This window comes from Nothobranchius furzeri, chromosome 17 (genome assembly GCF_043380555.1).
Source record: "Nothobranchius furzeri strain GRZ-AD chromosome 17, NfurGRZ-RIMD1, whole genome shotgun sequence".
Lineage (NCBI taxonomy): Eukaryota > Metazoa > Chordata > Actinopteri > Cyprinodontiformes > Nothobranchiidae > Nothobranchius > Nothobranchius furzeri.
In genome coordinates this window covers 20,830,358-21,110,357 of record NC_091757.1, presented here as the reverse complement: position 1 = coordinate 21,110,357, position 280,000 = coordinate 20,830,358, and the positions used below count along the sequence as shown (strand labels likewise).

The window sequence follows — 280,000 nt, the reverse complement described above, 5'->3', positions numbered from 1 at the left end:
TAACATAACCTTTGTTGGCAATAACAGAGGTCAAACGATTACTATAGGCCTTTACCAGGTTTGCACACACAGTAGCTGGTATTTTGGCCCATTCCTCCATGCAGATCTTCTCGAGAGCAGTGATGTTTTGGGGCTGTCGCTGAGCAACACGGACTTTCAACTCCCTCCATAGATTTTCTATGGGGTTGAGGTCTGGAGACTGGCTAGGCAACTCCAGGACTTTCAAATGCTTCTTACGGAGCCACTCCTTTGTTGCCCGGGCGGTGTGTTTGGGATCATTGTCGTGTTGGAAGACCCAGCCACGTTTCATCTTCAAAGCTCTCACTGATGGAAGGAGGTTTTGGCTCAGAATCTCATGATACATGGCCCCATTCATTCTGTCCTTAACACGGATCAGTCGTCCTGTCCCCTTAGCACAAAAACAGCCCCAAAGCATGATGTTCCCACCCCCATGCTTCACAGTAGGTACGGTGTTCTTGGGATGCAACTCAGTATTCATCTTCCTCCAAACACGACAAGTTGAGTTTATACCAAAAAGTTCTACTTTGGTTTCATCTGACCACATGACATTCTCCCAATCCTCTGCTGTATCATCCATGTGCTCTCTGGCAAACTTCAGACGAGCCTGGACATGCACTGGCTTCAGCAGCGGAACACGTCTGGCACTGCAGGATTTGATTCCCTGCCGTTGTAGTGTGTTACTGATGGTGACATTTGTTACTGTGGTCTCAGCTCTCTGCAGGTCATTCACCAGGTCCCCCCGTGTGGTTCTGGGATTCTTGCTCACCGTTCTCATGATCATTTTGACCCCACGGGATGAGATCTTGCATGGAGCCCCAGATCGAGGGAGATTATCAGTGGTCTTGTATGTCTTCCATTTTCTGATACAGTGGGGCAAAAAAGTATTTAGTCAGCCACCGATTGTGCAAGTTCTCCCACTTAAAATGATGACAGAGGTCAGTAATTTTCATCATAGGTACACTTCAACTGTGAGAGACAGAATGTGAAAAAAATCCATGAATTCACATGGCAGGATTTGTAAAGAATTTATTTGTAAATCAGGGTGGAAAATAAGTATTTAGTCACTTCAAACAAGGAAAATCTCTGGCTCTCACAGACCTGTAACGTCTTCTTTAAGAAGTTTTTCTGTCCTCCACTCGTCACCTGCATTAATGGCACCTGTTTGAACTCATTATCTGTATAAAAGACACCTGTCCACAGTAGGGGTGCTCTGATTGATCGGCCACAGATAATTATTGGCCGATTTTCCTGCAAAAGTGTGTGATCTGTGATCGCCGATCGCTGCCTTTCATTTCCGATCTGGCACTTACTCTTCCCGGCCGGTTTTTCACCCTTCCGCTTCTCCCCACTTAGTGCGCGTGGTGGCAAACCCGCAAAGACAAACATGTCTGCCGTGTGAAACTTCTTTTCGGTGTGCGAGAGTGATATTAAGTTTGCAACACTTGCAACAAAAACATACCCCGCGGAGGAAGCACTTCAAAAAAATTCAACACAACGAATTTGATCCGACATTTAAAGACTAAACACTTGGCGGAGCATGGTGAGTTTTTGAGGCTCACCGCAGACAATGAAAAGAAGCCTACTAATGCAGCCACTGTCAGACGGCAGCTAACGCAGCCGACGCTTGGAAACACTCGCCCATATGAGCGTGACAGTCAAAAGGCTAAGCAAATTACCCGAAAAATCATCGAGTTTATTGGACTAGACGAGCAGCCTTTTTCAGTTGTGGAAGACGCCGGATTCCGCCGACTACTAACCCACTTGGAACCTCGCTACATGCTACCGGGACGTAAATATTTCGCCGACGTAGCCCTTCCAGAGCTCCACCAGACAGTGTATTCTTTCATCGAGGGACTCCTTAAAGAAAGCGTCTCATCCTCTGTGAGTTTCACAAGTGACATTTGGAGCTCAGATGTCAGTCCTGTGTCAATGCTGAGCTTAACAGCTCACTGGATAGATGCAGACTTTCAACTTCAAAGAGCTGTTCTGCATGCCCAGGAGTTTTCCGGTTCCCATACTGCGCTAGCTTTAGCAGCTGCATTTGAATAAATGTTTCAAACATGGCATATTCCAAAAGATAGGGTACATGTGATACTAAGAGACAATGCCAGCACGAGGTGGAACAGCACTTATTATATGCTCCGCAGCCTCTTGGAGCAAAAACGAGCTTTGGGCGTTTATGCTGCTGACTTTGAGCTACCTGCTACCTTTACATCTTCCCAGTGGGACCTGATTGAAAGCACAACACTACTCCTGGAACCCTTTGAAGAGCTGACTAAAGAAATATGCTCATCAACTGCATCTGCTGCTGATGTCATACCCTCTGTGCTGGTTTTAAAGCGTCTACTTGCCAAAGATGCTGCAGCAGATCATGGTGTGAAGACAACTAAGGCCACATCACTGGAAGCTGTCTCCAAAAGATTTGCTGATATCGAAAAGGAACCTCTCTACAGTTTGGCCACCATCATAGACCCAAGGTGAGAAAATTATAAAATAAATAATGCTCAAATGTAAGCATTTACTTATCCATAGTTAATTATTTTGTTTTCAAGTTGCCAGAAACTACAAGTTTAATAAGAAATGAATGTGATGTCCCCCCACCCCTATTCTAGGTACAAAGACAAATTCTACTCTGAAGACGCAGTCAAGATCGAGACACACAGACAGCTTCTTCGTCTGATCACAAAGGCGTCTCAGAGGGACCCAAACCAAGAAGCTGAAGCCAGCAACACAGGACCACCAGCAGAGAAAGTGCCACGACCAGGATCCTTTTCTTCCATGTTTGGTGAAATCCTGGCAGAAGAAACCCCACGGCAGGCTCACACTGACACTCCAGCAGGACCAGCACCATCAGAGATGATTGTCTATCTCTCAGAGCCACCCATCCCTCGGAGTGCATCACCTTTGGCATTCTGGAAAACTAATGAGAGATTTCCAGACCTTGCTAAAGTAGCTCGAGCCTACCTGTCTGCACCCTGCACAAGTGTAGAGAGTGAGCGATTATTCAGTGCTGCATCCAACATTGTAGGTGAACACAGGAATCGACTCATGATTGAAAAAGCAGAGATGCTCCTCTTTATTAAAAAGAATCTTCCCATGATGCTTCTCAACAAGTCAAACACGTCATAAATATTTAGCATACACAAATGCTGTTTAACACGTTTCCCTGTTTAAAGCAGTTGCACTTTAAGTTGTGCCAGTTTTCTGTTTCAGGGTCTTTAGGACCATATGTATGTTGTTCGAGTGACAAATGGGCTATTTTATTTACCTTGTGAAACAGTCATATTTATTTTATACTTAATAAGAAAGTGACAAATGTGCTATTTTTTTTTACCAGTACCTTGAGAAACAGAGTCATGCTTATTTTATACATTATAAGAATGGTAAGCACTTTCATTTTTGGTATAACAATAAACAGAGTTTGATAATTCATGGCCTCAGGTATTTTTGATTTTTTAAGTTATAGTTAATAGAATACAAGCTCCATTTGAATCTGAATGTATCCTTGGTTACTTAATTTGATTTAGGCGGTGATGTGAGATATTGACTTTTTTTGCACTATTTGTAGCCTAAAGAGAGCCTTAATGTTTTCAATTTCTTATAAATTGTTTACTGATATTACATAATTTGACATGAAGTAAAACCATGTTTTTTCTGAATTAATATGTAACGCATGCATTAGAACTCACCATAGCTAAATGAACAATTTACAGCCAATCTATGTAATTGGTATCGGTAATCGGCTGATCGGCCATGATCGGCCTCTTGGCTGATCGGTATCAGTGATCGGCAGATTAAAACCTGATCGGAGCATCCCTAGTCCACAGCCTCAAACAGTCAGACTCCAAACTCCACTATGGCCAAGACCAAAGAGCTTTCGAAGGACACCAGGAAAAGAATTGTAGACCTGCACCAGACTGGGAAGAGTGAATCTACAATAGGCAAGCAGCTTGGTGTGAAAAAATCGACAGTGGGAGCAATTATCAGAAAATGGAAGACATACAAGACCACTGATAATCTCCCTCGATCTGGGGCTCCACGCAAGATCTCATCCTGTGGGGTCAAAATGATCATGAGAACAGTGAGTATGAATCCCAGAACCACACGGGGGGACCTGGTGAATGACCTGCAGAGAGCTGGGACCACAGTAACAAATGTCACCATCAGTAACACACTACAACGGTAGGGAATCAAATCCTGCAGTGCCAGACGTGTTCCGCTGCTGAAGCCAGTGCATGTCCAGGCTCGTCTGAAGTTTGCCAGAGAGCACATGGATGATACAGCAGAGGGTTGGGAGAATGTCATGTGCTCAGATGAAACCAAAGTAGAACTTTTTGGTATAAACTCAACTCGTCGTGTTTGGAGGAAGATGAATACTGAGTTGCATCCCAAGAACACCGTACCTACTGTGAAGCATGGGGGTGGGAACATCATGCTTTGGGGCTGTTTTTCTGCTAAGGGGACAGGACGACTGATCCGTGTTAAGGACAGAATGAATGGGGCCATGTATCTTGAGATTCTGAGCCAAAACCTCCTTCCATCAGTGAGAGCTTTGAAGATGAAACGTGGCTGGGTCTTCCAACACGACAATGATCCCAAACACACCGCCCGGGCAACAAAGGAGTGGCTCCGTAAGAAGCATTTGAAAGTCCTGGAGTGGCCTAGCCAGTCTCCAGACCTCAACCCCATAGAAAATCTGTGGAGGGAGTTGAAAGTCCGTGTTGCTCAGCGACAGCCCCAAAACATCACTGCTCTCGAGAAGATCTGCATGGAGGAATGGGCCAAAATACCAGCTACTGTGTGTGCAAACCTGGTAAAGACCTATAGTAATCATTTGACCTCTGTTATTGCCTACAAAGGTTATGTTACAAAGTATTGAGTTGAATTTTTGTTATTGACCAAATACTTATTTTCCACCCTGATTTACAAATAAATTCTTTAAAAATCCTACCATGTGAATTCATGGATTTTTTTTCACATTCTGTCTCTCACAGTTGAAGTGTACCTATGATGAAAATGATTGACGTCTGTCATCATTTTAAGTGGGAGAACTTGCACAATCGGTGGCTGACTAAATACTTTTTTGCCCCACTGCAATTGCTCCCACAGTTGATTTTTTCACACCAAGCTGCTTGCCTATTGTAGATTCACTCTTCCCAGTCTGGTGCAGGTCTACAATTCTTTTCCTGGTGTCCTTCCAAAGCTCTTTGGTCTTGGCCATAGTGGAGTTTGGAGTCTGACTGTTTGAGGCTGTGGACAGGTGTCTTTTATACAGATAATGTGTTCAAACAGGTGCCATTAATACAGGTAACGAGTGGAGGACAGAAAAACTTCTTAAAGAAGACGTTACAGGTCTGTGAGAGCCAGAGATTTTCCTTGTTTGAAGTGACCAAATACTTGTTTTCCACCCTGATTTTCAAATAAATTCTTTAAAAATCCTGCCATGTGAATTCATGGATTTTTTTTCACATTCTGTCTCTCACAGTTGAAGTGTACCTATGATGAAAATTACTGACCTCTGTCATCATTTTAAGTGGGAGAACTTGCACAATCGGTGGCTGACTAAATACTTTTTTGCCCCACTGTACATGTAAATCTGTTATTTGTCCATCCATCCATTTTCATTCGCTTATCTGGAGTCGGGTTACGGGGGCAGTAGCGTCGTCGAGAGGCCCAGACTTCCCTCTCCCCAGCCACTTGGGCCAGCTCCTCCAGGGAAATCCCAAGGGGTTCCCCGGCCAGGTTCGGTAAGAAGTCCGCTCCGACAGCTTCTGGAGTTTTTAAAAAGTACCCCAGGGGCACGGTAAGGGTCGGAGATGTTTAGTCTATTTAATTTCTGACTATATAAAATGATTTCTTCAGTTTTAAAGTGTGAAGTAAACTCTGACGAAGTAAAATCCAAGCCGTTCCCATTCAATTTGTTTACATTTGTTGCCTGCCAACATGGCGTCTACTCTCTGAGAGTCACGTGACGTCCGGAGCTCTATGGTCTTTGTTTGTGTGCTGAGTTTGAGTGAAGATCCTATTATAACCCTGACACATTCTGGTGTAACGGAATAGAAGTGATGTAACTATCTAGAGTTGTATTTTAATACACTGTAAGTAGATCACGTTTTATAATCAGAAGATAGGCTGTTTTTATCATCAGGGAGTTTAATTAAACACTCTGTATTGACTTTGAGACAAGAAAAGAGAGAGAGTTGGGATCGTTTGAGAATCTTTAATTTCTTAATTATAAATTCTAAACAATCTACCAGGACTAACTCTGTGATGGATGAAAATGGATTTGGATGTTGTGTTGGTGTGTGTGTGTGTGTGTGTGGTTGGTTCAGACTCCTTAGGCTGACGTCATTGAATCTGGTAGTCTTTGTCATGACTAGATATCACGAGGCTTATAAAGTGATGACATGAGCCGCTATTTTGCCGTGTACGTACCCAGTGGGGAGTCTCCCAGGTAGATCAGGAAATGCCAGGTCCAAGAACCTCGGATGTGTACTGGAGCTGTCGAAGCAGCGATCGCAGCGCGTCAAAGCCCGTCTGAAGGGTCGACCCCGGTACCGATCGGCAGTGTTAGCAGTTGCTTTTATTTTGAAAGGATGTCGTCTGGTTGTTAAACGACGAAAATCTCCAACTTCACAGTTCTTAGTTTAAAGAAGAAAACACATCTGGCCAGTCTGTGCTTCTCTTTGGGATGACGGTGAATAGAACTGAAGTCAAAATGGAACTGAGCTTGAAATGGCGTTGCCTTGTTTTATATCTCTGAATTGTTGATAAGTTTTGGTACAGTGGATTGGACACTTTAAGTCAACAAGCCAAATTCTCCTGCGGCGGCCGAAAGCTCTGATTGGTTGGAACAATGTGTCATGCGTTTCTACGGAGATGAGGATCAGTATGTCTGTGCAGTAGTCCTGTTTTCATTAAACACATAATCTTTTTTCCACAGATCATTCACTACCATCAGTACTTGTGTGTATAAACTGAACATAATTAGGTACATCTATGTTTCAGGGTTTCGTACGACCCTGGCAGATATCCACGCTACATCCCAGAGGCTTACTGCCTGTGTAAGGGCTGCCTGCTCGGGGCAGAGGGCGAGCGGTACCGCAGCACTCCAGTCTACGCTCCATCTGTCATTCTAAAGAGAACGGGATCCTGTGTGGGTGGACGCTACTCCTACTCGGAAATCTATGTCTCTGTGGCTGTGGGATGCACCTGTGTGTCTCAGGATGAGAAGCATGGAGACGGTCTGAGCAGCCTAGAGGGAGGAGAACCCAAAGCCAGACCCATCCATTCTGCAGGCGGGAAAGCACGAAGGAGACTGAGGGACGTGGACCTCTCCCATTCTGTTGTTTAAAGTTAGAATGTTCATTTGAAAAACAGACCTTTAACGCCGGATCACAAGAGCGACGATGACCATGAATGTATGGTTATACGGGAGTGTCCAAAGCCCGTGGATCTTTTCAGACTGCATGGTAGAGAATGAACTGTGTTCACCATCAGGTTTTATTGCCATATGTGTGAGAAACATTAGGAAGCTGCTGCAGTAGTTGGTGCCCAAAAATAAATTATATTTTATATAAGTAATAAAATAATAATATAGGGAGGCAATGGCTCTTTTATACAAGACAGTGTAGCTGCTGGTCAGAGCACAGCAGTTCAAGGACAACACAGGGTCATGTGACGTCCTAGGACTGTCTTTCATTAGTCCAACAGCAGAGGGGAGTCATGGGAACTCAGGCTCTTTTAAGCACACATCACTCCTATTCTGGTGTCTCTGCACTGGTTACCCGTTAACTTTAGAGTTCATTTTAGAGTCCTGACTAGAACTTTCAGGGCTGTACATGGTCAAGCTCCTCCCTATATTACTGAACTGTTAAAGCCTTATGCTACAACCCGAGCCCTCAGGTCCACCCACCAGAACCTTCTAGAAGTCCCAAAGACCAGATAAAAAAGTCAAGGTGATCTCTCCTTCCAGACTTTTGCACCCCGACTTTGGAATGATCTTCCTTTATTCTTACGCAGCATTGACAGTCTGGACACTTTAAAAAAACAGCTAAAGACCCTTTTATTTAAAGCTGCTTTTACCTAAATCTTTTATTTTCTTATTTTTAACTCTAATTTTAACGGCTCGGCTCGCTGAGATGAACCGGCTCTTTCTCCTCTCTGTGAAACGTCTCCCCAGCCTCATTAGCATCTACAGAAGGGATTCATCAGTAAACCAAACATGTCAGATGTGTCCATGATCTAACCTGCTGGAAGCAGACTGCAGCACCGGGTATGTCAGCTGAACAGCTGACAGCTGTGATATTGTGGCTACAGAGGGGGTGTGGTCTGAGTGACTTTCCATCAACCCTGTAAAAGCTCATTTTAGCAGAGACTGACTCAAGAACATGATTTAATAACATGATAAAGTTGCATCGTATCCCTTTAAATACCTTCTAACGGTCCAACACCAAACAGAGCAACAGAGCTCATTCAAATAACAAAAATAAACTAAGGAAGTTATTTGTAGACTTAACTATTTACAGGTAAGAGGAAACTGTTCTTGTGGTGAGAGGTTCTGGTCTGAATGGATCGGAGCCTCCTACCAGACTGTGTCCAGGGTGAGACGGGTCGGCTGGTATCTGACCTGCACGCCTCAGTGTTCTGGAGGTGTACAGGTCCTGTATGGAGGGGAGTGTGTAGCCAATGACCTTCTCAGGATAAATTAAATAAGAGAAAATAAAATTATAGTTGTTAATACCTAAAATAATTCTCTGTGCTAGGGTCAAAGACTATGGGCGGGCCCAAGTACTGAGATGATGTCACCAGTTTCAGGATTTCTCCACCAATGATTGGGGAAGAGGGGTCACCTCGTTCATCTTCTCCACATCGTTGGTCATTGCTCATCCACCACCTATGGACTCATCGTTATTAGAGACAAACCAACAAAGCAGTGTCCTGTGTGGACATCACATCAGGACCTCCAGGACACCTCACAGAATAATCATATAAAGAATGTTTCGAGGAGTGGTCAGGACACAACCTGGTGGAGCTCCAGTGTTCATTACAGTGATGGAAGAGCAAATACAGATGTGGACATAATTGTTGGTACCCTTTAGTCAATGAAAGGAAAAACTCACAATAGTCCCAGAAATGCCTTGGATCAAACAGTTCCTGTAACTGTCAATGAGACTTCTACACCTCTCAGCAGGTATTTTGGCCCACTCCTCAAGAGCAAACCACTCCCGTTGACTCAGCTTTGAAGAGCGCCTTTTCCAGACAGCATGCACCCCCCCCCCCCCATCCCTGGACACTGGGCTTTTGAAATCAGAAGAGTGGTCCTTTTTATTACAGGGAAATTTAATACACTTTGCATGAGCTGAGAGACAAGAAAAGAGAGAGAGACCTCAGAACGTTTAAGCAAAATTTATTATCTAAATTATTTTAAACAGTTTAACAGGACAAACTCTCTAGTGGAATGGAATGTGAGATGGAGTGTGTGTTGGTGCGATGTCAATTCAGAACCTCCGTTCTGGAGCAGCGAGTCTGAGTGGGAGATGATGTTTTGCTCCTAACTGATCAACGTTTGAACCTTGGTCAGAAAACACATGAGATGCTATCTGTGCCGTTCTACATTACCCGTCAGGGACTCCCGTCTTAGATCAGGCTGCCAGGTCCACGGACCCTCCTCTGTACTGGAGCCGACGAAACAGCGTCCTCAGCACGACAAACCAGTCTATGGATAGTCTCCAGGTAAAAATGGCAGGTGTTTCACAGCGTCAGCGAGTTCAGCTTTTATTCTGAAGGAACCGTTGTTTTGTTGATAACAACAACAGGATTTCCCAGCTTGACAGTTCTCAGCTTAAAAGTAAAAAGTACAGATGGCCGGTCCGTACTCCACTTAGCAATGATGAACATCAGAGGATCTTGAGAGCTGGCTGAATGCTGAACTCAAAATGGCGTTGTTCTGACTTATTAATCTTGATGTTTATTATTTTGGACGAATCACAGCTGACAGATTAAATAAACACCACAGAGACTCTGTCATGCTTCAGAGTGGAGGTTCTGATTGGATTTGCGACCGGAATGTGTATCAGCTGACTAGTGGCTACAATATGTCATTTCCTTATTAAATATTAATCATAACATTGTGATTTAACAGATCGGTCACATGGTTATTATTGACTAACAGTTGTTGTGATTAGCTTTATTAAAATAGAGTTCTTTGATTAATTAAAAGAAAAGAGTTCATTCTTCGTTCTTCTGTCTTCACTGCTGGAATGTAAACATTAGAAGTGAATGCATGACCTTGGCTGTTTCATGCACTCTGACACTGTGTCAAACAGAACAGCTGTTAGAGGGGAGAAATGGTTCCTTCATCACGTTACATATGAAAGTTGCTAAAGTTATTCCCATTTACAAAACCGGTGAAAGGCATCGTTTTACAAACTATAGACCAGTGTCGATACTCTCCCAGTTCTCTAAGATACTGGAAAAACTGTTCATAAAAAGATTTGACAGTTTTGTGGAAAAATATGAATTACTGACAGATAGCCAATTTGGGTTCAGAAGCAACAGATCAACAGCTTTGGCATTGATAGATTTAATGGAAAAGATAACAGACTGTATGGATAATAAGAGGTATGCACTCAGAGTTTTTTTAGACCTAAAAAAGGCGTTCGATACTGTTAATCATGAAATTCAATTAAAAAATTGGAAAGGTACGGGTTTAGGGGAATGGTTGGGGACTGGTTAAAAAGCGATGTGGGGAATAGGAAACAATATGTACAAATAAATTAATACAATTCAGTTCAATTCAATTCAAAAATACTTTATTGATCCCAGAGGGAAATTGATTGATGTAGTAGCTCAGAATAATAATAATAATCAAGTCATCAAAGAGTTGTTGTATATTACAATGGCTGTTGGCAGGAAGGATCTCCAGTAGCGGTCAGTGTTGCAGCCAAACTGAAGAAGCCTCTGACTGAAGACACTCTTCCGTTGTCGGACAGTCTTGTGAAGAGGATGCTCAGGGTTGTCCATCATTTTCTTGATTCTCTGGAGAATCCTTCTTTGCATTATCTCCTCCAGTGGTTCCACAGTCGTCCCCAGAACAGAACCAGCCTTTTTTATTAGGCTGTTGAGCCTTTTCAGGTCCCTGCTTCTGATGCTGCTACCCCAACAGACGATGGCTGAAGAGAGTACACTCTCAACAACAGACTTGTAGAAGATCTGCAGCATCTTGCTACAGACATTGAAGGACCTAAGCGTCCTCAAGAAGTGCAGTCTGCTGTGTGCCTTCTTTGAAATGGCTTCGCTGTTCTTTCTCCAGTCCAGTCTGTTGTCCAGGTGAACTCCAAGGTATTTGTATTCCTCAACCACCTCCACTTCTTCTCCCATGATGGAAACAGTGTTTGACTCCACCCTGTTTCTTCTGAAGTCTAAAATCATCTCCTTTGTTTTGTTCACGTTCAAGGTCAGATGATTGTTTCCACACCATGCCACAAAGCGCTCCACCAGCTGTCTGTACTCAGCTTCCTGTCCATCTCTCATACACCCGACAACTGCAGAGTCATCTGAGTATTTCTGTAGATGACAGGTCTCTGATTAATAAATTATCATTGAATCTAGATAAAACCAGATTTATGTTATTTGGTAACCAAAAGAAAAACATCAAAATTGAAATTTGTGTGGATAATGTATATTTAGAAAGAGTAAAAAAAAAAAAATTTCTTGGTGTGATCATTGACCATAAGCTCTGTTGGAAGCCACACAGTACTTATGTTCGGGGGCAATTAGCACGGGTCGTTGCCATCCTGGGGAAAGCAAAGAAGATGTTGGATCAGAAAGCCCTGCACATATTACCGTAATTTCCGGACCATAGAGCGCACCTCAATAAAAGCCGCACGAACAACAAAAAAAAGGTTTTCTACACACATACGCCTCACGCGAATACAAGCCGCGGCACAGCAGCCACATGCAGGTCTCTGACGCACAGCGCATATATGGCCATAACATAAGATAATTAGACAGAAAGATGCTACACGGAGGTTTTTCGTTGTTGTTTTAATTCAACAAAACAAATTTTAAACACGGGTGGACGTGCCTGCAAGTTTAGAAAAGAAAACAGCACTGATAGCATTCATATTTCTGGATGGTTATAAAATAAAAACAGCACTGACACGTTATTACCAAGCCCCCACAATGCCGCTCAAAAATTGAGGCCAACCCGGAAGTACCAAAAATTGCAGTTCCGCCCTCATCCACTAGGGGCTGGTGTCAGAAGCGAGCAAATCCTCATTGACTCCCATGTTAAAAATACCAATTTCACAGCAGAAATAAACATGTTTAGAGCCTGGTACCAAAACATCTTTTTGGTTTAAATGATCTAGTTTACACTCATGACAACTCTGAGGGGGGTGAATTTTTTCTCACTCTTCTGTTTAAGTGTATTAAAAGCCTAAAATTCTGTATAATTAATGAGCATCAGACCCACGTGACCACAGAGCTAGCTCCGTGGAAAGGCCTCAGTAGAGCCTCGGTCTGGCTTGGAAACTGTTTCGGGATTTTGAGTCTCTGTGTTTGTGTATTCTTGTTTGGATATTATTTGTGCAATTGTCGGACAAAATGACTTGCTGTGGCATTAATTGCACTAATAGAGCGTCCAAGGATTCTCCACTTCATTTTTTTCGGTAAGTAAAATTATATTTATGTATTTTAGGTCACTGCCGAGCTGAGCTGAGATTTTAACATGTACTGTTTAACCATGAAATTTAAATGTAATAGGGTAAAACCCAGTGCATTTAACATAATGCTGAACTTTAGAAAATGGGTTGAAATATAACATGTTGGTGGAGCTGGGTTCCAACTATCGGCTTGTGGAGCTCTTGGGAGACCAATGTTTTCCACCGTTTCTCCCCTCCCCGCAGCTCAGCACATCTCTGTCTGCTGCGCAGGCTGCCAGCTTTCAGCAGCTTTTGGGAGACCTCTGTGTTCCACCCGGTTTTACCCAGCGGTCAGCCCGGCCTTTCTCTGACTCAGAAGCTCTGATGTTGTGCACAGTTAACTCTGGTTGTAGCTAGGTTGCTACATCCGTTAGCTTAGCTCCCACCTCCGCGTTAGCTTTTGGTTAGCTTCAGGTTAGCTTGTAGCTAGTTCGACCGGGTGTCGTCAGTTGATCCCAGCCTTACAGCCCCACCCTCAGCTCCACCTCTCTTCCCTTTTATGGAATTGTCTGGGCTTGACGGAACCTGTGACACGGTCAAAATGGCGGTGGTGGCCACCTCCCATTAGTCTCAAAAACGTGTTACTGGAGCCAATGGAAACCCATTGTCCAATATTTATATGTTGATGGTTATTACTGGTAATTTGCATGCATGTTTAGAAGAAAAGAACAATGCTGACACAGCATTAATAAGCCCTGGATGATTAGAAAATAAAAACTGCACACAACACATGCCTGGTTAGTAAATAAAACACTTGCCTACCAGAAAAATTCATTCACTCTCATCTTCCTCTTGCGCACTAAAGCCATTAAAGTCCTCTTCTTCAGTGTCGGAGTTGAACAGCCTCAGAAGAGCTTCGTCACATACCTTTTCTGTGGCGATGTCCGTGTCGCTGTCCGTGTTGCTGTCATCATCCCCGGGTGAAGCTGGCTTGAATGAGTTCTTCCCACTGCCGTCTCCAGCGCCAAACCATGGATTCATTCATTCATGCCAAGGTTACATGCGGCAGCACTGTTTCCCTCCTTTACTGCCAGATTGATGGCCTTCAACTTAAATGCGGCGTTATATGAACTCATACGTGTAGTTACCATGATGAGGGGGTATGGATTTGAAAATAATTCTTCGTTGTGCCGGCTGCCTGCATGTGCTAAATTAAAATGAGCACTTTCTTCGATTTCCACTTTTGACTTCCACCTGTTTCACTTTCTGCTAAATCGCCCCCTGCAGGTGAAGGAAAATCTTCAGTAAAGCCGCACCTCATTATAAGCCGCATGGTTCAAAGCGTGGGAAAAAAGTAGCGGCTTATAGTCCGGAAAATACGGTATACTGTGCTTTACTACTGCCATATATTAGTTACTGTGTAGAGGTCTGGGGAAACACATACAAAAGTAACATACAGATGATAACTGTAATACAGAAAAAGGCCATTAGAATAATAAATAATGTGGGGTACAGGGACCATACAAATGCACTCTTTGTCGAAATGCAAGCTATTAAATTCCAAGACTTGGTGAAGTTCAAATAATGTATAAAGTAAGAAATAAATTGCTTCCAAAAGAAATCTGTTTATTGTTCAAAGAAAGAGAATGTGGGTATAACTTAAGAGGGAAATGGGATGTAAAAATGTAAAGTGCTAGTACAACTTTAAAAACTATGTCAATCGCATTTGCAGGAGTTAAATTATGGAACAGTCTAACAGAAGAGATAAAAGAAAGTAAAAACATTAACCAGTTTAAAGTAAAATATAAAAACCTAATTTTATATAAGTATAAGAATGAAGAAAACAGGGTTAACCCAGGACGGTAAATGTGGCTGGTTATGCTGTTGTGCTTCTTTTTCGGTGTTTTTTGGTTTGTTTGTTTTTTCTTTTTTTCTCCATAACTGGTGAATCTGCAAATTTACACATTCTCTGTTTTCCATATTGTTACAAGCCATCTTCCCCTGCTAGCCTAACTCTTCAAAAGATATTAACGTCTCAGGGCTGACTTGTGTTTCTATTTGTGTGGGCGTGACACCAGCCATTTTTTTAAATGCCCTTACTCTTGTAGGAGCTGATTAGCAATCACCGCTAACCTAGACTCTGATTCTGGCAAAACCAACTTTATGCAGCTCAAGGGAGACTCAGTTTACTCACAACACACCTAGTTTACTCACAACACACCTATGTACACTTCAGGTTAAGACCTTTTCCAGCTGTTCCTTTTATGCTGAGGAGACAACTGACTTTACCTGTAGCCTAGGATGGAGGAAACAACTTATGTCAATAACACCCTGGGATGGAATTTACAACCAGCATCTCACCTTCGCTTGGTTACCGACAGGAGGAGACCCCACTCGTAAATCCTTTTTTCGTTCCACGAATCCGAGGAACTAGGTTTTATTTCACACAGATGCAAAAAGAATAATAATCCAAATGAAAGCCCGACAAAGCGGGTTAAAAAGTGAAACAACTCTTTGCCACCAAACAGAGTTATAGCAAAGTTGAGCTGAATACGCTCTTCAAAAATGACACTAGGCCAGATTATCACAGACAAAAAGCTCAAAGCAAAAGCTTCCTTCTTTCCATCTCTGTACCTCACACACTCTTCTCATCAAAGCCCAACCCCTCTCACACACTCATCAACTCTCTTTAATTCACTCTGTCCTCCCTCCCTCACAGTCATTTCTTTGTTTGCTGTTTCAGACTTCAGACTTCCTGGTCACGTGTTCCTCTTCTTCTTGTTACTTCTCCAACGGTCCCGAAGAGACCATAAACCTTGGATGTCATGATGTCACCTTTTCTTCTCCCAGTCTTCATCCGTTCACTTGTTTCTTCTTCTCAGCACCTCCTGCAGGCTTTCCTCTCTTCTCCTTTGGGATTACACCACCTCCTCTCATAGCCATTGGTCAGTAGGGGGGGACGTGGCATGATTACCCAAGTGGTGCTCGCTGCAGAACCACAAAGGCGGAGCTGCACCAGAAGGTGGAGCTGCACCAGAGTAAGCCCCGCCCATTCCATCAGAGTCAGTCCAATTCCTTCCAGCTGTCAGACTTGATAGCATTCTGGAACCAAAGAGGGTGTTATAGCTAAAAAATGCAAGATTGAGGACGGAGTTGAGAAGTTAATTGAACAGTTTTTGTAAAGGTTCCATGTAATTAAAAATCTAACTTTTGGAACTTTTAATCATCTTATGCTGTCTTTTCCTCATAAGAAATACGCCATAGCCATTTTTGGCCTCATTCATGCATTTTCCTCCCATCTCAGCTTCAATTTGGTCTCCTCCCCTGAAGCGGGTCTGGTCTTGGTTCTCAAATCTGGATATTCTGTGAATTTTTGGACAAATTATTTCTGAAATGACTTCTACTGAGACACTGCCAATAAACCATACATCCCATCTCCAAAGACACACTGGGTAGCACAATTACATGTAATGCTTCTTTATCTGATGTGGTGGTGTAGTGGTTATGGAGTCAAGTTGACATGCAGTGTTGCGCAGGTTTGCCTCCCAGTAGCGGAAGCATTAGGTAGTTTACGATCCCTTTTCTTCATTTCTAGCTAAACTTGCCAGTACTATGTTTACAACAATTTACTGGCATACCATTTAACATATAATGACTAATGTGTTTATTTATTTATTTAGCCAGTGTGAGTCCATTTGTGAGCAGAGTTTCAACTAAAATGCTGTTTAGGAATGACCAAATTCAAAGAACTTTTAGACATAAATATTTTGCTGAAAATAAACATTACAACTAAAATATAAACAAATTAAATGTTTCAGCTGGATAAATAGATTGCTGCCGACCCCACCGAGAATCGAACCAGCATCAGCTGAGGGGAAAGCAAAACTTTAGTGAGACAATCATGCCACTGAACTACCAGAACCAATTCAATAGTATTACATGCTGTTGTATCAGACTTTTGTTAGAGCGGCTGTGGGCAGATATTCGCTAGAAGAAACCTTTTCATTTCGGGATATATTCAGGCTTTGTCATGTAGCAAGTTATATTTATCTTGTTTAATTGGAGCATAGAACATAGCATTAACGACTGTAAACTAGTAACAGCCGTAATTCATGTGGGTCAGGTTAGTTTGCGCTAAAATTGAAAAACAAAAATGGAAGTCAGTGGGCTAGGCTGAGTTTGCGTGAATGGGCGGGACTGACTCTGGTGCAGCTCCACCTTATGGTGCAGCTCCGCCTTTGTGGTTCTGCAGCGAGCACCCTCTCTGATTACCCCTTCTTTTTCTTCTGCCCAGGATCAAATGGTCATCTCCGGCATTAGCTGGACAATATGTCTTATTTATATGTTTATATCATCTTGACCAACTCCACAGAGGATAAAAGATAACATAAATGCTTACTCCCAACATCTGTTCAGATCAAAACAGGTTATATCCACAACATGAATCGTTTGACCATATCAGCAGAGTGAAGGCACATTACTAATTTATGACATCACAGTTCAGGTGGCTGCCTGGACATACACACACACACAAACATGATAAGAGAAGGTAACAGGCCTTTAGCTTGTTTTCACACACACACGGCTACACCTTGTAGAGCCTTGAATTGATTTCACATAATGAGAGACATAATCCAGACCTAATTCCATATATTAACAAGTCTGATTATACTCCATACCACACATATTTTGTTTTTTTTTAATATATATATTTTTCATGTGTTTGTTTAATTTAAGATTGAAAGGAAATTAAACGAATAAGAGGTAAAACTTGGGGGTAGGGACAAATAAGTAAATACTTCTGCCTACTCCTTTTCAAACAAATAATGGAATTATATTTTGTAATGATACATGTGTGAAATGTTTGAAATAAAAATGAACTGAACTGAACTGAACTAATTCAAGAAGAGAGTCAGGTTTATAAAAAGTAAGAAATTTATTTTCTAAACAATTAAAACCTGACAACTAGGAAACACGCATGTGATGAATGAATCTGAGTGGATGTAATGTGAGGTGTGATGATGGGTGAATGTGATGTTATCAGAACCTTCGTATCTGGAGAAAGTGAGTTCTGAGTGGGAGTGAATTTGGTCTGCTATAGTGATGGTTTATAAAACCATATCAGATGCAATCTGTCGAGTCTATGTACCAGCTCGAAGACCCCCATGGTAGACCCGGAATGTGTTGAGGTCCGGGGACCCTAGAGGTACCGAAGTCCGTAGAAGAAACCGCAGTGCCGACTAGACCAGTCTCGAGATGTCTCCAGGTCACGACAGTTGTTATTTACATCTAAGGAATAACTCTTAAGGAGTTGAAGTTTGTTCAGCTTTGTTCTGAAGGAACCGTTTGCGGTCAGCTGTAGCGTGCAACAGGTTTTTGACAGCTTGTCAAAAGAAGCTTTGGGTTAAAGAGATTTTTCTCCGGATGGCCGGTCCGAAGCTTTCTCAAGAACTGACTCACGGTGAAGAGTTTTACCAACAAACCTCAGAAAATACGCCTCACGTCAGATACAGGAGTTCTGATTGGTGGAACCGAAAGAAATGTGTCATGATATTAGTTTAACTTTGTCATCGTCATGTCTTGAGTGTGTGAGCTGTCAGAGATAGTGATTCACTTGTTAAATCTAACTTTACTGATCATAACATAATAATATTCATTTCAACCACAGTAATTTAAGCACAGATTAATCAAAACATTGTTATTATTCTTCAACCATTGTTGTTCATTCAACAATATGATTATTTACTCATCTTGTTTAATATATGATTTAATTATGAAAGTTCATCCGTCTTGCGCTGTGAAGCGAAGCAGTCTTAGATAAGAGGGAGCTTGGAGGGACCTGGGGCAAGCACAGTATCTTTCTTGCAGATTAAAGCCTCAGTTAAGACTTATGTCTCCATGTGACCCGATACTGAAGAGGTCGACCTGTAGATGGAAAAACAGACCATTTCGGGAGGCTACAGGGCCTAGCTCAACCATGCTATGCCACAGCCAGAACTCCTTTAATTCTGAACCGGTTCTGTGCCAACGTCACACATGTAGCTGTAGCTCTGATACAGGACACATGTTTTAGTGTTTGTAATAGCAATGGGCTTGCTGTGGGTACGAGTCTGACTCTTGTCCAGAGCTCAGTGCCAAAACTTATAGAAAAGAGATCAGTCACTAAAAATCTGTCAACGAGAATCAAAATAATTACAAAACTTCATACAACAGGTGTGGGAGACACATTTAATCTTCACTGAACAAAACTATAAACGCAGCACTTTTGTTTTTGCTCCCATTTTTCATGAGCTGAGCTCAAACATCTGACACTTTGCTTACCTACTGGTCTCAAGTGATGCTGGACGTGAAAGTCCTGGGCTGGTGTGGTCACATGGGGTCTGAGGTTGTGAGGCCAGTTGGATGTACTGCTTGGGGACAGCAGGAGCTCAGGAGGTAGAGCGGGTTGTTCAGCAAATGGAAGGTTGCAGGTTCGATCACGGCTCTGACCTGATAATTCTGCTGTTGTGTCCTTGGGCGAGACACTTACCCAACCTTGCCTGCTGGTGGTGGTCGGAGGGACCGGTGGTGCCAGTGTTCGGATGCCTCTGTCAGTGCGCCCCAGGGATGCTGTGGCTACATCGTAGTACATCCTCACCAGTGTGTGAATGGGTGAATGACTGATTGTGTTGTGAAGCGTCTTGCGGGTTGTAGAACCCTAAGAAGGTGCTATACAAATACAGGCCATTTACTGCCAAATTATCCGACACGCCTTTGGAGACGGCTTCTGGTAGAGAAATTAACGTTCATTTCATGTGCAACAGCTGTGGTAGACGTTCCTTTAGTCCGCATGCCAACTGCACACTCCCTCAAAGATTGTGACATCTGTGGCATTGTGCTGTTTGATCAACCTGCACATTTCAGGGTGTCCTTTTATTGTGGGCAGGCTAAGGCATACCTGTACATTATTCATGCTGTCTAATCAGCCCCTTGATACGCCACACCTGTGAGGGGGGATAGATTATCTTGGTAAAGGAAAAGTGCTCACTAACAAACATGTAGACACATTTCAGAACAATATCTGAGATTCATGGGTCTATTGTGTATGTAGAAAACGTTTCAGATGTTTGAGTTCAGCTAATGAAAAATGTGAAGATTTGTTTGGTTTCTACAGCAGCATTCTTGTTTCAGCTGTAATATAAGTCAGTGTTTAGGAATAAATGATTAATATAGTCTTATTTAGCTTCACTGTGAGGGAGACAACAGCAGTTAGCATGTAGCTAACATTAGCTGGCTAGGAGGTTCTGCTGGTGGACACAAATACAGTACAGCAAGAAAGAAAGAAAATGATCTTTCTACAGCGCCTCTCAAGATAAAAAATCATGAGGCGCTGCACAAAAACAAAACATTTAAAATATAAAAAATATTTCTATAAATGATCAAAATATGTTTAAAATGAGCAAAAATTGACTATTGTGATTAAAAAATGTAAAGAAAGAGAGAGACTGAATAGGAGAGAGGGAAATCAGTGGAGCCTGGGGAAGGTGGAATAGGTAGGGAGAGTAGAAGAAGGAGAGGGTGATGAAGGTCACACCAAAGCCTGAACAGGTGGGTCTTCAGCTGCTCTTTAAAGGAGACCACTGAGTCCACTGGCCTCAGGCTCAGGGGGAGAGAGGTCCAGAGTCTGGGGGCCACAGCAGCAGATGATCTGTCACCTTTGACCTTTAGCCTGGTGCTGCACAACCAGTAGGCTTTGGTCACTGGACCTCATGGACCTGCTGGGGGTGTAGGGACTGAGAAGATCACCAATATATGATGGTGCTTGTCCATGTGTAATGAATCAAAAGGGTCATTTTCCACCATCAGATTGACACAGTAACCTTTCATGAACGCCAGAGCTGCAAAGTCAAGGTTACGCCAGCTGGAGTATCCAGACACACAAATCAACCTCTGTCTCACTCACTGTTCTTCAATGCAGACATAAATAAACTGTCATGGTCTCCCGCGAAAGCCTTCTCTCTCTGCTCGAAGTCAGACAGTTGGATTCATGGTCTCCCGCGAAAGCCTTCTCTCTCTGCTCAAAGTCAGACAGTTGGATTCATCACTGAATAAAAAGTGAACTTTTACAACTCACTAGGTAAATAATTATATGTGATCAATGAACAAGATGTTTAAATCAAATGTTTGAATAACCTGTGCTTTAATCAATGAATAAAGGGTTTGTGTAGACACAGCACATTGTGTCTGATGCTGTTTTATTAATAATCAACTCTCTAGTTTATAGCAGACAACAAATTCTTTTACACCCAGATTTCATAATTTCTTTCAGAGACAAAGATTCTGATAAACATCTAGCTTACATCACACCACCTACACATCACATTCCATCACAGCATATCCACTCCATCACATCTCAATATTCATATCTTGTCATGTATAATCATTAGTTTAGAAAATAATGAAATTCCTTTTTAACTATATACTGACTCTATCTGAATTAATACGAAGTGTGTTTATGGTCCCTGAACAAGTAAAAGTAACTATAATCTTCTGATTAAACATTCAAAGATCAATCAGATTGATATTTCATATTTATATGGAATCATCACATCTTATTGGTCATCGATGCTATATATAGCGGTCACGCTATAAAGTGTGACCGCTACATGTAAGGCCCTAAAGACCAGAACCATGATCTTGAAATGAACCCTGAAGTTGACTGGCAGCCAGTGAAGTTGGAGGAGAAGCGGGGTGATGTGGGTGTGTTTGGAGGAATTGGTCAGAAGCCGAGCACAGGCATTCTGAACCACCTGTAGACGGTTCAGGGAGGTTCTGCTCAGACACGTGAAAAGAGAGTTACAGTAGTCTAAGCGTGAGGAGATGAAGGTGTGGAGAACTGTCTCAAGTTCAGAGCGGGACAGAATGGGACTCAGCTTAGCAACGTTCCTGAGATGGAAGAAGGAAGAGCGAACAAGAGAACTGACATGAGAATCCAGGGTGAGAGCTGGGTCAAAGGTCACACCAAGATTCCTGACAGAGTGTTTGGTGTGAGAAGCAAGCTGACCAAGAGAGTCTCTGACTTTGGGAACCAGCTTGTCTGGGGCACAGATGAAGATCTCAGTCTTATCTTCATTCAGCTGTAGAAAGTTCCCAGTCACCCAGGTTTTGATAGAGTCTAAGCAGGTGTGTAACAGCTGCAGCTTAAACATCTCATGGGGCTTAAAGAAGATGTACAGTTGGATGTCATCTGTGTAAAGATGATAGGAGATTCATTTAAAGGAGCTCAGGATGTGCTGAAGAGGAAGCAGATAGAGGAGGAAGAGCAGAGACCCCCGCACAGAGACTTGTGGGACACCATGAGTGAGGGAGGTGGTGGAGGACCTAAACTTGGAGACGGACAAAGTTGTATTTACTAAATACAAACAAAAAAAGTGCTCAAACGTACTTGTTAACCATTTAGGCCCTGGCGCCTCCCAATTGGGGGCCTTTGGAGTTTCATGTCCCAAGTGTCGGCGATTGTTTGCATTCCCCGAGCACAGCTACAGCTACAATTAAAACAGTTTAGATTGTAAACAAAGCAATTTTTGGTTTTTGATGCATTAAGATAAAATAATACTTGAAGTGTATATTAGAAGAGCTGCCCTGTGTGAAAGTGCTGACAGGATGGAGGTTGTGAGTTCATATTCCATTTAGGAAATTTAGTCAATTGTTTTATTTATTCCAGAGGTCCTCAACTAAATTTTATTCAAGGTTTTTTTTCCAGCAGACACTAGTGAAGGTCAGATGCTCTTCTAAAAGAAAGTTCAAATATCATTGTTTCTTAATTTATTGCAATTTAAAATGGCCTTGTTTCCCATCTGGGCTGTTTGATTGTGGTTTTAGTTGTGTTTGGAGAATGTGGACAGTTGTAGATGTTTAGGACATGAAACTGTAGAGGCCCCCAATTGGGGGGCGTTAGGGTTCAACAGGTTAAAAGTAATCCCTCGAGCTTTGGTCTCAGTAGTCTGCTGATTAGAGCAGGAATAATCCCCACAGAGCTTGTCAGCGCCCATAGGCAGTAGCGATCACACATGGTCTATCAATGTCTATGCACCCCGTGCATTGGCGCTGCCATAGTGGCACACTGTTGGACTGACTTTCTACCTTACTAAATCACTACAGCCGAGTACTAGGACAGACACATGCCTTAGCTGGTATGGATTATACTAAATTCAGCCCAGCTGTGTCTTCTAGAATAATGAAAAATGCTGCCAAACAGGTCTGAAACCTAATCAGATTTGGATTAAATGGTCCACATTTAATCAGACGTGAGAGATGAGCTCTAACTAGCCAACAACATTTTCCCAAAATCAGACACGTGGTTGCATGATAATTAAAATAGAAATGTCATAAAACAAAATCCATTCTGATGAACTAGACTGAGGAGACCCATTCAATATGGCGGCGACGCCGTTACGCCATCCAGCGGCCAATGAGGCGTCTACGTATTGACGTGCTTCGTTAGTGATCAGTCACGTGTTTTTCTGGGAAGTTAAGCCATCCTCGAAGCGGGACTTGATTTGTCCGATCACTAGCAGGAGGAGGAGCAACAGCCACTAGGAAGGAAAGCGTCTGTGATCCTAGGACCGGACCCGTCTGGCCACAGGATCCGGTTCTGGTGGCTCTCCGCGGACCCATAGAGACCAGCGCGAGCGGCTCGATGGGTGAGCTGGTTTTCCGTCTCCGGTCGGTTCTGGAGTGTGGGTCGGTGACTCCTGGTCCATCTGTTCCCAGTGGATCATGGAGGAAGAAGAAGGTCGTCAGTCCGATTCCGGTACCCCTACCGCACGTTCAGGTGTCTTTGAACCGGGCACTGATCTACTAACTTCGCTACTGATCGGTGTGTTCGTGTGTGCGCGTCATTTAGAATCGTAGGATATCCGAGGAAGGTCCCGCCTTTCTCGCCCCTGATTTGCTGGAAGGACTCTCCTACGATTGGCGGTTTGGTGTAAACCGTGTTCCCGCGCTGCGGGTTTATGAGGAGTTTAGTGAAGAAAACGTAGATTTAGTGCTAGAAGAACCATTCAGTCCAGTTTACAACAAGCCAGCTTCTGTTGTAAAAGAACCTGAAAAACATCGAATGTGAACTTCTAAACCTTTTGTCTCTGAAGCACCGGGGTGGTCTTATGTCTTCAAGTTTGTTGGCTAGTTAGAGCTCATCTCTCACATCTGATTAAATGTGGACCATTTAATCCAAATCTGATTAGGTTTCAGACCTGTTTGGCAGCATTTTTCATTATTCTAGAAGACACAGCTGGGCTGAATTTAGTATAATCCATACCAGCTAAGGCATGTGTCTGTCCTAGTACTCGGCTGTAGTGATTTAGTAAGGTAGAAAGTCAGTCCAACAGTGTGAAAAATGCAACAAGGTTATATTATAAGTTCACGTTTTACATTTTCAGGTTTTCTTTAACAAAAGAAACAGAAAAAACAATTTTACAAAACTGGCCAGAATGATTATTATAGAGCTAATTTAGCATTTTCTTTATAAAACTCCCCATAACAGCTGTTTTGTTGGTGGCAGCAGGACAATGGGCTCTCAGCAGGGACAATCAGAGGTGAGAAAGGTGGGCCCTTCCTTGGACGTCCTACGATTCACACCCACCGGATGTTGCACCGTAAAACCGGTTTGAACGTCTGTAAATGTAGACACGTTTTATTTATTCTTTTATTTCCTGTTAATGCACAGTTCTTCTGACTCATCACTGATAGTTTTAGTTCTAAATCTGTAGAAGTTGTGCTTTCGGGTTATTTCATCAAACTGGTTGACTTGAGTCTTTATTGTTCCCATCCATGATGTTTTGTGTGAAGTTGGAGTGCTTCCTCTGGTCTGATCGTTTTTTACCTGTCTGAGATCTGTCCCCACCTGCTGCTTTTCGTTTCCACACAAGTGTGTTGGAGCTACCAGAGGTCTGCTGTTTGTTCAGCAGCAGGTTATGATTCACATTAAAGGTGTTATGTGTAAGAAGTTGATGGTTAATAATCACAAAACAGCCCAACGTGTCCATCAAGTTGTAGGAAGCCTTCAATGACCCCAGGGGCAGAAAGCCCATTTGTTTTTTTATGAGGGGACAAAAAAAAGTGTCTCCGGTAGGTAGGGCTATAACAATCGATTATTTGGATCATTGGTGAATCGGATGGGGTCTCGACTCGATCAATCGATTAATCAAATTAAACGGGAAAATTTGAATCAAATCAAACTTTATTTATTAAGCTCTTTTCATACAAAAATGTAACTGAAAGTGCTTTACAGACACATCCCACATCATTAACTAAATAACCTAATTAAAACTGCTGGGGAAACAGTTTTATCTCTCCCTTTACTTTAACAACAAACATGATTATTAACTCATTCGCTGCCAGCCGTTTCCTGATCGGTAAAGCCATTCGCTGCCAGCGTTTCTCACCGTTTTGACTGTTTTTTTAAGAGTCACAGAACGTTGTGCGCTAGGATGATGTCGACGCCAAAACAACCAAAACAAAGCGGACACTCACCTCTTACATCAGGAAGAATCCACGTGTTTTGGGCGTTATCCGGTTTTTCATAATCCGTTGTTGAATTGGGATCAGCAGAGGTTTTTCCGGTTCGCGCCTCACTTTTTTTTACAGCAGCGGCCCAAAACGATCTCCTAACACATGGATGTTCTGCTTCCTGATCATGTGACGTGTGACGTATGCGGATGAAGATCGGCTTCAGAGCTGAGATGTTTGTTCTCTTGGCGCGGGGGCTCGTTCCGACTCCCACACAGTAAAAAAAAAAGGCAAATGACGACGTTAGTCGTCAATGGAAGTGAATGAGTTAAACAGTTCAGTAGCGTGTAAAACCACATCTGTCACCTAAATATATCCATAATTAAACTATGATCAGTAAAACTTTATGTATTCATTAACATGTTCAGTAGAAGCCTGCTGGAAATGCTTATAACATTTAACTTCTATGCTTAAATGTAACGGTGACATATCTATTATGTACGGATTAGCAATAATCCAGTTTAAAGGATGTTCACAGATAAACGTGTTTGTGAATTACATGCTACAGTGGCTTGCCATAATCCTGCCTCCATGTTTAGCCGAGCAGACAGGAAGCTGACAACAGTTGTGCTCCGTAGCGCTAGCCTAGTGAACTAGACCAAATTCTTGCTTTGCAAAGTTTGTATATGTGAATATACAGTGTGGCTTGCCAGGCTACCGTAGCGCTGCAGCCAGCTAACAATAAACAGGATGGAGAAGTTTTACCCGTAGTTACGCTTCTGATCCGAAACTGGTTTCTGTTGTCCTCCACCAGGTGCATTGCAAGCTTTTCAAAAGTGTGGGGGATGTTGTCTGTGCCTAAAATAAGTTCATGTTATTCATCTTGTTAGTTTAATTTCCATAAAAGCGGAGCAGGTGTGAATTTTAGACGCGTCACCAGGGGTGGACCTTTAAAGCGCCCGAGCGCCATTGGCGTTAAATTTTCTCGTCGGGCGGTAAATACTTGACGACTTAACGCCCGGGTGGCGCCCAAGCCTTGTTTGTCATTTACACACCGGCTTTCACCTACATCATGGCCGCGTCCTGTAGGAAGCCGCCGCTTTCGTTTCACGTGCGTGAACCTGCGCGCCTCTAGCCACGTACTGCACTTGTACGATTCGTGCACGTACTGCACGATTCTAGTTATAGTCACGTGAACTATAAGTTCACTATTAAAGATGAAGTGGAACCACGCTAGAAACACACAAGCACGCAGGAAGATGGCGCCACCACAGGGATGGGATTTCTTGAGGAAATCTCCGGCAAAACGCTTTAAAACTGGTGAGGAGAAGCGAGACAGTTCGAAACGGTATGAAGCAGAGAAGCGTGTGCGTAGGTGGAATGATTCTTGGCGGTTTAAAGAAGACGGGAGGTGCAGAGAATGGCCGTTTTTGAGTTGAGCAGCGCCTCGCCTGGAAAACAGACGAGAGCAGACGGAAGCAGCAGGGGGAGTGGCTGAAAGCCGGCGTTTAACGCCGGGGACACACCGGCCGCGGAAGCGCCGACAAGCGAATCGTTCACGAGATTCGGCCGCTGCTCAGTTCGGATCAGGCACGCCCCAGTCGAGGCGCGCCTCGGCTCAGCTGTAGTTTTCCTCCATTTCCTCTGCCTTTTCTCAGCTCATTTCCTGTGTGTGTGTGAGAGAGAGAGAGAGAGAGAGAGAGAGAGAGAGAGAGAGAGAGAGAGAGAGAGAGAGAGAGAGAGAGAGAGAGAGAGAGAGAGAGAGAGAGAGAGAGAGAGAGAGAGAGAGAGAGAGAGAGAGAGAGAGAGAGAGAGAGAGAGAGAGAGAGAGAGAGAGAGACTATGGTGTTTCTACCAGTTGAATCTCTTGGATTTCCCTGCATGTGTAGCTCGGGGGTGACGATGGCTGAAGATATCGCGTGAGCGTTCACACTTGTTCAATTTTAATTCTGGTGCCTGTTAGCAGCTGAAACACATCCTCACGTGCTTGTGGATATCATATATTGTATATGAAGACATGACTGTAATAATAAGTAAAGGTTATCAGCTGTTGCTTCAGTGTGCTCATAGGAAACGTGACAAAAGAAAACAAAACATTTCTCTTTATGGCCTATATAGTCGTCATCATCAACATAACATGATTTACAGAATACATGTGACCAACTAACATTTCATGTTCTACCACCGGATGTTTGGATCAAAATATGAACCAATCAGATCTGAGATCAGGTGAGAGCCAGGCGTTTCCCGTCATCCTCTAGGTTTTGCAGCCGGTGGAGAGCAACTGCAGCACCTTGCTCCAAAATCTGCAACTGCCTTGATCTCACGAGGTTATCGTTGCCTACGTATGCATGACGTCAGAGCAAGTCGGCGTTAAGTCAGACACAAATCTAACCGGCATGCACTGCTCGCCGATCACCGGTGATCTAATCTGCGCAGAACTGGCTCATCTCGAACACAGCCAATGGCTCGAGTACAGCAAAGCGGAGTTGGTGATGTACTGCGTTGTATGCCGGAAGTATGCGACGACAAAATTGAGTTTTGTTGAGGGAACAAACAAATTCAAACTTGAATACGTTATTATGATTGTGAATGTGTACAAAATAAAGGTTTATTACATTTAAAACGGTTCAGTTGTTATTTTGACTCGTTTTGGCAGCTGACCAGCGGGGCCGGTAAATATTCAGAGTTACCGGCCCGGCTGGCCGGTTGGTTTTGAAGTTAATGTCCACCCCTGCGTCACGCATGTTTCCGTTTTAAACATGTTTAAACTGTTTAGAATACAAATCCAGGCTCTGTCTCGTTAGATTGGTGTAACTAAAGTTTGTACTGAATGAAACTTTACATTAAACCATGTTGAAGAGAAAAGGATCCAATTAAATCATTTCCCCCTCATTTACAGTCAGTACAGCGCAGTGCGCATGGCTCTGGGGTTAATCAAGTTTGTTTCTCTTTGCAACAATCTTCACAAGAAGGCAAAACACATAAATGGCAGGTTACAGATATTTATATTAGACTGTTTATTTTGACGGATAAACTCAAGGATGCTGGTTGTTTTACCCCGACGCACACTGATGCGCATGGATGAGCTGACATTTTAATCGTTACGCACATCGCGGAGGTAACTAAATCAATCAAAAAATGATTCCCATCAGAACGTCAGAGCTTTATACTGGACACTGTGTTCAGCGCGGCTCGGAGCGCACACGGTGGACAGTGGGCTGAAGATCTGTAGAGGGGTTTGCAGCGCAGAACTGCGGCGCATGCGGTAAGATTTCCTCCCACTGAAGCGGTCTGGAAAGCCGGTCTCTCTGAGGGATGTGTCACTTGGAAAAATGTTCGCTGATTATGAAACTTTGGCTGAACAGCGCTTGTTCCCGTCTCTAATATGGACACGCATGACGCATCCAGTCTGAGGCAGAATAGCCTCTTCAGCTCAGAAAGCACCTGTAGAGACATTTGATCACGCACAAAGTTTATGTGGAGCAGAAGCGGTCGGGCCACGGCAGGTGAAACGTTCCTAGCCTACATGAAGTGAAACTGTTTAATTGTAACATTAATATGTTACTGGACACACTGGTCTGGTTGGTTAGACCAGTGTTTGAAGTGAAACACACACACACACACACACACACACACACACACACACACCAATTAAAATAATGCTGATAGCGTGGACTAGAAGCCAGGTGATGGTTTACGTATTTAAATGATGATCAGGCTGCTGTAAAATGTAATCTCCATCCACATCCAGACACAATTATCCTCTATTCTTTCTCTAGTTGCTCTGCTCTTGTCTGGGCTGACGTAGCTGACGGTGCATGCTGCGCGCCTAGCGGCTGTGATGCACATTTTACACATTTGGAGACGTGGGCTGGATGCTTTGCTTTTACTGGAAGATGGATATATATATATATATATATATTTTTTTTTTCTTTCAAAAATGTCGGAGATTTTGCCCCATGAATAACCGTAAAAACTACTGGTGTGCATGTACCCTTATGAAAGAGTCCTACTTTGAGAGGTAAATATCAGAAGTGCAGGTAATGCATTCTGGTGCCTATAAATGAAAAATGAATGAAAATTAAATTGGGAGTTTTTACTTCACATTTTAGAAATAAAAATGACGGGGGAACACATTTATGACGTCTTTTAAAACTAAATATTCTAGCGCGACCTGCCTGCTTCACTAAGTCACTGCTTATTAAGGTCCGTCCAAAATTACCGTGGCCCATCCAAAAATGAAAACCTGGCACCGCGCCTGTTGTAAACCTCTGCAAATTGTTGTTCTTCACTTTATCAAACTCAGACTTTGTACAGCTAATGTCAAGATGTAAAATTATGAATTCAGTCAGGCTCTTCCCTCCCTCTCCTGTTTGGAGAAACAGAAGAGGGAGGGGAAGAAAGAGAAGAGGCAAACAGAGTAGAGCGAGAAACCAGACTGGTGTGGAGGTGAGCAACACGGCTGGAAAAGTGTGGGTGTTGAATCCCCCACGGGTGCGACGCCCATGTCCTCCACACCACCTACGTCAGCGACTTACTGCTCCACGTGTGTTGTTCCTCATCAAACACCGGCTCTCTCTGCTCCTGATCTGCCTCGGTCTGCTCTGTTGCCTCCTGCACATGAGCTGAGTGCATTAACTGTTAAAAGTTGTGCCACACGAAAAAAAGTTGCACAACACAACGAATCAATGAAGACGCCAACAAATTTCTTCATTGATTTTTATTGATTTGTTGATGCAGCCCTAATCTCCATAAGGCCCCAACATTAGCAGGTTTGCTGAGAAACCAGCTGATCAGAGGCAAGATGTAAACATCAGTAAATACAGGTGCTGGCCAGTAAATTAGAATATCATCAAAAGGTTGAAAATATTTCAGTAATTCCATTCAAAACGTGAAACTTGTACATTATATTCATGCAATGCACACAGACCAATGTATTTCCGATGTTTATTACGTTTAATTTTGATATTTATAGGTGACAACCAATGAAAACATCAAATCTGGTATCTCAGAAAATTAGAATATTCTAAAGGCCAATGAAAAAATGTTTGTTTCTCTAATGTTGGCCAACTGAAAAGAATGAACATGAAAAGAATGTGCATGTATAGCACTCAATACTTAGTCGGGGCTCCTTTTGCCTCAATAACTGCAGTAATGCGGCGTGGCATGGACTCGATCAGTCTGTGGCACTGCTCAGGTGTTATGAGAGCCCAGGTTGCTCTGATAGTCGTCTTCAGCTCCTCTGCATTGTTGGGTCTAGCGTATTGCATCCTCCGCTTCACAATACCCCATAGATTTTCTATGGGGTTAAGGTCAGGCGAGTTTGCTGGCCAATCAAGGACAGGGATACCATGGTCCTTGAACCAGGTGCTGGTGGTTTTGGCACTGTGTGCAGGTGCCAAGTCCTGTTGAAAGGTGAAGTCTGCATCCCCATAAAGTTGGTCAGCAGCAGGAAGCATGAAGTGCTCTAAAACTTCCTGGTAGACGGCTGCATTGACCCTGGACCTCAGGAAACAGAGTGGGCCAACACCGGCAGATGACATGGCACCCCACACCATCACTGACGGTGGAAACTTTACACTGGACCTCATGCAACGTGGATTCTGTGCTTCTCCGCTCTTCCTCCAGACTCTGGGTCCTTGATTTCCAAAGGAAATGCAGAACTTGCTTTCATCAGAAAACATAACTTTGGACCACTCAGCATCAGTCCAGTCCTTTTTGTCCTTGGCCCAGGCGAGACGCTTCTTGCGCTGTTTCTTGTTCAAGAGTGGCTTGACACACGGAATGCGACACCTGAATCCCATGTCTTTCATGAGTCTCCTCGTGGTGGTTCTTGAAGCGCTGACTCCAGCTGCAGTCCACTCTTTGTGGATCTCCCCCACATTTTTGAATGGGTTTGTCGTCACAATTCTCTGCAGGGTGCGGTTATCCCTAGAGCTTGTACACTTTTTTCTACCACATTTTTTCCGTCCCTTCGCCTGTCTGTTAATGTGCTTGGACACAGAGCTCTGCGAACAGCCAGCTTCTTTAGCAATCACCTTTTGTGTCTTGCCCTCCTTGTGCAAGGTGTCAATGATTGTCTTTTGGACAGCTGTTAAGTCAGAAGTCTTCCCCATGATTGTGGGGCCTTCAAAACAAGACTGAGGGACCTTTTAAAGGCCTTTGCAGGTGTTTTGAGTAAATCAGCTGATTAGAGTGGCAGCAGGTGTCTTCTATATTCAGCCTTTTCAGAATATTCTAATTTTTTGAGATACCAAATTTGGAGTTTTCATTAGTTGTCTCTTATGAATATCAAATTTAAATGTAATGAACATTGGAAATACATTGGTCTGTGTGCATTGCATGAATATAATGTACAAGTTTCACGTTTTGAATGGAATTACTGAAATATTTTCAACCTTTTGATGATATTCTAATTTACTGGCCAGCACCTGTAAGACTCCAACCAACTTCTACTCCCTGAAACAGGAGCACCAGAGCTCCCCCAGAGAGGTCTTCATTTCATGCCAGAGACCGATGCAGATGTGTTGAGAATTATGGGTGAACTGGATCCTTCAGTGCGTAATGCTCCAAATTTAAAGTACTACAACAGTTCTGGAACCTTTCACAATAAAGAGAGAATACCCTCTAAAAATACAATTTCATCAAGTCACATGGAAGTTGAGATAAAATCCACAGTTTCCATCAAAATTATGTTAGATATAAAAAATAAACACTTAGGTGTAGATTTATTTTCTGTAGTGTGGCTCGGTGAGCAGCTGTGATCAGCAGCAACACTAACCTGCTGTATTGGTGTCACAGCCTGGTGAAGCATTAACAACCATCTTAGTCATTAATAAGTTACCTGCTCGTCTGAAAAGTTAAGTAGATCTATAGATGTCTAGAGAAAACATCCAGTCTGCCTAAAGAATGTTAAAATGGCCGCCAATTAGCTTATAACCTACTGATGCAGTTGTTAGCACGTCCTTAAAAATCATTAAGAATTTTAACTAAATAGCTGTTGATGCCTTAATTTGTACAAATATTTACACTAGCATCAATTATATTGTTGCTAAGTGAAATCAAGCACACCTGGCTGCAGCAGGGTGGTGCCGGGCCAGTTGTCAGACCCGTATGAACTACAGCTGTAAAACAGTTGCGAATACTCTGTTCTATGTTCAAATGAAGCCAAATAAATGTAATTTACTACATGACAAGGTCTGAATTTATATACTAGAATCAATTTATTTAACCTTTATTTATCCAGATGAGTGGATGGAGAACTCATTCTCATGTACAACGAGGATCTGGCCCCAGAGACAGCTGACACGTAGTTAGCTTTACACCAGAGAACAACAGGTAAGATAAAACATACAAGATAAAATCACATAAAACAGACATAAAGACAAAGGACTGTTCTCATATATATTATGTACAAGCAATCAGAACAGACCAAAACAGTCATTAATACTCAGAAGCAGGAACATCGATCAGAAACTATAGATCACCATGAATTATTGAAGGTAGATAATGGAACGTAGGCAGTAAGCTTCAGTGGTTTCTGCAGCTCATTCCAGTCATTGGAAGCAGCACACTGGAATGAGGAGCGGCCAAAGGAGGTGCGGGCTTTGGGAATAATCGTAGAGATCAGGTTACTGGAACGTAAATGGTGCTGGCTGCTGGAAGTGATGAGTAATGAGAGATGGTATGACGGGTTCTACCGATGATTATTTTGTATATGAACTGATACCGATGTAACAATGTACAAATGAAAAGGTTACTTTCAGCAAATCTCTGTCCATGGCCGTTTAATTTAATATTATCTATGGTACACACTGCACAAACAACATTCCTAACAATTACATTCACGCACTGTGGTCCTGTCCACCTGTCCAGGAATTTTGGGGTAGAGTATGTGAAGACCTGTCAAAGTGTTTGAAATGTCATATCCCAACCACCCCCTCTTTTTGTTTTCTGCGAAACCTGGACGAGTCCCGATTAAAACTTCTTTGGTTCATGTGGTTCTGTCATTGATATTGTCCTGCGGGATGATGTGGGTGATGGGGTGGAGGGTCTGAGTTTGGAGTATTCGGACATTCCCTGGAGGTGGGTTCACTGGGGTGTCTGGGACTGGGGGGCTGCTGCCCCCCTCTGGAGGTGCTTGGGTTGCCTCGTGGGGTGGACTGCTGGCGGTTGTGAGTACGGCCCCTTGGGGGTCTTGACGGCAGCCATGGGTTGCTGCCAGGCGGCTGCATTGAGGGATCTGGGCAGGGCCTTTGGGGTCAGGTCCTGACATGTATGCTGCCGGGAAGAAGGCGGGAACATGCAGCAGTGCCTGGCTCGGTCTCAGGGGCCTCAGGTAGACCTTGGCTCCTCTGCTGTTCCATCACGGGGGAGGGGGATGTCCAGGAGGGGGAGGACCCAACCTTACCTGGATGTCCTATGTCTGATATATTCTGGAAGCTGTGTAAATGCAGGGATGGGAGTAGATATCCTGCTGAGGTGGGGCTGCGTTTGTTCCATAGTCTCCCTCTGCCTGCTCCAATACAGTGTTAGTGCGTGTTGATGAGGTGTATTCCATGGCTGTGGTAAGCGGGCAGTGCAGGCATCGTCTGGTCTACGCCAGCTAATGCAACCACACAACCCCACTTCCCCCCACAGCCCTCTATGTCTAAATGCAGTTAAAATTGGAAGTGGGCACCGGCACTTGGGATGAGGCTGAAAGATCCCCTTGCCAAAGGCTGTTGAGTGTGCTCACTCCCAAGGCCCTAAGTGTGTGTTTCCTTGGAATGTCAGTGGTGGAAGTGTTTAATGTGCAAATAAAATTGGGGTCAGGCTGCCACAGGAATGCGGAAATGGGATCCATACCCGCACTCCGTGACTTGTCCAACCCCCAAGGTCCTATGTGTATGTTTGTTGGATGATGTGAGGGAGCAGGAGGAGATAAATGTATGGGGATGGGGAGGAATGGCTGGTTGGCCTAAGCCTTCCAGGGAGCCAGCTCTCCCACTGGCCCCAATAGGCACCTCTGTTCCCAAAATTCCACCCAGGGCATGGAGACCCCAGCCCATCTCACCAGGGCCCAAAGCAGCAGCATCGCAAAGCCCCACGGAGGCTGAGGGCACCAACCCAGCCCCACCCCAGCAGAATATCTACTCCCATCCTTGCATTTGCAATACTTCCAGAACATGTAAGACATAAGACATCCAGGTAAGATTGGGTCCTCCCCCTCCTGGAGATCCCCCTCCCCCGTGATGGGACAGAATTATTATTATTTCAGAGGAGCCAAGGTCCACCTGAGGCCCCTGAGCCTGGGCCAGGCGCGGCCGCATTTTCCTGCCTTCTTCCGGCCGCATACGTGTCAGGACTAGGGTTGTCACGGTAACCGGTATAGCGGTAAACCCCGGTAAAAAAGTTGACAATAAAAATAACCGTCCAGTTTTTAAAAAACTATATTATCTCGGTGGGTTTACCGTGGCCGCGGTTTCAGCGCGGTGACCCTTACCAGCCACCGTCGCTTCAGCTGAAGTTCCCGCGGCGCGCACACGCACTTTTTAGTTTGCAACGGCACCAAAACTTTGAAGCTGAAATAATGGCCGAAAGAGGAGACGGCAGCGCCCAGGACATCCATCAGCCCTCAAAGAAGACTAAATCGGAAGTATGGGCATATTTTGGATTTCTGAAAAATGCTGAGGGACAGTTAATAGAAGACGGCTATCCCGTTTGCAGAACGTGCAGGAAACAAGTGTCTGCAGAAGGCAGCAACACTTCGAATCTCATGGCACATCTGCGTGACGATCACCCACGTCTCTACAGCCAGTGCAAGGTAAGTTAACATTAGCATTTTAGCTTAAATGCATGACGTGAGGACTTTTGGTTGACGGTGAATGCAACGAGTCACTATATACTGCAGCCGCAGCGTCCTCTGCCAGCATTTAAACCGTGTCACGGACACCCTGTTGCTGGATGAAGCATCTTATTTGTTGATGATGAAGAGAAATATACAATTAGTTCCTTGTCATTGATTTGTTTACTTATTCAATGCCATTTATACTTGAACATTTGGATTTGATTACATAGTGTAGTTATTTTAGTAATTTGTTTAAAGTGGATATTTATTTTAAATACATATTTTTTAAGGTGGACTTGTACAGTGCTCAAGTCAAGTGTGGACTGGAGTTTTAGATTTTCATTTTGATAATGAAGAAAACAAGTATATGAGAAAACAAGTGGTGTTTCTTTGATTTGTTTACATATTGTTTATGTTTCGAATGTTTGGATTTGTATAATTTAAACCTGCACTGACTACTGTAACATGTTCCAGAAAAATAAGCTATTTGTTCCTTTACTTGTGAAAAGTTGCACTTTTGCTAAGGCTTTGTGTTATTTTAGGTTTAATAAACACTGTTAAACCTTTTCAAAACTATTTCAGTTTGTGTAGAACAGGACTATCAATGCTTTCTGAACATATGCAACACCGTTTAAAAAATACCGCGATAATACCGAAAACCGTGATAATTTTGGTCACAATAACCGTGAGGTTAAATTTTCATACCGTGACAACCCTAGTCAGGACCCAATCCCCAAGGCCCCGCCCAGATCCCCACACAGGGCCAGCCGCCCCAACACTGCAGCAACCCATGGCTGCCGCCAAGACCCCCCAAGGGGCCCCACTCACAAATGCCAGTATTCCACCCCCCGAGGCAACCCAAGCACCTTTAGAGTGGGGCAGCAGCCCCCCAGCCCCAGACACCCCAGTGAACCCACCTCCAGGGAACGTCTGGATACTCCAAACTCAGCCCCTCCGCTATTTAACACAAATAGTGAAATAGGGCTGCAACAACGAATCGATAAATTCGATGAAAATCGATTACTAAAAGCGTTGGCAACGAATTGCGTCATCGATTCGTTGTGTCGCACAACTCTTCCAAAAGCGCCCCCCCCACCCCACCCCCCTTCCTGCCCGCCGTTGCGCGCAGACCAGAGCAAGTCAGATCAGCGCGAGGGAGAGCCGGCAGATCAGCGCGAGGGAGAGCCGCAGATCAGCGTGAGGGAGAGCCGGTACCGGCAGATCAGCGCGAGGGAGAGCCGCAGATCAGCGCGAGGGAGAGCCGGCAGACTTGCGCTGCTGCGAACCGGTTCCGCATTGTCGCGCAGCGATCCAGGCAGCTGCTTCCAGCGCACGGTCCATTCTCAAAGTGGCGCAACCAAAAAACTATAATTAGCACACGATCGTTCATGTCCGCACATATTCTCTATTTTCTGTCTTATTTGTGCCTGAAGCTCGCTACTGTGGAGCTCATCACCTGTGCTGTGGTGATTTCACCTCACGCAGCATCGAAAACACGCTCTGCGCTTTTCGGTCAGGAGATCCCTTTGATCTGCTCAAAAGTAACTGATGAGGTGAAAAGGTAAGAATCCAGGCAACAGATTTTCTGGAGAATTAAGAGGAGATGCAGGAAGATGAGAGACAGACAGGACAGGAAAATAGTTAAATAAAAACAAGAAAACAAAACAAAGTGTTGAAAAGTTAAACGTAGGTAGATTTATCTCCACGACACGTTTTTACCAGTAAAAAACAATAAGTTATACACATGTCATATTTATACATCTGATACAATTCAGATCACCTTCAAAACTCAGTCACACACCCAGGGCCGTTTCAAGACATTTTGGGGGCCAAGGCAAAATGCCCCCCCCCAACCCCCCCCCCCAATAACTGGGCTCCCCAGAAGCCTCTGTGTAATTCATGCCCTCTCCAGTAGTGCTAGTTATACAGTGTTTGTAAAAGCCCCTCAGACTTTACTGACATGTTCTAATATTATCAGATGAAAAACTAAATTATCAGACATGCTGTCTCATCTGCTGCTTTTCTAAACCTGCTAAAAGTAACAAAACCATTTGAAAGCCACTATTTGTGGATTCTCTGAAAGTTTCCATGGAGTGTGTGACAACTTATTTTTTCATTGATCCTATCGTCTAATCTCACAGCTGAAACAAGCATCCTTAATAATCTGTGCACAGGAAGCTTACCGATGCTGTAGTAAAACAAAAGGTATAATAATTTATTATTAATAAAACCTTGTTGCAGAACTAAAGCAGAAAAATTAGATTTTGCATTAAATATGCAAAATATTTACATATGAATTGTTTTAGAGCCCTTTTATTGGCAGAATCTGATATTAATTTAGTTCTTACAAAAAATGGGTCCCAACATGGTTTGTGTGGCGTTGCCATGGAGTGACGTCATAGGCACAGATCCCCTGTCCTCTTGTTTGGAAATGGAAATATGGTCACCCTACATTAAACAAACTGTCCACCCGGGCTTTTGCGCTGCACAGAGACGCTTTGCTGCCTACGACTGAACGTCAGTTGAGAGTCAGTCTCATGCAGACTGACCAATGAAGAGAGGGCCTCAAGTTAAGACCCTCTCCTCATTGGTCAGTCCACACGAGGTGGGTCAAAGGTTACTCTGGGCGGGTTACGTGTTGTCAGGCATTCAAGTATTGAGTATATTTACTGCATATCACAGTAAAATATTCTGTATGTGACCACATTATGGTGATCCTTGGGTCGTGATGATGGAGCCCTTGAATATTGTTGCCCAGGGTACAACAAAGTGTTAATCTGGCCCTGGTTCCGCCGTCACATTCCCGCAGAAACTGGTTGATCACACCGGGGCCAGACTACTAGCATGTGGTTTTACAGCCACAATGTCCTCAGAAGCAAAAACGCTTTTAAAAGGGAGGGAGGAGTCCTAACTGTTGCTGCAGGCGTGTTGTGTGAGAGTGCAGTTATATACTGGTTAATATATTTTTGGGTTCAGTTGCTTTCATGTGGCCTAATGTGAGTCTATTTGGGATCATTGGAATGATCAGCAGCATTTCTTGATGTGACTTTATGGCAGTTGCCCAGGGCATCATCGCAAGGAGGATGGCATTCATTTACTTTTGTTTTATTTGGTATTTTTTCAGTCAGTTTTGGAAATAGTGATCAATTTTGATTAATTCACAGCCTATGTTTAATTACATTTAAAATAAATGTTAACAGATGAGATCAAACAAAACAGATGAGAATTGCCCTTAAGCTGTTTAACTTGGACCAAGCATTTTAGGTCACAGATAGATGTAGCTTAGGGTCTCTGTCTATACACCTTATAAGACAATTTAGGTGATGGCATGTTGTTTTTCTGCTATTGAAGTGTTTTCTAATAATGTTGTGTTAAATAAAGTGAAGGAAGGAGAGAAATAACGTTTCCCTAGCAGTTTTTAAAAATTTCCCCATGTAATCCGATTAATCGATTAATCGTGTCGAGACCCCATCCGATTAATCGATTATCCAAATAATCGTTTGTTGCAGCCCTATAGTGAAACAAGCAGGAGGAAAAATGATTTTAAACAACCCTTTGCTGGAACTGCCCTCAAAGAAATGTGTGTCTCAGATACTGGTGTGATACAGTGAAACTCATTAGAAAATGATTTAAAATGTGGTTCAAACACTTTTGAATTTGTTTCAGTATAAGCAGAAGGTACTTAAGTTGCATAAAAATAAATGTGAAAATTGTTAACAAATTTTCTCACATGGAAAGGAAACATTTACAGTTGATACATTGGTAATGCTGTTGAAGTTGAAGAGTAATTGTGTTTTGTTTGTCTTATTGTATTCGGCGTTGGTCAGGCTGCTAAGGTTGTAGTGAAGTAGGAAGGGGTGCGAGATTCATCTTATTCCTGTTCTATTGTCATGGAAAGTGTTATTGTGATGTTAAATTGTTGTGGCATTTTGTTGTTGTTTATTGTTTTAACATTGCCATGAAAATAGAATAAATGTTCTAATAAAAAAATATATATAACGCCTCTCAAGATAAAATTCATGTTAGGGTTTTTATCAATAAACTCATTACCTGCAGCTAGAGACAGACAGACACATTAAGCAGACAGTCACCATATTGCAATGAGGGGCAGAGCACGAGGTAACTGCCCCGAGCAGAGTTTATTTATACAAGAAAAACAGATGAGACGTGAGAGAGACTGTGTGTGTGTGTGTGTGTGTGTGTGTGTGTGTGTGTGTATGGGAGTGAGGTCACAGTGTAGAGAGACTGTGTGTGTGTGTGTGTGTGTGTGTATAGGAGTGAGGTCACAGTGTAGAGAGACTGTGTGTGTGTGTGTGTGTGGGAAGAACAAGAATGTGTGGGTGTGTCTGAAACCCTTTTCAGATAGACATTCTGGAATATGTGTGGACAATTCAATCCGGTTTTTAACCGGAACTGTGTTTTCAGACACACCACTTTTGTACCGGAACTTGTCCTTTCGGCTGCGTTCACACAGCAGGGAAAAGTTCCAGATGTCTGAGGGGATATAGTGTGGTGGGCGTGCATGCGTCATTTACCCAAACAAAGCCATTCAGTCAAACATGGCAGAAGAGATAGAATTCCTCTCACTGATCGCACTTATGTTAAGCATAATTCTGCGCACACGAAGACGCATAAGAGACCTGGATGATGAAGCTCAATGGTTAAAAGGAATCACGGAAGCGGTGTGATTCGCTCCGTCGCGCGTCTAGGAGACGGTACCGTAGGAGGCGAGCTGCCATGGTTCGCCGCATGCTACAGGAGCGAGCTACCTAGGTGCGCACAGCGTCCCCCGGTCCCCTCCTCCTCCCCCTCCTCCCTGTACGGAACTCGACCTCACCAGTCTGAAGCAGCCACCCTGTCCGTGACAAGTCTGGACCTGTTACTAGGGGCATCGTCCGGTTTAATTACGGAAAACGTTATCCGGATGTTTGTATTCAGACACAAAGGTCTTACGGACAGAGTCCGGAACATTTCGGTTTTTCATGGCCTGTCTGAAGGGGGCTTGAGTGTGAGAGTGCTTTCAGGAGTAATGATCAAGAAATAATGGAACATAAAATTTCCATAACACTTCACAAAACTAAAAAATAAATGAAAGTATAAGAAAGATTTTAAATAATTATTAAAGATATGTTTAAAATGAGAAAAATAGCAATTATGATTAAAAAAATGTAAGGAAAGGGAGAGAAAATGAACAGGATGAGGGAAATCAGTGGATCCGGGGAGAGGCGGAATAAGAGCAGAACAAGGAGAGGGTGGTGAAGGTCCCACCAAAGCCTGAACAGGTGAGTCTTCAGCTGCTTTTTAAAGGAGACCGCTGAGTCCACTGGTCTCAGGCTCAGGGGGAGAGAGGTCCAGAGTCTGGGGGCCACAGCAGCAGCTGATTTGTCACCTTTGACCTTTAGCCTGGTGCTGCACAACCAGTAGGCTTTGGTCACTGTAGTGATAACTGTTATGGCTCTGCCCACAAGGGGGCGGTATTAGATTATCTATTTAAGGGTAGAGGAGAGTGTTGATGCGGTGAATGACAGACAGCTGGTGAAGAAGAGAAATAAACATCTTTTGCATAGAACATGAAACGTCATGCTTAATTCAAGAAACATTACATGGTACTAGGAGTCGGGTTAGCCATGTGAGGCCTCCGGACGCTGCTGTCTGGACTGGAAATGTGGATTGTGAATGGCGTTCGTTCAAGCAACGCTTCATGCTGTATTTGCAGGCTGTTGGACTGGATAGGAAGCCTGATGTTCGCAAGATTGCCCTGTTGCTTACAGTGGCTGGACCCTGAGCTGTGGAGGTGTTTTAATAGCTTTGTCTTTGAGGATGAGGAGGACCGGCACATGTTTGACGCTGTGTTGCAGAAGTTTGACGATCACTGCTCACCGAAGAAAAATGAGACATTCAAGAGGTATGTGTTTCGTGCACGTTTGCAGCAGCAGGATGAAAGCTTTGATGTCTTCCTGACAGATTTGAAGTTAAAGGCAAGAACGTGCAATTTTGGAGTTCTAAAGGATTCGCTGATCAGAGATCAAGTTTTGTTTGGAATACATGATAGGAAAGTGAGAGAAAAGGTGCTGAGAGAGACTGACCTTATGTTGAGTAAAGCTGTGGATATTTGCCATGCGTGTGAAATAGCCCTACACCATGTGAAAGCTTTTGGTGATGGAGTGAGGGAGCTGGGAATGGAGCTTGATGTTGCAGCTGTTTCATACCAACACAGGACAAAGAGAGATCATTTTCCTGTCGGAGATGTGGGACGCGACATGCACTGAGACAATGTCCAGCATTTGGCAAGATATGTAACAGCTGTAAAGGACTTAATCATTTTGCCAAATATTGCTTTTCCAAAATGAAGCCTGAAAAGCATGGTCCTGTACACACGGTGGAAGAAGCTTCTGTGAGTGATACTTTCTTTGTGGGCCTTGTGGAACGTGATGCTGACGTGTCTCCATCTGCTGTGACGTGCGGCGTGACTGATGTAAAGGTGGATAAATGGACAGTGCAGCTGCTTGTGAATGGAACTGTTTTTCCATTGACGTTGGACACTGGGTCGAAGGCTAATTTGATAAATTAGCGTGATATTGAAGCCATGGATGTGAAACCGCTCATTCGTCCGGCATCTAGTACCCTCAAAGCCTACAATGGCCAATCCATCATCACCAAAGGCAAGTGTAATCTCACAGTACACGTTAAGGGTAAAGAACACGACTTGGAGTTTATAGTTGTGCCAGAAGGTCATGATTCTTTGATTGGAGATGAAGCATGTGAACGGCTGGGTTTGGTCCGTTTATTATGTCAACGAGGATCGGCACAGCAGCACTGAAACTGTTGTTGGCCAATACCGGGATGTTTTTGAGGGGTTTGGGGCCTTGCCCTTCACATATAAAATACATCTCAAGGAAGATGCCAGACCTGTTGTTCATGCTCCTAGGCGAGTTCTGGGTGCCCTGAGGTGCAAATTGAAACAAGAACTCGACCGGATGACCCTGTTGGGAGTCTTAGGTGGAGGCTCCAACCAAGTGAGTTAATTCCATGGTTTGTTTCAAGAAGCCTAATGGTGACCTGAGGATCTGTATGGACCCTAAGGATTTAAATGACAACATAAAAAGGGAGCATTACCAACTTCCCTCAAAGGAGACCAACTGTCTGGGGCAGGTGTCAAGCCAGATGACAGTAAAATTAAAGCAATACTGGAGATGCCTCATCCTGAAGATAAAAAGCGATACTCCGAGCCCTTGGAATGATTAACTTTATTGGAAAGTTCATTCCCAATCTGTCTTCAAAAACATTGCACCTGAGACAGTTGCTGCATGAGAAACAGGAGTTCATGTGGACTGGTGACCATGATGATGAATGGAAGCAACTTAAACACATCCTTATCTGAAGGAGTCCTAATGTTTCATGATCCCCAAAGACAGACAAAGATTTCCACAGATGCGTCGGCCAATGGGATTGGAGCCGTACTCCTGCAGCATGATGGGGATAGCTGGAGACCGGTTGCATATGCGTCACGAGCGATGACTGCAACTGAATGCCGTTATGCACAAATAGAAAAGGAGTGCTTGGGACTTGTGTATGGTTTTGACAAATTCCATAACTTTGTGCATGGTCTCCCCAGGTTTGTGGCCTAAACGGATCATAAGCCTTTGTTATCCATTGTTAAAAAAAAAACCCTTAGTGACATGTCATCCCGCCTTCAAAGGCTCATGATGAAGCTTCTCAGTTATGATTTTGAGCTCATCTACACACCAGGGAAACGGATTGTTTTTGCTGATGCTCTGTCCAGGCCTGTTCTGCTGCATGGTGCCCAGAATGTGGTTTCCATTCAGTCAGAGGTGGAGGTTCATGTGGATATGATTAAAGAGTCCCTTCCTGTGACAGAAAGAAAATCAAAACAGATTGCTGATGAAACTGCCAAGGATGAGATTCTCCAGAGAGTTATGAGTAAACTGCAGGGCGACTGGCCAAAGGGGGAATGTCAACAGTACTTCAACATCCGAGCAGAACTGAGTGTCGTTGATGGACTTATACTCAGAGGACATAGAATAATAATTCCACCGTCAATGAGACCTGAGATTCTGAAGAGGCTGCATGAAGGACATCTTGGCAGGGAAAAGTGTAAAAGACGAGCAAGGTCAGCGCTTTACTGGCCAGGGATCAACACTGATATTGACAGAATGGTTTCAGGATGTGGGACCTGTCTGAAGTATCACATGACACAATCCAAAGAGCCAGTGGTGCTCACTGATCTACCTGAAGAACCTTGGCACAAGGTGGGGACTGATTTGTTCCATTTGGATTGAAGACATAACTTGTTAGTGATTGACTATTATTCCAATTATCCGGAAGTAGTGGTCCTCCCCAGTATTTCTGCTGTTACTGTGATTTCACATTTGAAATCCAAATTTTGCCCGACAGGGGATCCCTCATGTTGTTTACAGTGACAATGGACTGTGTTACAGCTGCCAAGAGTTTCATAAGTTTGCTGTGGATTATGACTTCCTACATATCACCTCAAGCCCACTGTTTCCTCAGTCCAATGGGAAGGCCGAAAAGGGGGTCCTGACCCCCATTTGGCTGTTGAGTTATAGAACCTCACCGCTTGAACATGATGTGTCCCTGCTGAGCTTCTGCTGGGACGAAGATTGAGGACCACTCTCCCATTCAGTGTCCCTCATGGGGTACTCCAGGATCTGGGGTTCTGAAGAAAATATCTGCAAATGAGATAGAAGAGGAATTATGACAGGTCAACCAGATCACTGGAGCCACTGGTCCAGAATGATACAGTGAGAGTTTAGGATTCCAATCATTGCAGTAGGAGAGCTGCTGTTTTGGGGGAAGTTGGTCCTAGATCCTATGTGGTCAGGACTGAAGTTTGCGTTTCAAGAGACTCTTCAGGGACAGGACTTTGATGATAGTTCATCTCTTGTTGTTGAGCCAACTGCATGGCCTGGTTTGTCAGCAGGGATGGCTGTGCAGGACAGTGTCCCATCAGCAAAGGGAGCCGCATCTGAGCCTGTATCCTGTGGGCTCAGGAGGACAACTCGCATCATTAAAGAAGTGGTAATGCCCCCCTCAGAGTCCTTCTCCACCCACATATCAATTTTAAAAACTGCAACATTAGTAGGCGTTGCCTGGAGGACCGAGAGTGCGGAGCCGCGGCAGTGACGAAGATGATGGCTAACTAGACGATGCTAGCTCTCTTCAATCTGTGCAGTCATTAGAAGTGGAGGACGTTTCTCCCCCTCCTTACCCAGACACTCGAGAAGAAAGGGGCCAAGTCTATTTGGAGGAGACAAGCGGACCTGAGCCTTATTGTTTTGAGCTTGTGAGTTGCCTGAAACTAGTGGAACCGACCCAACAGAACCAGCTCTGAATGGTAAGTAGCCATTAGCCATAGCATTGGATTAGCTGCAGGGTTTGGCTCCACGGCCCTAGAGAGCTAGTATTCAGCATGTTGAGGTTTATCTGCTTCAACACACCTGGTTTTAATCAGCAACAAATAGCTGAGCTGCTTAACAGCTAATCTAACCTGTTAAAGCAGGAAAATCCACTGAAACGTGCTGGATAGCAGCTCTCCAGGAGCCCTGGGCTCAAGTTAGTCTGCTGCATAGAAAGTTATGAAACTACCCCATGAGAAAATTATTCTGTAATGTGTTCAGCCCACTAAAACTGCCCTGATTTCATTATTTATTTACGGATACCAGCTGCTCTCTTGGTCGTAGGTGATCCTCTGGTGTCTGCAGCTGGTCTCCTGCTGGTGTCGTCAGGATCAGGAGCTTCCAGAAGAATTTGCCTTTCAATGACTCTTTCCCCCTTATTTGTTATATTAATTAAATAAATCTCAATTTATATATTTCCTGTTTTTGTTCATGTCCATAAATACTTAAACATGCTTGAAATTAAAACGAGCTTTTAACAGTGAGGTGCTAGTTTAATTCATCACAATAGAGCTAGTTAAACATGCAACAATGTGATAATTAAATTAATGTAATTTATAAATATCCATTAAAATATAAAATCTGGAATCAAAATGAGACATTTGGCAGCACAAAAAACTTGTCAAACACAATATTTATTATAATAATTGTAGGCAGACAGGAGACAGAGCTAATGGAGGTTCTCAGTCATCGAAGGATGGCTGAAGGCTTTTCAGGAACAGGAGATGTGGTGTTGTCTCTTCTCTCTCTATTCTGCCAGATGAGCTGATAGGTTACATGTGTGTGAGGACATCCTCATGCTGTCACAACCAGATGACAGGAGTTATCAGGTGATCAGCCAGGCTAATGATGAGATGCAGAAAGAAAACAAATTCAGGACAGTGTACAATATGTGGTGTTGCTCACCTTATGTGCTCTTATAAGTATTAACGTGTGCCTGCCTCATGGTGTAGAGTCTATATTTTGCTGAGTGTCCTGCAATAATGCAGGTTATTAGTTAATTTACGTTTGATAGCAAAAACTAAATATTTAATGTAGAAGTTATTTACCAGGTGAATCAGCTCACACGTCACCACCAAGTGTCACAGGGGCAGAATCAGTAGGCTCCTTCATGATGTCATGATGTAATCACATACTTATTTAATTGTTAATATCTTAAAAATTCTGAAATGTTTTAATTTTTTTATTTTTTTTTTACCTTGAACAGTTCACTGAGCTTGCACTGTCACTGAGGTGGAAGCTGGAATCAACAGCAGACACCTCACATCTTGGTCTTTTCAGGGGTGTGGACGCTGCTCTGGGACTTTCTGGAAGATGAATTTCCGTCATGGTCCCCGTGTCACAAGACACACAGCGGCTGTGAGCTCTATTCTGGGTGGCTATGTAAAAAACAAAGAAGTAGCACATTTATAAATGTTTAAAAGAGCATAAAATCACGTGTAACAATAATCTGTAAAACAAATTAAAACTAGAAGGTAATAATAAAATGTTTACATAGAAGATTATTAAAAATAATTCACCTTTGCTACAGGGAAGGCTTCATGTCTGGCTGGACAAGTGCATTCTTACAGACTACTAAATCAGTCTGACAGCCAGTGTCTTGGGTAGATTTAGCCTGAAAAAAAAATACAAGCACATTGTTGTTGGAGTTTATAAAGTCAGATAATATACAAAAGAAACATATAGGCGCTTTATAACATTCCTAGTGTGTGATCGTTATTCTAACGTAAAAGTCAGTCACACATGATGTGGAGAGCCTGAAATGCGACCTCCTAAACAGAATTCCTCACGGAACCGGGTCACAAGCTGGATTTCACGCTGTAATGCTGCCTGTCAACTAGTGCTGCGTTAGTTAGTCACTGTTGCAGAATTACCGACTGACACAAAAGCAACCCAAATTTTCTCCAAGCCATGTGGACCGTTTTGTTGGCCAGGGCTTCGAGATATGTTCCAATTCGCCGCTGATTCCAACCTTACATCCCGTTCCACATTTTGTGAACTTGAAGAAATCTGCCCGAAGGCAGTGTAGGCTGATATTAGCTAAATGGGGTGAACCACGTCTCTCAAACTTTGCATTTAGGTAGGGAATTGTCTTTAGATGTTAAAACTTTTATTTAGCTTACTCACCTCAGACTGGAGCCCACCATCAGTGGCGGTTCTACATCGAATTACTCCCCGGGCGAGGCCCCCTTTGAGCGCCCCCCCCCCCCCCCCAACCGCCCCCCCCCCACCACCACCACCACCACCCCACCCCACCTGCATGAACACACGCATGTTTTCTACAAACAGGCATGTTGTATTAGAACGACTATTGAACATTCATTTTTCTAAGTTGCACATATTTACATTAATTACTATGAAGTTATCAGAATGTAAAGCACTATACATTATATACTGTATCAAAATATATAGAATCAAATATACAAAAACAAACAATAACTAAATATTAAGAATATATGAACATAATAGATAATAAATATTCTAAATAGCAAAAATATTTCACACATAACAAACTAAAGATAATCACTACAGCATTGCACTTAGAATAGAAAACACAAACTAAAATTAAAACCTAACCTTGATGCAACGTCATCAATAATGTCGTCATATGAAATCTGCTCCCCTACTGAGTGATTGATACTAATCAGAGCCAGGTTAGTGAGCCACCCCTGAAACATAAGTGACCTCAGGTATGACTTGATCAAGTTTTGAAAAGCTCCTCTCAGCTTGAGCCACAGTGACTGGCAGAGCAGTCCAAAAGTTGGGGTAGAACTCCAATAGATCTTTATCATGATCCATAATATTTTAGAATTGCCTCTGAAATTGTAATTTAAACTGACATAAAAAACTGTAGACTACCAAAAATGCCAACTTTTACAGAACAAATCATGTAAAAAAATAATCAGTGCAGCCATCTGCAATAAATAAACAGGATAGTTAGTGGTGACTGGGGAGTTTTCTTCTGCTTGTAGAGTCGTTTTATTTATTATTATGCGAACATGATCAACATGTGTTTGTTGTTGTTCAGGCGGGCCACAGGCTGCAGCGAGCATTTAACAAATCCTAGTTTGAATCAGTAAAACACGATTGAAGGAATTTTTTCGAACAATTTGAATATTCGTTTCAATATTTCAGCCCTATTAGCTCTGTTAGCAATTAGTTGACCGCATTTAACCGTTAAAATCCCAGTTAACTGGTTCAAAAAATTGAAAACATGCATCATGAGAGCTACATACCTTTATCTTTCTGCTCTTTTTTCTTTTTTTCACCCTGAATGGGGCACCTGGTGGTTTTAGCCTTTTTATGTTCATCTCTTCTGTTTGACTCCTGACTCCTTTAGTCAGGACTAAACTATTTGACCTTGATGGGGGGGGTGACCACAAAATCGTTTTGTTTTTCCTTTTTTTTTCGGCCATTTCACACAATTCAGAAACACCTGAAAGAATGATAGGCCTGTGTTTATGATATTATGAATGAAATATGGAAGAACGTTAAGATGTGATTGACTTTAGCCATGTTGATACAGTTGATTCAGCCCCTGCACGCTTATTTCATTTGGGAAAGACGCAGAGGTGAATTCCCCCGCCGCACCCCTCCCCTTCCTGTTCTTCAGACACACGGTGCACGTGAACGTTCTCAGTCAGCAGGAGCGCCTGCAGCTGCAGGGGGCGCCAACTTGCTGTTTCCAATCCAGACACTGTCATATGACAGATAATAGAAAACCTCGGTGCAGCGCAGATTTCCTTTTTTTTTTTTTTTTTTTTTACTCCGCGCTTGTGCACCCCTTTTGTGTCATGAAAAAATGCCGCCCCGGGCAACTGCCCTGTCTGCCCGTGCCTAAAACCGCTACTGCCCACCATGGTGGGGGAGCAGAGTCGGTGGACTGCATCTAAATCGCGGAAGAGCCACGGTGGGCACAGCCTCCCTCTTCAAACGGAGACGTGCAGAATCGCGGGTACTACAGCACCAGGCGGGAGCTGAATGTTTTCCAGACACCGATTGCGCGCAACCACTGGCGCCTAATTTCTAAGTCCAGCGGAAAGGAGTGCAACCCCACAGAGCCACCGCAACCACACTACACTACACCTCCTCACAGCATACTAACACGATACGGAACACTAAACCTGAACTACTTTCCTAATTACACTAACAGCCAAACACTAACTAAACTACACTATCCAACAGCCAAACTAACACTAAATAAGTATGTATAACACTAAAAGCTATGCTATAAAGACTAGGATATGCTAATGCTATATGCTAATGCTGAACTACGGCTAACCTCCTACACTCGCTTGCAAATCCAACTCCTAACTCTCCACAAGGCGTGGCCGAGACGCTCGTTGCTTTTATAACTTTGACACAGAGTTGCTACGTAGTACTCTACTGGTTTACATAGTATCTTACTCTTTAGCCATTGGCTAAAATTTATTCAAAATGACTCAAATTCTATGTTTTAAGCTGAAGGTGGCGCTATACTGTGGTATTTAGGCAGAATTTTTAATTTTTAAAGAAAATGCACCAAAATGCTAAAATAATGAATACACACATTTAAAACACTATTAGACACTCATTTATACAGTTCATCAGCAAAAAAAAAGTTAATTTAGACGTTACTTGCTCTTTAAGCCTCCAGAGAGATTGAATCTTTAATAGTGCATGAAAGAAGAAAAAATGTTTCTTTTTTTGTGGAACAAAGGGGGATGTAGTGATAACTGTTATGGCTCTGCCCACAAGGGGGCGGTATTAGATTATCTATTTAAGGGTAGAGTGTTGATGAGGTGAATGACAGACAGCTAGTGAAGAAGCGAAATAAACATCTTTTGCATAGAACATGAAACATCATGCTTAATTCAAGAAACATTACAGTCACTGGACCTCGGGGACTTGCTAGGGGTGTAGGGACTAAGAAGATCACCAATGTAAGATGGTGCTTGTCCATGTAAGGCCCTATAGACCAGAACCAGGATCTTGAAATGAACCCTGAAGTTGACTGGCAGCCAGTGAAGCTGGAGGAGAAGCGGGGTGATGTGGGTGTGTTTGGAGGACTTGGTCAGAAGCCGAGCACAGGCATTCTGAACCACCTGTAGACGGTTCAGGGAGGTTCTGCTCAGACACGTGAAAAGAGAGTTACAGTAGTCTAAGCATGAGGAGATGAAGGTGTAGAGAACTGTCTCAAGTTCAGAGCAGGACAGAATGGGACTCAGCTTAGCAATGTTCCTGAGATGGAAGAAGGAAGAGCCAACAAGAGAACTGACATGAGAATCCAGCTTGTCTGGGGCACAGATGAGGATCTCAGTCTTATCTTCATTCAGCTGTAGAAAGCTCCCAGCCATCCAGGTTTTGATAGAGTCTAAGCAGGTGTGTAACAGCTGCAGCTTAGACATCTCATGGGGCTTAAAGTAGATGTACAGTTAGATGTCATCTGCATAAAGATGGTAGGAGATTCCTTTGAAGGAGCTCAGGATGTGCTGAAGAGGAAACCGATAGAGGAAGAGCAGAGGCCCCAGCACAGAACCTTGTGGGACACCATGGGTAAGATAGGTGGTGGAGGACCTAAACTTGGAGACGGCCACAGAAAAGGAACAATCAGAGAGATAAGAGGAGAACCACTCCAGAGCAGATCCTGATAGGCCTACCCAGTCTCTCAGCCTCTCCAGTAGCAGGTGATGGTCAACAGTGTCAAAGGCTGCAGTCAGGTCCAGCAGGACCAGAACAGAACAGTCCCCTGCATCACTGTGGGTCAGAAGGTCATTAGAGACCCTAAGAAGAGCTGTTTCAGTAGAATGAGCTCTACGAAAACCTGACTGGAAGCTATCATAGATGTTATGTTCATCAAGAGCAGCTGTGAGTTGTTTAGCCACAACCTTTTCCAAGATCTTGGAGATGAACGGAAGTTTAGAGATGGGTCTGAAGCTGCTATGGAGAGGGGGGTGTCTCACTGCAGCGTGTTTTCCCTGACTGGTTGATGACAGATCAGCAGCAGCTGGCACCACTCAGACACTCCACCTGCAGTTAGAAACTCTGAGTGAAAACACACAGACAGGCTCACCCAGACCGTGACATAAAGGCACGCTAGGCAGTTTAGGTTTGCTTTTAGCACCCCCTAGTGTCCATTTGTGGAACTGAAAGTAAAAGTTATCTACTTGTTAAAATAGTGTATCGCTGCAGACTCAGAGACCTCGGGTTCAGGCCGAGTTTCAGGCCTGTATTGTATTTGAGACAGCGCCCTCTAAAGGATGTATGTTTAGTTGCCACTGTAGATTAAAATGCCTTTAAATCATGTTACATGTGTAAAATTTTATTAGAAATTAAAAAATATGAGAATTTTTTTAAAGAAACATAAAATTACTTAGTTGCTGGTGAAGCATTATATAAAACTATTAAATAATCTGCCAGTCTTGTTCCATCTAATATCTTTTTTTGTGCGTTACTTTACATACACACAGTGGTGGTGCATGGCTCCTCAATCCAAATGTACGACAGAAATGTCAGCACATTCTTCGTTTCTGCTGCCATCAGGATTTTACATCTACAAGTTCTGGAGGAGCTGCCAGACTTAAATTTTCCGTTGGGATCAATAAAGTTTAACTTAATTAATCTTTGAGACTTTAGTGTTAGTTTTAGTCTGGATTTGGACTATTTCTTACTATTCAAGACAGAGTTTGGGGGTCTAACACAGTTATTATGTGAGACGGAGCTGTTTGGGTTGGACAAATGAAGAGCAGACCAATTATCCATACAAACTAAGAGTAATCTGATTATGTTGTCCTCCGTGTCCCTTCACAGGAGACAGCAAAAATGCCCCAGCCAAGATTGATGCTAGTGATCACGGGAGATGATTTTGGCTACTGTCCAAGGAGGAACCAGGGGATTGTGGACTGCTTCCTGGCTGGAGGCATTTCCAACGTGTCCCTGCTGGTTAACGGCTCTGCAGCCAAGGAGGCTGCTGACCTGGCTAAGAGGTAGTGTGGTAATCTCTATCACCAACAGGATTAATTCATCCTTTAATCACAACTCCTGTTTTTCATTGGGCGAAGAAACCCAGTGGGATCCTCTAACTGACTGGAATAGATGTAATTCACCACAACAAGCTTTTAACTGCTAGTTACTGGAACCGTCACCAGTTTGTACTCCAGTAAATAACAGCAAAGTTGAACCAAACATGCCCCCCCCCCCCCCCCCCCGATAAAAGAAACGTAGACATTATTATCATAGTAAATCATTGAATGGATCTTATAGGTACCAAATCCCCATTGGTCTCCATGCCAACCTGTCAGAGGGCACGCCTGTGGGCCAGAACCTCCAGCAGGCCTCCACACTCATAAACCCACAAGGCTTCTTCCTGGGAAAGGTTGGAATTCGTCAGGCTCTTGAGAGAGGCCAGCTCAGCATGACCCAGGTACATTTCTTCAGGGGTTCAGGTTTACTTTAGAGAGGACTACAAACATCCCTGTTACTCAAGTTTGTGTGAAGTTTTCCTGAGCCATGAAGTTGCAGACCTCCATGACACTCATTCCTGGGGTGGTGGGGTTTGTCCCTGTGTTTTGTACTCAGGTGGAGCTGGAGCTGAGAGCTCAGGTCAGACGCTTCATGGTGCTAACGGGTCACCTACCTTACCACATGGATGGACACCAACATGTCCACGTGCTGCCAGGTAATGATGGTAGTCCCCTCTGTGCTGACCCCCCCCTACACACACACACACACAGGCTCAGTTTAGTAAACCCATTTAGATATCTGCAGCAGCTTTGTAGATGTATTCATTTATAGCTAATCTTCTGAAGCTTGGGAATGTTTGATTTTTCAGATTAAAACCCAAAGAGGAGTGTAAAGGTTCTCCTGCTGGTGCATCAGCGCCCCTACAGTCTTCTACACATCTTTGATTCTCCATCACAAAGAAGGGAAGCTGAGGTTGATTTTTGTTGCACTGTTTGTGTTGTTCAGACATACGTGAAGTTTTTGCACAAGTCCTGTCAGACCTAAGGATACCCTACACGCGTGTTCCCGTGGAGCCGGGTTTACACAGCTGCACATGGCTTCCAGCACACCTCCAGACCTTCTACAAGCAGGTGGAGAAGGATGCTCTGAACTCCATCCCTATCTTCAAACACTATAGAATCAGGTGTGTGTGTTTTGCTGTGGTGTAAACCTAAACAGGACTGTTGCCATTGCCAAGAATGCAGGGGCCTCATTTATCAAGCTTGCTTACACACAAAACGGAGTCGGAAAACTGCGTAAGCAACTTTCCACGCAAACTTTGGGATTTATGAAAGAAAACATAGCAGAAAAATGTGCGTAACTTTAAGCTGACTAAGGACCTGGCTTACACACATGTTGGACACGGAGAGCACCTGCAGTGCTGCTGCTGAGAAGATACAATTATGAAATCCTGCAGCATTATCACTTGTACCGCTTCGTTTTCTCACAGAACAAGACCCCTCCCACACACACACACACACACACACACACACACACACACACACACACACACACACACACACAGCCTGAAGCACAGAATATCAGCAGGGAGACACATTGAGACAGAACATCATGCGTCTGTGACAGTGTGTGTGTCCTGTCACTGTGACTCGGTTGATCATGCACCCTGGCTAGTTGAACAGGGGAGATCTCTGTTTGGCTGACTGGTTAGCATGCGTGACTTTCACCCGGGAGTCTGGAGATCGAATCCCGATTGGACCATTTTCTTTATCTCCGCCACAGATCTCTCTGAAGAATTCACAACATTGACGGCTTCAGCAACGCTGTGCCACTCCGTGGATTTTCTCTTATTTGTATTGCAAAAGCACTTCCTTACATTTCTCCACCTCACCCACAAGTACCTCAACTTCTGCTTCTGTGAAAAAGCGCTTCCTTGATCTATGGTCGCCATGTCATTGGCGGAGCGCTGCAACAGCCGGCTTATGTATATGCATGTGATCCACAAGGCACTTTGCATTGACTATTTATGGCAGTAAGTGGGTGTGGTGAGGGCGGGATGTGACTGAAATGCAGTGCAGTATATGCTTTCCTTAAAGAAACAGACATCCACCTCTTGTTGTCTACAAAAAGGGATCCAATCTATGGGACAAAGTGGTGAAAGCTAACATTCTGCGCCCCCCCCCCCAAAAAAAAAGCAGTTCTCGCTCCTTTGCAGCAAGGAAACTATCCCTGTGGAAACTGTGCTCAGTGCCACAACACTGTGAAAACATCTGAGTTCCGGCATCCTAGAACAGGAAAAAGATTATTTATTAAGGGCGTAATTACTTGTAACTCAAAGAATGTAATTTACTTGTTAAAAAGGCCCCTGTGATATCGTCTATATTGGTAAAACAACAGGGCCACTCAAACAGAGGATCAGTGAACATAAGAGTTCAATTAGAAGAAAAGACTTGACCTATCCAGTAACACGCCATTTCAGTGACTTTTCACACCCCGTGTCTTCACTCAGGTTCCAGGGCTGTTTTAGCTTGATGTTTGCTACAATATGTATAAATCTCTCCCCTCTTGAGTTGATTTTGAATGCTTTTAATGTTAAGTGCACTGTTTTCATTGACTGAGACTCTATTTCCCATGATGCTTTGCTGTAATGAGCCACCAGCCATGTTTGACATCAATGGTCCTGTTTAACTAAGGACTGTTTGTGCGAACCTCCACAACTCCTGATGAAGGTCTCTTACCGAAAGCTCGACAAATAAAGCCCTCACATCGCAGATTGAAGTGTGCGAATTCTGATCTTTTTGAATTTTGTTTTTAATTTTACAAAAACATGAAACAAAGTATTATTCTCTAACAAAAGCATTTATAGGTCAGACTCTGAGCTACTGGAGTTAGTTTCATACCAACGTTTATTTTATGGCTATGGGACAAAATCTCAGCTGGCCCAGATTTTATAAAAAATAATCCCCGGACTGGTATCATTTTTTTTACTTTATTGATAATCACAATTGTGTATAGAAGTTAATGATGCAGATCTGTGCATCATTCTGTAGATTTCCACTGAAGAAGACCTAGTAGAATTAACCCAGGTCTGCTCATAAACGTTTAGATGGCCTGAACTGTGATGCTGTTGGGTTAAATGCAGGAATGTGACCCGTTATTAGGAACCACAATCATCCTGACTTCAAAACCTTAAACCTGTTCAGATAAAACTTGTTAAAAACCATTATTTCTTTCATTTATCTGCTCAAAAGCATGACTTTTTCAGGAAGCACATGGATAAGAAACGTGTTCATATTATGGATATGTTTAAAAGTGTAGCGTTACACTGTAAAAAGAAAAAGTTGATCCAACTTAAAAAATTGCTTCAATTGGTAACAAGCAATTTAATTAAGTTAATCCAACTTAAATTATTAGTACAATTTTAATAATTTAGGTTGGATAAACTTAATTAAATGGCTTGTTACCAACTGAAGCAATCCATACAGGTAGATTAAACTATTCTCTTTTTTCAGTGTAAGGAGTGTCTACATATGTTTTAAATGATCAATAAGATGTGATGATTCCATAAATATGAAATATCAATCTGATTGATCTTTGAATGTTTAATCAGAAGACTTTAGTTTCTTTTACTTGTTCAGGGACCATAAACACACTTCGTATTATTTCAGACAGAGTCAAGTTTAGTTTATAAAAACACTCATTTCTGTTTCCCTAAACTAATGATTATACAAGACAAGGTATGAATGATGATGGAATGAAATGAGGGAATGTGAGCTAGATGTTTTAGCAAAACCTTTCTTAAGTAACTGAGAGAGTTTGTGGAGTCTGGATTGTAAAATCATTAGCCTGTATGGTTTTATATGCACAACACAATTTTTGCCGGTCTACACACCCTAGTGTGAAGATTGCCAAGCGATCCAGGAGGTCAGGAGGTCGAGATGGACTCTGCCGGTGGAGTGTACTAGGAACACGTTAATTAGCTCCGAACGAGCGGTCCAGTCTGAGACATGCTCTAGGTAACGGCAGGAAGCTGGACTGTCTATTTCGCATTTAAGGCTGTTCGGTGGCTCTTAAAAGAGCCTTTGTGTCTGTAATCACTCGAGCGTTGCAGAGGGGCTTTTACCTTGAGGTCAAAATAGAGGAGGGTCTCACAATGCGTGCACACCTGGTAGGCCTGGTTGGGAGGCAGCTGAAGACTGACTAGATCAGGAAATAATTCTGTTTTATCACCTTCCTTGTTTATAAACTTTTACAAATCAGAATTTAACACGTTTAAAAACTACCAAAATACCTCAGAAGACACGCCTTCACTCAGATACTCAGAGGTTAACTCTTATAGTGTGAAGTGAGAATGTTTTACACATTTATGTGAAGTGAATGTTAAACATTATTAATCTTATATTGTGAATGAGTGTCCTGATAGATTAACCTGTTAAATCAACAAATACTGATCTGGTGTAGTTTAAGATCTGAAGTGAATCATTGCTGGAAAATATTCGTTTTTAACATCATTGATTAATGCACACATTATTCACACACTTTGAGATTTAAACATCTTGCTCATTCAACACATTTGATTATTTCAACCTATAAAGTTGTAAAGGCATTTATGATTCAAGGCAGATGAACTTTATTCAGAGTGAAAGTGCAGGAGTCTCCACTTGAGACCTTGAGCAAACCTAGTATGGCTTTGTAATGGAGTGGAGGTGAGGATCCACATGCGGGGAAGAAGGCAGGCGGACAGGAACGTTTTAAAGCGGTTTTAATAATGAGCACAAGGGACATGGAAACAATGAACGGACAAGGAACACAGAACTGGGTGGGTTTAAAAACTAAAGATTTAAAGATCTAAAGTGATTGGGAGAGGAGAGGCAGTTGGGAGCAATTAGGAAAGACACAGGACTGAACAGAGTGAGGAGACAGGACAGGCTGCGACAGGTTTCTTTGACTGGTTGCACGTCGCCTATCCCTGATTTTCTTCCTTGGAGGCAAAACAGATGTGATGCGTCCCTGGATGTGTGACGCAGTTTGTGGCTGCAAATTCAAAGTTAGTTTCTGTTCATGTTGATGAAAACATGACCTTTGATCCGGTACAACTCCACCCCTTTCCAAGGGCACGGGGTCACGGACAGAAGACCATGAGGCGTTGGACAACCTCAGAGGCCCTGAGGACCCAGCAGAGGAAGACAGAGTTAGTTCTCAGGCACCAAAATAGTAGAAGTGAGGAAAAGCAACCCCCACACAGCAGCATAGTCAATAGATATCCCAGTCAGCAAATTGTAATCCCATTTAGCGAATTCTGCAGACAGGGACCACAATGAGAAGGAAGCCAGAGCCATGAGGAGAAACAGACCAGACCATAGCGAACCACAGCGATCAACAGCAAAGCCAGGAGACGGGAAAACCCAGAGGACATCCAGAACTCCAGAAGAACCAGAACCCAGAACAGGAGGAAGCAGAAGCCAGGCGATGGTCGTATTAAGGCAGCAATATCATTCCCAGCAGCGAGGACATCTGGCGAAACTCAACAAAGCATCAAAACACACACAGGGCATTTGACCGTAGACCCTCACAGATGTCGTCCGATGTAAAAGAACAAATAAAAATACACTAGTACTATATGTACCCTATATGTGCTATGTGTATGGAGATTATGTGAGAAGAAGTCAGATGAAAGATGTGGATGCAGTAAACTACGTGTACTGGAAAAATGGTGCATAAACGAACAAAATAAACAAAACCCTAAAATATGTGTAAGGGAAAAGTGAAATACAAATTATGTAGTCAAAAATGGAAGAGCAAAATTATCAGTAGCTCAAAACTGACAAAAATGGAATAGAAATCAAGGAAAGCCTAAAAAGTTTGTGATGAAGTAATCAACGGTAATCAATGTGATGGAAATATGTATTTATGTATGTATATGTATCCCTAAATCAATCAATAAAATGAAAAATATAGTCTGGAAGACCACAAGAAGTTAATCAGTGTTAGTAATCAAACCCTATATTTGAATGTACCACAAAGGAATTAGAGATTAGTATTGTAAGAATGAAATCTAAAATGAAAATTGAATCAGAACATTTGTAAAAATTGTAAAAAAAAAATACTTTTTAGACTTTTTAGAAATTGAAAAAGTAAAAATTGAATTTGGATGAAACAACAGTTAGCAGATTTTATCGCTTGTAATGAACTTACTCATCCCAGATCTTCATCAAAGTCAACCAAGCCTGTATGTTATGTTTAGACATTAATTATATTCACCCCCCTTTGGTGCAATTTGAGTTGAATCATCAGATTTATGGGTGATGTCATCATCAAAGTTTGTGGAACCCTTGTGAGGTCTGATTTGGTTCCTGTGGACCCACTTATAGATGGGATCTTTGTCACTTTTGGTGATCTTGATCTGATGCACGACCGGAGAGTTTTTCAGTCATCAGGAATGGACCTGACCACTTCGGCAAAAGTTTCTTAGCCAGTTTACCCGAAGTGACTTTTGTCTGACCGGACTTAGGAGCAAAGTTATAGAACCAGGCCTCATCACCAACGTTTTTTTTTATCTTTATTTTGAACATGTTAAAAAAACAAAAACAACAAAGCAAAAACAAAACAACAAAAAAAAAAGTACAACAACGTAGAATTCAAAGAGACTAATAAGTACCTCAAAACAAACAGAAAAAGAAAACGAGCAGTCACAACTAATAACCTTCATGTTCAAAAAGGAGCAGGAAGAAGCATAAGCTTATTTAATCCCACCCCTTTTCCATTATCTAGTAATAAATAGATATACCTACATATACACATACATATATGTTTCTATCTACATACATGCACATACACACATATTCACAATTTCAGTAACCCCAGTAACACTTCATAGTATACACAACCTACAGATATATATACACATACCATCATACCCGTGCCCCCGGAAAAAAAAATAAATAAAAAAAAATTCCCAATGAGAACGCCCTATCAAGTCTCTACCTCCTCCCTGTACCCTGCAAAAACCATATCCTTAAACTGCTTTTTAAACTGCACCATGCTCGGACATTGCTTCATATCTTTACCTAGTCTGTTCCACAGCTTCACTCCACATACAGAGATGCAAAAACTTTTTAATGTTGTTCGGATACAAGGATGTTGTAAAATTAACTCCCCTCTCAAATTATATCCACGCCCCCTTATAGTAAACAGTTTTAGAATATTGTCAGGAAGCAATTTATTTATTGCTTTATACATAATTTGAGCAGTGAGAAAATGAACTAGATCTGTGAATTTTAGAATTTTAGCTTTTAAGAATAGAGGATTCGTATGATCTCTATAACCAATTTTATAGATTATCCGTATTGCCCTTTTTTGTAATATAAGGATTGATGATAGCGAACATTTGTAGGTATTGCCCCAAACCTTTGCACAGTAATGCAAATACGGTGCAATCAGGGAACAATAGAGAATGTGGAGTGCTTTGTGGTCCAGAATGTTTTTTTTACTTTACTTAAGATTGAAACACTTCTTGAAATTTTGTTACGTATATGATTTATATGAGATTTCCAGTTTAGTTTATCATCTAAAATCACACTAAGAAACTTATGTTCAAGTACTCTTTCAATTTCCACACCATCTATATGGATCTGCGCTTGTGCATTTCTAACTGAATTCCCAAATAAGATTATTTTAGTTTTACTTAGATTCACAGATAGTTTATTCCTGATGAACCATCTTTTAATTTTGCACATCTCTGTAGTAACTGTATCCAGCAGTTCCTTTAGATTCCCCCCAGAACAAAAAATATTTGTATCATCTGCAAATAATATTAGTTTTAATATATCAGATACCCTACAAATATTATTTATATAAAGAATAAATAATTTTGGACCCAGTACAGAGCCTTGTGGAACACCACAAGCAATGTCCAAACATGATGAGGAATGGACACCAAGCTTCACAAATTGTGTTCTGTCACTTAAATAAGTTTTCACCCATCGCAGTACAACCCCCCTTATCCCGTACCGTTCAAGTTTATTAATTAATATGTCATGATTAATTGTGTCGAATGCTTTCTTGAGATCCAGGAATAGTCCAGCTGCATACTTTTTCTGATCTATGGCATTTGTAATCTCCTCAATTGATTCGATTAATGCCAGAGATGTTGAACTTTTCGATCTAAATCCATATTGACTATCAGAGAGTAATTTATATTTATCTAGAAATTTGTCTAATCGTTTATTAAAAAGTTTTTCTAGGATTTTGGAGAATTGTGGTAGTAAAGAAATCGGCCTGTAATTTGTGAAGTGGTGTCTATCCCCAGTTTTATACAGCGGCACAACTTTAGCTATTTTCATTTTGTTTGGAACTTTTCCAGTCTGAAATGATAAATTGCAAATATATGTTAGAGGTCCAACTATTCCTTCAATGACCTTAATAATTACCATGTCAATATCATTACAATCAGTAGATGCTTTATATTTACACATGTGTACAGTGTCAATTATTTCTTTTTCCTCCACTGCTATAAGGAACATTGAGTTTGGGTTCCTGTCAATCAGGCATTCCCTACAGTCTACTGCTGGCAGTGACTCAGGAATTTGCTCTGCTAGTTTTGGTCCAATATTGACAAAATAATGATTAAAGCTGTTGACCATATCAGCAGTGTTTTCCATAATATTGCCATTGTCAATAAAATGTTGAGGATAATTACGTTGCTCAGAATTATTTTTAATGATACCATATAAAACATCCCATATACCCTTCATATTATATTTATTGTTGTTCAAAGTTTTACTATAATACTCCTTTCTACATACACGTATAATATTGGTCAACTTATTTTTGTATTTTTTACATTTATTTTCAGCATCTTTTGTTCTATGTTTTAGGAATTCCCTATAAAGTGTATTCTTCTTTTTACATGCATTTTGTAAAGCCTTAGTGATCCATGGTCTATTTGAGTATTTATGCTTTCTGCTGTATTTTATTATTGGACAGTTTTTATCGTACAATTCCTTAAATATTTTAAAAAATGTACCATATGCAATATCAATATCAGCTTCTTTGAACACATTTTTCCAGTCCTGATTTAATAAATCGTTCTTAAGTGCATTCATAGTTTCATCAGTCCTTATACGTCTGTATCTCAGTTGTTCTTCGTGCTGATTTCTCTTATAATTGATGTTATAAACTGCAAAAACTGGTAGGTGATCACTGATGTCATTAATTAATAATCCGCTCACGATGTTGTTTTCCATATCGTTGGTGAAAATATTGTCCAGTAAGGTGGCACAATGTGGTGTAATTCTGCTAGGCCTGGTTATTCTAGGACGTAAACTCAAACTGTACATGGTGTTTCGGAATTCATCAGTCATTTAATGCTTTTTCGGATTAAAATCACCACAGATAAACAAAACTTTTTGATTTGTTTTAGAGAATATTTCTTCTATAAAGTCATTAAATAGCTGAATACTAGAACCAGGTGTTCTATATATACAGCTAATTATTACATTTTTCTCTTTTTCCTTATAAATTTCAATTGTTATGCATTCTAATAAATTGTCAATCGCAGATGTCATACTTTCCACCACCTTATAATTTAAATTTTTGTCCACATACAGGTGCTGGCCAGTAAATTAGAATATCATCAAAAGGTTGAAAATATTTCAGTAATTCCATTCAAAACGTGAAACTTGTACATTATATTCATGCAATGCACACAGACCAATGTATTTCCGATGTTTATTACATTTAAATTTGATATTTATAGGTGACAACCAATGAAAACATCAAATCTGGTATCTCAGAAAATTAGAATATTCTAAAGGCCAATGAAAAAATGTTTGTTTCTCTAATGTTGGCCAACTGAAAAGAATGAACATGAAAAGAATGTGCATGTATAGCACTCAATACTTAGTCGGGGCTCCTTTTGCCTCAATAACTGCAGTAATGCGGCGTGGCATGGACTCGATCAGTCTGTGGCACTGCTCAGGTGTTATGAGAGCCCAGGCTGCTCTGATAGTCGTCTTCAGCTCCTCTGCATTGTTGGGTCTAGCGTATTGCATCCTCCGCTTCACAATACCCCATAGATTTTCTATGGGGTTAAGGTCAGGCGAGTTTGCTGGCCAATCAAGGACAGGGATACCATGGTCCTTGAACCAGGTGCTGGTGGTTTTGGCACTGTGTGCAGGTGCCAAGTCCTGTTGAAAGGTGAAGTCTGCATCCCCATAAAGTTGGTCAGCAGCAGGAAGCATGAAGTGCTCTAAAACTTCCTGGTAGACGGCTGCATTGACCCTGGACCTCAGGAAACAGAGTGGGCCAACACCGGCAGATGACATGGCACCCCACACCATCACTGACGGTGGAAACTTTACACTGGACCTCATGCAACGTGGATTCTGTACTTCTCCGCTCTTCCTCCAGACTCTGGGTCCTTGATTTCCAAAGGAAATGCAGAACTTGCTTTCATCAGAAAACATAACTTTGGACCACTCAGCATCAGTCCAGTCCTTTTTGTCCTTGGCCCAGGCGAGACGCTTCTTGCGCTGTTTCTTGTTCAAGAGTGGCTTGACACACGGAATGCGACACCTGAATCCCATGTCTTTCATGAGTCTCCTCGTGGTGGTTCTTGAAGCGCTGACTCCAGCTGCAGTCCACTCTTTGTGGATCTCCCCCACATTTTTGAATGGGTTTGTCATCACAATTCTCTGCAGGGTGCGGTTATCCCTAGAGCTTGTACACTTTTTTCTACCACATTTTTTCCGTCCCTTCGCCTGTCTGTTAATGTGCTTGGACACAGAGCTCTGCGAACAGCCAGCTTCTTTAGCAATCACCTTTTGTGTCTTGCCCTCCTTGTGCAAGGTGTCAATGATTGTCTTTTGGACAGCTGTTAAGTCAGAAGTCTTCCCCATGATTGTGGTGCCTTCAAAACAAGACTGAGGGACCTTTTAAAGGCCTTTGCAGGTGTTTTGAGTAAATCAGCTGATTAGAGTGGCAGCAGGTGTCTTCTATATTCAGCCTTTTCAGAATATTCTAATTTTTTGAGATACCAAATTTGGAGTTTTCATTAGTTGTCACTTATGAATATCAAATTTAAATGTAATGAACATTGGAAATACATTGGTCTGTGTGCATTGCATGAATATAATGTACATGTTTCACGTTTTGAATGGAATTACTGAAATATTTTCAACCTTTTGATGATATTCTAATTTACTGGCCAGCACCTGTACACAGCCACTCCCCCTCCACTTTTGTTCCTTCTATTTACTAAATTCACATCATATCCCTCCAGTCCAAAGTCCAGTCCTTTTTCCGCGTTGATCCATGTTTCAGAGATGGCAATAATTCCAAATGGATTTGTCAACTCATTTAGATATTCCTTTATATTGTTGAAGTTAGCATATAGACTTCTGCTATTAAAATGGATTATTGATAATTTATTTTCCGCATTGATCGTGTGTTTAAACTGTTCATCAGTGAAGTAGCAGCAGGTATTGCTGATGTTGTAGAAGAAGTTATTTTCCGGGTCTATATCATTTTCTAAATCTAGAAGATCTGTGTATCGAAATGTTCTCAGTTCCAGATTATCATAAACAGAATTCCAATGAGTTATATCGATATTGTTGCCGTATACTGATGAAGTTCTTTTAGACTGTACTATATGTTGAGTTTTGTGTCACGTCACGTGTTAGTAGTCATACCTCCAGTGTGAATTGAACCTCAGTGTTTGTCCAGCTCCTCCAAGTTTCTGATGACCAACACTCTGGCTTGTTCTGGTGCTCCATTTAGTTTAATAGGTGGTCCATGTATTTTGAATTTTTCCCAATTTCTTCAAGTAACGTGCTTTTCTGGCGATGTCCGCATTTTTTTTTTTTTGTCAGATGTTCATTCATGAAGACATCGGATCCTTTCAATTTCTTCCCTTGTTTTAACAGTGCTGTTTTGTATTTCCTGTTAACAAATCTCACAATGATGGCTGGTTTGTCACTGTCATTTTTTCGGGGTAGAGGATGGCAAGCCTCAATGTTGTTATAATCCACTTCCACACCTTTGGACCGCAGAAAGGTACCCACTTGAAGCTCCGTGGAGTTAACATCTTCCTCTCCTGACCCTCCTACATTGTCAGCTGCGACCGCCCGGGCGTATGACCGGGGTTTGATGCGAAGCCCCGTGATAATGACATTGTTTATCCGGGTGTGCTGCTCCAAATCCGCCACTCTGCTCTCCAGGTACGCCAGCCGCCTATCTTTCTCGGCGTTCTGGCTGCAGAGAGCCTTAACTTCCTCGACCAGGTCCAGGATGGCTTTCATCTGCATTTTGACAGCAGAAATCTCCTCTGTCATAAACTCCAGCGACTTCTTAATATCGTCACTTTCCTCGGCTGGCAGAACCTTTTTCGGGCCCATGCTGAGAGACGCTCTGGTTAAAATCCAAGTTTTATTCTATTGCTGCTGCTCAGCTGTTGACAACTTGCTGCTGTTTCCACTTCCGCTGAGTTCGGAATGTGAGTCCTTCTGATCATAGTAAGCCTTCATGCCCTCAGCTGATTTCTCCAGATTTGTCTGTGCAAAAGAAAAAGCTGCAGGCAGATGGTTCCTCAAGTCTTGTAAATAGTGCTCATTAGAGTAAGCCAGAGCGGCGCTGGACTGAACGAACTGACTGATACAGCAGGTGAAGCAGCAGGGTCATCTGTCTACCCATCATCATTTCAAACGGGGAGACACCTGTAGATTCATGAGGAGTGGCCCGTATGGCCATCAGGACCAACAGAAGCTTCACATCCCAGTCTCTGTGATTAGAGGACACATATTTCCTTAACATGCTGACAACCGTTTGGTTCATCCTTTCCACTTGGCCAGAAGACTGGGGCCGGCAACCAATGTGGAGATTGGCCTTTACCCCCAACATCTGCCAAAGATGTTCCATCACTTCAGAGGTGAAGTGAGTTCCCCTATCTGAGTTAACACGAGAGGGGAGACCGAACCGGGAGAAGATGTGATTCATCAAAAGGACAGGAGTTGTTTGTGCTTTGTCGTTAGGTGCTGGACCCATTTGGTGAATGGGTCCAGCACCAAATGGGTTCATGGTCAAGAAGTATTTGAAGAAGAAGAAAGAAGAAAATATCATTTCTATAGCGCCTCTCAAGATAAAAATCACAAGGCGCTTCACAAAAACAAAAAATATAAAAAATTGTAAAAATATAAAAAATCATTTAGAAAATGTTTAAAAATATATTTAAAATGAGCAAGAATAAGCAATTTCGATTTAAAAGTAAAAATGTAAAGAAAGAGAGAGAGTGAATAGGAAAGAGGGAAATCAGTGGATCCTGAGGAAGGTGGGATAGGTGGGGAGAGCAGAATAAAGAGAGAGAGGTGAAGAAGGTCATACAAAAGCCAGCTTGAACAAGTGAGTCTTCAGCTGCTTTTTAAAGGAGACCACTGAGTCCACTGATCTCAGGCTCAGGGGGAGAGAGGTCCAGAGTCTGGGGGCCACAGCAGTAGATGATCTGTCACCTTTGACCTTTAGCCTGGTGCTGCACAACCAGTAGGCTTTGATTACTGGACCTCAGGGACCTGCTGGGGGTGTAGGGCCTAAGAAGATCACCAATGTAAGATGGTGCTTGTCCATGTAAGGCCCTATAGACCAGAACCAGGATCTGGAAATGAACCCTGAAGTTGACTGGCAGCCAGTGAAGCTGGAGGAGAAGCGGGGTGATGTGGGTGTGTTTGGAGGACTTGGTCAGAAGCCGAGCACAGGCGTTCTGAACCACCTGTAGACGGTTCAGGGAGGTTCTGCTCAGACACGTGAAAAGAGAGTTACAGTAGTCTAAGCGTGAGGAGATGAAGGTGTGGAGAACTGTCTCAAGTTCAGAGCTGGACAGAATGGGACTCAGCTTAGCAACGTTCCTGAGATTTGTTACCTCTGCTGGACTTGGCCAATCAAATTGCAGATCTGACCACGGTGTGGACATTCCCCTGCTCTGTAGAGGAGCTCTGTGGATGGGGTTTGAAGGTTGAAATTCACAGCAAACCAAAAGCTCCGAACAAAGTCTGAAATGTCTCGACGACACCACCGTGGTCAGATTAATCGGTAAGGACGACAAGACAGCATACAGGGCACAGGTGGAAAGAACTTTGGTGCTCAAAAAACAACCTCATAATCAACACCAAGAAAACTAAAGAAATCATCATGGATTTCAGGAAAAAACAGAAAGAACCACACCCCCTCCTGATCCATGAAGACCAGGTGGAAATTGTCACCACCTACAATTTTCTGGGCACCCACATCACAGCAGATCTCTCCTGGACCCAAAACACCAAAGCCCTGGTACAGAACGCTCAGCAGCGGCTATATTTTCTGCGAGTCCTCACGAAGAACAACCCGGACAAGAAGCTGCTGCTAGCCTTCTACCACTCATCTGTGGAGAGTGTGCTGACATACTGTCTGGGTGTGTGGTGTGCAGGCTCCACAGCTGAAGACATTAAGTCAGCGCAGAGAGTTGTCAATGCAGCTCAAAAATCATTGGCGGCCCCCTGCCCTCTCTGGAGACATATCACAATCCTGCAGCCTCAAGAAGTCCAGGGACATCACTGGAGACCATACACATCCTGCCTACCCCCTGTTTGACCTGTTGCCCTCTGGGAAACGTTTCAGGTCAGTCAGGTCACACACTACCAGACTGGCCAACAGCTTTTTCCCCTGGGCTATCAGAAATGCAAACACTCACGGACTGTGTATATAATAATAGGGCTGCAGATATCAAATATCTTTGTAATCGAGTACTCTATCGAAATTTTTATCGATCAATCGAGTACTCTAATAAATGACCCCTTTGTGTTTGTAAACCATTATATCAAATAGCATTATACAAAATATGAAAGCCTTCTTAAAATGAGCAAGCAATTGCCAGTTATTGTTCAAGTTTTATTCAAAATTATTTTTCAAAACTTCAGCACTTCACTTTTACTTCACAGTGCCTGTGCAAAAAATAAGTAAACAACCTGAGCCGATTTTCCCCTTGCGCAAGAATCTACCAGCACCAGAACCGCTCACGGCGCATGCGCAAACATGGCTCGCCAGCTTTAACCCTATTAATACATGTCCGTTTTAATTTCTACACTTTTTTTTCTCACACAATAACAAGGATTGTTGAGAAAGCATGTTTGCCGTGGTTATGTCAAATTATACTGATCACAAAACATTTATTTACTTTATTTCGTTTTCCTCATAAACACCCGTGTCCTCCTGCAGCAATCCCGAGGGACAACAGACATCAATAGCAACACAACAAAAAATCTGACGTGTGTAAAAACTTCTATTTTTAGCACATTTTTAGGTCCGACGTGTTGCTACCAGACGCACAGTGTGAGCTGAAACTGAGTGCTACAAACGGAAAAGTCGCACAGTGTCCACAGAATGTATAGCGGACCTCCGAGTCCACTTGCAGAAGAGACATTTACATGTGGTTTTTTTCTGGTCAGGAGCTGCAGCATCGAGGATATGATATTGTGGTAGGCTAAATCCATTTTACAGTATTTACACTGGACTACGTTTTCCACCTTACGAAGTGAAAAATGGTCCCACACCTTTGACATTTTCAGTCTTTTTCGCACTCCACCGGGGTCCACGTTGTCCGCTATGGCTTAAGAGAAAGTTAAGTTACATTCGCTACTCGCGTGTGCATTCAGTGCAGTGTGTAGTGCATCACTTATTTCGATCCGGGTGAAACGTGCAAAGCCATGAATTAATCAAACTTGAATTAAACGAAGCCTCGAGGCAGAGAATTTGACTCGAGGCTTTTTTGTACTCGAATTCTTCGAGGTACTCGAGGAATCATTTCAGCCCTTTATAAAACCACATACCTCTCTAGCTGCCTGTATATATTTGTTTATTTATGTTTACCATGCTGTGTTCCTTGCCAGTGTCTTCTTTTAAATGTTTCATTTTTTAACTTTTACTCATGTTGAATGTGTACGGCTCGATGGGCGTAGCCCTCAATTTCATTATACTCCGTGCAATGACAATAAAAGCCTATTCTATGTCTTGACGCATCCCTGGCCAGTAAGTGACCTGGCTCAGGGCACCGAACGTGGCCTTGACACCTTTGTGTCCAGCCGAAGGAGAGCCATGAGCTTACATGATCAAAACACCCCCCCCCCCCCCCCCCCCCCCCCCCCCCAGGGACTGCGGCACCACAAGAACAGGTGACAATGAAGGCTTGGAGACGTGCATCGGCAACCCTTCAACCATTCTCAGCATGACACGAACACGAAAGAGAGCACGGAGATCAGGAACGGAGTCAAGCTTGACAGAAGAAGGTAGATGAGCTGTCGGATCATCCAGCTGATAGCAGGTCCTGGGACTGAAGACTGACATGGTCATTCTCAGAAAAGACAGGTTGAACAGACACAAAGTCATTAGTACATTTTTTATGCAGCACTTACAACAGACAGAATCACATAGTGCTTCACATAGATCAAAACAAAATAAAACCGTAATAAAATCATAATGATCTCAAAACAGAATCAGATTAACACCAGAAAAAATTAAGTCATAAAATTATAACATTTCATAAACAGATGAAAGATTAAAAATTAGAGTAAAAAATAAGAAAATAAAAGATTTAGGTAAAAGCAGCTTTAAATAAAAGGGTCTTTAGCTGTTTTTTAAAAGTGTCCTGACTGTCAATGCTTCGTAAGGATAAAGGAAGACCATTCCAAAGTCGGGGTGCAACAGTCTGGAAGGAGCGATCACCTCGACATTTATATCTGGTCTTTGGAACTTCTAGAAGGTCCTGGTGGGTGGACCTGAGGGGTTGGATTGGAGCATAAGGCTTTAACAGTTCAGTAATGCATAGTGAGGGTCTGCTGGGAACGCTTGGCAGAAGAACCTGTCAAGACGGTCTTCAACTCCCACCTCCGGCAGAGCTTTGACCGCATCCCGAGAGCAGTGGGGGACATTGACTCCGAGTGGGCCTTGTTCCACTCTGCGATTGTTGAGGCGGCTGTTGCTAGCTGTGGTCGCAAGGTGGCCGGTGCCAGTCATGGTAGCAACCCCCGTACCCGCTGGTGGACACCAGAGGTTCGGGGAGCCGTCAGGCTGAAGAAGGAGACCTACAGGGCATGGCTGGTCTGTGGGTCTCCGGAGGCAGCAGACAGGTACTGGATAGCCAAGCGGGGTGCAGCAGTGGCCGTTGCCGAGGCAAAATCTCGGGCGTGGGAGGAGTTTGGTGAGTCCATGGAGAAAGATGATCGATCGGCTCCAAAGAGGTTCTGGCAAACTGTCCGGCGCCTCAGGAGAGGAAGGCAGCAACTCGCTCACACTGTTTACAGTGGGGATGGGGAGCTGCTGACGTCAACTGGGGCTATAGTCGGACGGTGGAAGGAATACTTTGAGGAGCTCCTCAATCCCACCTACGCGCATTCCAAGGAGGAGCCAGAGCTGGGAGACTTGGGGATGGACTGTCCAATCTCGGAGGCAGAAGTTGCTGAGGTAGTCAAACAACTACACAGCGGCAGAGCCCCGGGGGCGGATGAGATTCGTCCTGGGTATCTCAAGGCTATGGATGTTGTAGTGCTGTCGTGGTTGACACGTCTCTGCAACATTGCGTGGTCATCTGGGGCAGTTCCTGTGGAGTGGCAGACCGGGGTGGTAGTCCCCATCTTTAAGAAGGGTGACCTGAGGGTGTGTTCCAACTATAGGGGGATCACACTCCTCAGCCTCCCTGGAAAGGTCTACTCCAAGGTACTGGAGAGGAGGGTCCGATCGATAGTTGAATCTCAGATTGAGGAGGAGCAATGTGGTTTTTGTCCTGGCCGTGGAACTGTGGACCAGCTCTATACCCTTGCAAGGGTGATGGAGGGAGCATGGGAGTTTGCCCAACCAATCCACATGTGTTTTGTGGATTTGGAGAAGGCTTATGACCGTGTCCCCAGGGGCACCCTGTGGGGGACGCTCCAGGAGTATGAGGTGGGTGGCTTTCTGTTAAGGGCCATTCAGTCCCTTTACCAGAGGAGCGTGAGTTTGGTCCGCATAGCCGGTAGTAAGTCGGACCTGTTCCCGGTGAGGGTTGGACTCTGCCAGGGCTGCCCTTTGTCACCGGTTCTGTTCATTACCTTTATGGACAGAATTTCTAGGCGCAGCCGTGGTGTGGAGTGTGTTGAGTTTGGTGGCAGGAGAATCTCGTCTCTGCTTTTTGCGGATGATGTGGTCCTCCTAGCTTCATCCAGCTCTGACCTTCAGCTCTTGCTGGGTAGGTTCGCGGTCGAGTGTGAAGCGGCTGGGATGAGGGTCAGTACCTCCAAATCTGAGACCATGGTTCTCGACCGGAAAAGGGTGGCTTGCCAACTCTGGGTCGGGGGAGAGGTCCTACCTCAAGTGGAGGAGTTTAAGTATCTTGGGGTCTTGTTCACGAGTGAGGGTAGGAGGGATCGGGAGATCGACAGGCGGATTGGTTCAGCATCTGCAGTGATGCGGACGCTGAGCCGATCTGTCGTGGTGAAGAGGGAGCTGAGCCAGAAAACCAGGCTCTCGATTTACCGGTCGATCTACGTCCCAATCCTCACCTATGGTCATGAGCTTTTGGTAATGACCGAAAGAACGAGATCGTGGATACAAGCGGCCGAAATGAGTTTCCTCCATAGGGTGGCCGAGCTTCTCACCAGGAGATAGGGTGAGGAGCTTCGACATTCGGGAGGGACTCGGAGTAGGACCGCTGCTCCTCCGGATCGAAAGGAGTCAGTTGAGGTGGTTTGGGCATCTGGTCAGGATGCCTCCTCCCTGGGGAGGTGTTTCGGGCATGTCCTGCCGGCAGGAGGCCCCCGGGTCGACCCAGGACACGTTGGAGAGTTTACATCTCCAATCTGGTCCGGGAATGCCTTGGGGTCCTGCTGGAGGAGCTGGTGGAGGTGGCCGGGGAGAGGACTGTCTGGAGCTCCCTAGTTGGGATGCTGCCCCCGCGACCCAGACCCGGATAAGCGGAGGAATACGACGACGATGAGTTCAGTAATATAGGGAGGAGCTTGACTATGTAGAGCCCTGAAAGGTCTAGTCAGGATTCTAAAATGAACTCTAAAGTTAAGGGTAACCAGTGCAGAGACATCAGAATAGGAATGATGTGTGCTCTTCTGTTTTCTCCAGTTTGGAGCCTCGCTGCTGAGTTGTTCTGGACCAATTGAAGGAGGTCAAGGGCTTTTTGTTAAAACATGTGAAGAGTGTGTTACAGTAATCTAGACGGGAGGAGATAAAGGCATGGATAACCATTTCAAGTTCATGTTTTGACACCAACCTTCGCAGTTTGGAGATATTTCTTAAGTGATACAAACAGTTTATCAGATGGTTGAGGGGCGGACGCATTAGTGGCCTGAGCTCGAGTCACGACTAGGGTTGGGCATCATTTGATTTTGAACCATTCCTATTCCATTTCCTCATTTTGATTCGGGTTCCTATCGATTCTCGATTCTGATTCTTTCAAGACATGACATGTTTTACATGAGCCAGCTAACTACAGGTCCTACTTGGTGAAATAATCTTAAATTCAGCATGAATTTTAACTCTATGAACAACAACATCACCTTCATTTTGACAAAAACATGTTTTGGAAAAAAAAAGAAAAAGACTTGCAGCACAACCAGTGTGTTTGTTTCTGACCACAACCAAAGTCTGGAAGAAGCCTCTGGGATGAGAGTCTAAATGTCTCCAACGTATCCAGAAACGTCCAGCTGTTTTCAGCTGAAACTCTCAGGATGATCACGTCCAGTAGAGCCATTTAAAATAATCATATAATCCATGCATTGCAATGCGGATATAAATGATTATGCATCGATGCAGAAGCACACTATAATCGATTATAACATAATGTTTGTTTTCCAACTGCAACATGAATCTTTTAGCCTAGCATCGGCTGATTTTGTCCCTTGCTTCATACGTCATAGTGGAGCGACGACTGCAGCTGCGCACTGGCGCCTTTGCGGTCATAGCGGAACAAAGCTCAGAGTTAGCGTTACAGATAAAGGATCCTCCAAAGACAATGAAAGCAGACATATGGAGCCGTTTTGGATTTTACCAACAATCAGGAAGACATGATTTGGACATGTCATATGCCGTGTGTAAAACCTGCCACAGCAAGATTAAATACGTCGGAAACACCGCCAACTTAAGGAATCACGTTAGCCGTTTCCACCCTGACTTGCTAACAACAACACCGGCTGCTGCCAAGAATTGATGCAGCTCTCTCAATAATACCTCCCAACTCAGAAAAAGGGAAGAAAATAACCCAGGCTGTGGGGGCTTTCATTGCGAAGCATGAACGACCATATTCTGTGGTGGAAAACCCTGGGTTCAAACACATGTTAAAGACACTGAAGCCACGATACAAGGTCCCTGCACGTAGCCACTTCGCAGAACAGGTAATTCCTGCACTATATGATGAAACCAAAGCCAAGACATTAACCTCCATGAGCAAAGCTAATTTAGTAGCAATAACATGCGATTCCTGGACTTCAGTGGCAACAGAGTCCTATATTACAGTGACGGTACACTACATGAGCGAGGACTGGCAGATTATTTCCCACGTGCTGCAGACGAGAGCTGTTTATGAGTCTCACACAGGTGCACATCTGGCAGAGCTACTTTCAGATGTTGTTTCAGAGTGGCAGCTGTCGTTACAGACAACGCTTCAAACATGATTCTTGCAGCTCAAATCAGAAAACTCAAACAGGTCAGATGCTTTGCTCACACCTTGAACCTGGCATCACAGCGTGGGCTTCGAGTTGCATCGCTTACCAGGCTTCTGGGAAGAATCAGACGTATATCCACATTCTTCCATTGTAGCACGACAGCAAGCCACTGTTTAAAGGTAAATCAGAAATGCTTGGGTCTGAAAAATCAAAAACTACTCACAGATGTACCAACAAGGTGGAATAGTTCCTACAACATGGTCCAGAGGTTTTTGGAACAGCAACCTGCCATTTGTGCCACCTTGTTGTCAACGAAAGTTAGAAAAGGAGAGTCTGACATCTGCACGCTCAACGAGACAGATGTATCTAACGCTGAAGACACTGTCAGTGCATTAAAAGCAATGAAAGATGCAACCGTACTAATATCTGAGGAGAGCAATCCAACCATCTCCTTGATTGCTCCACTCAAGGCACAACTTCTCCAAAACATGACCAGCAACATCAGCGACTCACCCATGATTCACGACATCAAGAATGCTGTCAGAACAGATCTCATGCACAGGTACAGCTCTGAGGCAGAGAAGAAAATGCTTTAACAGCCTCGGCCCTGGATCCCCGCTTTAAGGGATTACCTTTCCTGACAGAGAAGGAGCAATCAGATGTCTACAGAGAAGTGACTGAGGAGGCAACATGTTTGGAGGTAAATTCATCATCTTTCTTTTTGAATTAACATATACATTTCTGTATAATATTCTTAATAATTTGTCATGTTTGGTGTTGCTGTAAGTAATTATTTACATTAGCATAAAATGAGTAAATCCAGCGGAATGCTTTTATCATAATAAAAACAAACATTACGATAAGGCACATCAACATTTTAAAAAGTGTGATTAATCATTATTAAATATTTTAAAAGATTAAAAAAGCCCTACAATTTAGACATTGTTAGACTAGTAAGTTCCCCATCAGATAAAATAATGATATTTTTATTTTTTCCCTAAACAGCAGGAGTGTATTCTGGCCATGCATGCGAAAGTTCTGGTGCAACCCGAAGTTCAGAAGGATGGAACCTCGGCAGACGATCCCTCGGCTGCTAAAAGAAAGCCTACATCATTACTTGTGAGCTTGCTGGGACAGTCTTTCAATGATGTTGAGGTTAGTGAAGAATCCAAGACCCCCTATGTCAGAGCTGAAGAGGAATCGGATAATTATTTGAAAACTTCATCACTGCCCCTGTCTGAGGACCCTTTAAACTGGTGGAGGGTACACAAGGTTACGTTTCCTCTCCTGGCTCGACTGTCAGAATGATACCTTTGCATCCCTGGAGCAAGTGGATCTGCAGAACGTGTTTTCTCCACTGCTGGAGACGTCACGGCCAAAAGATCTACTCTCAAACCACAGCATGTAGATCAACTGGTGTTCTTGCACAAAAACCTTCAACTTCCAAATGTTAACTAGTCATCATTATTGCTTTTCAGTACATCTTCTTAAATTCAAACAGATGTTAAAATGTTTGCACTTTTTGTTGTCCCAAGGACTGTTATGTATTATTCGTGTATTTTCCAAAATATGTCAGTATTGGTAAAGATTTTGCGAACATCTGAAGAACACGTTTTTTTCCCCACACAGCCTGAGAAGTGAATGTCAAATAAGGAAAGATATTTTTTTATGTTCTTAAGTCCTCTTAAATTTAAACAGTTTTGCACTTTTGTATAAGGACTGTTATCACAGGAGAGAATACCTCAAACTTTCCAAATAATTGTTTTTCATATATGGATGTTCAGAGTTGTTAAATATTTTGTTAGCATCTACAGAACATGTTTTTCCGACAGCCTGAGACATGAATGTTTAATGAGGAAAGAGATTTTGTTTGTTTTTTTGCTGTGCAATCCTCTTAAATGCAAACTAATGCTTCAAATGTTTTGTACTTTTACACTGTCCCAAGGACTGTTATCAGAAAGCTGTTTACTGCATATTTATGCAAATAAAAGTTTTTGTTGAATACAAAAAGCAAATGTCTAACATATATTTATTGATGACAACAAATCCATATGAAATAATCGTGATGAATCGAGATATTGAATCGAATAAAATTGCTGACACAATAATCGTAATCGAATCGTGAGACTAGTGAAGATTCACACCTCTAATGTCCAGGATGACTGAGAACTACACCTCCATGCTGCAGCAGCATTCAGTCACAACAGGAAGTGAAACTTAAACGTAGCGGCTGTCAGTAACAATGTAACAGATTTTAAACATTAAAACTCTCAACAGAAATAGTTCAGAAAGGAAATAAAAATGTTCACAACTTTGTGTGTGATTTATTATTATTATTTATGGTGGCAGAAGCTGGTGTGGTCCACCACAGAGAAGCTTCTCTAGCATGATGACTTTAATTATTCTACAGGTTATTGTTCAGCCTTCTCATGCTCACACACACACGAGTGTTGGTGAGTGGCTGCATCTGACTGCTGACGCTCCGTGTGTGTTTTTATTTCTGCAGTGAGACAAACTCGCCTCTCACCACCGTCCAGAGTTTGTTCTTTAAAGCTTCTATTAAATCCACCGTGTTGACGTATTTAACACATTTCCTCTACGCTGCAGGAGTTAAAGTTTACATTACGGAGTAAAAGTTCAGCAGACGCGTTTGTTTATATTTGGCCGCTGCGCGCCGGGTGGGGGGAGGGGAGACTCGGTGCTGCACACAGACAGCTGGTGTGATCAGCTCTGAAAAGCGTTGATCACAATTTGCAGACCATGTTTATTTTTCACGGAGATCGGCCACGGATTCTTCTTCCGGTCGGCATACTAGGAATCGAAACTAGGAATCAACATAAAAAACTTTGAAGGATTCCGGGAAAAACTAACAGTTGGTCTGGTCCCGGTTCCAATCGATGCTCGATGTCCAACCCCAGTCACGACACACGTGTGGTGGGTCCGACTGACAAAACACGTTGTCAGGGAATCACAAGGGGTTGAAGGACCATGGGGTACCGACAGCTGCACCTTGTTTGACAAGAAAGTCTGTAAGGTCACTGATTTCCTCATCAGTTCCTGGTGCACGGGAATGACCTTTGACTTTAAGCTAATAGATCTGCATGTCATGTAAGATTGCTAGGGCGTCACATGTCATGCAAAAGTCTCAGTGTTTAACGGGCTTCCGGTTAGAGTTTAAGAACCTGCTACTTTTCCAAGAGGGTAGATGGCAGGTGAAACTGAGACATGCGTAGTCTGAGTCAGTGCAGATCACCAGCTCGCGGACACTATGATGAGCAGCAAGTTGTAGCACTATCAGGATCCTAGCCACTTCTGCGAACTGTGAGGTCTTCGAACCCAACTTGTAACACCAAGAGTCTTTCTGTTCAGCGTGTGACCAAACGACACCCACACCTGAACTAGGTTCAGCACCCTGTCGAAAGGAACTGCCATCAATGTACATAGTTGGCAAACCCACACAGAGAGCTTGTATTGGAAGTTACAAGGAGACAAGAATGTGTGTGTGTGTGTGTGAGAGAGAGAGAGAGAGAGAGAGAGAGAGAGAGAGAGAGAGAGAGAGAGAGAGAGAGAGAGAGAGAGAGAGAGAGAGAGAGAGAGAGAGAGAGAGAGAGAGAGAGAGAGAGAGAGAGAGAGAGAGAGAGAGAGAGAGAGAGAGAGAGAGAGAGAGAGAGAGAGAGAGAGAGAGAGAGAGAGAGAGAGAGAGAGAGAGAGAGAGAGAGAGAGAGAGAGAGAGAGAGAGAGAGAGAGAGAGAGAGAGAGCTTCAGGCATAAGGTAATACATTTGTCAATAGAATTAAAGTAATGAAATATAAAATTTCCATAACGATACCAAAATCATCAATATTAGAAACAATAAAAGGCTTGAACTACTTCAGTTGTGTGTAATGAATCTAATATATATGAAAGTCTAATATTTATCAGTACATTACAGACAATAATGAACTTTATCACAATATGCTAATTTTTTTAGAAGGACCTGTATATATATCTATATATATATAAATAAATACATATATATATATATATGTATATATATACATATATATATATATATATATATGTATATATATATATATATATATATATATATGTATATATATACACATATATATATATATGTATATATATACACATATATATATATATATGTATATATACATATATATATATATATATGTATACATATATATATATATGTGTATATATATACATATATATATATATATATATATGTATATATAATTTGGTAAATTTATCAGTAATTTTACATAAAGTCAAAGAAAAGAGTAGAGGGACACGGGTTACATACCTTTCTGAAGAAGATATTTCATAATCCAGGTTACTATGGTCTGCATCTGTGATGACTAAATCCTCCTCATGAGAAGATGAATCCACCGGACACATGTTAGCACTGCCATCATCAGCAAACATATCCAGGACCTCTTTAGTAGTAAAAAAAAAACTTCGTTTTTTTCAGCCATTGTAAAAATAAGATGCCGAGAAAACCAGCAAACTATCTGAAAAGCTCCTCTCGTCATTAAATGCAAGCGAGAGAGAGTCAGCGCTGCAGGTAAACACTCCCTCTGCGTGCCATGCACACATGGTAAATAAGAGTTATGCACAAAGACATCTCAGGATCCCATTGGATGATTTGCGTTGTTCAAACCTCTGAGCCAACAGAGTCGGCCCGAGTGGAGACACACTGCTGCAGCAGTTCAGCAAGGTATGAGGGAGCACTGCCCTGCAGCACCCTGAACACATGGAGGAGGATCTTAAATGTAGCCCAATACAACACCGATAGTCAGTGCAGAGAAGCTAGCACTAAGGAAGAGCCCAGCCAACTGGCTGAGAAAACTCATTTTCTGCCGCGAGTTTGTTTTTTGGGTCACTTCCCAAAGCTTGTGACCGTCATGAGGTTAGGAACGTAGATCGACCAGTAAAAGCATTCTGCTTCGCCTTCCGGCTCAGCTCTCTCTTCATTACGACAGACCGCCTTAACGCCCGCAGTACTGTAGATGCAGCACCGATCTTCCTATCGATCTCACGCTCCATATTTCCCTCACTCACAAACAACCACTATGCCATCTTTCAGTTTTACTTTAAACATCTCAGAGAATTGATTCTTCAGTGCCATGATTATGTGATGTTTCCACCTAAACATATATGACTTGCTAGGGCTCCAAAATCATTCTGGCCCAGGCATGCAGTAGCTTCTGCGGCTGCGGCGCAAGTCCTTCTGTTACTTTTAGGATTTGTTGCCGTTCCACTGAGTCTTCTAGGGACAACAACACACCTAAGGACTAAAACAAAGCAATAGGCAACGAGCTTTATGTTAAGATGGACTAAAAAACACTTTTACAAAGGAAACTAAAGGAAACCCGTCAGGAGCTCAACCATGCTTCTTAGTCACTCACCGCCATCTTGGAAACTGTGATTCATATCTGTTTGTGTCCACACCCACACAGCCTGTCCATGGTTTCTTCTGAGATGGAATGTTCTTCTCACATCTAAAACCTGTTGTTAGAATGTAAAACTTTGTTTTGTCCCTAGGTGGCCGGATGTGTACCTGGGCCTGACCACCATGGGCCAGAACATGTCCTCCGCCAGCCTGCAGAGGGCCCTCAAACAAGCTCTGGCAGCAGGTCCTTCAGACAGTACCTCAAAGAGTTTATCTGGCCTGCATCCAGCTGTGGTGACAGCAGAGCTCATGGTTCACCCAGGGTACCCCAGTTATACCCAGGAGGGTGGCTGTGGAGGGGGTCCTGACGACTTCTCCCAGTCCAGCGACAGGGAGCATGAGCTGGGCATGCTGACAGAGCCATCGGTGCAGGAGCTCTACCGGCGGGAGCGAGTGCAACTCTGTGGTTTCAAAGACCTCTGAAACAGTCAACGATTACATCAGAACATGCTAGGATCATTATTTTTGTACGTAAACAGTGCAGCATTTTGGATGTGGCTGCATATCTGTTAAATGATCAATAAGATGTGATAGTCCATATCTGATTGGTCTTTGAATATTCAGTTTAATATTACCTTATGTTGTTTGGACTATTCAGGGAACACATGCTTCATATTAATTCAGACAAAGTCAAGTATATAGTTATAAAAAGAATCTAATTCTATATTTCTAAACTAGTGATTATACATGCCAAAGTACGAATGAAATGATTGAATGTAAGCTAAGATGTTTTGTAGCAAAACCTTGTTAAGTATCTGAGAGATCTTGTGATGTCTGGGTTGTAAAATCAGCCTGACTGTATGGTTTAACAAGCTATTTATTATTCATAAACTCATCCGACGCCAGTGTTCAGGTCTACAATACCCTTGTGTGATGGCAGCTCTTGATCAGTCCGGAGGAAAGGCAGCCAGATTGGTGATGTCACCAGATGGAATGGCTCCTCGAATCCAAAGAGTCTTAGTTCCCTTTGAGTTCAGATATCACCGGCCATGAGATGCTACCAGGGTCTGCTAGTTAGATGTTCTCCATCTGAGGTGTTGTAGCGTCTGAAACCCCTGGCAAGCGTTGCAGAGAGGCTTTTGATTTTGAATCAAAAGAGAGGATGGTCCCAAGTGCTTTGCTCACCCGGTTGGCCTACCGAGCAAGCTGGCACATAACTGGTTAGATCAGGAAGTGCTCTAACTTTTTGTTAACTGTTCTTTACAAATTTAGACAAATCACAATTTGACAAGTTTTAAAGACAACAAATACCTCAGAAAATCATTCCTTCACTCAGATACTTAGAGGTTATTCTTAGTGTGATGTAAAAATGTTCTAACAGTTATGTGGAGCAGAAATGTTAAACATTACCGATAATATTTTGATATCATTATGTTCATACTGAAAGATTAAATCATTAATTCAACAAATACTGATCTGGTGTAATCTAAGACCTTAAATAAATCATTACAGGAATAAAACATTCATGTTAACCCATCATTCATTAATGTAGAGTATAGGACACATTATTAAAACACTTTAGATTTAAACAAATTGTTCATTCAACAAAATATGGTTTTATAAAGTTTTAAAGTAATTAATGTCAGGGATGGTAGACTTTATTCAGAGTAAAGGAGCAGAAGCCCTGCGTCTCTTGAAGCCTTGAGGTCTCATGATGTAGGCAGGATTAGCCATCAATATTACTCAAGTTCATTTCTTCATATCGGCACCACGGTGTCAGATTGACCTGCATGAAGAAGTTTGGCTTGCAAGTTAAAAGTTAACTTCGGGGCGATGGTGGCCCCATGATCGGAAGGTTGCAGGTTCAAGCCCTGCTCAGTCTGTTGCTGTTGTTGTGTCCTTGGGCAAGACACTTAACCCACATTGCCTGCTGGTGGTGGTCGGAGGGACCGGTGACGCCAGTGCTCTGCAGCCTCGCCTCTGTCAGTGCGCCCCAGGGCAGCTGTGGCTACATCGTAGCTCATCCCCACCAGTGTGTGAATGTGTGTGTGAATGGGTGAATGACTGATTGTGTTGTAAAGTGCCTTGGGGGGTTCCATGACTCTAGAAGGCGCTTTATCAAATACAGGCCATTTACCAGTCTGGTCATTTTTGATGAAAAACATGGCCATTTGGTATGTTACAACAGTTTTCGACAGGCTGAAACAATTTGGGACCCTTCCAATACTGACTGTACTTCCAATACTACTTTGTTCATTAAGCTGCTTTATCACATTAAGTCGGGTACTGAAGTTCGTAGATTAACCGCAATGCGACCAAATCAGTCCAGAGTCGTCTCCCGGATCACAACAGCATGAAGGTTGATTGCGTCTAAGAATGGACTCTGGAGGAGTCGGCGCTGTGTCAGCTTGCAGGCAGACTCTGACGGCTTGTCAAGGATGCAGTGATTCAGTGAGTTTATTCCGGGTTGGTCAGTCCGGAATTCTGCTCAAACTGAATTAACTAGGGAAGGGATTCTAGTTTTATAATCCTATGTTAAGATATACTGACAAATCAGAATTTGACATGTTAAGGAGGTTTTACCAACAAACCTCAGAAACCACACCTTTCTTAGACACAGGATGCTTTGATTTGTGGATAAGAAAGCAATGTGTCATGAGATTACTTTAACCTTATTATCTTGTCATGTGTCTGAGTGTGTGAGCTGTCAAGCCACGTACACTGATTAATTATATGGGTCATTGAGAGAACACATTGAATTCATCCATATTAATTTAAGCACAGATTAATCAACCTTATTAACTTAAGCAGATTAATCAAAACGTTTAATTTAACACCTGCCATATGATTAATTAACTCATATTGTTCATTTCATTATGATTTAATTTAAAAAGTTCATCTTTTGTTCTGTGAAGCAAGGAATAGATAACAGCAGCTTGGCAGGGAAGAACCTTGGGAAGGGAGCATGTTGACAATGTCGTGAGATGTCAACATGCATTTGCAGAATCTTTCTTGCTGCCTGGAATATTAGATAGGGCACACAGAGTCAGAATTATGTCTCTATATGACCGGATACCGAAGAGGACAAACTGTAGAGGAAAAATGGACCATTTCTGGTTGCTACACTCCTCATACATTCAGCTGAAACTTAAACCAATTTAGCATGCATAGATCAGATATGGGTAAAACTCAATATAAAGGTGTACAAATCATCAGTGAACTATTCAACATAAAAGTGCACATATCATATATGGATTATTCAGTTTAAACAGATCACATAAGAACACCTGAATCAATATAAAGATTAAGTGGCCTGTATTGAAGTGCTTTAACAAAAAGATGACTAACTTTAAATTTTCAGGATTGCATGTTTGATCAAATATTTTTTATAATTCTCTTTACTGCCCAGACAGTGAAATGGGTAAAATTGGCTCGCTTTAGCGTAAAACATGACCTTTTCTGTCTTGTGGGGGGCAGAGCTTAGATGATGGCATCCCATTGACCATTGATTGTTCAGGGGCAGGTGAGGAATAACCACAGTAAGTTTTGTAAGGTCCCCCCCCCCCATGTCCTGTCTGGCTGTGAAGCAAGCAGAATTGATGTCTGAATGCTGGTAACAAGCCTTACAGATTTACTCTCAGGTGGAGCATCAAAGCGTCTGCTTTTAATGTCACGCCTGATACTTAAAACTTTATTGTTTTGGTTTTTGAATGCTTTGTAATTCTGACCAGACACGGAGACAGAGGTGAAAGAGAAAGAAAAAGACAAAAGGTGAGGAGAAGGGGGGAAGGAGGTGTGTGTGTGTGTGTGTGTGTGTGTGGGGGGGGGGGGGTTCACAAAAATAAACAATAATGAACAAGAATCTGCTTCTAGACCTGCAGAAAGAGAAGAAAATAAAACAAAAAAAAAATGGGACACAACAACAATACAACAAGATCAAGCTCTCACTGCGTCAACTTGATGGAGAAATATAAAATCAACATTGTTTTACTGAACAATCACACGATAATAAATCACAGTGCATTAAGTGCCCAACATAGCCTTAAGACCTGTGTTTAACGTGCCCAAGTCCATACTTATGAGAGCACCATGTGAGCACCTGTGTGAGTACACGCGCTTGTTTATGTAAGGTTTCTCTATAGGAGCATCTAACAGAGAGAGTGAGGGGCCACAGATCTGCCCCCTAAAGATGTGTAGGAGACGGAGGGAGCTCCAAGTCCCAGAGATCCAGGAGCTGCCCCAGAGCGCAGGAACCCCAGGCAGACTGCGACCAGAAAAGCCCCAGCCCCCCTCGAGAGGCGCAGAGGATCGCGCCTCGTCATTGGCGAAGCGCTGCAACAGCCGGCTTATGTATATGCATGAGATCCACAGGGCACTTTGCATTGACTATTTATGGCAGTAAGTGGGTGTGGTGAGGGCGGGATGTGACTAAAATGCAGCTGAGAAACATTCTCCTATTTATGAAGCAGAGATTGCGTGCAGCTGTGCGTACTCCATGTTTGATAGATCACAAACCTGCTTGGTAAGTTCTTTTTTTTGTTGCTGAGCTTAAGTACGGTTTTAGTAAGGATTCTACGCAATGTTTGATAGATGAGACCCCAGAACCTGGATCTTGAAATGAACCCTGTAATGATAACAGCAAATCATTATTTGCTTAGTATCATGGGTTATGTTGTTAATACTCCTAGACGGTAGGGGGAGCCAGTGGGGATGGAGATGACCCGCAGTCTGGGACAGTAATGGTGAAGCTTGGTTGTCGCATGTGAGCCTGAGTTCGATAAAGTACCTTCTCTTCAAGTAATGGTGTCATTATTGAGAACCCACAACAATATAAGAAACAAGACATGGTGTCAGAAGTTGGTCTTGAAGAAAGGTGACGGACAACTATATAGCTGTACCGACGGATCAGCGTGGCAGTGAACGTGGTGTAGCTACCTCGCCGAGGGGGAAGAAGGAAAAAAGAGACCTAGCAACGTGAGCATGGAAGGCTTACACCCACCACCGATTCTTCAGTTGACTGGAAATGTGGCTGAAAATTGTAGAAGATTTAAGCAACGTTTCACGTTGTACCTGTCAGCAATTGGACTCGACGAGGCAAGTGATGAAAAGCAAGCGTCAGTGTTTTTGCATGTAGTGGGTGATGAGGCGCTGGAAGTCTATAATAACTTCACGTTTCCTGATGGTGACGGAATGAAGCTGGATGAAATAATGGAGAAGTTTGAGGGTTACTGCATACCTAAGAGAAATGTGACGTTTGAGAGGCACAGATTCTTCACATGTGTACAGAAAACAGGGGAGACAATAGATCAGTATGTCACAGAGCTGCAGAACAGGAGTAAAACATGTGAATTTGGAGGACTGACAGACTCTTTGATAAAAGACAGACTTGTGTGTGGGATTCCAGACGACAGATTGAGAGAGAGGCTACTGAGAGAGGAAAATCTTGACCTGGACAAAGCATTAACACTGTGCAGAGCAGCTGAAACAGTGAGGGCACAAGCTAAAGAACTGCTGAGTGACAGCTGCAGAGTGGATGCTGTAAAAAAGAACACACACAGGGTCAAAAAAGAGTGCTGCTGCTGCTGAAGTGAAACTGCAATTGAAATCGCCAGCGAACTGGGACAGAAAGGAAAAGACTTGTGGTCGCTGCAGGATGCAACATCCTCCTAAAAAATGTCCGGCATATGGGAAAAAATGCAATATTTGTAACAAAAATAACCATTATGCTAGGTGCTGCAAAGTTCAAACCCTGAAACAAAGTTCAGTTCATACTGTGGATGAAGACGACAGAGGAACTCTACGTAGCTGCAGTGACAGACAATAAAACAGGAGGAAAGGACTGGATAATGACTCTCAAAGTAAATGACACACTCATGAAAGTCAAGCTGGATACTGGAGCTCAAGTGAACGTCATATCTGAAGCAGAGTTCAAGAGAATCAGACCTAGACCCAAAATGCATGCTACGTCGATGAAAGCGAGTGGATATTCAGTTCAGAAATACCTGTAAAAGGTAAATGCATGGTTAAAGTGACACACAAGGACAAGGAGCACACGCTAACGTTCATCGTGGTGCCAAAGAATGTGCAGTCCATACTAGGGTTACATGCCTGTGAGAGTCTGATCCTAGTGAAAAGAGTGCTGGTCGTGGAAACTGATGATGACATGGATTATAATGAGTTGATGAAGGAATATGGTGACCTGTTTCAGGGACTTGGTTGCCTTGCTGGAGAACACACAATCAGAGTCGATGAAAGGGTTAAACCAGTCATTCATCCATGCCGCAAAGTACCATTTGCTCTACAAAAGCCACTAAAAGCCGAGTTGGACAGGATGGAAAACATGGGAGTGATTGAAAATGTTGATGAACCAACGGAGTGGGTGAGTTCTCTTGTTATTGTGGAGAAAAAGACTGGAAAGCTCAGGGTTTGCATGGATCCTAGAGACCTGAATAGAGCAATAAGGAGAGAACATTTCAAACTGCCTACAAGAGAAGAGATCATGTCACAGTTTGCAAAAGCAAGGTACTTTAGCAAGCTAGACGCTTCATCAGGATTTTGGCAACTGAAGCTGGACGAAGCAAGTTCGAAACTGTGCACATCAACAGCCCATTTGGCAGGTACAGATTCCGGCGACTGCCGTTTGGCATTATCTCAGCACCGGAAGTGTATCACAAGACGATACACATGATCTATGAACACCTGGAAGGAGTCGACACGTCAATGGATGACATCATTGTGTGGGGTAGCACAAAAGCTGAACATGACCTGAGACTGAGAAATGTTCTTGAAGCAACCAGAAGAGCCAATCTGAAGCTGAATAAGGAGAAATGTCAGCTGGGCGCGCACGAACTGACATTCGTTGGAGATATTCTGAGCAGTGAAGGCATCAGACCAGATCCTCAAAAGGTGGCTGCAATTGAAAACATGCCGAGGCCGCAATGCAAGAAAGACGTGCAGAGATTTAATGGCATGGTGAATTACATGGGGAAATTCATACTCAATCTCTCGGAAAAGATGGCGCCACTGAGACAGCTAACAGAAAAGAGACTCGAATGGGAGTGGAATCATGAACATGAGAAAGCATGGCGTGACTTGAAAGATTTGCTTACGAAGGAACCAGTTCTGAAGTTTTATGATCCAATGAGGCCTATTAAAATCTCATCAGATTCATCACAGAGCGGGCTTGGAGCTGTTCTGTTGCAGAAGTATGATGAGTGGCAGCCTGTTGCCTAAGCATCGCGATCAATGACAGATGCAGAGACGAGATATGCACAGATTGAATAAGAACTGCTAAGCATAACATACGCCTGTGAGAGATTTCACCAGTTTGTGTCCGGGCAGGCTGTCAGTGTTGAAACTGATCACAAGCCGCTGATAGCATTGTTCAAAAAACCACTAAATGACTGTCCGCTGAGAATCTAAAAAATGATGATCCGGCTGCAACGTTACACACTTGACGTGATGTACACGCCTGGCAAGCTGATGTACACAGCTGACACATTATCCAGAGCTGTTGATCCAAATGTGCCAGCAAACACCACGTTGGATGATGATGTGAGAGCATACGTGAGCATGGTCACAGGTGCACTTCCCGTTGCAGGAGGGAAGATGGAGCTCATAAGAACAGAGACAAGCAAAGATGGAACATTACAAGCACTGTGCAAGACTATCGTAGATGGATGGCCCAGCTGTAAGCAAAGCTGCTCACCTGTTCTTCAAGAGTATTGGAACTGCAGAGCAGACATGTCTGTAGTGGATGATGTGGTGTTCAAGGGAAGTAAAATTGTTATCCCAAAGAGCCTGCGAAGAGAGATGCTCAAAAAGATACATGCAGGGCATCTAGACATGGAAAAATGTAAAAGGAGAGCACGTGAGGTGATGTACTGGCCACAGATTAATCAGGACGTGACAAATGAAGTGTCGAGCTGTTCAACATGTCTGACATATCAAGCAAGCAATCCTGCTGAGCCACTAAAGCCACACCCAGTGCCAGACCGACCATATCAGAAGGTGGGGGCGGACCTCTTTGTGTCTGGAGGAATGGACTATATTGTGGTCACAGACTACTACTCTTTGTATCCAGAAGTATGTAAACTGCAAACAACAGCAGCAGAGGCTCTAATCACCTCTATGAACGCTGTATTTGCACGACATGGTGTGCCAAGTGAAGTGTTCACAGACAATGAACCACAATTCTCCAATATGAGGTTTGGACAGTTTGCCAAAGAATGGGACTTTGTTCACACGACGTCAAGCCCGCGTTACCCGCAATCTAATGGACTAGTGGAAAAGTCCGTCCAAACGGGGAAGAGGCTGATGAGTAAGGCAAGAGACAGTGGTGCTGACTTCTACCAAAGTCTGCTCGTATACTGCACAACGCCACTTGAGTGTGGTATGTCGCCAGCTCAGCTGCTTATGGGACGACGCCTGAGAACAAACTTGCCAATTCAGGATAATCTGCTTAAAATACGTGAGGCAAACGGCGTGAACAAGTTTAAGGAGCAACAAAAAGCGAAGCAGAAGTTCTACTATGATAGAGGAACAAAGAACTTGCCTCAACTGCATGCTGGGGATCAGGTGAGATTCAAAGAAAAAACCAGCACATGGGCGCAGAAAGCGACAGTTCGACGGAATGATCGACCTCGATCATTCATCATTCAGACTGAAGATGGAGCTGTGCTGAGAAGAAATCGCAGAGATCTTCTTAAGGGACCAGTGGTGGTGGAGCAGAGGTTGGAGGCTGCTGATCAACCACAACACACACATGAGACACTGTCACCTGTAACATCTGCACATACACATGTACAAACACCAGCACATACACATGTACAAACACAGCACATACACATGTACAAACACCAGCACATACACATGTACAAACACAGCACATACACATGTACAAACACCAGCACATACACATGTACAAACACCAGCACATACACATATACAAACACCAGCACATACACATATACAAACACCAGCACATACACATGTACAAACACCAGCACACACACATATACAAACACCAGCACATACACATATACAAACACCAGCACACACACATGTACAAACACCAGCACATACACATGTACAAACACCAGCACATACACATATACAAACACCAGCACATACACATGTACAAACACCAGCACATACACATGTACAAACACCAGCACATACACATGTACAAACACCAGCACATACACATATACAAACACCAGCACACACACATGTACAAACACCAGCACATACACATGTACAAACACCAGCACATACACATATACAAACACCAGCACATACACATGTACAAACACCAGCACATACACATGTACAAACACCAGCACATACACATATACAAACACCAGCACATACACATGTACAAACACCAGCACATACACATGTACAAACACCAGCACATACACATATACAAACACCAGCACATACACATGTACAAACACCAGCACATACACATATACAAACACCAGCACACACACATGTACAAACACCAGCACATACACATATACAAACACCAGCACACACACATATACAAACACCAGCACACACACATGTACAAACACCAGCACACACACATATACAAACACCAGCACATACACATGTACAAACACCAGCACACACACATATACAAACACCAGCACACACACATGTACAAACACCAGCACATACACATATACAAACACCAGCACACACACATATACAAACACCAGCACATACACATGTACAAACACCAGCACATACACATATACAAACACCAGCACATACACATATACAAACACCAGCACATACACATGTACAAACACCAGCACACACACATATACAAACACCAGCACACACACATATACAAACACCAGCACACACACACATATACAAACACCAGCACACACACATATACAAACACCAGCACATACACATATACAAACACCAGCACACACACATGTACAAACACCAGCACATACACATATACAAACACCAGCACATACACATATACAAACACCAGCACACACACATATACAAACACCAGCACACACACATGTACAAACACCAGCACATACACATGTACAAACACCAGCACACACACATGTACAAACACCAGCACACACACATGTACAAACACCAGCACATACACATATACAAACACCAGCACATACACATATACAAACACCAGCACACACACATGTACAAACACCAGCACACACACACATGTACAAACACCAGCACACACACATGTACAAACACCAGCACATACACATGTACAAACACCAGCACACACACATATACAAACACCAGCACATACACATGTACAAACACCAGCACATACACATGTACAAACACCAGCACATACACATGTACAAACACCAGCACATACACATGTACAAACACCAGCACATACACATGTACAAACACCAGCACATACACATGTACAAACACCAGCACATACACATGTACAAACACCAGCACATACACATGTGCAAACACCAGCACATACACATGTACAAACACCAGCACATACACATGTGCAAACACCAGCACATACACATGTGCAAACACCAGCACATACACATGTGCAAACACCAGCACATACACATGTGCAAACACCAGCACATACACATGTGCAAACACCAGCACATACACATGTACAAACACCAGCACATACACATGTGCAAACACCAGCACATACACATGTGCAAACACCAGCACATACACATGTACAAACACCAGCACATACACATGTACAAACACCAGCACATACACATGTGCAAACACCAGCACATACACATGTACAAACACCAGCACATACACATGTACAAACACCAGCACATACACATGTACAAACACCAGCACATACACATGTACAAACACCAGCACATACACATGTGCAAACACCAGCACATACACATGTACAAACACCAGCACATACACATGTGCAAACACCAGCACATACACATGTGCAAACACCAGCACATACACATGTGCAAACACCAGCACATACACATGTGCAAACACCAGCACATACACATGTGCAAACACCAGCACATACACATGTGCAAACACCAGCACATACACATGTGCAAACACCAGCACATACACATGTACAAACACCAGCACATACACATGTACAAACACCAGCACATACACATGTACAAACACCAGCACATACACATGTACAAACACCAGCACATACACATGTACAAACACCAGCACATACACATGTACAAACACCAGCACATACACATGCACAAACACCAGCACATACACATGTACAAACACCAGCACATACACATGCACAAACACCAGCACATACACATGTACAAACACCAGCACATACACATGTACAAACACCAGCACATACACATGTACAAACACCAGCACATACACATGTACAAACACCAGCACATACACATGTACAAACACCAGCACATACACATGTACAAACACCAGCACATACACATGTACAAACACCAGCACATACACATGTGCAAACACCAGCACATACACATGTACAAACACCAGCACATACACATGTGCAAACACCAGCACATACACATGTGCAAACACCAGCACATACACATGTGCAAACACCAGCACATACACATGTGCAAACACCAGCACATACACATGTGCAAACACCAGCACATACACATGTACAAACACCAGCACATACACATGTGCAAACACCAGCACATACACATGTGCAAACACCAGCACATACACATGTACAAACACCAGCACATACACATGTACAAACACCAGCACATACACATGTGCAAACACCAGCACATACACATGTACAAACACCAGCACATACACATGTACAAACACCAGCACATACACATGTACAAACACCAGCACATACACATGTACAAACACCAGCACATACACATGTGCAAACACCAGCACATACACATGTACAAACACCAGCACATACACATGTGCAAACACCAGCACATACACATGTGCAAACACCAGCACATACACATGTGCAAACACCAGCACATACACATGTGCAAACACCAGCACATACACATGTGCAAACACCAGCACATACACATGTGCAAACACCAGCACATACACATGTGCAAACACCAGCACATACACATGTACAAACACCAGCACATACACATGTACAAACACCAGCACATACACATGTACAAACACCAGCACATACACATGTACAAACACCAGCACATACACATGTACAAACACCAGCACATACACATGTACAAACACCAGCACATACACATGCACAAACACCAGCACATACACATGTACAAACACCAGCACATACACATGCACAAACACCAGCACATACACATGTACAAACACCAGCACATACACATGTACAAACACCAGCACATACACATGTACAAACACCAGCACATACACATGTACAAACACCAGCACATACACATGTACAAACACCAGCACATACACATGTACAAACACCAGCACATACACATGTACAAACACCAGCACATACACATGTACAAACACCAGCACATACACATGTACAAACACCAGCACATACACATGTACAAACACCAGCACATACACATGTACAAACACCAGCACATACACATGTACAAACACCAGCACATTCACATGTACAAACACCAGCACATACACATGTACAAACACCAGCACATACACATGTACAAACACCAGCACATACACATGTACAAACACCAGCACATACACATGTACAAACACCAGCACATACACATGTACAAACACCAGCACATACACATGTACAAACACCAGCACATACACATGTACAAACACCAGCACATACACATGTACAAACACCAGCACATACACATGTACAAACACCAGCACATACACATGTACAAACACCAGCACATACACATGTACAAACACCAGCACATACACATGTACAAACACCAGCACATACACATGTACAAACACCAGCACATACACATGTACAAACACCAGCACATACACATGTACAAACACCAGCACATACACATGTACAAACACCAGCACATTCACATGTACAAACACCAGCACATACACATGTACAAACACCAGCACATACACATGTACAAACACCAGCACATACACATGTACAAACACCAGCACATACACATGTACAAACACCAGCACATACACATGTACAAACACCAGCACATACACATGTACAAACACCAGCACATACACATGTACAAACACCAGTACACACACACATGTACAAACACCAGCACATACACATGTACAAACACCAGTACACACTCACATGTACAAACACCAGCACATACACATGTACAAACACCAGCACATACACATGTACAAACACCAGCACATACACATGTACAAACACCAGCACATACACATGTACAAACACCAGCACATACACATGTACAAACACCAGCACATACACATGTACAAACACCAGCACATACACATGTACAAACACCAGCACATACACATGTACAAACACCAGCACATACACATGTACAAACACCAGCACATACACATGTACAAACACAGCACATACACATGTACAAACACCAGCACATACACATGTACAAACACCAGCACATACACATGTGCAAACACCAGCACATACACATGTACAAACACCAGCACATACACATGTACAAACACAGAGAAGATCTGTAAGACAAGTGAAGCCACCTATGAGACTGATTGAACAGATGTAATGTGATGACATGTTGTTTGGAAGATGAAGTTACGTTATCTCTGTAAGTTCACCATGTTTGGTTCTTGGGGTTGAATGGGTTATAATTGTTGAAAGCTAGTTATGTTGTTAACATTACTTTACCAAAGCCTGGTTTAACAAATTACACATAATTAGAGGCTGGTTATGTTTGTGTAAGTCAGTATGTTATCTTATTGTTTTAAAAAAGAAAAAAAGGAAGATGTAATGATAACAGCAAATCATTATTTGCTTAGTATCATGGGTTATGTTGTTAATACTCCTAGATGGTAGGGGGAGCCAGTGGGGATGGATGACCCTTAGTCTGGGACAGTAATGGCGAAGCTTGGTTGTTGCATGTGAGCCTTAGTTCGATAAAGTACCTTCTCTTCAAGTAATGGTGTCATTATTGAGAACCCACAACAATATAAGAAACAAGACAAACCCTGAAGTTGACTGGCAGCCAGTGAAGCTGGAGGAGAAGCGGGGTGATGTGGGTGTGTTTGGAGGACTTGGTCAGAAGCCGAGCACAGGCGTTCTGAACCACCTGTAGACGGTTCAGGGAGGTTCTGCTCAGACACGTGAAAAGAGAGTTACAGTAGTCTAAGCGTGAGGAGATGAAGGTGTGGAGAACTGTCTCAAGTTCAGAGCGAGACAGAATGGGACTCAGCTTAGCAACGTTCCTGAGATGGAAGAAGGAAGAGCCAACAAGAGAACTGACATGAGAATCCAGGGTGAGAGCTGGGTCAAAGGTCACGCCAAGATTCCTGACAGAAGGTTTGGTGTGGGAAGCAAGCTGACCAAGAGAGTCTCTGACTTTGGGAATCAGCTTGTCTGGGGCACAGATGAGGATCTCAGTCTTATCTTCATTAAGCTGAAGAAAGTTCATGTCTTCTTTACAAACACGTCTCCATCCACCTGCTGCAGAATCAGCTGCTGCGTTCCAAGTTAACAGAAATAGGAAACGTGCTGCAAACCCTCAAAACCCCCAAACTCACATTTCTTTTTCACTTCCACAAAATGCAAGTTCTGGATTAGCGATCACTGAAACGGGGACAGCTTGCTATCAAATTTAAAAGCTGTCACTCGTAAATTAGGTCATCCCTTTGAAGTCAGGCCGTCCAAATGAGGCAGGGAGCATCATTAAGAATCGTAGGATGTCCAAGGAAGGTCTCCTCTGATTGGCTGTTTCATGTAACAGCAAACCACCTTCTCTCCCAAGAGGACCTGGCTGCAGCAAAATGTCGACATGAGCTCACCTCCAGTCGCCATTACCTTACAGGAAGTGCTTATTTGAACCCAAAAGTCACCTAACCTACAGTCGCTTCATCTTTTTTCCCACAATATCTTCATTGAAAGTTACAAAAAACATATACCAACATATTCTAAAACGGAAAGAGCTTCGAAATCAAGTGAATGTTTTTCCTGTTCATCATCTGATTAAATGTGGACCATTTAATCTAAACTTAAATAAGTGTAAATCATAATCATCTTTGCATTTCCATCACTCATGGCCTGTCCACCAGTGTGTCATCTGTTGATGACTTGGCAAAGTTCTTCTCGCACTTCGTTCATCCCACTAATCATGTCCCTCTGTGCAAGGCCGGATTAACCATATGGGCAACTGGGCAATTGCCCAGGGCCCACGAACTCTAAGGGGCCCAGGGCAGCAAGGGCACGAGCAAAATACTGTATCTGTAATCTCCCGCTTTATATTAAACTAGGGTGACCGTATGTCCGGTTTTCCCCGGACATGTCCACTTTTCACTCTCTGTCCGGGCGTCCGGAGTGGGGGTTCTTGTATTGATGAAAATGTCCGGCTTTTCATCCAGGAGCAGGGATCGATTTATGGGGGAGCTGGATATCCTACACATCCAGGGGAGCCGGAAACAAGTTTTCTACCTATATTACATCATTTATGGACTCTTTTGAGCAGAGAGCACAGAGAGCGGCAGAGCGCGTTCTTGCGCAGCGCTCCAGGCTGCTGCGTCCAGCGCACGGTCCATTCTCAAAGTGGCGCAACCAAAAAACTATAATTAGCACACGATCGTTGATGTCCGCACGTTCTCTATTTTCTGTCTTATTTGTGCCTGAAGCGCTCTGCTACTGCGCAGCTCATCACCTGTGCTGCGGTGATTTCATCTCACTGACGCAGCAACGAAAGGCGCTCTCCGCTTTGCGGTCAGGAGATCCCTTTGATCTGCTCAGAAGTAACTGATGAGGTGAAAAGGTAAGAATCCAGGCAGCAGTTTTTCTGGAGAGTTTAGAGGAGATGCAGGAAGATGAGAGACAGACAGGACAGGACAATAGTTCAATAAAAACAAGAAAACAAAACAAAGTGTTGAAAAGTAAAATGTAGGTAGATTTATCTCCACTACACGTTTTTACCAGTAAAAACAATAAGTTACACACATGTAATATTTACACATCTGATACAATTCAGATCACCTTCAAAACTCAGTCACACACCCAGGGCAGTTTCAAGACATTTTGGGGGCCAAGGCAAAATGACCCCCCCCCCCCCCCCCTGTAGTTATACAGTGTTTATAAAAGCCCCTCAGACTTTACTGACATGTTCTAATATTATCAGATGAAAAACTAAATTATCAGACATGCTGTCTCATCTGCTGCTTTCCTAAACTTGCTAAAAGTAACGAAACCATTTGAAAGCCACTATTTGTGGATTCTCTGAAAGTTTCCATGGAGTGTGTGACAACTTATGTTTTCATTGGTCCTATCATCTAATCTCACAGCTGAAACAAGCATCCTTAATAATCTGTGCACAGGAAGCGTACCGATGCTGTAGTAAAACAAAAGGTATAATAATTTATTATTAATAAAACCTTGTTGCAGCACTAAAGCAGAAAAATGAGATTTTGCAATACATATGCTAAATATTTACATATGAATTGTTTTAGAGCCCTTTTATTGGCAGAATCTGATATTAATTTAGTTCTTACAAAAAATGGGTCCCAACGTGGTTTGTGTGGCGTTGCCATAGTGTGACGTCATAGGCACAGATCCCCTGTCCTCTTGTTTGGAAATGGAAATATGGTCACCCTATTAAACAAACTGTCCACCCGGGCTTTTGTGCTGCACAGAGACGCTTTGCTGCCGTGGACTTTGACCGTCAGTTGAGAGTCAGTCTCATGCAGACTGACCAATGAAGAGAGGGCCTCAAGTTAAGACCCTCTCCTCATTGGTCAGTCCACACAAGGTGGGTCAAAGGTTACTCAGGGCGGGTTACGTGATGTCAGGCATTCAAGTATTGAGTATATTTACTGCATATTACAGTAAAATATTCTGTATGTGACCATATTATGGTGATCCTTAGGTCGTGATGATGGGGCCCTTGAATATTGTTGCCCAGGGTACAACAAAGTGTTAATCTGGCCCTGCCTCTGTGCCTGTAGGACAGCGTCAGTTAGCAGCTGGCCACTTCCAGGAGCGCCATGCGCCCGGGGTGCACTGGTGAGACAGGCAGACCCTGCATTCACGTCTTCAGTCACCACCCGGGATGCCTCGTTGGATGCTTCGTCCAGAGCCACTGGGGAGAACGAGATTTGGTTTTGTTATATATTTTAATGACGGACACATCTGATCTGTAATAAAAGGCTTAAACGTTACCGGTCTCCTCCTTCTCCGGCACGATGCCACGCACACTTGCCGGTCCAAGTACTGCTGAGATCCTAATGGCGAGCTGTGGGGGATCAGAGGTGCCAGTGCCTCCGCCAGTGGCAGACACTCTGGCAGTGGCAAAACATCTTTTTTTGCCTCCACCTTCAGATCAGACCATTTCTTTATATCCACCACAGATCTCTCTGAAGAACTTGCAGCATTGACGGCTTCAGCAAAGCTGTGCCACTCTGTGGATTTTATCTAATTTGTTTTGCAAAAGCACTTCATGCCTCCACCTCACCCACAAGTACCTCAATTTCTGCTTTGGTGAAATAGCGCTTCCTTGAACTGCGGTCGCCATCATTCATGGTGGAGGGTTGCAACGAGCCGGCTTATGTATATGCATGGTATCCACAAGGCACTTTGCATTGACCATTTATGGCAGTAAGGGGGCGTGTTGAGAGCAGGGTGTGATCCAGAAACACCTGAGAACCTTTCCAGGTAGAGTGATTTATAAAGGGGCGATTGCGTGAAGCTGTGCGTACCCCATGTTTTATAGGTCACAAACCTACTTAATAATAATAATAAATTTTATTTAAAAAGCGCCTTTCTGGTCACTCAAGGACACTGTACAGAATAAAAACACAAATCATTCAATAAAACAAAGTAAACATACGTAAACATCAGCAAACAAGGCACTCTAAAATTCAAGATTGATATGTGGTTATGAAGAGGTGAGTTTTGAGTTGTTTTTTTGAATTCTGTGAATGAGTTAATGTTCTTGATGAGAGGCTGAAGGGAGTTCCAGAGTTTGGGAGCGGTGCAGCTGAAGGCTCTACTCCCCATGGTGCTGAGACAGAAGGAGGGCACAGAGAGATGAATGGAGGAGGACCTGAGGGAACGGGACGAGGTGACGTACATGGCGTATGTACGTCATGTTTTATAAATGAGACCCCTGACCTGTACTGGTCCACTGGGATGACCTTGTTGTGATTTGGTGCTATATGAATAAGCTCACTTGAATGATCAACTCTTTTCTGTAGAAAAAGTTTATTTAAAAAAATGATGTCACAAAGCAAAGCTTACAAATCCAGAAAATCTAACACAAGTTAGGAGGAAGTCCTGATGTAGGAAGTTTAGAGTCGGGTGCTCCAGGCCAGCCTCTGAGCTCAGCAGACACCAAAATAAAAACATGACAGTATGACAAGGCATGGGCATGTCAGAGGACAGAACTGCGACAAGCTGAGAGGCAGACGTGTTTTGTCACCTGACATCCAGAAATCATGGTGCATGCGTTCTCAGACTTGTTAAAGATGAGCTGCAGATGGACTTTATTCACAGTAGGAAGGTTTGTTCCACTCACCATGATTTATGCTGCCATGATCTCCCAGCATGCACCGGGCAGGTCTCCCATGTCACACAGGTTCTATATGTTGGGGATCTATCTGACCCAGTTGGTGTTTCTGAAACACCGAAGGCCGGTTTTCTCAGTGACCCTAACCTCTCTTTGGCCTGTTCTGATCTGGCACCAACGCATCCTGAATCTGGGCTCATATCTCAGCTCCATGTGAACGGACACGCTGCCACCCCCAGCAGTCTGAGACAGCTCAGACTCACAGCAGAACCTGGAGCTCAATCATTAATGAAAAAGCCCAACTAACGCCAATTTTTCTTGCATAGATGTAGGCAGGTTCTGAACCTGGTTTGAACTATGGCTTTTACACCGTTTCATCCTGAAAACCAGGAGAACAAGCACACATCCAGCTGATGAGGTCACGTGGACTCAGTGACTGGTCCTCTCATCTGTAACAGCTGGGTGTTAATGGTCTGTGGGAGCACTCCCACCTGTAACAGGTCCAGGATGCCTGTTGGTACCAGATATGAGGCCTGTCCATGTGATATGGCTGAAATAAAACATCTAATTTGGCACAAAACGTAAAGGTTACAGTGATCATTACTTTTTCAGGCTGGACAGAAAGAAAACTTTACATTTTAAAAAGACATTAGAAAAGAACATGCCTGCGTAAAAAACTGTTCACGTCAAAAAGGTCAGTGACGCTTAGCACCCTGATTCAATCCAGGGAGATGATGTCTGATATGCTGCCGTCAGTCACCCGTTCTCCAGTGATGACCCTAGCTTCGTGGATGGAGTCGGCAGCATGTCTGCTAGCGTCATAGTGGCTGGTGGAGGAGAGAGAAGTTGAGCTGGTGCTGGCTGTAGCAGCACTCTGCATCCTGCCTGTCAGGTTGTCCAGAAACATCTGAGGCCGGTAATGCTGAGGACAGACACACCATCAGCTTTAGTCTTAACCCAACCCACCAGGTGAGGGACAGCTGTGGGTGCGTCATTATAAACATGACGCTGTTTCCTTTGGCAGGTTTCTAACAATTCTATGTTTTGTAACAGCAGATTTCATCAAAAGTTGAAACGTGAAGAATGAGAATCTGTTGCAAAAGTTCATTTATGTCAGCAATTCTACTTCAAAAGTGAAGCTGAAGCTAATGAGCTGGCTGATGCGATCTCCTGAAATTTCAACCTGTCCCTCAGCCAATGCACTGTCCCCACATGTTACAAACCCCCAAGAAATACCCCCAAATCCTGCCCGAATGACTTCCGGCCCTAACTTCAGCTTTAGAGAGTGGTCGTGTCCCACATTAGAAGCTGTATACCGCACACTAGAGACCCCTGCAGTACGCCTGTAGATAAAACAGTTCCACTTCACTGCCACTGTGGCTGCTCGCCATATCCCCTCCCATCTTCCCACTCTTTTCTTGAAATGATTTTCCACAATGTTTTCAAGACTTTTTCAGCTGCTACAATACGAGTCATGTTATCACAACTAGGTCTGGTCGATACACCGATATTATTACCAAATTGGGATCATTTAGAATCAGATATGATATTGTACCGTTACATCAATATTATTGTTCTTTCACAAAGCCACCTGCTTTCCTGTACTTGCAAGGCAACACAACTAAAGCAGAAGATATTCTCTACACTGGTTCATACGCTGCTATTTTACATGCCAATGTCAGTTTAAATGTCAAAATTCCCACAGCCAAGCTGTATCAGTCACTCATGTTAGAAAATATAACTATTATCAAACTTTTAAATTCATTGGATCTGCTCACACCAAGGCACATTACACATCTGGTATACGTAATGGTGACCTGATTTACCTTTAGAACTTCCAAAAGGCCCAATGTGGTAGATCTAAGTGGCCGTGATGGAACGTATCGGGCTAGAACGTTACACAGATATGATGGTGCAGTTTGTATAAACTGAACACCAAGAGAAATCACTAGTTTGATTGTTTTTTCCGTGAATAAAATAAATAGGTCAGGCAGGAGCGTCTCAGGATCTGTCTGAGATCTGTCTCGGTGAGACAGATAATAGCAATCCAAAGTGCTTTTTATGTGTGATCTGACAATTGATCAACCATTGCTTAAAAATTAAATACAGCTTAGCCGGTTAGTTGCTGTGATCATAAAACACGTAAACGGCAGCACGCAGAACTCACGAGGCAACGTTTTACGTGATGTTTACTTGTTGCTATGAGTAATAAGACAGAAAAAGCCACGCCAAAATAAGTTTAGGAAGCCCACTAAGAATCGTAATAAAAGCATTTAAAATAAATACCATACACAGTTGAGGAAACGTTGGTTTAAGTACCTGATATGAAGCGGTCGCTGCATAAGCGAAATCCTTTACTTACACCGCTGCAGATGAGGGAATTGTTTTACCTCCCCACCTGAGGTGTGCCTCTCACACTCTCAGCTTGATTTCATGTTCGGATGTGGACAAGTGGCTGCTTTCGAATCCTACTACTAAAAATATATATAGAAGTGCGACAGCCAAGTGCACAGCTCTGTGGAGTAAAGCTAGCAGATCGACCTTGGCCTCAGAAATAGTGGGAGATACTGTTGGCAAAAGCTGCTGGTGCCATGCTCTACAAGATGGAACTCTCTCTACGGCGCTGTGGCAAGGATCGTTGACATGCCTACAAGTGACTTGAATACCATCTCTGATCGTTTAGAGTTACAATGTTTTAGAGAGAAAGAGCTTCGGTTTCTGAAAGAATACTGTGAGGTCATGAAGCCACTCACAGTTGCTTTGGACATCCTACAAGGAGAAGAGAACTGTTACTTTGGCACCCTCCTCCCCACCTTGGAAGTACTGATGTCAAAGACGTTGGAGATGAAAGAAGGTCTGACTATTGCAGCTGGCTTACCAGATGCCATAGCACAGGTAAGAAAGACTCATCATCACATCTAATCTTCTACTAGTACAAAAAGACTGAATTTAATCACCACTCATTTTTACTAAAGCACGTGGTATACGTTTTTTATACCAGGAGAAGTTAATAAATGTAAACACTGATATTTTCATTGGAGCAACCACTGATGTAACCAAAAATATATGCTCCACTTACCTACATTATGCAATTAAAATAAACATTAATAGCTTTGTGCCACAGTTTCTTTTTGCAAAATAAATGTTTAGTTTTGTCTAATCAGTTGTCATTTGTCTACAGTATCTGCTGTAATTTTGATGTTTAAAAATGTTTAGAACTCGTACCAATAACTGAAAAATCACATGGTGGTGCACAGTCTTTAAAAAACTTGCTTTAAGAAACATCTTTCATTTGTTTAAGGTCCGTGTCAATTGGGTGTGTGTTTTTCAGGCTATCCAAAGATGTTTTGCATCTGTCTTGGAAAACGAAGATGCAATGCTTGCAGCTGTCACACTTCCCGTGTTCAAACTGCGATGGTTAAAAGACCAGCATAAGAAAGAGATGGTCACGGGAATGCTGATAAGAGAGTGCCACAAGCTCATCCCTCAACCTGGTCCAGTGCAGCAAGCAGCCAAGATGCCAGTGACTCCAACAACAACAGACTCAAGCTCCTCCAATGTGCAGGACTTTTTCTGCTTCGAGGATGATGATGATGATGCCTTCAGCACTGTTGAAACTGAGGTGTTGACGTACTTGAGAACAACCAAAACAGGTATGGAGATTCTCAAACAATTTCCTACGATAAAGGATTTCTCTGAAGAAAAACGCAGCTGCTCCTTCCAGTGCACCAGTCGAGAGACTTTTTAGCTTGGGAAGTCTAGTGCAGTCTCCAAAGAGAAACAAACTGTCAGACCAACGATTTGAGAGGCTTCTTCTCATGCGTTACAACCACTGGTTTGAAGGCTAAACCTCAACTCAAACATTCATTTGAATCTTTGGATATTTTATTACAGAGATCATATAAAACAGTTACTTAATGTTGAAGCCAGTTTAATTTTTGCACTTGAAATAATACAGTTTAGTTTAAACAAGTTGCTGGCATGCAACTCTCACATAATTTCCTCATGGTTTTTCACAGTTTAATATTTGTTCAATTGGAAAGTTCATTTTCCCCAAGTGGCTAGATGTCTGAGTGTTCAGATATTAGGACAATTCTGATCTTCAAAGAGACATTGGGGGATATTTCCATTTTGTTCACCTACTGATATTTACTCTAAGTGTCTTCATTCTGTTTTGTATGAGACCTGTACATTTTTCCAGTATTTTTCAAGTAGCGTGTATGGCATACAGCCAGATGCTTGCATTAGTGGACATACATGTTCTTTAAGAAAATTAGAATGAGTTTAACTTTCAAATTAGGTCAAACTTAAGTCATTTCTTTTCGAGGTCTGCATTTCCTGCAAAAAAAAAAAAAAAAAAAACAAAAAAAAAAAACCCACAACCCAAAACAAACGTGTGTAACACTAACATGTGTTAGTTAAGTAGTCACTGTGACTTTTGTTGAATTTCAGAACACTTATTTATTTTATATGAATGCATGGTGTTGCTCAGAAAAGGTTTGAAATATTTTTCAAGAATGTTCTATGGAAACAGTACACTTCGGCAGTTGTATGGTCCTGAAACAACTTTACTATTTGCACTTTACCTAATACATCCAGCCTACTTTAAGTTACTGGCATTGAAGTTGAGCATTGCTCATAGATTTTATCTTTTACCAGGTGTTATTTTTTTATTTATTTGTTTTTGAAATCATTCACTGGCCTGGCTTGATTAAAATAGTGTTTACAAATTACACTGTGTTTGAGTTTGAATTATATTTTGTACATTAATGTAGATTCTCAGTCATCTAGGACATGGTGATCTTGGAATTTAAAATTAAAGCAACTGTACTTTTTTCTTGAAGTCCAGCTTCTTAACTCTTAAAGAGCAAGTCACCCCTACCAGAGTCTTACTCCAGTCCCACTTCGTGTTTGAAAAAAAAAAAAAAGCAACAAATGCTGTTGCCTGGCAGACGAGAGGGCAGAGCCACTAACAAATACACACACACACAGGCTCACAACAAATTTGTGACATCATATGGTACCAGCTAAGCCATAGGGTAACTCTTAGCCATTGACGATGTCAGGTTTAAATTCAAATGAAGTGCAGAGTTTTTACCTGAAGAGGGCGCAACACTGACAATTTTAGGCAGAAAATTTAAATCTTAACTAATATGTACTAAAGTGCCAAATTATTGACTACACATGTCTACAGCACGACTAGACACTAATTTATATGATTTATCAGCAAAAAATGTTGATTTGGGGGGTGGCTTGCTCTTTAAATCTCAAGATTACATTTTGTACAGCATTTTTAAGAATATATTTTAAATAAGTAACTAAAAAGGTACTTTTAAGAGTAACTCATTTCTTTTTGATGTGAGTAATCGGTAAAATAACTAAATTACTTTTTGAATGAAGTAATTAGTAACTGTAACTAGTTACTTTTTTCAGTAACTAGCACAACACTGAAAATGAGACACTCAGATCAAGCAGTTGAGTGAAATTTGTTGAAACTAAATCTCAGCAGATGTCCAGACGGTTTGGAAGTCTGTGTTCATCATGTATTAATAAACAAGCAGCATTTCAGGTCATTTGCATTAACACACATACTTTACTGTCGCCCAGAATATTTTACTGAGGATGTTTTTCTGGTCAACATCAGATTCAAACCCAATCTAGGTCTGTGTGACCACTGTTACCCCATCTTCCATACAAGCACGTCGTTGTTCACCTGCTCTAGTCCGTGAGTAGAAACGGGATCCGTGCTGCAATTAATCTGCATTTGTACACTAGTACAGACTTTGCCGAATTATCAGTCAATCAAAGCTTCATTTATAAAGCACCTTCCGCAACCCTGTGAGGGAGCCCAAGGCGCTGGACAACAGTAAATGCAGAATACAAATCACAATAAATAAGTAGATAATAAAAGCAAATAAAATAGTGCAAAGAGGGTAAAACATTAAAGTAGAAACAAATGGATAAAACACGGGATAAGGTGACCCATAAAAACAGCGAAATAAAATCAACATAAAAGAGGGCCGACCTAAAACACGTTCAGGGAACGCCAAGCGGAGGAGGTGGGTTTTTAGGCGACTCTTAAAAACCGGCAGAGGTGGGGACAGCCTAACGAATGAGTAACCCGGTCCCCGCGAGTCCGACACCTAGAACCAGGGACGGCGAGCAGGCCTTGGTCAGAGGAGCGCAAAGCACGTGATGAGGAATGTCTGTTCAGGAGCGTAGCTGGACTGGGTGGGGGTGGGGGCACCACCCAGGAAGAAATTGAAAACAAAACCAGGAGTTTAATGCAAGAACGATAACAGACTGGAAGCCAGTGCAGGGAGGCCAGAACCGGACTGATGTGATGTGGTCCCGTTTCCTGGTCCCAGTCAGGAACCTGGCTGCGCTGTTCTGCACAACCTGTAGGCGACGCAGTGATGACTGACACAGCCCTGCATATAGAGAGTTTATGTTTATGTTTATTTATTTGACAGACGCTTTTATCCAAAGCGACTTACAGTTTATAACCTATAGGGCACGTTGTGATCTGTGGGGGAAACCGGAGTTCCCGGAGGAAACCCACGCATGCATGGGGAGAACACGCAACTCCACGCAGAAAGGCCGCAGTAATCAAGCCTAGGCAATACAAATACATGGCGTACCTGCTCCAGCTGGGCTCTCGACACCATAGGCTTGAATGATTATTGCAATATTCAGATCAGATATTTTATGATCACAAAATACAAATTCTAGATTCGATTCTACAGAAAAAGGGACGATTTGCCATCAAATTTAAAAGCCATCCCATCAGAAAAACTGCTAAGGAACAATTACTGAATGAGCAGCTCTGAAACTGAAAGCAATGTGACAGAGACAGACTGAACCACTGTGGAGCTGACACAGGGGAAGTTGTCTTCCTGAGACACCAGGGTGGACAAATAGGCAACCCTCATGTCCCTGACTGCAGAAATAAAGGATGTCAGAAAATCCTTTAGATGCAGCAGATGGACAGAAACAGACTAAAGGCTATGGTAAATGGCATGTATTTGACATAGCGCCTTCTAGAGTCATGGAACCCCCCAAGGTGCTGTACAACAAAATCAGTCATTCACCCATTCACACTCTGGTGGGGATGTCCTATGATGTAGCCACAGCTGCTCTGGGGCTCACTGACAGACGCTAGTTTATACTTCTGTGTCAGCACAAGTGCGCTCAAACGCACATGTAGACAGTAACGTTTCCCATTTATACTTCTTTGACGGTGTTGTGAAGTAAATCTCCGCTAGGACAGCAAAGGCGTAGCGCTTTTCTGGGATATCCTTGAAACACAGCGGTCACGTCTCTCGGTCATGTCTCTAGTGTGTTTATTTTGTTTGTATTTCAGAGACTTTAACAAGGACAAATTTTGTTCATAACCTTTATGGACAGGATTTCTAGGAACAGCCAAGGTGTTGAGGGGATCCATTTTGGGAGGCTGAAGATCAGGTCTCTGCTTTTTGCAGATGATGCGGTCCTGTTGGCTTGATCAGAACGTTATCTCCGGCTTTTGCTGGAGCAGCTTGCAGCCGAGTGTGAAGCAGCTGGGATGAGAATCGGCTCCTCTAAATCCTAGACCATGTTCTTGAGTCGGAAAAGGGTGGAATGCCTTCTCCGGGTCAAGGATGAGGTCCTGTCCCAAGCGGAGGAGTTTAAGTATCTCAGGGTCTTGTTCACGAGTGAGCGTGAGATTGGTGCTGCATCTGCAGTGATGCGGGCGTTGTACCGGTCTGTCGTGGTGAAGAGAGAGCTGAGTCAGAAGGCAAAGCTCTCGATTTACCGGCCGGTCTACGTTCCTACCCTCACCTGTGGTCATGAGCTTTGGGTAGTGACCGAAAGAACGAGATCGTGGATAAAAGCGGCAGAAATTAGTTTTCTCCACAGGGCGGCTGGGCTCTTCTTAGAGATAGGGTGAGAAGCTTGGTCTTCCGGGAGGGGCTCAGAGTACATCCGCTGCTCCTCCACATCGAGAGTAGGGCTGCTCGATTATGGCAAAAATAATAATCACGATTATGGTGACTGAAATTGAGATCACGATTATTTAGGACGATTTTTCAATTTATGTTGATTTTATTTGTTTTTATTCAGTCATAAAACTGCTCAGGGCACAATCAGGACAAAAATAAGAAACAAGATGATCACTAAAAGAACTCCTGATTCCCAGGATAAAAAGACCAATATACTTATAGCTCATAGTCTATGACCCAAGGGCTATAGACCTTGAGTCTAACCAGTACAGACCCAAATACCAATATCTTGCAAATACTGACAGCAAGAATTATACAGTGGCATTTATAACAAATACATGCAAATAAATTGATGTTCACAAAATGTTGCATAACATTTATTGAGTCGTGTCAAGGTGCTGTAGCACTGTGTCCTCAGAGAGATTAGTTATTATTTATCAGCGTGAGGAACTTATTTCTACCTTATTTATAAACTATTTATTTACAGGCCCACCAGTTAATGTAATAATTGTCCCGACCACAGCTGCACCCCCCACCCCCCCACCCCGGTCTCTCAGCAATCAGGGGCAAGCTGCACGTGTGTTTAGCACGCCGCACGCGCACATTTAGCTGTTTTTAGTGGCTCAGGAGACCGCAGGTGCGGGTGTGTGTCACTCACTCTGGTTAATCCAACAAGGAGCCGGCTCCGAGAGCTGTCTTTAGCGACCGACACATCACTGCATCATTCCCTTTCCTAATGTTGTGAAGAACGGTCCGGAGCACAGGCGGAGTGTTTAGCTAACCTGCAGGAAATGTCGACGACAGTTATCCAGAAAGTAGCTAAGGGTTACCAGAGATGTTTCTGAGATGTTCGCTAGGTACTTTTAGGATTAAAAAGTCAAGAAGGGGGTCTGAGAAGCTGCTAGAAATAGCGTCAAAGTCGCTAAGTTGGCAACACTGTGGAGGAGCGCTTCATTTGCAACTTAGGGCAGCGCAAGCGGGAGGAGCAAATAATCGGCTTGTTATGTTTTTTATAATCGTTCAAAACTCAGATCGTAATCGTGATTAAAATTCGATTAATTGAGCAGCCCTAATCGAGAGGATCCAGTTGAGGTGGCTCGGGCATCTAGATAGGATGCCTCCTGGAGCGGGCCCCGCTCCAGGAATTTCCCGACACAAATAAAATGTTTGCTGCGTAACCTTGCATTCCTGACCTTTTCCGCCCGATGTTCTTCAGTTAAAACTTGCATGAAAAGCACATTGGTCAGCTGCAAAGCTGTGTTTTAAAATGTGCTTTATAAATAAACTATGGATGGAAGTTAAAGGAATGTGACCAATTACAGTCTTGTGGTCTCTTTAAACAAATATTTACAACAGTCAGCTCTTTTTCCATCCATCCTTGCAAACCTGCTGGGACAGCCCTTGTGATGAAAGATAATGGCGTTCGTTGTATTTCTCTGTACTGACGCAGGCGGACAAGTATAAACTAGCTTGAACATCTTTCCACGACCACCAGATGTGTCTTTCCACATGGTTGTTTAAGAAATGAGAAGCAACTCATTGCACCAGTTGGGTTAAATAAGTTGCTGCAAAGAGAATCACCCATAGCGACTTTTCTAAGATGGATTATTGACATAAATAGACGTTTGCACCAATGCATATTCTCATTTTTACAGTCTCACTAGTTTCTGAGTGGGTTCTGACTGTAATAGAGGAAGCAGACCCACAGACAATGGTCACACAGCTTATGAAAAAAAGATGCCTAAATAAACACAATAACTTTACAAAACTGAGATGTTAGGAAACATCCCTCAGCTTTTTTTCCTGACCTGTAATTCCTTACAGAAAGGTTTCAGCCTAATTCTGCTTTGATCATAGGAAAAAGATCTTCACTCCAAAACTGTTCAGTAAATAAATGTAAAGAGCATTTAATCCTGCTGAGCCACTAGAGGAACTGCAGCAGCTCCAGCTTATTTCTCAGAAAGCTTTGAACAACAGAATCTCCTTTGAGCTTACCTGAGAATTTGATTGAATTAATGAGAACAAATCGATACCTGCAGGTAAGAGACAAAAAGATTAAAGTAGAACTAACACCACAAAGCAGACAGAGGTAAAATAACTTATCAGGCTAACTCACTCTGCATGTCTGCAGGGATGGTAGCCAGGTTAGACGGATGGAAGGGCATGGTGTAATCAGCCAGGGAGGAGGTCAGACACGACTGCTCTAGGGTCTGAATGCTTGGTACATGCATGGAGGGCTGGTACGACAACACTCTGAAACACATGGAGGTCATCACACCTTTACCCTAGTCCCCACTTATTACTGAGTTAGAGCTGACAGACACTGACCAGGGCCCTCATTTATCAGGTGTACCTACAAACACACCTGAGGGGTTAGGGTTTACACACTGTGTGGTATTTACCAGTGTGTACCTTTGTGAGGAAATGATCCTAAACATGAGAACACCTCTGACCATGCGTAGGAGCAGCATCTAGTGGTAGAACGGGGGATCCGCAGTACTGAAGGTTCTCTACAGAGAATGTGTTCTCTAGAAGGAACGTGTTCTCTAGAAGGAACGTGTTCTCTAGAAGGAGCGTGTTCTCTACAGAGAATGTGTTCTCTAGAGGGAACGTGTTCTCTACAGAGAATGTGTTCTCTAGAAGGAACATGTTCTCTAGAAGGAACGTGTTCTCTAGAGGGAACGTGTTCTCTACAGGGAACGAGTTCTCTAGAGGGAACGTGTTCTCTACAGAGAATGTGTTCTCTAGAAGGAACGTGTTCTCTACAGGGAACGTGTTCTCTACAGAGAATGTGTTCTCTAGAAGGAACGTGTTCTCTAGAGGGAACGTGTTCTCTAGAGGGAACGTGTTCTCTACAGGGAACGTGTTCTCTACAGAGAATGTGTTCTCTAGAAGGAACGTGTTCTCTAGAGGGAACGTGTTCTCTACAGGGAACGTGTTCTCTACAGAGAATGTGTTCTCTAGAAGGAACGTGTTCTCTACAGGGAACGTGTTCTCTACAGAGAATGTGTTCTCTAGAAGGAACGTGTTCTCTACAGGGAACGTGTTCTCTACAGAGAATGTGTTCTCTAGAAGGAACGTGTTCTCTACAGGGAACGTGTTCTCTACAGAGAATGTGTTCTCTAGAAGGAACGTGTTCTCTAGAGGGAACGTGTTCTCTACAGGGAACGTGTTCTCTACAGAGAATGTGTTCTCTAGAGGGAACGTGTTCTCTACAGAGAATGTGTTCTCTAGAGGGAACGTGTTCTCTACAGGGAACGAGTTCTCTAGAGGGAACGTGTTCTCTACAGAGAATGTGTTCTCTAGAAGGAACGTGTTCTCTACAGAAAATGTGTTCTCTAGAGGGAACGTGTTCTCTACAGGGAACGAGTTCTCTAGAGGGAACGTGTTCTCTACAGAGAATGTGTTCTCTAGAAGGAACGTGTTCTCTACAGAGAATGTGTTCTCTAGAGGGAACGTGTTCTCTACAGGGAACGAGTTCTCTAGAGGGAACGTGTTCTCTACAGAGAATGTGTTCTCTAGAGGGAACGTGTTCTCTAGAGGGAGCATGTTCTCTAGAGGGAGCTTGTTTTCTAGAGGGAGCGTGTTCTCTAGAGGGAACGTGTTCTCTAGAGGGAGCGTGTTCTCTAGAGGGAGCATGTTCTCTAGAGGGAACGAGTTCTCTAGAGGGAACGTGTTCTCTACAGAGAATGTGTTCTCTAGAGGGAACGTGTTCTCTAGAGGGAGCATGTTCTCTAGAGGGAGCTTGTTTTCTAGAGGGAGCGTGTTCTCTAGAGGGAACGTGTTCTCTAGAGGGAACGTGTTCTCTAGAGGGAGCGTGTTCTCTAGAGGGAGCATGTTCTCTAGAGGGAACGTGTTCTCTAGAGGGAATGTGTTCTCTAGAAGGAATGGGTTCTCTAGATGGAACGTGTTCTCTGGAGTAGGGCTGTAGCGAAGACTCGATGACGTCGACGGCTCGATTCTAAAAATGTGTCGACGTCAGATCCGGTAGTCGACGCACCGCGCCCACTTGTTGCATCCCCAGGAGTTTGTAAATAGAGGAGGAATCTGCCTGTTTTTTCCTCTAGTTCGCCCTCTTCTCCACCTTCACTAACATCTCCGCCAAATACCGAAGACCCGGAACAATGTCCGTCCGCTACGAGATTCCTTTCCTGTTTTGCCCGCCTTCGTCTCCCGGCAACAGACAACAACTTCCGGGGTCAGATGCGCTGCTCCGTCTCTACCGCAGATGTAGAAAATCACCGGGAGCGTTTCTTCCTTCATAAAGGAGCTTCTTTCAGACATGAGGAGAGCTGTTTTGGTGGTAGCAGTCTCTCCTCCGTGCTGGTCTGTTTGCTGCTGGGTGTTTTTGGTTTATTTAAACTTGGTAACTTGAACGTAACGTTGGTAAAGCTACTGTTAGCATTTTCGCTCACAGCTTCTTGCGTTTGGATAAGCTGTTACGTTTTGGTTTAGAGTTCATCTTTTTTGTGGCGCAGATCTCCCTTTTATTACATTTAGAGTGTTGTGGGTTTTTGGTTTAGTTTAAAATATCACCTGAGTTTGGTTTAACCGCCCAGTTTAGAGTTTGGACCTTTGGAGATCCTTATTTTGGTCCAGAACCCAGTAATCGTTGCCCAGTGGGACATTCCTAGTTATTTGTACTTTTGTTTTAATTCCCCACAGGCAGAATTAGTTTTATTATTCCCAACCTGTGGATGGAAAGATTTATGTATTTTTGTAGTTGTAAATAAACCTGATCATCATTTTAACTTTTAAATCCCAATATTGTCCCTTCCTTTTTGCACACGAGCCAAACTCACCAGGAAGAGTCGTAACACCACTCCCCTCACGCACATAAGTGACCAAAACAAAGCAGCATGGACACACTCTGTCTCCAACCACCTCTCAGGCAGCAGCCTGCACTCCCAAGTTCTACACGTCACCAGAACATAACCAACCGCAACACAATAAAAGCAGTGTTATACAAAATGGGAGGCCTGTAGTGTTTATTCTCTTATGGGCCATTCCCATCTGTACCGGGTCGGCCCAGGCCGGGTAGCCCCAGTCGGCCCCAGCCTGGCCCGGTTGATTCCACACATCCTTGCCTTAAGCCCATGTGGGCTGATTCTACCCACCAATCAGAGGCTTGCTCTAATGGAAGGTGTGAATTTGCTGTCAGCAGTGGGTGTGTTGGCCCTGGTCGGCCTGAAGCAGACCCCCTCGAGAAGAGGGCTGAGAATGAGCCTTGGTTGGCCCGGAAAAATACCAGGCCACCCAGATATGTAAACAACCTACGCTACCCGGCCCGGGCTGACCCGGTACAGATGGGAATGGCCCATTACAGTTACCATTTATCACTTTTTGAGGAATTTATTAGAGATTTTTTGGTTTTTATTAACTGTGCAATAGAAAAATAATCATTAGATTAATTGTATAAATAGTCATTAGAATAGTCGACTATTCGATAAAATAATCGTCAGAATAATCGTTTTAAAAATAATCGTTTACCCCCAGCCCTACTCCGGAGGGAGCATGTTCTCTACAGGTAACGCGTTCTCTAGAGGGAACGTGTTCTCTAGAGGGAGCGTGTTCTCTAGAGGGAGCGTGTTCTCTAGAGAGAACGTTCTCTAGAGGGAGAGCGTTCTCTAGAGGGAACGTGTTCTCTAGAGGGAGCGTGTTCTCTAGAGGGAACTTGTTCTCTAGAGAGAGAACGTTCTCTAGAGGGAGAGCGTTCTCTAGAGGGAACGTGTTCTCTAGAGGGAGCGTGTTCTCTAGAGGGAGAGCGTTCTCTAGAGGGAACGTGTTCTCTAGAGGGAGCGTGTTCTCTAGAGGGAACTTGTTCTCTAGAGAGAGAACGTTCTCTAGAGGGAGAGCGTTCTCTAGAGGGAACGTGTTCTCTAGAGGGAACTTGTTCTCTAGAGGGAACTTGTTCTCTAGAGAGAGAACGTTCTCTAGAGGGAGAGCGTTCTCTAGAGGGAGCGTGTTCTCTAGAGGGAGAGCGTTCTCTAGAGGGAACGTGTTCTCTAGAGGGAGCGCGTTCTCTAGAGGGAACGTGTTCTCTAGAGGGAGCGCGTTCTCTAGAGGGAACTTGTTCTCTAGAGAGAACGTTCTCTAGAGGGAGAGCGTTCTCTAGAGGGAGAGCGTTCTCTAGAGGGAACGTGTTCTCTAGAGGGAACTTGTTCTCTAGAGAGAGAACGTTCTCTAGAGGGAGAGCGTTCTCTAGAGGGAACGTGTTCTCTAGAGGGAGAACGTTCTCTAGAGGGAGAGTGTTCTCGAGAGGGAACTTGTTCTCTAGAGGGAGCGTGTTCTCTGGAGGGAGCGTGTTCTCTACAGGGAACGTGTCCACCAGACAGCTAGTGTGATCAGCTCTGGAGCATTGATCACAATTTGCAGATCACGTTTATTTTTCACGGAGAACGGCCGTGGATTCCTCTTCCGTCGGCATTCTAGCAAATCGAAAATAGGAATCGAAATTTAAAAAACTTTGAACAAATCCGGGAAAAACTTACAGTTGGAACAGGTTCCAATCGATGCTCGATGCCCAATCCTAGTCACGACAGCTCAGAAGAGGCTGCACTCTCAGACATTTCCACACAAAACAGAACCACTCCTTAAGTGTCAGCCTGTTACTCTACGATTGGTCATATTATTTTATTTGTCTAACAGGAATCTCTCCTCTGTCCCGACAGCATTTATAACCTCTGCAACTTGTTTTGTTCTTTTGCGCTTCGATCTCAAGTTCAATGTTTTTCTTACTTTTCCAGGAAAAAACAGGAAATTCCCTCATGCTCTAAGGACGTGGCGTGATTAAATATGGCCAACTGAGGGCGTTTCTGTGTGTAAATGACTGAGCGCCTGGGTATGAACAGGTGGGATGCATCATCAGACGACTGCAGAGGAACATGCGTACGAGTGGCCACCATTTGTTTCATAAATCAGCATTTTGACTGAACACACATCCTAAATTTCATTTGTAGTTTCTATGAATGTGATAAATGAGGGCCCAGGATCGTGACCTATCCATGTTCAGCTTTTAGCGACTGAATACCTAAATGTAAAGGATTAACACATCAGAGCACTTACCAGAATCATAACAAACATGTTTCCTCTGACTTAGCTCTACTCCGCTCATGGCTGATCCCACATGATACTTTACCTGCTATGCCTGGTAACACATTAAACCAGGTATGCCAAAGCATTAGCAACTCCACCACATAGCAGAAGTCCTCCAGGCTTGTTTATTTTTTTAAAGGGGATTGCATTTAAGGCCACCAGTCCAGGTGGATGTTGAAATCACAGTTTATTTAACTTTGAGACACTCAGACTGTTGAAATGGATGTCATACAGAGTGTCAACTTAAAAACAGAAGTTAACAGATACCAGTGGTGTTGAATGCAACAGTAACACTGAGGTATTCTCACCCTTTTGTGTGTAGCTCTTCTTTCTTAGCAGTGTAAACACACTGCTTCTTCAGTGGGGGCTCCGAGTCCTTTTCCTCATCAGAGGATGAGGAGCTTTCTACAGTCAGATCGATCACATCGGCCTTTTTGGTGGAGCTGGGTTCTGTAGAGATCGGTACCACCGACAAGTGGCGCAGCAGGGCGGTGGCTGAAAGGCAAAATGTCAGAGTATAATCCTGCTATTGGGGAGGTCAGCAGACAGAGTTCCTATTTCAAACCTTTAAACCTGATAAAACATAATCATCGGATTAAGATGTTCGATAGAGTATGACACCAGAGATCATAGTCAGTAGAAAATTTCTGCTCCGTTGTGGAAAAACCTGGACATAAAGGTCAGATGTGAATCTGTAAAACCCTTTTATTGCAGTTTCCTACAGATAAATGATATATCAATAATTAAAGATCAGGAGCCTCATTTATATAGCTGCTTAAGCACAAAACAGGGTCTGAAAACGGCACAAGTGATTTTCATGCAAACTTTGGACTTGGGGAAACCAGCAGCACAGCCAACGACATGGTGAAATTAAGGATATTTATTAGAGATGCACCGAAAATTCGGTTTTTGGCTGAAACACGAAAATCATCTAAATTACACAGAAGGTGAATGTTTAATCTCACTCTGCCCTATGCGTCATCTTGCTCTTTGTGTCAGAGAAATCGTACATCCATACTGATTTATTTCTTTTTTTTTCCCCAATTCTCGCGCTGCTCTGGGTGGCTGCATGTTTGAGTAGCTCTGTATGTAAGTTTTGCCTTTTTTGGATATTTTTTCTTCTAGCGTTTTAAGAAAAACTGTATTTTTTTATTTTTTGACCTTTTACTTTTCTGTTACTGGTGCTGTGAAGCTTAGAGAATTTTTACTGCTATTTTTTCACTTTTTGAGCATTTGTTATGATGTGTAACCATGGCAACAAGCTGTTTACAATCGGGAGCAGCTGATTAACATTGGAAAGGCTGAAATAATACCTCAATTGAAGCCACAAATCCCAAATGAGCTAAAACGCAAAAAGCGTGGATGCAGGGCGGGAGCAAAACAGAGACAGAGAAAGAGGAAATCCAAACCATTTCTTCCATCGATCATAATGGGCAATGTGAGATCACTGGCCAACAAGATGGATGAACTCCAAGCCCTTTCAAGGACTCTGCCACAGTATCGGCAGTGTAGTGTTATGTGTTTCAGTGAGACGTGGCAGCAGGACCATATCCCCGATTCCAGCGTTTCTCTGCCAGGATTCCTGACTGTACGAGCAGACAAAGATCTGAGGAGGTGGCTTTTGACGATTTAGACGACTTTCAAGATGGCGCCGGTGTACGTGGCAAGCCGTCTGTCTCCTGTCGGATATTTTATCTTTTTATTATTTTTGAGTGTTTTCGTGTGTAATGTGACTTTGTTGCTGACTTATGACCGAGAGGCTCTTCTAGAACTTCGATCAGCTGCTGGCCTGGTGAAACCGGGTGCTTGGACGGGCTGGAGGAGTTCCGGTTTTTCGTCCTCCTGCCAGTGCCGCTCGGCACCACCGCTTGTGCCTCGACGGCTCCTGGATCGGGCTAACTGGAGGAAGCGTCGTAGGGGTCGTGGAAGGCGTGGTGGACGGCGGGTGAGACTACGGTCCAAGCTGTCACGGTGACGGGTATCAGCTGTCATCTTGTGGCGCAGTCACGCCTGTTTGGAGCCGGCCCCGTCCTGCCTCGTGACGTTGGTGGGGTTTGAAGAGGAGACTGCGCACCCGCGCTTTCGTCCAGTGTCTCGGTGCCGATGGAGGGGAGTCAACCCAGCAAATCTCCACCCGGTGACCTGTACGGGGGTAGCATCCACGTCCCTGGGCTTAATAGCGCTGAGCCTACGACTCCACACCTCACACGGCTAGGTCTGGTCAACGCCAGGTCGGTAATGAATAAAACTTTCATTTTGAAAGACTTCTTTGTTGCACAGGGGTTGGAACTGCTGTGCATATGTGAGAGCTGGCTGCCTATGGGAGATTCGAGTGCTTTACTGGAACTACTACCAGTGGGTTGTAGCTGTTTTAATGTCCCGAGGTCTTCTGGCAGAGGCGGTGGACTGGTTGTCGTGTATAAATCTCACTTCAACTGTAAGCAGCTTATTCCATCAAATCCTCCTTCCAGCTTTGAAATGTACCTGTTTGAACTTGGCCCACCTCCCCTGTTGCTCGTGGCGTTGATATATCGTCCTCCTAAATTTGATGTGGACTTTTTAAAGGACTTCTCTGACCTCCTGTCTGTAAACATGCTAAAATATGATCATGTTTAGATTGTTGGTGATTTTAATATTCATGTGTGTTGCCCTGATAAGCCATTGGCTAAAGACTTTTTACATCTGTTGGGCTCCCTTAATCTGTCACAGTGGGTCCTGGGTCCTACTCATGCGCAGGGACACACCTTGGATTTAGTGATGTCTATTGGTCTCCCTGTTGCTGGTGAGCCCGTTTTTTTCTGATCACTCGCCCATTTTATGTGATTTTAACTTGCCCTGCATGCCTGCTGTGACTTCCTCTCATGTGAGATTTTGTCGTGTTTTAAATGCAGCAAAGATTATTGAGCTTGGTGAGCTCCTATGTGCAGAAGGAAGTGAGCTACACACAATGCCACTTAATGCAGAGGAGCTTACACTTCAATTTGACAGTATTTGTAAAAACATTTTGGATAGAATTGCACCTCTTAGGATTAGAAAGATGAGGCCTAGGCCAGAACCATGGCTCTCTGATGATGTTCGGGCCTGCAGGCAATCCTGTAGGAGGGCAGAAAGGAAATGGAAGAAAGACAGACTCCAAGTCTCTCGTGAGATATTCAGAGAATCTTTGTTTAGCTATCAGCAAACTCTCAAGGAAGCAAGGGTGAAGTTCTTTGCTGATATCGTGGAAAAAAATTCTCACGATCCACGCACTCTTTTTTCTGTTGTAAATTTGCTACTTGAGTTCTCTGATTCTAGCTCTTTGCCTCCCACAGTTGAAACTTGTAATGACTTTCTTCACTGTTTTGTTGATAAGGTTACAGCTATTCGAGCTGCCATTACAAGCTCACCACCTGACTCTCTACTCCCAGAGCCGCTCCGGGCTACACTGGAAACATTGGAGACTGTTACATTATCAGACTTGGAAAAACTGGTCGCTCAGCTCAAACCTTCTGGCTCTCCTTGTGATGTGCTGTCCCCGAGAATTTATAAAGAACTCTTTCCAGTGATAGGCCCTTTGCTGTTGGCAATCATAAATGGCAGTCTTACTTCTGGTATGGTTCCGTCCTCGTTTAAGAAGGCTGTTATTCATCCTATGTTAAAAAACCGGGGCTGGATGTGTCAACCTTAGCTAATTAGTAATTACAGGCCCATCTCAAAACTCCCTTTTCTTTCCAAACTGTTGGAGAAGGTCGTGTATTCACAATTGGTTGCCTTTTTGGACACAAATGATTTATGGGAGACCTTTCAGTCAGGGTTCAGGAAAGGTCACAGCACTGAATCTGCTCTTTTAATGGTTTTTAATGACACGTTTTTAGCCTGTGACATGGACAACGATGTTGTCCTACTATTGCTGGACTTATCTGCAGCTTTTGATACAGTCGACCACGAAGTCCTTCTGGACCGACTACAGCATTGGGTGGGGATAACTGGGCAGGCCCTCCAATGGCTTCGCTCTTATCTTCAAGACAGGACATTTAGTGTTCAGATGGGTGAGGTAACGTCACCCAGCGTGAAACTTCGTTGGGGTGTGCCACAGGGCTCTGTCCTTGGTCCTCTCCTATTTGCAGTGTATTTGCTTCCTCTTGGAGTCCTCCTTCGCCAGCATAATATGAAATTTCATTTCTTTGCTGATGACTGCCAGATCTATCTCCCTCTTCGACGTGGGGAGGATAGATCTGTTTCTCCTTTACTGGATTGTTTGAAAGACATAAAATGTTGGATGGCTTCTAATTTTTTGCACCTAAATGAGAGCAAAACGGAAGTTATAATACTTAGTCCTGGCAGAAGAAATGGCTTTGGTGCTGATATTGACCTTGGCCCATTGACACCCTATGAAAAGAAAATGGTCAGTTATTTGGGGATTAAAATCGACTCATCACTTAATCTTGGCACTCATGTAAATACAGTGGTGAGGTCCTGTTTCTTTAACTTGAAAAGACTATCCAGGATCAGGCCTCTGCTGTCCAGAGCTCATCTGGAGTCTGTGTTGCATGCCTTCGTCCTGTCCCGGTTGGACTACTGCAACGCTCTGTATGCTGGTCTGGCCCAGTGCACGGTTGCACGGCTCCAGTTTGTGCAGAACTCTGTGGCTAGGTTCCTGACAGGCACTAGATGTCGAGAGCACATTACCCCAGTGCTGGCTGCTCTGCACTGGCTCCCGGTAAAATATCGAGCTCAGTTTAAAATCTTAACTCTTGTTTATAAGGCCCTCCAGGGCAGTGCCCCCTCGTACATTACTGCGCTTTTGAACAGGTATGCTCCATCTCGGTCTCTTCGCTCAGCCGAGCAGGAACTTCTGGTGGTCCCCCGGTCGAAATTTCGATCGAGGGGTTGTCGTGCTTTTTCTATTTTGGCTCCAACTCTGTGGAACGAATTGCCACTGAGCATTAGGCAGGCGCCATCCCTTCAAGTCTTTAAGTCTCGTTTAAAGACTCATTTTTATCTGATTGCATTTGAGCGCTAGGGTCACTTGAATTGCCCTAACATTATGGTTTTAACTATTCTTCTTTTTAACCCAGATGCTTGATTTTATTTTGTCCGACATTTGTTTTTTTATCGGTTAGTCTTATTCCGATATCTCTTATCTGTAATAGTGTTTGCTTGTTATTTAATGATTTTATCGTGCTTTTATGCCCATTTACTGGGAATGTTTTTCTTTTAATGATGTTGTTCAGCACCTTGGGCTTCCGATAATGTTGTAGAAGGTGCTATACAAATAAAATTTGATTGATTGATTGATTGATTGATTGGAGGAGCGGGAAAAGAAAAGGAGGTGGAGTGGCAGTGCTTGCCAACAACAGATGGTGCCATCCAGGTCATGTTTCAGTGAAATGTCGTCTCTGCAGCCCAGACGCTGAAGTCTTGGCAGTAAGTTGTCGCCCATATTATTTGCCAAGAGATTTTACCAGTGATGTCTTGGCAACCGTTTAAATTCCACCTTCAGCCATTGCTGAAAATGCATGGGATGCCATCAGTTCTGTTGTCGCTAAGCTACAAACCCAGCACCCCAATGCATTTGTGGCTATATCTGGTGATTTTAATCATGCCTCGCTCTCTGCTACACTTCCAACATTTCAACAGTTTGTCAGCTGCCCACCAGAGAAAACAAGACATTGGATTTGTGTTATGCAAATGTAATGAATGCATACATGTCCAAAACAAGACCTCCTCTATAACTATCAGATCACAATCTTGTTTTTCTCTGCTCAGAATACAAACCACTTGTTCAAAGGCAACTTGTGACAAGAAGAACTGTGAGGTGAGGTGTCTGTAAGGTTAGAGACCTTTAACCCAGATCCATCTAACGTTGATCACTATTCACAACACTTTGATGTACTTTGTAATCAGGTCTTGGACGTGGTTGCCCCTCTCAAACTGTGCAAGTCTCGGCCTAGGAGGGAGCCATGGCTCTCTGATGTCACACGGGCTTGCAGGCGGGCGTGTAGATCCTCGGAGAGAAAGTGGAAAAAGGATGGCCTACAGGTCTCCCGTGAGTTGTTCAGAGCATCTCTGGTTGCTTATCAGGATGCAGTGAAGGCCGCCAGAATGGCCTATTTTGCAGACATCATTGAGACAAACTCCAATAATCCTAAGATTCTCTACAAAACGCTAAACCCTGTTCTGGTGTATCAGGAGCCTAGCTCCATGTCTCCTACAGCTGCTGGAAACTCTGAAGCTTTTCACAAATTCTTTGTTGATAAAGTGTCGGGCATTAGAGCAGTCATTTCTGGTAACTCTGTTGACCCTGTTCCAGTTCATCCATTACCACCCACCCTGAGCTCCCTCAATACAGTTTCATACTCTGAGCTGAGTAAGCTAGTTGCGAGACAGAAGCCATCTGGCTCTCCACTTGACGTTCTGCCACCTCGTCTCTGGAAGGCTGCCTTTCCGTGCCTTGGCCCTTCACTTGGTCAGATTATCAATGGGAGCCTCAGCACAGGTGTTGTCCCAGCTGCTTTGAAAGCAGCAGTTATTCGGCCGACCCTGAAGAAACCTGGTGCTGATGTCTCTGTGATAGAAAATTACAGGCCTATCTCTACCCTGCCCTTTACATCTAAACTGCTTGAGAAAGTCGTTTATCAGCAGCTGGTCTCACATTTAGCTGACTCTGATCTGTTTGAGGTTTTCCAATCAGGGTTCAGGTCTGGCCATAGCACAGAGTCTGCTCTACTGAGGGTCCTAAATGACATCTATCTATCACTAGATCAGGGTACATCTGTGCTGCTTCTGTTGTTAGACCTAACAGCAGCCTTCGACACAGTTGACCACGCGATTCTACTCGATCGCTTGGAACGATGGGTTGGGATCAAAGGGTCAGCTCTGGATTGGTTTAGATCGTATCTCCAAAACAGGACATTCTGTGTTAAACTGGGTGATGTTTTTTCTTCTTGGGAGGGGCTCCGCTGGGGGGTCCCGCAGGGGTCGATCCTTGGTCCTCTTTTGTTTGCCATTTATCTGCTACCTCTGGGGTCAATCTTTCGTAAACATGGCCTATCATTCCATCTGTATGCTGACGATTGCCAGATTTACTCTCCATTGTGTCAGGAGAAAGGTCAATCTATTCAGCCCTTTGTCTCCTGTGTTAATGAGGTGAGGTCTTGGCTAATGTCCAACTATCTACATCTGAATGAGGGAAAGACAGAGCTCATTGTTTTTCACCCCAACAGCAGGAATGTGGATCGTTATGCTGATCTTGGCCCTCTTTCTCCATACTCAAAACCAGTTGTTACCAGTTTGGGGGTGAAACTTGATGTAGGACTTAAATTTGACGCTCACATCAATTCTGTGATCCGGTCCAGTTTCTTTCACCTGAGACGCCTTGCTAAAATCAAGCATATGCTGTCGAGAGCCCACCTGGAGCGGGTACTGCATGCCTTTGTTATTTCTCGGCTTGACTACTGCAACTCTCTATATGCAGGGTTGTGTCAGTCAACACTGCATCGCCTACAGGTTGTGCAGAACAGCGCTGCCAGGTTCCTGACTGGGACCAGGAAACGGGACCACATCAGTCCGGTTCTGGCCTCTCTGCACTGGCTTCCGATTTACTATCGCTCACAATTCAAAATCCTCGTCTTTGTTTATCATTTCTTCCAGGGTGGTGGTCCCCCCTATCTAGCCACACTCCTGAAAAGACACTCCCCATCACGCGCTCTGTGCTCCTCTGACCAAGGCCTGCTCGCTGTCCCTCGGTCTAGGTGTCGTACCCGTGGGGACCGGGCTTTCTCAGTCCTAGCACCGTCACTCTGGAACCAGTTGCCACCCTCAGTTAGGCTGTCCCCTTCTCTGCCAGTCTTTAAGAATCACCTAAAAACACACCTCCTCCGCTTGGCGTTTCCAGAACATGTTTGATTTTGGCCCTCTTTTATGTTGAATCCATTCCACAGTTTTCATTGGTACACTCAATCCATCCACTCAATCCAAATGTGTTTCACACATTTGTCCTTTACCAGAATGTTTCATCTATCTTGTAATTTCCATTTTGTATTTTGTAATTTGAATTTTGTAATTTGAATTTCTTTTATTGTTGATTTATTCAATATATTTACTTAACTGTACCATGTTCAGCGCTTTGGGCTTCCTGACAGGGTTGCGGAAGGCGCTTTATAAATAAAGCTTTGATTGATTGATTGATTGATTGAAGAACTGTGAGAAAATGGTCACAGGACGCTGAAGAAGCCCTACAGAGTTGTTTTGAGACCACAGATTGGATGACTCTCTGCCAAGGATATGAAAAGGACATCAATGCCATGACTAGATGTGTCAATGACTATATAAACTTGTGTGGACAACATCATACCCACCAGAACAGTGAGATGCTTTGCTAATAACAAACCCTGGTTCACCAGTGAACTGAAGAATCTGCTAAAAGAGAAAAAAAGAGCCTTCAAGGAGGGAGACAGGGAATTATTGAGGAGAATACAGAAGCAACTGAAGATCAAGATCAGAGACAGCAAGGAGTCATACAGGAAGAACCTGGAGAACAAACTACAGAGGAACAATATCAGAGATGTCTGGTCAGGGATGAAGAAGATCACAGGCTTCAAGCAGGGGAAGGATTGCACAGATGGCAGCCTGGACACAGCCAATGAACTGAACAAGTTCTGCAAAAGGTTCAGTTCAGGAACAAACCCGGCATCCTCCTCGCCTGTCCCCAGCCAATCAGACATCCCATCCTCCTCTGATCCAACATTTTCCTGTCACACGCCAGCTCTTTTGTCTTCTAACACAGTCATGGACTCATCTGGTTCTATTAATCTGTCTTCAACCAAGTCAGGAGATGCTGCTGCCCCAGTTACCTCCCCCTCCCACCTATCTGTCTCTAGAAGTCAGGTGAAGAGGCAGCTGGAGAGACTGAACAGGAACAAGGCTGCAGGTCCAGATGGTGTCAGCCCCAGAGTACTGAAGGCCTGTGCAGAGCAGCTCTGTGGGATTCTGCAGCACCTCTTTAACCTCAGCCTGGCCCAGGAGAAGGTTCCAGTCCTGTGGGACATCCTGCCTTGTTCCAGTTCCAAAGAAAACTCGCCCATCAGTCGATGACTACAGACCGGTTGCCCTGACATCCCACATCATGAAGGTCCTGGAGAGACTCCTGTTGGTCCACCTGAATAAGCAAACTAGGACATATCAGGAACCGCTGCAGTTTGCTTATCGCCATGGAGTTGGAGTTGAAGATGCCATCATCCAGCTGCTTCAACCAACCCACTGTCATCTGGACAAAGCAGGCAGCACTGTCAGGGTCATGTTCTTTGATTTCTCCAGTGCATTTAACACAATCCAGCCTCATGTACTTTGCCAGAAACTCCAGAAGACACAGGTGGGGGCCTCAACTATCGCCTGGATTAAAGACTACCTGACAAACAGACCACAGTTTGTGAGGCTGAAGAACTGCACATCAAACCAGGCGATCAGTAACATTGGAGCACCACTGGGGGACTGTACTCTCACCATTCCTTTTCACCCTGTACTCCTCAGACTTCCAGTACAAGTCAGAGACCTGTCATCTACAGAAATACTCAGATGACTCTACAGTTGTCGGGTGTATGAGAGATGGACAGGAAGCTGAGTACAGAGAGCTGGTGGAGCGCTTTGTGGCATGGTGTGGAAGCAATCATCTAACCTTGAACGTGAACAAAACAAAGGAGAAGATTTTAGACTTCAGAAGAAACAGGGTGGAGTCAAACACTGTTTCCATCATGGGAGAAGAGGTGGAGGTGGTTGTGGAATACAAATACCTTGGAGTTCACCTGGACAACAGACTGGACTGGAGAAAGAACAGCCAAGCCGTTTACAAGAAGGGACACAGCAGACTGCACTTCTTGAGGAGGCTTAGGTCCTTCAATGTCTGTAGCAAGATGCTGCAGATCTTCTACAAGACTGTTGTTGAGAGTGTACTCTCTTCAGCCATCGTCTGTTGGGGTAGCAGCATCAGAAGCAGGGACCTGAAAAGGCTCAACAGCCTAATAAAAAAGTCTGGTTCTGTTCCGGGGACGACTGTGGAACCGCTGGAGGAGATGATGCAAAGAAGGATTCTCCAGAGAATCAGGAAAATGATGGACAACCCTGAGCATTCTCTTCACAAGACTGTCCGACAACGGAAGAGTGTCTTCAGTCAGAGGCTTCTTCAGTTTTGCTGCAACACTGACCGCTACTGGAGATCCTTCCTGCCAACAGCCATTGTAATATACAACAACTCTTTGATGACTTGATTATTATTATTATTCTGAGCTACTACAGCAATCAATTTCCCTCTGGGATCAATAAAGTATTTTTGAATTTGAATTGAATTTGAATTTCAAAAGTAGTTTTTCTCCTTTTAGCAATGCTGTTTTATTACGATCGCTGGAATATTCATATCAAACTACTTCTTTATTCTACAGGCTGCTCTTTAACTGTACTATTTTCTGCAATTTCAGCTGTTAACTTTATTTTCTCTGTGTTTTTCTCCCCACAAGAAGCTACAACGACGTTCTGCTGAGCTGTGATGGCCTCATGGAGGGGGCCATCGACAAGCACACTGCTGCTAACGACTAAAACATTCTCTCTCTCCTGATAATATCTTTTTGCTTTCCTTGACTTTTGATGTGCTACTACTAGTTTACCTGTTTAATTATAGATCCACTAGGATAAATACAATAAAGTTTATCTTTCACCAAATAGAATATTTACTAAGAAATCACAATATAACTATAGACACATTACTTGTCTTTGTGAGTGTGCGTGTGTGTGCGTGCGTGCGTGTGCGTGCGCGTGTGTTTGTGTGTGTGTGTGTGTGCTCTGTCTTCTCGATCCCCAGTGAGTCGTGGAGGATGGCTGCTTATACTGAGCCGGGATTCTCAGGAGGTTTCTTCCTGTTAAAAGGGAGTTTTCCTCTCCACTGTCACTTTATGCTTGCTTAGTATGAGGATTGCTGTATAGTCACTGACACTAGTCAGTGACTTGATGCAATTTGCTGGGTTCCTTATACAGGAAAAATTATTTCTGATTGGCTTAATGAACTGTCCTGAATTGGAATGTTTATTATGTGAAGTGCCTTGAGACGACTCTTGTCGTGATTTGGCGCTTTATAAATAAACTTGAATTGAACTTGAATTGAAATACACTACCCGTCAAAAGTTTTAGAAAGCCCCAATTTTTCCAGTTATTTATTGCATTGTAAGTCATTCAAGTCCAATGAATAGCTTAAAATGGTACAAAGTTAAGTGGTGAACTGCCAGAGGTTAAAAAAATGGGAAGGTTACTCAAAATTGAAAAATAATGAACATTTCAGAATTATACAAAAAGGCCTTTTTCAGGGAACACAGTCGTCTGCAGCAAAGGAGGTTGATCAAGCCCTGAAAGCTGGTGTTACTAATTCCCACAAGTGTTCCAACTTTTCTGGATTACTTCCAACCCCCTGTCTGCACAAAAGCAGTGTTGGAACACACTGTGGTACCATACCCTCGTGAGCATCCGTTGAACAGTATTGTACTGCAGATTATAGTGTTGCTACAAAATGGTGATAAAAAGGCAATTAACTATGGAAGAGAGACAGACCATCATAACACTTAAAAATGTGGGTCTTTCCTCTGAAGCAATTGCAAAGAAAGTCAAGGTGTCTGTGAGTACAGTTATCTTCACCATCAAAAGACACTCAGAAACTGGGGCTACTTCTGACAGGAAGAGGTCTGGCAGACCCAAAACCACAACTGCATCAGAGGACAAGTTTCTGAGAGGTAACAGCTTACGTGATAGGCGGCTCACAGGACAATAACTTCAAGCACAGCTTAATAGTGGTCACAGTAAGCAAGTCTCAGTTTCAACTGTGAAGAGAAGACTTGGAGCTGCAGGTTTGACAGGATGAGTTGCAGCAAGAAAGCCACTACTAAGATATCAGAATAAAAGAAATAGGCTTGCCTGGGCCATGAAACACTGCCATTGGACTACTGAAGACTGGAAGAAGGTATTATGGACTGATGAATCATAATTTAAAAACTTCAGTTCAGGATCTTTGTATGCCATCAAGTAGGTGAAAGGATGGTTCCACAGTGTGTGGCATCAACTGTCAAACATGGAGGAGGAAGTGTGATGGTCTGGGGCTGTTTTGCTGGATCCAGGGTCGGTAAATTGTAAAGAGAGGCACCCTGAACCAAAACGGCTACCACAGCATTCTCCAGCGCCATGCAGTACCCTCTGGTATACGCCAAGTTGGTCAGAGGTTCAGCCTACAGCAAGATAATGTCGCAAAACATAAGTCCAAGCTATGCCAGAACTACCTCAGAAGAAGAAGAAGAAGAAACATGAAAACATTGTAACATGAAAATGCTATACAATGGAAAATGCTTTGCTTTGCAGTTTTTAGAACGATATATAAGAGCAGTTAGAAGTAGAAGAGAGGCACGAGGTCACGGCAACAACGACGACACGAGACGAGAGACAGAGAGTCTACGGTAGCAGCTCTTTCTCAGGGATAGTTAGACGCAGCATACTCGAAAGGGGATATTTAATCTTGGCTTTACGCTTTTGTATCTTTTGAATTTTGGAATAAACTTTTTTGGAAAAAGGATTCTCATTCATTGAATTTTAAAGGACTATTTTATCCTTTTGACTGGGAGCTCCAACCCGGCCTAAACAGGAGTAAAGGTAAGCCACCTTATTACTTGTACCTGCTTCTCAAGACTTGTTTTTCAGGGTGTGACAGATTAATAAAAGATACCTTGGGCAAATGGGAGTTTCGGCTCCCCCTCTCTCTTGAGTATCGGGACAAGCCTAAGGGTGATAAGCCATGATAGTTCGTTGGTTCAAACAGGCTCTGTTCTGCAAGTGTGAAAGTCTCTGTTAAGCGTGGGAAGGAACCATTTCAAAGGGTGGATTAATTAGATTAATTGATAAATCTATGTTAGCCTGATCAACTAACAAGTAATCATTTTCTAGTTACCACTGCCCACTTTGCTGACAGAGGCGCAAATTAATCCTGATAGGACCCAAATAATAGTCAGTAAGATTGGCCACTCTAAACTTCCGCCTTAGTATCCAAAACCACTGGATAACAGGATTTAAAGGGAAGTGTGTTGATACAGGAGAACAAGTACGGCGATTCCATTCCAACCTTTAAAATAGAAAACAAGTTTTAATTGAGGAAGTCCAAACCAGGGTCTAGTACAATATTACTCACCATGGCCTCAACCTCCCTGAGCAAGCAGCGTAAACTGAGGATCTAACGGAACCTCTATAAGGGCACGCTTGCTTCATGGCGCCCAACGACGGGGCGTGGTGAAGGTGTTGCCAGTCCCCACATGCCAAAGACAGTGGAACACACTGAACTGGCTTATGCGAGTAAAATCAGCCAGAAGACAGGAGCCCAACTACACAACAAGCATCCAAGCTGAGGGTCACAGAAGGGTCACAGGGACAAGAGGACAGAACTGGGCAAAAGGTCTGGAGGCAGGCTGGCTCCACCCCTTGATCCACCTCTGGCGGGAAAAGAAGGACTGGAATAGAGTGAAGACAGCTCATTGGATCCAGAAGCCCTCTCAGGAATGCTGGAGGGAAACTGACGCTTTGCTACACAGATGATGATTAATGACCTGTGTTAAGCTCAAAAAGCCTTCATGTGAATGCTGCATGTAGTGAAAATGATACCAAATGTCTTGTGTTGAGCTAAAAAGTGTGTATCTGGTAAATGACCCCATGACCTTACTGTCATGAGATAATGATATATGTGACTTTTACCTCGTCTAAGCTGGCCCAGGGAGGGTATAAAAGAGCAGCCCTGAGCAGAGCTGGGACACAGCAGTTGGGGCATACGACAGCAGAAGAGACAGAGCAGATTTGGAGAGGTCATCCTCCGTCCTCTGGACGGGGGACGGAGGCTGACAAGACGACACGTTTTGGGGCAGTCGATTGAGACAGAAGGAGCTGTAGCTCGAAGACAGAGTTGGTGTAAATCAACTCCTTATTTCTTAATTAATCATTAGAACTAATTTCTCCTTGGGGGAAGCAGTCAGTTTTATATTTACTCATTTTTGTATTTTTTGATCTTGTAATAAACTTTTTGGAAAAAGATCCATATTCCTGATTCTTTCAGGTTTTCTCTAAAGCTTAAGAGCTGGAGCCCTGACCATATTGCACAGAGGTAAGCACATTAATTATAGGTTCCTGAATTATCAGGATTTATTTTACGGTTTGTGACAGATTAATATAAAGAAACCTTAAGATAAAAGGAGCTTGTCTCCTTCCTCACCCGCGAGTAACGAGATGTCTTAAGAATGATAAAACCAAAACATTAGAGGTTAATTTTGGCTCTGATTCGCAAGTGTGAAAAAGTCTCTATCAGCGCTGGAAGGTTGGATTAATTAGATAAATTGATAAATCTATGTTAGTCTGATCAACTAACAAGAATCATTTTATAGTTGCCAACCATTCACATAAGCTGATAGGGGCGCAATTAATCCAAATAACCCAAATAATTGCCAGCGGGCTGGCCTCCTGCCGGGCTTCGTCCCTAGTGTCTAAACCAAAGATAACGGGATTGCTTAAAAAGAAGTGGGCTACTACAAAGGGACAAGTCTTGCATATCATTCTACCTTAAAATAGAAGACTGATTCTAAACTTAGGGAGTCCATGCCAGGGTCTAGTACGATAAAACTCACCGACATCCCCACCGAACCCTGAAAGATGCACAGTCTCATAAGTTCTAACGGAACTGGGTTTTAACGGAACCGACAAATGGGACGTGCACGCGACAAAGGTAAATACTAGATACCGGACTAACCGAAATAGGACTGTTTTCTAGGCTGATAAAGGCTCGTGCACCATGGACCTTGTAAGCTTATAACCTTGGAGTAAGTGAAAAACCGCACCAATCTCTCGAAAAGGAAAGAGATAGGGAGAACGGAGGACTAACTGAAAGAAAAGGTAAAAAGAAACAACGGCTTTCCAACGCGAGAAAAGCCAAGGATAAACTAGGAAAAAATAAAAAATAAAAACGTAAAAACAAACAAATAAATAAAAAATAATAAAAAACTTTTAACCAGCCATGGCAGATAGATCTTTAACAATAAAGCCGGAGAATATTCTCCCTAACGTGAGATTCGTAACCGGAGAAATAACCACATATCAAGGTGGATCGCAGGGCATTTTAGCAGTGTCTTGTAACCGGAACTTTCAAAATGCAGGAGGAACAGTTCGAGCAGCGGCTGAGCGCTGTCCGAATGCTGAAGCCCAAGTAAGAAATGCTCATGCTTTTCCGTTGGTGGGGGATTTGGTGGTTATGGGAGAACAGCGTAGCGACCCCTCTTTCAGTCAAGTGGCATGGTGCTGTTGCGAAAACCGAGCAAGCCTCACTAGGGAAGAACAATATGAGATCCTTCTGGGTCTGCTGGAGCAACTCCCAGCCGGACCAGACACTTTAGTCCTGACTCCATTCGGGGTCAGCCAGTACCAATGTGACCCAGGAGCAATGTACTCTGCTATGGCAGAATTCATGGCTCAACAAGCTAGCAGTAGAATAATATACTTCTTAACAAGAAGCAAAAATGAGGCAGTTCAGATGAGACAGGCGTTATGTAACCGACTGGAAGCCACGGAGCTCCAGGCGGAAATGTACCGAAGGAGAGCTGCGGTTGAACCCTCGTTATCATGGGATGAGGATCCACCGGTGCCTAGAGCTCCTCCTTTATATCCAGCGATCCGTGGGGAACTCTCCGCGAGCCACGGCTCCGAAAAAGGATTCCCCGCACCCCCACCGATCACGCGACAGAAGAAGAAGAAGAGATCTTTTCTATAGTGACTCTCAAGATAAGAATCACGAGGCGCTTCACAAAAACAAATAATGTAAAAATATAAAAAAGAATTTAGAAAAAGATTAAAAATATATTTAAAATGAGCAAAAATAGACTATTGTGATTAAAACACGTAAAGAAAGAGAGCGAGAGAGAGTGAAAAGGAGAAAGGGAAATCAGTGGATCTGAGGAAGGTAGAATAGGTAGGGAGAGCAGAACAAGGAGAGGGTGATGAAGGTCACACCAAAACCGGCTTGAACAAGTGAGTCTTCAGCTGCTTTTTAAAGGAGACCACTGAGTCCACTGATCTCAGGCTCAGGGGGAAAGAGGTCCAGAGTCTGGGGGCCACACCAGCAGATGATCTGTCACCTTTGGTCTTTAGCCTGGTGCTGCACAACCAGTAGGCTTTGGTCACTGGACCTCAGGGACCTGCTGGGGGTGTGGGGACTGAGAAGATCACCGATGTAAGTAAGTAGTAAATAAAGTTTATTTATATAGCATTTATCAAAGACATAGAATCACAAAGTGCTTCACATAGATCAAAACAAAATAAAACAAAATCATAAATAGATTAACATCATATGATCAAAATGCCCTCAAAACAGAATTGGATTAACATCAGAAAAAATAAAGTTATAAAATTATTAATTTTCATAAACAGATGAAAGATTAAAAATTTGAGTTAAAAATAAGGAAATAAAAGGTTTAGTTAAAAGCAGCTTTAAAAAAAGGGTCTTTAGCTGTTTTTTTTAAGTGTCCCGACTGTCAATGCTGCGTAAGGATAAAGGAAGATCATTCCAAAGTTGGGGTGCAACAGTCTGGAAGGAGCGATCACCTCGACTTTTCTAGCTGGTCTTTGGAACTTCTAGAAGGTTCTGGTGTGTGGACTTGAGAGCTCGGGTTGGAGCAAAAGGCTTTAACAGTTCAGTAATATAGGGAGGAGCTTGACCATGTAGAGCCCTGAAAGTTCTAGTCAGGATTCTAAAATGAACTCTAAAGTTAACGGGTAACCAGTGCAGAGACATCAGACTAGGAGTGATGGGAGCTCTTCTGTTTGCTCCAGTTAGGAGCCTTGCTGCAAAGTTCTGGACCAACTGAAGGTGGTTAAGGGCTTTTGTGTTAAAACATGTGAAGAGTGTGTTACAGTAACCTAGACGGGAGGAGATAAAGGCATGGAGAACCATTTCAATTTCATGTTTTGACACCAACCTTCGCAGTTTGGAGATATTTCTTAAATTATATAAACAGTTTTGGACCAACGTTTTTGAGTGACCTTCAAGAGACATTGATTGGTCAAAAATAATACCAACATTTCTTAAGTTTGTCTTGTTGGCAGAGGATAAATGACTAAGTTTTAGACTATTCAGGGGAACCATGCTCTCAGGGGCAATGATCGGACATTCAGTCTTTTCAGAGTTTAACTGAAGGAAGTTATCTTCTAGCCAGCTGGTGATAGCTGATAGACACTCTAGTAATTCAGACGGTTTATAGAACTCAGAATCATTAAAGGAGCAGTACAGCTGAATATCATATGCATATAGGTGATAAGAGACATTTTGAAAAGAATCAAGTACCTGTCCAAGAAGGTGTATGTACAGCAGAAACAACAGTGGACCCAAAATAGAGCCTTGGGATACCCCACAGAACAGATCAGAAGAATCTGACATGATTTGGTTTATACAGACACTGTAACTTCTATTATAAAGGTACAATCTAAACCAGTCTAGAACCGTTCCAGAGATCCCCACCAAGTCACCAAGTCTGTTAATTAAGGTGTTGTGATCAACAGTGTCAAAAGCTGCAGAAAGATCTAATAATACGAACACTGTGAACTCCCCATTGTCTGCAGCCATCATTATGTCACTGGAAACTTAAAGCAAAGCTGTTTTTGTTGAATGCTTTTTACGAAAACCAGACTGGAATTTATCAAAACTGTTGTGTAGTTCCAGAAAAGTAATCAGCTGTTCTGCCACAACCTTTTCCAATATTTTAGAGATAAAGGGTAATTTAGAAATGGGTCTGTAATTTTTAGGCTGAGATTAGTCCAAACTTGGTTTTTGAAGGATAGGTTCAATAACTGCATGTTTGAAAACAGATGGTACAGAGCCAGATTGTAGGGATAAATCAATAAAATCTACAAAGCATGGGCCAATTTGGTCAAACATCCTGACTAACAAGGTAGTAGGAATGAAATCAGCAGGGCATGAGGTTGGTTTCATGTGTTTCTGAATGAAGTGAATGTCCTGGAAATCTACAGGAGTAGAGACAGACCATGGTTGTTTGGGGGGGGGGGGGGGGGGATAGGAAGTAGATGGGGTTGAAAAATTGCTCTGATATTTCTGATTTTATTGTCAAAGAATGCTAGAATGTTGTTACAGTCAGACCTTGAGTAAACTGGCATAAGAGGGGCGTGAGGTGAAACAATCTGGTTTATGGTGTCAAACAGGACTTTACATAGTGTTATTTTTGTTTACAGCAATCAGCTGAGCAAAGTAAGTGGCCCTGGAAGTTTTCACCCTCTCATTCAGAGATGTTATCAGTTCTTTAAAGTACAGCCTGTGACTTTCTAATCTAGTTGACTTTAGGGCTGGGCGATATGACGATTTTAGACCTTTTTACGATCTACACATCTGACGGTCTGTCATTTTTGAGAGACCTTTTTATCACGATTCACAGCTCTGCTGTTGAATTTCTGCCTCTGAATGAAAAGGGAACTTACCCCAGGCGAATGACACGCCTTTGTTTGACCCTTAACCAATCAGAGTAAGTCATAGTAATATATTAGTGCCCCGCTTGTTTTCACCTGTGTGTGAACAAACATGGCTTCGGCCGCAGCTGAGAGCGACAACGAGGTTTTCGTTCAGAAGAGGAACGCCTCGTCCGTTATATGGAACTGGTTTGGTTTTTCACCAGATGACAAAGAACAGCGAAACGTCATTTACAAGGAGAGCGTCAAGGCAAGTGATGGCAACACCACAAACTTGTTTAATCACTTGAAAAGAAGGCATCCCAAACAATACAATGAGAGCCAGCTGGCAGCTAAAGCTACAAAGCCTGCGGCTGCAGCGGCTACTGCTTCTTCCAGGCAGCAAACGCTAACAGAAACACTCACAAAACTCACTCCTTACGACAGAGACAGCAGACGATGGAACAGCGTGACAGATGCAGTGACGTACCACTTGGTTAAAGATTTGTGTCCCGTGCCAACAGTAGGAGCGGGATTTAAGAAAATGATAAAAACATTGGATCTGCGCTACGAGTTTTCCAGCCGCAAGTATTTTTCGAACACTGCCATTGCACGCATGTACGCTGAATGCAAAGTGAGAGTTGCAGAAAATATTCAGAATGCGCAGTTTTTTGCTACCACAAGCGATCTCTGGTCCAGCCGCACATCAGAGCCGTATTCGAGCTTAACTATCCACTACATGAGCAACTGGGAGCTACATAGTATTTTGAACAAGTTCAAGTTTGCACAATACGTTTGCAATTGACATGTTTGCACTTTAAATATGTTTACGATTTTAATTTATGTTAAGTAACTTGAAAAACGAGAAACTGATTTTTGTAATTGTTTCTCTCAGGGCTTTTATCATCTCTGGTGTGAGTTTAAAATATAAGTGTGTTAGCACTGTGTTGATTATCCCTAATATGAATAAATGTTTATTTATTCAATGTTTCTCTTCTATAATACGCAATTGAAGTTATGCTATTCATGGATAAAAAATCGTGATAAAATCGAAATCGTGATAAAATATTGGAAAAATCGTGATATTCTATTTTTGCCATATCGCCCAGCCCTAGTTGACTTTCATCGTCTCTCGGCTCTGCGGCATGTCTTTCTGAGACTGTAAATATTTTGATTAATCCAGGGACTTTTTCTCTTGCTAGAAAAAGTAACCTGCTTAACAGGAGCTACTTTATCTAAGATACTGCAGCATTGTTTACCCAATGACTGGATGAACAAGCTTGGATCATCACCCTGAATTGAGCTGCTGTCAAATAATCTATAAAATCCATCCACTGCTGATTGATTAATGATACTACTCTTTGATTTTAGGTTGTGAGGGACAGATTCAACATTAGATAGGAAATTAAAGAAAATGCAGCTGTGGTCACTCACATGAACCTCTTCAAAATGTAAATGATTGATTTTTAGTCCCAAAGAGAAAACAAGATCTAGAGTGTGGCCCATTTTGTGTGTGGGGCCTGAAACGTGCTGCTCTAAGTTAAAATACTCCATAATAGACATGAACTCCACTGCTGTGCTACAATTAGGATCATTAATGTGTAAGTTAAAATCACCAAGGATTAAAACTTTTTCTAGTTTGATTATTGAAGATAGAAAGTCTGCTAATTCAGAGAGAAAAGGGCCAGCTGGACCGGGAGGTCAGCAGATTAAAATACAGTGAAATACATTTTGTAACCCTGCTTAGATGACCTGACATTCAAAAGTTGTAAAAGGGACATTTTTCACCAGATTACAGACATGTTTGCCCTTAAAGACCACAGCAAGACTTCCACCACGACGTGTCGGGTGTGGTGTGGTAAACACAGAGCAGTTTGGTGGACGCATTTCATTGAAATGTACAAAATAGCCATCTTGCTGCCACGGCTCCGTAAGAAATAAATAGTCCAACTTTTCTCTGGTGAACAGCTCGTTTAAAATAACGGATTTGTTTGAGATGGAGCGGGCATTCAACAGGGCACATTGAACTGAATCCTGGAGAACATTTGTCTTCTTAACCTGTTGGAGATGGATGGGTCGTAAACATCTGGTGTTCTGGGTTCTCCAGCCATGAATACAGTTTATGTCTTTGCTGGTTGATAAATGAACTGGAATAGGCAAACTTTTGGGTTTGTCAGCCGAAGACAACATTTTGGGAATTGTGACCTTTGGAAGACACACAGAAGACTGTTGCATCATGGGAGGCTGTAGAGAGTGATGTTATTTGAAGTGGAGTTTTGAGCAAAGGCCGAAGAAGGTGAAGATCTCTGGGATGTAAACCGTCATGTCTGTGGAGGGGAATCCACCATAGATGTATATCTATGGGTATCTATGGGCCTGCACAGCATACCGGATGTTAGTGGTTAGCATGCTTGAGCCATGTCGGTTAGGATGAATACCATCTCGCCTGAAAAAGGAGAAATGGTTCCAAAACAGGTTAAAATTATTGATGAAACCAAAACTGTGGGACCTGCAAGCAGACTTAAGCCAGGAGTGGAGAGAGAGCAGACGGCTAAAACGTCCATATCCATGAGAAATTGTGGGGATCGGGCCAGAGATGAAAACAGACATTTCACTGCTCTTCAGAATGTCAAAAAGATGGTTAAAATGCTGTTGAGTGATGACAGGCTCCCAGCGTGTAACATCGTTTGATCCCACATGAATGATCACTCTTTTAACTGAAGCTGGGATGGAGTACAGCAGACCAGGAAGTTTATCCAGGAGAGCAGGTATGGTGTAGGGCTGCAACAACGAATCGATAAATTCGATGAAAATCGATTACTAAAAGCGTTGGCAACAAATTGCGTCATCGATTCGTTGTGTTGCACAACTCTTCCAAAAGCCCCCTCCCCCGCCCGCCGTTGCGCGCAGACTGGAGAGCCGGCAGGTGTTTGGAAGAGGAACATGGCAGAAGCAGCGAGACCCAAAAAAAGTAAAAACTTCTTAAGTTTGGGAGCATTTTCAGTTAAATCAGGCGAAGACATTCATTACCTGCAACGTTTGTAGGTCAGAGTACTACAGTGATGATGCAGCATCTTAAACACAAGCATGTCAGAATCATCAGCGAGGAAGGAGAGAGCTCGGTGTCCGGGTAAGTTAAAAACTTTTGAAAAGTGATTCACCCATGCCCCGGATTATTACACAGGCTAGACATGCCCTAAGCTCGTAAAAAAAAGGTCTATAAAATCGTAAGCGCGACGCTATTAGATAGGCGGGGGGGGGGGGGGGGGACTCGCGCTGCTGCGAACCGGTTCCGCCGTCACATTCCCGCAGAAACTGGTTGATCACACCGGGGCCAGACCACTAGCATGTGGCTTTACAACCACAATGTCCTCAGAAGTGAAAACGCTTTTATAAGGGAGGGAGGAGTCCTAACTGTTGCTGCAGGCGTGTTGTGTGAGAGTGCAGTTATATACTGGTTAATATATTTTTGGGTTCAGTTGCTTTCATGTGGCCTAATGTGAGTCTATTTGGGATCATTGGAATGATCAGCAGCATTTCTTGATGTGACTTTATGGCAGTTGCCCAGGGCATCATCACAAGGAGGATGGCATTCATTTACTTTTGTTTTATTTGGTATTTTTTCAGTCATTTTTGGAAATAGTGATTAATTTTGATTAATTCACAGCCTATGTTTAATTACATTTAAAAATTAGTTGTTTGACATCCCCAATTATAATAAATGTCTACAGATGAGATCAAACAAAACAGATGAGAATTGCCCTTAAAGAGCAAGTCACCCCCAAATAAACTTTTTTTTGCTGATAAACTAAATAAACGAGTGTCTAATCGTGCTGCAGACACGTGTCGTCAATAATTTGGCACTTCTGTGCATCTTAGTTAAAATTTAAATATTCTGCCTAAAACTGGCAGTGTTGTGCCGTTGTCAGGTAAAAACTCTGCACTGTATTTTAATTTAAATCTGCCACCGCTATTGGCTAAGAAGTATGCTATGATGTAAACTGGTACATTATGATGTCACAATGCTGTCGTGAGCCTGAGTGTGTGTGTATTTGTTACCGGCTCCGCCCTCTCAGTCTGCCAGGCAACAGCATGTGTTGCATTTTTCAAACATGAAGTGGGAGTGGAGTTAGACTCTGGTAGGGGTTGACTTGCTCTTTAAGCTGTTTAACTTGGACCAAGCATTTTAGGTCACAGATAGGTGTAGCTTAGGGTCTCTGTCTATACACCTTATAAGACAATTTAGTTGATGGCATGTTGTTTTTCTGCTATTGAACGGTTTTCTAATAATGTTGTGTTTAATAAAGTGAAGGAAGGAGAGAAATAACGTTTCCCTAGCAGTTTTTAAAAATGTCCCTATGTAATCCGATTAATCAATTAATCGTGTCGAGACCCCATCCGATTCATCGATTGTCCAAATAATCGTTTGTTGCAGCCCTAGTATGGTGGCTGATGGAAAACATCTTGTCATGACGTTGAAAAGTGGGCATTCCTGATTATTAAAACACCTACCAGCAAAGTGGAGGATTCTGGGTTTGGGTTCCTGTGGTGTCGGGGAACTGGAGGGTTTGAGGTGGAGGGTTTGCCATGGAGGAGCTCACCTCCTCACCCAGGGAAAGAGGTCCAGCAGAGTGTCGATGCACAACATCCTTTAGTATGTTGCGTTGGGCATCAGAGGTTGAGGTCTGGGGGGAAGAGACTGCTGACGTTGCTTCTTCCGGACTACAGGCTCCTGCTGGATCATGATGGGATCAGATTGGTTGGGAAGGAAGAGGAGGCCTGGAGGAATCAGCGGGTTGTTCCTCAGCAAGTGGAGAGAAGCGGTTTGAAAGATTGATGTTAGATGGGGGGTTGGGATCAACCACAGGGGCTCTCCTACGGCCACGTACCACAACCTCTGACCAAGATGAAAATTGGTCAGGAGTAGAGCTGGACGTCAGATTTCGTGGTGCAGATGGATCCCAAGCAATGGTGTCTTGGAGTAGAGTGTTTTGCACGGATTGGAGCAGAGAGTTTTGCATGGATGTTTTATCTCCAAACTGACTGACAATGGTCTCAGACAGTACAGGAAAACGAGATCTAAAACTATCCAGCACCATTTCCTTCTTTTGCATTTCAGCAGAGAGTTGTCGTATATCCTCTTTAAGGTTTTGAATTCTTTTATTTGCTTTAGAAAGCATAAAGGCATCATTGTGGTGCAGAAGCAACGGGAGGACAGACATTCAAGCTAGCTTCAAGGTTGCCTTAACTTTGGCTGAGCTGCCTCTGTCTGATCCGAAAGATTTGTATTCCAAATAAAGAGCCAAGAAGTCAAAGAATCCAAAAAATAAACAAAAGGTCCAAAAAAGTTTCAACAAAATCAGAAAATCCAGAGATCAGTGACAGGAAAAAACAGGTTTAAAGAGGAATTAGAGCACAAAAAGTAGGATCTGAAGTAAACACGTCTGCCACGTCTCAAGGTCCAGATAACTTTGTATGGTGGTGCTTGTCCATGTAAGGCCCTATAGACCAGAACCTGGTTCTTGAAATGAACTCTGAAGTTGACTGGCAGCCAGTGAAGCTGGAGGAGAAGCGGGGTGATGTGGGTGTGTTTGGAGGACTTGGTCAGAAGCCGAGCACAGGCGTTCTGAACCACCTGTAGACGGTTCAGGGAGGTTCTGCTCAGACACGTGAAAAGAGAGTTACAGTAGTCTAAGCGTGAGGAGATGAAGGTGTGGAGAACTGTCTCAAGTTCAGAGCGAGACAGAATGGGACTCAGCTTAGCAACGTTCCTGAGATGGAAGAAGGAAGAGCGAACAAGAGAACTGACATGAGAATCCAGGGTGAGAGCTGGGTCAAAGGTCACACCAAGATTCCTGACAGAGGGTTTGGTGTGAGAAGCAGGTCTAAGCAGGTGTGTAACAGCTGCAGCTTAGACTTCTCATGGGGCTTAAAGGAGATGTACAGTTGGATGTCATCTGCATAAAGATGGTAGGAGATTCCTTTGAAGGAGCTCAGGATGTGCTGAAGAGGAAGCAGATAAAGGAGGAAGAGCACAGGCCCAAATTGGTGAGCTTGTAAACGTGGAGTGGCCAGCACAGTCTCCAGACTTAAACTCCATGGAGCTGGTTTGGGATGAACTGGACAGAAGAGTGAAAGCAAAGCAACCTACTAGTGCCACACATTTATGGGAACTTCTGCAACAGATTTGGGAAGAACTTTCTGAAGAATATTTGATTTCTATTGTAGAAAGAATGCCACGAGTGTGTTCAGCTGTTATATCTGCCAAAGGCAGCTACTTTGATGAGTCAAAAGCTTAGAATACATTTTGGTCCATAAATTCATTCCATAATTGATTTCTTGCAGTTGTGGCTTTGGGTGTGCCAGACCTCTTCCTGTCAGAGTTTGCCCCAGTTTCTGAGCGTCTTTTGATGGTGAAGGAAACTGCACTCACTGACACCTTGACTTTCTTTGCATATTCTCTGCAGGAAAGACCCGCATTTTTAAGTGTTATGATGGTCTGTCACTGTTCCATAGTTAATTGCCTTTTTTCGTCATTTTAGTAGCAACACACTATTATCTGCAGTACAATACTGTTCAAATGATGCTCATGAGGATGTGGTACCAAAGTATGTTTCAATTATTTTTCAGTTTTGAGTAACCTTACCTTTTATACTTCACACACACACACACACACACACACACACACACACACACACACACACACACACACACACACACACACATAGCTTAAGGCCGCTATCGAAGCATTCTGGGCCTCCATAACACCTCAGCAGTGCCACCGGCTGATTGCCTCCATGCCACGCCGCATTGAAGCAGTCATTTCTGCGAAAGGATTCCCGACCAAGTATTGAGTGCATAACAACATGATTATTTGAAGGTTGACTTTTTTTGTATTAAAAACACTTTTCTTTTATTGGTCGGATAAAATATGCAAATTTTTTGAGATAGGAATTTTGGGTTTTCATGAGCTGTATGCCAAAATCATCAATATTAGAAACAATAAAAGGCTTGAACTACTTCAGTTGTGTGTAATGAATCTAATATATATGAAAGTCTAATGTTTATCAGTACATTACAGAAAATAATGAAATGTATCACAACATGCAAATTTTTTTCAGAAGGACCTATATATATATACACATAAATATATATATATATATATATAAATATACATATATATGGCGGTAAGGCGTTTCCTGTTTCCTGTTTTCAGTGTTGCACTCCGTGAAGCTGTTTGGTGTTTGGGCTCGCTAAAACCGATTTAATTTCTCTGTAGCAGGCTATCTCTGAGTTATTGTATTACATAAGCATGCTAAAACACACATTTTCTGTTGTTCCACCTAGCTTTTAGGGAACCATTTGAGTTCGCACGCAGTTTATTTGGTGTTGAACAGTTTGCTCGTCCAGTTAGCTTAGCCTAAGCACGGCTATGGCTACTTCTGTCTCTGCTTCTCCGTCTCCTATCTCTTGCTCTCTGTGTCAGATGTTTAGTTACTCCTCTGCCTCCTTTAGCGATAATGGTACGTGTAATAAATGTAGCATTTTTGTAGCTTTGGAGGCGAGGGTGTCGGAATTGGAGTCCCGGCTCCGCGCTGTTGGAAAACCTGTAAACAGCCGTAGCTACTTAGCTAGCGCGGGGCTAACTAGCTCAGAACCACCCCATAGCGGTCCTCCAGCAGAAGAACCCGAGCAGCCGGGACCTCAGGCCGGCTGGGTGACAGTACGCAGGAAGCATAGAACCCAGCCCGTGGGTCACCACCAACCCGTCCACGTTTCTAATAGATTTTCCCCGCTCAGTGACGCACCAACTGACAAGCCGACTCTGATCACTGGCAGCTCCATAGTCAGAAACGTGGCATTAGAGACTCCAGCAACCATAGTTAAATGTTTACCTGGGGCCAGAGCGGGCGACATTAAATCTTATCTGAAACTGCTGGCTAAGGATAAGCGTAAATACAGTAAGATTGTTATTCACGCTGGCGGTAACGACACCCGGTTACGCCAATCGGAGGTCACTAAAATTAATGTTGCTTCGGTGTGTAAGTTTGCCAAAACAATGTCGGACTCCGTAATTTTCTCTGGCCCCTTGCCTGATCGGACCAGTGACGACATGTTTAGCCGCATGCTGTCCTTCAACCGCTGGTTGTCTAGGTGGTGTCCTGAAAACAACGTGGGCTACATTGATAATTGGAAAACTTTTTGGGGAAAACCTGGTCTGATGCGGAGAGACGGCATCCATCCCTCTTTGGATGGAGCAGCTCTTCTTTCTAGGAACATGGCCAGTTTTATTAGTCCTCCATGACAACCCAGGGTCCAGACCAGGAAGCAGAGTCGTAGTTTAACCCACCCCTCTGCAGCTTCTGTACTGTTACCCACCCACTACCCCATAGAGACAGTGTCCTGCCCACGGCCAAAATCACACAGATTAAATATCAGGCTTAATAAAGCAAATCATGGAAATCTCATAAATATTAGAACAAATTCAACTGAGCAGAAAACTAGAAAAATTAAATGTGGGTTGTTGAACATTAGATCCATTTTTTCTAAGACTTTGTTAGTTAATGACTTGATTTGTGATAATCAGATCTCTTTGCTCTCTCTCACAGAATCCTGGCTGCAGCAAGAGGACTATGTTAGCTTAAACGAGTCGACTCCTTCAAATTATTTAAATCATCATATTGCTCGAAGTACAGGGCGAGGAGGAGGAGTGGCAACCATTTTTCATTCGGACTTATTAATCAGTCCCTTACAGATTAATAGCTACAGTTCGTTTGAACATCTTATTCTTAGTTTTCCTAATCCAGATTGCAAAACTGTAAAACCACTCTTGTTTGTAGTTTTATATCGTCCACCAGGCCCTTACTCTGAGTTTTTGGATCAGATCTCTGATTTTTTATCTGATTTGGTGCTAAATACTGATAAAGTCATTGTAGTGGGGGATTTCAACATTCATGTGGACATCGAAAATAATAGCCTCAATGTAGCCTTTAGTAATATCTTGGACTCAATTGGTTTTACTCAAAGAATACATAGCTCCACCCACTCCTGCCATCATACACTAGACCTTATGCTGACTTATGGCATAGAGTGTGAGGAAATAACAATCTTTCCACATAATCCAGTCCTCTCGGATCACTTTCTGATAACCTTTGAGTTTTTTATAACTGACTTCTCGAGACATGAAAGTAAATTTCTATTGCATCTTTTAAATCAACTGTTCCATCTTTACTGTCTTCAGCATCTCAGAGGCATGTAGCAGAGGGCAATATTTTCAGTTCTAGCCCCTCACAAATTGATGCCTTAGTTCATCATGTTAATTCCTCTTTACGTGTGGCATTAGATGATGTTGCCCCTTTAAAAAAGAAGGTAATTAGGGACAGGAAGTTGGCTCCCTGGTTTAATTCTCATTTACGAGCCTTAAAACAAAACTCTAGGAAATTGGAGAGAACATGGCGCTCTACGCACCATGAGGAGGCCTACCTATGCTGGAAAAATAGTCTTGTGCTTTATAAAAATGAGCTTCGACAAACTAGAACTGCTTATTTTTCAGCATTAATTGAGGAGAATAAGCATAATCCTAAATTTCTTTTCAGTACAGTTGCCAAACTTAGCCCTCAGCAGCAATGACTTCATGGGATTTTTACAAGTAAAATTAATTCTATTAGAAACAAAATCTTTAGCATCCTCCCTAATGCGATTTCTTTTTCCGCCGTAAGTGAGGCAGCATCAGAGGTGACATTAGAACCAGATCTCTGGCAGATCTTTTAGTTATCAGGCTTCTCTCCTGTGGAACCAGCTCCCAGCCTTAGTCCGTGAGGCAGACACCTTGTCTACTTTTAAGACTAGGCTTAAAACATTTTTATTTGATAGGGCCTATGGTTAAAATCTGACGTTAGCCTAAATCTGGACAAGTGGGGGAGTACAGGGAGGTGGAGTGTACAGTCGGCCCTTGCCCTGCCTCCAACATGCCTCCATCTAAATAGGATAGATTATCCAGTTTTCTCTGTAGTTATGCTGCTATAGGCTTAGACTGCTGGAGGATGCACTGACCACTTTCTACACTCTACTACCTTCTTCTACTATCTGCTCTTTAACTGTATTACTTTCTGCAATTTCAGCTGTTAACTTTATTTTCCTCTAAGTGTTTTTCTCCCCAGAAGAAGCTACAACGATGTTCTGCTGAGCTGTGGTGGCCTCATGGAGGGGGCCATCGTCTAACACACTGCTGCTAACCACTTAAACATTCTCCTTCTCCTGATAATAACTTTTTGCTTTCCTTGACATTGGACGTGTTACTGCTAGTTTACCCATTTAATTAGAGATCCACTAGGATAAATACAATAAAGTTTATCTCACCAAATAGAATATTTACTAAGAAATCACAATAGAACTGTAGACACATTATTGTGTGTGTGTGTGTGTGTGTGCGTGCGTGCGTGTGTGTGTGTGTCTGCTCTGTCTTCTCGATCCCCAGTGAGTCGTGGAGGATGACTGCTTATACTGAGCCAGGATTCTCTGGAGGTTTCTTCCTGTTAAAAGGGAGTTTTCCTCTCCACTGTCTCTATATGCTTGCTTAGTATGAGGATTGCATCAAGTCACTGACACTAGTCAGTGACTTGATGCAATTTGCTGGGTTCCTTATATAGGAAACATTATTTCTGATTGGCTTAATGAACTGTGAATTGGAATGTTTATTATGTAAAGTGCCTTGAGACGACTTGTCGTGATTTGGCGCTATAAAAATAAACTTGAATTGAAACTTGAATATATATATATATATATATATATATATATATATATATATATATATATATATATATATATATATATATATATATATGTATGTATGTATGAGCAGAAGCTGTTTGTTGCTGGTTAAAAAATGGGGGGGCGGTGTAGTCTGTCCAAGTGGTGTTATTGGCAGTGTGACACTGGACCTACTACCTGCACCAGCAAAGAAAATAAGTCACTTCCTAGAATCACCCCTGAAATGAAACCATCTACTTACCTTCTATTTTTGCACTTGACTGTGAGGAGAGACTGACGGTGTCTTTCTTTGGTCTCATTGGACACCACGTTCCATCTTCCTGGAACTTGATTTCATCCACATCGGAGCAGTCATTCAGGATTTCCAGGAATAAACTGAGCAGAGTAAATTATCTCAGACATCGATACACAAAATACATTCACTAGTCCCTCAGCACACATTTGAGGCAGGTCCGTCTAGTCCCAGAAGCTACATCTCTCCTGATCAGACTTTCTAAATCCCTTAAGTTCTTCTGAGATCCTAAATTAGTATTGCTAATCTATGGCCTGTAATGTAATTTACAGAAGGAAGACAGTTGTTGATAAAGATGTGCTAATCCAGGAACCCCATGACATCATATCCTGAATACAAGTCAGAATTCGACCAGGAATGTCTTTTCAGCCAACAAGGAGCAAATAGTAAAATAACCTTTCAAGGGTTAGGGTTAGAAGCCGCCGGTGTGCTTGGCTGGCTGTCTTCCTCTGGAATTACTGCTTGTGATTTTAATGTTTTGCTGTTTTATGTGCCATGTTGCTGACTCTCTGCTGGTGTACAATCGCCATGTGCTTCGGGCCCTTTGTTTTTCTGCTGGGGATACTTTTGATAAAGCTGGACAGGATACTTTGCCACCGCTGTTGGCTAGGATTCCAGCATTTCTGTGCCATGTTTCAGTGCCTGCGCCCTGGAGGAGGCGTTCGTCATACCAGGGTAATCTCAGAGGGTATCAAGGTGTAAAGCTAACGAGGCTGAAGTTTGGGAGGCTACCACTTTCCAGTACAGCTAATGGTGTATTCCTATCCAGGGATCAGAGGCATTTGGTGGAGCCCCTTTGCTGGTTCATTTTGCTAGCTTTAGTTGTTTGGATCTTCATCACTATATTTATTCTTCTTGTTCTCGACAGCACGGGAGTAATGCTGATAATTTGCGGCTCTCTGACCAAGTGTTGGGTCGGCTTGCCGCAGCACAGAGACCGGCATTATGTTTGGACTGGCTAACACGAGGTTTCTATCGAACAAGATTATTATCATCAGGGACTTCTTCACGGGCAAGGGTTTGGATATTCTCTATATTTGGGAGAACTGAACGTCTCCTAAAAGTGAGTCAAGCAGTTTTTCTGAACTACTGCCTCTGGGTTTGCTGTTATTCTTCTCGGACGTCAAGACGTGGTGGTGGAACTGCAGCAGTTTTTAAGGACTCTTAAAAGTAAGCAACTTTGCTTATTTCTCAGCAGTTTTGAATTTCACATGTTTGAACTTGGTCGTAATGACCCCGTGCTGTACATGGTGGTGTACTGTTCGTCCAGGTATAACAAGGACTTTCTGGCACTGTTTGCTGGGCTTTTGGCAACAGTGCTGCCAGAATATGCAGGGGTGGACCTTTAAAGCGCCCGAGCGCCAATGGCGTTAAATTTTCTCGTCGGGCGGTAAATACTTGACGACTTAACGCCCGGGTGGCGCCCAAGCCTTGTTTGTCATTTACACACCGGCTTTCACCTACATCATGGCCGCGTCCTGTAGGAAGCCGCCGCTTTCGTTTCACGTGCGTGAACCTGCGCGCCTCTAGCCACGTACTGCACTTGTACGATTCGTGCACGTACTGCACGATTCTAGTTATAGTCACGTGAACTATAAGTTCACTATTAAAGATGAAGTGGAACCACGCTAGAAACACACAAGCACGCAGGAAGATGGCGCCACCACAGGGATGGGATTTCTTGATGAAATCTCCAGCAAAACGCTTTAAACTGGTGAGGAGAAGCGAGACAGTTCGAAACGGTATGAAGCAGAGAAGCGTGTGCGTAGGTAGAATGTTTCTTGGCGGTTTAAAGAAGACGGGAGACGCAGAGAATGGCCGTGTTCGAGTTGAGCAGCGCCTCGCCTGGAACACAGACGAGAGCAGACAGAAGCAGCAGGGGGAGTGGCTGAAAGCCGGCGTTTAAGCCGAACAGATTTCCCTGCATGTGTAGCTCGGGGGTGACGATGGATGAAGATATCGCGTGAGCGTTCACACTTGTTCAATTTTCAATTTTAATTCTGGTGCCTGTTAGCAGCTGAAACACATCCTCACGTGCTTGTGGATATCATATATTGTATATGAAGACATGACTGTAATAATAAGTAAAGGTTATCAGCTGTAGCTTCAGCGTGCTCATAGGAAACGTGACAAAAGAAATCAAAACATTTCTCTTTATGGCCTATATAGTTGTCATCATCAACATAACGTGATTTACAGAATACATGTGACCAACTAACATTTCATGTTCTACCACCAGATGTTTGGATCAAAATATGAACCAATCAGATCTGAGATCAGGTGAGAGCCAGGCGTTTCCCGTCATCCTCTAGGTTTTGCAGCCGGTGGAGAGCAACTGCAGCGCCTTGCTCCAAAATCTGCAACTGCCTTGATCTCACGAGGTTATCGTTGCCTACGTATGCATGACGTCAGAGCAAGTTGGCGTCAAGTCGGACACAAATCTAACCGGCATGCACTGCTCGCCGATCACCGGTGATCTAATCTGCGCAGAACTGGCTCATCTCGAACACAGCCAATGGCTCGGGTACAGCAAAGCGGAGCTGGTGATGTACTGCGTTGTATGCCGGAGTATGCGACGACAAAATCGAGTTTTTTTGAGGGAACAAACAAATTCAAACTTGAATACGTTATTATGTTTGTGAATGTGTACAAAATAAAGGTTTATTACATTTAAAACGGTTCAGTTGTTATTTTGACTCGTTTTGGCAGCTGACCAGCAGGGCCGGTAGATTCTTGGCGGGGCCGGTAAATATCCAGAGTTACCGGCCCGGCTGGCCGGTTGGTTTTGAAGTTAATGTCCACCCCTGATATGATAGGTTGCTTATTTTAGGTGACTTTAAAATTCATACTTGTTGCCCTGATAAACCAGTAGTGAATGATTTCCAGAAAATTGTGGACTGTTAATTTGGTGCAGCATGTTTGTGCCCCGACCCAGGAACATGGACATACTCTTGACCTGGTTTTAACTTGTGGTGTGTTGGTATCTGACTTGGTGATTTGTGATGCTATTTTCTCAGACCGCATACATGTGCAGTTTACTTTGTCTGATATGTCTGATGTGTCAGTTGGAGCCTGTGTACCCTCGGCAAGTTAAGCCTGATTTATGCTTCTCCGTCTGCGTCAGTGCTGAGACACGCAACACGCAACGCCATTATCCATAGGGCACGCAAGTACGTACGGAGTCGAGCCCACTTTTTTAAACATCCGTCGAACGAGACGGATTAAGCCGGGCGTACACTGTGCGACTTTTTCACTCGTAGCACTCAGCTTCAGCTCAAACTGTACAACTTCCTCGCAGAGCAGATCTCACGAGTCGTGTGCTCACACTGCACGACCCAGTTCTCGCATGCGACCTGACTGCTCACACTGTACGTCTGGTAGCAACACGTCGGCCCTAAAAATATGCTAAAAATAGCAGTTTTTACTCAACACGTCAGACTTTTTTGTCTTGTCTTGCCTGTTGTCCTTCGGGAGTGCTGCAGGAGGACACACAGGGATTTATGGGGGTTGGATGAGGAAAACGAAATAAAGAAAGTAAATCTGTGTTTTGTGATCAGTTTAATTTGACATGAACACGACAAACACGCTTTCTTGACAATCTTTGTGAGTAAAAAAACGTGTAGAAACAAAAACGAACAGCGTGTGTTATTAGGGAAATAGCGAGTGGCGTTGATGCAGGATTGCGCATGCGCAGTGAGCGGTTCTGATACTTTTTGGGTCGCAGCTGCTCGCAGCGCCGCTTCAACAGTGCGATAACCTCACGAGGGACGAGCGAAATTTTAAACACGCCAGAAGTCCGTGCGACCTCACGACTGCTGATCGGCAGCTGGTCACGTGGTGTTAATCGCCTCTCGTAACCCCCTGTACACTACACGACCGCTCGGCGCAAAACTCGCCCCGATGTCGTGGATTCTCGCACGACTGGAAAATCGGCTCAAAAAAGTGAAAAAGTCGCACAGTGTACGCCCGGCTTTACGCAAGCTTGTGATTGGTCAGGATGCCGCTGTTGTTTACAGCGCCACCATTGCAAAGAGAGCCGAGGATAACTAGCGGCAGACACGGAGAAGCTTGAAGAATATCTCGCGAAAAAAGTCTAAAAAATGAACGTTTAATTCTCCCGTGACTGGAGGACTGAAAAGATGCGCAGCAAGCGTTTTATTTGTGGACGGAAATGACAGGAAACATGGGTTTAGAGGTGGGGAGGGCATGAAGAGGTGGGAGAATGAGAGACAAATATGTCTGTGTTAAAAGTCTCTTATATACACAAAAAACACAATATAAACACACTATCTTGGACCGATACATGACAGGATACCACAGAACAGCGCTACGCCCTCTGGGGTCCTGCCGGGGAATTGCTTTGCAACACTCTCCAGGAGACGGAGAAGTATGAAAGCAAAACGCTTCCGTCAATCCGTGCGTGTCTGTCCCTTGCGGAGCTGACGGAGAAGCATAAACCAGGCTTTAGAGTTATTAACCCTTCAACATTGTTCCTACACCTCCTAGTGCTAACTTATTGGATGTGAATGCACTAAGCTCCTGGCTCTATTGTACGTGCAACCGTGTTGGATTCTGTGGCTCCACTGAAGTCTAGGCTTCCCAGGACCAGATCGAAGCCGTGGCTGAACAAGTATACACGCTTATTAAGGCAGAAATGTTGACTCATTGAAAGGATGAGGAAAAAGGATAGGTTACTGAGCTCTTTTCAGGTGTTAAGAGACTGTGAGAGATGCTAAGAGGGTGTATTTTTTAAACGTGATACTCTTGGTGTGTCACTGGCCATGGATGCTTTTAAATGTTATTGATAGTATCCTCAATATTCACCAACCAGTGGGTATTACTGAGCCCTCTGTGATGTCTTACGAAGCATTTTTGAGTTTATTTTTGTGGACAAAATAGACAATATCAGAGCTCTGATTCCATCAGTACCCTGTCAGACTTTTTCCAATCCCTGTTCAGCTACTTTTCATCAGTTTTTACCACTTACGTTGAAATGCCTTTGGGATTTTGTTAACTCTGTAAAACCTGCTGGTTCTCCCTGGATATGATGCCCCCTAGGCTTTAAAAAAAGTTTTTTCATCAGGTGGTCACTGGGTTCTTGCCACTATTAATCAGAGCATTGTCTCTGGAGTAGTACCAGGGAACTGGAAACATGCTGTTGTTCAGCCTTTATTGAAGAAGCTTGGACTCATCTGCCTTGTCCAGTTATTGACCTATCTCCAGACTTCCTTTTATTTCTAAAGTACTGGGGAAGGTAGTTTACTGACAATTGACAGAGTATTTGATGGGAAATTACATTTTGGAAACATTCCAGTCTGGTTTTATGCCAGTCCACAGTACAGAATCTGCAATGCTCTGGGTTTTTAATGACATTTTATTGGCAACTGATTCCAGAGACTTTGATATTTTGGCATTGTTGGACCTATCGGCTGCATTCAATACTGTTGATCATGCTCTCCTGATTTCTAGGATGGAACATTTTGTGGGTGTTCGTGTGGTCGCGATGGATTGGTTTGTGTTGTACCTGGCTGACAGAACCTTCAGTGTCTCATTTTATTTTACTTCCACTAATGCCTCATTCTCTTGTGGGGTTCCCCAGGGTTCTGTGTTGGGTCCATTGTTGTTTTCTTTGTATCTGCTACCTCTCGGTTTGATTTTTTAAGAAACATGGGTGTCATTTTCACTGCTATGCAGATGATACCAAGGTATACATGCATTTTAAGAGGGGCCACAACTACGCTTTGCTGTCTCTTTTAGATTATCATGTTGAGGTTGGGCAATGGGTGTTCTCTAACTTCCTAGTTTTAATGATAAAAAGACAGAAGTTGTAGTTTTGGTACAAGTACTTCGTCTAGGGTGGGCGTGGTTGACCTCGGTCAGCTTGCCATGTTCTGGAAACTGAGTGTGACTTCCCTGGGTGTTGTACTGGACAGGCAGATCAGTGCGGTGACTAAATCTAGTTGTTATCAGTTAAGGATTGCAGAGGTAAATAATTAGCTGTCAAAAAGGATTTTGAAATGGTAATTCATGCTTTTATTACATCAAGGCTTGATTACTGTAATTCCAAGTACTTAGGTGTTTCACAATCCCACCTCTCGCATCTTCCGTTGGTGCAGAATGCTGCTGCACGTCTGCTCACTGAGACGAAAACGATAGAGCATGTTACTCCTGTCTTGGTTTCACTGCACTGGCTGCCTGTTCATTTTAGAATCCAGTACAATGTGCTTTTATGAGCTTTTAAATCTATGCATAGCCTTGCTCCCTTATCCCTCTGAGCTAGAACGCTCACTGAGATGAAAAAGATAGAGCAAGTTACTCCTGTCTTGGTCTCACTGCACTAGCTACCTGTTCATTTTAGAATCCAGTACAAGGTGCTTTTAAGGGCTTTTAAATCTATGCATTGCCTTGCTCCCCTTATCTCTCTGAGCTACGGGTTTTTTACTCCACTGCAAGGTCTCTGAGGTTAGCTGAAAGGATCATGGGCTATCATATTGATGCAGATGATTGCCAGATCTACCTGGCTTTGAAAAAAACAGACTCCATCTCTCTTCTGGACCAATGTTTGGCTGAAGTGAGGGTTTGGCTTGCCAATAATTTCCTTAAGCTAAATGATTCTAAGTCTGAGGCACTCCTGATGACCCCTAACCAAACAACACAAGTTTCTTCTGATTTGGCCACTCTCCCTTTTGACCTCAAGCAGTGTGTTACCAACCTTGGGGTGAAATTTGATACACAGTTTTCCATGGGCCCTCAGATTAAGGCGGTGGTCAGATCGTGTTTTTATCAGCTGCGCAGACTAGTCCGCTTAAAACCGATCCTGAAACGAGCACACCTGGAATCCGTAATCCATGCTTTTATCATCTCTCGACTGGATTATGCAAATTCCATTTTAATTGGTTTACCTGCCTCCGCTCTTAACAGGCTTCAAGTCGTACAGAACGCGGCAGCCAGGTTTTTAACAAACACTCCTAGGAGAGAACATATCACGCCTGTACTGGCGCGGCTCCACTGGCTACCCGTAAACTTTAGGGTCAAGTTTAAAATCCTGATTTTTGTTTTTAAGGCCCTGAACGGTCTGGCACTGGATTACCTGTCGGATCTTGTCACTAGATATGTGCCAAACCGGGCGTTGAGGTCTGCTGATTGCCTGCTGCTTCGTGTTCCATTAATGAAATACAAAACGCGGGGGGCAGCGTGCTTTTGTCTATGCTGCTCCGACACTATGGAATGCTCTTCCTCTTTCGGTGAGGCTGGCACCATCCCTCCTCCGGTTCAAATCGCTGCTGAAGGCTCACTTTTACGACCAGGCATTTTTAAATCCCTGACTTTTATTATTTTATTGTGTCTTTTTATTGACTGTAATTATCTGCCTTGTTGTGCATTTTATTGTTGACCGTGTATTGTTTTATATTGTGTTTTTACTTTTTATTCTGTACAGCACTTTGGTCAGCTGCCATGCCTTTTTTAAATGTGCTTTATAAATAAAGATGGTATGGTATGGTATGGTATTCTGGAAGTCGCTAAAACAAGACTTAAGCTCAGAGCTGACAGGGCTTTTTCTCTAGCGGCCCCTAGGCTCTGGAATGTGCTATCTTTGAGCATTAGGTTGACATTTTCACTGTCTGGTTTAAAATCTCTTTTGAAAACACATTTTTATGATTTGGCTTATAGCTGCTGTGGCCGCAGGGCTGTTGGTGCTTGTTGTGGTAGCAATCCCCGAACCTGCTGGTGGACTTCAACAGTTAGGGATGCCGTTAAGCTGAAGAAAGAGTCCTATCGGGTCTTTTTGGCCTGTGGGACTCCCCAGGCAGCTGATGGGTACTGGCAGGCCAAGCGAAATGTGGCCCAGATATTCACAGAGGCATAAACCCAGGTATGGGCGGAGTTCGGTGAGACAAGGCTTCTGTACAGTTTTGAGGAGATTCTGCGCAAGCCTTCGGCACCTCAGAAGGGGAAAGCAGTGTGCTACCAACACTGTTTATAGTGGGGATGGTGTGCTGCTGACCTCAACTAGAGACGTTGTGGATCGGTGGGCAGAATACTTTGAAGACCTCTTCAATCCCACCTTCCAGTGAGGAAGCAGAGCCCGGGGACTTTGGGTTGTGCTGAGGTCAATGCGAATGTCAAAAGGCTCCTCAGAGGCAAGACCCTGGGGGTGGATGAGATCCACCCGGAGTTCCTTAAGGTTCCGGATGTTGTAGGGCTGTGTTGGCTAACGCTGCTCTGCAAAATTGCGTGGACATCGGGGGCAGTTCCAATGGATTGGCAGACTGGGGTGGTGGTCCCCTGCAGAGGATCACACTTAGGGGAGGTCCTAGAGGGTGCGTGGGAGTTGTGTTAATGAAATGTAAGTGAAATTTTGTGAAATCTACATGTGTATAGTGGATTTGGAGAAGGCGTTTGACCGCGTCCCTCTGGGGTCCCTGTGGGGGGTACTCCGGGAGTATGGCTACCAGGCACTCTGATACGGGCTGTTAGGTCCCTGTATGACTGGTGCCAGAGATTGGTCCACATTGCCATCAGTAAGTCGGGCTCATTCCCAGTGAGAGCTGGACTCTGCCAAGGCTGCCCTTTGTCACAGATTCTGTTCATAACTTTTATGGACAGGATTTCTAGGCGCAGCCAAGGTGTTGAGTGGATCTGTTTGGTGGGCAGATGATGTGGTCCTGTTGGCTTCATCAGAACTAGATCTCCGGCTTTTGTTGGAGCAGTTCACAGCCGAGTGTGAAGCAGCTGGGATGAGAATTAGCTCCTTTAAACCTGAGGCCATGGTCTTGAGTCAGAAAAGAGTAGAATGCTTTCTCAGGGTCAGAGGTGAGGATCTCTCCATGTGGAGGAGTTTTAAGGTTGGTTTATGCTTGAAGCGTCCGCGAGGTCCGCACGGCTCCACGCGGAAAAGTTGCGTCATTTTGCGTCATTTTAACAGCCACGCCCCTCCACCGCGCCTCCGCACGGCCCAGAATTTCCGCAACGCGCACCTCGGAAAATTTCTAACCACGCGGACGGTCGGACGCGGAAAAACATGGCGGACCGGCAAGAACTAGTACGGCAGAGGTTCGTAAATACAGACATTTGTATGATTCAGCTCTCAGAGATCACCGTGATCAACATGTTGTTAATAATTCTTGGGGAGAAATAACTCGCACTGTCGGAAAAGGCGAGAACGCTGTTAAAAATGCTGAAATGCCATGTTGTAAACAGTAATTTCTACTTCTACTATGGTGTAGTGTTGGATGCTTGCCGTAGAGCTCCATGCTGCCCCGTTCAGTTTGGGAGAATATTGGCTCACCGCAGAGACAAGCCGCACGAACCATAAACGCTGCGAGTTGTGAAGCGCGTTCCATCCGCGAGCCGCATCACCCCGCGGAAAGTGAATGCGTCAAGCATAAACCAAGCTTAAGTATCTTGCGGTTTTGTTCACGAGTGAGGGAAAGATGGAGCGTGAAATCGATAGGCGGATTGATGCTGCGTCTGTAGTGATGCAGGCAATGTACTGATCTGTCGTGGTGAAGAGAAAGCTGAGCTGGAAGGCGAAGCTCTCGATTTACCGGTCGATGTACGTTCCTACCCTCATCTATGGTCACAAGCTTTGGGTAGTGACTGAAAGAATGAGATCACGCATACAAGTGGCCAAAATGAGTTTTCACTGCAGGGTGGCTGGGCTCTCCCTTTCAGAAAGGGTGAGAAGCTCGGTCATCCGGGAGGGGCTTGGATTAGACCTCCTCCACATCGAGAGGAGCCAGTTGAGGTGGCTAAAGCATCTTATCAGGATGCCTCCAGGACGCATCCCTGAGGAGGGTTTCGGAGCACGTCCAACCGGCAGGAGACCCAAAACACACTGGAGGGACTTGGTCAAAAATTACCCAGAATACACCGTGGTATTTTCAAAAGGACGACGATCATCCATCGATCGATTCATTGATCCATCGATGGATGGATGGATGCTACATTTAGCTCTGTTGCAGTTCACTTTCACAAAATTCAGCCAAAACTTGGAATTTTGTTTTTCCAGTATTTTATTAGTCTGCAAACTCTAAGATGTTTTGTAAAAGTTTGTGAATGAGAGAGCAGCAACAGGAGGAGTGGGGCTTTGGCAGCCTAGAGTGTAGACTAGCTGTTCTCAATAGCTGGTCCTGGTCTGCGGGCCCCGTTTGTGGCCCCTGAATCCCGTGCGCAATCACCCCTCCCCCAACCCCAGATGGCCGACGAGGAGGTATAGGATAGAGCTGAGGAAAATAATCAAATAATCAATGCATGAGAAAAGGGAATAAACGATTCTGCATGTACACCATAATCAATCATAGTGGAATGTGGTTTTGCTCTTTTAACGGCAGCACCAGCGTAGCATCCACATCTGTCAGAGTGGGTGTCACTGACCCCGCCCCCTCCCCAAGATCAGATCTCCCGACATCACAAGACTCGGTCTGACTGATCGCGTCCAGTAGAAGTAGAAATCAATCAATCAATCAATCAATCAATCAATCTATCTATCTATCTATCTATCTATCTATCTATCTATCTATCTATCTATCTATCTATCTATCTATCTATCTATCTATCAATCTATCTATTTCTATCTATTTCTATCTATTTCTATCTCTATATCTATCTCTATATCTATCTCTATATCTATCTCTATATCTATCTATCTATCTATCTATCTATCTATCTATCTATCTATCTATCTATCTATCTATCTATCTATCATCTATCTATCTCTGTCTCTCTCTCTCTGTCTCTCTGTCTCTCTCTCTCACTCACTCACTCACTCACTCACTCACTCACTCACTCACTCACTCACTCATAATTTATGGCTGAAATCCAACAGAACTGGTCGTGCTGATTCGGTTTGGGTTCGGTCTCAGGTTACACCTCCAGCGCAAGAGAGAGAGAGACATTGTCTGCTCACACAAGAGAGGATGGGAGGACGCTCCTCCAAACACGAATTATTCAATTTCATTATTATTTCTACTGGACGCGCTCAGTCAGACCGAGTCTTGTGATGTCGGGGGATCTGATCCTGGGGAGGGGGCGGGGTCAGTGACGGTGGCTGCAGCTTAATTATCTGTCTCTTTTATTTAGGGACACGGAGAAGTTAAAAGGAGAGAGAAATAAAAGTTAGAAGTTTTTGTTCCACTTTATTCTTTTGTTTCATGATGATAAACTGATGTTAAATCCAGCATTTCAAATCGATTTAAATTGTTGACCCAATAATTGTAACAGGTGAGACAAGAGAAGATTCACACCTGTAGTGTAGAAACAGCAGCGGTGTGCATGCACTGTGCTGTAATATTGCAGGCTGGTGTAATGAACCTCCAGCAAACCGACAGTTTTTTCATCAAGCTATTTTGGTTAATTTGGTCTTATTTACAAATCTGCACCATTTGTTTTTCAAGCATTTTCAAGGACCTAATACAGAAATCAAGCATTTTCCATACCTTGAAAACACATGATTGAAATTCAAGCATTTTCAAGGATTTCAAGCACCTGTACGAACCCTGTAACCTGAAGAGGGCACCACAGTGATGGTTTTAGGCTGAATATTTAGATTTTAAATGAAATGCACTAAAATGCCTAAAGAATGACTAACAGAGGTAGAAAGTAACAAATTACATTTACTCACATTACTGTAATTGAGTAGCTTTTTTGTATATTTATACATTTTAAGTCGTTTTTAAAATCTGTACTTTTACTTTTACTTGAGTAAGTTTTTAAAAATGAATAGTAATTCGCTACATTTTAAATCAAATCGGTTACTGAGTAAAAATAAATTGTAGGCTTAATAAATTAAAAATATTACGTGTAGCAGTGGCGGAACAGAAAGAGACACCTGCAGCCATTTTTACCGCAGTTTTGCACAAAAACATCAGTTCAGTCCCTGTGATCCACTCGCTGTTGACCTTCTCTCTCCCTCCTCTCCTGTGGGTTGGAACCCGCATCTTCGCGCACCGGTGTGACGTCATCAGAAATCTGCTCGGTTCGGTAGCCAGACTCGGTTCCGTGTTTGAAATGTGTTTCCCTACCGCTCCGCACGGAAGTGGCAAAATAACGTTTAGCGCTCATAACAAGCGGATTCTCAGCGCTTTGCTCATAAAACAGAAGACCTGCAGGCCTCTGTGAGTTAAAACATCCTGATGCTGTTCAGGTGTAAACATTGTGCTCCATCCCTGTGTTTGAACTCAAGCCTGGTTTATGCTTCTCCGTCAGCTCCGCAAGGGACAGACACGCACGGATTGACTGAAGCGTTTTGCTCTTTTACTTCTCCGTCTCCTGGGGAGTGTTGCAAAGCAATTGCCCGGCAGGACCACAGAGGGCGTAAAGCTGTTCTGTGGTCTCATGTCATGTATCGGTCCAATATCGTGTGTTTATATTGTGCTTTTTGTGTATATAAGAGACTTTTAACACGGACATATTTGTCTCTCATTCTCCTCCATCTCTTCATGCGCTCCCCACCTCTAAACCCATGTTTCCTGTCATTTCCGTCCACAAATAAAACGCTTGCTGCGCATCTTTTCACTCCTCCAGTCACGGCAGGATGAAACGTTCATATTTTTAGTTTTTTCGCGAGGTATTCTTCAAGCTTCTCCGTGTCTGCCGCTAGTTAAACTCGGCTCTCTTTGCAATGGCGGCGCTGTAAACAACAGCGGCGTCCTGACCAATCACAAGCTTCCGTAATCCGTCTCGTTCGACGGATGTTTAAAAAAGTGGGCTCGACTCCGTACGTACTTGCGTGCCTGCCGGATCCCTACGCAAGGACGGATAATGGCGTCGCGTGTCTCCGCACTGACGCAGACGGAGAAGCATAAATCAGGCTTCAGAAGTTGCTTCTTGATGCCACAGATATGTGATGATTTAGCTTGTTTCTTTATTTTACTCCAGAATAAGAGATTAAATTATTACAAAAGTAGTTCAATGTAGTTAAATTAGTCATGGTGTGTGTGTGTGTGTGTGTGTTACACATATAGGACTGCATGAGACAGCGTGGTTTCATCAAATCCATGCATCTTATATCTTGGCTGAAGTAATGGCTCAGGAAAATAACTTATATTTCATAAATAATGACATCTCTGCAGTGTCTATGATAATGTTTTATCTTATATTGGACCTATCTTTGGTCTGTCCTTTGGTTTTAGGAGGATTGGCATGAACAAACTGATTTCAGTGGTGAAGGGGTAAAGGTATTGGCTCGGCATTAAAATTGTAGAAATGCATCTATATAAACATGTAATGGGTTCAGTTTTTTATTTTGTTAAGGACTTTTGTCATAAATCATTACAGAAAATCCAAATCCTCTCCTCCAGACAGTGAAGAACTGTGTTTCGCATACGTCACTCCAGCACGTAAAACAAGCTAGCTGCAGATGCTAGTATTGTGAATCACTTTTATTTGTTTACTTTCATGCTCCTAATTATTACGTAAAATTGCATTTACAGCTGCAGCAAAAGGTCTGAGCCATGTGTCTGTGTCCTACACGCATTTCTAAATAACAGGTCTGATCTGAAATAATAACCTACATCTATAAATCCATCTAGAACTGCACTCTAGACGAGTCCCGTTAGCATGACTGCAGCAACACTGCTAACCGTGTTCGCTCTGATAAGGAAAGAACAAGTCCTTTGGGAAAGCTACGACACACACACACACACACACACACACACACACACACACACACACACACACACACACACACACACACACACACACACACACACACACACACACATACAGATATAATCTAAAAGATGATCTCTATATTTCAACATTAGAACCTCCATGACATCCTGGATTAGTGCAAACAACGAGTTGAGCTAAGGAGTTACTCCAGCATCAGGAAGATTTATTCTGGTAAATTGTCGGTTAAATATTTTCGGTTGAACTTCTCCGGTAATCCAATATCCGTTCTCGTCGCCGTATCCCAGAGAAAAAACAAATCTGACCGACTAGTAGAGGCTTCAGAAGCTACATCTGATTGATGACACATTGTTCTCTGCTATTATGCTAACGCAGAAACACCGGAGTCAGGCGTTGTTTACTACAGCTGTTTCAGTGAGTGAGTGAACCCACTACCAAGGATGAACTCTAACTTTAAAAATCAGCTGCTCTAAATAAGCATGAAGGTCAGAGAGGAGCTCTAGGATGGACATGGATAAAGGAACTGTAATGTAGAGGTAAAGTAGGGCAGGGCCAACGTTAGCAGCTGTCATACGGTCCATTTGACATGTTTGACTTTCATTTAGCGTGTTATGTGACAGGTTAGAGCACAGTCTCATGTTAGAGTTTTGTCATGAGAACATTGAGATACCTCACATACTGATGGCATCTAAAAATGAACATTTTTGTTTCAAAATAAAGAATAATTTTAATCACAAATGAAACGTACAATCCTAGAAAAACCTCGTCCAATCAATGTGCACGCCCTGTTCTCACTGATTGGATAGAAATCCTTCCATCAAACTGTGTGTGTGTCCGTGTGTGTGCGTGCACACACGAGCGTGTTGTGAACTGGTGTTGTGGTTTTGCACTGATGTAACCATCTTTATGCTGACAAAAATGTAACTAAGTAACTTTTACTTTGAGTACATTTTATTTACGATACTTTTTATTTTTACTTGAGTAAAAATTTAGGCAAGTACCTTTACTTGTACTTGAGTAAAAACTTATCAAAGTACTGGTACTCGTACTTAAGTAGGAAATTTTAGTACTCTTTCCACCTCTGATGACTACACGTCTACAGATTAATTAGACACTCATTTGTTTTTATCAGCAAAATCAAGTTGTTTTAGGAGTGACTCGCTCTTTAAGGAAATGTGAATGTGAAATTCAGCAGCTATGTTTACTGTGTCGTGTGAAACAATGGAGTTGACTGAACTAACCCATCAATAATGAGGTTCTCATATGCAGCCTTCTTGTCACACACAGGACAGATCCAAGAAGGCTTCTTCTCATTCATCTGCAGGTAGAGAGCAGCATCAAAGCACTGGAGGTGGGAGCATGTCACCGCCCTGCACGGCACCGTCAGTCGCATCTTACCCAGCTTCAAGACAAAACAGAACAGCAGTCAGACAACTCAAGCTCATCATGTGTTCAGCAATGGTACAAAACAAAGCAGATGCTGTCATCTGCACAAAGACAGAAAGCAGCTAGCTGAGTTTGGTTGGGCTGCTGACTTTCCCCACAGCAGCAGGATTTGTAAGAAGACATCTGTTAGACCGAGGGACTCCCAGGAGTACAGCTGCAGTCCAAAGGCATCTAGTCCTGATAAAACTTGCCGGACTGAGGTGTAACGCATGAGTCAGCATGTAGACTCTCACCAACTCAGCCTATAACCCTCTGCCAATGGTGATATAATCCATCTATCCTTAGTAAATGGATACATACCACAGGAGTATAAAGTTGCTGTAATCAAACCTTTACTTAAGAAACCTTCTCTGGATCCAGATGACCCAATGACTTATAGATCAATATCTAACCTTCCATTTTAATCCAAAGTCCTGGAGAAAATAATGGCCATCCAAGTATGTGAGCATTTAAACACTAATGCTCTGTTTGAGGAATTTCAGTCTGGTTTTAGAGAGTATCACAGCACTGAAACTGTGTTAGTGAGAGTTACAAATGATATTCTCATGTCCTCAGATAAGAATCTTGTAAATCTTGTGTCTGTTCTAGTCTTGTTAGATCTCAGTGCTGCCTTTGACACAGCTGATCACAATGTTCTTTTAGAAAGACTTGAACATGTTGTAGGGATCAAAGGAACAGCGCTAGGCTGGTTTGAATCCTACCTGTCTGATAGATTACATTTTGTAAACGTACATGACAAATCTTCTTCATACTCCAGGGTTACTTGTGGAGTACCACAGGGTTCAGTGCTTGGACCAATTCTTTCTACTATATATATTCTCCCAATTGGTAAAATCATTAGACAGCATAGGATAAACTTCCACTGTTATGCTGACGATAGTTATATTTATCCATTAACCCTGATGAACCTAATCGGTTGGGTAGATAAAAAAATTGGATGGCTCTAAACTTTTTGCTTTTAAATCAAGACAAGACGGAAGTTCTCATCTTTGGACCAGAAATCCAGAAAAGGAAATTGCTTAGTCAATCACCTGACCTGAATGACATTACATTAATCTCCGAGAACAAAGTAAGGAACCTTGGTGTTATCTTTGACCAGGACATGTCATTCAAATCCCAGGTTAAACAGGTTTGCAGGATTTCCTTTTTTCCACCTTCGGAATATTGCTAAGATTAGAAGCATCCTTTCCAGGAGTGATGTTGAAAAACTAGTTCATGCATTTATTACATCAAGACTGGATTACTGTAATTCATTACTCTCAGGAAGTCCACAGAATGTAGTTAAAAGTCTTCAGCTTGTCCAAAATGCTGCAGCTAGAGTTCTGATGAGAATTAAAAAGAGAGATCATATCTCTCCTGTCTTAGCTTCCCTACATTGGCTACCTGTTAAATTCAGAATAGATTTTAAGATCCTTCTTCTCACATATAAAGCTCTTAATAATCAAGCTCCATCATACATCAGTGATCTTGACTTGATGCAGTTTGCTGGGTTCCTTATATAGGAAAAATTATTTCTGATTGGCTTAATGAACTGACCTGAATTGGAATTTTTATTATGTGAAGTGCCTTGAGACGACTCTTGTCGTGATTTGGCGCTATATAAATAAACTTGAATTGAATCTGATTGTTCCATACGTTCCTAACAGAGCACTTCGTTCTCAGACTGCAAGTTTACTGGTGGTTCCCAGAATATCTAAAAATAGGATGGGGGGCAGATCTTTTACCTATCAGGCTCCAACTCCCAGCTTTAGTCCGTGAGGCAGACACCTTGTCTACTTTTAAGACTAGGCTTAAAACATTTTTATTTGATAGGGCTTATGGTTAAAATCTGATGTTAGCCTAGATCTGAACAAGTGGGGGAGTAGAGGGAGGTGGAGTGTACAGTCGGTAAAGACGGCTCTCCCTTGCCCTGCCTCCAACATGCCTCCATCTAAAAGGTTATCCAGAGTTATCTCTGTAGTTATGCTGCTATAGGCTTAAGGTTGGTTTATGTTTGACGCGTCCGCGAGGTCCGCACGGCTCCGCGTGGAAAAGTTGTGTCATTTTGCGTCATTTTAACAACCACGCCCCTCCACCGCGTCTCCGCACGGCCCAAGATTTCCGCAACGCGCACCTCGGAAAATTTCTAACCACGCGGACGGTCGGACGCGGAAAAACATGGCGGACCGGCACGGCAGAGGTTCGTAAATACAGACATTTGTATGATTCAGCTCTCAGAGATCACCGTGATCAACATGTTGTTAATAATTCTTGGAGAGAAATAGCTCGCACTGTCGGAAAAGACGAGAACGCTGTTAAAAATGCTGAAATACCATGTTGTAAACAGTGATTTCTACTTCTACTATGGTGTAGTGTTGGATGCATGCTGTAGAGCTCCATGCTGCCCCGTTCAGTTTGGGAGAATATTGGCTCACCGCAGAGACGAGCCGCACAAACCATAAACGCTGCGAGTTGTGAAGCGCGTTCCAGCCGCGGGCCGCATCACCGCGCGGAAAGTGAATGCGTCAAGCATAAACCAAGCTTTAGACTGCTGGAGGACATACTGACCACTTTCGTATGCGTGTGTCTGCTCTGTCTTCTCCATCCCCAGTGAGTCGTGGTGGATGGCTGCTTATACTGAGCCAGGATCCTCTGGAGGTTTCTTCCTGTTAAAAGGGAGTTTTCCTCTCCACTGTCGCTGCATGCTTGCTTAGTATGAGGATTGCTGTAAGGACTCTGACACTAGTCAGTGACTCGATACAACCTGCTGGGTTCCTTATATAGGAAACGTTTTACTGATTGGCTTAATGAACTGACGTGTATTGGAATGTTTACTATGTAAAGGTCCTAGAGACAACTCTGGTCCTGATTTGGCGCTATCTTCTCAGTGGCCTAGTGGTAGAGTGTCCGCCCTGGGACTGACTGGGAGATTTGGGTTCAAATCCTCCCTGCTTGACACTCAGCTTTAAGGGGTCAGATTAGGGGGTTTAACCACCAAATAGTTCCCGAGCGTGGCCACAGCTGCAGCTCACCGCTCCCCACGGGGATGGGTCACATGTGGAGATGAATTTCACCAGTGTGTGATGAATTAATGGGATTTTAACTTTATTGTCATGTATGTTTTTGTTTCGTTTTAGTCCACAAAAATGTATTTGTCACACACACAAAAAAAAACTGAAATATTTAGCCACTGAAATTAACACTAGACATTAGACCATTTAGTGACTATTTCACTGATGAATTAATGGGACTTTACCTTTATATAAATAAACTGAATTGAATGTCAAACAGCCAAAATACAAAAGCTGACATTACTCAGGATTTCCACTAGGGATGCACCGATGGATCGGCATTTGATCGTAATCGGCCGATAGCGCCCCTATCGGTTTTGATCGGAATTTTCAAAATAGATCAAAGCAAACCGATCAGGTAGGGTTGTCACTGTAACTAGTGTAGCTGTAAACCCCGGTAAAAAAAAAAAAAGTTGACAATAATAATAACCGTCTTGTTTTTTAAAAAACTATATTATCTGGGTGGATTACCGTGGCTGCGGTGTAGGCGCGGTGACCCTTACCAGCCACCGTATCATCGGCTGAAGTTGCCGGAGGCTCATGCGCACTTTGTTTACAACAAAACATTCTTGAAGCTAAAGCTGAAATAATGGTCAAAGGAGGAGACGGCAGCGCTCAGGAGGGCATTTATTATCCCTCAAAGAAGACAAAGTCGGAAGTACGGGCATATTTTAGATATTTGAAGAATGCCGAGGGAGTTTATAGAAGACGGACGGACGGCTATCCTGTTTGCAGCACGTGCAGAAAAAGTGTCTGTGAAAGGCAGCAACGCTTCAAATCTCATGACACATCTGCGTGACCATCACCCACAACTCTGCAGTCAACGCAAGGCAAGCTAACGTTAGCGTTTTAGCTAAAATGCGTGATCCGAGGATTTGGGTTGAGGGAGAATGCAACGAGTTTCTATATAAAGCAGCCGCAGCGCCGCTACCTGCATATAAACCGTGTCGCGGACACCGCCATGTTGAAATGACGCTATGCATTACTGGGCTCCCAGGGGCAGATAAGAGTTGGTCTCTCTCCGAGAATAATTATGAATTTAACAACGATTACTGCCTGATGACATTTTCCCAAATCTGCAAAGCTCACTGGAAGAACACAAACCGAGGACAATGTTTTCCTGATATACGGATTGCTCAAGTAAGGGTAAAAAAGTATCTGATTAGAAGACTACTTGAGTACTGAGTATCATCTGATCTAATATTTTTAAATGATGACATCAAACAGACATAAAATAAGAAGTTATGGGCAAATATTGGTATTTTAAAGACTAAAGGGGAAAAATGTAAACAAATAAACAACATAATTACAAAATAACACATTTTAGGCAAAATTTAGACACAAACTGAGGACAATATTTTCCTGATATACAGGGTTTATTTAATTGTGTGAAAATGTAGCACGTTTAAAAAAATACCGCGATAATACCGAAAACCGTGGTAATTTTGGTCACAATAACCGTGAGGTTAAATTTTCACACCGTGACAACCCTAATACAGACCATTTTAGATTAGGTTACATTTCCTTTATTCCCAGATTATGTAGTTAGTAGCACTCATTATAATGTTGTAGAACATTTCTGGCCAATCCACGTGATCGGTATCGGTGATCAGCATTCTTTGATATCGGTATCGGTGATCGGCAGCAAAAAACCTGATCGGTGCATCCCTAATTTCCACCGGCTCTGACCCTCTAGCTCCCTCTAGTAATGAAAAGTGCAGTGAAACCAGCTGACTGGATCTGCAGATACAAGAGTTCTTTAGCCTTGAGAACACTGTCATGTGAAAAATCCAACAATCAGCCCACCGAATAATCTAATAATTTGTGCCTGCAGGTATGCTTTATTTACCGGACACATGAGCGACACTCGGAGACTCGTTGTTGCAATTTCACTGTCGGGATCCGCTGTCAACTTCTCTTTAACTGCAAAAAATAAAAAATAAAGTGGGGGAAAAAAAGAGAGCAAAGGAAAGTATTTATTAATTAGACCACAAATGTACAAGCTTATTTCCTACACTAGTGTAGATCTTTATAGAAGCAGTTTGTGCTTCAGGACAGCCAACACCAGCGTTCATCTTTTATTTAAGAAGTGCAATTTTATTAATATATAGTAATGGTAGTTTAAATGAAAATTACTTAGTGCTCTGGAGTGATCTGGGTTTCTGATGCCTTTCATCCGTAGCCTCTGCAGGAGCAGTGGTGAAGTCAGCTGCCGTACCAGGTACACGGACATGGAGTAGGTCTGAGGATGAGCAGAACCAAATACTGTTACCTGGACCCTCACTTTCAATAGTCTGAATGTGTGTACTTGTAACGTACAAAAGGGTTTATTTTTCACCATCTAATGGACACAACATAACCTTTCATACCCATTCAAGGCTGCACCATCTGTCGGGGCCCAGACGCCCAAAACAACCCTTTGTCCACTTATTGTTTCTCACTGGAGGCGTAACGGTTTCCCTCAAGTTTCCTGCACTCTCTGCGTAAAAGCCAGACTGCTGCATTCCTCACTATCTAAGCTCCTAAAGGACTTTACAGTTATAAGTTCCAATAATCATATGTGTTGAATGAACAGGATGTTTAAATCAAATGCTTGAATAATCTGTGCTTAAACCAATGAGGGCTTTGAAATTAATATTGTTCCTACAATGATCCATTTCAGAGCTTATGATCAGTATGTGTTGATTTAACAAGTCAATCATTGTTTACACTCATACACATTACAATAAGATACTCATTGAGGTTAATAATCACCTCACATAAGAGTTTTAACACATTCTCATTCACAAAGTGTTAAAACATCTTTGTATCTGAAGAAGGCGTGGCTTTCTGAGGGATGTTGGTAAATACTCAGAAACGTGTCAAATTCTGATATTTGCCAAACGTGACAAAACTCATAACATTGTGGTTTATTAAAACAAGAATTACTTCTCGATTAATTCAGTTTCTAGCCGACTCTCGAACCGGCCAATTCGGGAACAAGCATTTTTGAAACCATCTTCTCCTTTGACCTCCTGTCAAAGCCTCTCTGCAACGCTGCGGCTGATACCAGACAACTGGCTCTTCTAAGAGCCAAGCAAATATCAACCATAGATGCAAATAAGCATTCCAGCTTCTTGCCTTCACCTGGAGAGATCTCAGACTGGATGGGTCTTATCGGAACCGTCTATGGGTTCCTGATATCAGAGTTCACTCCACCGGCAGTGACCCGCATGAACCCCCCACGAGAACCTCCACACAAAGGGTGCGTAGACTTGGCACAGATTGCGTCTGATGGCTTTTATCAATAACTAACGCTCTAGTTTAGAACATCGACATATCAGGGTATATACAGCAATCCTTAAGTAAAATTTAATACTTTTTAATACTTTTTTTTACTACCTTCAGAATTTTTTTAAAACCATCACAACACTAAATTGCAAGTGTTAATCAGCGACCTATTTACACATATTTTAACATATATAACATACAAAAAGAATAGACTTAGAGACTCACTGATGTTGACAACGTATTGCACATATTTATTTTACTTAGAAAATAAGCCAGGCACTTCTGTTCAGCGGTTCAGACAGTTGACCACGAGGCCTGAAATGATGCACAACGACCACTGAATATGACGTCGTCATTATGTGACCGGATATGCTAAAGTAGGGCTGCTCGATTATGGCAAAAACAATAATCACGATTATTGTGACTGAAATTGAGATCTCGATTATTTAAGACGATTTTTCAATTTATGTAGATTTTTATTTTTTTATTTTTATTCAGTCATAAAACTGCTCAGGGCACAATCAGGGCAAAAATAAACAAGAAACAAGATGATCACTAAAATAACTCCTGATTCCCAGTATAAAAAGACCAATATACTCATAGCTCATAGTTTATGACCCAAGGGCTATAGACCTTGGTTTAACTCATTTAAGTCTAACCAGTACAGACCCAAATACCAATATCTTGCAAATACTGACAGCAAGAATTATACAGTGGCATTTATAAATACATGCAAATTGCTGTTCACTAAATGTTGCATAACATTTATTTAGTCATGTCAAGGTGCTGTAGGAGAGTGCACTAGCACCGTGTCCTCAGAGAGATTAGTTATTATTTATCAGCGTGAGGAACTTATTTCTACCTTATTTATAAACTATTTATTTACAGGTCCATCAGTTAATGTAATAAATGTCCCAACCACAGCTGATAGTCTGAAAAAATAATACCTAATTTGGAAAAAATAATACCTCTGAGACCAAATTTAACACTTTTAATGGCCTTAAATTTGACTATTTTTATTTATCACTTTTTAATACTTTTTAAAACCCCGCGGACACCCTGCATATGTACTGGACAATTTGTATCCATAGGCTCATACGTTTTTAAGCCAAAATGGGAGGTGGCCACCACCGCCATTTTAACTGTGTCATAGGTTCCGTCAAGCCCACACAATTCCACAAAAGAGAAAAGAGGTGGAGCTGAGGGTGGGGCTGTAAGGCTGGGATCAAATGACGACACCCGTTGAACTGAAGCGATGTAGCTACAATCTAACCTATTGCTAACGCGGAGGTGGGAGCTAAGCTAACGGAGGTAGCTACGTAGCTACAACCGGAGTTAACTGTGCACAACACCGGAGCTTCTGAGTCACTGCTCTGAGTGCAACATCCGTGTCACTCTTGATGGTGAATAACTATTGTTGGTTCACTCGTATAAATATCTGGGTTTCTGGATTGATGACTCCCTCACCTTCAAACCTCATGTGGAGAATCTGGCGAAGAAGCTGAAATGAAGACTGCGTTTTTATTTTCAAAATAAGTTATGTTTCTCTTTTAATGCAAAGATGCGTCTTGTTAAAACATTTTTTCCTGTCCTGGATTATGGAGATATTTTGTATATGAACGCTTCTGCTAAATGTCTTCAGTCACGACACAGTGTATCATGCTGCTCCAAGGTTTATTACTAACCGTAAATATTCGACTCATCATTGTGAGTTGTACTCTCAGATGGGATGGCTCTTTTTGACCATCAGTAGGAAGTCAAATTTTTTCAGATTTATTTATTTATTTATTTTTCAGATTTTATTTAAGGCACTACTTGGTCTGCTACCTTCCTATATAACTTCCCTACTTAAAATGAAAATTGCAGGTCGTTATTCTCTTAGTCTACAAGACACTTTGCTGCTTTCTGTCCCATTTGTACGTACTGAACTTGGAAAGAGAGCTTTAGCCCATTCAGCGCCATCAGCTTGGAATGAGTTGCAGGAAAAATGGAAGATGACAGAGTTTATTTCATTGAATGTTTTTAAATCTAAACTAAGAAATCTTGAGAGAGCAACTCAATAACATGCAACTGTTTTATTTAGACTGTTTTTATTTTTGGGCTTGTTTAAAGTTTTAAATATTTTACTTAACTTTGTTCTTAGAAATTTTATTTTAGATTGTTTTCATACACGTTTAAATTGTAAATTTTGTCTTGTATGTTTGTGTGATGTTTGCTGCAGGACTCCCTTGAAAAAGAGGTTTTAAATCTCAATGGGACTTTTTTTCCTGGGTAAATAAAGGTTAAATAAAAAATAAAATCAGACTCCTTAAAGCTGTACTTCCACCATCTTCTCTTGCGATTTGTAAGTGTCAGGCTCACACCTCAGGGGCAGACTCTGTTTCCTGTGGTAACAGATTAGCTGACGAGGTTGCTAAAGCTGCTGAACTTTCAGTTCCTCTGACTTGTTCACTGCACAGGTCACTGATTCTCTGATTGATCATGCTATTTTAGCTGACATGCAGACGCATGCTCCAGCTGCTGAAAAACAATTTTGGAAGACAAAAGGTGCCACTCTGTCGAGTAATGGCCTCTATGTTGTGAATAATAAGCCTATCCTGCCCAAATCTCTGTTCAAAGCTGCTGCCCTTTTGACACATGGGCCGTGTCATGTGTCAACAGGGGGGATGACTCATTTAATTCAGCAGCATTTCACAACATACAATCTTGAAACCTACCTAAAAATATCTGTAGGTCATGTGTAACCTGTGTAAAACATCATCCTCAGGGCAGTATGAGACCAAAAAGGGGACAGTTTCCCCAACCAAATCCTCCATTCCAAATATTACACATGGACTTAATCGAACTAATGCAAAGTGGACCCTACAAATACTGTTTAGTCATTATTGATGCTTTCTCTAAATGGGTTGAAATCATTCCAACAACTAAAAATGATGTTTTAACAGTAGCCAAAGCCTTATGCAAAAACATAGTTGCTAATCATGGCATTCCAGAAGTAATCTACTCAGACAATGGACCTCACTTTGTGAATGAGGTCATTCAGAACATGGCCACACATTTGGGTATCAAATTAAAGAATCATTGCGAATATCACCCCACTAGTGCCGGCCTCGTTGAGAGAAATAATGCTACCATAGAAAGCAGACTAAGGAAGTGTATGGAAGAAACGAAAAGGCCTTGGACTGAATGCATGGACTTAGTAAAACTTTACATGAGGATAACCCCAACCAACCTAGGACTAACTCCTTTTGAAATTATTTATGGGAGACCATACAAACTGCCCTTGGTTAACAAAGATTTGCAAAAAGCTGAAGAAGAGCTTACCCTGGCTGATTACATGAAAAATATTATTTTATCCAAAGAATCACAAGCTGCACATTCCTGGCCTGTTTCTCCTTCTGTTTTACAGGAATCCACAACTCCCATTAAGCCAGGAGACTGGGTCTTCATCAAGGTCATTAAGAGGAAAACCTGGACTAGTCCCAAGTGGGAAGGCCCATACCAAGTCCTGTTGGTCACTCCCACTGCTATGAAGATCGCTGAACAACCCACCTGGATTCATCTCTCCCATTGTAAAGTGCAGAGACAAGTGGATTAAGTGACCTAGTGGTCAAACTTCCTGAAAGGGAAAGCTATTCATCCAGCTGTTTTCTCTGCCATCACCATGAATCTTCTTAAATTACTATGCCCCGGGCTGCTCTGTTCTGCAGTGCTGTGGCTTCTAATGAGTTCAAACACTACCCCATCGCGTAATAAAAGACATACAATTGACATCCACACTGTCCATCGGAACACTTGGTTCCAGATGGTTAATTTAACTGCAAAACGATTAGGTTTAACACCAGTTGCTATGCTTGCTCTTGGATCCCTCATCGCTCCCAGGAAAATCCCACCATGGCTGCCATCCCCACAAGTATGAATGACTGTTTGTCTACTTCACGCCTATACCATTCAAAAGATAAAACTTGAGATGCCACAAGTAAAATGCACCACCCCACACTGCTGCTGCCCTCATCACCAAAACAGACACTGGACACGCCCCACTAACTATTCCACCTCTACAAACATCACAATTGCTCAGGGATTACACCTCCTTTGCCTTACAGGAAAAGATCCCTTCTGTTTTTCCATGACCTGTACAAATCAGGCCTTTCTCTTAGGAACCTCCATTTGTGATCATATCCTCCTACTTAACGGATGGAATCCTGTTGCTAAAAATTCACATTGGTTAACCACAAAACCCAACTTTCTTGGGATTCTCTATATAAATGTCACCCTCTTAAGCCTTGTAGTGACCGGTCAACCTTTCCATCCTCCATGGAACACACATGAACATTTTCTCGAGGTTCCCTCACCCTTTGGGATGGGGACCCCTGATGGATACATCTGGACACTCTCTTCCTCTACTTGCCCAACGATTGGTGTGGTACCTGTAGCTTGGCTCGACTACAACCTTCCTCCTACATCATCCCAGAGGAAGGGGAATCTCTGAAGACATCAGAGCTGAAGAAGAGAGTTCAAGCCTGTCCAGGCTTTCCGCCCATTCTCCAACAATGGCGGGTGCACCCCACCCTACAACGACGCAAAAGGAATCTTCTACACCATCATTCCAAACCTTGGCATAGCCGACCTGATGAAGCGTATGAACGAAGTCTGGTGGACCCTAGAGAACATCACTGCCATCCTGGAAGACATCACTGCCCTCCTGGCCGACGATCCAGAAAAACAAGCTATGAGGACCATGCTAATGCAACATCAAATCGCTCTGGACACCCTGTTTGCATCTGAAGGTGGTCTGTGTACGGTAATTTGGTGAACACCGCTGCACCTACCTCCCTTCTACAGACGACAATTGGACCCTGATACATGACCGAGTCAAACGTTTAGGTGACTTCCTGAAGTCACAAGAGTCTACTGGAGAATCCTGAGACTTCATGAACTGGTTGACCACTGGAAGTTGGTATCAAATCCTGTTGAAATTTCTAACGCCTTTGATTGCAATTCTTCTCTTGTTTTGCTTGTTAATAGGATGTGTACTTCCTTGCCTGAAAAGCATGGTGACCAAAATGATGACTAATGCTATGGTACAACATTCCCTTTTGCAGCAGAGGGAGGACCTTGAGGAAGAAGATTAAACCAAGGCTTAATAAAGCTTAAATGAAGCCGATTCTGTGATGATTTCAATAATGTAAACTACATATCCTGTAGCTGTTATTTGAAGGATGTTTAGCTACTTTTATGTTCAGCTTACTTTTATTACATTTTTGAATATGTTTGTTATCTTTTATACATTTACTTACCTTTACACAGTTGCTAGCTATTTTGCAGCTCTTTTGGGATTGCTAACTATTTTGCAATTTTTTTGTTGTACATCATCTTAATACTTTTTAAATACTCTTTACAAGTAATTTTTATCAGTTATAAAACTGCATTTCAGGGGGGAATGTTAGGAAATGTTTATACAAATGCAGTATTATTATTCAAATTTTGTTTTTATGTATCACTATTTTTCTCCTCTGTGTGAATGACTTCATGAAATGAAGTGAATGAGTGTGCTGTCAGACCCTGATGTTCCTCTTTCCTGTGGAATCCCTCTGGGATTAAAAAAGTATTGATTGATTGATTGATGACCGGCTCACAGTGATAAAGAAATGAAACTAGCCGTTGCAACAATGTTCCGCGTGATAAAAGATGTCTACTCCCTATGAGCTGGGTGTTGATGGGTGTGGTGTAACAGAATAAAGAGAACAGAAGGATGTTTGTGCCTCTGAGACTTGTGAACTACAGCTGTTGGGTAAGTACGTTTTTGCTGCTTCGCATTTCTCCCTCTGCAGAAAAAACAGAACAATATTATTCTCTCACCTCTGTGCATTTGATTTCTCCCAAGGTAACCTGGTTTATTAAAAAAAAACAACAACACCACCAATCCTGAGGAGCTTTAACCCCAAAGGCGTATCTCCCCACTTATTTTAAAAAACGAGGAATAGCAAAGCTGATCTGTTCTACGGGTATTTTACAAAGAGTTCAGTGGAAGGGTTAAAAAGTTATATTAAAAAAATTAAATAATCTAAATTTTATTTTGACGGGCACAACACTTGGGTTATGTTTACATCTACCAGCCAATAGAGGGCACCACTGCGGGATGCCAAATAGTCAGCGAGGCGAGGCTGGCTCTTTGGAAAATGGCTGACAATGCTAGTCAAGCAGTTGCTTCTGAGTTCAGAAGATGTCATTATCCTTCTCAGAAGAGGAGCAACCAAAAAAGATACTAAACCAGAGTGAGTTTAGGTGAAACCTGTGACCAGTGGACCCAAATAAAAAAATTTCACAGCATCAAAACCCAAGCAGAAATTGCTCATTTTCTCATGGATAGGTAAGCCAACTCGGTTGCTAACGGCTAATGTTACCAGTCTGTACTTTGCCATACTTGTGTTGATTATGTGACGTTGATCCTAGATATGAGAATACTGATCATGGCCCATCTACCTCCACAACCAGGAAACAGAAAAAACGGAAGTATTTCCAGCTGTGCGTCTGCTGTGGGGGGTGGGGAGACGGATGACCGTTGAGGTATTGTGCGGGGGTGGGGGGTAAGATTTTTTTCCCCCGTTGTGCTTGAGTTTCAGGCGTGGCTGAGTCTATAGGGGACACACTGAGCTAGGTCTAGAAACAAACACCTATGTCAAGCTAGCATGCAGTGATGTCAGTTTGATGTTTATATGAATAAAAAGGCCTTTACTCTTTATAAAGAACATCTGCCAGGGGAGAGTGGAGAAGACACCCTCAGACATGGGATGCCTAGAGTACAAAAGCAGTCTGCTGTCTTTGACCTGTATCTTGTTGAGTTTATTTTTTCTTTAGTATTTTCTTTTTAAAGTGGATACTGTATAGAGTAATGCTTTCGTAGGTAAATCAACTTGTATTAGCCTTTTATTTTTGGTTTAGCCTGCAGGGCATGAGTGTACAGGAAAATCCCCAATCTGTCCCGGGTGTGGATTTGGACATTGAGGAACAGCATGCAAGTTCATAGTTATTGTGCTCATTTCCATTATATCTACTTTGCTCTGAAAGCATTGACTGGTCAGAAGGTGAATTTGATGAGGTTGACTCTGCTCCTTTTGACCGTTCAGATGAGGACTTCGTCCCGGGTCTTTGTGTACGGTAGGTAATCCGTCACAGTTTTCTGTTACATATTTGACTCATAACACAGTCAGTTCATTATTCATTCTAACTGATAAACTGGAAACAGAGACACAAAAAGTATCAGGAACTATGATCAATGACTGTACAATTTCAGCACAAACTGTTTAGATGGCATTGAGACAATTGCAACAAGGGGAAACTAAATGTCTCCATTTGAGCATCTCTGAATGAGAAAGCTGTTCCAGCACTTTAAACTAAAGGAAATGCCAGTTTGTTTAATATCCATCCATTCATGAATTTGTAGGACGGGTGCAGCATTACAGTCACCTTTACGCATCCAAAGGTGATTCAGCTGACCACGGGTCCTACTTGATGAAATAATCTTAACTTCAACATGAATTTTAACTCTATGAACAACAACATCACCCTCATTTAGACAAAAACATGTTTTGGAGAAAAAAGAAAAAGACTTGCAGCACAACCAGTGTGTTTGTTTCTGACCACAACCAAAGTCTGGAAGAAGCCTCTGGGATGAGAGGCTAAATGTCTCCAACATATCCAGAAACGTGCAGCTGTTTTCAGCTAAAACTCTCAGGATGATCACGTCCAGGATGACTGAGAACTACACCTCCATGCTGCAGCAGCATTCAGTCACAACAGGAAGTGAAACTTAAATGTAGCTGCTGTCCGTAACAATCTAACAGATTTTAAACATTAAAACTCTCAACAGAAATAGTTCAGAAAGGAAATTAAAATGTTCACAACGTTGTGTGTGATTTATTATTATTATTTATGGTGGCAGAAGCTGGTGTGGTCCACCACAGAGAAGCTGCTCTAGCATGATGACTTTAATTATTCTACAGGTTATTGTTCAGCCTTCTGATGCGCTCGCTCTCTCTCTCTCTCTCTCTCTCTCTCTCTCTCTCTCTCTCTCTCTCTCTCTCTCTCTCTCTCTCTCTCTCTCTCTCTCTCTCTCTCTCTCTCTCTCTCTCTCTCTCTCTCTCTCTCTCTCTCTCTCTCTCTCTCTCTCTCTCTCTCTCTCTCTCTCTCTCTCTCTCTCTCTCTCTCTCTCTCTCTCTCTCTCTCTCTCTCTCTCACACACACACACACACACACACACACACACACACACACACACACACACACACACACACCAGTTGGTGAGCAGCTACTGCTGACGCTCCGTGTGTGTTGTTATTTCTGCAGTGAGACAAACTCTCCTCACACCGTCCAGAGTTTGTTCTTTAAAGCTTCTATTAAATCCACCGTGTTGACGTATTTTAACACGTTTCCTCTACGCTGCAGGAGTTAAAGTTTACATTATGGAGCAAAAGTTCAGCAGATGCATTTGTTTATATCTGGGTGGGGGAGGGGGGACAGCTGGTGTGATCAGCTCTGAAAAGCGTTGATCACAATTTGCAGATCACGTTTATTTTTCACGGAGATCGGCCGCGGATTCCTCTTCCGGTCGGCATTCTAGGAATCGAAATAAAAAACTTTGAACGATTCCGGGAAAAACTAACAGTTGGAACCGGTTCCAATCGATGCTCCACCCTAGTCACGCCTGATACTTAAAACTTTATTGTTATTGTTTTTGAATGCTTTATAATTCCGGCCAGACACGGAGACAGAGGATGGGGGATTGGGGGGTCCACAAAAAACAAATCAATGATGAACAAGAGTCTGCTTCTAGAGCTGCAGAAAGAGAAAAACAACACACAACAATACAACAAGAGCAAGCTGTCACTGCGTCAACTTGAAGAAACATAAAATCAACATTGTTTTACTGAACAATCACACGATAATAAATCACCAGAGGTGGAAAGAGTACTAAAATTTCCTACTTACGTACGAGTACCAGTACTTTGATAATTTTTACTCAAGTACAAGTAAAGGTACTTGCCTAAATTTTTACTCAAGTAAAAGTGAAAAGTATCGTAAATAAAATGTACTCAACGTAAAAGTTACTTAGTTACATTATTGTCAGCGTAAAGATGGTTACATCAGTGCAAAACCACAACACCAGTTCACAACACGCTCGTGTGTGCACGCACACACACGGACACACACACAGTTTGATGGAAGGATTTCTATCCAATCAGTGAGAACAGGGCGTGCACATTGATTGGACGAGGTTTTTCTAGGATTGTACGTTTCAACTGTGATTAAAATTATTCTTTATTTTGAAAGAAAAATGTTCATTTTTAGATGCCATCAGTATGTGAGGTATCTCAATGTTCTCATGACAAAACTCTAACATGAGACTGTGCTCTAACCTGTCACATAACACGCTAAATGAAAGTCAAACATGTCAAATGGAGCGTATGACAGCTGCTAACGTTGGCCCTGCCCTACTTTACCTCTACATTACAGTTCCTTTATCCATGTCCATCCTAGAGCTCCTCTCTGACCTTCATGCTTATTTAGAGCAGCTGATTTTTAAAGTTAGAGTTCATCCTTGGTAGTGGGTTCACTCTCTCATTTAAAGATATCAGCCAGAGGCAAAATTCGTTTGAACAGCATGTGTAAATGTGTCTTAAAACCTTGGATGAAAAAGGTTTTTGGATTTTGACGGACATGTGTTGAACGTGCCCAAGTCCATACTTGTGAGGGCACCATGTGAGCACCTGTGTGTGTACACGCGCTTGTTTATGTAAGGTTTCTCTATAGGAGCATCCAATAGAGAGTGTGAGGGACCACAGATCTGCCCCCCAAAGATGTGTAGAAGACAGAGGGAGCTCCAAGTCCCAGAGATCCAGGAGCTGCCCCAGAGCGCAGGGACCCCAGGGAGACTGTAACCAGAAAAGCCCCAGCCCGCTCTCGAGAGGCGCAGAGGAGCGCCCCGGGGGCCCACAACCAGCAGCCGGCAGAGTCCCGGAAGATATCAGCGGCAAGCCCACAGGCTCGCCCGCAGCCTCCCACCCCCAAGCCAGCTGAGCCCGGAACCCAGCAACCCGGGACCCAGGGAGCGACCATCCCCGCCGGGATCCAACATAGCCCAGGGACTCAGATCCCACCAGGCAGCCACTGGGATCAATCAGGCAGACTCCAAAAATATTAAACCCCATGACCCGGGAGCCGCAAACACTCATGCATTGGCACCACACTCCACGCCAAATGTGGCAGGGGGAGGGTAGACGAAGATGTGTAGTAGCACAAGAAGTCCCAGGAGAGGGGAGGAGTCCAAGACTCCACCTGACACATACATTGCGGCAACCATCTTGGTATATATTGCAGCCTGTTGGCTAAGAAATAATAATAAAAGTTGGGTAGATCCAGTCCTCCTCTATCTTTGATCTTCTGAAGCGTTTTAAGCTCATTCGTGGAGGTTTATCCTGCCAAAGGAATTTAGTGATTGAGGAGTCCAGAGACCTAAACCAGTCAGATGGAGGTTTGTTTGAGATCATTGAAAATAAGTAATTTATTGTGGGTAAGACCATCATTTTAATTGTAGCATCCCTCCCCATGAGTGATATTGGTAAGGATTTCCATCTTGCAAGATCATCTTCCACTTTCTTTAAAAGTGGGATGCAGTTTAGTTTGGTTAAATCTGCTAACTTGGGAGAGATAAATGTATATGTAAAGTTGCAAATAAGAACTTCTTTTGACCGGCCTCTAAATAGTACCTTTGTGATTTATTACCATCTCTGACAGGAGATGTGCAATGTGACGAAGATCTCATTGGGAGGCGTGCCTTCATTCTTTATGAAGACTAGCTGCGACAGCTGGCTTCATTCCTGATGTTATCTGTCCAACAGAGTCCATAATATTCTGCTCTCTGGAAGCAACTACAGCAAAATTGCCCTCTTGTTGGAGTTCATGAACCTGGGGATGGACAATGGTGGGTGGTTTTATGCCATCCAGGACACCTACTGTGTGGACACCATTAAGGAATGCTGGGCAGAGCAAAGGGCAGATGTCATCAACTGTTTCAAAGGCAGAGATATTGTGGTTGTAGGTGAGATGTTCTTATTTTGGTATACTTAGAACCCGTCATTTACTCTACATTGTCGTTTGAATATTCTCCTACATCTCAGTCTGAGGTATCTGAAGTAAAAGCAATCGAACACCACCGCCACCCCATATTACTTTTCACAGCACAGACTTTTAACGTACATTATTTTTTAACTTAACTACTTTGAGCCTGATCTTGAAAATGAACTGATGAAGCCTCTTGGATAATAATTCAGACTTATTCAAAGACATATAAACAAGTCCAGCTGTGTTTGACTGAATATTCTTGAGATATTTGTTGTCATTTGCTTCATTCCAAACCAGCGGTACTCAATGGGCCAGACCCCATTTTTGTGGCCCCCCGAACCCCACCCCAACAACTCAGCAGAAACCAATGAGGCCTTCAGTTCTCACCTTTCCCATTTCATGTGCCCACGTCACTGAAATCTGATTGGGTACAGCAGACGAGAGTCTAACAAGGGAGGTAATGTTGAGTGGTCTCCCTGGTCTTTTCTGTTCAACACCATTCTTTGGGGGTGGTGCATAACCCTGCAGGCAGAAAAGTCTTAGCCTTAATGGAACATTTCAGACTGCCTTGGTTTTCTTTGGCTATTCTAAAACAGAAGTCCACAATCCAGAGCCCTCATTTATCAACCGTACTTACGAACAGATCTGTGCGTATTTCGTGCGTAGGACAGATTTTACACATTGTGCAGTATTTACCAGTTTGTACTTGTGTGTAGAAATGTTCTTAAATATGAGAACAGCTCTGACCATGCGATCTAGTGGTAGAACAAGAGAACCGCAGTACTGAAGGTCTCAGTCATCCACACATGTTCCTCATCCATAAAGGTTTTTACTCAATAAATAATTAAGTCAGTGGAAAAACTGCTTTTTCACACAACAATAAAAGACACATGTGACCGACGGGAATCTGACATCATCATGGCTGATTTGGCAGAGCGTGCACTCTGGAGGTAACGCGTTCTCCGTGAGTGCACCAATCTCCCCAAAGGAGATCCGTCTGGAGCTGTGCTGGGATTCGGGACCATTGTGGTGCAACAGACAAACCTCACAAAACCGATTCCAGTTCATATTTTATTTCATTACTATGAGAACCCCCCAGAACCTCCTCCGCTCCCTGTTCATACACGCTGCGTTGCCAAGGTAACCAGACTGAATGACAGCCCAGAGGCTGCACTCTCAGACAACATATCCTAATAAAGCTAACGCCAGCCAGAACGAACCCGTTACTCTACGGTTTATCAGATTCCACTGTCTCGAGCGCGTTTATAACCTCTGCAGCTTGTTTGGTTCTTTTGCACTTTTAACAGCCAGTGTCTCCATCTCGCTGTCAATAAAGTTTTTGGGGGTTTTTTTGAGGGGGGGACCCAGGGAATCCCATCACCTGCTGAGGACATAACGTGACCAAATATGGTTACTTGAGGGTGTTTCTATATGTAAATGAATGAGAACGGACACGAGCACCTGGGTACGCACAGGTGGGATCCATCATCAGACGAGTGCGAAGGACCATGCGTACGAGAGGCCTCTGCACGTTTCATAAATCAGGATTTTGACTGAACGTTGTAAATTTCATTAGTAGAAAGGAAAACAGGACAGCTTGATGAATGAGGGCCCAGGTCTCAGCAGCTGCATGCTTTGGAGGACCTTCTGCTTCAGAAGAACCAGACAGAGATGTTGCTGTTTTGTAGACAGGATGCAGGACTTACAGGCAGAGGGAACAGTTTTCCATTGACCTTTACACAAAGACTGTTGGGGTAGTTGTCCTCCTGAGGACAACTGGTCTCTGACAGGCAGAATCTGAAAACACAAGGGAAACGTTTAAGTCACAGCAGGATCAAGCGCACAGTTAACCTCTGAGGCTGTTGTTATTTTATGTAACGTGTGCACAGAAACAATGGCCACTGCACCTTAGTTTACACAACTCATCTTTTGTCCAAGAAAATAAAATGACATTTGAGTTTATCTGATGGAAGGTTTTGGTTTAAAATCAGTTTAAGTGAACCAACAACTCTCCCAGGCTGCCTGTAGGCCTGACCTAATCTACCAGTTTAAGTTCTGATCCTCTTTGTTGTAAAAGCCCTCACCTCAGTTGAATCTGAACCATATAGTCTCTTCTGCCACATGGGAGGAAGTCCCTGGGAACACACAAGGTCAACGGCTTTAATCCAAAGGAGGGAATGTTTTGCCTCTTATCTAAAGGACTTCAGTAAAACCGTTACTCTTCCATAAGAGGTAAAACACCCTCAGAAAGAAGAAGGCACAGCTGCATTTGATTTAAAGGAGCCACATCCTGCTATTTTAGGCACAATGTGCGATAAAATATTACGGCTGGCAGTATTCAGATGCCATTTATCTTAGACAGCAGTTCTTTTCATGAGCCTGAATTTATACCTGGAAATAAGATGGTTAGTTTCAGTAGAGCTCCGCCCACACCAGCTCTGACAAACCATTTAACTGTTGCATTGGCCTCGGTAGTCCAGCGGTTTAAGCGCCTGCCTCCTGTACCATTTTGCCATGTGCTGACGCCGTCCGACTCCCGGTGTCTGCAGTAATTTGTTCAAGCTCAAGCAGCATGAAAAGCATTTTCAGCTTTTGTGTGTCTAAAGATCTTTGAATCTGGTCGTTTCCAAGCAGCATTTAGTTGATTTACTCTGTTCAGCTCACATGGACTCACACTGGCTACATAAACTAACAGATTAGTCCTTTTATTTGAAACAGTTTCCAGTGGAAGGGAACCCTAACCCTAACCCTGCCCAGACTGGGAATCAAACAGGTGCAAAACAATATACCAGTCAGTCACTCGAACCGCTGGACCACCGAGTCCGTTACAAGTCAATAGTCGCTTAACATGCATGTCCTGAGCCGGCCCTTACGTGCATCTTTGTGGACAGGACTCATGGTTGAACAGCAGTGTTTCGTCACCAATGCATGAGTAATTATTCAGAATATCCACTTTGGTACTGGTGGAGGTTTAAAGCAGTCATCTGTGACACAAAGGTGCACCATGAAATCAACCGCTCTATGCCCACAACTATGAGAAAGTGGGCGTTAGAGACCCATTTCCAGGGGAGGAAGGTTCCATGTCTGAGACTAGCTTCAGGGGGTGGAGCAGGGCCTGATGACACACTTGAGCTAGTTTTCCCGGAGCACTACTCAGCCTGAAACAGCTCCGTACAGCGTGGTTTGAATCAGCCCATCTGAGTGGAGTTTTGTTCCCATGCCACGTCCGTGACAGGAAGTGGGTGCAAGCCAACTGGTGGCCAGAGTCACGGTGCCCGCTTGATTCAACCTTGGCATGAACCTCAATGGAGCAGGGACTAAAAATAGGGAAGAATGTAGAGGGAGCATACCGAACCGTGCCCTTGGGAACAGCGGTCGGGCCGAGCTGAACCTGTCCGAGTTACTCTGAGTAGTACTCCTGGAAAACCAGCTTGTTTCCATCAAGGCTTCTGCAGGCCGTTCCAAATACTCTGAAAATTTCCAGCTGAGACCAGAAAATGCATGAATGCAGCCAAAAACGTATTACTCATGAGGAAATAACAATTAAGACGGTAAAAAGTTACAATATGGCTCCTTTAACTCTTTAGATCAGAAATGACTGATAATGTACACCAGACAGACCTACCGGGAAATGCACACTTCTCGAACTTGCTGTGGTGTCAGGGCAAAGATGAAATACTTCTCTTGGTGGTACCTCTGCACAGTACTCGCTCCTACCAACACATTCATTATAAAGTCATGTAACTTTGCATCATAGCATAACAAGGACATAATAAAGTTTAAGGTGTAGGATTCAATCCAGTTTTACACACTAGGGCTGGGCGGTAAACCTGGATTTTAGCATTGCAGAAGTTTCTGTTTCTTACCGACGTCATTTTGCCCATGTTGATATGTACGGTATTTAAAAAAGGAAAAATTGTGACTAGGTTGCTGATGTCCACGACTTGAGACAGACTAGGAGAGGCCACGTCAGAGCTATGAGTCACATGACCCCAGCCCACCCAGGCTGTAACAAAGGAAACATGAGGAAATGGAGATTGGTTCAATTATGGAAGCAGCAGGCTGTTGGCAGCTCGTAGCTCTGCTTCATCCACTACTCGTGGCTGTCCGCGGCTGCTCTCTGGTCAGCGCCGCTTGCTGCCCAGCCCACGGCGTTTGACAACATTATGGCTTCAGCAAGGACGACGTGAGAAAACAAAAGACCGTAGACCGCAGAATGACTGTAGCGCCAAGTGCAGATGCAGCTCCTTGTAATATCCAGATTTAGAATATGAGAGATTGTATCTTAAATTAGGGATGCTCTGATTTAACCATATAAAACAACAAACATGACTTTTTACATTCATCCTGAGATTTCCAAACGGAAAACAATTCCCAAGTTCCCATTCAACAAGTTCCTCTACATCCGTGTTCTTAACGGCGTAAGTCTAGTTAAATAACACAGGGCGTAGTTGTCTGTAATCCAGATGTATTTAAAGGAACTTTACAGAGTTTTGAATTTTTATGCTCGCGATTGCCCCCTCAGGCCAAAAGCGTAACGGCAGCTTCAATAGGAGGCTCGTGCACGAGCATGCTGTGCGTGCACACTCCTTAACGAAAATAACAGCTGAGACGAAGCTCTGTGAAGCTGACGTCAGCTTGACAGAGGTGTGAGAGCTGACAGTCCCGTGTGTGTGTGTGTGTGTGTGTGTGTGTGTGTGTGTGTGTGTGTGTGTGTGTGTGTGTGTGTGTGTGTGTGTATGTGTGTGTTTATGTCCTCATCCAGCTAGGTGTGTGTGTGTGTTTATGTCCTCATCCAGCTAGGTGTGTGTGTGTGTGTTTATGTCCTCCTCCAGCTAGGTGTGTGTGTGTGTGTGTGTGTGTGTGTGTGTGTGTGTGTGTGTGTGTGTGTGTGTGTGTGTGTGTGTTTATGTCCTCATCCAGCTAGGTGTGTGTGTGTGTGTTTATGTCCTCCTCCAGCTAGGTGTGTGTGTGTGTTTATGTCCTCATCCAGCTAGGTGTGTGTGTGTGTGTTTATGTCCTCCTCCAGCTAGGTGTGTGTGTGTGTGTGTGTGTGTGTGTGTGTGTGTGTGTGTGTGTGTGTGTGTGTGTGTGTGTGTGTGTGTGTGTGTGTGCGTGCGTGCGTGCGTGAGTGTGTGTGTGTGTGTGTGCGTGCGTGCGTGCGTGAGTGTGTGTGTGTGTGTGTGTGTGTGTGTGTGTGTGCGTGCGTGCGTGCGTGTGTGTATGTGCGGCCCAGAGGACAGAGGTCAGGAGAACGCGCAGCTAATTAATTAAATAATTTGGTTCTGTACCTTTCTCTTCAGCACTGCCGACAAAGGTTTATGATGGGTCAGTCCTCCTGCATGCTCAGATCATTCCCTTCCCTTGATTGAAAAAGTGTTCCAAAATGAAAGTTGAACCCACATCTTTTTTATCTGTGAATTCAATGCCGTTCGGCGAGTCTCAAAGAAAAATGTGGGCATCTTACTGTAAAAAATATAGCATTAATGTAAAAAAGAAATTCTGAAACAACCATGTTCACAGCCGGAATCGAACCTGGGTCTTATGCACGAAAGCCCGAAATTTTTCTAGGCGAGCTAAATCACCAGTGGCACCTATTGTATTTGTAGCATTTATATCCTTGATCACAGCTAAAACAACGTTCAAAGAACGGTGCTGGCTATGCCTGAGCGTGAACGCGCGTGAAGCAGCCTGCTCGACCCGAGCAGCTCTCTTTTTCTGCGATTTTACAGAAAAACAGGCAATCACAGTAAAAATGTCAGGGCTCATTCTACAGGACCAGAGCATTGCAGGTAGGGATGGGTACCGAATTTGGTACTTTTTAAGGTAGCGACCGAATTCCACAGTACCGACCGAGCACCGATTCACGTCATTTCAAACGGTGCCTCGTTTCGGTACCCGTCCTTCATAACGAGAACTTGCCAAGAAAGCTGCGCATGCGCAAGAGCGTTATGTCGTCGGTCCCTGAGAGCGAGTTGTAAACAGAGCAGCATGGTAGAAAGAAGAACGCACGCTAAAGCTTGGGTCCACTTCACTAAATGTGACGGGTAACTGGGTGATAAAACCAGCGACAGACAACGATCTAAGTGAGACATCCTCATCTTAATCTGCTCCGGTAGGTAAATAAAATGTTTAAGATAACGTTACCTTGATATGTTAGCTTCCGTTTCGCTAACGGTGCGTTCGCTCTCTCCTTGGAACTCCGAATTTCCAACTAGAAGAACATGAACGCGCTCTAAAGTTTGGCTTCACTTTACTAAATGTGACCGGTGATTGGGTGAATATGAAACCAGCGACAACGATCTAAGTGTGAGGCATCATCGTTTTAATCTGCTCCAGCAGTTAAATAAACTGTTAAAGATAACGTTAGCTTGATATGTTAGCTTCCATTGCCACCGTTGTTATCAGCTAATGGTGCGTTCACTTTCTCCTTGGAAATTCTAACTTCCCAGTAGGAAAAATCAAATGAAAAAAGACGGCAAAAGGAATGAAGATACACAGTAAATTTAGTTCACAGTAAAGATGTTTGCTTCAGTTTAATTATCAGCTTATAAAACTACAAGGACGATGTTAAAATACAAACAGTTGAATGTTATTTATCGTGATATTTATCAAATATTGTTATATATTGAGAAAAATATATATTTAATTATAAAAGAGAATTAAAATAATAAACACTCAAAAGTATCGAAAATTGGTACCGTTAAGTACCGGTATCGATTCGTAGGTACCGGGAATTAGTACCGGATCGATTCAAGTGTCAAAGGTACCCATCCCTAATTGCAGGAGAATGTGTTAAGAAGAAATGTATTATTTCTATACATGTTTTGGCTGTCAAACTTCCATAATGCCCCTTTAAACCAACAAAAAACAAGTGTGCAAGCTGGGCATTTAACCAGGTGGAAAAGGCAGTGCTGTGTTCAACACTGATGCGCCACCATAAAAAAACTGACCATGCTCGGTTCACAGCAGCAATTCAGCTAAACCAGGATACTTTAGGAAACCAAGAAATAGTCTACGAACAGCAAAAATGCTAAGATAGCAGCATAATTTCACACTGGACGAGACCAGTGGTCTGCTTTTTTGACGCTCGAAGGGAAAAGCCGACAGTGAAAGTAGCTTGTTTGAAGGCAGCAAATCATGGAGTTGTGTCCTGTCCAGCATGTTGAAAACCCAGTTTGCACACATTACAAGTGTCTGTAGCTCTGCCTTTGCTGTCTGGTTTAAAATACTACCAAGATGCAGATATCTTAGTTCTGCTGAAAAGACACGTTAGCTCTGTGTTAGCAGGCTTGCTAAAAGCAGCACAGTGTCTGAGTCCTTGCCTGATGTTACTGTGGTGTTTTCATACAAGAAACAAATATTGATGATGTAGAGGCACTTAGTGAAATTAAAACTGAGCTATGTTTTGTTCATTTTGAAAATCTCTCTCAGGATGAATTTAAAAAGTCATGTTTGTTGTTTTAAAAGGGTAAATCCGATTTATTTCTCCCGATTCCGATCCTTTCAAAAACATGCGATCTAGCCCGATTCCCAATCACGTAATTAAAATTAGCATTTCTAATTTAAAATATGAGCAACAAGGCTACTTTTAAATTTACTCTGAATTCCAACACGTTTCTTAAAGTAAAAGGTAAATGATAGGGATGTGAGAAAATGTCGATATGGCAATATACGGTGATATTTTTTTCATGTGATATTACATCGATATTCAAAAGCTGATAATTGTAGGAAGATTTTACATACAAACAATTGTGTATTTTCTTTTCTTTTGGAGCAATTTAGACTCCGACCGCTAGTTGGCAGCAGTGTGCAGTGGGCTTTGTTTCCACCACTGAAATGTAAATCCCTCTATTATGTTGCAGATACCTCATGTTAAACATGTTACGTATCAGTTTGGACTGTTTATTCCTACGATAAATCCGGTCTAAATAATTGCTAATAATAACACCCTATCATCCCCTGTATCGTGATATATCGTATTGTCTCCTGTATTGTGATATATCGTATTGTCTCCTGTATCATGATATATCGTATTGTCTCCTGTATCATGATATATCGTATTGTCTCCTGTATCGTGATATATCGTATTGTCTCCTGTATTGTGATATATCGTATTGTCTCCTGTATTGTGATATATCGTATTGTCTCCTGTATTGTGATATATCGTATTGTCTCCTGTATCATGATATATCGTATTGTCTCCTGTATCACGATATATCGTATTGTCTCCTGTATCGTGATATATCGTATTGTCTCCTGTATCGTGATATATCGTATTGTCTCCTGTATTGTGATATATCGTATTGTCTCCTGTATTGTGATATATCGTATTGTCTCCTGTATCATGATATATCGTATTGTCTCCTGTATCGTGATATATCGTATTGTCTCCTGTATTGTGATATATCGTATTGTCTCCTGTATCGTGATATATCGTATTGTCTCCTGTATTGTGATATATCGTATTGTCTCCTGTATTGTGATATATCGTATTGTCCCATGTATCGTGATATATCGTATTGTCTCCTGTATCGTGATACATCGTATTGTCCCCTGTAGGGCTGGGACGACGCGTCGACGTAATCGATTACATCGACACGTAAAATACGTCGACGCAAATAATTTCCGTCGATGCGTCATCACGTTCAAAAACAAACATGGCAGTGGCGAGTAGTGGCAACAAGAGCGGGGCAGTCGACTTAAATCACTCAACCCGAACTCGCAGTTCAAAAGTATGGGACTATTTTAACAGAAAGGGAAGCGATTCACTCATTTGCCGGCTGTGTAAAATGGAAATGGCCTATCATAAAAGCACGACAGCTATGCACCAGCACCTCAAACGAAGGCATCCAGGAGCAGCTTCTGCAAACGAAAAAACACCGTAAGTTTTCAACTTTTTTTTCACTAACGCTGTTTTATAACATCCAAACGCCCCCACGTAGCCATGCACTCACTCACACACACAAGCAGACCCACTCACACACAAAGATAAACACTCAACCCCTGGAACTCACTAACCCTCATTTAAGCTGCTTAGTAGTAACATATAGCAGCAGCGGTTATCCGTTTTGCTGGTTTTTATTTGTGGCTCATGATGGCCAAATGAGTCGTGCTGATTATGAGAATCGGCGAGAGCTGATAATGTGAGAGAGCGCTAATTAGCCGCAGTAAAAATGTTAACAAAGACAATGTACCACCTGCTAAATGTAGCCGTCGTGGACATTATTACAGTATTGTTGAAGTTCTTGCAAAAGCAAAATGACAAAGGACTCTTGATTATCAAGTTATGTCCTGTTTGAATCATGCTCCTCCAGCTGGTTGATCTTATAGATCTAAGTTGCACCATCTAATGACTACAAAAAATGTGCAGCATTTTGTGTTAACAACCTCTTTTTTAACAAATCTTATAGATTAAATATTTTGAGAAAACACAGAAATACAGATCTTCAAATTATTATTTTGATGCTTTCTACATAAATATTTTTGTAATTATTTTAATTTATCTGTGTGTTGTCTGTGTGATTTATGTTTTCAGGAACAAACAGAAAAGTCTGGAGGACTACTGTCAGAAAAGAACGCCCTGCACCCCCCAGGAGGTGGCTCTACTTACTGAGAGCGTCCTATCTATTGGGCCATTCCCATCTGTACTGGGTCGGCCCGGGCCGGGTAGCCCCAGTCGGCCCCAGCCTGGCCCGGTTGATTCCACACATCCTTGTCTTAAGCCCATGTGGGCTGATTCTTCCCACCAATCAGAGGCTTGCTCTAATGGAAGGTGTGAATTTGCTGTCAGCAGTGGGTGTGTTGGCCCTGGTCGGCCTGAAGCAGACCCCCTCGAGAAGAGGGCTGAGAAAGAGCCTTGGTTGGCCCGGAAAAATACCAGGCCACCCAGATATGTAAACAACCTACGCTACCCGGCCCGACCCGGTACAGATGGGAATGGCCCATATGATTCTGAAAGACATGAGGCCACTTGAGGGTGAAGGATTCAAAGAAATGCTGACCACTTTTCAACCAGGTTACACTCTGCCACCTAGGCGCCATTTTACAAGCATGATGGAGAGAAAGTATCAAACTTCAGTTGAGAAACTGAGGAACGAACTAAAAAAGGCCTCATCCAAAATCTCCTTTACCACTGATGCTTGGACAAGTCTAGTCACAGAGTCCTACTTAGGAGTAACTTGTCATTTCATTAATGACAATTGGGATCTTCTCTCCTTCAAATTAACAACACTCCCAGTTGAAGAGCGCCACACTGCAGAAAACCTTGCCTCCTGGGTGGCGAAGGTGGCAGAAAAATTCCACATTTCCTTGCATAATGTCCTTGCCATTGTGCATGATACTGCAAGTAACATGGTTGCAGCTCTCCACATCCTGGAAGAGAAGTTTGGAGTGGTATCCTATCGGTGTGCTGGGCATACACTGCAACTGGTTGTAAACCATGCACTGAAAGACCCCAAGATTGATAAGGCACTATCAGCTGCACGGGGCCTCGTAAAGCACATCAGGAAAAGTGAGCCAGCTAGCATCAAGCTTAAGGAGAAGCAAAAACAGATGGGTACAGCTGAGCATAAACTAATCCAGGATGTAGCTGTCAGGTGGAACTGTTCATACTACATGATTGAAGGTCTGTTGGAACAGAGATGGCCAGTAGTTGCGACGCTTTCAGATCTAGAAGTCACACCGCGTGGGAAACAGTACCTGGATCTGAAAAATGATCAGTGGATTCTTCTGGGTGAGATGAAGGAGGTGCTCAAGCCTTGTGAGCAAGCCACTAATGTTCTTAGTGGACAATCTTATGTCACAGCCTCTGTTCTCCCCCCACTGCTGAAGGGTCTTCTGAAATCCACTCAAAACAAATCCTTTGATTCTGCTGCAGTGAACATTTTCCAGAACAGTGCAGAAGAGGAAATCATGTCAAGGTGGCAGCCAGAGGTATCTGCATTTCAAGAAGATGGGAAAAATGTGTCACTGATTGCTGCTGCCCTCGATCCACGCTTTCGTAAACTGAAATTCCTTTCTCCAGAGGATGCTCTGAAACTGCAAGTAAGAGTACAGAAGGATGCACTTGACCTCAAAAGGGAGCAGAGATCACAGCTTCAGCAGGCAACTGTGGGGCAGGAAGCCTCAGCAAGTCCCCCAACAAAGAAGAGGTCTGTGTTGGAAACGTTGTTGGGTACAGATTCTGAGGAGGAAGATTGTAATGAAAACATTGACCAGGGTGGGGATAGAGAAAATGAGACAGTGAGGAAAGAAGTACTGTTGTACTTTGGGGAAGCACCTATTCCAAGGGATAATGACCCCCTTACATGGTGGAAGAATAATACAACAAGATTCCCCACACTGGCTACTTGAGCCAAATCATATCTGGCTGTACCTGCCGCACCAACACCCTCTGAAAGGCTTTTTTCTGTTGCTGGAAACATCGTCACCAAAAAAAGGGCAAGCCCACCAATGCATAACTGCTTCATGTGATGAATATGATTGGACGGACGGACGCACGCACGCGCGCACACACACACACACAGAGAGAGAAGGCAGCAAAATGGATGTTATTTTTTAAAGAGCCCTTTTTTTGAAAAGAGCAAAGTGGATGTTATTTTTTTTGTTCAAAGACGCCATTGCTGCGGTTTATATTTTATTTATTTTTTGTTGTTTTGCACATTTAATTTCTTGTTAAATGCTACCTCTAAAATAAGATTGTACAACTAGTTTATTTTGGATTTTTTTTATTAAAACAACAATGCATAACTACTTGTGAAGAACAAAAGAAAAGGCAAAATTGATTTTATTTTGAAAACAAACAACACTTTTTTGCAGAAAGCGAAGTGAATGTTAGATTTTGTTTGTTAAAAGACGCCATTGCTGCTATTTATATATTTTTTGTTATAAATTTTCCTTGATTTATATGAATAGTTTGCACAACATTAAATTTTTTGTTAAATGTTATCTCTAACATAAGATTGTACTACTATTACAACAACTTCATTTTTGAATTTTTTTTATTAAAATGTGTTCAAATGAAGAAATTTGCATTTATTTCATTGAGATACATAAATTAGTAATAATCAAACTGCTATACAAGTCAAATAATTATAACTTAATCTAATCAAAATCTAATCAAATTAACAAATTAATCGTTAGATTAATCGATGCATCAAAAAATAATCGCTAGATTAATCGATTACAAAAATAATCATTTTGCCCAGCCCATGTCCCCTGTAGCATGATATATCCTATCGTCCACTGTATCGAGATATATTGTATTGTCCACTGTATCGAGATATATCGTATCGTCCCCTGAATTGTGATATGTATTGCATCATCCCCTGTATCGTGATACACATGGCATCATCCCCTGTATCATGACATATCATATGGTATTGGAAGAATTTCACCAATACACATCTGGTAAATTAATTTACCCATATATATATTCTTAATATTAACATGTTTCATAATAATGTACTTCCTCAACAAGTGATGTTTTATGTCAACACCAATAAAGAAACGACACAAATAAAGAAGAAACACATGAATGATTAAAAATAACTTAAAGGACAACTCTAGTGTATTCTCCATTTTTCTTAACGCCTTTATAAAGAATCGGATAGGGACTCGGTTTCGGCAGATTCTTAACGACTTGGAATCGGATCGGGAGCAACGTCCCAAACTTAAATACTTTGTGTTTGCAAGTAATTCCTATTATTTTAATTTAATACTTGCTCGGTAAGCACTTAGTACTTGCTGACAGCTCTCAGAATTCAGACTGCAGTTTTAAATGAGCAATAACAAATAATGGCAGGGAATGAATAATACTATCAATGAAACTGGAGAAATTAGGCTGCCCCATCAACTGGGCAACTGTTGCTACTGCGCATATGGGTAGGTAACGTCCATCTATATTCCAGCCCAGCTCTAGTCTAGATGAAACTAATATAAATGGTGTTATGAGACCCCCCCCCCCCCCCCCCCCACACACACACACACACACACAATAACCCAATAAGCTGCTGTGGTTAGAGCCAACATATAGGACCAAAATCACCCTTCTGGAAACAGAATCAGACCTAGGCTGGAAGGCTTGATCAGAACATCCAGCACATCATAGAAGGGTAGCGGTTTCATCTGTACATCAGGGTGGACAGGGGGCACGAGAGAAGCAGGCTGCTGCAGGTTCATCCTGATGTCGCACCACACGGCCGTTTCTCCGGTCAGGAAGCCAAGGGATGTGTTACAGGGCTGAATCCTGTTAACAGATATCAGGTCAGTCAGACTGGTTCAAATCTCAAGTCACATCACCCCCGTTAACCAGCAGTTTCATTGGCTGCAGATAAAGTTCAGTCATTTACAAATGACTACGGGTCAGCCACATTAAAGGCCCTGGCCCTACTCCTCTTTCTCAGCTCCTACAAATATCTACACCCCCGTATGCTGAGATCCTCAGCCTCTATTGGCGCATACAAATTAGTAAGTAAATTTTATTTATATAGCACTTATCACAGACATAGTATCACAAAGTGCTTCACATAGATCAAAACAAAACGAAACAAAGTTATACAATCATAATGACCTCAAGACAGAAATAGATTAACAACAGATTTAACAGAGTTAAAAATAAGAAAAAAAAAGATTTAGGTAAAAGCAGCTTTAAATAAAAGGGTCTTCAGCTGTTTTTTTAAAGTGTCCAGACTGTCAATGCTGTGTAAGGATAAAGGAAGATCATTCCAAAGTCAGGGTGCAACAGTCTGGAAGGAGCGATCACCTCGACTTTTCTATCTGGTCTTTGGGACTTCTAGAAGGTTCTGGTGGGTAGACCTGAGGGCTCGGGTTGGAGCAAAAGGCTTTAACAGTTCAGTAATATAGGGAGGAGCTTGACCATGTAGAGCCCTGAAAGTTCTAGTCAGGACTCTAAAATGAACTCTAAAGTTAACGGGTAACCAGTGCAGAGACATCAGAATAGGAGTGATGTGTGCTCTTCTGTTTGCTCCAGTTAGGAGCCTCGCTGCAGAGTTCTGGACCAACTGAAAGCGGTTAAGGGCTTTTGTGTTAGAACATGCTCAGCGGGTTTTGCTGAGCCTTAAGACAATCTGCATGCTGTGTTTTCTTTTCCACAAACAAGTCTGAAGAAACCAGCAGGGGGCAGTATGACTCCTCATGATCTGAGGGCCTCTCATTCTGACCTAAATTTTGCTCCTAATTCTGGTCACACAAACGTCACCTCTGGTAAACTGGTTAATAACCCTTCGCAGGAAAGGTCAGGTCCATACCTGACAACTAAACCACTCTCTCCGGTCGTGTATCTGATCAGGATCACCAAACGCAACAAAGATCCCATCTACAGGTGCTGGCCAGTAAATTAGAATATCATCAAAAGGTTGAAAATATTCCAGTAATTCCATTCAAAACGTGAAACTTGTACATTATATTCATGCAATGCACACAGACCAATGTATTTCCGATGTTTATTACGTTTAATTTTGATATTTATAGGTGACAACCAATGAAAACATCAAATCTGGTATCTCAGAAAATTAGAATATTCTAAAGGCCAATGAAAAAATGTTTGTTTCTCTAATGTTGGCCAACTGAAAAGAATGAACATGAAAAGAATGTGCATGTATAGCACTCAATACTTAGTCGGGGCTCCTTTTGCCTCAATAACTGCAGTAATGCGGCGTGGCATGGACTCGATCAGTCTGTGGCACTGCTCAGGTGTTATGAGAGCCCAGGTTGCTCTGATAGTCGTCTTCAGCTCCTCTGCATTGTTGGGTCTAGCGTACTGCATCCTCCGCTTCACAATACCCCATAGATTTTCTATGGGGTTAAGGTCAGGCGAGTTTGCTGGCCAATCAAGGACAGGGATACCATGGTCCTTGAACCAGGTGCTGGTGGTTTTGGCACTGTGTGCAGGTGCCAAGTCCTGTTGAAAGGTGAAGTCTGCATCCCCATAAAGTTGGTCAGCAGCAGGAAGCATGAAGTGCTCTAAAACTTCCTGGTAGACGGCTGCATTGACCCTGGACCTCAGGAAACAGAGTGGGCCAACACCGGCAGATGACATGGCACCCCACACCATCACTGACGGTGGAAACTTTACACTGGACCTCATGCAACGTGGATTCTGTGCTTCTCCGCTCTTCCTCCAGACTCTGGGTCCTTGATTTCCAAAGGAAATGCAGAACTTGCTTTCATCAGAAAACATAACTTTGGACCACTCAGCATCAGTCCAGTCCTTTTTGTCCTTGGCCCAGGCGAGACGCTTCTTGCGCTGTTTCATGTTCAAGAGTGGCTTGACACACGGAATGCGACACCTGAATCCCATGTCTTTCATGAGTCTCCTCGTGGTGGTTCTTGAAGCGCTGACTCCAGCTGCAGTCCACTCTTTGTGGATCTCCCCCACATTTTTGAATGGGTTTGTCGTCACAATTCTCTGCAGGGTGCGGTTATCCCTAGAGCTTGTACACTTTTTTCTACCACATTTTTTCCGTCCCTTCGCCTGTCTGTTAATGTGCTTGGACACAGAGCTCTGCGAACAGCCAGCTTCTTTAGCAATCACCTTTTGTGTCTTGCCCTCCTTGTGCAAGGTGTCAATGATTGTCTTTTGGACAGCTGTTAAGTCAGAAGTCTTCCCCATGATTGTGGTGCCTTCAAAACAAGACTGAGGGACCTTTTAAAGGCCTTTGCAGGTGTTTTGAGTAAATCAGCTGATTAGAGTGGCAGCAGGTGTCTTCTATATTCAGCCTTTTCAGAATATTCTAATTTTTTGAGATACCAAATTTGGAGTTTTCATTAGTTGTCACTTATGAATATCAAATTTAAATGTAATGAACATTGGAAATACATTGGTCTGTGTGCATTGCATGAATATAATGTACAAGTTTCACGTTTTGAATGGAATTACTGAAATATTTTCAACCTTTTGATGATATTCTAATTTACTGGCCAGCACCTGTATTTATGGGTCCGCAAGAACAAAATCAAACCCCACAAAGGTTCCACACATTTGGATGTTATTACAACCAATATAGCTGACTACCCAACTCGAAACGTGCCAAAAGGGAGGTAAACTTCCGTCCACTCTCACTGGGTTCTCTGATTCAGGTCACGTAAGTCCTGTTGAGTGTATGTGTGTGCGTGAATGAATTTCATGTCTAAACATATCATGCAGACTTGGTTGATCTTGGCTGTGGTTGTGCTGTGCTTTTTCATAATCATGTGATTTAAGTTCATAACAGTTCAAAGTGACTAACTCCACTACCTGTTATGTCGATCCAAATTTAGTTTTTCTTTATTTTTCAATTTCTAGTGATTTTGATAACTTTTGAAGTTTAATCTTTTGATAACTGATTTCAGTTCAATTTTTATGCTTCAGTTATTCACTAATCTTAATTCGTTGTGGGTACATTCACCTGTAGGTTGATTACTAACTTCACTGATTAACATTTTTAGTGCTCTTTGACACTCACATATCTATCTTTTTATAGAATTTTACTACAGTAATTAAGTGATTACTTTAAGATTAACTTTGTTAATTTACCTCTATGGGCTACATCCATTTTTGACCTTCATTTTGATAAAGAAATTTTACTTAGTGCAGTGATTTCTCCCATACGCAGTATAGGGTTTTATTACTTTATTCTGTTAGCACCACATTTTCCAGCACACGTAGTGTATTGCATCCATTTCTTCACTTCACAGTACATGCAGGTACTCACAGTGCCAGGTTTATTTTTGTTTGTTGTTTTGCATCAGGCGCCATCTTCGTGTGTCTACCCTCAAGTGCTTGTGTCTGCTCTACTCCTCTCCTGAGCTTCGCCATTGGTCTTCGCTACCTGGGGGACCTCTATGCTTCGCTGTTCATTATTTAACTAACTTTACAGACACTGTGTGTGTGTGTGTGTGTGGGGGGGGGGGGGGGGTCTGTGCTGCAGCAGTGGAGGACACGTGGCTGTATCTGCACTGTGCTGGTTTTTTCCCCATGTCCTGTCTGGCTGTGAAGCAAACAGAATTGATGTCTGAATGCTGGTGACAAGCCTTACAGATTTACTCTCAGGTGGAGCATCAACGCTTCTGCTTTACTGTCACGCCTGATACTTACTTAAAACTTTATTGTTCTTTTTTTGGATGCTTTATAATTCCGTCCAGACACGGGGACAGAGGTCAAAAAGAAAGGAAGAGACCGGGGGGGGGGGGGGGGGCACAAAAATAAACAGTCAGTGATGAACAAGAGTCTGCTTCTAGACCTGCAGAAAGAGAAAAACAACACACAACCAGCGTTTCCCTTACATACAGTTGTGGTCAGAAGTTTACATACACTTGTAAAAGATATAATATAATGGCTCTACTGAGTGTCCCGTTATTTCTAAAACTCTGATTTTTCTCTGATAGAGTGATTGGAACAGATACTTCTTTGTCACAAAAAACATTCATGAAGTTTGGTTCTTTAATGTCTTTATTATGGGTTAACAGAGAAAAGTGATCACGTTTGCTGGGTCACAAATATACATACAGCAGTGCTAATATTTGGTTACATGTCCCTTAGCCATTTTCACTTCAATTAGGCGCTTTTGGTAGCCATCCACAATAGGGCTGTCGCGGTAACCGCAAAAATGAAATATCGCAATATGAAGAAGCCCACCGCGCTGCATCATTGGCCACCGCGATTACTGAACTTGATTCAACTCATTGATGCATGTTGAGAAGGATGGCTGCACTGGTATCAAAACGAAACGTTACTTCGCTCCTTTGGGAGCACTTTGGTTTTCAGTACGTCAGCTGCTGCGCAGCCAGAGTCCTCGGCCGAGACAGAGCTGCCACCAGCGGCAAAAATAAATAAATAAATAAACGCTCGGAGACCTGCTGAAGTCCCGGACAAGCACTGCTTCTGCAACCGTCCCGAAGAGAGTTTGAGCCGAGCTGGAGCTCACTCGCTACCTGCAGGAGGAATGCATCCACCCTAAGGAAATCCCCCTGACATGGTGGAGCAACAACCGGGAGAGATTCCCTTTGCTCGCCAGAGTCGCACGCAAGTACGTGTGCGTTAGTGCAACGAGCGCACCGTCCGAGAGGGTTTTCAGTGTTGCTGGAAATGTTGCCACCCCTCTCAGATCCTCTCTCAAACCGTATATGGTTAACATGCTGGTTTTGCTTGTGGGTAACAAGGACGTGACCGAGCTATAAATCACCGTCATTCGTGTGTGTGTGAAAGTGAAATGATAGTGCGCCCCAACCCCCCGCCCCGCGCGCGCGCCCGGTACATGTCATTTTTTATGCTTGATTTTAAACAACTAAACAAAATGGGGACTTGTTTCTTATTTGTTAGATGCTGCAGCCAAATTTGCATTTAAAAGTTTAACCTTCTCCTGAATTTTGTTGTTTTTAAGTTCAGTCGGACTCCGACTGTCGGAGAAACAAACGTTACTGTGATCTGTGTTGTTACTGCCCTTTGATCTGCATTCAGTAAAGTGTTATAAAAGAAGGCACGGCAATTTTTAACCTTTTTTAAATGTGTAAACATTATGTTTAGATAGTACTGCAATAAAAAAAAGAGCTGCAATAATATCGCACACCGCAATATTAAGCCACCCTGAATCACCGCAGGGGGAATTCCTCAACCGCGACAGCCCTAATCCACAAGCTTCTGTCAAGCTTCTGGTTGATTCTTTGACCACTCCTCTTGACAGAATTGGTGAAGTTCAGTTAAATTTGATGGCTTTCTGACATGGACTTGTTTCTTCAGCACTGTCCACATGTTTTCAATGGGGTTTAAGTCAGGATTTTGGGAAGGCCATTCTAAAACCCTTATTCTAGCCTGATTTAGCCATTCCTTTACCACTTTTGATGTGTGTTTGGGGTCATTGTCCTGTTGGAACACCCAACTGCGCCCAAGACCCAACCTTCGTGCTGATGATTTTAGGTTATGTTGAAGAATGTGAAGGTAATCCTCCTTCTTCATTATCCCATTTACTCTCTGTAAAGCACCAGTTCCATTGGCAGCAAAACAGCCCCACAGCATAATATTCCCACCACCATGCTTGACTGTAGGCATGGTGTTCTTGGGGTTAAAGGCCTCACCTTTTCTCCTCCAAACATATTGCTGGGCATTGTGGCCAAAAAGCTCGATTTTTGTTTCGTCTGACCACAGAATTTTCCTCCAGAAGGTCTTATCTTTGTCCATGTGATCAGCAGCAAACTTCAGTCGAGCCTTAAGGTGCCGCTTTTGGAGCAAGGGCTTCCTTCTTGCACGGCAGCCTCTCAGTCCACGGAGATGCAAAACACGTTTGACTGTGGACAATGACACCTGTGTTCCAGCAGCTTCTAATTCTAGGCAGATCTGCTTTTTGGTGATTCTTGGTTCACTCTTTACCCTCCTGACCAATTTTCTCTCAGCAGCAGGTGATAGCTTGCGTTTTCTTCCTGATCTTGGCAGTGATGAAACAGTGCCATGCACCTTATACTTACAAACAACTGTTTGCACTGTTGCTCTTGGGACCTGCAGCTGCTTTGAAATGGCCCCAAGTGACTTTCCTGACTTGTTCAAGTCAATAATTCGCTTTTTCAGATCCATGCTGAGCTCCTTTGACTTTCCCATTGTAGCGTTTGTGGGCGTTTGTATCCAATGAGCCCGATTTACCTGGCCTAAGAGAAGTCACCAGCTGTAGTCACTCATAATCACTCACAAGAAGTTAAGAGGCCATGCTATGAAGCTCAGTTCACTGACACGTTTCTAAGTCACCAAAATTGCAGGTTCATGTTGCTGTATGTATATTTGTGACCCAGCAAATGTGATCACTTTTCTCTGTTAACCCATAATAAAGACATTAAAGAACCAAACTTCATGAATGTTTTTTGTGACAAAGAAGTATCTGTTCCAATCACTCTATCAGAGAAAAATCAGAGTTTTAGAAATAACGGGACACTCAGTAGAGCCATTATATTATATTTTTTACAAGTGTATGTAAACTTCTGACCACAACTGTAGGTGTTGACGTGGCGCCCCGCCACGGCTGAAATCCCAGCGCCACTCCTACAAGATCCCAAGTTTTTTTTTTTTTGCGCTGTTTCCCAAAGAAGCAGTGGGAACTACTCTGTTGTGGCTTGTGATCACAGCCGGCAGGCAGCAAGGAGGAGGAGGCAGGGCAAGGTGAAGTTACAGCATACGTTACTGAGTTCAGATTAGAAAGGTAGCAGTGGATATAATGCTTTTTGGTTTACATGTTTCAATAGCATTAAGATAGATGAGTGTTGACGATCTTGGCAGGGTTTTCCCCAGTGCTCATTAGCCTGGCGGCGTGCCAGGTTTTCCTCCCCCCGCCAGGCTAAGCGTTATTTATGTTAGGGTGACCATACGTCCTCTTTCCCCCGGACATGTCCACTTTTCACTCTCTGTCCGCGGCCGTCCGAGGGGTTTTCCTACATTGATTAAAATGTCCGGTTTTTCATCCAGGAGCAGGGATCGAATTATGGGGGATTAGATATTTTTCAGGGAAAGATCCAGGTTCTGCCTATATTACTGCCTATAATACTATATGGGTTGTCTCCTCTCTGCGCTAGATTTGATGATTTATTTTGCCATGTTGTATGTTCAGGGGTGGACCTTTAAAGTGCCCGAGCGCCAATGGCGCTAAATTTTCTCATCGGGCGATCAATAATTGACGACTTACCACCCAGGTGGCGCCCAAGCCTAGTTTGTCATTTACATACCGGCATTCACCTACATCATGAATGCACCATGTAGAAAGCCGCTGTTTTCGTTTTGCGCACGTGAACCTGCACGCCTCTAGTCACGTACTGCATGCCTCTAGTCATTTTTTTTATTTTTCCCCACCTTTTCTAAATTTTTTTTACTGCCATCTTTCCAATGTGAGAGATATGTGCATTAGCTAGGGTTGTGAGAGATAAACCGATGCGACCGGATATTCTGTTAAACAAGTGAGATATTTGGGTGCATCGGTAGCAGCCTCATCAATCGATAGGGAAAAGCCCTGAACTCATAGATGAATTGATTGTAGAGTCATCGATCGAATATCGCAAGATTTTGAGTCGGTTGGCGGCATCGTACGTAGGCCAGGCTCCAGAATCGCTAAAACATTGCGAGAGCTTAAACTACCCCGCAAACCCAAAGAAGAAGCAGCTACCCCGCTAAACACGATAGCTGCCAGTGATTAGCTGTTAGCTCAAATGACAACACGAAAAATGGAGGAGGCGGAGACCGACAACGTTAGCCTGGGCTAAAGAGGTGATAATACACCGAGACAGATTTTCAACGCACTGGGAAAACAAAAATCCAAGGTGTGGACCATGTTTGGGTTTTATAAGACGGAGGGGAGGCTCGACAGAAGCCATGCTATTTGTTAACTGTGTAGAGCCTCGTTGACCTACTCCGGGAGCACTACAAATCCAGACCAGCATGCAAAGAGAAAACACGGTGAAGAGTACAGTGAGTTCACCGAGCAGAAGCGTGCAGGAACCAGTGGCAAACAGGCAAGGACGGAGAACGCCATTCCTACTTTTTTCCAGCGACTTGGTCAAAACTCAGCACGCGCTAGGGAAATCACGGCATCAATAACACGTTTTATTGCCAAAGGATTATATCCTTACAATATTGTCGAGTGGGAAGGATTTCAAGATTTGATTCATACATTAGAGCCCAGATATAAGATACCGTCCCGAAATCATTTCACCAACACGTGTATGCCAGCGCTGTATGCCCAGGTTAAGAGCCAAGTTGAAGAAAAACTGGCAAAAGCAGAAAGAGTGGCAATAACTACTGATGCTTGGACGTCGTGTGCGACTGAGTCATATGTGACCATCACAGCCCTAGGGCTGGGGGTAAACGATTATTTTTAAAACGATTATTCTGACGATTATTTTATCGAATAGTCGACTATTCTAATGACTATTTAGACAATTAATCTAATGATTATTTTTCTATTGCACAGTTAATAAAAACCAAAAAATCTCTAATAAATTCCTCAAAAAAATTGATAAATTGTTACTGTAAGAGAATAAACACTACAGGCCTCCCATTTTGTATAACACTGCTTTTATTGTGTTGCGGTTGGTTATGTTCTGGTGACGTGTAGAACTTGGGAGTGCAGGCTGCTGCCTGAGAGGTGGTAGAAGATGGAGTGTCTCCATGCTGCTTTGTTTTGGTCACTTATGTGCGTGAGGCGAGTGGTGTTACGACTCTTCCTGGGGAGTTTGGCTCGTGTGCAAAAAGGAAGGGACAATAATGGGATTTAAAAGTTAAAATGATGATCAGGTTTATTTACAACTACAAAAATACATAAATCTTTCCATCCACAGGTTGGGAATAATAAAACTAATTCTGCCTGTGGGGAATTAAAACAAAAGTACAAATAACTAGGAATGTCCCACTGGGCAAAGATTACAGGGTTCTGGACCAAAATAAGAATCTCCAAAGGTTCAAACTCTAAACTGGGTGGTTAAACCAAACTAAAGGTGATATTTTAAACTAAACCAAAAACCCACAACACTCTAAATGTAATAAAAGGGAGATCTACACCACAAAAAAGATCAACTCTCAACCAAAACGTAACAGCTTATCCAAATGCAAGAAGCTGTTAGCGAAGATGCTAACAGTAGCTTTACCAACGTTAAGTTCAAGTTACCAAGTTTAAATAAACCAAAACCACCCAGCAGCAAACAGACCAGCACGGAGGAGAGACTGCTACCACCAAAACAGCTCTCCTAATGTCTGAAAGAAGCTCCTTTATGAAGGAAGAAACGCTCCCGGTGATTTTCTACATCTGCGGTAGAGACGGAGCAGCGCATCTGACCCCGGAAGTTGTTGTCCGTTGCCGGGAGACGAAGGCGGTCAAAACAGGAAAGGAATCTAGTAGCGGCCGGACATTATTCCGGGTCTTCGGTATTTGGTGGAGATGTTAGTGAAGGCGGAGAAGAGGGCGAACTAGAGGAAAAACATGCAGATTCCTCTTCTTTTTACAAACTCCTGCGGATGCAACAAGTGGGCGCGGTGCGTCGACTACCGGATCTGACGTCGACAAATTTTTAGAATCGAGCCGTCGACGTCATCGAGGCGTTGCTACAGCCCTACAAAGCCCACCACATCGCTCCGGATTGGGAGTTAAATGTTTACGGCTTACAGACCCGGGCATTCAAAGGATCCCACACTGGGAAGAATGTAGGTGCTCTACTGAAACAGGCATGTGCTGACTGGAAGATTCTAGAAAAAGAGCCAGCCCTGGTAACTAACGCCACAAACATGGTTTTAGCTGGCGTGGATGCAGAAATGACTCCTCACCTCATGTGCTTTGCACACAATATAAATCTGGCCAAAGTAGCAAGGTTGCTGGAAAAGGTGACAAGAGTGGTTGGCTTTTTTCACCACAGTGTCAGGGCAGCAGAAATTCTACAAGACTAAAAGAAACAACTTGCTTTGCCTACCCACAAACTCATCCAAGATGTCTCCACCCGGTGGAATAGTACCCAGATTATGCTTGAACGGATACTTGAACAACAGCCTGCCATCTCTGTTGCACTCATGTCCAGGGATCTCAGAAGTAGGGATGCACCGATCAGGTTTTTTGTTGCCGATCACCGATACCGATATCAAAGAATGCTGATCACCGATACCATTCACCGATACCAATCACGTGGATTGGCCAGAAATGTTCTACAACATTATAATGAGTGCTACAAACTACATAATCTGGGAATAAAGGAAATGCAACCTAATCTAAAATGGTCTGTATTAGGGTTGTCACTGTGCGAAAATTTAACCTCACGGTTATTGTGACCAAAATTACCACGGTTTTCGGTATTATCGCGGTATTTTTTTAAACGTGCTACATTTTCACACAATTAAATAAACCCTGTATGTCAGGAAATATTGTCCTCAGTTTGTGTCTAAATTTTGCCTAAAATGTGTTATTTTGTAATTATGTTGTTTATTTGTTTACATTTTTCCCTTTAGTCTTTAAAATACCAATATTCGCCCATAACTTCTTATTTTATGTCTGTTTGATGTCATCATTTTAAAAATATTAGTTCAGATGATACTCAGTACTCAAGTAGCCTTCTAATCAGATACTTTTTTACCCTTACTTGAGTAATAAACCCTATATCAGGAAAATATTGTCCTCGGTTTGTGTCCTTCCAGTGAGCTTTGCAGATTTGGGAAAATGTAATCAGGCAGTAATCGTTGTTAAATTCATAATTATTCTCGGAGAGAGATCAACTCTTATCTGCCCCTGGGAGCCCCGTAATGCATAGCGTCATTTCAACATGGGGGTGTCCGCGACACGGTTTATATGTAGGTAGCGGCGCTGCGGCTGCTTTATATTAGGGCTGCAACAAACGATTATTTGGATAATCGATTAATCGGATGGGGTCTCGACACGATTAATCGATTAATCGGATTACATGGGGAAATTTTTAAAAACTGCTAGGGAAACGTTATTTCTCTCCTTCCTTCACTTTATTAAACACAACATTATTAGAAAACAGTTCAATAGCAGAAAAACAACATGCCATCACCTAAATTGTCTTTTAAGGTGTATAGACAGAGACCCTATAAGCTACATCTATCTGTGACCTAAAATGCTTGGTCCAAGTTAAACAGCTTAAGGGCAATTGTCATCTGTTTTGTTTAATCTCATCTGTTGACATTTATTATAACTGGGGATGTCAAACAACTAATTTTTAAATGTAATTAAACATAGGCTGTGAATTAATCAAAATTGATCACTATTTCCAAAACTGACTGAAAAAATACCAAATAAAACAAAAGTAAATGAATGCCATCCTCCTTGCGATGATGCCCTGGGCAACTGCCATAAAGTCACATCAAGAAATGCTGCTGATCATTCCAATGATCCCAAATAGACTCACATTAGGCCACATGAAAGCAACTGAACCCAAAAATATATTAACCAGCATATAACTGCACTCTCACACAACACGCCTGCAGCAACAGTTAGGACTCCTCCCTCCCTTTTAAAAGCGTTTTTGCTTCCGAGGACATTGTGGTTGTAAAACCACATGCTAGTAGTCTGGCCCCGGTGTGATCAACCAGTTTCTGCGGGAATGTGACGGCGGAACCAGGGCCAGATTAACACTTTGTTGTACCCTGGGCAACAATATTCAAGGGCTCCATCATCACGACCCAAGGATCACCATAATGTGGTCACATACAGAATATTTTACTGTAATATGCAGTAAATATGCTCAATACTTGAATGCCTGACAACACGTAACCCGCCCAGAGTAACCTTTGACCCACCTCGTGTGGACTGACCAATGAGGAGAGGGTCTTAACTTGAGGCCCTCTCTTCATTGGTCAGTCTGCATGAGACTGACTCTCAACTGACGTTCAAAGTCATAGGCAGCAAAGCGTCTCTGTGCAGCGCAAAAGCCCGGGTGGACAGTTTGTTTAATAGGGTGACCATATTTCCATTTCCAAACAAGAGGACAGGGTATCTGTGCCTATGACGTCACACTATGGCAACGCCACACAAACCACGTTGGGACCCATTTTTTGTAAGAACTAAATTAATATCAGATTCTGCCAACAAAAGGGCTCTAAAACAATTCATATGTAAATATTTTGGAGATTTATTGCAAAATCTCATTTTTCTGCTTTAGTGCTGCAACAAGGTTTTATTAATAATAAATTATTATACCTTTTGTTTTACTACAGCATCGGTAAGCTTCCTGTGCACAGATTATTAAGGATGCTTGTTTCAGCTGTGAGATTAGACGATAGGATCAATGAAAAAATAAGTTGTCACACACTCCATGGAAACTTACAGAGAATCCACAAATAGTGGCTTTCAAACGGTTTTGTTACTTTTTGCAAGTTTAGAAAAGCAGCAGATGAGACAGCATGTCTGATAATTTAGTTTTTCATCTGATAATATTAGAACATGTCAGTAATGTCTGAGGGGCTTTTATAAACACTACATAACTAACACTACTGGAGAGGGTATGAATTACACAGAGGCTTCTGGGGAGACCAGTTATTTGGGGGGGGGAGCATTTTGCCTTGGCCCCCAAAATGTCTTGAAACGGCCCTGGGGGTGTGACTGAGTTTTGAAGGTGATCTGAATTGTATCAGATGTATAAATATGTTTTTACTGGTAAAAACGTGTAATGGAGATAAATCTACCTACATTTTACTTTTCAACACTTTGTTTTCTTTTTTTTATTTAACTATTTCCTGTCCTGTCTGTCTCTCTTCTTCCTGCATCTCCTCTAAACTCTCCAGAAAATCTGTTGCCTGGATTCTTACCTTTTCACCTCATCAGCTACTTTTGAGCAGATCAAAGGGATCTCCTGACCGCAAAGCTCAGAGCGCGTTTTCGATGTTGTGTGAGGTGACATCACCACAGCACAGGTGATGAGCTCCGCAGTAGCGCGCTTCAGGCACAAATAAGACAGAAAATAGAGAACATGTGCAGACATGAACGATCGTGTGCTAATTATAGTTTTTTGGTTGCGCCACTTTGAGAATGGACCATGCGCTGGAAGCAGCTGCCTGGATCGCTGCGCAACAACGCGCTGTGCCGCTCTCTGCTCAAAAGAGTCCAAAAATGATATAATATAGAAAACTTTTTCCGGGTCCCCTGATGTGTAGGATATACAGCTCCCCCATAATTTGATCCCTGCTCCTGGATGAAAAGCCGGACATTTTCGTCAATACAAGAACCCGCAGTCCGGACGCCCGGACAGAGTGAAAAGTGGACATGTCCGGGGAAAACGGAACGTACGGTCACCATAGTCCTCATAAAGTGGGAAATTATAGATACAGTATTTTGCTCGTGCCCTGGGCCCTTTAGAGTTCGTGGGCCCTGGGCAATTGCCCAGTTAATCCGGCCTTGGGCGGAACCGGTTCGCAGCAGCGCAAGTCTGCCAGCTCTCCCTCGCGCTGATCTGCCGGTACCAGCTCTCACTCGCGCTGATCTGCCGGTACCAGCTCTCACTCGCGCTGATCTGCCAGCTCTCCCTCGCGCTGATCTGCCGGTACCGGCTCTCCCTCGCGCTGATCTGCCGGTACCGGCTCTCCCTCGCGCTGATCTGCCAGCTCTCCCTCGCACTGATCTGCCAGCTCTCCCTCGCACTGATCTGCCGGCTCTCCCTCGCGCTGATCTGCCGGTACCGGCTCTCCCTCGCGCTGATCTGCCGGCTCTCCCTCGCGCTGATCTGCCGGCTCTCCCTCGCGCTGATCTGCCGGTACCGGCTCTCCCTCGCGCTGATCTGCCGGCTGTCCCTCGCGCTGATCTGCCGGCTGTCCCTTGCGCTGATCTGCCGGCTCTCCCTCGCGCTGATCTGCCGGCTCTCCCTCGCGCTGATCTGCCGGCTCTCCCTCGCGCTGATCTGCCGGTACCGGCTCTCCCTCGCGCTGATCTGCCAGTACCGGCTCTCCCTCGCGCTGATCTGCCGGCTGTCCCTCGCGCTGATCTGCCGGCTGTCCCTTGCGCTGATCTGCCGGCTGTCCCTCGCGCTGATCTGCCGGCTCTCCCTCGCGCTGATCTGCCGGCTGTCCCTTGCGCTGATCTGCCGGCTGTCCCTCGCGCTGATCTGCCGGCTGTCCCTCGCGCTGATCTGCCGGCTCTCCCTCGCGCTGATCTGCCAGTACCGGCTGTCCCTCGCGCTGATCTGCGGCTGTCCCTCGCGCTGATCTGCCGGCTGTCCCTCGCGCTGATCTGCCGGTACCAGCTCTCCCTCGCGCTGATCTGCGGCTCTCCCTCGCGCTGATCTGACTTGCGCTGGTCTGGAAGAGTTGTGCGACACAACGAATCGATGACGCAATTCGTTGCCAACGCTTTTAGTAATCGATTTTCATCGAATTTATCGATTCGTTGTTGCAGCCCTACTTTATATAGCAACTCGTTGCATTCTCCATCAACCCAAATCCTCGGATCACACATTTTAGCTAAAACGCTAACGTTAACTTGCCTTGCGTTGACTGTAGAGTTGTGGGTGATGGTCACGCAGATGTGTCATGAGATTTGAAGCGTTGCTGCCTTTCACAGACACTTTTTTAGAGCTGAAACGATTCCTCGAGTACCTCGAATAATTCGAGTACAAAAAATCCTCGAGTCAAATTCTCTGCCTCGAGGCTTCGTTTAATTCATATTTAATTAATTCATGGCTTTGCAATCGCCCGGGGTCATGTTTCACCCGGACCGAAATAAGTGACGCACATGCCCACTGGACTGAATGCACACACGAGTAGCGAATATAACTTAACTTTCTCTTAACAACTTTAACCCCGGTGGAGTGCGAAAAAGACAGAAAAAGTCAAAGTTGTGGGACCATCTTTCACGTCGTAAGACGGAAAACGTAGTCCAGTATAAATTCAGTAAAACGGATTTAGCCTACCACAACACCACATCCTCGATGCTGCAGCACCTGTAAATGTCACTTCTGCAAGCGGACTCGGAGCCTCTACAAGATAATGCATTTTAGCCTGTTTTTCTATATATTCTGCGGACTCTGCGACTTTTTCGTTTGTAGCGCTCAGTTTCAGCTCACACCGTACGTCTGGTAGCAACACGTCGGTCTTAAAATGTGCTAAAAATAGCAGTTTTTACACAACACGTCGGACTTTTTATTGTGTTATTGATGTCTGTTGTCCCTCGGGGTTTCTGCAGGAGGACACGGGTATTTATGAGTGGCGGAGGAAAACGAAAGAAAGTAAATAAATGTTTTGTGATCAGTATAATTTGACAAAATCACAGCAAACATGCTTTTGGCAATCCTTGTTAGTGTGAGACAAAAAGTGTAGAAATTAAAACGGACGTGTGTTAATAGGTAAACAGCCGGCGAGCTGTTTGCGCCGTGAGCGTTCTGGTTCTGTTTGGGCCGCAGCCGCTCGCAGCGCTACTTCAGCAGTTATCCTCCTAGTTTTTGTCTGGCTTGCAGGCTAGCAGATTCTCGCACGAGGGGAAAATCGGCTCAGGTTTACTTATTTTTTGCACAGGCATTTGTTTACTGTGAAGTAAAGTTGAAGTGCTGAAGTTATGCAAACTAATTTTGAATAAAACTTGAATAACTGGCAATTGCTTGCTCATTTTAAGAGGTCTTTCATAATTATAACATGCTATTTGATATCAAATCAAATCACTTTTATTGTCACGTCACATGTGCAGGTACACTGGTACAGTACATGCGAGTGAAATTCTTGTGTGCGAGCTTCACAGCAACAGAGTTGTGCAAAAATACAGTAATGTAAAAACAAGTAAAATATAAAAATGGCTAATCTAAGTATACAAATGAATAAAGTAAACAATAAGATAAGAGATATAAAATGTACAGAGGTTGGTATGTGCAAAACAGTGGCATTAATGTACAGTATGGAGCGTGCAATGTTGGAACTTGGTGGAGCTCGCGACGAGGCAGCCATACTCGGCGCCATCTTGGCTCATCAATATATGATATAAAGGTTTACAAACACAAAAGGGTAATTTATTAGAGTACTCGATTAATCGAAAAAAAGATTCGATAGAGTACTCGATTACAAAAATATTCGATAGCTGCAGCCCTACACTTTTTCTGCACGTGCTGCAAACAGGATAGCCGTCCGTCTTCTATAAACTCCCTCGGCATTCTTCAAATATCTAAAAGATGCTCGTAATTCCCACTTTGTCTTCTTTGAGGGATAAGAAATGTCCTCCTGAGTGCTGCCGTCTCCTCCTTTGGCCATTATTTCAGCTTTAGCTTCAAGAAAGTTTTGGTCGTAAACAACAAAGCGCGCATGTGCCGCCGGTCCTGCAACTTCAGCAGATGATACGGTGGCTGGTAAGGGTCACCGCGCCTACACCGCAGCCACGGTAAACCCACCAAGATAATATAGTTTTTTAAAAAAACAAGACGGTTATTATTATTGTCAACTTTTTTTTTTTACCGGGGTTTACCGCTACACCGGTTACCGTGACAACCCTACCTGATCGGTCTGCTTTGATCTATTTTGAAAACTCCAATCAAAACCGATAGGGGCGCTATCGGCCGATTACGATCAAATGCCGATCCATCGGTGCATCCCTACTCAGAAGAGGAGAAGAGCTTAACACTCTGAAGGACAAAGACTTCTGTGATGTTGAAGACATTGTGAAGCTGACGGTGCCAGTCAAACTTGTGACGATCAGCATGTGTGAAGACAAGCGGCCCACACTCTCAATGATTTCCCCTGTCAGAGAAAAGCTTAAAAAGACATTTGAAGCAGGAGATGAAGACTCGGTAGTAATCAGAGAGATGAAACACGCATTCAGAGAGGACTTGGAGAAGCGCTACACTGGCCTGTAGGATCTGTTCCACACTGCAGCAGCTCTGGACCCCCGCTTCAAGTCTGTGCCCTTCCTGACGGACCATGATGCTGAGCGGACGTTCGCAAACATAACAGCAAAAGCTACATCCCTGCATAACAAGGTACACCTGGAAACACCACATCATTTAATGAATTATGTTAAAATACACTGTATCGTGTAGTTTGTGTTGCGTAAATGAGCTTTGTTCTAAAAATACACACTACAGTGCATTGTATTAATCTATAATTTGGTATTAATAGATTTATTCTGACTACTGTTGATGTTTGTTTGATTTTGTACACAAGCTGTCTTTTATATTTCATTTTTCTAGGCTTTGGCAACAGGGGGTCCAGTCCATAGAGGGCCACTGCAGACCGCTCCATGTCAGACTGAACCTGCCCTTGGAGATCTGGACATCAGGATTGATGCCCCTCAGACCCAACATGAGCCAGAAGGTTTGTATATTTTATACCGTGATCAATAATGGGTTGACACTGGTATAAACTCATGCTACAGATCTAAAATATTACCATATTACAACAACACATAAAATATGAGAATTAGCATGCAAAGACCGGGTTTAACCACATGTTTACAAGAGTAATTCATTCTGAACATCAGATGAAGAAAGATATGATTGGGTTATGTCAGCTACAAAGTAAAGCACCACTGAGGCATGGCAAACAAAGTCAGTAACATATGGTAATTTTTTTTTGGTTTTTTAGATGATCTCCCTCCTGTCAAAAAGAAGAAAATATCTGCCTTGGACCAGCTGTTGGGAAAAGACTTTGAAGTGAGGATGGTGGCTACATCTGTGAGAGACAAGGCCATTGAAGAAGTCAAAAGGTACAGAGAGCATGCTTCATTGCCTCTGGAAGAAAATCCTCTACAGTGGTGGAAAGAGCAGCAGGACTTGCCACTGCTGTCATCTCTTGCTAAAAGATACCTCTGCATCCCAGCCACTAGTGTGGCCTCTGAACAGGTGTTCAGTACTGCTGGAGATATTGTTTCCACAAAACGCAGCCTACTGAAACATGAGCATGTGGATCAGCTCATTTTCCTGAAGAAAAATCTGCCCTCCAAAAAAATAAACTGAACAGTGATCAGGAGTAAAATGACAGAGAACATTCACAGGCATTCTGTAAGTGAAGTGAGCTGCTTTTCAGTTTCTGATTGGATAGTAATACCTTTACCTGGTCAAAAAGCAGCAGTTTGATTTTAGTTATATTTATTTACTCTAATTTTGTGCATGAAGCACTTGTCATTGTTGAGCATTGTTAAGAATGTTGTTGCTGCTTTGTCATTCCACTGTGGTTCCCCAGGCTTGAGGCTACATTTTGAGATGAGGCTAATCAGCTAATCATAAGGCTACGGTTTAAAGGTGTGTGACTTGTTTACATGAAAATGTTGCACTTTGTTACCTACCTCTAGTGTTCTAAACAAGCTCAGGCTGAAATCTTGCACTTTTCTATAACTAGTCTGGCTACTTTTACCTCTGGACTTCCCATCCAGCAATCCAACCACATTTCTCCATGCCTAAAAATAAGTATAGTAACATGTGGTTTTGGTATTCTGTTTTTCTTTTCTTTCTTTCCCCCACAAGTGCCATAAAGCCACAATGCTTAAGACATGTTTTTTTTTTACATATTTGAAAATAAATGTGGTACTGTCACTTTAACAGAACTGGGTTATTTTATTTATAAAATATATTCAACAAATATAAACGATAGAATCGAATTGTTTAGTTATTCTTACCGTATCGAATCGTTAAAAATCAAACTGAACCGTTTCGAATCAGTCTGTAATAAAAGGATATCGTTTTTGAATTGAATCGTAACCTGTGCATCTAGATTCATATTGAATCGTTTTTCCACAGAGAGATGTGCATCCCTAGCATTAGCACAGTTAAAGACTGTCTGTCAAAACTGAATGTATGAAACGTTATTTGCTTTTTCTTTCAGTTTAGATGAGCAGAAGGGCATGGAGATAGGCGAAACATACCGAATCAGAAAGAAGGCCAAAACATCCATTGGGTATATGGCCCAGGCAGAGGAGAGTGTGCAAGAAGAATTTGCAGCTGGAAAGTTTCTTTCTCTGATGTCAAGATGGCTGTGCTGACAGTGCTCATTGAAGAGAACATATATGGCCGACAAGCAGTTAAAGGACAAATCAGTGTCAAGTTCCTGGGTATCGAGGCAGTCACAAAAGCTAATGCAGAAAACATCACGTCTGCCATAACAGCCGGTGTGTACAAAGGTCTTGCTTCAGTCATGCTTGGAGGAAAGAGTGGCGTGGTGACAAGATTGACAGCAGACCTGCCCCATGTGCTGCTCATTCATTGTATGCCCCATAGACTTGAGCTGAATTTTAAGGATGCTGCCTCGAAGAATCCATGCCATACGAAGCTGGATGCTCTCCTTACAGGACTCTACACATTCTACCACTACAGCTCTCACAACCGGGCGAACTTGAAGGCCTCGTTCGAATCCCTGGGAAAGAAACCCCTGATGCCCACCAGAGCAACAGGCACCTGCTGGGTATCACACTTGTTGACGGCCTTGGACCATTTCTTGCAAGGGTACTCTGCCATTGTTCAACATCTGGAACAGGTATATCCTTAGGTGCACCCTTCAAATGGCATTATTTTAAAAATGATTTCTCGACAATGCTTGCACTGAAAACTAAATGTCAGTTTGAATGCACTTAAAAATGCACTTGATAAAGTAGATCAAATCTCAAAAAGGAAATGGACAGCAAGCAAAAACTATATTTTATTAAATGTGCACATTAAAGCTTGTAATCTGCTCTATTTATGCAAATATAAAATAAATAATGTTTTGCAGATACAGTCCCCAGATTCCACTGGAGTACAAAGTGACCAGCAGGCCAAGGCCTGGAACTACTATCGTGCTGCAACATCCCTGGACGTGATATTACATTTATTGTTACGTGTTATTACATTTAAAATGGTTCAGTTGTTATTTTGACTCGTTCTGGCAGCTGACCTGCGGGGCCGGTAGATTCTTGGCAGGGCCGGTAAATTTTCAGAGTTACCAGCCCGGCTGGCCAGTTGGTTTTGAAGTTAATGTCCACCCCTGATGTTGGTGTACCTATGCTGTCTACTATTGGTCTAAGTGGGGTGTTTTGTTTGCGTATTTTTGGAGTTCCGTAGATTCTTGGTATTATGTTTGCTGTAGAAATCCAGTGTTTGTACATTTTTTCTGTTATTTTGCCTTTTTCTTGTAGTGGCTTCAGTAATTTTTTCATGTTTTTCTTAATGTTTTCTGTTGGATCTTTTTAAGTATTTTGTATGTATTTTTGTCCTCTAGCATCTGTTTCATCTGTTGTTTGTGTTTTTCTTTGTCCATTACTATCAATCAATCAATCAATCAATCAAAGCTTTATTTTTAAAGCGCCTTCCTGTCAGGAAGCCCAAGGCGCTGAACGTGGTACATGAGAAAGGTGAAACATGATGAATAAATAGATAAAAGTAATTCAAATACCGTAAATCCTCTAATACAGGCCGGTATTCAATTAAAGGCCGGGTCTCCAATTCTGGCCGGTGTCGGAGGCAGCGGAGGTAAATAATGGCCGGTCTCTTATTGTGGCCGGCTGGAATGTGGTAACAAGCAAGTACGAGCGTCCCAGCGGCAGGGTTATAGTCCCCAAATCAACCAGCAGGAGGCAGTAGAAGTTCACGCAGACCTTTTTTAGGCTTTTTCTTCAACGCTTTGTAACGCTACAGACACGATCCTCTATCACGCTCCTACCACACAGAGTCACGGTGTCAGTTAACCATGCTAATTCAACCCGCTCCACAGAACACACATCACCTTCCCTGTGGCTTACATAACACTCACACAACACGCAAATCAGCACATAGGAACTAGCAGAACGATAGGAAACACATTTAACACAATACCCAGAATGCACCTGGCTTACAACCCCAGCCAGGTCATTACACTATCAAGTTCAAAGAGAACGTGCTGATTATGCTGCAGAACACTCTGGGGAGCAGCAGTAGGGGGTGTATGAACTACAGTAATCCCTCGTTTATCGCGGTAGATGCGTTCCAGACCTGGCCGCGATAGGTGAAAATCCGCGAAGTAGGGACTCCCAGCATGCCCCTCGCGGGGATTCCCTTCACGTCGCACCTACGTCACAAACCGCGGCTATAAACGGAAGTCGCCTTTCCAGCTCACCACTCAATCATCGTTTCTTCAGATTCATGATCAGAGTTTCCAACCTACCGATCAATCCAACGAACTATCAGCTCATAGTAAGTTATCTTACTTACTTCTGGAAAGCCCGGCATTTCCATGTCACTTCGTTGACGCTCGAACGCTCGGGGGTTTCCTAGAGCACCGACGCTATCACTTCCGCGTCTGTGAAACCACGCTCCCTATTGAATTATCGTATGATCACATTCTCTTTTTGGGGGTAAAACTCAAGTGCCAGACCGTAGGTACTGACACGAGATCGTTCATGTCGGTTCATTTCCTTTAATGTTTTCTGTCTTTTATTTGCGCCTGATGTGTATCGCTGCTGTGGAGCGGGGCGCATCAACTTGTCCTCCGACGCACAGATCACTGATGCGGCCGGCAAGCAGGGAGCACTCCGCTGTTTTCGCGGTCGGTAGATCTGCCTCCTGAGCATGGCCACAGTAACAATCAGGTGTCGCCACCTCAAAAACTAATTTAACACGCGATCGTTCATGTCAGTTCATTTCCTTTAATGTTTTCTGTCTTTTATTTGCGCCTGATGCGTTTCGCTGCATGCTGTGGAGCGGGGCGCTGCGCGCATCACCTTATCCTCCGACGCACTGATCACTGATACAGCCGCCAAACAGCGAGCGCTCCGCTGTTTTTGCGGTCGGTAGATCTTTTAGAACTGCAGTTCAAAGGTAACTCATGAGGTGAATATATATGAACCCAGGTAGCAGTTTCTCTTTAGGATTGAGAGGAGATGCAGGAAGATAATAAACAGACAGGACAGAAAAATAGTCAAATAAAAACAAGTTAGTTTTTGTACCTGCTGGTTGCAACAAACAGACACCACTGAAGGTAATCAGAAGTGAGGAACAGAAAATGAAATAATTATTTTAATGTTTAGAGCAGCAGGAACTCCGAGAGGCTGCAGGCGCATCAGTGAGTTTGTGGCCGCTGTGCAGGGGGAGGGGGGAGAGGGCTGAAGCAGGAACTACCGTTGTTAAAAGAAATGTGTTTAACTTTGAAAATGTGGGCGCAATTTTAATTGTCAAAAACTCCAGCGAACCATTAGTTCATTTTGCTCAAATAGAAATAGAGGCCTGCCTCTAATACTGGCCCTCCTTCCAATAAAGGCCTGGAGCTTGATGAGCTTGAGTCAAATACAGGCCCGGGCCTGTATTAGAGGATTTACGGTAGTGCAAAAAAGGTAAAACATTAAAGTAGAAGACAAATGGGTAAAACAAGGGATAAAGAGACCGGTGAAAACAGGGAAATAAAATCAACATAAAAGAGGGCCAAATTCAAACACGTTCAGGAAACGCCAAGTGGAGGAGGTGGGTTTTTAGGTGACTCTTAAAGACTGGCAGAGATGGGGACAGCCTAACTGAGGGTGGCAACTGGTTCCAGAGTGACGGTGCTAGGACTGGGAAAGCCCGGTCCCCGCGAGTACGACACTTAGAATGAGGGACAGCGAGCAGGCCTTGGTCAGAGGAGCGCAGAGTGCGTGATGGGGAATGTCTGTTCAGGAGCGTGGCTAGATAGGGGGGAGCACCACCCTGGAAGAAATGATAAACAAAGACGAGGAGTTTAAAGTGTGAACGATAACAAACCGGAAGCCAGTGCAGGGAGGCTAGAACCGGACTGATGTGGTCCCGTTTCCTGGTCCCAGTCAGGAACCTGGCTGCGCTGTTCTGCACAACCTGTAGGCGACGCAGTGATGACTGACACAACTCTGCATATAGAGTTTGAGTAATCAAGCCTAGAAATATCAAAAGCATGGAGTACCCGCTCCAGGTGGGCTCTCGACAGCATAGGCTTTCATTTTTGGCTCTTTTTAAAACACAGGAAAGGTTTTTCTTTACCTTGCTGACAAACGTCTTGTTTGCAGACTGCAAAACATCCTCAGAGCTGATGCTGACGTAGGGCTGGGCGATATGGCAAAAATAGAATATCACGATTTTTCAAAAATTTTATCACGATTTCGATTTTATCACGATTTTTTATCCATGAATAGCATAACTTCAATTGCGTATTAAAGAAGAGACACATTGAATAAATAAACATTTATTCATATTAGGGATAATCAACACAGTGCTAACACACTTATATTTTAAACTCACACCAGAGATGATAAAAGCCCTGAGAGAAACAATTACAAAAATCAGTTTTTCTCATTTTTCAAGTTACTTAACATAAATTAAAATCGTAAACATATTTAAAGTGCAAACATGTCAATTGCAAACGTATTGTGCAAACATTAACTTGTTCAAAATTCTATGTAGCTCCCAGTTGCTCATGTAGTGGATAGTTAAGCTCAAATACGGCTCTGATGTGCGGCTGGACCAGAGATCGCTTGTGGTAGCAAAAAACTGCGCATTCTGAGTATTTTCTGCAACTCTCACTTTGCATTCAGCGTACATGCGTGGAATGGCAGTGTTCGAAAAATACTTGCGGCTGGAAAACTCGTAGCGCGGATCCAATGTTTTTATCATTTTCTTAAATCCCGCTCCTACTGTTCGCACGGGACTCAAATCTTTAACCAAGTGGTACGTCACTGCATCTGTCACGCTGTTCCATCGTCTGCTGTCTCTGTCGTAAGGAGTGAGTTTTGTGAGTGTTTCTGTTAGCGTTTGCTGCCTGGAAGAAGCAGTAGCCGCTGCAGCCGCAGGCTTTGTAGCTTTAGCTGCCAGCTGGCTCTCGTTGTATTGTTTGGGATGCCTTCTTTTCAAGTGATTAAACAAGTTTGTGGTGTTGCCATCACTTGCCTTGACGCTCTCCTTGCAAACTTTGCAAATGACGTTTCGCTGCTCTTTGCCATCTGGTGAAAAACCAAACCAGTTCCATATAATGGATAGGGATGCACCGATCAGGTTTTTTGCTGCCGATCACCGATACCGATATCAAAGAATGCTGATCACCGATACCGATCACCGGTACCGATCACGTGGATTGGCCAGAAATGTTCTACAACATTATAATGAGTGCTACTAACTACATAATCTGGGAATAAAGGAAATGTAACCTAATCTAAAATGGTCTGTATTAGGGTCGTCACGGTGTGAAAATTTAACCTCACGGTTATTGTGACCAAAATTACCACGGTTTTCGGTATTATCGCGGTATTTTTTTAAACGTGCTACATTTTCACACAATTAAATAAACCCTGTATGTCAGGAAATATTGTCCTCAGTTTGTGTCTAAATTTTGCCTAAAATGTGTTATTTTGTAATTATGTTGTTTATTTGTTTTCATTTTTCCCCTTTAGTCTTTAAAATACCAATATTCACCCATAAATTCTTATTTTATGTCTGTTTGATGTCATCATTTTAAAAATATTAGATCAGATGATACTCAGTACTCAAGTAGTCTTCTAATCAGATACTTTTTTTTACCCTTACTTGAGCAATCCGTATATCAGGAAAATATTGTCCTCGGTTTGTGTTCTTCCAGTGAGCTTTGCAGATTTGGGAAAATGTCATCAGGCAGTAATCGTTGTTAAATTCATAATTATTCTCGGAGAGAGACCAACTCTTATCTGCCCCTGGGAGCCCCGTAATGCATAGCGTCATTTCAACATGGGGGTGTCCGTGACACGGTTTATATGCAGGTAGCGGCGCTGCGGCTGCTTTATATAGCGACTCGTTGCTTTCTCCCTCAACCCAAATCCTCGGATCACGCATTTTAACTAAAACGCTAACGTTAGCTTGCCTTGCGTTGACTGTAGAGTTGTGGGTGATGGTCACGCAGATGTGTCATGAGATTTGAAGCATTGCTGCCTTTCACAAACACTTTTTCTGCTCGTGCTGCAAACAGGATAGCCGTCCGTCTTCTATAAACTCCCTCGGCATTCTTCAAATATCTAAAATATGCCCGTACTTCCGACTTTGTCTTCTTTGAGGGATAATAAATGTCCTGAGCGCTGCCGTCTCCTCCTTTGACCATTATTTCAGCTTTAGCTTCAAGAAAGTTTTGTTGTAAACAAAGCGTGCGTCTGTGCCGCCGGCAACTTCAGCCGATGATACGGTGGCTGGTAAGGGTCACCGCGCCTACACCGCAGCCACGGTAAACCCATCGAGATAATAATAGTTTTTTCAAAAACAAGACTGTTATTATTGTCAACTTTTTTTTTTTACCAGGGTTTACCGCTACACTGGTTACCGTGACAACCCTACCTGATCGGTTTGCTTTGATCTATTTTGAAAATTCCGATCAAAACCGATAGGGGCGCTATCGGCCGATTACGATAAAATGCCGATCCATCGGTGCATCCCTAATAATGGATAGGGATGGGTACCTTTGACATTTGAATCGATCCGGTACTTAACGGTACCAATTTTTGATACTTTTGAATGTTTATTATTTTAATTCTCTTTTATAATTAAATATATATTTTTCTCAATATATAACAATATTTGATAAATATCATGATAAATAACATTCAACTGTTTGTATTTTAACATCGTCCTTGTAGTTTTATAAGCTGATAATTAAACTGAAGCAAACATCTTTACTGTGAACTAGGGATGAGTACCGAATTCGGTACTTTTTAAGGTACCGACCGAATTCCATAGTACCGACCGAACACCGATTCACGTCATTTCAAACGGTGCCTCGTTTCGGTACTGCCAAGACAGCTGCGCATGCGCAAGAGCGTTATGTCGCCGGTCCCTGCGAGCCCGTTGTAAACAGAGCAAGCATGGTAGAAAGAACGCACGCTAAAGCTTGGGTCCACTTCACTAAATGTGATGGGTAACTGGGTGATGAAACTAGCGACAGACAACGATCTAAGTGAGACATCCTCATCTTAATCTGCTCCAGTAGGTAAATAAAATGTTTAAGATAACGTTACCTTGATTTGTTAGCTTCCGTTTCGCTAATGGTGCGTTCGCTTTCTCCTCGGAACTCCGAATTTCCGACTAGAAGAACATGAACGCGCTCTAAAGTTTGGCTTTACTTTACTAAATGCGACGGGTGATTGGGTGAAGGTAAAACCAGTGACAACGATCTAAGTTTGAGGCATCATCGTTTTAATCTGCTCCAGCAGCTAAATAAACTGTTAAAGATAACGTTAGCTTGATATGTTAGCTTCCATTGCCACCGTTGTTATCAGCTAATGGTGCGTTCGCTTTCTCCTCGGAAATTCTAACTTCCCAGTAGGAAAAATCAAATGAAAAAGGACGGCAAAAGGAATGAAGATACACAGTAAATTTAGTTCACAGTAAAGATGTTTGCTTCTGTTTAATTATCAGCTTATAAAACTACAAGGACGATGTTAAAATACAAACTTGTATGTTATTTATCTTGATATTTACCAAATATGGTTATATATTGAGAAAAATATATATTTAATTATAAAAGAGAATTAAAATAATAAACACTCAAAAGTATCGAAAATTGGTACCGTTAAGTACCGGTATCGACTCGTAGGTACCGGGAATTAGTACCGGATCGATTCAAATGTCAAAGGTACCCATCCCTACTGTGAACTAAATTTACTGTGTATCTTCATTCCTTTTGCCGTCCTTTTTCATTTGATTTTTCCTACTGGGAAGTTAGAATTTCCGAGGAGAAAGTGAACGCACCATTAGCTGATAACAACGGTGGCAATGGAAGCTAACATATTAAGCTAACGTTATCTTTAACAGTTTATTTAACTGCTGGAGCAGATTAAAACGATGATGCCTCACACTTAGATCGTTGTCGCTGGTTTCATCTTCACCCAATCACCGGTCACGTTTAGTAAAGTGAAGCCAAACTTTAGAGCGCGTTCATGTTCATCTAGTCGGAAATTCGGAGTTCCGAGGAGAAAGCGAACGCACCATTAGCAAAACGGAAGCTAACATATCAAGGTAACGTTATCTTAAACATTTTATTTACCTACCAGAGCAGATTAAGATGATGACTCACTTAGATCGTTGTCTGTCGCTGGTTTCATCACCCAGTTACCCGTCACATTTAGTGAAGTGGACCCAAGCGTTAGCGTGCGTTCTTCTTTCTACCATGCTGCTCTGATTACAACTCGCTCGCAGGGACCGACGACATAACGCTCTTGCGTATGCGCAGCTTTCTTGGCAAGTTCTCGTTATGAAGGACGGGTACCGAAACGAGGCACCGTTTGAAATGACGTTAATCGGTGCTCGGTCGGTACTATAGAAAAGGTGTTCCTCTTCGGAACGAAAACCTCGTTGTCGCTCTCAGCCGCAGCCGAAGCCATGTTTGCTCACACACAGGTGAAAACAAGCGGGGCACTAATATATTACTATGACTCATTCTGATTGGTTAAGGGTCAAACAAAGGCGTGTCATTCGCCTGGGGTAAGTTCCCTTTTCATTCAGAGGCAGAAATTCAACAGCAGAATCGTGATAAAATGGTCTCTCAAAAATGACAGACCGTCAGATGTATAGATCGTAAAACAGTCTAAAATCGTCATATCGCCCAGCCCTACGCTGATGGTGGCGTCACTTCCTACTCCGTTTATCCTCGGGCAGCAGAGGACGTTGTCGCCCTCTGCTGCCCGATCTCCCCTCTCCGACGATGCAGTCCCATGCGCGATCCAACGAGTAAACACCATCGTCTCTGTTCATGGTCCCACATCCACGTCTCCTTATCTCGATAGCTTCTTTTATGATCCTTGTGTTGTCCCAGTCCATTATATGCTCTTCTCTTGTGCAGTGATCTGTTACGGCTGACTTCTTTATTGTGCTTTCTGCTTCTTCTTTTGCTGCTCTTGTGTGTTTTCGATTTGCCTCTTTCTCGCACTCCTTTATATGTTCTATTGTTCGTGTGTTGAGTTGGTGTCCGGTTTCTCCTACGTATGTTTTATTGCAGAGTTTGCATGGGATTTCGTAAACGACTCCACATTTAAGTCCAGCTAGTATCTTGTCTTTTGGGTGTACTAGTCTGTTTTTAACTGTTGTGTATGGTTTTGTTGGTGTGTTTATGTTGTGTTTTTTCATTGTTGCTCTTATTTTTTCTGTTATGCCTTTGATGCATGGTAAGGTTATCACTGGTTTTGGTTCTTGTCTTTCTGGGTTTCTGGTTCTTTGCTTTGGTTGTTCTTTTCTTTCTGTTGTTGTTTTCCTTTGTTTGTTGCCCATGTCGGGTAACATGCGCCGGCTACCTCGCTTTCCCGTCTTCTACGATGCTTTCTTCTCGAGCTGGGGCGGACAGAGGGCCGACACATCTCGGCTTGGGGGGGGAGAGCACACGGGCAGTCCAAACAACAACACCATCCGTGAGGTTCCCAGCGTGCAGCGCCCGCTACATCAACAGGACGAAGCCTCAGCAGCGCAGTTCGATCATAAGTCACCAGAGAAGCCACACCATTCAAAAAAGCATTAGACACAACAAAAATACATAAAAAGCCAATAAAATCCAAGGTTCCACTGCGTAAAGAGGACGAGCAGCTCGCTGCATGCACCTGTGCAAGCACCATCTGAACTCAACCCCCCCCTCCTTTTGTCACATCGCAATTTAATTGCACATGCAGTTAATCGTTCAGCCCTAATATGCATGCAGCTCTATGCTAAAAGTGTATTTTCAAAGAGGTAATGATGGATTTCTTTGTAAAAGTTGTCCATCTTTCCAATAGAAAGATTTGCCTGGACCAACGTAACGTGATAACAACGTAACGTGATTACGTAATTCCGTGAGGTTCATGTTCAGCCAATCAACTACTTTGACGTCATCGGCAGTCGACGGACCCCGAGCCGATCTTGCACCCGAGCAGATCCTGTACCGACACCGTCTTCTGTACAGTGAGCTTAAATAAAATGCCTTATTATTTTTGTTATTCTACTTCATGACTGTAAGCTGTCATAAATAGCTTCTATAACCCAACCCAGCATCTTCTCGCTATTTCTCTGTGGTGGAATCACCTGTTCAGCAGTTCATCACGCGCTGCACAAGCCCATAGACTACAACCTAACGTGTTGGAGAAGAGACACAAAACATGCAGGATAGTGGCCCTGGAAAGCAGGGTTAGTGTTCTCCTGGACTGGTTACACTGACTCGAAAGGTCACGGTTATGTGTAATCATAATCTAACTAGCAGAACAAGTACTCCGTCCAAACACCGCATAACCAGCTGTTCCTAACCCTGGTTGTATTCAACAACGTGTATGTAATACGGTAGCTACAAGTACACTCTAGCGGGAGGTTTTCAGCGGCTCACAAACACATACAACACATCTGTTAGCATAAGAGCTAACCAAAAAGCACCAAATATCCGAGTCGAAACTAAACCCGTGTTTAGTTTTGAGTGTCTCAACCAGAGATAAGGGGCTTCACACAGGAGACGCTCCGTTTAAAGGGAAACAGCAAGCGCTTCGTTGACTGAAATTTGTCAGAATTAATGTGAATGTTTTCACTTACCTGTAACTCTCGGTAGTCCGCCATCTTGATATGCCTCATTTCTTCTTCGTGACTCTCGGAGGTTGTCTTTGACCCGCCCTAACAGAACGTTATCGCCGCCAAGTGCATTGAAAGACCGGAACCAGAAACAGGAAGTGGAAACTTGTTTTTAATTGAACATCAATCACATTACACTTTAATAACAAACAATAAAACTCAGTAGGCAACGAACAGCTTTTATCAAATACAATTGGAAAAATGTCTAAGCTGCAGAAATAACAAGATTTATAAATGATAAAGTATAAGGTAAAGTAACAGACAGAGGACTTTAGTTCAAAAGATCTTCAACAACACTGACAAGTTCAACAGCCTGTATATTATTTACCTTTTTAAGGGATTTGCAAAAAGTAATAAAATCATTTTTGGAAAAATGACAGGCTTGGCTTCACTTTCATAAAACTGCATTTGTGAATAAAGAATTTCCCAAAAATTATCAAACTGTTAACAATGAATTGAATGTGTTTGTTTTTTCTATAGAGCTCCGGGAGTTGACGTCACTTCTCCCAGCATGCAACAGTTCAAATCGAAACGGCACCATTTTGGCAGGCAGAAGCCGGCAGCTAGACTATGTTATAAATCTCACACGGGAAATATGGTCGATTCCTGTTGTGCCCCAGGATGCCAGAACAGACGGGGACAAGTCAAGGGAAGATCCTTCTACAGGATTCCCCAAGATCCGGAACGCCGCAAACGTTGGATCATTGTAATAAAATGCACTGGTGACCGGGCTAAAATGGAGCTGTGGGACCCCGAGAGTAAAGGATTTCACTTATGCAGCGACCGCTTCATATCAGGTACTTAAACTAACGTTTCCTCAACTGTGTGTGGTATTTATTTTTAAATGCTTTTATTACGATTCTTAGCGGGCTTCCTAAACTTATTTTGGCGTGGCTTTTTCTGTCTTATTACTCATAGCAACAAGTAAACATCACGTAAAACGTTGCCTCGTGATTTCTGCGTGCTGCCGTTTCCGTGTTTTATGATCACAGCAATTAACCGGCTAAGCTGTATTTAATTTTTAAGCAATGGTTGATCAAGTGTCAGATCACACATCAAAAACACTTTGGATTGCAATTATCTGTGTCACCGAGACAGCTCTCAGACAGATCCTGAGACGTTCCTGCCTGACATATTTATTTTATTCACGGAAAAAAAAATCAAACTAGTGATTTCTCTTGGCGTTCAGTTTATACATTCAAACAGCACAGCACTCTATTTAAACTACTTACGTGTAAATCTGTTATTTGTCCATCCATCCATCCATTTTCATCCGCTTATCCAGAGTCGGGTTGCGGGGACAGTAGCGTCGAGAGGCCCTGACTTCCCTCTCCCCCAGCCGCCAAAGCCAGCTCCTCCGGGGGAATCCCAAGGGGTTCCCCGGCCAGGTCCAGTAAGAAGTCCGCTCCGACAGCTTCTGGCGTTTTTAAAAAGTATCCCAGGGACACGGTAAGGGTCAGAGATGTTTAGTCTATTTAATTTCTGACTGTGTAAAACGATTTCTTCGGTTTTAAAGTGTGAAGTAAACTCCAACGAAGTAAAATCCAAGCCGATCCTGTTCATGTTCATGTGTTTGTTTACCTTTTTTTACCTGCCAAAATGGCGTCTACTCACTGAGAGTCACGTGGGGTCCGGAGCTCTATACAACCAAACTTGTGAGAACCATTTTAACTGAAGGTGTAGTTATTGGGTTTGACACTAGATGGAGGCAAACCCACTGATCTTTTGAACAAGTCACTGGCTGTGTCCGAATCCAGAGGAAGGATGCTTGTGAGTACGGGTCCTCGCCAGTCTAGCAAGGCCGGGTCCTTGCAAGACCGCTAAAACCGGAAGTCAGCGGCTCTGAATTTGGACAGTACTAGCCTCGTTTTTATTCCCGCCCCCAGGTCAAGTTGCCTAGCTACCGTGATGGCGGCAAACAGGCTAACAAGCTAGTAGCAACGTTGAAAATGGATCCACAGCAATATTTCATTTTATTTGTGGTTTTTGAGGAGCTGCGACGGCTCAATAAACGTCACCGCCCTTTGTATTTAAAGTTTAAAAATCATTTAGTCCTGTTATCTGCTAGAGTTACAAGTTTTATACTCATGATCTCCTTTTTTGCATATATCTGAATGTTAGTGATGTGACAGCCGTCGATTGAGCCAGCCCAGCAAACCCTTTTGATGGACGATGCAGTGGACAGTGAGATGACACATCCAGAAGCACCCTCTGCAGACCACCCTGTCTGATGTTCCACTTGCCAACCAGAAACGTTCTGCCACGGATCTCGGTTCCTGCACTCCATCCACCATGTTCAGTAGATTTAGCAACACCACCAAAGACTCCCTGCTTTCCAAGTTTACTGTATATAGTTTACTTTTATCTTTACTTTCATTCCTTGCAGTGTTCCCTTACCATTTATTTACTATGTTGTTACTTGTTAAAAACTGAATGATAAAACTGTTAATGATCAAAAAAGAGTTATCAATTAATAGAAATTTTATTACATTTAAACAAATAACAAAAACATTCAAACACATATATAGAACCTGAACCAGAAGAAACTAAAAGAAAAAAAAACTCATTTCTCTGCCATCCTTTCCATCAATGCTAAAAATCTGTCCATCCTTCTTTCTCTCCTCTCCTCCGCTTCCCTCTGTTGTCTCATGTCCTCCCTGATCAGGTCAAGGAGCTCATCAGCCCTTCTCCTTTTTCTCCCTGATGAGGAGTCCGGCTTCCTTCCACCACTCTCCCTGTCCTCTGTCTCACCCACTGCTGCACTTGGCCCTGGAGTGTCCTCGGGAATGGAAGCAATAAGGACAGGAGGCATAGTGGAAGGCCTCTGTCCCAACACCTCGTCCATGGGGACAAACCAGGGCCAGGTTTCAGCAGTGGGCTTTCCGCTGACTCCCTCTCCTGACCCTGGATACTTGCAGTCCTACAGACAAAGGGAATTAGAATTACAAGGCTTTATTGTCATTTAACAACAGAGAACACTGTGGGCATGATGAAATTACAGATGCTCCTTAAAGGTACTGGTTCTGGATGAGAATAGAGAGGAATAGAAGAACAAAGTCAGATTATAAATCATAGTTGATAAAACATGCAATAAACAATATTTTAATTTATCAACATGGGAGATGAAAATTGTGTTCTGTGTTTTTTTCTGCCTAAAATGAAATTAAAAACATTAAATCAGTAATGTGGTTTCTTAAAAATTAACTTAAACTTAGTTTTCGTTATTTTTGGCGTTCGTTACATGATTACATAAGATGCAAGCTCTTTTACGGTGAGTTTTTTCCTATTAGACTTTCAAGCAAGTTTATGGTTTAAAACAATTCAATTCAATTCAAGTTTATTTTTATAGCGCCAAATCACGACAAGAGTCGTCTCAAGGCACTTCACATAATAAACATTCCAATTCAGGTCAGTTCATTAAGCCAATCAGAAATAATGTTTCCTATATAAGGAACCCAGCAAATTGCATCAAGTCACTGACTAGTGTCAGTGACTATACAGCAATCCTCATACTAAGCAAGCATGCAGCGACAGTGGAGAGGAAAACTCCCTTTTAACAGGAAGAAACCTCCAGAGAATCCTGGCTCAGTATAAGCAGCCATCCTCCACGGCTCACTGGGGATCGAGAAGACAGAGCAGGCAGAAACACACACGAGCAGGCAGACACACACACACACACACACACACACACACACACACACACACACACACACACACACACACACACACACACACACACACACACACACACACACACACACACACACAAAGATAAGTAATGAGTCTATAGTTATATTGTGATGTCTTAGTAAATATTGTATTTGGTGAAAGATAAACTTTATTGTATTTATCCTAGTGGATAATTAAACGGATAAACTAGTATTAGCACATCAAAAGTCAATGAAAACAAAAAGTTATTATCAGGAGAGAGAGAATGTATTAGTGGTTAGCAGCAGTGTGCTAGTCGATGGCCCCCTCCATGAGGCCACCACAGCTCAGCAGAACGTCATTGTAGCTTCTTCTGGGGAGAAAAACACTTACAGAGAAAATTAAGTTAACAGCTGAAATTGCACAAAATAGTACAGTTAAAGAGCAGACTGTAGAAGAAAGCAGTAGTGTGAAAAGTGGTCAGTGTGTCCTCCAGCAGTCTAAGCCTATAGCAGCAAAACTACAGAGTTAACTCTGGATAACCTATCCTATTTAGATGTAGGCATGTTGGAGGCAGGGCAAGGGAGAGCCGTCTTTACCGACTGTACACTCCACCTCCCTGTAATCCCCCACTTGTCCAGATTTAGGCTAACATCAGATTTTAACTATAAGCCCTATCAAATAAAAATGTTTTAAGCCTATTCTTAAAAGTAGACAAAGTGTCTGCCTCACAGACTAAAGCTGGGAGCTGGTTCCACAGGAGAGGAGCCTGATAACTAAAAGATCTGCCTCCCATCCTAAGTTTAGATATTCTTGGAACCACCAGTAGACCTGCAGTCTGAGAGCGAAGTGCTCGGTTAGGAACATATGGAACAATCAGATTACTGATGTATGATGGAGCTTGATTATTAAGAGCTTTATATGTGAGAAGAAGGATCTTAAAATCTATTCTGAATTTAACAGGTAGCCAATGTAGGGAAGCTAAGACAGGAGAGATATGATCTCTCTTTTTAATTCTCATCAGAACTCTAGCTGCAGCATTTTGGACAAGCTGAAGACTTTTAACTACATTCTGTGGACTTCCTGAGAGTAATGAATTACAGCAATCCAGTCTTGATGTAATAAAAGCATGAACTAGTTTTTCAGCATCACTCCTGGAAAGTATGCTTCTAATCTTAGCAATATTCCGAAGGTGGAAAAAGGAAATCCGACAAACTTGTGAAACCTGGGATTTGAATGACATGTCCTGGTCAAAGATAACACCAAGGTTCCTTGCTTTGTTCTCGGAGATTAATGTAATGCCATTAAGGTCAGGCAATTGGCTAAGCAATTTCCTTTTCTGGGTTTCTGGTCCAAAGATGAGAACTTCCGTCTTGTCTTGATTTAAAAGCAAGAAGTTAAGAGTCATCCAATTTTTTATGTCCTCAAGACAAGCCTGTAATCTACCCAACCGATTAGGTTCATCAGGGTTAATGGATAAATATAACTGAGTATCGTCAGCATAACAGTGGAAGTTTATCCCATGCTGTCTAATGATTTTACCAATTGGGAGCATATATATAGTAAAAAGAATTGGCCCAAGCACTGAACCCTGTGGTACTCCGCAAGTAACCCTGGAGTATGAAGAAGATTTGTCATGTACGTTTACAAAATGAAATCTGTCAGACAGGTAGGATTTAAACCAGCCTAACGCTGTTCCTTTGATCCCTACAACATGTTCAAGTCTTTCTAAAAGAATATTGTGATCAACTGTGTCAAAGGCAGCACTGAGATCTAACAAGACTAGAACAGACACAAGATTCTTATCTGAGGCCATAAGAATATCATTTGTAACTCTCACTAATGCAGTTTCAGTGCTGTGATACTCTCTAAAACCAGACTGAAATTCCTCAAACAGAGCATTAGTGTTTAAATGCTGACATACTTGGTTGGCCACTATTTTCTCCAGGACTTTGGATAAAAATGGAAGGTTAGATATTGGTCTGTAATTCATTGGGTCATCTGGATCCAGAGAAGGCTTCTTAAGTGAAGGTTTGATTACAGCAACCTTAAAATCTTGTGGTACATACCCATTTACTAAGGATAGATTAATTATATCTAGAATAGGGGCAGTAACCAAAGGAAATGCATCTTTAAATAATTTGGTTGGGATTGGATCCAAAATGCAAGTTGAAGGTTTAGATGAAGCTAATATTTTTGATAACTCTGAAAGCTCAACTGGATCAAAACGGTTCAAGCACAGATGAGGTTCTAGAGTCACCTCTGATGCTGCCTCACTCACCGAGGAAGAAGAAATCGCATTAGGGAGGATGCTAAAGATTTTGTTTCTAATAGAATTAATTTTACTTGTAAAAAATCCCATGAAGTCATTGCTGCTGAGGGCTAAGGGAATAGATGGCTCAGAGCTACGATTCTGTGTAAGTTTAGCAACTGTACTGAAAAGAAATTTAGGATTATGCTTATTCTCCTCAATTAATGCTGAAAAATAAGCAGTTCTAGTTTGTTGAAGCTTATTTTTATAAAGCACAAGACCATTTTTCCAGGATAGGTAGGCCTCCTCATGGTGCGTAGAGCGCCATGTTCTCTCCAATTTCCTAGAGTTTTGTTTTAAGGCTCGTAGATGAGAGTTAAACCAGGGAGCCAAATTCCTGTCCCTAATTACCTTCTTTTTTAAAGGGGCAACATCATCTAATGCCACAAATGATGAGAAGCTTTATTCGCTAAATAAACACACACACACGGGAATTATGACGGGACCACCATACAAGCTCGTTCTCGCTGATTTCTGCTTAAAATGTACTTATACAAACGAAAAATGTCTATAAACAGAACCGCTCTCTGCCTAGTTTTCTACCGCTATTTTCTTTTAAAAAGCCTGCTGGGATCAAGCTAGTTTACGGTGGGTTTTTTCCTATTAAACATTCAAGCTGGTTTTCGGTGGGGCATGTTTTAGCCTTAAATTACATAAAAAAAACAATTTGCGGTATTAGATCGTATTTAAAAAACAAACCAAAAGTGCCCAAACACGTATTTTATTTTTTTGACCGCTATTTTTTTTAACTAACTTACATTTTAAGCTGTACTGCTGTCCCGCTCCGTCCGCCGTTGTTGCGAGTGTCGAGTCCAGCAGCCGGCGCGCAAAGCATGCTGGGATACCCTTGCTCCTGTGAGGATCCATCAGACCCATCCTCGAAATGTGGGTGGAGCGAGGACGCGTTTGAGGACGCGAGAATGAGGATTCTTGGAATTCGGACAGTACTCGTTGCTGCGCTTTGACGTCATCTACCTCAAAATGCGCTCTTACAAGCATCCTTCCTCTGGATTCAGACACACCCACTGTCTCCACCTCTATTTAATCATGGTGCAAAATGGGCACAGGTGTGTTGGATGGAGACAGGGTCAAACAGTATTGGACCGTGCTGAAGCAGGTTAGATTATGTTGGAGCTTACAGAAAGAATTGATTGACTATGGGAACAAATGTCAGATGGATCTGTAAGAAAATAAAAGAACAACATTTTATTTCACCCCACGCATCAACTGGTCTGTCCTCTTCCATCACCTGTGGTGTATGGATTTCGTTTGGAGAAACTTTGGCCCCACATTCTAAGTCCAAAACTGCCTTTTTTAAAGTCAAAGGCCAGGAGGGAACAGGTTCCACTGAAGTGGATCAAGGCCTGTTGGTGGTGCCGGAGCATCGGGCCCTGTTGGAGGTTCTGCTGGATCGGGTCCTGTTGGATGTGCTGCTGGATCAGGGCCCTGTTGGAGGTGCTGGAGGAGCGGGCCCTGTTGGAGGTACTGCCAGGCCTGAACGGGCCGCTTGGGCCGCTTTGGTTCACGCTGTTCTGGCCGTTCACCTGCAGGAGCTTTGCGTCATAGAAGAAATAATAGGATACGCAAGCCTAATAAAGAGGTATGTGTAGAGCTTCCAAATGATTTACTGATGAGCATTTACATGCCTGCTCCAGCGCAAACAAATCAAAGCTTATGTGAAGCTGTGTTTGCTTAACATCAATGGAGGAAGGCTGTGATTCTGATCCAGCCCTTGGGTCTGGCTCTCAAAGATCAAAACTCAATGTTGAGTCTTCAGAGCAAATTCAGACTGTGGTGAAACGTACTGTTAAATTTACTGAAAAGGGTCTCTCATTAAAAATTGCAAATTTGCGAAATGAAAGAAAGCAGAAGCTGAGAAAGAGCTCTAAACTAAAATAGACAATCTTGGGTTTGATGGATGATGCTTCTTTTGTTAATGAGGTAAAGGTAACTCTTGAAAAATATAATGTTTTTGTTAATGATGCTAAAACCCAACATGAGACTTTGAGAGGCTATGTACCCACGGATGAGTTTGAACAGGATGAAAGGTGGTTTAAGGTAAAAATGATGGGTGTTCGTGAATTTAATGATTTGGTGAATAAGTGGGTGGTTGAGAATGAAGGGTTGGGCTCATATGAAGGAAATGATAAAGAGGTTGTTTCAACAGATGTGTGGGGTTTAAAAACCGAGCTAATTAACATAGAACCCCATGACAGCATTTCTAACGTTCAGAGTAATAGGACAAGCAAATCTAGCAGGTCCTCACCTAGATCTGCATTTCTACAAGCCAAGGCGGAAAGGGCTGGACTTGATGCTTGTGCAGCTGCATTAAAGGAAAAACATGCTCTAGAGGAAAGAGCCAACAAACTGAGACGGCAAATGGAAAGTTTAGAAATGGAAGCAGAAATAGCTGCATCCACAGCAAAACTTGCCGTCTTGGATATTACTAAAAGTTGTAGCATCTCTTCAGTGCATCAGTCCGATAGAATGGAATCCTACATGAAAAATGGATCAGCAAAGCAACAATTGGACGTGGAGGAACCTGACAAAGGAGAGACAGTAGCAAGCCGTCCTGTTACAAGAAACCATTTAACAAACAGGAACCCTTTAACTACCTCTCGATCAAACACACATGTATCTGGAGATGTTTTTCAACTTCTGCAAAAACAAAATGAAATCATGACGATGCTTGTTGAAACTCAAATATCACACTTTCTACCAACTCGTGAGATTCCTGTGTACAATGGAGACACCTTACAATTCAAAACATTCATTAAAGCATTTGAACAAGGTGTGGAATCAAAAATAGAAAATCAAGATGACCGTATACACTATCTTGAGCAATTCACTTCAGGCCAGCCAAAAGAGCTAGTCAGGAGTTGCCAGCACTTGCCGTCAGAAAGAAAACACAGTAAAGCCAAAGAACTTCTCAAGGAGCATTTTGGAAATGAATTAAAAATAACTGCTGCTTATGTGGACAAGATAAATGCATGGCCTGCTATCAAACCTGAGGATGTTAAAAGGCCTTTCTGCTTATACCCTATTTCTGCAGAGTTGTTGTAATGCAATGGAGGAAGCTATTTGGATGAACTCAACATGCCGGCTAATATGAAAACCATTGTACAAAGGCTTCCATGCAAACTCAGAGAAAAATGGAGACTTGTGGCATGTGACATTCGTGAAGACAAGCAGCGTCGTACTGAGTTCAAAGATATTGGTCACTTTCTTAAACATCAAGTTAAAGCAATGTCAGATCCTGTTTTTGGTGACATCCAAGACATAAAAAATAAAGAGAGGTCACAACCTACAGCTCAGCTGAAGAGAAGCAGCTTTGCAACCACTGTTCTTAATTTTGCTAGACCCTCAATTAAAACAAGAACAATTGACCCTCAAACTCTAGCACCAGTAAGTGCATTTTTATCTTGTTTAAAGTGTGCACAACAGCACACACTAGAGGAGTGCCCAAAGATGAAAGGGCTGATGCAAAAGGAAAAGCGAAACTTTTGTATTTATTTTTTTATTTTATTTTATTTTATTTTTTACCGTGTCCTGTCTGGCTGTGAAGCAAGCAGAATTGACGTCTGAATGCTGGTAACAAGCCTTACAGATTTACTCTCAGGTGGAGCATTAAAGCATCTGCTTTTAATGTCACGCCTGATACTTAAAACTTTATGGTTATTGTTTTTGAATGCTTTGTAATTCCGACCAGTCACGGAGACAGAGGTGAAAGAGAAAGGAAAAGAAACGGTGGGGAGAGAGAGGGGGGGGGGGGGTTTCCACAAAAATAAACGATAATGAACAAGAGTCTGCTTCTAGACCTGCAGAAAAAGACAAAAAAAGCAAAAGGGCAAAAAATGGGACACAACAACAATAGAACAAGATCAAGCTATCACTGCGTCAACTTGATGAAGAAATATATAATCAACATTGCTTAACTGAAGAATCACGATAATAAATCACAGTGCATTAAGTGCCCACCATAGTCTTAAGACCTGTGTTTAACGTGCCCAAACCCATACTTTTGAGAGCACCATGTGAGCACCTGTGTGTGTACACGCGCTTGTTTATGTAAGGTTTCTCTATAGGAGCGTCCAACAGAGTGTGAGAGACCACAGATCTGCCCCCCAAAGATGCGCAGGAGACGGGGGGAGCTCCAAGTCCCAGAGATCCAGGCACTGCCCCAGAACACAGGAACCCCAAGGAGACTGCAACCAGAAAGGCCCCCGCCCCCCTCGAGAGGCACAGAGGATCGCCCCGGGGGGCCACAACCAGCAGCCGGCAGAGTCCCGGGAGACATCAGCGGCAAGCCCACAGGCCCGCCCGCAGCCTCCCACCCCCTAGCCGGCCGAGCCCGGGACCCAGCGACCCGGGACCCAGGGGTGACCACCCCCGCCGGGGACCCAGCAGAGCCCAGGGACCCAGACCCCACCAGGCAGCCACCGGGATCTATCAGGCAGATGCCAAAATCTAAAAACCCCCAGACCCGGTTGCCACGAACACTCAGGCAGACCAAGGCACAACCCCTCACACCAGGTGTGGCAGGGGGAGGGGGGACGAAGATCTATATCATCAAAAGAAGTTCAAGGGGAGGGGAGGAGTCAAAGGCCCCACCTGACCTATACAGTCATACACAAACACGGTCACACACTCCCTCCCTCATGCTCACACATACACATACAACCAAAGACTTACAAAAATGCACGCAGGACCCCCACTCATGCTCCCCATACACACCCTATTCACTCTGGTCCCGGTACTGCTGCACATTGGGTACAACCATCACCGGTAACCAGAGTTTGACCCTTTCTGCTGGGGTACTGATGAGCAGGCTCCCCCGCCCAACGCTGAGCACAGCAATCTACCACCCCAGACCCCAACCAGACGGCCAGATCTCCCTCCTAGCCTCCAGCCCCAGGAAGCCAAGCAACAACAGAGGTGTGCTAAGACCCCTAGTCTCCCTCCGCCTGCTCCAATATAGTGTTGTGTGATCATGAGGTGTATTCCATGGCTGTGGTGAGCGGGCAGTGCGGGCATCATCCGGCCTATGCCAGCTGATGCCACCGCACCACCCCACTTACACCCTCAGCCCTCGGTGTCTAAGTGTGGTTTAAAATTGGAAGTGGGCACCGGCACCCGGGGGGAGGCTGAGATATCCCCCTGCCAAATGCCGTTGAATGTGCTCACTCCCAAGGCCCTAAGTGTGTGTTTGTGTGGAATGTCGTCAGTGGAAGTGTATAAGGTGCAAATAAAATTGGGGGGCAGGTTGCCACAGGAATGCGGAAATGGGGTCCATACCCGCACTCCATGACTTGCCCACCCCCCAAGGTCCTATGTGTATGTTTGTGTGATGATGTGAGGGAGCAGGAGGAGAGAAACATGCGGGGATGGGGAGGAATGGCTGGTTGGGCTTAGCCCTCCACGGAGCCAGCTCCCCTACTGGCCCCAACAGGCACCTCTGTTGTCAAACTGGCACCCAGGGCATGGAGACCCCAGCCCATCCTGCCAGGGCCCAAAGCAGCAGCATTATAGAGCCTCACGGAGTCCGAGGGCACCAACCCAGCCCCACCCCAGCAGAATATCTATGCCCATCCCTGCATTTGCACAACTTCCAGAATATATGACATGGGACATCCAGGTAAGGTTGGGTCCTCCCCCTCCTGGACCTCCCCCTCCCCTGTGATGGAACGGCAGAGGAGCCAAGGTCTACCTGAGGCCTTTGAACCCGGGCCAGGCACTGCTGCATGTTCCTGCCTTCTTCCCGGCAGCATACATGTCAGGACCCAACCCCCAAGGCCCCGCCCAGATCCCCACCCGGGGCCGGCCACCTCCAAACCCCGAGCCCCCAGGCCCCCACCCAGACCCGCCCAGGAGCAATGCAGCTGCCAGGCCGTGACCCATGGCTGCCGCCAAGATCCCCAAGGGGCCCCACTCACAACCGCCAGTAGTCCACCCCCGAGGCAACCCAAGCACCTCCGGAGGGGGGCAACGGCCCCCCAGTCCCAGACACCTCCAGTGAACCCACCTCCAGGGAACATACGGATACTCCAAACTCAGACCCCACACCCCCCCACCCACACCATCCCGTAGGACAACATCAACGGCCCCCCACCCTCGCTATGTGATGGAACCGATCAAAGGAGCCCAGAGAGATTGATCTGAAGTGGAAGCAGAGGCTATATCAAGTGTAATATGATCTAACAAAAGATTTCTATACTGGTTAATGCAGAGAGTTTCTCTATTTTTCCAATTCAAGAGGATAGTTTTCTTAGCGATGCATATGGCAGTCAGAACCACGTGAACCAAAGATGTTTAAATCGGGACATCGTCCAGGTTTCCCAGTAAACAAAGAGAGGGGGTGGTTGGGATATGATATTTCAGAGACTTTGACAGGTCTTTACACACTCTACCCCAAAATTCCTGGACAGGTGGACAGGACCACAGTGCATGAATGTAATCGTCAGGAACGTTGTTTGTGCAGTGTGTACAGGTGTCAGATGACACAAACCCCATCTTGAACATCCAATGACCTGTATAGTGTACTCTGTGTAGAATTTTGTACTGAATTAATTGTAAATTGGAGTGTCTGATCATTTTAAAAGTTTTTTAACAAGTTTGGGACCAGAAGTTCTGGTCAAAGCTGACTGATAGATCCACCTCCCATTTTTCAAAAGGGATTACTATTCTATCGTCTATTTTGGACAGTGTCTTATGTACTTTAGACAGTAGTTTGGGGGGATTGAGATTATAGAAGTCTAATACCCTTGGTGGTGGTTGTAATTCTATTTTATTGAGCTTAATTTTTTGTTTTACTACAGATTTAATTTGGTGGTATTCTAAAAAGCTATTCATATCTATTCCAAATTGGGAGACTATTCTTTTAAATGGGATGAAGTCCGATCCTTCATATATGGGTTCCAGGTATATGATTCCTTTGTTTTTCCAGTCCGGAAGGTTCATCATTTTATTATTTTGCTAAATATCAGGATTATTCCAGATAGGTGTGCGTCTGCATGATACTAGTGAAGACTCTGTCATTTTAAGATACTCCCACCATGCTGTCAGAGAGGTGCTGATACTAATACTTTTGAAGCCTTCATGTTTCCTTATGCTTGAGCTAATAAATGGTAGGTCTGAAAGCTCTATTGTATTGCAAAGTGTCTGTTCTATATCTAACCAAGACTCATCTAGTGGGTTATCTTGAAACCATCTTGGTATATATTGCAGCCTGTTGGCTAAGAAATAATAATAAAAGTTGGGTGAATCCAGTCCTCCTCTGTCTTTGGTCTTCTGAAGCGTTTTTAAGCTAATTCGTGGAGGTTTATCCAGCCAAAGGAATTTGGTAATTGAGGAGTCCAGAGATTTAAACCAGTCAGCTGGTGGTTTGTTTGGGATCATTGAAAATAAGTAATTTATTCTGGGTAAGACCATCATTTTAATTGTAGCAACTCTCCCGATGAGTGATATTGGTAAGGATTTCCATCTTGCAAGATCATCTTCCACTTTCTTTAAAAGTGGGATGTAGTTTAGTTTGGTTAGATCTGCTAACTTGGGAGAGACATTCATTCCCAGGTATGTGATATTCCCTGACTCCAATTGTGTATTAAGTAAATTGACAAAAGAGAAATTAATTGGTAGAACTGTGGATTTTAACCAGTTTATAAAGTAATCTGAAACTTGTGAAAAAGAGTTTATCAGTTCTATTGAATGAGAGAGAGACGATTGAGAATTCCGGAGAAAGAGTAAAACATCATCTGCATAAAGACTTATCTTATGTTCTATTTTGTTACACTTTATCCCTTTAATACATGTTGTTTGCCTAATTGCTGCCGCTAGTGGTTCGATAAAGATAGCAAACAATGAGGGGGAGAGTGGGCATCCCTGCCTGGTCCCCCTCTGAAGACAGAAGCTAGCTGATATTTGGTCGTTCGTCCTGACACGTGCAGTTGGCGAACTGTATAATGTTTGTAGCCAGTTTATGAAGAAGTTCCCAAAGCCAAATTTATGTAAAGTTGGAAATAAGAACTTCCAGTTAACTCTATCAAAAGCCTTTTCTGCATCTAGAGATAATATACTAGTTTCTATGTGTGGCAGGGTGGAGAAACGAGGGCCCGGGCGGGATTCGATCCCCAGACTCCCGGGTGAGAGTCATACGCTCTAACCAGTCAGCCAAAGGGACATCCCCTTGGCCAAGTAGCCAGGGCGCATGATCAGCCGGGACATTGTGACAGGACACTCACACTGTCACATCTTCCCCCCTCTTTCCACAAGCACGTCCTCGTGCTTCCGCGCAGGGTGCCACAAACTTCACATCCATGGACCTACTTGACAGTACTACATGGATCCTGCCAACAACACCAAATGTGGCAGGGTGGAGAAACGAGGGCCCGGGCGGGATTCGATCCCCAGACTCCCGGGTGAGAGTCATACGCTCTAACCAGTCAGCCAAAGGGACATCCCCTTGGCCAAGTAGCCAGGGCGTATGATCAGTCGGGACATTGTGACAGGACACTCACACTGTCACATATGTTTCTACTGTAAGAGAAATCTGTCAAATTAAGTAATCCACGTGAGTTAGTGGATGACTGTCTACCCTTAATGAAACCAGTTTGGTCAGGGTGTATTATGAAGGGGGTTACCTTCTCTAATCTTTTTGCCAGGGCTTGACAAATTATTTTGAGATCAACATTAATAAGGGAAATTGGGTGATAGCTGGTAGGAAATGCAGGGTCTTTGCCTGGTTTTAACAAGAGACTAATATTGGCTGAGTTCATGTTTGGCTGTAATCTGCCGCTCTCTTTGATTTCCCTCACCATTCTGAAAAATATTGGAGCCAGAATGATCCAGAATTCTTTGTAGAACTCTACTGGGAACCCGTCTGGACCTGGAGCTTTCCTATTCGTCATGGATTTAAGGGCCTCCTGGAGCTCTGCTGAGGTTAGTGGCGAGTCCAGGACTGTAACTTGGCTGTCTGATAATTTAGGAAGTGTTATCCTGCCAAGGAACTCGTCGATCTCGTTATCTGATTGGTTTATCTGTGGTGAGTACAAAGTTTGGTAAAAGTCTCTGAAAGTGTTGTTTATTCTTTCAGGGTCATAAACTATATTCCCGGTTGAGTCTTTAACAGCAGATATGGTAGTTTTCTCTTTATTTATTTTTAACTGGCTAGCCAAAAATTTACCTGATTTATTACTATGTTCAAAGTTTTCTATTCGTAGTCTTTGTGCTAAAAATTGTGTCTTTTTTGTCAATAATTCCATGAAGTTCTAATTTAGCTTTACGTAATTTGCTCATTGACTCTTCTTCTGTGGATGCCTCTAAAGACTTGATGATTTCCTCTAACTCCTGAATACGTTTGTTTTCTGTTTTTTTCTTATGTGATGAGAAAGAGATTATTTTACCTCTCATCACTGCCTTTCCTGCCTCCCAGAGAATAGATGCTGTTGTTCCAGGCAGGTCATTATGTTCTAAATATAAAGCCCACTCCTTTTTAAAAAAAATCTATAAAACCTTCGTCTTTAAGCAGTGATGTATTAAACCTCCAGTTTTTGCTTGGTGGGATTGTCTTCTTATTTACCAGAGTTAATGAGACCGGAGCATGGTCGCTGACAACTATTGGGTGTATCTCAGTGTCTGAAATGTCGGCCAACAATGAGCTGCTGACTAGAAAATAATCCAAACATGAATGAGAGTGATGGACGTGTGAAAAAAAAGTAAACTCTCTACGGTTAGGATGAAGAGATCGCCATGCATCACAAAGCCCATAATCACTTATGTACTGTTTTATATTAGTGGATTGCCAATTGCTCTGAGTCCCAGCTGTACTGAGCCTGTCTGTTAAGGAATTCATCCAAAAATTAAAATCACCTCCAAGTATAAGTGGACAGTCCAAGTGTTCGGAGAGTACAGAGAAAAAATTATGAAAGAATGGAGGGTCATCAATATTTGGACAGCATATGCTGACAATACATAAGTGTTGGTTCTGTACAGATATTTTTAACATTATAAATCTACCCTCTGGATCAGAGACTGTGTCCAATACTGTGAAATTGATGTTTTTGTGTATTAAAATGGCTACACCTCTTTGCCTAGAGTTATAGCAGGCAGAGAACATGCTGGGAAACTCAGGTGTCTTAAGTTCATCTGCGGATGTGGCAGATCTATGAGTCTCTTGTAACAATATTACGTCTGCTTGCACTCTCTTTAGCTGATCAAAAATCTTTAATCTTTTTCCTATGGAGCCAGCTCCATGTACGTTCCATGAGACAAATCTTAATGCACCCATAGATGTGTGTGTGTGAGTAGCTAAAATATGACGCCTTCATGTGAATAAGATGGAATAAGTATCTAAATGTCGTCGTCGTCTTCCTCCGCTTATCCGGGTCGCGGGGGCAGCATCCCAATTAGGGAGCTCCAGGCCGTCCTCTCCCCGGCCTTGTCCACCAGCTCCTCCGGCAGGATCCCAAGGTATCTAAATGTATAAAATAGTATGTTAATAAATAACAGAAAAGTAAATAATAATAATAATAATAATAATAAAGATCCAACAGTGTTTGTGGTTGTATTATTTGACGCATAAATTATGATATTGTGCTGTGAATTTAATATATCTATGTGTGTGTGTGTGTGTGTGTGTGTGTGTGTGTGTGTGTGTGTGTGCGTGCGTGCGTGCGTGTGTGTGTGTGTGTTACACATATAGGACTGCATGAGACAGTGTGAGTCTGACGCAGTGTTGGAAAGTTGTGTGGTTGTGCCATACAGGTGTAAAGGTGCAGATGCAGGTAAAGAGGAAAGGAAAATACAGATACAGGTTAAAAAAGAAGAAAGAACTAAAAAAAAAGGTGGTAGGGGTGTGAAGTGGTGATGAACAGGTGAGTTTATCATCTAGAAAACGGATTTAGCAGCTGTTTTAATCCTGACGTGATCAAGCCCAGTGAATCCTGATAAGAATAATAAATGTCTGACCTGATGTTGGGCTAATACAGCCAGTCAGTCACTCCTCGCTCCTTGTAAAGCTTTTTATCCACATAAAGCTTATCCACCGAGATGACAGCTCTCTTCCCATCCTGAATAAACGTCTTACGCAGCGGAAAGAGGACCCGGCGCCGATCCAGAATCTCCTTAGGGAACTGATCGTTAACGCTGAAATATTTCCCTTTGAGCTCTCTTCCGTGACTTTTAACAAGATTCTTCTGCTTAAAATGTTCAAATTTAGCCACGATGGGACGAGGTCTTCTGCTGTCCCCTCTTTTAGCTCCAAGGCGATGTACCGGTGAAATGTGATGTTTTTTACCGTTTCTTCGGGTATCTTCATTTGGGTCTGGAGAAAGCTCTTGATTGTATGCTCGCAGTTCTCCGCCCCTCCCGTCTGCTCCGGCAGGCCTGCGAACACCAAATTATCCCTCATGCTGCGGGCCTGAAGGTCCAAAACCGTCTCCTTTAGAGTTTTGTTGTCCTGGGTGATCCGCGTCATTCCCTCTTCCAGGGAAGAAACGGACTCCCGCAGAGACGCGTTCTCAGCAGCGAGCCGCTCAACCTGATCCTGACTGAACTCCAGAGATGTTCGGAGGTTCTGAAACTCCTGGTGAAGAACCTCGAGCAGATGAAGTCGCCCCTCAAATCCTAGAAGCCGTTTATCAATAGAAACTAATAATTCTAATACGTCCTTCCGGGGAGTTGAGGCCTCAGGCGAGTCCTGAGGACGGCTCCTCTTGATCCCAGGTGCTTCAGCCTCAGCTGCTGATTTCTTCGGACCCATAACGAATAACTCAAAAACTTCGTCAATATAATTTAGTAAACTTTATAAATTTCCTTCACTTACCTCCAGATTGAGTGAATTATACTTACCAGATTATTTTTTGTGTTGTCAGTAAATAAATTGGGCGAAAATGTGTCTTAATTGTTTGTGGATGTTTGTTAACGAGCTGCCATCAGCTTCAAACGCTGCTGTGTATCCCGTGTATCCCATGTATCCCGTGATCGGCCGTCAGCGCATGCTCCTCAGTCTTCCTGATCTCAGGGCCAGGAAAAAGTGTACAATGGAGACACCTTACAATTCAAAACATTCATTAAAGCATTTGAACAAGGTGTGGAATCAAAAATAGAAAATCAAGATGACCGTATACACTATCTTGAGCAATTCACTTCAGGCCAGCCAAAAGAGCTAGTCAGGAGTTGCCAGCACTTGCCGTCAGAAAGAAAACACAGTAAAGCCAAAGAACTTCTCAAGCAGCATTTTGGAAATGAATTAAAGACAACTGCTGCTTATGTGGACAAGATAAATGCATGGCCTGCTATCAAACCTGAGGATGTTAAAAGGCCTTTCTGCTTATACCCCATTTCTGCAGAGTTGTTGTAATGCAATGGAGGAAGCTATTTGGATGAACTCAACATGTCAGCTAATATGAAAACCATTGTACAAAGGCTTCCATGCAAACTCAGAGAAAAATGGAGACTTGTGGCATGTGACATTCGTGAATACAAGCAGCGTTGAGCTGAGTTCAAAGATATTGGTCACTTTCTTAAACATCAAGTTAAAGCAATGTCAGATCCTGTTTTTGGTGACATCCAAGACATAAAAAATTAAGAGAGGTCACAACCTACAGCTCAGCTGAAGAGAAGCAGCTTTGCAACCACTGTTCTTAATTTTGCTAGACCCTCAATTAAAACAAGAACAATTGACACTCAAACTAAAGCACCAGTAAGTGCATTTTTATCTTGTTTGAAGTGTGCACAACAGCACACACTAGAGGAGTGCCCAAAGATGAAAGGGCTGATGCAAAAGGAAAAGCTAAACTTCTAAAAGAACAATGGAGTTTGTTTAGGCTGCCTACGTGATGGACACGTCAGTAAGGACTGTAAAAATTGCATATTATGTAAAATATGCAACCAAATGCATCCAAGCATTCTTCATATTAACCGAACAGAAGATACAAAGGAGCACAAGAAAGAAGGGGTTATCTACAAGAAAGAAGGGGTTATCTCTGCATGCAGTCAAACAGGGGCCGGAGCTAATTATGGGTATCTTCCAAACTTGTCTGTAAAAATTAAAAGTGCAAAAGGAGATAAAACGATTCAAACCTATGCATTTCTTGATGCTGGAAGTACAGACAGTTTTTGTTCTGAAACTTTAATGGATGAGTTAAATATCACGGGACAAAGGACAAAGATTCATTTACACACTATGGGTCAAACCAGAACAGTGTCAAGCTACATTGTAAAAGACCTAGAAGTCTCTGGACTCCTGGAAAATCAGTTCTTTCAACTTCCAAGCATGTACACTCAAAAAAGGATGCCAGTGTCAGGCAACAATATATTTCCTGAGAAGGCCTTTGCAAAGTTACCGCACTTCAAATACATAAAAATACCTCACATCGATGCCAGTGTTGATTTGTTACTTGGAACAAATGCCTCCAGGTTAATGGAACCATGGGAGGTGATAAACAGCAGCGGTGAAGGTCCATATGCAATAAGAACCCTACTGGGATGGGTTATCAATGGAACTTCAGATGGAAACAATACTGAGCAGTGTAACAGTGACAACATTGGCGTACATGTTAACCACATTGAAGTTAGGTCACTGGAGAAAATTTTAATGAATCAATACAGACACGACTTCAATGAAAGTTTCTCTAATGAAAAGGAGGAAATGTCTGAGGAGGAAAAGAGGTTTATGACCATCATGAAAAAATCTATTCATTTGGATCATGGACATTACAAACTGCACCTACCTTTCAAAAATGAAAATCCGAACCTGCCCAATAACCTCACGATGGCAAACCAACGCATGAAATTTCTTTGTATAAGATTCCAAAGAGACAAAGCTTTCCAGGAAGAATACATAAACTTCCTTTCTGACGTCATAGAAAAGGGCTATGCAAAAGGGGTACCTGAACATCAGCTAAAAGGATGTGATGGAAAGGTTTGGTACTTACCACATCATGGAGTTTTTCATCCACGAAAGAAAACACTATGAGTTGTGTTTGATTGTAGTGCTGAGTTTAAAGGAGTTTCTCTTAACAGTCAAAGCATCTTTACAATGACAAGTGTTAAATGTAGATGATATTTGTAAAGCAGAGAGAGAAATCATTCGTTTCTGTCAGTGGGAAAGGTTTCAAGATGAGATAACTACACTGACATCTGGTCATTCTCATGTGAAGAAAACAAGTATGATTTACAAGCTTGACCCAGTGTGTGATGATGGGATGTTAAGGGTTGGAGGACGTCTGAACAAAGCTGCTATGCCAGAGAATGTCAAACATCCTCTCATCTTGGCCAAGGACCAGCATGTAGCCACTCTTATATTGCGTCATATACATGAATCACTAGGTCATGGAGGGCGTAATCATACGCTTTCCCCTCTACGAAGAACATACTGGATCACAAAGGCCAACTCTGCTGTAAGAAAAATAATTGGAAGATACTACATATGTAGGCGCTACAGAGGAAAAAAGGGAGAGCAAAAGATGGCTGATCTGGCCCCAGAAAGAACCTGTCCTGATCTTCCACCTTTCACAAATGTTGGTGTGGATTTCTTTGGACCATTTGATGTTAAAAGAGGACGCAGTACTATAAAGCATTTATGGAGTGATTTTCACTTGTTTTGCTTGTCGTGCTGTTCACCTTGAAATGGCATTCTCACTGGACACAGATTCTTGCATAAATGCGATAAGGAGATTTGTCTGTAGACGAGGACCAGTTTTGACAATGCGATCAGATAATGGAACAAACTTTAGCCCCCTTCAGACAGGCCATGAAAAACAGAAATGTTCCGGACTCTGTCCGTAAGACCTTTGTGTCTGAATACAAACATCCGGATAACGTGTTCCGGAATTTATCCGGACGAAGCCCCTAGTAACAGGTCCGGACTTGTTACAGACAGGGTGGCTGATTCAGACTGGTGAGGTAAAGTTCCGGACAAGGGGGAGGGGGAGGAGGAGGGGACCGGGGGAGGCTGTGCGCACCTAGATAGCCCGCTGCTGTAGCATGCGGCGGACCACGGCAGCTCGCCTCCTACGGTACCGCCTAGACGCGCGACGGAGCGCTTCACACCGCTTCAGTGATTCCTTTAACCATTGAGCGTCATCATCCAGGTCTCTTATGCGTCTTCGTATGCGCAGAATTATGCTTAAGCGCCTCGCGATTTTTATCTTGAGAGGCGCTATAGAAATTATATTTTCTTCTTCTTCTTCTTAACATGAGTCTGATTCCCCCCCACCCCCCACCGCCGTCAGACATCTGGAACTTTTCCCTGCTGTGTGAACGCAGCCGAAAGGACAAGTTCCGGTACAAAAGTGGTGTGTCTGAAAACACAGTTCCGGTTAAAAACCGGATTGAATTGTCCACACATGTTCCAGAATGTCTGTCTGAAAAGGGCTCTTGTTGCAGCAGAAAGAGAACTTTGCGAAGCGTTAGCTTCTATGGATCAAGCCAAACTACAGCAGTCATTGGGACAGAAAGGAATTAAATGGCTTTTTAACCCTCCCGCTGCACCACATTATGGGGGCGTTTGGGAACGGGTCATTCAAATGATAAAGCGAATCTTAAACACAGTGCTTCGCCAACAAGTCATCGATGATGAAGGACTACACATGGTACTGTGTGAAGTGGAGGCAATCATGAATGACCGTCCCATTACCAAGTTATCTGACGACCCCAATGATTTGGAACCACTTACACCAAACCACATAATTTTGCTGAAAGGAAAACCCCTTCTTCCATCTGGACTCTTTAAAAAGACCGACCAATACCTCCGGAGAAGATGGAAGCAAATTCAGTATATTGCTGATTTATTTTGGAAAAGATGGACAAGGGAGTACCTGCCATTGCTGCAAGAAAGGCAAAAATGGAACAAGGAGAGGAAGGGTTTCTCACCTGGTGACATTGTGGTGGTGGTGGATCCCAAAGCACCACGAGGATCCTGGGTTTTAGGAAAGGTGCTCTTAGTATATCCTGACAAGAAAGGACTTGTGAGGTCGGTGCGACTTCGAACAAAAACAAGTGTAGTAGAAAGACCGGTGACAAAACTTTGCCTTCTTTGTGAAGGAAATGCAAGTTATGGTTAGATCTGGTGATGAGCATAAAGCGTAAGACAATCCTCTTTTTTCGTGTGTGTTTTTATGTTGTTTGTTTTGTTTTTGTTATGGGTTTGCTGTTGTGTTGTACTGGAAGAATGGCTCCTTTTCTTTGTGTAAAATTGGAATTGTTATTTGCTGCGCCCAAGAACAATTAGGGGCCGGTGTGTGAGAGCCATTTTAACTGAAGGTGTAGTTATTGGGTTTGACACTAGATGGAGGCAAACCCACTGATCTTTTGAACAAATTTCAAATCAAATTTCAAATTCAAATTTTATTTGTCACATACACATTCATACACAGTACGAAATGCAGTGAAATGCCTTACACAACTGCTCGTGACCTAAGAGTTGAAAATAAAAAAACTGTACACCACGGATTAAAATGAAGGGTAAATTTAACTGGGAAAGAGTAAGGTAAAATATATCTGAATTAAAGTTGAATAATAGAATAGCTTTACAACAAAATACACAATACAATACAAATTAGAATAAAAGGTAAATTTAGCTGGGAAGGAATAAGATAAAATATATGAAGTTGAAGTTGAGAATTGAACTGAAGTTGAAGTTGAAGTTGAGAATAAAGTAACTGTACAACAAAATACACAGTATGTAAATGTATAAGAATGTATGAAGAAATAAAAATATCTGTACAAAACAGCGGCTGAACAAGCATTAAATGGAAATGAAAAAAAAATATATATAATGTCCAGAGTTGTGCAAACCACATTTTAGTGACTTTGTAGTGCAACTGTGCTTAAGCAAAGTCCAGACTGTTCAGTGTGTGTGAGAACCATATGTGTGTGCACTTACTATGTGGTGGTGTGGTTTAAAGATCGTATCGCCTGCGGGAAGAAACTCCTCCTCAGCCTCTCTGTGTTGGTCTTCAGGGAGCGGAATCACTTCCCTGACCTCAACAGAGAGAACAGTCTGTTATTTGGATGGCTGAGGTCCTTCACGATCTCCCTGGCCTTGGTCCAGCACCGCCTGCTGTAGATCGAGTGCAGGTCAGGGAGCTCGGAGCAGATGGTGCGCTCAGCTGATCGAATAACCCTCTGTAGAGCTCGTCTGTCCTGCATGGTGCTGTTCCCGAACCAGGTTATGATGTTCCCCGTCAGGATGCTCTCTATGGTGCATGAGTAGAAGTTCCTGAGCACCCTGGGGGGCAGTCGGACGTCTCTCAAGCGTCTGAGATAGTAGAGATGCTGCCGGGCCTTTTTCACCACGGTGTTGATGTGACAGGACCATGACAGGTCCTGCGTGATGTGAACACCGAGGTATTTGAAGCTGCTCACTCTCTCCACTGGGCACTCGTTGATGACGGGGATCTGGTAGTTCCTCTCCTGCTTTGTGCTGAAGTCCACTATCAACTCCTTCGTTTTGCTGACGTTTATAAGGAGGTTGTTCCTCTTGTACCAGGTCTCCAGATTCCTGACCTCCTTTAAGTAGGCCGCCTCGTTGTTGTCAGAGATCAGGCCCACCATGACGGTATCGTCAGCAAACTTAATGATGGTGGTGGAGCTGGTACTGGCCACACAGTCGTATGTGTACAAAGAGTACAGCAGGGGGCTTAGAACACACCCCTGGGGGGCTCCAGTGCTGAGAGTGGTGGGGGCTGAGACATGTCCGCCCATCCTTACTGCCTGTGGTCTGCCAGTTAAGAAGTTGGAGATCCACTGGCACATAGATGAGCTCAGTCCCAGGTGCTCCAGTTTGGTGGTGAGTGTGGAGGGAATTATGATATTAAATGCAGAGCTGTAGTCGATGAAGAGCATTTTAACATAATTCCCCCTTCTAGTGTAGTCACTGTCTCCACCTCTATTTAATCATGGTGCAAAATGGGCACAGGTGTGTTGGATGGAGACAGGGGCAAACAGTTTTGGACTGTGCTGAAGCAGGTTAGATTGGAGCTTACAGAAAGAATTGATTGACTATGGGAACAAATGTCAGATGGATCTGTAAGAAAATAAAAGAACAACATTTTGTTTCACCCCACGCATCAACTGGTCTGTCCTCTTCCATCACCTGTGGTGGATGGGTTTCGTTTGGAGAAACTTTGGCCCCACAAAACTGAATAATGTTATATGTGAATAAGGGGATATTGTAACTCTTTTTGGATAATAGTCAATTGTATAAATCTGACCAAAAGGTATTTACCGAGTTGCAATCATAGAAAAGGTGTTCCTGAGTTTCAATATCACTATTACACAAGACACATAAATTATCTTGTATATTAAATTTGATATTTAAGAATTCTTTACATGGATTTATATTATTAATCATTTTAAAGTGGACTTCCTTCATTTTGGGGAGAAGAGGATAAGAAAAAAAATCTGTTCTTATGAATTTGGTATCTATTTGAGAGAATCGGAGAAAGAATTTTCCTTCTGACAGGAATAGGGAAAAGTGTGTCTGACAAGACTGCTCTTAGGTAAGAGTTATTACATTTAGGGTCTGTAAAACACAAATCAACTATAAATAATTTAGGAAGCTTCGGTGTACTTGCTCCATGTTGAATACTTTGACTGATCATCTGACCAAACACTGGAGAAATGGCCTTTATAACTCTAGAGTATTCTGTTACCGAACAGTCTAGATTATACTTAATTTTGAACTCATTATGCTCCAGAAACTTGCCATAACTGTCCATCAACTGAACTATGGCCCAAACCCCTTTGTCCATCCAACTTTTATAATGCATCGATTTCCGTTTATACCATCGACATAAATATACTGGACATCTCCTTTCCATAGGCTCCAATATCACGTTTTTGAGGCCAAATGGGAGGTGGCCACCACCGCCATTTTGACCGTGTCACAGGTTCCGTCAAGCCCAGACAATTCCATAAAAGGGAAGAGAGGAGGAGCTGAGGGTGAGGCTGTAAGGCTGGGATCAACTGACGACACCCGGTCGAACTAGCTACAAGCGAACCTGAAGCTAACACTGGCTAACCCAAAGCTAACACAGAGATGGGAGCTAAGCTAATGGAGGTAGCAACCTAGCTACATTGGAGTTAACTGTGCACAACACCAGAGCTTCTGAGTCAGAGATTCGCTGGGCTGACCGCTGGGTAAAACCGGGTGGAACACAGAGGTCTCCAGACCTCCACAGAGGACTCCGAGAGCTCCACAAGCCGGCAGCCTCACAGCAGACAAGCGCCGCTGCGATCTGAGATGCGCAGAGCTGCCGCTGGGGAGAACCGGATGGAAAGGTTATTCCATCCCAGAGCTCCACAAGCCGGCAGCCCGCGCATCAAACAGAAGCTGTGATCAGACAGAGATGCGCCGAGCTGCGGGGAGACCCAGCTCGCAGCCCGCGCATCAAACAGAAGCCGCGATCAGACAGATATGCGCTGAGCTGCGGGGAAGGGAGAAACGGGTGGAAAACATCGGTCTCCCGAGAGCTCCACAAGCCGATAGTTGGAACCCAGCTCCACCAACATGTTATATTTCAACCCATTTTCTAAAGTGCAGCATTATGTTAAATGCACTGGGTTTTACCCTATTACATTTAAATTTCATGGTTAAACAGTACATGTTAAAATCTAAGCTCAGCTCGGCAGTGACCTAAAATACATAAATATAATTTTACTTACCGAAAAAAATGAAGTGGAGACTCCTTGGACGCTCTATTAGTGCAATTAATGCCACAGCAAGTCATTTGAACTGTTGCATCTCAGCTCCATTCACATCTCACCCGCAATAACCTTTATGAACAGTTTCAGTCTGGCTTCCGTCCCCACCACAGCACAGAAACAGCTCTCATCAAGATCACTAACGACCTACTCATTGCTGCTGATTCTGGTTTAATCTCTATTCTTATTCTCCTCGATCTGAGTGCGGCCTTTGACACCATTTCTCATCCCATCCTCCTTAATAGACTCTATTCCTTAGGCATCACTCACACCCCCCTCCGCTGGTTTCAATCTTACCTTACTGGCCGCACTCAGTTCATCCAGTTAAAATCCTTTACCTCAGAACCCTCCCCAGTCAAGTCAGGTGTGCCCCAGGGCTCTGTCCTGGGGCCCCTCCTCTTCATAGTATATCTCCTCCCTATCGGCAAAATCTTCCGCAAATTCAATATCCAGTTTCACTGCTTTGCAGATGACACCCAGCTCTACATTTCCAGTAAGCCCAACTCAACTCTCCCACCATCCTCCCTTACACTCTGCCTCTCTGAAATCAAATCATGGTTCACCTCTAATTTCCTCAAACTCAACGGCAATAAAACTGAACTTCTTCTAGTTGGCACTAACTCCACCCTCTCAACATCTGACAGCTTTTCTTTAACTATTGACAGTGCCACAGTCTCCCCCTCACCTCATGTCAAGAGTCTGGGTGTCATTCTCGACAGCTCCCTTTCTTTTCAGGCTCACATTAATAACTTAATTCGGTCAGCATACTTCCATCTACGTTCCATAAACCGTCTTCGTCCCTCACTGACCCCTCACACTGCCGCCATTCTCGTCCACAGCCTCGTCACCTCCCGTATCGACTATTGCAATTCACTTCTTTATGGTCTCCCCAACAAACTCCTTCATAAACTGCAACTGGTCCAGAATTCAGCAGCCCGTATTATCACCAGAACCCCTTCCTTTCACCACATCACGCCGGTTCTCCAGCAGCTCCACTGGCTCCCAGTTAAATTCAGGCCCATCTTCAAAATTCTCCTCCATACCTTCAAAGCAATCCATAACCTCTCTCCTCCATATATCTCAGACCTTATAAGTATTCACACCCCGTCCCGTTCACTCAGATCTTCTTCTTCCATCCATCTTGCGGTTCCTTCTGCCCGTCTCGCTACCATGGGGAGCAGAGCTTTCAGCCGCTCTGCTCCTCGACTCTGGAACTCACTTCCCCCAGACATCAGGAACATCGACAGTTTTACCCTTTTCCAATCAAAACTCAAAACACATATGTTTAAATCTGCCTACAACCTCTGATTTTATTGAAATGTTTCTCTCTGTTTTTTCTTCTTTGGGTTTTATTATTGTTTTATTGTATTTTATTACGTGTTTTGTGTAAAGTGACCTTGGGTGTCCTGAAAGGCGCTTTGAAATAAAATGTATTATTATTATTATTATTATTATTATTTTGTCCATCAATTGCACAAATAATATCCAAACAAGAATACACAAACACAGAGATTCAAAATCCCGGAACAGTTTCCAGGCCAGACCGAGGCTCTACTGAGGCCTTTCCATGGAGCTAGCTCTGTGGTCACGTGGGTCTGATGCTCATTAATTATACAGAATTTTAGGCTTTTAATACACTTAAACAGAAGAGTGAGAAAAAAATTCACCCCCCTCAGAGTTGTCATGAGTGTAAACTAGATCATTTAAACCAAAAACATGTTTTGGTACCAGGCTGTAAACATGTTTATTTCTGCTGTGAAATCGGTATTTTTAACATGGGAGTCAATGAGGATTTGCTCGCTTCTGACACACCAGCCTCTAGTGGATGAGGGTGGAACTGCAATTTGTGGTACTTCCGGGTTTGATTCAATTTTGAAGCCGCATTGTGGGGGCTTGGTTTATACAAAACGAATCTGTTATTCCATATAGAGGAGGAATGTGGGCTAAAGTTATGCGAGTAAATCATGTTTAATATAATTAGAAAGTTTGATGGGTAATTTAAGAGGATCAAAATCACATTTTAACAGAAAGTCTATACCTCCTATCTTCTCAAACAGAAATGAAGGAATTCTGAACCAGATTGAATTTTTCTTAATTAGAAATTTTTTAAGCTATTGTAATTTAATGACCCCATTCATTACTTCAAAGTCAATGACATTCAGACCTCCTCCTTCAATAAGTTTACTGTATTGTTTTTCCTAATCAAATGTTGTTTTTTATTCCAAATGTTTATGTGTTTATGTTTATTTATTTGGCAGACGCTTTTATCCAAAGCGACTTACAATTTATAACCTACAGGGCATGTTGTGATCTGTGGGGGAAACCAGAGTACCCGGAGGAAGCCCACACATGCATGGGGAGAACACGCAACTCCACGCAGAAAGGCCGCAGCCGAGTTTTTGAACCTGCAACCTTCGTGCTGCGAGGCAGCAGTGCTAACAACTGTGCCACCATGCAGCCCAAATAAAGTCATATTGTGTTTTATTTATTTTCTTAACATATTGGTCAGGGATAGCTACTGAAAAAGCAGGATAGATTAATTTAGAAATACTCTCCCTTTTTGTTAACAGTATTCTACCAAAAATTGATAGATTTCTTTGGAGCCAACGGTTTAGAATCTTTTGTTTTTTATATATTATCAGTTGGATATTGTTATCAACTCTCTCCTTAACGTTTTTTATTAATCTTCATACCCAAATACTTAATTTCATTCTAAATAGGGATATCACAAATATGAGAATCCTCAGTATCATGAATTGTTAATATTTCACATTTGTTTGTGTTCAACCTTAACGCTGAGGCTTGTGAAAACAGAGACAGCATTTTCATGGCATTAGGAACTTCCTTGGTACTATTCAACAATAATTCAGTGTCATCTGCTAGCTGAATTATTTTAAGTGAATGTCCTGCCACTGTTAACGTTTTAATTGATTGATCAATTCGAATTAGTAAAGTCAGCATTTCTGTTGCTATAATAAAAAGAAGTGGACTACTTGGATCTCCTCGTCTAATTCCTCTATTAACTGGAAATCTGGTTGTCGTACCCGAATAAAGAAGAACTGCACTTGATAAACCTCCCCTCCCTGTAGCTCGGTGCATCTCTGTCTGATCGCGGCTTCTGTCTGCTGCGCGGGCTGCCGGCTTGTGGAGCTCTGGGATGGAAACCTTTCTACCCGGTTCTCCCCAGCGGCAGCTCTGCGCATCTCAGATCGCAGCGGCACTTGTCTGCTGTGCGGCTGCCGGCTAGTGGAGCTCTTGGGAGACCTCTGTGTTCCACCCGGTTTTACCCAGCGGTCAGCCCGGCATATCTCTGACTCAGAAGCTCTGGTGTTGTGCACAGTTAACTCCGGTTGTAGCTAGGTTGCTACCTCCATTAGCTTAGCTCCCACCTCCGCGTTAGCTTTGGGTTAGCTTCAGGTTAGCTTGTAGCTAGTTCGACCGGGTGTCGTCAGTTGATCCCAGCCTTACAGCCCCACCCTCAGCTCCACCTCTCTTCCCTTTTGTGGAATTGTCTGGGCTTGACGGAACCTGTGACACGGTCAAAATGGCGGTGGTGGCTACCTCCTATTTTTCTTCAAAAACGTGTTATTGGATCCTATGGAAACCCATTGTCCAATATTTATATGTCGATGCTCAGAACACACCCTCCCAAGATGGAAAGCTCTGGTGTTATGGAACAAAGACATGTGAGTGCAGTTACCTTTAACCTGATTACTGTGTCCTGCATGGTGTGTGTAAGTGCCAGTGTTGGGAGTAATGCGATACAAAAGTAATTAACTACTGTAATGCATTGCTTTTTGCTGTAATGTGGTAATGTAAGGCATTACAGGGAAAGAAAATGGTAATATTTACTCAGTACAATTGTCAGTAACGCGGTAATTACAATGCATTTTAAACCCAGAATCAAGATGTGGGTTTCTTAAAAATTCAAATTGCGGGAAACCCGAAGAAAGATCCAGTATCTGCATATATTACGTCATTTATGGACTCAGCTTTGCGGGCAGAGAGGACGCAGCGGTAACGGCTCAACTACTCCAGCTGTGTCCTGCACGCGGCCGCTGCAACATCCACAAAATCGCTCCACTAAAACAAAATAATTCACTTGCGATCGTTCATATCGGCACATATTCTCTGGTATTTTGTGCTTTTCTGACGTGCTTTGCCTCATCTGAGTTAATCTAGGCTCCTGTGATTTCAACTCATTGCTGCTGGAGCGCCGCGCATGTGAATATCCCTTTGGCTGATCGTTAGAAAGTAGGAAGTCTAGGAAACAGTTTTTCTGGAAGACGGAGAAAACATGCAGCATGCAGGAAGGTTAGAGAGACAAAGGGCCGGAAACTATTCAAATAAAATCAAGAAAACAAAACAAAGTGCTTTAAAAGAAAAAAGTAGGTAGATTTATCCCCGATACACATTTTTACCAGTGAAAAGCAATAATATATAAGCATTTAATATTTATACATGTGATAGAATCAGATCACCCCAGAAGTCAGTCCCACATCCAGGGCCGTATCAAGGCATTTGGGGACCAAGGCAAATATAGGCTTGGAGCCCCCACCACCTTACTCCCTGCTCAGTTAATATAAGATGGCAGCGTGCTGAGAGTAAAGATTGTTGTTGCTTTTATTAAATAAACAATCATTTTAAAGCACTGTTATTATATCTGACTGTTTTTAACAGCAACCCTAGCTCAGACACCACATCACCTTCCACATATATGTCATGAGCTCACTGAACGTCACATGACCAGATTCATGCTGAAAATGTTTTGGACAAAGTAACTTAAAGTAATGCAAAAGTAGTGTAATGCCTTACATTTTAAAATCAGTAATATTGTAATGTAATGAATTACTTTAAAATGAGGGTAACAAGTAATAAATAATGCATTACAGTTTTGAAGTAACTTGCCCAATACTGGTAAGTGCACATGATCTTCTTGTCACTGTTAAACATTACTGATTATCATAAATAATAATTATTATTAACCAAAGAATAATAATTCATTTCAGTAATTAAATACATTTAAAATGAACCTTGATGATTATTTATGAACATTGTAATAGACAGTGAAAAGAGTTTATTAAAAATTATTCTTTTAAATCTTGAAGTGTCCTTCATCTTGCAGATGGAACAGCAGTCAGATAAAGGCAGTCAGATTAAAGATGGTTTACAGCAGACTTTGTATCTCCTGTGATGGATAATCTGTAGATAGAAGTACAGCCAGGACAGCGTGACCTAGCTGAGGAAGTGTGACCTTCGGGTCAAAAATGAGGCCATTCATGTCGCTACACATTCATACATGAGCCTATCTGGTATAACAGAACACCATCACTAGCCAAGTTTACATGGGCACAAGTAATTGGGCTGAGCATCCAACAGGTTTGGCCTTGCTGTTTAAAGTACAAAACCATACATGAAGTGGTCAAGACAGGTATTTGGAACTTACACTTGCTGCGTTGTGTAGCTGATGTTGGAGACACACAGGCTGCCATGGTGACCTTTAAACAGATCTAAGAAAAAAATGTAATAAAAGAGTGAAACTTAAAAACTCCCAGACCTCATGCCATATTTACTTATCAGCTATGGCTGATTTATTGTTTGGATCACAGTGAGTTACACTAATTCTAATATATTTTTATTTCTATTACACATACATACTTTTTAACTATTATTTTCACATGACTGTTATCAGGCTCTCTTGTTCTGGTTCTCATGATAATAATTCTGTTTCATCCAGTAAGTTATCTTGTGCTTACTTCATCTGTATAATGTCTCTTTACTTTTGGTGAGTTGTACTGAGTCCAGAATAAAGGCTAGTTGGCTGTACAAGTATTACGTTTTGGAAATATATGAAATGTATTTAGCCTGCTAATTTATCTCAAATACTAATAACTAGCGTATTTTCCGGACTATAAATCGCACTTTTTTTCATAGTCTGGCCAGTCCTGCTACTCCGGAGTGACTTATATAACAAAATATGTGGGCTACACCGCACTACTGCGGGTCGGCTCCAGCCCAGGAATGAGCTCTCCTCGCCCGCTGGAGACCGTGGCGCGCTGCTGCGCCCGCGTTGTTTATTCTGTTATTGTTACCGGTGCTTGTCTTGCAATGTGAAACACTTGGTCTCAGATTTTGTAAGAAAAATAATAAAACGTCCCCCCAAAATACAACTTATATATGTTTTTTTCTTCTTCATTATACATTTAATGGCTGGTGCGACTCAGGAGCGACTTATAGTCCGGAAAATATGGTACTGAAAACTTGCTCAAAGCAATATATATTTTCATTAAGGAAATAAACTATGAACTTACCGATGTAAAACTTTTTTAATCAAGGTACTTTTCACGAAAAAGCGCCGCAAACCTCCACCTAAACTTCGTGTGAGCTTCAGGTCAATGGGTGTTCCACAGTTAGCTCCGGTTGGGTTGAAGCTAGGTAGCTACATCCGTTAGCTTAGCTCCCACCTCTGCGTTAGCTTTGGGTTTGCTTCAGGTTAGCTTGTAGCTAGTTCGACCGGGTGTCGTCAGTTGATCCCAGCCTTACAGCCCCACCCTCAGCTCCGCCTCTCTTCCCTTTTATGGAATTGTCTGGGCTTGACGGAACCTGTGACACGGTCAAAATGGAGGTGGTGGCCAGCTCCCATTTGGAATCAAAAATGGGATATTGGAGCCTATGGAAAGAAGATGTCCACGTATATTATGTCGATGGACGCGGCGCTCATGCAGGTGTCTCTTTCTGTTCCGACGCTGCTACACGTAATATTTTTAATTTATTAAGCCTATAATTTATTTATACTCAGTAATGGATATGATTTAAAATGTAGCGAATTACAATTCTTTTTTAAAAACTTACTCAAGTAAAAGTAAAAGTACAGATTTTAAAAATGACTTAAAAAGTATAAATATACAAAAAAGCTACTCAATTACAGTAACGTGAGTAAATGTAATTTTTTACTTTCCACCTCTGCATATCACAAAAGGGACTACTACAATACACCTGTCAATTTGATTTATGGTGGGAAAGGTCATAAAGGTCAAAGAACAATAGACCTGTCAAAAAGTTTGGTGACGGGGGTCCCTTATGTCTCTCATGAGCAGGAGGGCTGCCAGAGATTTTGGGCCACATGAAAAAATATCAAGTTGGGCCCCCTGGGGGCTCGTCCATAGCTAGAGCTGGGGTTCCACCCTCCCAGATTCGAAGGGAGAAAAAAATATAATATATATACTTTATATTAGTGTTTCAGTTTTGCTTAATTATGTAGGTCTACATGCATTCTTACTTATTTACGTATCATTTTCACCAGCTTAAACAGTGAATTTCCTTCAACAGAATTAGCAATATCACTGCTGGAAAGAGCAGGAAATTCACATGAAAGGTGTTAATCTCCTTTTCCCCATTACTCTCTTAAAATGTGTTTATTTATTCTAAAATTGTATTTGATGATAAAATTCAAATTTGGATATCTAATTAAATTTCCATGTTGTGTCAAAGCTTTACATAACTTCATTTTCAGCTGTCTTTCCTCTTGAAATCAAGTATTTCTGTTTGACTGACAAAAATTAAGGATTCACTGCTCACAAGGTGACTTCTTTATTAAGTCTCCATGGCTTCATCATAGACACAAAATGAATAAGCACACAGTTCAAACCGGAGTCAGTTAGGGTTACATCAAATGTTAAAGTTGGACAACTTTGCATGAATATGTATATAAGAAACCCATTTTTCTCAACAACAAAAAAACAACTAAGAATATATTCAGCCTTGATTGTACACCGCAAGATTTATTATTTACAGTGATATAATTAATAATGCTCCTGAGTGACATATCTTGTTTTTGTATTGTTCAAAGCTGTCACCATTATTTTTGCAGCAGTATAAATAGCTTGGCTATTTTACAGTTACTACTGGTCCTTGCTTAGTCTGTTCCACCAAGAGCCCAGCGGCGAGCCTTCTTTTGAGCAAAGTCGTCTATCAAGTCTTTGGAATCCATCTTTCTAGCCAACTGACTTTCAATGGATAACATGGCAAGACTGCAAAGTCTGTTCTGGGACAAAGTGGACCTCAGAAAGCTTTTTACCAGTTTTAGCGTACTGAAAGCTCTCTCACCTCCAGAAGCAGTCACAGGCAATGTGCAAAATATTCGCAAAGCTTTGGCTGTATGTAACCCAGTCTTGTTTCACTTTTTCCCTCCCAATTGCTGCTTTTGTATACTTGAGGTACTCAGGAAACGGCTTTGCCTCTGAATCATTTGGCATGTCCTGATCTTCATGTCTCTTGGCTAAATTTCTTACAATACTCTCCATTTCATTATCCTTTAAATTTGGTGGCCACAAACCTGGGTCATTTTACTCAAACTGCTTTGGTGGAATCCCTATCACATTTATTCAGCTGACTTTGGGTCTCTCCATCTTCTGAGCTGTCACACTCTCTCCCTTCTTCCTTCACTTCCACTCTTTGTCCTGACCAAACCTGACATTGGGAGGGTCCAGGCTCTGTAATGAAATTGATATATGTGTTACAATATAGGCTATCTTTATCCAAGTTACAACAGTCTTTAAAATTAATGCACAACAGGGAAAATGCAGCACAGACTCCTGCAAGATATTAGCTGTAGTTCTCCGTCATCAGTACTAGATTTCAATGTGTTCATTGTACATTGTGTTCAATGTTATATTAAGTTTATTTATTACAATTATTAATCGCTTTTGTTTCATTTTTGCTCTCTGATGAATTATTTGGAAATTACTGATTTTTGGTTTGTGTTCTAAAAGCTACATAAACAAATTACATCTTGTAAAACCTCCCGTAATTCAGTCAGATTTGAAACATTTCATTTAAGGTGTTTAGTAGATGAAGAGTTTTTTTTCCCTTGTATGGTGCCTTCAAAAAGGTGCTTCACAGTAATAATCTCACAGTAATTTATGTTATATTAACAGACTAAATAACAATGCTTCAGCCTGCCCAGCATCCAAAACAATCTATACATTTTTACTATACATTTATACCGTAAATCCTCTAATACAGGCCCGGGCCTGTATTTTACTCAAGCTCACCAAGCTCCAGGCCTTTATTGGAAGGAGGACCAGAATTAGAGGCAGGCCTCAATTTCTATTTGAGCAAAATGAACTAATGGTTCGCTGGAGTTTTTGACAATTGAAATTGCGCCCACATTTTCAAAGTTAAACACATTTCTTTTAACAACGGTAGTTTCTGCTTCAGCCCTCTCCCCCCTCCCCCTGCGCAGCGGCCACAAACTCACTGATGCGCCTGCAGCCTCTCAGAGTTCCTGCTGCTCTAAACATTAAAATACCGTAAATCCTCTAATACAGGCCGGTATTCAATTAAAGGCCGGGTCTCTAATTTTGGCCGGTGTCGGAGTCAGCAGAGGTGAATAATGGCCGGTCTCTTATTGTGGCCGGGTGGAATGTGGTAACAAGCAAGTATGAGCGTCTCAGCGGCAGGGTTATAGTCCCCAAATCAACCAGCAGGAGGCAGTAGAGGTTCACACACACTTTTATTAGGCTTTTTCTTCAACACTTTGTAACGCTACAGACACGATCCTCTATCACGCTCCTACCACACAGAGTCACGGTGTCAGTTAACCATGCTAATTCAACCCGCTCCACAGAACACACATCACCTTCCCTGTGGCTTACATAACACTCACACAACACGCAAATCAGCACATAGGAACTAGCAGAACGATAGGAAACACATATAACACAATACCCAGAATGCACCTGGCTTACAACCCCAGCCAGGTCATTACACTATCAAGTTCAAAGAGAACGTGCTGATTATGCTGCAGAACACTCTGGAGAGCAGCAGTAGGAGGTGTATGAACTAGTCAACTTCACTATACAGTAATCCCTCGCTACTTCGCGGTTCGTTCATCGCGGATTCGCTGCTTCGCGGATTTTTTCTTTGGAGCATTTTTCAGGGGGAATTCGCAGATTCGCGGTATTTTTCACTGATTCGCGGTATTTTTCTATGCGAAATATCAAGAAATTATTGTTTTTTTCATCAATTTCATCATAAAATACACTTTTTGTAATAAAACTAAAAAAAACAAGTAAAAAAATTTTTCTTCTTGAGTTTTACCCACAAAAAGAGAATGTGATCATACGATAATTCAATAGGGAGCGTGGTTTCACAGACGCGGAAGTGAGAGCGTCGGTGAAACGCCGGCTGATCTAGGAAACCCCCGAGCGTTCGAGCGTCAACGAAGTGACACGGAAATGCCGGGCTTTCCAGAAGTAAGTAAGATAACTTACTATGAGCTGATAGTTCGTTGGATTGATCGGTAGGTTGGAAACTCTGATCATGAATCTGAAGAAACGATGACTGAGTGGTGAGCTGGAAAGGCGACTTCCGTTTATAGCCGCGGTTTGTGACGTAGGTGCGACGTGGAGGGAATCCCCGCGACCGTAGGTACTGACACGCGATCGTTCAAGTCAGTTCATTTCCTTTACTGTTTTCTGTCTTTTATTTGCGCCTGATGCGTTTCGCTGCATGCTGTGGAGCGGGGCGCTGCGCGCATCACCTTGTCCTCCGACGCACTGATCACTGATACGGCCGCCAAACAGCAAGCGCTCCGCTGTTTTTGCGGTCGGTAGATCTTTTAGAACTGCAGTTCAAAGGTAACTCATAAGGTGAATATATATGAACCCAGGTAGCAGTTTTTCTTTAGGACTGAGAGGAGATGCAGGAAGATAATAAACAGGCAGGACAGAAAAATTGTCAAATAAAACAAGTTAGTTTTTGTACCTGCTGGTTGCAACAAACGGACACCATTGAAGGTAATCAGAAGTGAGGAACAGAAAATGAAATAATTATTTTAATGTTTAGAGCAGCAGGAACTCCGAGAGGCTGCAGGCGCATCAGTGAGTTTGCGCCGCTGCGCAGGGGGAGGGGGGAGAGGGCTGAAGCAGGGGGAAGGGGGAGATGGCTGAAGCAGAAACTACCGTTGCTAAAAGAAATGTGTTTAACTTTGACAATGTGGGTGCAATTTTAATTGTCAAAAACTCCAGCGAACCATTAGTTCATTTTGCTCAAATAGAAATAGAGGCCTGCCTCTAATACTGGCCCTCCTTCCAATAAAGGCCTGGAGCTTGATGAGCTTGAGTCAAATACAGGCCCGGGCCTGTATTAGAGGATTTACGGTAATTATTTAATTTTCTGTTCCTCACTTCTGATTACCTTCAATGATGTCTGTTTGTTGCAACCAGCAGGTACAAAAACTAACTTGTTTTTATTTGACTATTTTTCTGTCCTGCCTGTTTATTATCTTCCTGCATCTCCTCTCAGTGTCATGTTGTGGTGAAGTGATCTAACCCACGACATACAGAATCAGATCGGAGACGGTTTAAAAGGTTTAAATAAGGATTTATTGAAGGGAAACCAAGGGAGCAGCGTAAACGAAGCTGAGTTCTTGCACAGGGAGGCTGGTGCGGGAAAACTGTGGACAGATCGGAGTTAGAACCAGTTTGCGGAAGGAACGGGAAGTCAGACTTGTGCGGAGGACTTACGGTCTGGAGAGGAGGGAACTGGTTTGAGGGAGGAGTGGTCTGGTCTAAGTTGAGTGGCTTGCAGGGACTGAGATCCAGAAGTGAGACGTGGAGGGAGCTGAGTTTATGGAGGTCCAGGAAGTTTAGGTGGGCAGCTGGAGGTGGTTCTGGCCAGGGGAGAGGCTGAGAGACGTGCGGGGTTGGAGATCCAGGTGGTGTGGACTCCAGAGTTCTGCCAGTCCAAGATGAGAGTGTGTAGGTTTGTCTGGGAACAAGAGCAGGAGGTCAAAGGGCAAAAATCCAAAACTCATTAAATTCTTAAAAAATCCAAAAAACACAATCTAATTCTCAAAGGCTTAAAGAGCTTGAACAAGATAAACTAGCGGCTGTTAGAAGTTACCCAGGTAGAGTAATCATCCAGCGAAGTGTAGGAGTCTCCCAGCTGCTTAAATACCCCTGGCCAGCTGATGAGCAGATCTGCTGCAGCTTGGTCACCTCCAGACACGCCCACCTGCAGAGGGAAACTCAAAAGACAGGGAGTGACAGCAGGGAAATACCTCAGACCGTGACAGTACCCCCCCCTCAAGGGACGCCACCTGGCGGCCGAGCAGAGGAGGAGGAGGAGCGGGCCAACTCGAAATCCCGGATGAGAGAGGGGTCATCGATCCATGACCTCGGGACCCACTGCCGATGTTCTGGGCCATAACCCTCCCACTCGACCAGGTACTGGAAACCTCGGCCACGAGGTCGCACATCCAGAAGGCGCTGGACGTGGTAACCGAGGCCCCCGTCAGCGAGACGCACAGGAGGCGGAGGGTCGACAGGAGGGCACAGGGAACTGGAGATGACAGGCTTAAGAAGGGAGACATGAAAAACGGGGTGGATCTTCATGTGGGACGGCAGATCCAAGCGGACGGAGGACGGGTTGACGACAGCAGAAATCGTGTAGGGACCGATGAATGTGGGGGAAAGTTTTTTGCAGTGGTCCTTTAATCTGATGTCCCTGGTGGAGAGCCAGACGCGCTGTCCAGGCGCATAGTCTGAGGCAGGACGCCGGTGCTGGTCGGCCAGACGCCGGTTGCGTTCTGCAGTCCTCTGTAGGGCCTGTTGCGTGGCCGCCCAAACCCGTCGGGCCCCCTTCAGGAACTGAGGAACGGAGGAAACTGTGGTGGGAAATTCAGAAGGGAACAAACTGGGTTGAATACCTGTCGAGGCCTCGAAGGGGGATAGTCCAGTGGCGGAGGAGACATGGGCGTTATGGGCGTACTCGATCCAAGGAAGGTGGGTACTCCAACTGGAAGGGCTAGAAGAACACAGACAACGGAGCATAGCTTCTACCTCCTGATTTAGTCTCTCGCATTGGCCATTTGACTGCGGATGAAAACCAGATGTTAGCGCCACCTTAGCTCCTAAGCAGGTGGCGAAGTCCCTCCACATCCTTGAGATAAACTGAGGACCGCGGTCTGAAAGTATCTCCGCAGGGATGCCATGGAGCCTAAAAACATGCTTAACAAGCAGAGTGGCAGTGTCAGCGGCAGAAGGTAGAGCCTTTAGCGGCACTAGGTGACAAGCCTTGGAGAAACGGTCGATAATGGTCAAAATAACCGTAAAGCCTCGAGAAGGGGGAAGACCGGTGACAAAGTCTAGTGCAATATGGGACCAGGGCCTGGAGGGAATGGGTAGCGGATGTAATAGTCCAAAAGGGGGTTGGTTACTCCCCTTGTTGCGGGCACAGGTTTGGCAGGCGGAAACGTACTCCTTGACATCTTTAAACATTGTTGGCCACCAGAAAGACCTCCGGATTAAGGCTACGGTACGACTGATACCAGGGTGGACAGAAAACTTGGCGGTGTGGGCCCAGTTAATCACCTTATGCCTGACTGAAGGAGGAACAAACAGGGTGCGGTTGGGTACCTGATTGGGACAGGGGTAGTTCTTTTGAGCCTCGAGCACCTGATCCCGTATCTCCCAGGTAACGGCTCCCAGGACACAATCCGGTGGTATGATGGTAGTGGGCTCGGGATCCGAATTCACCGAGAACTGTCGTGAGAGAGCGTCGGGCTTGATGTTCTTGTTGCCTGGTCTGTAGGAAATGATAAAGTGAAAACGTGAGAAGAACAGGGCCCACCTGGATTGACGTGGGTTGAGTCTCTTAGCTTCTTTGAGGTAGGAGAGATTTTTATGATCCGTCCATATCACAATGGGGTGCTCAGCTCCCTCCAGCCAGTGCCTCCACTCCTCCAAGGCGAGTTTCACAGCTAGGAGCTCACGATCTCCCACATCGTAATTTCTCTCGGCAGGAGAGAGGCGCCGTGAGAAGAAGGCGCAGGGATGGAGGCGGTGATCTGTGGGGGAGGTTTGAGAAAGCACAGCCCCGACTCCAGTGTCCGAGGCGTCGACCTCAAGTGTAAACTGTTTTGCAGGGTCTGGACGGGTGAGAATAGGGGCCTGAATGAACCTCTCCTTTAAGTCACAGAAACTCCTGGAGGCTTCAGCATCCCAAATGAAAGGCCTCTTTACTGAGGTTAGTTGTGTTAAAGGGGCGGCTATCTGGCTGTACCCTTTAATAAACCGACGATAGAAATTTGCGAAACCCAAAAATCTCTGTAGCTGTTTGCGTGTGGAAGGAGTGGGCCAGTCCTTAACTGCCTGCACCTTTTCGGGGTCAGGTCCCAGCCTTCCACTCTCCAGTACGAAACCCAGAAACTTAACAGATGGGGCACGAAACTCGCATTTCTCCGCCTTAACGTAGAGCCGATTCTCGAGTAGGCGTTGGAGAACGGCTCGGACATGACCAGTGTGTTCCTCGGGGGTCCTCGAAAAAATCAAAATGTCTTCCAGATATACTGTGACAAACTTGTTCAGGTAGTCACTCAAAACATTGTTAACCAGGTTCTGAAAAACGGCAGGTGCGTTCGTGAGGCCAAAAGGCATGACTAAATACTCAAAATGTCCTATTGGTGTTTTGAAAGCCGTCTTCCACTCATCTCCCTCTCTGATGCGAACCAGATGGTAAGCATTTCTAAGATCCAGCTTAGTGAATATGGTCGCATCTTGTATGGGTTCAAAAGTGGATGACAGTAAGGGTAATGGATACTTATTTCTCACTGTGATCTGGTTTAAACCATGGTAGTCGATGCAAGGCCTCAGGGTGCCGTCCTTCTTGGAGACAAAGAAGAAGCCAGCACCCAGAGGAGAGGTGGAAGGCCGAATTATGCCGGATGCCAGGGACTCGGAGATGTACTTTTCCATACTTTCACGTTCAGGCTTGGAGATGCTGTAGAGACGGCTAGAGGGAAGAGGTGCTGCAGGGAGAAGATCTATAGCACAATCGTAAGGGCGGTGAGGTGGTAATGAGGATGCTTTGTGTTTAGAAAATACCTGCTGGAGGTCGTGATATTCAGGCGGAACCCCGGTGAGGTCGGGTGGTGTGGTCTTCAGGGCTCGAGGCTCGGAACTAGAACGGGCTGGTCCCAAACAGGTTAAATGACAGTTATTGCTCCACATCTCCACTTGGTTTGTGACCCAGTTAATACGGGGGTTATGGTTCTTAAGCCAGGGATGACCCATGACCACAGGAGACTGAGGGGAAGGAAATACAAAAAAGGTGAGTTCTTCACTGTGGTTACCTGACGTCATAAGGCGAATGGGTGCAGTCTTGTGAGTGATAGAGGTGAGGGAGCCTCCGTCCAGAGAGGATACACGGTAGGGTGTTTGTAGAGGGAAAGTGGTAACCAGGAGTTGCTCCACTAGCTGTTGGTCAAGAAGATTTAATTCACAGCCAGAGTCAACTAATGCGAGAGAGGGAAGAGTAATGTGATTATGTGACAGAGAACATTCCAGCAAACACCGAGAGTTTGAATCTGACCGATAACCTCCCACCAGTACTCTCGGGGCTACTGATGGGACCTGGAGTTTAACTGCTTGGGGCAGTTGGCCACAAAATGCCCAGACATGCCACAATACAAACACGCCCCGGAACTCATGCGCTTGTTTCTCTCCTCTTGGGTTAATTTAGCTCGACCAATCTGCATGGGCTCACTGGGGGGCGGAGCTGGAGCTGCTGGATTCACATTTTGCGGGCAGTTAAGACGAGAAGGTAAGGGGAAGTTGTTACCTCTTTGGCGTGCCTTATGTCTCTTCTCCATCCTACTGCACAGTGCGATGAGGCTCTCGAGATCAGGTGGTTCCTGGCAGAAAGCGAGTTGATCCTGAAGCTGCTCGTTAAGAGCCTGGGTGAACGCCCCCTTAAGTGAGGCTTCATCGAGAGTGGAAGTGGCGGCTAGGGTCCGAAACTCTATGGCAAAATCCGCGATTGAGAGCTTCCCTTGACGTAAGCTCCAAATCTGTCTGGCCACTTCAGCCGCTGACTCAGGTTTGTCAAAAGTTATGTTAAAATCCACCAGAAACTCATCCAACGGACTCTTAAGGAAGTGCGGGTTCCGGCTTTTTGCCTCCGCCCACCGGAGTGCCTTACCTCGTAGAAGACCGATGATGTAGGAGATCTTAATTTCATCGGTGTAAAAAGACTCCGGAGATCGCTGGAAAGCCAGCTGGCATTGGAGGAGAAAACCTCGACAAACCTCCCGGTTGCCGTCAAACGTCTCCGGTGGAGGAGAGGTAGCGACCCGGAAGCTGGGCAGACTGGATGGTGCAGGAAGAACGGGTCCGGGCAGACTCTGAGCGGGGAATGAAGCTTGCTCCGGGGAGGTGAGTCTGTGGCTTAATTCCTTTACCATCGTTCCTACTTCAAACAAGGTGTGGTTAGTGTGGGGGAGTTGATCAGACAGAGCTTGGAGTGAATCACTGTGCTGAGCTAGGGTGGCGGAAACGACAGAGGGAACTGATTCTGTACTGAGGTTAGAGGAATGGCTGGATGATTCTGTCATGTTGTGGTGAAGTGATCTAACCCACGACATACAGAATCAGATCGGAGACGGTTTAAAAGGTTTAAATAAGGATTTATTGAAGGGAAACCAAGGGAGCAGCGTAAACGAAGCTGAGTTCTTGCACAGGGAGGCTGGTGCGGGAAAACTGTGGACAGATCGGAGTTAGAACCAGTTTGCGGAAGGAACGGGAAGTCAGACTTGTGCGGAGGACTTACGGTCTGGAGAGGAGGGAACTGGTTTGAGGGAGGAGTGGTCCGGTCTAAGTTGAGTGGCTTGCAGGGACTGAGATCCAGAAGTGAGACGTGGAGGGAGCTGAGTTTATGGAGGTCCAGGAACTTTAGGTGGGCAGCTGGAGGTGGTTCTGGCCAGGGGAGAGGCTGAGAGACGTGCGGGGTTGGAGATCCAGGTGGTGTGGACTCCAGAGTTCTGCCAGTCCAAGATGAGAGTGTGTAGGTTTGTCTGGGAACAAGAGCAGGAGGTCAAAGGGCAAAAATCCAAAACTCATTAAATTCTTAAAAAATCCAAAAAAACACAATCTAATTCTCAAAGGCTTAAAGAGCTTGAACAAGATAAACTAGCGGCTGTTAGAAGGTACCCAGGTAGAGTAATCATCCAGCGAAGTGTAGGAGTCTCCCAGCTGCTTAAATACCCCTGGCCAGCTGATGAGCAGATCTGCTGCAGCTTGGTCACCTCCAGACACGCCCACCTGCAGAGGGAAACTCAAAAGACAGGGAGTGACAGCAGGGAAATACCTCAGACCGTGACACTCAGTCCTAAAGAAAAACTGCTACCTGGGTTCATATATATTCACCTTATGAGTTACCTTTGAACTGCAGTTCTAAAAGATCTACCGACCGCAAAAACAGCGCAGTGCTCGCCGGCCACATCAGTTAGGTGCGTCACCGAGGACAAAACAGGTGATGCGCCCTGATCCACAGCAGCGAAACGCATCAGGCACAAATAAAAGAATAAAAGACAGAATACATAAAAGGAAATGAGCCGACATGAACGATCGCGTGTTAAATTAGTTTTTGAGGTGGTGACACCTGATTTGATAATGTTACTGAGGGCTCAGGACGCAGATGTCTGGAGTGCGTCAACAATCAGAGCTTTGCATGCGCAGCTGGTTAAGGTTAGGATGGGGGTGAGGGGAAGGTTAAATTGCAAGAGGGTAAACGTCACAATTTGGTTAAATGTCCGTTTTACGGCGGGTGTCAGTACCGACGCTCTGGCACAGCACGTTGCCTCCCGACGCTCAGGAGCTTGTCACCTGCTGACAACAGGCTGCTGTCTTTTCCGTGGACTGCATCTTGCCGGTCATTATCACGTGACAGCGACTAGTTGATGACAGGCATAAACATTTACTATAGACAGGGTATCCGCGGGTCCTTAAAAAGTCTTAAATTTGCTTTTCCAAATTTAAGGCCTTGAAAATCCTTAAAAATGACAAATAATCCTTAAATCCAGTTTCCAAAGGTCTTAAATTACCAAAGACCCAATAAGCAATATTATTTTATTTCTATAAAAATTTAGTGAATTTCTAGCTAGTGTTCAGCATTTTTTGTGTACGATGTTGGCGTAAGCGGAACCGTACACATTCAGTTGGTTGTGAAAGGGGGCTATTTTTAGATGAGCACATTAGCTGGTTAAGCTAGTGGGAGCTTGCGCCATGGGGAAGTGCAAGTTTAATGGTAACTGGATGGCTAATCCCACGTTCACGGCGTGGTTAGCACCGTTTCCAGGCAATAGCTGGAAATTATAACTTAAATTTAATTTTAAAAATAGCTTAAATTTGGTCAAAGTGGCCTTAAAAAGGTCTTAAAAAGTCTTAAATTTGGCTCCCTTAAACCTGCAGATACCCTGTATAGAGCGGTGAAGTCGACTAGTGACTAGTTCATACAACCCCTATTGCTCCCCAGAGTGTTCTGCAGCATAATCAGCACGTTCTCTTTGAACTTGATATCAAATTTTCGCCTCCTCTTCGTCTCCGCACAGTTAAAGTTACCCTCGCGGTCTATCACTAGCAAATCAAAAGTGAGACGGATGACACAACCACCCCCCGTACTTGCTTGTAACCACATTCCACCCGGCCACAATAAAAAAAAAAAAGGCCATTCTTCACCTCTGCCGACTCCGACCAAAATATGATACACGGCAGTTAATTAAATACAGGCTAATTTTAGAGGATTTACTGTAATTATAATTATGTGGAAAAACAATATGTTTATCACCAAAATAGCCTTTTTATATTCCTTTGTAATAGTACTGATAGAGAAGAGAGCCTTAAGTGATTCCCACAGACCCCCTTAAATGAGGCAGCTAGCTAGCATGCTACATTGCTCACCTTCTTGAGGTTCATTGGGTTGTGAGGGGACACCTGCTGACATATCATCAGCTGCTGATTCTGGTAGTTCAGCTCAGTTCATTTTATTTCAAACATATACATTCACCATCATTTCATAAAATCCTTCCAAGCAGTTGTTTGAAAAGGAGTAGGCAGAAGTATATACTTATTCAGCCCTACCTCCTCAGGTTTACATCCTCATCATCTCAATTTGAACAACAAAACATTTACAATGCCTTCAAACAAAAAGAAAAATAATTCTCATGTTCAACTAGAACTATATTTAGATTTGCTAATTTGTAGAAGAGATCAAACATCAGTTTGCATGCCGTCCTGGGTTAATTGCATTTTGAACATCTTACGTGTGTTCTTGCTGTGCGTTATTTCTAATTCCATGTTGTCGTTCTTTTTCTAAAACACATAAACGGTTTTGTTACCTGTTGTTGACGCTACGTCCTCTGCTGCCCGCAGATAAACGGAGAAGGAAGTGATGCACCACCATCAGCGTCAGCCTGAAGAAGCCGGCAGCCATCGGCGAAACGTAGCGTCGACAACAGGTGACAAAACCGTTTGTGTTTTAAAAAAAGAACGACAACATGGTACTTGCATTTTCTTCGTTCTTATACTTATTTAACATTTCTTGTTTGAGTTTTATTTTGAACTGGTTTATATCACTACTGACCTTTATTTCTTCTGTTAACTCATTCCAGAATTTAACGCCCGCTATAGAGATAGACATCGTTTTCAATGTTGTTCTTACTCTTTGTACTTTTAAATTCCCCTTCCCTCTAAAATTATACCTCCCTTCTCTTTCTAAGAACCGTTTTCTTATTTTAATTGGGAGCATCCCTTTCCTTACCTTAAATATTATTTGTACTGTTTTAAACTTGACCAGGTCCTGGAATTTTAATGCTTGTGTCTTAAGCAAACTAGGACATATCAGGAACCGCTGCAGTTTGCTTATCGCCATGGAGTTGGAGTTGAAGATGCCATCATTCAGCTGCTTCAACCAACCCACTGTCATCTGGACAAAGCAGGCAGCACTGTGAGGGTCGTGTTCTTTGATTTCTCCAGTGCATTTAACACAATCCAGCCTCATGTACTTTGCCAGAAACTCCAGAAGACACATGTGGGGGCCTCAACTATCGCCTGGATTAAAGACTACCTGACAAACAGACCACAGTTTGTGAGGCTGAAGAACTGCACATCAAACCAGGCGATCAGTAACATTGGAGCACCACAGGGGACTGTACTCTCACCATTCCTTTTCACCCTGTACTCCTCAGACTTCCAGTACAAATCAGAGACCTGTCATCTACAGAAATACTCAGATGACTCTGCAGTCGTCGGGTGTATCAGAGATGGACAGGAAGCTGAGTACAGAGAGCTGGTGGAGCGCTTTGTGGCATGGTGTGGAAACAATCATCTGACCTTGAACGTGAACAAAACAAAGGAGATGATTTTAGACTTCAGAAGAAACAGGGTGGAGTCAAACACTGTTTCCATCATGGGAGAAGAAGTGGAGGTGGTTGAGGAATACAAATACCTTGGAGTTCACCTGGACAACAGACTGGACTGGAGAAAGAACAACGAAGCTGTTTACAAGAAGGGACACAGCAGACTGCACTTCTTGAGAACGCTTAGGTCCTTCAATGTCTGTAGCAAGATGCTGCACATCTTCTACAAGTCTGTTGTTGAGAGTGTAATCTCTTCAGCCGTCGTCTGTTGGGGTAGCAGCATCAGAAGCAGAGACCTGAAAAGGCTCAACAGCCTAATAAAAAAGGCTGGTTCTGTTCTGGGGACTACTGTGGAACCGCTGGAGGAGATAATGCAAAGAAGGATTCTCCAGAGAATCAGGAAAATGATGGACAACCCTGAGCATCCTCTTCACAAGACTGTCCGACAACGGAAGAGTGTCTTCAGTCAGAGGCTTCTTCAGTTTTGCTGCAACACTGACCGCTACTGGAGATCCTTCCTGCCAACAGCCATTGTAATATACAACAACTCTTTGATGACTTGATTATTATTATTATTCTGAGCTACTACAGCAATCAATTTCCCTCTGGGATCAATAAGGTATTTTTGAATTGAATTGAATTGAATTAATATAGTATGTATGATAAGTGATAAATGACCCGCATTTGTATAGCGCCTCTCAGAGTAAGGACTCCAAAGCGCTTTACACTACAGTGTATCATTCATCCATTCACACACACATTCACACACTGATGGTGATGAGCTATGATGTAGCCACAGCTGCCCTGGGGCGCACTGACAGAGGCGAGGCTGCCGAGCACAGGCGCCACCGGTCCCTCCGACCACCACCAGCAGGCAAGGTGGGTTAAGTGTCTTGCCCAAGGACACAACAGCAGAATTCTCTGTCAGAGCCGGGATTGAACCAGCAACCTTCTGATTACTGGACAACCTGCTCAACCTGTATGAGCCCTATACCTCATGATTTATTAGTGTAATAGCCCTTTTCTGCATTATGATTATAGTCTGAATATTACTTTTATATGTGTTTCCCCAAACCTCTACACAATAACTCATGTATGGTAATAGTAAAGCACAATATAACATATATAATGTTTTCCTATCCAGAAAATGTTTTACTTTCCCCAAGACACCAATGCCCTGTGCTAACTTTCCCCTCACATAAGTGATGTGGGATTTCCAACAGGCCTTATGAGCAATGATCACCCCAAGAAATTTTATGGTATATTAACCCTTTCTAGAAATACATTATCAACACAAATTTCAATGTTAATGTTTTCCTTATAGTTTCCAAATAACATCAATTTTGTTTTATTGAAATTTAAGGACAATTTGTTTCTATCAAACCACTTCTTTAATATCTTTAACTCCTGTGTGATCACCTCCACAACCTGCTGCTGATTCTGGTAGGGACAAGGACGACAACCCATTTACCATAATTAGATGAAACAGTTCCTCTCACTGTGGATATCAGAGCTAGCACACAGGTTGAATTTAACCACTCAACCAAACCCACCTTTCTTTGAGAAAAACTGTTTGACATACTGACGCCCTCTCTACTGCCTGTCCTCTTTCTCCTTTCTTTCTTTCTTTCTTTCTTTCTTTCTTTCCTTTTCTGTGACCCAGACTTTGTTTATGCAGACGTTTTTACTGCAGCCTTGACGCAGTCTGGCCTCGCCTGCTACGCACCCCTCGGCCAGGTGGACTGTACCATTTAATGCCGTTGGGGTGGGGGGGGGGGGGGGGGTGTTCCAATTAATTAGTCAAAATAAAGTAGGGACCTCTGAATAAATATACATTTCATAAAGACTAAAAGATTGTTTCTTTAATGTCTTAAGTGAGAAAAAATACTGCAAAGTAAAGTACTGGTGATTTTTAAACTTTATTTTTTTTATTCAACTTTGAAACCTTTTTGGGCCCCTGACAGCTGTGGGCCCTTAGAATCTTCCTAATCTTTCACCGCTTTATGGCGCCCCTGCTCATGAGTTTGGCTTGCTTTATATTGACCCTTTGCACGTGATGTCATGCCATTATGGATGGCAAAAAGATAATTAACACCTGTAGAAACTCTAGTGAAGGTAGTCAAAACAAGCCAATTTGTAGCCTTTTATCACTTTTATTTAGTTGATTTGACAGTAAAATGGTTTTAGCTTGCTGCGTGGTTGGCTGCACTAAGAGACAAGGATGTAAACTCAACTCATTTTTTTTTTAAATAACTTTGATGGAGACTGAGGACAGAGATGAACTGCAGCGATCAATCAATCAAGCGGACTAGCAGCCCTCAGATTTGCAGCAAACATGTTTTTACCGGGTAAGATTAACGTTCATTTATTTCACGAGGGAGACAGGGACAGGGATAAATGTGATGTGTTTATACTAGTTATTGATAATCCTGATGGATGGTATTTCACCACAGAGGATGTGCGACATCCGCTGTAGTGTAAAGCAAGATAATTATTAACAATATTAAAGCTCCGATGTATGATTACGTGTGTTAAAATTACTTTTGAGAACTGGCTCAAAGATGCTGCTGAAGCAGAAGTTGGTGAGTTTTGTTTGTTTGCACTGTATGCAATCTATGCTCTGTGAAAGAGTCAGTTGAGTAAAGTTGATGTCACCTGACGACTGGGGTTATCCACCCTGGGCTTATAGTGTTTTTTTATTTTAAGGTATGATTTCATTATTTTTTTGTTCCGTTTTAGATTTCCTCGCTGGCAGCTATTGGGGGCCATGACACCAAACGCATAACGTGGAACATCCTGGCACACATTTTCCACGATGATGTTGGAAAGCTGATTAATTGGAAAGGTGTCAATGGGAAGAAGTCTTTCAACCAGATGTCATCAAAAACACTGCTCCTGCGTAAGTACCCATTTTAAAATGTTCACACATTTTTCTGGGTCAACAATATGTGCTCCACTACGACAGCTCTTGCCACTAGCCAGTTCATACCTTTGCTATTCACACACTGAGGTATTGTTTCCAGCGTTTCACTTCTTATAAACGCTACACAGCGTCAATATAAACTTGTATAGCTACTTCTAAAGCTGGTCTAATAAAAGAAGAAATAGTATTGAGAGCTTTAGTTGACAAATTATTTTCTGCTTACAGAAAGACGATATTAGTGGAGATTGTCCTGTTGCAATAGAAAATTGTGGTGGTGGATGATGATTAACATTTAAATCTGCTTTTGTGATTGCAGATTCTGTGAGAAAAAATCCCATCTCCTGCGCTTCCACTGACCACGACATTTGTAAACATGCTATCCGCTGGTTTAACTTGGCAGCAGATCGAGACAGCTCAAGGCGACGTAGTGGTACACAAGAAGTTCAACCCGCTGACCAGCATTCATCTTTTTAACACAAATTACAGTCTGGTAACACAATTTATTAATACTGTTTGCATTACTATTGTTATACTTTATACTTTGCTTGCACATGTAACAGACAGTTTTTTATACAGTTTGTATTACTGCTAATAAATATTCATCAAAATACTTTTATGGTTTGGGTGTGCATTTCCTTTAACATAAATGGGCGACGGTGGCACAGGAGTTAAGCGCTCGCCCCGTAATCGGAAGGTTGCAGGTTCGAGTCCCGCTCAGTCTGTCGCTGTCGTTGTGTCCTTGGGCAAGACACTTAACCCACAATGCCTGCTGGTGGTGGTCGGAGGGACTGGTGGCGCCAGTGCTCGGCAGCCTCGCCTCTGTCAGTGCGCCCCAGGGCAGCTGTGGCTACATTGTAGCTCATCCCCACCAGTGTGTGAATGTGTGTGTGAATGGGTGAATGACTGATTGTGTTGTAAAGCGCCTTGGGGGGTTCCAGGACTCTAGAAGGTGCTATATCAAATACAGGCCATTTACCATTTACCATAAAGGATAAGTGTGGTGTGACAGATAATTTTAAATCATTTACTCCAAAGCTCTTATTTTCTGTAAAGACTTCTCAGCTACTGCATGTTTTCATTTACTAATTAAACATTAAGGAATTCCAATTATTAAAAAAAAACAGGCTGGATTATTTTCTTTATGAAAGCGCACACAAAGGCGAACCTGGTGAAGGACGGGTCCAAAACGGATCCTGACTGGATGATGAGTTTGATGCACGGGTCCAAAACGGACCCGCATCGGATGATGTGCCAAAGGAGTTGATCCGGACAGACTCCTCACCGGATATGATCCGGATCCGTGATCATGATCCGTTCCGGATCTTTTCCGGAGAGCAAGTGGACTCCGATACGGGTCCGTTTTGCTGATCCGTTCCAAAGCTTACGGTACCTCCAGGACGGATCCAGTCTGGAGTCCGTTTGCTATCTGGGATTACATGTGTTAAAATTATGTTATTTATTTATATGAGCGTCGCCTTTCAGATATCTTCTCATTCCGGTGTTAGAGCAGCAGCTGATACCGGTAACACCACCAGCAACAGAAACTGGTAGGGATCAATGGTCCTTTCAAAATAAGACAGTTCCCGGATCTTGTTCTGGCAAGATCCAGCTCAAATTAACTCTTGCCTCTGTGCATTCAAAATGTCATTAATAAAATGCACCTGTGTTCATTGTCCATAACATATACCTGCCCATACCAGTACCCCACCGACACCATGGGCCACTCGTTCCACAATGTTGACATCAGCAAACTGCTCACCCACACAACGCCACACACACAGTCTGCCATCTGCCCTAAACAGTGAAAACCGGGACTCATCTGTGAACAGAACGCCCCTCCAATGCGCCAAACGCCATCGAATGTGAGTGTTTGCCCACTCAAGTCAGTTACGACAACAGACTGCAGTCAGGTCCCGATGAGGATGACGAGCATGCAGATGAACTTCTCTGAGATGGTTTCTGAGAGTTTGTACAGAAATTCTCTGATTGTGCAACCCGATTGTTCCTGCAGCTGTCCGGGTGGCTGGTCTCAGGTGATCCTGGAGGTGAACATGCTGGATGAGGTCCTGGGCTGGTGTGGTCACACGTGGTCTGCAGATATGAGGCCAGTTGGATGTACTGCCAAATTCTCTGAAACACCTTTGGAGATGGCTTATGGCAAAGACATGAACATTAATTTCATCATGCCAATTGCACGCTTCCTCAAAGGCTGCAACATCTGTGGCATTGTGCTGTTTGATCAAACTGCACATTTCAGGGTGGCCTTTTATTGTGGGCAGTCTAAGGCACACCTGTACATTATTCATGCTGTTTAATCATCATTGTTTCCACCATTGAAATGTAAATCCCTCTATTATGGTTCAGATACCTCATGTTAGACATGTCAGTTTGGACATGAGCTGGAGGGTGACTTATAGAATCTGGGTACTTCAGCTTGATTAGACTTTAGCCAGACTGATGTGTTCACATGTATTATGGTGACTCAGAGTTTGGCCATTTATCAGTGTTGCGGAGTCCCACCAAAGTTTCACAAGCCATAGAGGCTCAAAGCGTTTTCAATCGTAACTACCTGGCACCATCTGCCTCTTTTAAAGCCACTACGGTTCATCTAGAATTTTTTTTTTCCTAAAACTTGTTCCTACGTTACATGAGCTTAATCACCCATAACACAGCATGACTGTAGGTAACTCAGGTTTACTGATTCTGGCCCAATCCTCATTGTAGATTAAGATGTTTGGACTGTGCCTGCTGTGTCTTCAATCAGAACCATCAGAAAGAAGATGGTATTTATTTAGTTTTAAACTAGGCTGTTCAGAAGCGATAGAAATGAGAAAAAGCATGACAACACGTCTATGGAAGGATGTGAAGGGGCCAGAGAGCAGGAAGCATCAGATCCTAGTTGAACATGCAAGATCTGAAACCTTCACATCTGAGAGAGCTGGAGCAGTTTGATCAGGAAGTAGCACGGACTGCCTGTGGACAGATGAGATGTGTCACTATGAAGTCCAGAGAAGGCTGAAAGGAAGTGATGGTTTTAGTTTAATATGAAAAGGACCAACACACTACAATGTTCTCTTTTGGTTCCTTTTGACAGAATGATCACATCATGTTTTCGTGCAGAACTGAGAGTTTAACTTCATCAGAGTCAATGAATAAAAGAAAATCTGGTTGTTAGAAGCTGTGGGTAAAAGCCAAAGCTGAGGGTGTCTGGTGGGACTTTCATCAAATTGCACTAGACTGGGCTTCATGTACCAAACCTTAAAATCAGGGTTAAGGCTGTAAAATAAACTCAGAATAAACTTGGACATCTGGGTGTCGAGAAAGAAATCAGCTGCTTTCAAAATGTGTGGAAAAGAATCTGGTCTCCTCTGAGGGTTCTAGATAAAAGTTCTGAGGCGATCTCAGACATGATACTGAAATCATCATCAAAGTTTTAGTAAACACATCCAGACACTAAACTTCTCAGGAAAACAAGTTTCATGTGTTTACACACTGAAAATATGTACTGAGGCAGACTATCCTGAACGCTCCCATGGAGCCTCTACAGTAAACTGTTAGAGGATCTTACCAGAACTGAAGAGGTCCTCGATGTGCGCTGCCTCCACCTCACCTTGCCTACTTACGGAGACGTCAGAGAGTTTCCCAAACACTTCTAAAACCACTCTTCCTTTGCTTTTGTGGCTAAAGGTTTCTCGTCAAATGACTACACAGAAAAGGAAAAGCAATGCCGCTCAGGGTGAGTGGCAGCGTTGGGACTAAATGTAAGAAACACCATGGAGTTTGTAAATAGCTTTATTTACAAGGTTCTTGCTACATAGACAGTTCAAATATTACACACAAAAACAGATGGATGTATGAAAATACTTTAGATCTGAACAAAAGTGCAAGAGCACACATTCTAAAAAAGGAGGATTTTCAGAGAAAATCTCTGGGTCACAGCGTCAGAGCTGGAAGACGAACCTCTAAAGAAATTACACAAGCACAAGGAAATCAGCAGACACGTGTGAGTCGTCCGCTCTGAAAGGCAGCGGGAGAGACTGTCAGGTCTCAGACGGGTGTGGTGGGTGTGGAGGTGGGAACAGAGACCGGGTGCAGCCCTAGATCCAGAGATGGAGCCTCGTCTGAGGGGGGTGGGGTCTTCTTCTGAGCCTCCAGCTTTTCTGTCAGCTGACTGTACAACTCCTTGAGCGGCTCGCTGCACTGTGGTCCAACAGAAAGGTTCAGCATGTCAGACTAGCAACCATGATAACAAATATGCAGGCAGAGAGCATACCAGAATGTCCTGTCATAAAAAATTCAAAAAATATCAAACATGACGGAGGTTAGTAACGCATCACCATCACTGACCGATTTAAACCTCTCATTTACTCATTTTCGCAATAAATCAGAAGTGAACAAATGCCTTGTGAGTTGATCTCTGTGGGAAGCAGCACTGGCGCTCCTGCTTTAGGGGCAGGATTATGAGTTGATCGAATCAATGTTGCAAAGATCTCTCCTCTGATTGACTAGCAGCAACACAACTTTTCCAGTGCTCTGGTTCTGCAGACCCGCGACTGTATGACTAAACTAACGAGCTGCACTAGAGTGGCCTCTTGTGGAAACTGCAAGGTACTGTACCATTAAACCACCTTTGCCTGGACTACTCTGTCAGTGAAAGGTGCAGGGCTTTGGAATATGCTTCCCTTCAATCTGAAATCTGTCACCAGTTTGTACTTTTTTAAAAAGCAAACCAAATCCTGGCTGTCCCAGCAGTAGCACACACACTTCATAGATGTAACAATTATTTGTTTTTTTACTTTCTTATAATTTTTCTGTCTAAAACTGACTATTTTTACTTTTTTTGTGATTTTATTGTACACATTTGTTTTCCTTCTTCTCTTTAATTTATGATTGTAAAAGTCCATCTAGGGACAAATGCTGCAAATTAGCTATAGCTAAAAGCTTTTCGCTACAAACACGGGGCTGCGGTTTTACTGTTTGTCTACATACTTGTATCGGTCCCTATTGAAATAAATGAAACAAAACTAAATTAAAATGTTCAAACTGCTTTATTCAATCCAGGGCCATTTTTTCTGTACCTGCTAGCTGACAAAAGCTGGTCTGCTACTGACCGGCAGAACCAGAACTCTCTGCTCTGCTAACAACCTGCTACTAAACACACGCCTCAAAAACAAAAGAAGTCATTCATTTTTCCACAGCTCAGCACTATTTTCATAACGATGCTCAGTGTTTACGTTAGCATCAATGTTAGCGTAGAGCAGCTAGCGCTATGTCCATAATGATGCCCTGTATTTATGTTAGCATTACTGTTAGCATAGAGCAGCTAGCACTATGTCCATAATGATGCCCAGTGTTTACGTTAGCATTAATGTTAGCATAGAGCAGCTAGCACTATGTCCATAATGATACCCTGTGTTAACGTTAGCATTACTGTTAGCATAGAGCAGCCAGCACTACGTCTATAACGATGCCCTGTGTTTACGTTAGCATTGCTGTTAGCATAGAGCAGCTAGCACTAGGTCTATAACGATGCACTGGGTTTATATTAGCATTAACAATGCACTGGGTTTATGTTAGCATTATTGTTAGCATAGAGCAGCTAGGACTCTTTCTATAATGATGCACTGTGTTTACATTAGCATTACTATTAGCATAGAACAGGTAGCCTTATGTGCGTAACGATGCCCACTGAAGAAGAAAGAAGAAAGTATCATTTCTATAGCACCTCTCAAGATAAAAATCACGAGGCGCTTCACAAAAACAAAAAATGTAAAATATAAAAAATAATTTAGAAAATGGTTAAAAATATATTTAAAATGAGCAAAAAACAGACAATTGTTATTAAAAAATGTTAAGAAAGAGAGAGAGTGAATAGGAAAGAGGGAAATCAGTGGATCCTGAGGAAGGTGGAATCGGTGGGGAGAGCAGAATAAAGTGCCTAAACCACGCTCAGGACAATCCAGACTCTTCTCATGCATCGTTCCACAAATGTGGAATGACCTACCAAGCAAGAACAGCGGCTTCCTTTTCAATTTTCAATAAATTCCTGAAGACCCTGCTCTTCTGAGAGCATCTTCTAAATTAGCACCCTCCCTGCACCCGTCCCCCCTCTCTACTGTCCACTCCTTGTTCCCTCCTCTCCATGTCTGATGTCAAGTTTGTTGTTATTGTTGTTGTTGTTAGCCTCAAGGGCAACATGCCGATTATCACTTGTAAGTCACTTTGGACAAAAGCGTCTGCTAAATACATAAACATAAACATTAGCATAGAGCAGCTAGCACTATGTCCATAACGATGCACTGGGTTTATGTTAGCATTACTATTAGCATAGAGCGGTTAGCACTATGTCTATAACGATGCCCTGTGTTTATGTTAGCATTACTATTAGCATAGAGCAGGGATTCCCAAAGCGGGGTGTGCGAGCTGCCGCTAGGTGGTGCGCGGGGTGAAAAGTGTAATGGCTGCGGAGCTCAGAGAAGTCTGTCAAAAGTCACCATTAGAGTAGCCAAAAACTCATTTGTGGGTGGGCCAAAGAAAAAGTAAGTGGGCCCAATAAATGTAATTGAAAACAAGTATACTGTGTGTGTGTGTGTGTGTGTGTGTGTGTGTGTGTGTGTGTGTGTGTGTGTGTGTGTGTGTGTGTGTGTCCGTCCTCCGCATGTGCCCTAGCTTCATAATAATGCGCCGAGCTTCAGCACTCTGGCCTGCGCACGCCGATATGTTCCGTATTTGATCATTTTTAACGGTGTTGGAGGAATCTGAAGGTGGTGAGTCATTCTGGCAGATTGTAATTAACACCTGTCTCATGCAGGTGTTCTGACGTTGTAAACCTCACACACAGAACATTGTGGATGTAACTAAATAAATCAATAAATGATTCCCATCTGAGCATTTTCGCATTATTATATTATTATAGTAGCACCAGGCGCGTTGCAAGCTTTTCAAAAGTGTGGGGGATGTTGTCTGTGCCTAAAATAATTTGATGTTATTCATCTTGTTAGTTTAATTTCCATAACAGCGGAGCAGGTGCGAATTTTAGAAGCGTCACGCATGTTTCCGTTTTAAACATGTTTAAACTGTTCAGAATACAAATCCAGGCTCTGTCTCGTTAGATTGGTGTAACTAAAGTTTGTACTGAATGAAACTTTACATTAAACCATGTTGAAAAGAAAAGGATCCAATTAAATCATTTCCCCCTCATTTACAGTCAGTACAGCGCAGGCTGTCGTAGCTCTGGGGTTAATCAAGTTTAGTTGTTTCTCTTTGCAACAATCTTCACAAGAAGGTAAAACAGTTAAATGGCAGGTTACAGATATTTATATTAGACTGTTTATTTTGACGGATAAACTCAAGGATGTTGGTTGTTTTACCCCGACGCACACTGATGCGCATGGATGAGCTGACATTTTAATCGTTACGCACATCGCTGAGGTAACTAAATCAATCAAGAAATGATTCCCATCAGAGCATCAGAGCTTTATACTGGACACTGTGTTCAGCGCGGCTCGGAGCGCACACGGTGGACAGTGAGCTGAAGATCTGTAGAGGGGTTCGCAGCGCAGAACCACGCCGACGCGGTAAGATTTCCTCCCACTGAAGCGGTCTGGAAAGCCGGTCTCTCTGAGGGATGTGTCACTTGGAAAAATGTTCTTTTTATGAAATTATGAAACTTTGGCTGAACAGCGCTTGTTCCCGTCTCTAATATGGAGACGCATGACGCATCCAGTCTGAGGCAGAATAGCCTCTTCAGCTCAGAAAGCACCTGTAGAGACATTTGATCACGCACAAAGTTTATGTGGAGCAGAAGCGGTCGGGCCACGGCAGGTGAAACGTTCCTAGCCTACATGAAGTGAAACAGTTTAATTGTAACATTAATATGTTACTGGACACGCTGGTCTGGTTGCTTAGACCAGTGTTTGATGTGGAAAACACACACACACACACACACACACACACACACACACACACACACACACACACACACACAGAGATTCAATAAGCGCACACGCTGCGCAAACTCCGGCGCGCCGTCAGACTGAAGGCAGAAATGAGCGCTGCCTCCTCTGTGATAAAAACTTTTAAGAGGTTTTATAACATTTTTCATTCCAGGTCAAATTAAGATATTAGCTTCTATTTTAGGATGACGTATTAAAGTCGGGTCCGCTCCAGCCAGTGACTCCTCATGAACCTGACTACAACTCATGTTACTGCAGCATTTGTTGTTCCAGTCCGCGTGGCAGCGGATCGCAGATTCAGACACACCATAAAACAGCAATAAGTCGGTCTGAGGCTAAAGTGAACCTCATGGCTATATCTTTTCCCTTTTCCCCCTATAGACATTTGATTACGCACAAGTAGGTGATCAGCTCAGGTTTACGCAGAGCAGAAGGAAGGAGAGACATTCCTACTTAAAAAAAAACCGTTAAATAGCATTGTTTATGGGCTACCTGGGCACTCTAAATATTTATTTAAAATGAAATCAAAGGAAATTGTAATGGTATTGAATGTTTATTAATTACAATTTAAAAAATGACAGTGATGGGGAAAAAGGTTGATCATATATATATATATATATATATATATATAGAGCCATGCCCTGATGTGGGGGCTGGGGGGTGCGCGGCTAAATAAGTTTGGGAACCACTGACATAGAGAAGCTAGCACTCCATAACGATGCTCTGGGTTTATGTTAGCATTACTATTAGCATAGAGCAGGCAGCACTATGTATTTTTCCAGATTATTTCAACACATTATTGTAGCAATAAAAAGGTAAAATATGCAAATCAGAATCAGAAAAGGTTTATTGCCATTGTCAGTGAACAAGCAGTTCACAAACTAGGAACTTGCTTCGGTACTAATGTGCTACATATAACATGACTAATAAATTTCAAAAATAGAATAAGTAGAATAAAATATAATAAAACTAACATAAAACATTCAGCTATAAAAATGGCTGGTAATGGTTACATGGCCGATAACGTGACGTTATGTCGAGTACAGAAGACCAGCATGGTTGTGTGTTCATAAGCTGTTCACAAGTCTAATGGCAGATGGAAAGAAGCTGTTCTTATGGCGGGAGGTTCTGGTCTGGATGGACCGTAACCTCCTGCCTGAGGGAAGCGGCTCGAAAAGTCTGTGTCCCGGGTGAGAAGGGTCAGCTGCTATCCGACCTGCACGCCCCCCGAGTTCTGGAGACGTACAGGTCCTGGAGAGATGGAAGGCTGCAGCCAATCACCTTCTCAGCAGAGCGCACAATGCGCTGCAGTCTGTGTTTGTCCCTCACCGTGGCTCCAGCGTACCACACAGCGATGGAGGAGGTGAGGATGGACTCAATGATGGCCGTGTAAAACTGCACCATCATCTGGGCCGGCAGCTTGGCCTTTTTCAACTGCAGCAGAAAGTACATCCTCTGCTGGGGCTTTCTGATCAGGGAGCTGATGGATGGCTCCCACTAAGGTCATGTGTGATGGTGGTTCCGAGGAAGCGGAAGGAGTCCACAGTGGTGACGGGGGTGTCCGTCAGGACGGGGGGAGAGATGGGGCTGTGACTTTCCTGAAGTCCACAATCATCTCCACTGTCTTCTGAGCATTGAGCTCCAGGTTGTTGCTGCTGCACCAGTACACCAGCCGTTCCACCTCCCTCCTGTAGGCGGACTCATCACCGTCAGAGATGAGCCCGATGAGGGTGGTGTCGTCCGCAAACTTGATCAGTTTAACGGAGTCATGGCTCGAGGTGCAGAGTTTACTACAATACCCACTACTAAAAGGCTACAACATAAATACTTTCTGGTAAGAACTGACCACCTGTGTGCTACAGCCTTACTTATTTAAAACACACAACACTCAGCATTTAGTGTAAAACTGAAATGTGTGTATGTTAACATAAATTGTTGTTGCCAATTTCATCAATTTCTTTTTCTATGTTTGGTTCATTATTAACCTGGTGGGTATTTCCAAGGCAAATGTGATCACAGCATCCATCTTCAGGAGGATTTTATCTTCTTGTAAATGACCGTTTCTCTCTTGTCAACACATCACAGCACCCCGGCTCTTTTTCAGCAACATTAATTAACCCCCAAATGGCTAAAAGTGGACCTTTTCTGCTTCTTCAGCTGTCATTTATGCAAAACCAAAAGCTCTTCAGAATGCCACCTCGGAATCTGGGTCACCTGGATCAACCGCAGGAAGAAACTAGACAGGAAACTTCAGCTGATTCGGCAGAAAAAGCCCACACCAACCTGCTTTGGAGGTTCCAGAGTTTTCATCAGCGTCTCCAAACACGAGGGCAGAACTTTATGGTGAAGATGCAGCAGCATGCGGAGGATGTGTCTGTGGACATTTTCTTTACTGGAACACATTTAGAACAGTCAGCTCACCATCTGACCAAGGACGCCCTCCGGCTTCTCCTTGGTGGTGTGTGTGTAACACAACGCTAATAAACCCACCTGGAGAAGGACGTGAGAAGGAAACCATCAAAGACGACAGAACAAAACTCTTCAGATCCAAACTCATCCGAGAGCAGGGTCAGATGTCCGGTCAGAAGGTGCAGGAAGATGTCCCCAAAAGCCATGTCATTGTAGGTGTCCACTGCAGGACAACAGCACAAAGACATCAGAGAGGAAACCTGCTGGCCCATGTCCTCCTGCACGGGCATCATTCTACCTGATCTGCTGGGAGGTCCATCAACAATAAAACAGACACATTTTAATCCAATATCAGACCTAGTGAGGTGGAAAGAACCATGTCTCTACTGGTGAGATCTCCACTGAAAAGTCTCCCAACTAGGACCAGTACCAGTACCAGTACTGTGGCGGTACCTGGTTTTCTGTACTGGTGCCTTTATTTTAAAGTCTGTATCTGTGTAAACAAGTCCAAAGGGTCAAACGTTTCCTCCGAATCCAGGTGACTAATTCACAGATGAACCCATTTCGAAGGGTTGCTATCATTAATCCTAAATGGGAGATGCAGTTCATAGGCTCACGCTGACGAGCACAAGTCTGAGACAGTCGGTTTATGGAAACATGAGACCTGGTTCGGGACACAGATGGAGGTAGAAAGACCCGTTTCTGCTTCTGTAACCAGAGCAGCGCTCACCCAGAGCTGGCAGCAACCGCTGCAAGGCATTCTTGTTCCGCAGTTTGGCGATGTGGAGAACATAGTAGAGTCCCATTTCACAGGCCACTCTGTTGTCCTGCAGGTACCTGATGGGACAAGCATGCCTCCTGATTTAAGACAGAACCTGAGAGAGATGCCGGGTGCTTTACAGGTCAGCAGTTATGTCACACCTGCTGAACACGTCTGGGACGGCGGCGGGGTACGACAGAGACGTCTTCTCCTCACTGGGGAGCTTCTGCTCTACAATGAAGGTGTGATCATCTACAACCACGGTCATCATCGCAGGCAGGAAGCGGGTCACCACCTCCAGATCCTGAGGAAAGAACAAAAAGCAACACCTGCTATCAGACCTCCTGAGACCTGACCTCCCACTCGTGTGCGGTAGAGAGAAGAGACTCAGGAACCGCTCAACACAACGACTCCTTCAGCCTGGGAAAGACACAAAAGTTGTCTTTTTATTTGATTTGATTTGTTTCAAGCAAGTTATGTAATAAGCTGTTGAAAATGCCAAGCCAGCTGTGTGCGCAGTCAGCTGTCACACACACATATATGTCTACATACATACACACCTACTGTCATGTCCCTGAGCAGAGGTGAGTTCCATCATCTCCTCTCACCAGAACCTGAGTTCATTCTCCGCAGGTGGGGAGCAGAGGGAACCACAGCTGCAGACGATTCCCTAATCAGGAACGCGGGTTTAAAAGGAGGACGGAGACACTTCATTTCGCCGGATGATTGTACCAGTTCAGGTAGCACCAGCCACTCGACTTTGAACCTTGAAACTTGTTAAACTCGTGTTTTGGATTATTGACCTTGGATCGTCGTTTCGGATTTGGATTTGGATATTCCCTTACACCTGTTTGTCTCGCTCAGGATCACCTCATCATCATCTCACCCTCGCTGTCTTCACTTCTGGATTATTCAACACGTCTCGTCCTCCTCCGACGTTCCTGCTCGGATTTCCCTCTGCTGCCTCACTCCTACGATATCTCTCACCCTCTGCTCAGCGTCCCTCCCGGCTTCCCTTCCTCTCAGAATTCTACCCGACACCTCAAAGACTCGAGCCGTCTTGGCTCCTCAGCACAGGACTTCCCTGTTGCAGTTCTTAGTTACCGTTTATAATAAAGACATTTTACTTTACTATTCTGGACTTGTGTGATGATTCTGCATGTCTTGGGTTAGGCACTTACCTCGAGCCATGACAGAATCATCCGGCCACCTAGCTAACCCAGCGGAATCAGCACTCGCGGATCTTGCTACCCGGATGTCCCAACAGGAGCAGACACTCCCCGTCCTCATGGAGCAGATCACCATCTCCAACCAACGTTACCAACGTTTAGAGACCGTACTGCAGCAGCTCCAGGAAACAACTGCAGCGGTTCCTGGGCTTAGCAAACTTTTACAGACGGTTTATCCGCAATTATAGCCAGACCGCAGCCCCTTTGACAGCCCTAACCTCTGTTGTCAAGCCCTTTTCTTGGTCTCCAGAAGCAGAAGCCGCATTTCGGACACTTAAGAAGAAGTTCACGGAGGCTTCCGTCCTCTCCAGACCAGACCCCAAGCGGCAATTCACCGTGGAGGTGGACGCCTCGGACACCGGGGTTGGGGCAGTGCTCTCTCAGGTATCGTCGGAGGACCACAAACTCCATCCGTGTGCCTTCTACTCTCGGCGCTTAACACCCACTGAGAGCAGGTATGATGTTGGGGACAGGGAGTTACTGGCTGTAAAACTGGCTTTAGAAGAGTGGAGACATTGGCTGGAGGGGGCTGAACTACCTTTCATCATTTGGACTGATCATAAGAACCTGAGGCAAAAAGACTGAATCCTCGACAGTACAGGTGGTCTTTGTTCTTCTCCCGTTTTAATTTTGTTCTATCCTATAGACCGGGGTCTAAGAACGTGAAGCCTGACGCTCTGTCTTGACAGTACGCTGCTGAGGATGAGACGGCTCCTTGCACCATTCTGCCTTCCTCCTGCATTGTCGCAGGAGTAACCTGGCCCATAAGAGACCAGGTCCTGGAGGCCCTTAAGACAGATCCCGGCCCAGGTAACGGACCCTCTAACAAACTGTTTGTTCCCCAAGGATTACGGGGAAAAGTTATCCACTGGGCTCACACCGGGAGATTTTCCATCCACCCCGGAGTGGGACGCACAGTGGCTCTGATCAGGCGATCTTTCTGGTGGTCCTCCCTCTACAGAGACGTGAAGGAGTATGTGTCGGCCTGCCACGTCTGTGCCCAGCAAAAGGGCTCTAACCAGCCTCCTGCAGGTCTGCTCTGTCCTCTACCAGTACCGTCCCGTCCTTGGTCCCATATCGCCTTGGACTTTGTTTGTGGGTTGCCACCTTCGCATGGTTTTACTGTTATTTTAACTGTGGTAGACAGGTTCTCCAAAGCCTGTCATCTGGTGCCGTTAAAGGCCCTCCCTACCTCTGCCGTTACGGCCCAGTTATTAATAAAACATGTTTTTCGTCTGCACGGAATCCCAACAGAGATCCTCTCTGACCGTGGTCCCCAGTTCGCGTCCCGCGTCTGGAAGGAGTTTGCCACTGCCTTGGGTGCCCAGGTGGCCCTGACATCGGGGTTTCATCCGCAGACCAATGGACAATGCGAGCGGATGAACCAGGAACTGGGCGCCATGCTTCGCTGCGTCTGTGCCACCAGCCCGTCCACCTGGAGCGAGCATTTGGCTTGGGTCGAGTATGCCCATAACAGCCATGTCTCCTCCGCCACAGGTCAGTCTCCTTTCGAGTCCTCCCTCGGGTATCAGCCCTCTCTGTTCCCCCTTCAGGCAGATACCACCCTCACCACTCCTCAGTTCCTTCGTCGGGCCCGTCGCACCTGGGTCGCCACGAGATCGGCCCTTCAATGGACCGCGGAGAGGAACCAGCGACTGGCTGACCGACACTGCCGCCCAGCTCCCACTTACTCTCCCGGTCAAAGGGTCTGGGATGTCCCGCTGAAGGCTACCTCTAGGAAGTTCTCTCCAAGGTTCCTTGGTCCCTTCAGAGTGTTGGCGGTTCCTAGCCCGACGACCGTGCGTTTGGAGCTTCCTTCGTCGCTCCGGATCCATCCTGTGTTCCACGTTTCCATGGTGAAGCCCGTCGTTTCCAGCCCTCTGTGCCCGGCCCCGGCTCCGCCTCCTCCTGCTCAGCTCTACAGAGGGGGACTGGTGTACAAGGTTCGGCGCATCCTCGACTCCCGCCCCCGTGGTCGGGGTCTGCAATATCTCGTGGACTGGGAGGGATACGGCCCGGAGGAACGTTCCTGGATTCGCCGGTCCTACATCGAGGATCCCTCTCTCATCTCCGACTTTGAGGCCTCCAGATCCCGTGCTGGGACGCCAGGGGGCGTCCGTTGAGGGGGGGGGCACTGTCATGTCCCTGAGCAGAGGTGAGTTCCATCATCTCCTCTCACCAGAACCTGAGTTCATTCTCCGCAGGTGGGGAGCAGAGGGAACCACAGCTGCAGACGATTCCCTAATCAGGAACGCGGGTTTAAAAGGAGGACGGAGACACTTCATTTCGCCGGATGATTGTACCAGTTCAGGTAGCACCAGCCACTCGACTTTGAACCTTGAAACTTGTTAAACTCGTGTTTTGGATTATTGACCTTGGATCGTCGTTTCGGATTTGGATTTGGATATTCCCTTACACCTGTTTGTCTCGCTCAGGATCACCTCATCATCATCTCACCCTCGCTGTCTTCACTTCTGGATTATTCAACACGTCTCGTCCTCCTCCGACGTTCCTGCTCGGATTTCCCTCTGCTGCCTCACTCCTACGACATCTCTCACCCTCTGCTCAGCGTCCCTCCCGGCTTCCCTTCCTCTCAGAATTCTACCCGACACCTCAAAGACTCGAGCCGTCTTGGCTCCTCAGCACAGGACTTCCCTGTTGCAGTTCTTAGTTACCGTTTATAATAAAGACATTTTACTTTACTATTTTGGATT

At 43.4% G+C, this 280,000-nt stretch overlaps 6 protein-coding genes across 17 annotated transcripts in view; 4 read left to right on the top strand and 2 right to left on the bottom strand.

Annotated features, from left to right (window-relative positions):
• il17d (interleukin 17d) overlaps nucleotides 1-10,254 on the top strand; it is a 17,113-nt gene extending 6,859 nt beyond the window's left edge. Inside the window, exon 2 of the mRNA XM_070546292.1 lies at nucleotides 7,030-10,254. Coding sequence (XP_070402393.1) covers nucleotides 7,030-7,375 — 346 coding nt within the window. The 3' untranslated portion in view covers nucleotides 7,376-10,254. The remainder of the gene's footprint in view (nucleotides 1-7,029) is intronic.
• LOC139063674 (zinc finger BED domain-containing protein 4-like) lies at nucleotides 2,071-3,153 on the top strand. The gene is made up of 2 exons (XM_070546282.1): nucleotides 2,071-2,498; nucleotides 2,634-3,153. The coding sequence occupies exons 1-2, from the start codon at nucleotides 2,071-2,073 to the stop codon at nucleotides 3,148-3,150; spliced, it is 945 nt and encodes a 314-aa protein (XP_070402383.1). The 3' UTR covers nucleotides 3,151-3,153.
• A 12,565-nt stretch (nucleotides 10,255-22,819) lies between the features above and the next one.
• On the top strand, nucleotides 22,820-78,954 carry ydjc (YdjC chitooligosaccharide deacetylase homolog). 9 transcript variants are annotated; one of them, XM_054734316.2, is made up of 7 exons: nucleotides 23,224-23,350; nucleotides 32,407-32,498; nucleotides 51,216-51,391; nucleotides 51,669-51,828; nucleotides 51,984-52,083; nucleotides 52,374-52,551; nucleotides 77,585-78,954. In XM_054734316.2, the coding sequence occupies exons 3-7, from the start codon at nucleotides 51,228-51,230 to the stop codon at nucleotides 77,913-77,915; spliced, it is 933 nt and encodes a 310-aa protein (XP_054590291.1). In that variant the 5' UTR covers nucleotides 23,224-23,350; nucleotides 32,407-32,498; nucleotides 51,216-51,227; the 3' UTR covers nucleotides 77,916-78,954. The 9 variants fall into 9 exon arrangements, with proteins under 9 accessions (XP_054590290.1, XP_054590288.2, XP_054590291.1 ...); XM_070546276.1 differs by lacking the exons at nucleotides 23,224-23,350; nucleotides 32,407-32,498 and adding exons at nucleotides 34,464-34,797; nucleotides 34,869-34,965; XM_054734315.2 differs by lacking the exon at nucleotides 32,407-32,498 and having other exon boundaries at nucleotides 22,820-23,350.
• A 16,820-nt stretch (nucleotides 78,955-95,774) lies between these two features.
• On the bottom strand, nucleotides 95,775-216,207 carry pias2 (protein inhibitor of activated STAT, 2). Of its 3 annotated transcripts, XM_070546271.1 has the most exons (14): nucleotides 216,115-216,207; nucleotides 186,312-186,490; nucleotides 176,867-176,954; nucleotides 175,326-175,376; nucleotides 174,948-175,038; nucleotides 173,629-173,763; nucleotides 160,984-161,089; nucleotides 160,697-160,770; nucleotides 155,593-155,753; nucleotides 140,669-140,802; nucleotides 111,483-111,669; nucleotides 106,196-106,332; nucleotides 106,075-106,112; nucleotides 95,775-97,019 (listed from the first exon to the last, which is right to left on the bottom strand). In XM_070546271.1, the coding sequence occupies exons 2-14, from the start codon at nucleotides 186,421-186,423 to the stop codon at nucleotides 96,816-96,818; spliced, it is 1,518 nt and encodes a 505-aa protein (XP_070402372.1). In that variant the 5' UTR covers nucleotides 186,424-186,490; nucleotides 216,115-216,207; the 3' UTR covers nucleotides 95,775-96,815. The 3 variants fall into 3 exon arrangements, with proteins under 3 accessions (XP_070402372.1, XP_070402374.1, XP_070402373.1); XM_070546273.1 differs by lacking the exon at nucleotides 173,629-173,763; XM_070546272.1 differs by lacking the exon at nucleotides 175,326-175,376.
• LOC139063679 (E3 SUMO-protein ligase KIAA1586-like) lies at nucleotides 202,824-209,631 on the top strand. The gene is made up of 2 exons (XM_070546294.1): nucleotides 202,824-203,989; nucleotides 204,260-209,631. The coding sequence occupies exon 2, from the start codon at nucleotides 205,640-205,642 to the stop codon at nucleotides 206,153-206,155; it is 516 nt and encodes a 171-aa protein (XP_070402395.1). The 5' UTR covers nucleotides 202,824-203,989; nucleotides 204,260-205,639; the 3' UTR covers nucleotides 206,156-209,631.
• Nucleotides 216,208-268,709: 52,502 nt separating the features above from the next.
• The window catches only part of nelfb (negative elongation factor complex member B), an 18,807-nt gene continuing 7,516 nt past the window's right edge, over nucleotides 268,710-280,000 (bottom strand). For both annotated transcript variants that reach the window (XM_015974532.3, XM_054736736.2), the window contains 5 exons: nucleotides 276,219-276,361; nucleotides 276,028-276,134; nucleotides 275,379-275,520; nucleotides 275,172-275,280; nucleotides 268,710-269,133 (listed from right to left, as the gene is read on the bottom strand). In XM_015974532.3, the coding sequence (XP_015830018.1) occupies nucleotides 268,981-269,133; nucleotides 275,172-275,280; nucleotides 275,379-275,520; nucleotides 276,028-276,134; nucleotides 276,219-276,361 (654 nt within the window). In that variant the 3' untranslated portion in view covers nucleotides 268,710-268,980. The remainder of the gene's footprint in view (nucleotides 269,134-275,171; nucleotides 275,281-275,378; nucleotides 275,521-276,027; nucleotides 276,135-276,218; nucleotides 276,362-280,000) is intronic.

Bases quoted from the DNA above. Each gene is read 5' to 3' on its own strand.
- LOC139063674 (XM_070546282.1), top strand. From the start codon at position 2,071: ATGTTTCAAACATGGCATATTCCAAAAGATAGGGTACATGTGATACTA. The intron at 2,499-2,633 runs GTGAGAAAATTA...CCCCTATTCTAG, and splicing joins GCCACCATCATAGACCCAAG to GTACAAAGACAAATTCTACT.
- pias2 (XM_070546271.1), bottom strand. From the start codon at position 186,423: ATGAACCTGCAGCAGCCTGCTTCTCTCGTGCCCCCTGTCCACCCTGAT. The intron at 175,377-176,866 runs GTAGGTCTGTCT...GTGTGTTCCCAG, and splicing joins CGAGAAGTGTGCATTTCCCG to GGACTTCCTCCCATGTGGCA. The intron at 161,090-173,628 runs GTGAGAACTGAA...GCTCATCCTCAG, and splicing joins GGGCACATGAAATGGGAAAG to ACCTACTCCATGTCCGTGTA.
- ydjc (XM_070546275.1), top strand. From the start codon at position 34,732: ATGGCCGAAAGAGGAGACGGCAGCGCCCAGGACATCCATCAGCCCTCA. The intron at 34,966-51,215 runs GTAAGTTAACAT...GTCCCTTCACAG, and splicing joins GTCTCTACAGCCAGTGCAAG to GAGACAGCAAAAATGCCCCA. The intron at 52,552-77,584 runs GTGTGTGTGTTT...TTTTGTCCCTAG, and splicing joins TTCAAACACTATAGAATCAG to GTGGCCGGATGTGTACCTGG.
- LOC139063679 (XM_070546294.1), top strand. From the start codon at position 205,640: ATGGCTGTGCTGACAGTGCTCATTGAAGAGAACATATATGGCCGACAA.